The 288,358-nt window shown below is 38.2% G+C and overlaps 1 protein-coding gene across 2 annotated transcripts; it reads left to right on the top strand.

Annotated features, from left to right (window-relative positions):
- Positions 1 to 25,118: 25,118 nt before the first annotated feature.
- Positions 25,119 to 229,955, top strand: EFNA5 (ephrin A5; the record flags this gene model as incomplete). 2 transcript variants are annotated; one of them, XM_080638701.1, is made up of 5 exons in its annotated part: positions 25,119 to 25,243; positions 194,546 to 194,838; positions 224,272 to 224,337; positions 224,727 to 224,807; positions 229,834 to 229,955. In XM_080638701.1, 5 exons carry the CDS (start codon positions 25,119 to 25,121, stop codon positions 229,953 to 229,955), a joined length of 687 nt encoding a protein of 228 aa, XP_080494827.1. The 2 variants fall into 2 exon arrangements, with proteins under 2 accessions (XP_080494827.1, XP_080494828.1); XM_080638702.1 differs by lacking the exon at positions 224,727 to 224,807.
- Between the last annotated feature and the right edge of the window lie 58,403 nt (positions 229,956 to 288,358).

Raw genomic sequence — 288,358 nt, forward strand, 5'->3', positions numbered from 1 at the left:
AGTTTGTACCCATTACCCCTTGTCCTATCATTGTTTGCCACTGAGCAGAGCCTGGCTCCATCCTCGTGACACTCCCCCTTTATATATTTATATACACTAATAAATATATATGAGAATCAGCTAGAAAGCAAGCAGGGTGTTTTCTGAATCTATGATTCAACAGGACTGTCTCCCTAACACATCTTGTCCACTGGATTAAAGTTACCACCTGTTCCATGACAACTATCATTAACTAATTGCTTTCTTACTATCCAGGTTACTAATTAAATTATTGAAGCATAAATACCTCAACTCAATTTTTTCTTAGGTGCCAACTACAGACCAATCTATTGATTACTACTAATTAGATTATTTTGTCTTCCTTGTCCAACAACAGGCCCACGTTTTCTCCAAGCTTCCTTTTGCAACTGGCATACTTACTAAAGTTACATTGTTCTCCTCGTCGAGACCTGGTTTATTTCCACCTGAGCTCTGGTCTTCTCCCTAAGTGCTTTAGCAAACACATCTTACATTTTACCCAATCACCACAGGTGGCTGAGTCATGTGACACTTTTTCTGAACTGTTTTCCTTGTTATATCCCCATAATACACCCAGGGTTCATTGTTCTTGATCCAAAGACCACCTGAAGACAAGTCTCTGATTTCATACTGGAGCTGAACCTTCAAGCTCCTGTATACAGGATGCAATCCTCCCTCCTCTTCTTTCCCCAGAGAAGACTGTGCCCAATGTGCACATGCTGTCCCACTCAGTTTCTGTGACTCTGCTCACACTATAGCTCTGCAACCAGTTATGAGCCTGCAATTCTTCCTTACCATTTCTCAAGATCCATATGATAATGTAAAGATACTAGAGGTAAGTCTCAGAAAGCATTTGCATATGAGCACAGACTTGTTTCATGGGAGACTTTGTCACGAAATATACTTGCTGTAGCAAAGTTAATCAATAAGGTGATCAAAGTTTGGAGGCTTGGTAGAGAAACATCCTATAGAATTAAAAACAACCTGCTTTTAACAGAAAACTCTGATCATTCAGAAACAGTCACTGGCCCCATGTAACGGCCAGTCTTGATTCTGGAGAGCAGGCAATTTTTGTGATGTACTCACGACTAATACTACAGGCGGTTGAGGCATGGAACACTTTTTACAAACCTCCTTCCCTTCCCATTTAAGTTTTTATGGGCAAAAACTGCCTATCACTTGGATAACCACAGAGCTGTCACTGAGTCACAGCACAAACCAGCCCTACTCTGTGTCTGGGTTTCATTCAGTGACCCCACTCTGACAATGAATTCTACAAGCAGAATACACAGAGTGCAAAACATTTTCTGTTTCTTTTGTTCCGTGTTTACTGGCCATTACATTCAACTTCTTCATTAGTATTTCTACAGTTTCACACTTTTATTTCCTTTGGTTCTCTTGGATGAGTTTTATCTGAGCCATGTGATTTGCTATACATGACTTACAGGACCTGCTCCCTAAGATTCACTGTAGCAATATATCCATCACTCTGCTATTTTCATATTTGTCTGTCAAAGCCATTACCCTCCAAAATCTTTTAAAGTCTTTCTTTTTTCCCCGTAACTGTTTTGTCCATATGTGCCATTAACAGCGATCCATTGTAGCTTGTCACTGTAGCCACAGTATTCTCCATATTAGCTTCTCTGTGTTGCCCTCTAGTTTCTTCACCAAATCTGTTTGGATGGGTGAGGCTTACTGCAGCCTACGCTGTCTCAGACAGTCTCTTTAACAACCGTTTCATAATTATTAACCTGTTCACTTCAACCCAATCCACCAAGTACATTGTAAAGAAGAAAAACTTCTACAAGCATTCCACCTTCTCAGACAAATTGTTTAGAACATCTGCTTTTTAGCCACATAGTCTGTAAATGCAACCATATCCAGGGTCTGGTGCTTCGCTGTTTTCATCCTGCCAAAGAAATAAATGAAAGTGTGCCTCACTCTGCAGGCACTTATCAAAGGTGATCACCCAGCCCAAGATTGGTGAAGACTTACTAGAAACATATCCATCTATACAAGCTAACAAATACTTCAAATAGTTTCTACAAGAGCTGTTGTCATCATTGCCGTGGTTTGCAGACTGGTTTAGATGCTATTCATGGACTATTGATGTTCCTCTCTAAATTGCATGAAGTTATAAACACAGGAGCATTATCATCTTATTTTCATCAGGCAATCCTCAGTGGTGCTTAGAAGGATTATTTCTTCTTAATGGGAACTCTGACAAAAGTGCACAAACCTCATCTTTCACTGGCATCAATTTTTCTAGTGTAGATTGAGAAGAAAGCTTCAGCTTCTGCCACATTCCACAGTGCATCACAATGTACCAACATGGAGAAAGTGCCTCAGAAGCTTACACTATAAGTATCTGCTTTTGGCTATAGACAAAGACAAAATACTGTACTAGATGGTGTAGTCTGATCTGTCAGGACTAATTTAATTTTTTTACATTCTTGCCTTTCTGACTCAAGTAGAGGCTAAAAGGGTAATGTGAAGGCCCTGTCTGCTACATACACTGTCTTTCTGCTCAGCAGCTGTTTGCAGCCTACTGAGTTGTGCTCTACTTCCTGGATAATTTGGTTGCTCTCTGTAGAACTACGATTTTATGAGGGGGAAAAAAATAGATCTGTGAGTGAGAAGCAAAATTTCCTCCTGCCTGTATTAAAGGTGACCAAGGCCACAGCAGGAGAAAAGCTGCAGAATACGAAGAGTGGTTGCAGTGACGGAAAATGGCATACATTGGTTTTCTGTCCACAGATAGGGGAGAATTGGGTAAAAGGCTGAAAAGTAATGCCTTTTGGTAAAAGGGTGCTGTCATCATGATCAATAGCTGCAGTGACAACCCAGACTTCTGTGAACTGATAGTAACAAACACGAACATTTCCCATTCAGATAAATTCCCCTGGGGATAGATGGCCTGTTTGGCTTGAAATATGCATTCTTTATTATTTCTTTGCACCAGTTGTGTTGAAATAGTCAGTATCCCTTCTTATCTTGCGGTAGCAAGACTTTGGGACTAATGATCAGAAGACTATACTTCAGGTATACTATTCTATCATATTCAGATAAATTATTTTCCTTAATACTCAGACATATAGTCTTAGGGAAAATAGGACTACATGTAAAACATAAAAATACAAGCCAAACAATTTATTCCCCCATTAACTTGAGAGGTGTCTGTCTATCCCCCATTTTTTTATTTAATATAACACTAGTTTATTGCTTTATGAAATATTTATGTTCTGACAGGCCTCCTCTATGGACCTCTCTAAGGCGTATTGCAAAGCCTGCTTAGTTTTTGCACTGTGTTCAGGATTGTCTTTTCATAGCAGAAATAGTGAGCATTATTTGTGCAATGGAGTAGCTCATGCTTTGTGATGGTTTAAGGTAATGTGAAGTGAAAGTGGCCCGACTATACAAGCATTAAGTTTATCTGTTAACAAGGTAGTCTCTCAGACAGTATGTTGCATTGCCAGCAATATTATTGTTTCATGCACTCAGCCTGGCTGTGTCTACCATTCTAGCAAAATGTTTAAATACCTATAGACGAACTGGGATGTTTTTTATCTTAACACCCCCCCCACAGCTACAAACCCTTAATACTATTTGCTATGTTTTCTTTTAAAACACGAAATGCTTACTGGATTTTAGGAACATAACATCACCATTCCAGTGACCTACATTTATCTACTGAACTGGACAGGAACAGCTACTGAACAGATATAGGCACTACAAAAAGTTGGACATGCTCTTAACAGTTGACCTGGAAAGCCTGCACAACCTTCCAACACTTGCTATGCACTTCCTTTTCTCTTTTCTACCTAGAGCAGGACCTCTGCGTATGCTACAGAACAGCTCATGCAACTGCAGACTTGGATTTGATTTGAGCTACTGACTATTGCCTGTGAGCATTCACCTTCTCTATTCTAATGCAAGCTACAAGTCAAAACTCACCTAGGGTCAGTTTCTGAAAATAAATTACATATACTTTCCCACATGTGGATGTTCCTGAGGATTCGTAGCACTGCTTTCTTTTTTCACTGCATGACTGAAAAACATTGGTAGTGTGCTGTGGAGGAAATGTCTCCTACTCTTCACCCCTCTGATACATAAAGGGGTCTCAGCTCCAGCCACCACCTTCTTTAAGTACAAAATCCCCAGGAAAGAAAGTAGGGTGGTTTTGTTTTTTTGTTGGGGTTTTTTTGTTTGTTTTATTTTTTATTTTTTTTTTTACAAAGAAACAGCCAACTGACAACTGATAAACACAGCGAGCAAACAGCTGCCTCAGTATATCAAGACTATCAAGACTCTTGCCTTAGTATTAGCATAACTTTAGTATATTTATTCACTGTGACTAGAAAGAAATAAGTAAAAGTAATGGAGAGACTCATTTTGTGCCTGGTAGGCTGGTATTTTCTTTGCTGCTGTCCACTATTGACTAGATCACACTGACCATGATGCTTCAACACTGTAATTCATCAGACAGATGCTGACTAGCTACTTGTCCATTGTTTATTTATGAGCAGGAAAAGATTTCCAAAAGTGTTCAGATAATTAAGAACCCAGCAATCAATACATATATATTTCTTTTTAGATTACAAAATAATAAACCTAAGTTAAATTATATTTTGTTTTACGAGAGACAAAAAAATGAACCCTCAAGGGGGCAAACAAACTGTTGTTACTGAAAGAATTACCCATTCAGGATGGACTCAGCCGCCTAACTCCTCATTAACTATTTATCAGTTTCTTGGAAGGGAAAATCTACTATACAGTGAATTCCCATCAATATTTAATATAGCAGTGCCTGAAGTGCTGGACTGAGTTTCTCACTTGTGCAGACAGCATAAGCAAAGTGTATACTGCCACATCTCTTAATGGGGGAAATTTCAGCTAAACCCCAAGGCCTCTTTCTTTAGTTATGGTTTACCTGACATACTTCTTAGAATTGTTCATGACCTGTTGCTGAGCATTTCTGCAGGGTCCATGCCAGTCTTTTCCTTGAACAGCAAGTGCACTTATTGATCATCAAGCAGTTTAACCTAAAACTCAAACAGACACTGTGTTGACCTAGCGATACCATCTTCTGCTTTGGACATACCACCTTCTGTTAGCCTTGCTAGCTGTCCATCTATTTGTTTGGGGTTTTTTATGTAATAAAACTATCATATCTGATGGCGGGTTTTGTCTTACTGCCCTAGTTTTGGTCCCTTACATATAAAACACACACTATAAAAATAATTGCACTGTCTTGATTAATATAATTTTCTTTCAGTTTCAGAATCATTCATCATAGTCAGAAAACTTCACCAAAAGATTGCTAGCTCTTTTGCTATTTCTATACTGTCTGCTTGCCTGTCTAGTTCCTAATTATAGACATTCTGCCATCACAGTTAAATTTACAGCTTCAAGTTTACAGGTATATTGGTTTTTATCACACTTTCAGCCAAGCCTCAGTTCTCAGGCTTTTCCATTTTTCTCTGTCTAGAGCCAGTTCCTGACTTTGTGTGACACTGCAGCGGGAACAAATGTACACATTAGTGCTTTATTCTGACAGTGTCACATCTGTCTAACCTGTCCTGAAACAGAAGTATAGAAACTCATTTTGGACTGCTCTGGGCAGAAGGTTGTCATGACATTTGTGAAGTCGAGACTGCGAAGATGCTGCCTGCTGAAGAATACTGAATGTTCTTGGTCTCAGAACCCACAGCTATTCCCAAGAAAAGTAGTTGGGATTTTTTATAGCTTCAAGGCATCAGAAATTGCCATGGGTCAGCCAGAGGTGGAAGAGAATCCATCAAATATGAAATATTTAAAAAACTAATAAATGAACACTATTTTTTAAGATTACCAAAACTGCTTGCTATTTTCTTACTTACTCTATCACTCTATTCACTGCAACCTAATGACTGCTTTGAACTGTCTGCAAAAATACCCTGCCATAAGCCGAAGATAACCAAAATATTCTTCTTCCCCACAGGCTTGAACACAGTAGCCTATTTATTCCCACTTGGGCATGAAATAATCTCCGTTACCTAGCTGCCACAGCAGCTAACCTAACAGCAACAGACCTAGAGAAAAAAAAAGTGAAGTGACTTGCCTGTTCTCAAAGCTGTCAGTCATACACAATAAGCTTCCAACACCTTAGCAGCCAGTGGTAATATGATATAAATTTGCCCCTTTTGATCTGATTTCGCTTACAGCGTCAGAATATTTTGCCATTTATTCCTTTTCTCTGGCTGCTCATATTGCTCCATGATGATCTCTCTTTGTTTCATTTTGCAGCCATTTGGGAACATGGAATGGCAACACGCCATGAAGACTGGGCTTATTCTACTTCATTCCACTTACTCAACTGTTCCACCTCATTCTTTTAGTCTCCTCAAGATTTATTAGAAAGTTTTATCTTATGTAGCATGCAGTCCTTCTGCCAGATGTACATGGAAGCTTTTAAAACTAAAAGCAAAGTCTGTCAAAGGAGTTGCCAATGATCTTTTTACAAGATTGACCTGTTAATCTAGAGCTGTCACTCAGAATGCAGAACTCATTGTATTTCTGGCAGGACATTCCCCAAGAGCACATGGCTTGACCAAAAATGTCTAGAATTAGCAAAACACATACACAGCTTTTAGGCTACCATTAGAAATAACAGCATCTTATAAAATTTAAAAAAAATCTATTATAGTATTTACCAATTGCTGTTATTAATTTTCAGGTGAAGGCCTTGAATCAGAAAGCTAGTAATGCCTATATTTCTCTTTCCATAAGTATTTTTTGAGGAGAATACAGTACATATCCATCAGACCTCAGATGATCATGTTGTATTTTACAAATTTGAGTTATTGGCTGGAGAATTCTGGATCCATAACCTTGTGAAAAGACTTACAGTCAACCGTAGACAGCAGGAAATCATCTGAGGGCATTACCATCAACGTCCACTTCTGCTGGAAGTCTTCTGCCCACTTGTATCTCTCCCTGCTAGTATGGTTTATAAACCAGAGCTTACATTTACTTATACCAGTTTGCCTACTTCACAAATGCATTTGAGTATTAATGAAATGTATATAATTGTATATGAAATGTTAGTTATGCAGACTGAACATTTATTTGTCTTTCCCTCAGATATTAAATTACAATGTGCTAAACAATTAGCTTTCATGCACAACTCGTTGATTTGGAAAAAGCTTTAAATTATTGTCCTGGCTCTATCATTTCAGATAAATTATTTTTCACTGGGTTTAGAGCTCAATTAAAACTGTGAGTTTCCAGTGAATACTCACCTCTCAAGAAATTAGTAGGGCATTTCAGAATGGACATTTCATCTTGGAATGAATCTTCAGAAATGGCAACCTGTAGGCATAAGTGTAAGAAGAAGCAGGAGTGATGGGACACTCTTATCTGAAACAGAAGGTTTCTGCATCCCTGCATCTGAGGGATGGAGAAAGAAGGAAAGACTTGTGACATAGTTAAAATAATGACACTTTACACTCATCAAATACCATCTTACTCCTAGGTCTGGTGTGTACACCTGGGAACAGGAGAAAACCTACACACTGTACTACAGGAGGAGGATGGCAAGCAGCAGTGGAAAGGGAAGGTCCTTTTTCATTTGTGAGGATTCTTTTTCATGTTCATTTGTGACTTATTCTGTGTCCAAGAACACAGTTTGATAGCATATATTCACTCAAAGGTCAATATATAAATATTCACTCAGGCATTACATGTATGTGGTCTCCTCAAGTCCTCAAGTCAGATGTAGTAACAATATTATCTCAGTGTGGAAGAATAATTCATTTAGCCTACTCATGCATTTCTAAAGCTATTAGAATAAGTCATAGTCCAGTGTACTTCCCAGAGGAATACTGTGGTCTTAGATTGCTATTTACTTCGAGATCTTTGCCTGAAAGGGGTTAAAATAAACCTTAGCTGGGGTTTGAAGCTTATCAGTCTTGGTTTGTTCATCTCTGCTGTTTAAGGTAATGTAAGAAGAAGGCCATAATCCATTTATGGAATGTATTCCAACAGATTTTTTTATTAAAACACTTCTCAAGTTTGACTGATACTACTTAGTGGCCCTGGTGATGTTCCTATTACATTAAGAATGTGAGAACAGATGCACCAGGTCAGAAAAAAGGTTTTGTCATGTCCAGTGTCCTGTCATGAGAGTTTCATCAGGGACACTTAGGGAAAAAAAAAAAAAAAGTGTCAGGAAAGGATGAGTATAAAAAAGTCCTGGTTAGCTAACACATTCCGACTTCACTGCTAGAAGTACCTAGTTTAATGTATAGATCTCAGTTGCATCTTTATTATGTTGCTTCTTCAGAATGGTGTATAGCCTGTACCATCCCTGCTGCTTTCACTCCTGATGACCTCACTAGTGCATTAGCTGAAGTGCACGTATCTTAACATAATTGTCTTCCTCTCTCTGTGGAAATAACTGCAAAATCACTAAGGGTCAGGTCATGTCAACTATAACTAATCAACAAACCCACACAACGGAAGAAGACTCGGAGGAGATGGCAAAGACATGCTCATGAAGTTCAGGGAAGAACACAGGGAGCGACCACAGCCGTTGTAAAGAAAGCAGAGCTTACCCCAGCACAAAGGGGGCATTAGGTTGTCCTTTGGTTTAGATAAATGGATCAAATAGTTTTGTAAACGGCCTTCCAAGAGTTAATAAAAAAGGTGTGAATGTCTTCCTCAGCCAGCCAGACCATCATACGGGAAATGTACAAGTGACTCAGCCTAACTTGTATAAAAACTGAGCTGCCAACAAAATGAACTCTGAAGATACCAGGAAGTTTGAGTTGCCTTCAGTCCATGTGTTCCTTCCCATTGACTGAGGATACCCAGCACCAGCATATAGAGACTGGTAACTAAAACAATACTTTTATTGCTATTTGACCATATATTGCAATTGCTTTATTATCCTTGTGTTGCCGTTTCAGTATAATGCTGTATCACTCCACTGAATCAAAATCCTATGTAATGTCAAGTATCTTAAAATAAGTGAATTTGGTCTTAAAACATGAAAACTGTCCTAGTGTGGAAAATCTAAAAGAACCTGGTCAGAGAGTATTGGACTCTTAACATCAACTTAATTCAATAAGACAGAGGCAAAACTAATTTTTAACATTTTGATTTGAAACATCTTCTAATTAAATTGAAACACATGCATTCCAAGACTGTAAATCCCATGAAGGAAGAGCAATCATTTATGGATACAGCTAGCAAGGATGGCAATAAGATTAAATTATGAGGAAATGCAGTCTGAATGTTAGAATAAAAATCTTCATGGTTAGATCTGCAACATTATGGAATAGCTTCTGAAGAGAAAGTGAAAATTTTCCTGTTGTATTTTCCTGCCAAAGGTTTTCCTTAGCATTTGAAACTCCACCAGAAAAATCACTAAGGACCACACAAAAGGAGTTTGTCCATCTCTGTTTTAAATAGTGTGTAATTTATTTTAAATCTACTATATATGATTGCAATATTTTTTTCTAACTCTAATACGAGTCTTTGGTTTTCTTGTTACTGATGTCTTTACTATTTCCTACTTTTAAAGACAAAGAAAGTCGAGAATATGATTTATGTTATTAAATGGGAAATATGCATATTTTCAAGTGGCAGAATCAGGCTGTGGTGACCTAACTAATGCAGAATGAAAAGAACTGAGTAAAATGCAGTTTACTCATTGTTCAGATTAGTATAAAGACAGAGGTTCCAGAGGAACAAATCAAGGAGACAGCGTTCTTGAAGATTGTGCTAGTCAATTTGAAAAAAGGCAAAATTCATGACAGAGGCAGAGGAAAAAATAAAAAAAAGTTGTATGAAAGAAATTCTTGTAGGATGCAGTTATTGCCTGGGGAACACAGAAGTGCTAAAACATGTAAAACTACAAAAATAAGGTGCACAGAAAGGCTACAGACTCATACTTTTAGACTCTTCAAAATTTTAAATGTATTCCTGCTACAGTGGAACACATAGATTTTTGCATGCTAGTCCAGTGAATGAAGAATCTGATATCCCTCCATATGATGCTTGAGTGGATTAAAATGTAGCAAATCTTTCATTTATGCTACTCTTATTTAATGCACAAGTAATGAAATAGAGAAAACATCGGTCATTTTGGCAGACCAATAGGCTAAAAGGCTGTTTTAGCACTGCTTTTCTCTTTAGGGTGAATAATTAAGCGCTTATGAGTCTCTTCATATGTCTGACTCAATTTTACTCTTAGAGGTAATGCATAGGCAGAGATGTAGGTAGAGAAATACTTTTCTGTGAGAACTGTGAGGGTCTCTTACCTTTTATTTGGCTTGCTGAATCCATTTGCATCCCGTTCCAGTATCCACACCAAAATATGCTGAAAATTATGAAATTGTTCTGTGAAGAACTCCAAAAATTAATGGAAAACTGAAAAGCAGGTTACTATTGATCTCCTAGAATCAGTCAGTTGGTCCAGTTTATCAAAGAGATTTTTCAGAAGGAAACATAAGCATCAGTTAGAGGAGATACAACATCAGAGCACTTATACATAAACAGACAAAGGCTAGATGAAATCAAAAGGGATAAAAGCTGTCGCTTTGCAAATTTGATCCAGTTGTGGAACAACTAGTTTTATGGTATCACCAGGTTACAGCTGTCCAAGGGTATCAGATTGTCGATCCCTCGAACTTTTTAAATCCAAGACTAGACATGATTCAAGGTGAGAGACTCTTCAGCAGTCACACAGTCAAATGCAGTGAATTTATACAGATACTAATATTCAAGATTGGATGAATTATTACAACAGTCCTTTCTGGCATTTACAATTCTGAGCCTAAAAGTAATTAATTTTTTTTTAAATTGAATGCCTTTTACCCAAGGGATTTTAAGTGCTTAACAAACACTAATAAATTAAACCCCTCAACATTTGTAAAAAGTAGTTAATTATTACTAAATCTGCTTTGCAGATATGTAAGATGTGGATCAGCGAGGTTAAATGATTTGTCAAAGGTTGTGCAACAAGCAAATATCAGATCTGGACTCCTGGAAAATCTAGGGTTTGAGTACTCTTCTAACTATGATAACTATATTATATTCTGGATAGAACAATGTTGATATTTTCTTAGCAGTCAGGTGGCATTAAGTAAGTATCTGCAATGATAAAGAAAAAGATCGGAAGAGAATAGGTGAGGGGCTGGAGTGCTGATCCAAGAAGCTGAAAGGTTACGTAAAAAGATACCAACAAAATAATACAGTTTATTTAACAAAACCAGCTGATGATACTGGTAAGCATTGGGGTGAAGTGTTTTTTCTTTGTCGAAAAAAGATGGTGAAGACTTTAAAAGGTACTATTTCTTGAAGCTACTCAGAACAGACAGCATGCTCTGACTTTCCACTCCCTATCTGATTAAATGCAGCTTGGTGCTGCCTGGTATCAGCATGCATGTTGTTCTTAAACCCTGGCCTGGATTATGCTACATTAAACTCGGCAAAATTCTCACTAAAGTCAGTAGTAAAACTCTTCCAGACTCCAGTGTTTTAATTTGTGTCACTCCAAACTTTCAGTCCAAATTAGAGTTTGCACTGCTACTACATTTTATTTCTCCCCTTATGCTTGCCTGGGGAGTAATTCCTCTCTTGCTTGCAGCATCCTATTAAACTGGCCCACAGAGAATCTGTGAAAATGGAATGAAAACTCTAAGCCATGCCTTTCATGGTGATTTCTCTGCAGCAAACTTCCTGAGTTGAGGATCTTGGTCCTAGTGCTGTCCCTGATAGAAAAGTATTTTGGGTACTGCTGCCAGTACAGTAGTATTCCACAGTTCTGGTTTCTTAATGAGGTGACTCCTACAGAAACCATGATACTATTAGGCAAGTCTTCCTGTTGACTATTCAAGAACAGCAGAGGAAAACACATAAAAAGGAACTGTAGGTTTCAGAACTAAAACATCATAATGTTGTATTTATGGGTAACAGCCTGTTGAGTGAGTAGTGATTTTTAATCCACAGCTACCCCTAACTTCAGAGACCTACAGAAAAGTCACAGCAACAGACTTGAAGCAGATGCTCCTAGAAAAGTACCAAACTCAAACACCTCGGTCTTACCATGAAAAAAATAGAAAAACAAAACCCACAACACTCTAAATATGGCATTTTATAGTTGTTCCAGCAGGGCCACTCATGCTTCGGGGTGGATTGTCAGTGTCTAGTGGTGATTCTTAGAAACATAAGAATTCAACACAGGAAAGGATATTCTAGGACTGAGACCATGAATTCAACACCTTGCTACTGTAGGCAACTTTGCCTCATATCACTGTTTGAATAACCATGGGCTAGTTCATCACTGCTAGGTTGTCATGATTTCTATGCCTGCTTGAATCATCTCCTGTTTCCATATAATGTCAAGTAAAAATGCTAATATAGGACTGAATGTAATATGTTATTTCATTCTAACTCACACTCAGTCTCATATATTTTCCTTTGTTTACAACCAACTATATTTTCCATATATTCTCCTGCATATTCCTTGACTAAGCAAGATTTATCTTCATACCTGCAGAATGCAACAAATCAAAGAATTTTCTTTCATACTTTGGAGAGAAACTTGCAAGCTTCTGAGATCCATGAAAATATATACCTTTTTTTCTGTTAGCTGCAAATAAAACACAACTATGTTAGGAGACCCGGCACAGTATTCCAAGACTGAACATCACTGAATTGCATACTGCAAATAGTCTGTTTGGTGCCGTTAGGTTACTTACTTTGAGTGAAATCCAGATCTCACTGATGTCCAGGCGGAATTTTGTCTCTTTCTTTCTAAGCAGACCAAATGAAAAACTCCAACTTTAAAAGGTCTAGGCCCATACACACAACTGAGAAGTTATTGGCAAGTCAGGCTGAATACTTTCAAACAATTGTTATGCATATGCAGTCCAAACAATAGTATATTGTGGATGTGGAAATTCTGTGCAAGTCTGACCTCTTTACTGCTTCTGTGTCTTTTGATGTTAAACAGCCACTTCTTTTAAAATGTATGCTATTAAAATACAGACTGTTCTTACAAATCAGTAACAAAAGCAAAGAGAAGATAGAGAATATTAAGGCAATACAAGTGCAACTACAGCTGTCAAATGTAACCTGACTTGCTTTTTATGTGCTGTTGCTTAAATGAGTGTAAGAAAAACAAATAAATAACAGCAGATGAGGAAAAGGGCAAAGGACAATATAAGTATCTTGGGAAAACAATACAACAAAGCATCTGTTTTTTTCAGCTCTCTAAATGGCCGACATGCAGAGTACAGTTCTTTTCCAATCTTTTCTCTTTTTAATGCTTAAATATATTCCATCTATGCTTAGAGAAATAATGAACCGACAAATAGATGATACTTTGAAGCGATTAACTGTCTGCTGCAGAAGAAACTTGATCAACTGCAAAATAACCCAAAAACTGAGTGAACTTATTATTTATAGATCCTTTCCAACAGAAAAGCAATATAGTCAAAATTAAGTAGTCTTTCTTTGAAAATTGTAGTTATTTTGATAAACAGTGCTGTCAAAGCAACAAACATGAATGCCACAAACTCTAGATCATTCACTTTCATGTAAGGTTTACAAGGTTTCTTGTGAGAATACTTCAGAGTTAAAGTATGTCTTCCTTGGGGATCACACAAGCATTTCATTTTTGTTTTGGCATTGGGCCCATTGTGTTTATGAGGTTCTTTGGAGAAGTGGAATTGATTACTATAAAGGAAAAAAAGAGAGTTACTTATTTTAAACCATGATTACAACCTTTCAAGATTTTTCAGGAAAAAACTACATTTTTTTCTAGATATATATGAATAAAAAGGGACTTTGCTGCAAAAAAAAAAAGCTTTAGGGTTCCATATTTAGCCTATCAGGCTTTATATTGTAGGGTTATTTATCATGCTATAGTGATATCCTTTGCTGTTTTGCCAGTTACACTAAATACCATGTCCTACATTTTCTTGATCTACAATACACAGTATTTTTGTTGGCAACCAGAAGATTGCAGGTAAAACTTCAACTCAATTGAATATTCTTTGATTTTTTTACATAAGCTTTTCAGTTATTAATGAAAATTTAAAAAGCTTTTTATTAATCTTGATTTCTCATCTATCACATTTTTAAATTTACACTACAGATACAAGCATACCTTTAGGACTTCTGAAAAAGTCCTAAAGACTATGCAGTGGAGCATGGACTTACAGGTACAAGCCATGCAAGAGAAGCTTTGCTGTGGCAGGTCTGCATGATACTAGCAGAACTGTGTGATGTGTGTTGCTATAGCTTTTGTCCTAAGTGATTTGCAAGCCACTCTTTCTGATAATTTGCATGGATTCTGGGCACAATCAGTTATATTTTATAGCGAAAGATTAATTTTCTTTTACTGTAACTCGTGGAAGATTTAGGCACTGTAGGCCTAATCTTGTTGAGTCTAGTCCCATAAAGCTCTAGGCATCCTTTACTGCACCAAAATACTGAAAAACGAGTATGTTCAGTGTATGACAGTCTCGGTGCATTCCAGGAGCAGGAAGTTTAAGTGAGCACTACTATACAGCAGTTGCAATGTTAGCGGTGCAATGTGAACAAAGAACATCCATTCTGCTGCTTACTAGGTGTCTTGGTTTAAGCCCAGCCAGTAACTCAAATCATGCAGATGAACACGAAATTTAACCTCAGGGATCTGTGGCAATAAACTTGATAAAGTTCTGATACTCTAATACATGTTAAATGAATGTGAAACTGGTTAAATCCTAGGTCACTTGGTAACAAAAAAACCCCGATGTGATTGCTGACCCCATACGTTGAGTGTCACATTCTGATTCAATTTGTCCAGGGTTTTTTCCCTTTTCCCTTTTCCTCTCCACCCCCTTGCTCAGAGAAGATACAGCAACATTTGCACAGCAGAAAATACCAATTTTCACTAAAAATGAAAACTTTTTTACTGTTGTGATAGCAAATCTGTTGATTTCAACATTAGCCTTTAAAGTAACATGATTTTCCGTATTCCATTTTCTACCATATGCCTATTGACAAAGGATTTCAGAAGTATAAAACAATTACAGTTTTTGTTTTGTTTATGCAGAAATGCTAAATGCTCTAGTGCAAAGAATATACAGTGGATTTTACTAGATATTAATGACCTTTTATAAAGAAAAAAATCTGTTTATGAATTCTTTTCATTATCATATTTTCACACTTTCATGATATATCAGTAATTGTCTGATTCTTGATTTTGCCATTTCCTCTCCTCAACTGTAAGACAATCTTACATCTCAGAACTGTCCTTCAGTCATCTGGTAGCTGGATTCCACTATCTATCTCCTCTGTTTTCTTCACTTTGAAATGTAAGTTTTATATAATCAGTTCTGAGAACACCTTTCCAATGTCAAATACAAGATGCATGTCTTTGGAGTGCATATGGCAAAGGTCCAAAAGAAGAACAGTAAAAAGCAAATGATGCCAAAAATATATGAAATTGATTTCTTAACTGTACAGGTCTTCTGTAACTTCAATTTCTAAAAGTAATATTTTAATGAACAATTTTCATTAAGCACTGCAGTCTGTACAAAAGCTAAGCTGAGATGGAACATGTTAAAAAAAAAAAAAAAAAAACAAAACCAAAACATAATGAAACAAGAGGGATCATGAGTGCCAAAAGAGACAATGTCAAAATCTAAGTTTTTGACATTATCATCCAAGAAAATAAAATTCTCGTATTTTCTACTCTAATGATACAATGCTTTGCAAGGCTACGGCATGGCTGATAAGGCGAATAGTATTTACTCAGAACTGGCACAAAGCAGACTTTGTCATTCATACTTTTGTAATGTTTTCATAAATTCGCTCTCAGCTACATCCACAGCAGTTTCACTGACAATGATACCATAATCAAAGTCCTGATAAGCAGGCTTAAAAATTTTTAACCTGATTCCTTTTCAGCTTCTGGCTTTCCATGACAATTATCAGACTGGCATTTGTCAAGCTGATGCCTGTTTTGTTGGCATAGTTCACACATGGCAGCTAATTCTGCTGGGTTCTTGTTTGGCTGAGTCTAATCTCTTGGAATTGAAGAGTCAGCCAGATTCGGTATACCGTATACAATGCAAAAGGCTGCTTATGAAAACTACCACAGAAGCACTATGTTAGTAGACCCTGATAAAGAAGGTTAAGAAAATGTTCTTCTAGTCCCTTCTCTCATGCTCCTGTCTTGAAAGTTGTCCATTAGTTGCTTTCTAAAATGTTTTTGATAACTCTCCTCCTTCTGTGTGCTGAAATTGACAGAAATATAAGTCTGCAAATGTCAGGTACTCAAGTCAAAAAACACTTAGGGTTTACTTTTCAAACTCTGCTCTGCAAACTGTGCAGAAATGTATTTTTAAGTTAACAGATGGATTTTCTTAGTCACATGATTCTAAGAACTGCCTTTTTCATTAAAAACTCTGTTGTAGTACAAAGAGCATAGCTAAAAACATTGTGTCTTCCATATTGCCTACAGTAAATGTGTCTACAGCATTTTAACAATGAAACCTCTGAGATCTCTTTCATCCAACTACGACCCTCCCAGGTGCATAGCTGCACAACAAATGTCTCTAGAATTTCCTTGCTAATTGTAATAACATGAATCATTCTTGTTTCTGTTTGTTCTTTTAACCCGGTAAGATTTTCTCCACAACGTAAAGGACCTTGTTCCATTGCCGCAATACCAGTGCCATGCCAAAAGTTGCTCTAACAAGTAAACACCACTGGTGAGAACCCACACACAGCAGTATCCACTTGAGGTAACATCTATGCCATGCCAACAGCCATCTTGAAGTCTATCACCTGCATAGACCATGTGCCTTTCATGGCATGTAAGAAACTCACTGCTGGGTCTGTCGCTTCTGCCAAGAAAGCAGCTCCTCTGCAAATGGCTCTCCAGCATGTAATGCACGCAAAGTTTACATCAACAAAGGAACCCTGAAGTTTCCTAAATGGAAGGACTATCTCACGTAAGTTAGCTGGCTTTGCATACAAACTTCTTAGAGCTGTCTTTAGACTATAGAACTCTACCTTTTACTTGTGCTACGAATCAGGGCAACTGCTGCCAGTGCTGACAAAGCAGAGTTGTAGAATGATCTGTAAGAACCTACTTTGCAGCCCTTGGTTTGTTTTTGTTGGTTTTGGGTTTGTTTTTTTTTTGTGTGTTTTGTTTTTGTTTTGTTTGGGTTTTTTTTCCCTGCTGATTAATTTTCACTAATATGAGTAATGTGAGTTGATGGGTGGTGGTGTGTGAGGAGGGAATGCTATCAAAGTCTAAGACTTTGTTATGCAGTGGAAGATATGCACAAGCAAGCACAGGGTTTTGCAACATATAAGAACTGTTTAAGATTTTACAGCTTATGATTCATATGTGAAATGGGCAGCAAGAATAACAGTTGCAGTTTTGCAAACTTGAATTGGAAATTATCCTGAATGTTGATTAAAATCAGAAAAGTGTTGAACAGCATCTTGGGATCTCTTTTTACTTGTCTAAATTTGTTATTAATTATAAAAATTAATAATCATGTTTACTACATAAGGCTTGAAGGCAATCAAGTACAGGATTTCCATCATGTTTCCAGATGATAACAATAGCCTATCCCTTCCTTGATTTTCTAACTTGTTTTTCTTCACTTATCTGGATATGGACAGAAAAAAATCCCAGCTAGCTGCCCATCCCACACAAGAAGATTTAAGCAAGCAACAAACAAAAGACAGCATGTCCATAAATGAGATTAATTATTTGCCCACTAATCAATGTATTACTACAAAAATAAGAACTACATATACCTGCAAACACCTATTTCTGGTCATATATTATTTTGAATTCAGTAATCAGTTTTGGGGTTTTTTTTATTTGTTTGTCTGTCTCCTGGTTTTTTAACCTCTTTCTGTCTATTTCAAAGAACAGGGTTTCTAAGCAAACACTGATGTTCTAGACCACCAGCTGTAGTTACTCAGTGCAGAGAAAACATCCTGAAAACCTAACTTTCATCAAGAGGACTCAGAAAAAATGCGGTCTCCGTATGGGCATTTGAACAGCAAGCAACACAAAGTATCCTTTTAAAACATCACAAGGTCAAACAGGATTATTATTTAACTTAACTGGTTCCTATCCTGCCATGTCATCATAGGAGATGCACAGATGCTGAAATGAGAGCTTGCTCATGTAACATAATCTGCATTAATATGTATAGTTATCTGCAATACAGAGCTTTTTGCAAGAGTTAATGGCAATCTTTGGAGTAGCTTTAGTTATACTGTCCACTGTATCTGATTCCCTTTTTTTTTTTTTTTTTTGTCTTATGCTTTAGTTTTATAGTATAGTGCTCAATCTTTCTTGCACCTATGAGGTTTAGGTACTTGACTCTACAGTGATAATACCCAAAACTGGAGGTTTGGTTAAAATACTGGCTCTGTAATAAGTTAAGATTGAGCAACAGCTTTCGAAAGTCTTTTAAAGAGATCTTTAAATTAATGTCTTTAATTTAGAGAGTATGGAAGAACTGAACCGGATGACAGGAAGGAAAGCTATACATCTATCCTAGGGCCATGGATTCTCTTGCTTTGGCTTTCATGCTGGGCTATTTCAGTTATTCTTATTGACTCAATAAAAATTCAGTGCAGTGGGTTTTACTATTTGTAAAGCCAGAAATTGCACGTAGGATCTTGACTGGGTAGAAACAAACACTTTAATTTGGTGTTTCAAAATGATAGCATTAAAAATATCTTAACTTCACAAAGGCAAAAATTTAAAACTCCTTAAAGTGTGTCAACAAATTAATTCCTCATAATTAGATATTTATCAAACATGAGTGAAAGTATTTGTAACGACAAAACCCCATGAACTTGAATGGCAACACACTATGTCTAAGTTATTATATATATATGAAGGAAACACGGAACCATTACACTGGACTTTAAAGTAGATTTTTCTATTGTCTCAAAAGGTAGATAAGCACCCTGCTTGCATTTATGTATTTTTAAATCTTCTACCTTGTAATTCTTCCTATTGAAAACTTGGGGGGGGGGGGGGGGGGGGGAGGAGGGAGGCAAGGGGGAACACCCAAAAAACCAAACCAACAAAAAAACAAAACCATGAAATGTCAATATGCACCCAGGAATTTTTTCGGTTTCTTTTCAAAGTTTTCATCAACATATTAAACTTCTGAATTTTTCAGACTAATATCCATAGTTATGCACTAAAGAGGTCTTGCCTAATTTGTGAGCTGAAGCTCTTCTGACTGCTTAGCAGACACAGAGACATTGATCTGACAAATTTAAATGGAAGCAAAGCTGGTACTTGTAGATCATTTTCATTAAAAAAGAAAAAAACAACAAACAAAAACCCCCAAAAAACCACAACAAAAACCACCAAGCAACAAAGCAAACAAAATTCTTAAGAACCGCGTAGAAAAAGATGTATGATTTCTGGGCAAAATAACAAGCTTGAAAAGGTCACTGGACGATAACCTCCCTCTCACTCTAAGTTGCCTAGAATTCATTCCTGTATTTTCCATTATGGCTTTTTTTTTTTTTTTTTTTTTTTTGAGACCAGGATCTCAAAGTTACTCCTTTGGACATCTGAAATCATGAAGTTATTGAGACTTAGCACACCACAGTAAAGTAAACATATATGTTATTTCTGGTTGGTAGACTGGAAAACAAGGGTTAGAGAAGCAAGTGAGTTGCCAGACAGTTTAATAAAAAGAACATTAAGAATCTTCATTTAATTGCTTGTTCTAGCCAGCCAAAAATACTCATACACACAAGTAAATACTGGGTCAGGTTCATCTGCAGCCATTTCATTCTGTTCTCTTCCATAAGATTATTTCTTCCTTCTATAAAAAAAAAAACAAAACAAACACACAACCAAAACACCCCAAAACCGAAACAGAAAGGCAAGTATGGAGTACATACACACACAATCTCTCACAGGTAAATGTATCCAAGAGGGAAAAAATACCATTAGGTTAGAGATATCATTTAGAAAGAAAGCTCTTCTCTTGAGAATCTTTGCAATCAAACAATGACTATACTTCTCCATAAAGAATTCAGTGATTCTCTCTAACAGTATTATTTATAGCTTTGGTACCTACTCCTCTCATATGGAAATTACTCTGAGGTTTCGCACTGTATTACTCTTTGACAGCTTACAGTATCAGCGATTACAGTAAAAGATGAGAGAATTTATAATGATTAACCATTCTGTTCAGTTATTAATTTGCAGAACTTGAAGCTGAGATTGCTTCTAAGTCATTTTTCAGCAACATATTTATGGGATCAGAGAGTGATTAAAAATATAAGAAAGTGCGATGCTTTCAAGTTCCTGAAAAACACATTTCTAGGGATACCACCAATAAACAAAAAAGCTATATTTTTGTGCAGTCCTTTTAAACAAAACACCAAAGATGATTTAAACACACACCTACTAGTATATGTTTTTCTGCCCAAACACCTTTAATCAAATTCCTCTGAAATGTTAACACACATGATTTAAAGATATACATTTGCATGAGACTTAGACAAAAAAAAGTTTTGAAATGCAGCTATATTCTTTACTGATTTGCAAAATGCACCCATTTTCCCAGAAGAGTCTTTCCTTAATTCTCCATGTTCTAACAACAGGTGGAAAAGGAAAAAAAAAAAAAAAAAAAGGCATGAGATTTGCTTGTTTAACTCATGAAAGTCATTGGAGTTTATGTCAGAAAAAGAAAAAGCTGGATTGGGCCCTTCTAGTTAGTTTTACTTCTGAAGCACTACTCAAATTAATAAAGATAAAAATCATACACAAAAACTATAGGAAAAAATGTGGATGTATCTTTGTTATTTTCTGTGCTTCATGGATGCTGAAGTACCTTTGACTGGCAAAGGAAATCGCTTAAATTATTGTAACAATACTACCTACATTGTAAAGCCAGAAGTTATTTGTATCCGCTCAAGATACCAAGTATTGCTGAACAGTGGTAGAAATACAAGGTGGTTTTTTAATGGAAATCAGCAGAGAAGGAAAAGGTACAGATTTATCACTTGTCTCTGAGACAAAAGTCTTAAGCTGAGCTCAGTTTAATTATTTTGAGGTTCATGATCAATAGATACACTGAAATTTCTTGCAACTACCAAGAAAGTAGGTGTTGTACACTGTACGTTAAAGACTCCTTTACACAATGAAGCTCGAGATATAGCAGCCACAGAGGCTTATCAGAGGCAGTTTCAGACACTTACTGTGCCTACATACAGTTTTTTTCTGAAGACTTACTCAAAATGGTTTAACCGATGTTGAATCACTTGTTAATGGTCTTTACCCTTCTGCCAAATGAAGGCTAATGCCAGAGGCCATAGGTATACAGAAGCAGTTTACAACTATGACATCAATAATTGTTTGATCATGTAATCATGGAAATGGAGAGTGGAAGCTGACATGCTTCTGGGTATTGGGTTTTTGATGGGTTCATACAAATCCATTCTGAAGTAACAAAAAGCTCACGCTCTGTTCATTAAAGTATTCCTTTTTTACTTGCAGAATTTACTTCTTGAGTCCAAAGGATTTATGTCTTTGTACTGTTTATAAACTAATAAGATACAGCCACCTACAGCTTGCTTGCTACGTAAAGCAGGGGAAGAAAAAGGTATCTTCCTGCTATAGTTAGTTCTTTTTGGAGTGGTTTCTTTTTGGTTATTAATAGTTTGAGCCTTTTTACACAGCTTTGTCTGTGTTAAAGAAAACAAAAGCAAAACCATCAGAAACAACCCCTTCCCCCCAAAAAACTGACCAACCAAAACCAACAAAAAAACCCCACACTCAAAGGAAAAACAAAACAAACCACAAGTACTGCATCTCTGCAAGTGTATTTTATATATTAGATTAAGCTCTGACTTCACTATTAAAAGGTGTTTTAAGTTATACAAACTGACCCCTCATTCTTTCCCTGTAATAATTCTCACAAGGCATGAACAAAGAAAAAAAAAAAAAAAAGAATTATTAAGCTTTTTTTTACAAATGTGTCTGAGGAGATTCTTCCGAGAAAAAAAAAAAAAAAAAAAAAAAAAAAGAAGAAGTTCATGATTCTGCCTCCTATAATGGTAGTGATTTCCACGTCTGTCGGTGCAGGGAGAAAAAGGCTAAGGAGACATTAGGTGTGACCATTCCTATTCAAAGAATTCAGTTCAAAGCTGGCAAAAGAAAAAAAAAATGGAAACACTGGTTTGTTTGGGTTTTTTTAAATGAAAAGGATCGGAAAAAAAGTTCGGTTTTATGGTGCCTGTAATACCTGAAGTATTCAGCTGACGTACTTTGAATCCTAGTGAGGCTAACCCACAGACATCGATATATTAAAAACAAGGCTAAAGGAGACCACAGGGAGATGAAATTTAGACAAGTTTTTAGGCCTTTGGTAATTAAGACTTGCAAACGGTACAGATCCTTCAATAATACATATATATATTAAAAAAAAAAAACAAAACCAAGGGATTGACTCGAGGTAGAGCAGAGAGATGCAGTGGGATACAGAGGAGCGGAGTGGACCGCGGGGGACTGCGGAGGACACCACGGGAGGGCGGAGGAGCGCACGGAAGCGCGGAAGGGCGCCGTGTGTCTCCGGTCTCGACCGCTAGGGGGAGTTGGGGAGCTTCCGATGGCATCGAGGCTGGAGGAGCGGGCCGCGCAGACCCCGGGCCCCGGCAGCCGTCACCCCGGCAACGCGGCGGGGCGGAGCCTGCTCCGCTGGGAGCCGCTCACCTGCTCGCGCTGCGCTGTGCTGGTGCCCGCGGTCGGCGCCGCCTCCCGCTCCTGCTCTGACGCGGTGTCTCCGGCTCCCGCAAGAGGGGTGACCGACCGCTGGTGCCGCCCTGGGGGGTCAGTGGGGAAGGAGTTTTGTTTTACGATTGCATTTCTTGGCGCAGCGTTCTGCATGGCAGAAGGAAACTCATGCGCACACGGCCCGCTTAAAACCCTATTGCAGAGTCCGGCGCTGAAACGGTTACCTTCAGCGGCAAGGGCTGCACAGGAACCACTGTAATTCAATTAGTCAGGTTTCTAGAAGGTGGAGTTGGGTGGTTTTTCTGGCATGGAGGAGGAGGAGAAGCTTGGGACAACGCCTCCTTACTCGTGTTTCGAGCCAATGGCGTCGACGTATAAAAAAAAAAAAAAAAAGAAAAAGAAAAAGAAAAAAACCCAATCTGTAAGCAAACAGCAGGCTGTGCGCTGAGTGGCTGCGCGGGCTGACACCCCCCCCCCCCCTTCCACAAGTAAACTGCATGCAAAAACCCCACATGATCGAGCAGCAGCGCCCGTGCTCCGAGCCGGCAGCCCGCACCTCCACCTCCTCCTCGCCTCCTTCCCTCCAGCACACCGGCGCCAGCTCCCGCCTCGGACACACGCGCGTGCATGTATGTATGCGTGCGTACCTCCGCGCACCGCGTTCCGCCCGCTGCGGCTGCCTCGGCTGCGCACACGCTTGCACCTCGGCAGCGCAGCGCGCCAGTCTCCGAGCGGTTCCAGGTTGCTGATGTCGGATTTACACGCAGTGAAGGGACCGGTCACTGCAAAAGGGGGCGTGACTGTTTAAAGGGGGTTTTTCCCCCTCCCATAAAGCAATTTTCTGTTTTTTCTTTTTTTTTTTTTTTTTTTTTTTTTCCCCAAACCTGACTTTTACCCCTCCAATCCTCGTCGCTCTTTACGATCCCTCCCTGCCTGCCGCCGCATTCAAGTTTATTTATTTGCCTGCTGGCGTGGTATATTTTTTCTCGCTGCTCTTGCTGCTGCTTCAGAGGGAAAAGGGGAGCAGCTGCTGGGCAAGACCGAGAGGAAGAACTGGGTTTCTTGCCTCCCCCCCCCGCGATCTCCTTATGTAGTCATCTGAGGGGTGGATTCTTTCTCTCACCCCCTCCCTGCTCTTTCAAACTGTTTTGTCCTTCCGCAGAAGTTGATGTTCCCGGGACTGGACCCCGCTTTATCACAGAGAGGTTCCGAGAGACTGAAGGAGGAGATTTCCGCACCCCGCCGTATTGCTCCGTTCGTACCTCTAGCAGGAGAGGCGAGCCAAGACCAGCACCATCAGAGGAGTTTGCAGGCTTGATTTTCTACTCCGAGGTTCTGCTGCTTTTCCACGCCCTCTCATAAAACAGTTTTTTTAATTTCCATCTCCTTGGCTTCCACGCCGCAATATTTCTTGGATTGGCCGTTCTTTTTTTTTTTTTTTTTTTTTCCCTATCCCACTCCTTTTCATTTTTTTTTTTTTTTTTTTTCCCCTTCCGCCTTCGCTGTTGCTCAGTCCTTGGTGCATCCACCGCCCAGGAACAGGAAGGACAAGAAACCACTCCACAAAGTCTTCAAGACACGCTCTGTGCTGCAGAACAGGCTCCCCAACTCCATCAGCGCAGCAAACAAACTCCTCAGGGCTTTTGCTTCGCGCATCCTCTCCCTCCCCCCTTTTTTTTTCTTCTTTTTCCCCTCTTTTTTTTTTTTTTTAATTTTATTGTTTGTTTTTTCATTTGCTGAGGGGCAGGAAGGAAAACATAAAGTTTGTACTTTAAGATTCGCTGGTACTTCTCGCTCCTCTGCCAGCCTTTAATACACTACCAGGACCCCCCGTGGGGCTTGCAGGGTAAAGATCTCCTTCTCTTTTTCCTCCTCCCCTCTCTCCTCCCCGCTCTCTCTCTCGCTCCCCCCCGGGCGTCCCCCGAGCTGCGGGGCCGCTCGCAGGGGGCTGAGGAGCGGCGCCTCTTCTCCCGCCTCGCTGTCGGGGCGGTGTATGTCGTGCAGTGGGGTTCCGTGCGGGACTCCCGGTGAATGAGCACCGCCAGCCTCTTGCCGTCGCCGCCGCCTGCCTTGGCCCCCGCAGGGGTGAGGCTCCCTGAGAGACCGCGGATCACGCCTCTCTGACGGCTGCCCGTCTGCAGCGGCAGGCGCTCGGTGCGGAGCCGGCCCGCCTCTTGCGCACCGCTTTTTATTTATTCACCCCGCCGCCTCCGGCGCCCCCGGCTCGGTCCTGTCTGCGCCCTCCCCGCTTTTATTTTTTGTTTGTTTTTATCACCCCCTCTTTCTCCATCTCTCCGCATCCCGCCTCGCCGCGATGCCGCACGTGGAGATGCTGCTGCTGGCGGCCGCGGCGCTGTGGGTGTGCGTGCGCGGGCAGGAGCCCGGCGCCAAGGCGGTGGCCGACCGCTACGCCGTGTACTGGAACAGCACCAACCCCAGGTACGCGGGGCGGGCGCGGAGCGAGCAGAAACTGCCCTGGCTGGTAGCTTAGGGGAGGGAAACTTTATTTTTCGGAGGGTTCTAGATAGAGGTAGCGACGGGGGAAGGAGGACGGAGGCGGTGGCATTTTTCTTCTCTGTGTCCCCGTCACTTTCCCCGGGCTCGGCAGGCACCAAGCGGATGCTCCTCCAGTGCGCCGTGGGCAGCAGGAGCACAGGCGCCTCCGGGAGTTGGGATGGGATGAGGGGACGCGGGCAGCGGCTGTCCCCCGGCGGGCCGCTGCCGCAGGCGAGGCGCGTTCCCTAGGCAGGGGTTTCTTTTCCCGACGGGACGGAGCGGGGCGGCCGGACCCGGCTTCGCGGCAGCCGTGGCCGGGATCGCTGCCAGCTGCGGCGGAGGGGTGTCTTTCCCTTCGCCCGGCCCTGCCTTGCCCTGCCCTGCCCTGCCCGCCCGGCGGGGGGCTCTCCGAGGCAGGCTGGAGGTACCCGTGCGCAGAGAGGTAGGTTCAGAGCCAGAGGCCGGGGCTGCCGGCGCACGGCGGGTGTCCCCGGCGGGGTGAGCGGTGCTGCAGAGCCTCCCTGCGCACGGGCGCGCTGGAGGGTTTTCGACAGCAGGCTTAGCATGCGGTTCAGCGAGCCTTCCGCTGAAAACGGAGGCTTCATGGCTTCGTTAATTTTTTTTCTGGAGTTTTCCCTCATGTTTCGCATCAGAAATTTTCAGTCCTGCTCCAAATGGTATCCATGTGTTTGCGTAAAGAGCCACCTGGGTATTACATTTTCTTTTTGCCTTGTTAAAGTGCTTGTGAGCAAACTCACCCTTTTTTTGATATATTCCCCTCCCCTCCCCCCCCCGCCCCGAGAGAAAAAACGCCAAATCCACAAACCCCCCCTGTCTAGTCAGTCTAAGTAAATCTGGGGACATTTTATCTTAGGTTATCTCTTTTTTACACTTATGATACTGCTGTTTGGTTTGAGATTAGTACCCTGATTTTTGTCACATGTCATGTTTTTTAATAGATCTGTGTTGTCTGCAGAAAAGTCCTCGGTATTCCAGAGTAACTTCAAAATAGGTGGTGCAGAAGTTAACGGGCAGAATTTTCAAGCGCCCAGACTTAGCTGGTCTGCCCAGCACTTTAATGTTGTGATCCTGGTAACAACGCCCCAGTGACAAGTAGTTGACAAAAAAAGCTTGAGACAAAGATTTGTCCAAAGTAACAATCATGCTTGGGAATGATGAGCATTCATATTTCCAAACCCCTCTCTCTACATTTTCCCTGTTTTACATGTGTTACTAAAAAAACAAACAAACAAAAAAAAAATCTCGGAGTAAATAAGGTGAAAAGTTACATCTCACATCAAAGAACACACTTCTCAAAAAATTGCTTGTCTCTCTAAACCAGAGTTTTTTCTGTTCTTGTTAAGCAAAATGAAATTAACTGCTGACTGAGTGGGTGGGTGGGTAAGTAAAATTCGCAAATTCCATTGGGCAGAATGAGGATTGTTGAAATAGTTCCGACTAAATGCACACATTGCTGGTGTAACAGCTAATACTTCAAAAATAGCCTTGCTTTCAGGATTTTTCACTTCTGCTGTCTTGTGTGTGATGTGCTTACACAATAACTGCACATAGGTAAAGGTAGTTGAAGGTACAAGGAGTGCTTACCTAGTTGGTAGGTATTATGCATTGAATGGTTTTGTAAGGATTCTAGTAAATTTAATCTTATTACCATTAATGAAGTATCTTCTTAGTCCAATATTAAACATCAGCAGACTACAAAGAAAAAGATGGTTTTGTTGTTCTTGCAAACACTAGAGAAAGAGTGAATTATGTTTCTAAACCCTCTCTTAAAAACAAACTTGTCTTTAAATGTTCACTGCGCTCTCACAGTGCAAATATCTATTTGGACATGGCATGTTTATCTGTGAGTGAGAAATATGAGAAGGAGCAGGGTGCAGATGTATTTTTCCTTTGTTTTACACAGCGTGCCAGTTTTTGTGTGATTTCCATGATCAGTACAGAAAAACAGCCAAACACCTGAATTGTAGGTGTAAGAGACCCAAAGAAAATAAAATGCCTCTGTTTGAATTAGTTTCGTTAGAATCTAAGCTGAAGGCAAAATCCACTTTGGTTATCAAAATTGTCAGAGCAGTTAACAGTGTTGCAGGAATAATTTTCAGTGCTTTATCTGCAGAGACAGACTTGGGAGATGAAAAGTCTGTTTTTTATATACATAGAAGTAAGTAGGGATGCTTACTTTGGAGATAACCATTTGAAATTAGAAGACAAAACATAACTATCATTTGTTAAACAGAAATGCCATCGTGCTTTAGCTTGCTTCTTTATTGTATTTATTCAGAATTAATAAACTGCTGTAGAAATAATTCGCTTTAAAAATGAAATGTTCATCATTTTGACAATGATTAAAGGCACTCTAAGGTTCCATCAAAGCTTTGAAGAATTTCATAATGATTGTCCTTTCCTCAGATTCAATAATGTTTAGTTTTTTAGTATGAAACTCTAGCAACTTATTGAAATTTATAAAGATCTCATCCTTTTTAAAAGGCATATTATTAAATTGATGAGTAGCCCAATTGATAAGTGTTCCTGGTGTGAACAATATTTGGTAAATAAAGCAAAAATTCCTAAGACCCTATTAGCAAAGTTCATATTACATTTCTTAGTTAGTTGCCAAAGTTTGTTAGAACAATTAAAAATGTTCTATGATCATTAGCATGTAGAAATATCGAAGTTGCATATTGTTACAGAGCTTAAGTCTGTTCTTAGAAATATTGTAAGTATTCTGTGCCTTATTTTTCTTGTGTATTTAATTATCAATATACATGAAGTACCATAAATACTGTAGTCCAGTTCCAGGTGAGAATATGTTAAGTGTTAGGATCCTAAAGTATAATGAAATAAGGAATCTTAATATTTTTTTTTTTTTTTAATTGGGAATAAATCTCAAGCTTGAAAATGTGTTCTAATATATTTTTTGTTATTTATGTAGGCTTAGAATTAAGTGTACATAAATTCTGATTTGTGTCTTAAAGTGCATTTAGTCTTTCAGCACTGTTTGCATATGTATTCTTATATGGGGCAGCAAAATGTTATTGTCAAAGAATGTTATTCTGAATTCAACACTTAAAATAGTTTGTGGAGTTAGTTTTGTAGTGGAACATATTCACTTAGTCTTGATTACTAGTGTCCTTGTAGTTAGAATTTATGCAAAATGTCGTGTACCTGAGCCAAATTTTGAAGCGGTCTACTTGCTTAGTGCTTGCTATTGCTTTTAATCTTGTCAGAGTTCAAGCTGAACTACTTGTAATTGTTGCTACATTTTTCTGCTTGCAGGGTTGTTGCTTCCCTGTTGTGGTTTATGTTTAGGTGTTTCCCTGTAAGTTGCTTCAGTGGCAGGTTATGCAGCTTCAAAAATTGTTGCAAGTTTCAAGGTGGTTACAAATACTTGCATTTCAAGTCTAGTTTGTGGTCATATATAGAGGCCTAATCTTGTAGTCTCATGAAAGCAAATATATTTTTATTAGAAGTATTATTGGATTTGTCTGTATCTTATACAGAAAAATTGTATATAAAGTTACATCCACAAGAGAACTATAAAGACATAGGATGCTGTTATATTTTCTCCCAGTGTATTTATGGGGATAATAAAATAAAGAAATTAGATGGTTATTAGAGAATTTAGATACTGAAAGATCATTTCAACTTCAACTGGTGAGTTTCTATAATTATGCTGTTTACCACAATTTGATCATTATTGCTAGAGGTATAGTGGTTTGTGATTTTTTTTATGTTTGTTGTTTTGTTTGTTTTTTGGTTTTTTTTTTTTTTTTTTTTTAATGATAGATATTTGGGAGCAGTGAAGTGCATGCTTCTGAAAATTCTATGCGTAGACCAGAATTTCACAATGAATGTTTAAACTCAGGTGGATTCTGTAGCTGAGTATTTAGGCACTTTTTCAGGAAAGCATTTGACTTCCCTGAAGAGCATATGGATGCACTTAAGTTCTATTGCAGTTGTGTGGGTGAATGGATGTGTACTTAAGTGCCTCCCTGAACCAGCTAGATGCATAGATTTAATTTTTAGAAGCCCAGGCTGTGTCTGGTTATGCCTGCCTGGCACTGCTCAGGAGCACTCTGGCTGGCTGGGTGAATGTCTGACTAGCCTACTGTCTGTTTACATGTGTTTGCAGATTTCACCGTGGCATGCTGGTTGATATGTTGAGATCATGTGGCTGGTTTATGTTATTTTTTTGTTTGTTTGTTTGTTTGTTTGTTTGGCTTGTTTGTTTTCCAAGTAGGAATAGTTCTGCCTGTGTTCAGAGATTAGAGAAACCATGCAGAAGCAGTTGAAGTCGAATGAAGACAGTTATGTGTGTTAAGAACAACTAAGAAGTTGAGGATGAAGACGGGCAAAATCAAGGCATTTGTTTTTTCTTTGGTATTCCATATAATTTTTGTATGTCAAGGGAAGCATAGGAGCTTAAGCGCTTGGGATACACACATACACTTTCACTTCTATGAAACTGTTTTGAAATCGCATACCTTGCATTTTGAGAGCATTTTACCCAGCAGCTTGCTTCAAGAGCTCAAGAAATCTCTAATTTGTTGTAATTAATGATTGGTGGTAGAGCCTTCCATTTTTTACACCTGCCTTCCATGCTTTAAATAGTTTCACTAGCACCCTGTGTCTCCAAAATATTGGTGTTTATTTTAAAAGTGGGATTTTGAAACATTTTGAAACATTCTGTGAAAAAATTGCACAAAGAACAATAGTTTCACTGGGTTCCACCTACATATGAAGGGCACATTGTTAAAGTGGTACATGGTCTTCATGGAATACTTCTTATTAAATCTTTTCCAAATGCACATAGTGAGGACACTTCCCTGCATTCTTTTTGCTAGCCCTGTATCCTTTTGGAGATGGACAGATAAAGATGAACCTTCCTTTCTCTTCCCTGTTGCTATGATCCCAGCAATTTACCAGCTTCATGCTGGGCTGAGAAAATGAATGAATACAATTAGTTCTTCAGGGTCATGGTCTTTGCATTCATAAGGAGAGGGATATGTAATATGTACACATTCGTATGCAAATATATATACATTTCAATGTATGTGTCTGTATACTTATGTGTATATATGCACATATATACATACGCGTGTATACATTGGTGTGTGTCATTAGAAGGTGGTGTGGTGTAGAGTAAATCATGACTGTTGTGTAAGAAGAGAATCTTACTCGTAAATGTTTAGAAAACAAATAGCTCACAAACTAATTCCCAGGTCCCATCTTCCAGCTAATGTCTTTTGTTTTAAAATTATAAGTAATAATGAAATTTTATTTTTTTTAGAATCTGTGGTTTTGTTTTTAGCCATCTTCCCATTGTGCTGTTTCTTTGCACATTAGTAGTCCCCAGGTCAATAGATGAGTAGGTAGATAAGCAAGCACTCAGGCTTGAGGTACATATAAAGAGAAACAGCAAAGATTACAGGGATACGCTTTGAGAGATCTCTGGGCTTATTAGAGTACCTTGTTCCTACTTCTTCCTAAGCCAGTTTGTCGCTGGGCAGAGTACTACATTGTTGAAATATCAGACTTTAAGAAAGCACGTGACGAAGGCTGATCATTTGGATCACCTTAGAGAAGGTAGTAACAAAGACGCTACCTTTCCTGAAGAAAGCAGTAATATACAATAGTTTGTCCATAGCTGTGAGATACAGCCTGTCTTGCTTTGGCTCACTGTTTTTCAGATTTTTAAAATGCAATTAGAAGTATTTTGAAACTGGGACTTTTTTCCAACTTTTTGCTCTGATATCCAGTTCTCAGCACTGTTTTTTGAAAATTTCTTTAGTCTTATTATTAATTTAATTTTCCAGTGTTTCTGAATGGTGTAATTGACTGTTGAGAATAGAGGGCCCTGTTTTAAGTTCTCCTTGTATTTGTGCTTAAAATTTAGTCAGTCAGCAGCACACCAACATAATGAAATGGAAATATTTGGTTTAAAATAAACAGCCATGTTACTGAAATTGCTTTCCGGTGGTATTACAGTTTTTATGAGTAAGCTCTACTGTAATGTGCTTCTGCATAGTTGAATGGAAGATTAGAATCCTTCACACAGTAGAAGTCTTCCTTGCATTTTTACATTCTCTCTAGTCATTGTAGTCTCTACAAGCTAGATTATAGTTGAGCGCATTTAAAATGGTGGTATTAGTGTGCAAGCATGTATAGATGTTTGAAATCTTTTTTAAGAAACTGAGCATAGATTGTTACATTACCTACCCACAATTCCCACTCCTACACATTTTTTAAGTAATCTGTGTTAAAATCAATTATTTGAAAATATTTGCAAAAAGAACACTGGTCCGCGAGGATTGAGATTGTATTCTTTTCTGCAGAACTCCAATAAAAGGAAAAGACACCCCCCCCCAATACATATATATGTATAATTTCATCTGGGGAAACATCCTTCATATTTTACTGTTCACAGGTCAATGAAAATACTTTGTTAGAATCCTAGTTTTAGAAAAAAAATGAGTTGTTTTTGATTCCTGCAAAATGTAGAAAAACTGTTTTGTGTCCCTGTTCTGTTAACTGTTAGCTTGGAGTTTTATGGCCATTTTTCTATTTAAATGCATGACAGTAAAAATGCTGTCAAAAGAAAAATCAGCTAATGAGAAGATACACAAGACTCCTGTTAATTAGCAAGATCTGCTTGAATGGCTAATGCCAATTTATTGCATATTCTTCTTCAGGTTCGGCAATTTTTACTTGAAAAGCATTGAAAATTACAATTCTTATTGTCACTTGCATCATAGTCTAGTGGAAGAATTTACAAATCCATGGTGATACAGGGCATGGAAGAAAAAGAAAAGATCTCAAACTGACAAAATCCCTAAGTAGTTGATTTCTACTTTGGTAATTTTCTGTTGTGAATTCAGCATATTAATCTAATGAGGAACTGTTCAACAGTAATACCCACGCTAAAACATTTTACTTTGTGTTTCTCATTTAGTAACTTTATATTTGTTGTTTGTTTTCATTGGACTCTTGAAGAACCCTCTTATTTGATAGGCACCATTTTTAGCTTTTGGTGATGGTAATGAAATAGCACTGGAGTGCAGACAAAGAATGATTTGCTTGTGAACTATCTGGTGAGGTAAAAAAACTGGAGTAGGAGACGCATTTGCTTTGACTCTGACCACTCTTTGCTGACGTATCGTTTTGTTCCATTCAGAAAGATAAAATTTGGCCTTGTGACTTTTGAAAGGATGCATTTTTTGACATAATGTGTTTTGCGTTGTAGTTAATGTTAGCTGTGTATCACTGACATTCTTTATCTGTTAAAATAATACAATTATCCCTCTCCAAAATGATTTAAGTTTTTTGCTTAGAGGTGAGTGCTGGCCAGTGGCTAGCTTCTTCACACTGAATTGTCCATCAGTAACAGTTATCACTGCAGCTGTTCTCTAGTGGATAGCAATGGAACACCACCTTTTTGCTTTTGTAGACTTCAGAGTAATATTTTTCATATTCATAATACAGTTCAGAAGAAATTCTGCTCCCTGACATTATGTTATCACTTAGAGAATTGCTAAGAAATATATATACATTTTTATTATCATTCTGGTATACTATACATTGGATTTTTAATTTTAATTTTTGCTCTGTTTAAATTTTACAAATAAATCTGAGTATCTTACCTCAGTCTGTACCTTTGAAACTGGAGCTGAACACATTCTAAATCTTTTCATCAAAACTAATAAAAAAAAAAAAAAGCCAGATCTCTCGATGTTTAGTATTTTGATGTTTCGGCAGTTCTGCATAAGTAAAATGTAAGTGTATTTCTTTTTGAGGGACAGAAAAAAGTGTTTTATTTTAGTTACTGATAGACTTGATGATGATCTTTGTAGCTATGCTAGTTCATTGGCATTAGGTGAGGACTGAGAGCAGCTTTCATGATGTTGCCTCCACTGGAACTGTTAAAAGTCATTGCATAGAAATTTGCTAATTAATGTTGTTAATGAGCAGGAAAACCAGCTATGGTTTGGCTTTTTGTGGTTTTTGTTTGTTTGTTTGGCTTTTTTTCTTTGCTGCAGTTGTCTGATCAGATTTCAGATTTTAAAAAAATAGTTATGTATTCATATAGGCAGGGCATTTGGTGAGCAGAAGTTAACAAAGTAGGAGCTATCAATCCTGCTTTCTTTCCTATTGTTTCCAGCAAAGAAGGAAATAAAGAGAGACTCTGGAATTTCAAAGTATTGACCTTCTGACATGCACACACAGCATGGTCATTGCACTGGCACACAAAGTGCCTTAAGCCACCATAATGGCAAACTGCATTTTTGAAGTTACTGATTTGAGGGCCAGCTGGATGGGGGATGGACTGCCAACACTGATTCTGCAGCCATTTGAAAGTTACCACTTTAGACCCAGACAGCTTCACTTTTATATTCCCAAACTTACCACTTAGGAATAATGTTGCTTTGTTCAGCTGAGCCAGGGATTTGTGGCTGCTACATAGACATAGAACCATTTGGTCCAGAATTGTGTGGCCATTCTTCATAGAGATCTGCTTCACAGAGTAATTTCATTCATCTGGTAGTGGGGGAGGGATGAGAAACAGTGAAGGGACATGCAGATATAGTGTTCTTCAAGGAAATTGTGCACCCACATTAGTTTTTTTAAAAGCTTTTTTAAATTTTTTTTTTTAAGCTTTTTTAAAGCTTTTTAAAGATTTGGATCAAGTAGTTAAAATCCAATTCAGACCTACGTCTTCAGACTATATGTGATCTCTTGGATAGGCTTTCCATGCATAATCTGGAAAAGACCTCATATTTTATGTACTGCAACAGCTCTTCTCCCCTGCCCTCCTTTTTAAAAATTTATTATTTGGTTACAGCTATTGCTCTGATACACTTATACATCTTTTTGCAGTTCTCTTGGGGCTTAGTTTATTAAAAATTAGTGATCCATCACTAAGCAGGGTACAGTACAAATGTTGGTGCTCCCAAAAGGGAGTTTTTGTGCCAAACCAGAAGAAATAACAGGGATACAAAAGCTGCCAAAAGCATGTCTCCCAATTGTTAATTAATCAGGCAAAAAAGCACCTCGGCAACTACAGCTGAACGTGGGACAGTTTATTGTAAATATTGAATAAAGGTGTGTTAAGCAGACATAGTATCTTTATTTCTAGCTATGTATAATAAAATTAAAAAAAAAAGCCAGCTATGAGTTGGTGGGGATTTCTTTCATGTTGATGTCATTGTCAGTGGGTAAATCTTTCAAAAAACCTTATGTTACTTTTTAACAATAAGAAGAAGTTAGTGTTTTGCTTGTTTATTTTTCTGTCCTTAAGGTGTGGTTATTAATAATAATATCTGTAGACAATAAGCAAAGCTTTAGAGAAGATATTTTACAAAATCGTATCTTCAGTCTTCTGGATTACAAGGTATGGGAGAAAAAGAACCATTGCTATGAATATCTGGTATCCAAAACTGCCAATCACTTTTGGCACAGCTCCCATCATGGTCGCTGTGCCATAATTAAATGCCTGTCATTAGTGTATTTTTCCATAACATTTACAATGGAAAAGGCAAGAGGTCCTTGCAGAGCTATGGCTGTCAGGGGAACAGTAAAAACTAATTACACACTCTGCTGTCACCATTGGCAGCTCTGCTTTTGGGGGGAAAGAACATGGGAAGTGTGTGCCTAATAATTATATATATAAAATTATATGTATACAATACCCAATTGGGGAAACTCAGTCATAGTGAAGTGACATTTACTTGGAAGTTTATTATTTGTGCATTCAAATGATCTTAATTCTAGGGTTGTATTTGTCACTTCACTTGCGCCTAAGTTGCATACACTTTTCCCTGTGCATTTCAGCCAGGTTTGCCTTTCTGTCTTTCTTTCTGTCTTGCACACTTCCTTATGAACTGAGCTTTCCAATAAAATTGCTGAGATCAAAGGCAGTATTTGCCTGCATTTATTAACTGGGTGTAAATAATCTTAGCCTTTGTATACTTTCGCTTGTGTCCTGCATAGTAAACTAGAATAAAATTAAAAAAAAAAAAAAAAAAAAGCTGAGCGAAAGCAGCTGGTTTGCATGTTTACCTTTTCCTTGTATTTTCAGTCCATGATGTGCAGGTCATCTTCAGGAAAATCAGGTTAGAGATTTTTTAATACTGCAGTAGCGGCTTTGGTGTGTCAGTTCTACTTATCAGTGCACAAATATTTCCAAATGCAAGCATAAGTAATTGCAGAGTGAATTATCCTTAATGCTGTCTTTAAGACAATGAAAAAGTGAAGTTGTGCTTCACACTAACATTTATAATTATTTTTTGTTATTCTGTAAAATGAGTAATTTATTTACGCAAGTTTTTTAGTCCACTGATTTAAAAGGGAATAGATCCTCAAAACCAGAATTTTGACTATATTTAGGTACCTAGAGTTGCAGACAGGAGCCATGTGAGGATTTTGAGACTGCTTGGTGCCTGATTGTCTTAGATTTTATTTCTGCTTTTTTATACCCATATGTTCTAAAATATCTTAAAAAAAAAAAAAAAAAAAAAGTCCTTTAAGTGGATTAAGGAAGTGGTTTAAATAAGTATGCTTGATTTCAAAATTTGCTGGAGGCAGCAGGGGCTGATGGGTATTAATGAGGAAATTCACCTATTTATTTGGATTGTGTGCCTCGATAGATACTGCAAGATCTACTGTAATTTGGTTGGGTGGGATTTTTTGATACACCACCTTCTGATGCTTTTTTATTGAAGTATTTTTGGCAGTGTTCAGATCCAGCTCTGTTGAAGTAAAAAGATTCTCCCACTGCTTTGTATTGGAGTTGATTTAGGTCTGTATTGATGATTTTATGGTGTAGATCATGAGTAAGAATTTAAGTATTTGGGCTTGTTGATTTTTGTGAGGCTACACAATCTGCATGTATCAAATCTAGTGAGAGGGCACAGTAGCTTCCCTGTGGGTATTTGTCTGGTTGGGGCACAATAAATTCTAGAGTTTGGTTTTTTTTTAATTTTTTAAAACAGTTTTTTGCAGAATTGAGACCTGCATCTTTTAGGGGGTTGAAGCAGGTAAAAGAGAACCTGGTAGCTGATTTGCTGTCATCAGTTTCAAAAGTGAGAACTGTCTTATCATATGTGATTGCTGATAGGCATTAAACTCTGAGGTGCTGGACATCATATACGGTGGAGGACAATTTCGTATGTGCCAAAAAAAAATATTAAGATCATGAAGGTAAAATTAATCAGATATAGTAGCACACCACTGGGATACAGGTTATATATTTTCCAAAGCACTTTATGCGATACGCTGTTCTCTTCTAGATAAGATATTCCTTAAAGACCATATGGATCTTGTGAATGCACAAATAGGATAGAATTATTTTTTCTTTGAAATAATGAAACATTATATTGAGGAAAGAAGTCTGTTTTCTAAAAAATAGAACAATATAAAAGTCCCTGTTTTGCTGGAGAATGCTACCTCTCCTTGCAAATACAAACTCCTTAATATATAAACCATGTAATTTATTACCTATTTACCAAAATTGTGAGCAGTGATTCCTATTGTGTGGTATGTCACGGTATTTTTGAGGCTGCCGGTAGAATGAGAAAGCAATTTTTCTTGAAGTTTCATTTAATGGAATACCACGTATGACCTTTTTCTTGATTTCCAGTGGACTTGTTGGTGTGTAGTGGCTATGAGGTACAACATAATGAGAGGAAGACACATCTTTCAGGAACTGCAACGCATGTTTAATTTGAGACTACACATGTGGATGAAATAAGTTCATTTTGCTTAAAATTCAGCCCCACAAAAAATCAAGTTCTAATTCTTAAACTGTATTTATTGTGAACACAGTTGAAATTTAATCATGTTTCGTAGCCTATGTGTCGATAGATCCAGTTGTAAAACACTGCTCCATTTAATGTTACCTGCAGGTATTCATATTGAGTTGCCTATAAGGTTTCAAGAAATATTTGAAAATTTTCTGTGAAGTTGATTTTTTAAATCTATTTCAAAAGTGTCCTGTGAATGTTTAATAGATTTTTATGCTGGGTTCATAAATGTTGTAAAGGAATGCATACACAGTTTTATTGAAGAACTTATGCTTTAAACAGTCTTCAAACAACCTACCTTTGTGAAAAATACTAGCAACACTTCCTGCAGAGAACACGATCATTTTGTAATGTAGCATAATCCTTACTTAAAACCATGAAATATATATCACTCTCTCAAAAGTTATATTGTAGGTAGGAACTCACTAGCAGAAAGGCTGAGGGATTTCAGAGTATAAAGAGATTTTTCATTAAAATAAAAACAAAATAAAAAGTGTTGTTATTTGCAGTATCTTTAATCAAGGTGGTATGAAATTTGTCATTAAGGTTAAGAGTCACATTATCATAACAAGTGACAGTGTGGGTGACAAAGGAAAAGTAATTAGAGAAGTAGAACATACTTGTTTCTCATGATATAAATGCTATTCACTGCATTCAAATTCCAAGCAAACCCTTTCTCTATATCTCAGTTATATAAAACTTACTTGGGAAGAACACTTTATGAAGAGAATCTCTGTATTCACTGTTTCTAGTCTGAAGCATGAATCAGTTTTGTTTTGTTTTGTTTTGTTTTTTTTTTTTTTTTTTTTTTTTTTTTTTTTTAAAAAAGAAGGCATTTTAGTGATTTACAGCATTACTTTTAATATTACTTTTTCAGACCCTGTCTGACTGAACTACATTTTATAGCTTACTGTAAAAAGGAATCCCTGTTTTCCATTTTTCATACTAGCTGTCTTGATTTAGTGCTGATAAAATGGCCATCTTCAGAACAAAGCATTTGGAAGAGTTTCATAAGCATTTTATTTCAGATGTAGATTTTGGAGCTAATGCATTATTACTGATGAAAGCAATTTTGCCTTTGTAACTTCTATGAGTAAATCAGATCATTCCCAGGCCCAATTAAGGTTTCTGTACTGTTTTTTTTCTTATGTATGGCAGAGGAATGATGCGTTTTCTTTGTGTAGTTATTTTCTTCATAAAACTAGCACAGTGGATGGTTATGAGACTTGATTTTTAGATTAGAATTACTATCAGATAGGTTTAACTGAATCTTCTTGAATTTTCTGTTTTCTGTCATATTCAGCTCTACCCTTAAGACAAAATGTCCTCTGCTTTCCACATTCTAATGAAAATGTCAGAGATAGAGCAAGTTTTGGTAGTGTCTTAGTCCCCAAAAAATATGGTGATGTACCCAGGTGAAAAAGTTCTGTGTTTTTCAGTTAAATATGCTAGAGATGCATACTGATTCCCGTTAGGGATAGTATTCTTAATGGGTTTGTTCTGAGAAACTTTCCCACCTTTGAGATAGAAAAATTTTTTTATTTTTTTTTAAGATAAATTCATAGGTTTTAGAACTTTTCCTGCACTTTCTTCTAATCGTGGTCCACATCACTACAGTGATGTTTTTATTTAATAAATAATAGTCAGAATCAAGAATAGTGTTTGCACAAATATGGCTTGTCAGTTGAGAAATTACCTGATTAATGCAGAATATTCTGATTTATGATAATACTTGATTACTAATCATCTTTTTCTGCAGTATTCTACAACAGTGTAAATAGACCTAAAGTTGTATTCTGCAATATTTATCTAATCAACAAGAGTAAAAGAAATAGTGTGTTACCCATACTCTGACCATGTGCTGTGCTATATTTGCATGAAATTCCCATTGAGCTTACTGAATGATTTGGGATGTTATTTTATTTTTTATGTTGCAGTAGTAGAAGACAATGAAGTAAGTATCAATTGTTCAGTCGACAGTACTTCAGTGTGCCTCATTCTCTTTTATTTCTCTCCAAATTTAAAAAACGTTATTAGTAATGCTAAGCTATGTTAAAAAATAGAACATGATTAAGTCTCCCTAAAGAAGATTTAACGTGTGCTTTCATTTACCACTTCTGCAAAGCCCGTTTTACTTTTCATTTTGGTTGTTGTTTACAGGATTTTGTTTTCCTCTTAAAAAATTTGGTTTTGTCTTAGCTACTGTTTCGAGTATGGTTACACGTTTGTTTTATATATATGAAAGCTTATTTATCTGTATATTGATTAAAATTTTCACCCTGCATATGATGTTAGGAGAATACAATATAAAAGATGGGTAAGATAAACTTGTTACGAACCTGCACTTATTTCCTTACGACTGGGAAGCCTCATAACTTTATTCTTTTGAACTCTGTTTTGGAAATAAGCATTTCGCAGTTACTCAGGAGTCTTACCTCTGTTGAAGATGTGTTTTTGTCTTCCTTTAATTGTACTAGTTCATTCTACCTGTCTTTTAGTGCTTATGAGCTTTTCTTGAAAGTGAGAGAAGTGGCGTTGAGAATCAAATTTCAAAAATTGAACAAATGCCATGACAAGAATGCAACCTTGTCAAATAAAGCAACTCACACAATTAAAACTCCATGCATCTGAAACCTGAACATGTGAAATGGAAAGCGACATGTGTTCTGCTGTTGCATACACTTTAACCTCAGGGCTGAAAAAAATGTGTTTTTCAAAAGATCCTGACACATGTGAAGCTAAAGCTGTAATTTTTCCTGATGTATCACTGGCTTGTCAGGCTCTTTTACTCAAAACTTTCAGTGGAGTCTAAGATAAGAAAGCATGTTCAAACAGGACTTAACTACTGTAAACAGATCAAACAGGTAAATGATGATTGTGTGTCCAGTTGTATTTCACTAATAGAAATGTGGTTTTGGGAGGTTTGGTGGTTTTGTGGTTTGTTTTTTGTGTTTTTTGTGGGTTTTTTTTGGCTTTTTGTTTGCTTGTTTTAGTTTGCTTTTGTTTTTTCTTTTTGTATAATGTGGATATGTTATGGGGAGTAAAAGAAGAAGCTGAAAAAGAAGGTGGGGAGATTCTACAAATGACTACCTCGGTTTTCTACCAGGATGTTTCTTTTGATTTTGTTGGTCTTGCTGCGATTCTGCAAACTTCTGATGAATACTTCTACAGAAGTATTCTGTATACTTCGTCAGAAGTATTCTGATGCGTAGTTCTACAGAAGCGTGATTGCAATGCAAAAAAAAAAAAATCCTGATATTTTAATGAGAAAAAAAATTATTTAAAAACATTTAATCATTCTGTCATTATGTGTGAAGTCATCCCTTTTTGGGGACAAATAATTACAGCTTCATATGACTTCAGTGCTTAATGTGCAAGAATGTAAATTCTTAACCATTTTTTTGTCTTTGTTCTCCTGGTAAGCTGAAAGGGTGTTTTTTACTTATAGTTTATAAAGATCAGAAGGTTGTATCTGTGCAAAAGGATGCATTGCTATACCTCATTGTCATGCTGTAACCTGTGGTCATGCTGTGACCTTGGTGTTGCAAACAGGACAAGAGATGTGTTTCTTTGCATACTTCATTTGCTTGGGTCACTAAATGGATTTGCATATAGTAGCTGTCTGATGCATGGTTTACAAACTTGGTAATCAGTTTAGGGGTAGAACTGCTTTCCTAATTGTAAGTGACCGATTACTCTTATGACTCTTCAAACATAAGTTGTAGTATGTTCAGTGTCCTCTCTACCTTTCTTGTCCCCTTTTCTCTGTTTCTGTGACCACGAATATTTCCAAGAAAAAGTATTTTTGGTTGTAATCTGTTCATTCCCTTATTTTTACCTTGTTAGAATAAAATAAGGTCTTGGGGTTCCCAACTAATGCATTCTGCTTGGGAGGAGCCATGAAACAATGGCTTCGAACTGCAGTAAGTATTGACTGGGTCTCTGAGCTGAGCCTTGCTCAAAGCTTGCTCTGAAGATTTGAAAGGCTCCTATTGTTCCTTCTCAGTCATCACTCCACAGCCAGGGCTAAAGTATGCATGTGTAAGGAGGAGAAGAAAGGCAATGAGGAGAGACTGAACAGTGAACACAGCTGAAGGTGTAACTGCTCAGTGCAGAGAAAAGGGAAGCCTCCAAAAAAAAAACCAAGAAGGGGAGGACAAGGACTTTATGCTGTGAGTTACATAAAGCTTTGCAGAAGTGGAGCGTACAAAATCACCCACTTTTGGCGTGAGGTATTAGGTGAATGTAGTCTTAGCATCATTTAGGTAGTGTGTGGAGAAGAGGTACCAACTTTTTCCCTTCAGGGGGTGATTCTTGCCAAAGATTCTGCAATACTTTGTGAACAGCTAGGCAATGAAGGTGGCTTCTTGAGCAGCTCTCCCTCCCTCACTGTTTTGATGTTCTAATCAGAGCAGAAATGGATGAAGTATTTTGGAGAGTTTGTCCCATGTAGCTGTTGTCTTGGCTGTGCAGAAGAAAGGCAAGATGCAGAGGATGTAGTCTAATTAGGCCACCACTTTTTATTAATTCATTTAGGAACACAGCAATAAAACACAGGCTGCAGATTGTTGTGCTTTCCTTGGCCAGTTCATCCTCACTGAATGGCATCCTCATTGGATAGCAGAAGCTTATATTTGTGTTGAGTAATACTGGGTGAGTAATATATCATACTATATTACATTCACCAAAACTCTGTATGCCTATAGATCCCTGGCTTCTGTGATGAAAATGAAATTCATCTCACCAGGCTTCCTAGTTCCCTTCCTTCCTCCCTTCCTGCCCAAAAAATTCCATCAGAGAAGGGTATGATTTGCTTTGTATCTGCTGCCAGTCTCAAAAAAAAAAAAACAAAACGGAGCAAAAATAACCAAACCAAACCCCAACACACCCAAAAAAGAAAAAAAAAAAAAAAGCTGCACCAAACTAAAAATCTAACAAACCTAAACAAAAAAGATAGGTACTTCTCGAATGTGATGGAAGATAAGTCTCCCACTTCACAACGGTCAGCTGTCCTTTTCCCTTTCTGTTTTGTCTTAGTTCTCCATTCCCTCCTCTCCTTCAGTCTAGATGATATACAGAAACTTCAAAGGACCCACAACCTCCTTTTCTTCCTACTTGCAAGACAAAACCTTGCCCTCTGCGTTTAAGATTACCGAACTGACGGTGTATCTGTCTCATTATTGTAAAGAATATTGGGATATTTTGAATATGAAGAGAGCTATATAAAAGCAAATTCTGTTTACTCTCCTCAGATGGGAATAAGATTGTCTTGTTACTGCACTATTCCTTTAAGTAGCAGAAGTGCTTGACGCTACATTAATAGTGAGTTTGCACTGTGCTTTGCTTGCACCCTCTAGCAGCACTATAGCAGGAAGAAACCAGTCTTCAAGGGTGGGGTAGGAGAAGTTGAAACAAGAATGGAAATTACTTGAAATATGAATATACTTTTGATAAGAAACTTCAAGTATGGTGCCTTAAAGATAGCAGAAGCATTGTTTTTCAAGCTTATGGAGAACAGCATGATTTGAAAGCCATCAAAAATGATTTTTGATAACTAGGTAACACCTTATTATAAATTGCTGTAGAGCAGTGTGATTGAATTTTAGTTAAACAGGATTTTAATTTCATTAGAGATCAGTTGATTTGGTGTGTAGGTTAATTGAGAATATAAAACCTGTTGAGTTGAAGTAGAACTCCCTCCCACAAATATTTTTTCTCCCCTTTATTTTTTCCCCCTGATGAAAAGAATACCCTATGTAAACATTATTTGCTGATCTCCAGATCTGTTCAAGTTCCTTCATCTGTTCTGCAGGCAGAAATGCATAGTTGAGGCATTTGTAGTTGTGATATAGAAGAGGAAGGTTTAGATTTATTTTTTTTCTGCAGTGTTTTCCTTTGAACTGGTATTTTAAACACATAACAGATGTACATCTTGCTGGTTTTCCAATTTTAACCAGTAGTTATGTTTTCCTCTGTCTTGGAGTTTGAACCAAGAGCTGGAAAACACATTTTACTGAAAACCACTGCATCACAAACAGGGACTTGAGAAAGTTAAACATCATTAGAAAGATTTTTTCTGTATGCCTGGAATGCAACGTGACTTTCAATAAAGCCTGTTTAAGGAAACATGTAACTAGACTCTTGTCTAAGCCACTTTTCTTTCTTTTTTTAATATCTTTCTCATTTATGTGTATGCTTCCCTTCCTCCTTCCTTACCTAATACAACAATTTTAATATTATGATTGATATTTTATAGACAGGAAAATTCAGTTACTGCTTCTGCAATGATTGGAATACTTCTGTTACCTGAGCCATAAGATTTTTATTTTAACCTTAAAGCATATGGATATGAGATACTGTTAAATGACTGCATTTTGGAAGGGTTTATTTTTCAGAGTGGAAAACAATGTACTGTTGTATAAATTGTCCCTCTTCTGCTTTAAAATTTAGTGTAGGGTTTGGTTTTTTTTTGTACTTGCCAAATCAACAGTTCTAAACAGCACTCATTTGTGAATTGAATGGCTTTTGTTAAAATGGAATGACCAATCAAAATTGTAATATATTTGCTTCTTCACTCTTATGCTAAAAAACCCAAAAGCCCAACCCCTCAAACCCCAAAATTGTGTTCCTTCACTACTGTAGCTGATATTTCAGCTGCAACCATGAGGTTTTTAGAAAGCTTATAAGTCTTGGTTGAAATATGTTCTTACTTTTTTTATTGTCTCTAATGCTACAATTGCTTGACTGTCCCTTAATGCAGCTTTATTTTGTACATTAACAATCTAAATAGCTGTTTTCCCATTTCAGTAGAAGTCAGTTTGAAAAACAGGTAGTTATTGGTACTTACTACTGTACACTGAGTTGCATTTGTTTTCTGCAAAATTTTGTGAGTCTTTTATTATGTAAAAATTTATCTGATTTCAAGTGACTATAACTGTACCATATTAATGCAAAATACTCTGATTCATATGCAGTCAAGATATGATATATGCATACTGTTTCTTTTAAAAGTTCCACATTCTTCTTTCCTTTTTTTATAATACCAACATTTTATGATGGACAAATACCATAAAACTGAATGGGTTTCTTGAGGTCATTCAGATTTTTTTTTCTCCTTTTCTTTTCTTTTCTTTTCTTTTCTTTTCTTTTCTTTTCTTTTCTTTTCTTTTCTTTTCTTTTCTTTTTTTTCTTTTCTTTCTTTTCTCTTCTCTTCTCTTCTCTTCTCTTCTCTTCTCTTCTCTTCTCTTCTCTTCTCTTTTCTTTTCTATTCTTTTCCTTTCTTTTCTTTTCTTTTCTCTTCTTTCTTTTCTTTCTTTTTCTTTTTTTTTTTTTTTTTTTTTTTAATTTAATTCTACCTGTGTTTTCTTTAAAGACTGTGAAGCATTAGAATGTTGAAAGGCTGTGAGGAGTTGAATTTCTTCAACGCTCTCTTCAAGAAGAGTGTTTTATTTTACAGTAGCAGACTGCAAAGAATAAAACAAAATCATACGAAGACTTGTTAGACATGTTTCTATGAAGACTGAAGCTAATGGATGTGGGGACAATTTGCAACATAGAGTTACATTGCCTAATGCACCGCTAACCATTTACACCTTTTACACTGAAAAAGACCTGCTTGAGAACAAAGGGAAGAAAAATGCCCATCATCCGTGCAGGTACTGATTTTCAGTTTAGGTTCACTGTAATCAGTTTCCACATTTGATTGGTACAGCCCATTTCCTATGGCACTGTGGCCTTTCGATGAATTAATTGAAATCACAAAACATGATGAAGAACTGGTCTAGAGCATGGGGTTTGTGCCCAGTCAGTCCATTGCTTTAGACAGGTTAATCAGGGATGGAAACAGCCTGCTAACTGAGCAGGGTTCATTCACGTGTGTCTTTGCCTCTTTGTTTCGGATTCAGCAGGGAGTTAAATTTTATGTTCTTTTGTATTTGTTTCTCAACCAGATTCTGTGTTGACTTGTTCATTTGTGACTAACGAGAAATGTAAAAATGAGTGTTAGCAGGATTTGACTTGGTTAGTCAGAAACAATAGCAAACAATGGTACTGTAATTGGGCAACATGATTTTATTTCTTGACAATCCAGTACTGAGTTTCATTGCTATATTGTAATTTTAATAAGAGAATAATTTAGGACATGGAATTCAGGAAAATATACAAGTGTATATTTTTATTACATGTTTCAATTATTCTTGGGTAGGATTATTGGAATTGCTGCTTTTGCCAGCACTGAGGATATGCATATACATCCTGTATGTGTATTTGATATTTCTATTTAAAAAAATCAGTTGTGACTTACACCAATGAAATAAAAACAGTTCTTCCCAAACTGTTATGTCTAAGCCAGTTTCCTTCTATTTTTCTATATTCTTCACATTTGTGTGTATGCCTTATTTCCTTATTTCTCATCCAACAGAACAGTTCTGATATCATGACTGGCATTTTACTGCCAGGAAAATCCAGGATGCATCTATGAAAGTTCTTTTTGAAGCATTAAAATTTGCTCCTTTATAGTATAGAGCCCACAACATGCATAGACAATTTCTTTGGCATAATTACTTATTCTATTGCAAAGTATTAAAATGGCTGTACCAAACAGGACATAACAAAGCATGAACCCAATGGGTTCCAGAAGCTCCCCACTGTAGTTTACAGAACTAGAATTCTGAATTAGAATTCTGAACTAGAATTTCAGAACAACTTAGTTTTATGCCATTTTTGTAAACAAAACATGAAAATGTTTATTTAATCTTTGTGGATGCTAGATATAAGCCCAAATCATCCTTGAAAAGCAAATGCCTAGAGGGGTTACTCACTGATTTAACACAAGGATTTTTGCTAAAAGCTTCAGTAACTCTGCCTTGTGGAATATCAAAATTGGTGCATGTTTTACAATGGCCTGTGCAAATTTCAGCAGATAAGATTTATGATAAAATAGCATCCTGAAATTCTGGTCTAATATCTGTAAAAATATTTTGAACTTGTCATAAAAGTGCCTGTCTGATCAGGCAGTTCCTTAAAGTACAGGGACATTATAGTGTTTTAGTGAAGTATGAAGCTGTGGAGGACTGGTTTTACTTATTAATTAAGGTACTGTGATTTTTTGTTTAAAATAGGTTAAAGAAACTTACGATTTATAATAGGTTCTGTCGTGAGTAGTCAGGAAACAGGTACAAGTGACTTGTTTTTTCTGCCTGATCTTTTACTTGAGCATTCAACCTCTGATGTACTGCTTAAAAATACTTAGTTTCTGAAATTTATTTTGGAAATATACCTCAAAATACAAAATTTGTAATTTTCAGCTAGAGAACAGTTGTATCATTTTATCCTTAGAGCCTTAGGTCAGGAATTACATTCATTCGTATATATTAATATACAATATTTGTAACGGCTTTCAACTTTATTAATGCAGAATTTTAAAATTCCAGGCTCTAGAATATTTTTTAAAACCTTATTTAAGTTAGCATTATTTCTGAAGATATACAAATTGCACATTCAACTTCAGTTTTGAGTGCATTTTTCTACTAAAATGTAGCAATTGAGCAGCTCCTATTCTTCATTTTCTTCAGCCTGTTTTCAGGATAGGTGTTCAATAATGCCTTTTCAACAGCTTGTCTAAATAATTGCTGAAATAAGTTAAAGCTTTCACTTACTTGGTGAATTATAAAAGACACACACAAAAATCCCTACACTTTGGAAAGGTTAAAGCTTTTCATGAGGGTTAATAGAAAATAAAGAGGTGTAGCAATGTAGTGTTTGTTTGAAGAATTTGAGCCAAGGTGTCTATTTATCTCTAATGCTGGATGACAACGAAGGATTTAAGAAGTCATCCCACTTATTGTCTCCAACACAAAAACCTTCCGCTTGCATCTTTCAGCTTGCTTCACTACTTCTGATGAAGAAATGGGCAAACTGCTGAATTTTTATTAATCAGCTTAACCTAATGAGATGAAAAGACCTTTTACAGAATTACTGGGGGAGAGATATGCACATACAGAGAAACCCAGTTTTGAATGCTTTCACATCTAGAAATTTTCTTTGTAGCAGGTGGGAAAAGTCAGACCTCAATTCTGCTTCTCGCTCCCTCACCTGTCTTCTTCATTTCATTTTCCTACCTAATATTAGATCTTCTGTAAGCACATGCTCATGAGGTGTTCCCCCCTTCTCCACTCCTTCAGGAACAAGTAGAAGGAAGACTTAATGCAGGTTTGGGGTGGAGATACCTTTGGGAACTGAGGCAAGAAAGCCTAAGCTGATAAAACGTGACTCTTCTGATGGTGACCCTGTTTGGATAACTTGCCTCTTCTAAATTTTTTTTCCCTTTCTTCCCTTCCCCCAGCTCCCTCTCTTTTCCTGTCTTGTCAAGCCCACTTCATAAATGGTAGCAGCTGGAGATCTTTTTAGTGGCATTCAAGGATTACTGCCCTTCAGGATTTTAATAAGCCCTACTGCCTGAAATGCCTGTGAGGGTGCTCTCTGAGACAATTACCATTCAGGACTGGGATTGAGGGCCCTTCATGGCCCAGATGTCCAAAGGACTGTGCACGGGCAGATAACATTCCCCAAACAACAGATCACTGGAGCAAAGAGAGAATGTTTCATTTCTTTTCTCTCCCTCTTCTTTTTTTTTTTTTTTTTCTTTTTTTCCCTGTGGTTAGGATGAGGACTAGGGAGAGTGAGAAAAGGAAGTGAATAAGGGGGTTCTATCACTTTGCAGCTAATCAAAGCTGTTTGCTCATCCTCTTATGCATAACTGGATTTAAACTGTGACCTCTTAAGAACCACAATTTGAGGTTACATATCCCTGTTTATTGTAAGGCAGCTGCTTTTTGTAATTTAAAAGCACAATACTCCTGATTATGAGCAGTATTTCTTAGCTGCCTCACAGGAAGAAATAACCTGCAAAGGGCTAGAACAAGATCTCTTCTTACTTTACTTCTGGGAACAGAGGACAAAGATTCCAAGCAGAACTAATTGGTGGCTGTGGATGTCTGGGAGAGTCTGGAAAGTTTGGAAAATACAGCTGAGTAATGAGGCAAACATTTAGCCACAAGGAATTGCTTATTTAGATTTGCTTTTACCTGCAACATGGCATGGCTTCTAGGTGAAGCACATGGAAATGAAGTGGTGGAATTCTGAAAAGACTTTTTCGTTGAGTTTAATTTTAGCCACTGAAATAAGGGAAGTTCAGGGTTTAGGGGAGAATGTTTGGAATTGTTTTTGCAAGGAGCACTCCTTGGTGACTTAAGTGCTTGTGCTTGCAAAGCTAATTTCAGTACAGCCAGAGCTTTTTGGTCTTGCAGTCCTGTGCAAAAAGTGGAAAATGTGGCTTATTAGCTGAACAGCTGTTCTCTGTCTGGATGGACAGACATTAATTTTTTAATCCTTGGACCCCCTGATGTCAGAAAAACCAATTTGTGCCTCTTCACATTAAAGTTAATATTTGTAATACAGAGCTCTGTTGCTGCCTATTTGCTTTTGACTTCTACTATGAGTACCTCACTTCTAAAATAATATTTAATAAGAGAATAAAATACATTGTGTCATAAAACAGAGAAATTGCCTTAAACAAAAAGCATATAGCTGTACTCTCTTATGGCTGAATAGTTTGGATGAATGGGACTAATTCTGTAGTTATTGATCTTGAGGTTTCTTCTCCCATACTCCAGTAAGCTGTAGCAAGTTAATTTGTGGAATGGCTGAAATTCCAATTCAAACTTTAAAAAGAATATTTGAGTGCTTTCCAAGAAAAATAATAGATATGAATTGGTGGTAGGATTTTGCATGCTGATAATGTGTATGTAAGCAGCTCTGCTTCGTAAAGGGTTGATTTCAAAGAAGTACACCTAACTAAATTAGAATAATTTTTTACTCTAGATTGTGTGGTGATGGCTAAGGCACAGAGACAGATCCTCCTGTTTGTTTTAATACTACTGAACTCTTCCCCAAATACTAAGATTTCTCAGCTAGAGTAGCTGTGTTGAGGGATACCTCTGTGGTTAAGAAATAATTTGTAACAGAAATAGTAATACAGGAAGAGAGTCACCTGAAGATAATGTTTCATTAGCCTCTTTCATCTGATAGGCATGATTGCTTGGATATACCCCCATTAGGAAACTGAATGATCAGCTTTGTCTCTTCTGCAGTCCCATCAGACCTTTTTTAACTCTACACTCAAGTGTTACTAGGATAATGAAATTAAGAAGAAATAAAACATTCATAAATCGGAGAAGACTTGACTTTAGCAATGGGTTTCATAGCTCTGGTATCAATAGCCAAGTGATCCAGACAGTGCAACACTTGCAACAGTTTCTCAGTGTTACAGGTTTTGAAACAACTTCTGCTTACCATACTTTGATGAGCAGACTCATTGGTATGATTTAGATAATCATCGAAGTGGATAGGGAGTAGAATTTCTGCAGTTTTAAGAAATAATACCAGTTTGCATGATACCTTTTGAGTCCTCAGATTAAATCTGCATAAGAGACAGAATTATATGTTGGAACAAATGATTTAACATTGAAACTTGAGTCTTCCATTCAGTCTGAATTGGTGAGACTGGAAAACTTCAGCTAATGATTACTTGTGTATATATAAATAATGCTTCAAACAGTCTGGTATATGCTCCAACACTTCTGAGAATATCCAGTGTTATGTACAGCTGCATTTCAGCTATGAGTTGCAGATTGTGTATCTTCATGCTGGAACATCTAGGCTTTTATTTTGATAATAGGTACCTGTGTAATGCTACGTATAATAGCAATTGTGTTCTTCACAAACATCAGTGGAATTCACTGATTGTCCTAGAACTGGGTGAATATAAAACCAGACTAACAGTGTCATGATGAATCAGGCTAAAACTTTAGTAGGATGCGTAGAACTATTTAGAATAATGGCACAGTGTTTCCTTGTGTCAGTGTAACATTGAAATTGCTTTATGGACTTTATGGATAATTTCAAGATATTTCCAGTTTCTGGTACATGGGATTTATGCCAGTAATAGTGTGTTTTCAGAAGGACTTCTGGTCTGTGAGTGCCTTGTGTATCAGCTCATCTCTGAGCATTGATGCAATGTCCAAATATTGATCAAAATAATTAAGTTCCTATTTAGTATTTCCTATACAAGCCATATGATTCCTCAGACCCTGTTGACCATCTAAGTTCCTTCTCAATATTCAGGCTTTTGCCAATTTGTTTTGCCTTTTTTGTTGTTGTTTTTTTTTTTTTTTCTTCGATAGTAGATTATTTTTTAATACCAGGAAGAGATGAATTTCTTACTCTCTGTCTTCTACTAGTATTCGTTGTTAATAGCAAAGAATGCTAGAGATACATGTAAAGACAGGACCTGAAAAACAGAACCATATTTGAAGAGCTGTTTGTAACATATAAAAGCATATACGACGGGAATATTTTTATTCCCTTTCCTTCATCTTCCAGCATGACGTGTCTGATTTTAGCCTTTTCACATTTTTTTATTTCAGTGTCAGCAGACAGTGTATGCGCGGTAATTTATCTGACAGTGTCTACTGCTGCCAGGTCTAGAAGCCTGATGGAGTCATGGAACAGCATTATAGTGCTTGTCATTCTAAATGTCATGGACATTTAGCTAAGGACTCCTACAGCTTGCATGGTTTCTCTGCATTTTTTGTTTTAAAAAAGGTACAACTCTTAATTAAAATTTATCCATTCTGTGTAGTTAATAATATATGCCATGAAATAATTATTGGATCCTAGTATCATAAAGGCAGATGTGTAAAAAAATTATCTTCCTTTCATTTACCAACAATGTTGACTGTCCTTCTGTGTGTTTTGTATTCCTCAATAGCTGTAGAAATAACTGAGGAGATAATTCTAATAAGCTTAGATCAGGTGGATGAAATAAAAGCTATTTAAAAAATGGTTGCTTGTCCATTGACATAATCTCTGGGTACTATTTATAACTTAACCAGCAATTACAAATCTAGCGGAAGTAATAGTTTAACATTCAAATATAAATTATTTTATTAACATACGTCCTCCAACTATTGTTCTGTTAACTACAGAATCATGTTCTGTAGGTGATAAAAAAAGTAATTTCACTTCAGCAGTTCGAGAATTTTGGGCTTCTGTCTCATGTCTTTAATGAAGTGTGTGTTTTTAGATTTGTTTCACAAAGAAGGGTGTTGCTATCTCAATGTCTCTGTGAGCACATCCAGACCACACGGTACAAAGTGCTGCCCTGCAACACAATCTGATACACTCAAATGGCCAATATTTTTAGGTGTCCTTCAGAGAAATGAGATGATACTGTTAGTATGTGGGAAAATAAAGGCAATCCTAAAAATATAGTGAAATTTGGCAGTTAATAAGAATATTTTTCAACGTTTTCCCTAGATATAGTTTCCCATTTGTATGCTAGGGTGGAAATTAGCAGTGTCTTTTCCACTTTATGGATTAAAACCATTTCCTCATTCAAAACCTGTCCCCCCCAAAAAAAAAAAAAAAAAAAAAGAAAGAAAAAACCACAACCAAAAAACCCCGGCATGTAGAAAGCTAGACGGGAAAAATGTTTCAAAGAATTCATCAGAGAAGAGGACTCCGGGCCCCATTTGTGTTCTTGATATTGGGTCTAGTTTTATGCATCAGTGAACAAATGGCACTTAATTGGTGTTTATTCACTCCAAGTGTCCCAAACAGTAAATAGGAATTAAAGCCTTCGGAAGAGTCTGCATGTCATTTCCTCACAACTTGCTATGACTCCCGGGTGCTTCTGGTTTTGTCGGATTATTAGTCTGTGAAGGAAGAGATAAAGCGTTTCCTTGTATTGAATTTGAGCATGCTTTGTGCTTTGGGCTGAATAAAATATTAAAGGCTGTTTGCGATCTCACAGATGAGTAGGACAGGGAAATTTTTGCACGCACAGGGAAAAGGATGGGCAGACTGAGGTAGAGGCATCCACAGATTTCTGAATTCAGGAGATTTGTTCATCGTTGTTAGTATTTCCCTCCCACATACAAGGATGCTCCACCCACGTGGTTTATAATGACAACTTTTAATTATTTTTTTAAGCATCTCTGGACTATATGTACTTGTTAATCCTTCCATTGGCTGTGGCTACTTAAACTATTTCATAAACACAGTAAACATCACTAATTGTAATGAACTTTCCCAGTCTAGCATTCCTGAAACTGTAGAACCTGCAAGACATGCTCCTGCAAATGAGAGGGTGTGGATTTAGTGATCTTGTTTTCATCAATAGAACAGATTAATTACAGTTGGGAAGGAGAACAATAAATGATAGAGTCTATTTGGGAAAGTAAAATACTTTAGGACATGTGAGGTGGTTAAAATATAAAGGGTTAGGTGTATCTATATTTCTCATTTTTATAAATGTGTATACTTTGTATATGTGCTTACATGGTAGCAAACTATCATTACATATTCAGCGAGATCGTCAGAAAAGTATTTCTGTAGTGTTGACTAATGTTCTTAATATTGTATAATACTACACAAATGGTAATTGTCCTATAGAAAGATGTTGTCCATAGCAGTCCTTGATTAAAATTACCTTATGTGTTGGCTCACTGCTGAGACCTTTCATCCCATGGATGGCTGGTTTTACAAGTTTGGCCTTATCTGTCAGCCTGCCTGTGTGGAACCAACTGAAATGTATCTATATTATTTAATGAGAAACTTTGTCCTAAGTGTAGGGAAGTCTCCCACTATGAGGCTGTCAACTGCGTAAGCCCTAAAATCCATGATAATTACCGTGTCTATAAAATGCCCCTCATTATGGCACATAAAATGCTTCACTGCAAAGAACTGCTGTGTGAAGATTGTGTGCTGCATACTACTCAGCATAAAATAAAACTCCAGGGTAAAAGATAAATAAATAGACATTATACTTGGTTTCACTTGTACATTTTTTGATGAAGGAAATTTCCAAGTTGTCTGGCCGTGGTACAGCAACAATTCCATGCATTCAGTCTTCACCCCAGAGGAATTTAGTGGCACTCCTACAGGCTGGTGTGCCCTTCTTGTCTATTACAAGTAAATGTGCTGGCCCTGGGAGAAAATGGTGCACAAGGAGTTAAGAAGGCTATTTGCTGTTGATCAGTATAGAAAAAATATGCAGTAAGAACCCAGTAACCTTCCAAAGAAGTTGCTTTGAAATATTCATACAGTAAAGGTGCAAAACCTCCTTTTTATTTGAAGGGAACTTAGCAAAGATGCATCTAACTGGAGGAAATATGAAAACTCTTTTCGTCAATTACCAATCGTTTGCTCAAGGCAAATAATGAAATTGTTTCACAAAATAATTGCACGATTATTTATTGACTTTGGCCACATTGATTTGCTTAACCATTTGGATGCTATTAAGGTTTGCTGTTTTAAGCAACAACACCTACTGCCCCCCTCCACCCCTTTCTTTCAGTTGTCATGGTCAAACCCCAACACAGTTTTGAAACCACAGTTTGAAACACTGTGTATTTCAGTTGTAGGTGTAATGGTTTTATATTTCTTGATTCTGTCCCCCTGGCCATCTCCACCCTTTGTATTTTGGTTTTTTTCTGTGTAGCATGATCCTCAGCTCAGATGTGAAACTATGAACTGTAGTATTGTATGTGTACTTCTGGTTCAAAACTCATTTAACTGAAGTGTGGACTATGTTTTCAAAGTAGAAACATTCCATGTATCCTCCATTACAATGTCAAATTATTAGTGGATTTTCAAAGTAAACAAAAAATGTAATTTAAAGTCATCTCTCTCAACTGCAGATATTTTAAACAGTCCCCTGGCTGTTTTAAAATAACATATGCTAGAGCTGTCTCATGTCTTGTTACTGTGAAGGCTGGTGACAGAAATGCTGAATCGTGCAAAGGATATTATAGAAAACAAGGAGCATACTTAAACTAATCCAGCTATTGCAAACTTGTTCCTTAGCCATTTTTATCTGAGGAGGGCCCCATTTTGACCTTACTTATGCATTTTGAAGTAAGTATCAGGTGCTCAATCTTTGGCTGTTTGTTAGCTCTGAGTTGAATACTAGGAGCAAAATTTGACTCTGGAATAGAAGTTTTAAAATCAGTGTCAAAGTGGCAACACCAATGTACTGAACTGCCTAGCAGAGGAAAATGGACTTCTGATAGTTAATGGTACAAAATAAACTTCTCCAATATGCCGTTCCTTAAAAAGGCAGATTTCTTTTCCACTCTTAAATAGCCAAAGATTATTTTATAGCTGTCTTTTATAACTTTAATATTGCATCCTCTGCCTGGAAACTCATTTTTAACCTTCCCTTTGAATGAGTTAGAGGTGAGGGAGTCAATGTACCAGAGTTTGCAATCTTCTCTGGACCGTAGACTTTGAAACTTGCATTTTCTTATGTGTGTGACTCTCAATGATTCTCTTTTCTAATTAAGAAACTTTTTTAATGCTCTCTGTTGCTAGACCAACAGGAGCATTGCAGCAGGCCTTCCCCATCATCTTAGCAGTGGAGTTATCAGTACATTAAAAGGCTGAGCCTTCCCTATGAGTGCATCCGCCAGCCACGTATCACTGCTAAAAGAAACATGGCATGCAGGTGTTTAAATTATTTACACTCATAATCGGCCTTTATGTTACATTGCTGAGCCAAGACTCTGTTATTCTAGTGCATAATTGATGGTGCTCAGAAGTGGAAAAGTTAGAAAAGCAGAAGTAATGCAATGCGAAAGTTGAGTGTGGCAACTCCAGCTGGCTCAGCCTGCCTGAGCTGATCTGCTGCATGAGCAACTGCAGATGCAGGGTAATGGGCTGGGACTGGGCATTGTGTCAGGGGCTCGAATTGGCATTTGAGGAGAAAACGATTTCTTCAGCCGAGCTGCATGACTAGTGAGAACTTGAAAGTGCTGGTAGTTTGTCCCAAACTGCTTCCATAAAGGTTTCGTAAGAAATAAAGTCTGTGTTTCATAGGAATTAAAGTCCGTATTCTCAGAAGGGGATAATTTGCCATGAATTGTATGTAATTTTGGTGCAATGACAGGTATCAGTGGATGGCAAAAGGGTTGTAATGACCTAGTCATTCTAGAACAGAGAATTGCATAACCAGAAATATTTTATAAAGGCTATAGACCTTCAGAAATTCTGACCATTTTATCATACACAGGAATCTCTCATACAAAAAATAATCTAAAAACTGCCCTATTTTGGAATGACTTTTGCAATATTCTGGCTATCTTGGATGCAAATTAGTGCAATATATAATACACACAATTGTTTGAACATATCAATTATGTTATTTCCAGGTGCTTCTGCTAATTTATAAACCAATTCAGTAGCTGATTTCTGACATAAATATTGAAATACTTTGTAAAGAATGTATGTGATTTACAAATGTAATCTCATTTTCTGCCCTCCCATCCCATTGTGCGTCTTCTTTAAATTTTAAGTCAGCAGTTTCATTTTTCTGTCTCTCCAACATGCTACCTGCGTGTCTTGTATGCTAATGCACCTCACCCCATGTTAGGACAGAGGGGGACTGATTGTTTCTTCAATACATAAAGGAATAACCTTTTTATTAAACAATAATGATTGTTGTTTTGGGCTTTGGCCCTTATCTAATAAAGTCTGTAAATGTTTAGTACTAAATTATTTTGGGACAGCAGCAATTCCTCTGTTGCTACTTTTTCTAGATTAATGTCCTAATCACCAAGCCCGCAGCATCTCCTGGTTGTTATAATCAGGATGAAAAAGGATATTTCACTACAGAAACAAGAAAGATGGTCAGAGTAACAAAGTAAGTTAGTCAGGGAGGTATTGTGGTTTGTATTATTGATCTCTAGGTACACTGGATATTTTTTGTAGCAGTATTTGTCTTTGAGGCAACTGGTGTTTAGCCACGTGGTGGGGTTGCAAGTAGACTTCTTGTGTAACTGGCAATGGATGGTGCTAATGAGCAGGACTTTCTCCACTTTTGTGAAAACGAGGGCTGCAGCTTGTGTAAATGAGTATTGGTGTAGCTGAAATGGACATACGGTGACACAGGATGCATGGCTGAAATAATGAAATATTTGTGCACCTCACTTTTATTTTTATATAAGTCCATACACTTCTAATAGTTGCAGCCCCTGACACAAACAGGATTTTAATGCACTTGAACTGATTGTATGTTTTTATATGGAGTAACACACTTGTGTGCATGTTGGAAATGACCACAGACTATATAATTAAACTTCTGCTTATATTACCTTCATATACAGAGGTAGTTCTAATGCTGACATTTGCATTCTAAATGCTCATTCTGTGACAATACTTCAGATGATAAAGTGGTTAAAAAGTTTTATTATTATTTCTAAGCAGAGAAAATGAATGTTTCATTCCCATTAATTGTTAAGAATGGTGCAGAGATCCCAAATAATTTCATTCTTATGCTTTAATAAATTTGTCTCATTAATATTTCCTGTATTAATTCTGCCAAAAAGATCCAAACAAACAGCAATAAAAGAAAGAAAGAAATGAAAGAAATCTTGCAAATATTATTATGACAAAAACGTGCAAAATTATATTTCATATAGACAATGCAGCTTTGTAACATTTAATGAAGCAACACAAATCCTTACAGCTTCTTTTATTATAGTGCTGTGAAATAACCCTAATAAACTATAAAGAAAGAAACCTGTGTCCTGTTGAAAATAATGACTGTAGCAAAGTCCTGTGCCACAACATTAGGGAGGCAAAACCAGAGAGAAAAGTAAGTAGCCACTGAGGAGGAAAAATCCTCCAGTAATCTTTTTGCCTGGCACTGTGTTAAACAACAGTTGTAAAAATATGATATTAAGAAGCAGAGTTTTTCAGTTAGAAGACATTTTGAAGACTTGAATTTGTCAAAGTTATTTGCATACTGGAGGTTATTTTTGTGTTCCAGAATAAGGAAATCAGTGTACATACCATTTATGTGTTTGTTTATGACCATGTACCTACATGGTCATGTGTGTATATAATTGCTATATAAACTCATATTCTTGTAGACTGTTTCTGTCTACCACAAGTGTATCAATATCAGTGTCTAAATAAAAATTTCAACCTACCTTTGGCTTCAGAAGAGATGGAGGAAGAAAAGGCTTTGTGATATGAATTTGGGTCTGTTCTTCCTTGTCTTCTTCATCTTTTAGTATGTTATTCAAAACATTGACTTTAAAGAAAATGATTTTTAGTCAGCTAAATAAATGAAGAATTTATTACTGGTAGAAATTAATATCCCAGCTGCAGAGGTGTAATGATACTGGTGACAGCCCGAGTTTTAAACGTTGTGTTAGGGATGTTCTTGCATGCCAGCACTTTAAAAATCCAGATGTGTAGTCTGCTTTGATAACTCAAAGTGCAGTTACCATTTCTTGTGTATTAGACAGTTAGTGAGTCAGCAAATACAAATAGTTGCAATTTAGAAGTTAGGTATTCAATCCAAGGTTCTTAAAATGGGATATATCAAGCCATGAAACACCTTCAAGAGGGGCTACTAGTATGTGTTTGTTTCTTGAGGCATCATTTGTGTCTCAGGACTTCAGCATGCTAGGGTTTTGTGTTCCTTTGTCCTTTTCTGTTTCTAGGATACTTTTTGTAAGATAATTTTACATATACATATAGATATATTATTGGAATAGAAATTTTTATGTATGTATATATGTAATGTATATTTGTAAGATAGTCGTATCTTTATTATCTATAAATATGTAATGATACAAAATTAAGAGACTCTTCTTCTCCAGCAATAAAGACAGGCTCTGTTTTCTCAAATATGTCCAGGCATGTTACTTTTTAGACTGTAAGGAGAAAGCTCCAGTGATTTAATAGTTGTAATTTTAACTAGCACTAAGTATAGTGAATTTGTCTTTAGAACTACATTTTTTTATTGATCCCAAATGTAACTGTTAATCATAGTCATGGAATCGATTAGATTGGAAAAGACCTTTAAAATCATCTACTCCAACCATTAAGCTAGTTCTGTCAAGCTCACCACTAAACTGTGTCCCTAAGCATCACATCTACAGGTCTTTAAAATACCTCCAGGAGTGGTGACTCCATCACTTTCCTCGGCAGCCAGTTCCAATGCTTGACAACTCTCACAGTGAAGAAAATTTTCCTAATGTCCAATACTGAGCCCTGGGGAACACCACTTGTGGCCAACTGGATTTAACTTCACTCACCACAACTCTGTGGACCCAGCCATCCAGCCAGTTTTTTGCCCAGTGAAGAGTATGCCCATCTAAGCCATGACCAGCCAGTCTCTTCAAGAGAATGCTGTGGGAAACGGTGTAAAAAGCTTTACTAAAGTCCAGGTAGACAACAACCATAGCCTTTCCCTCACCCACTAAGCTGGTCACCTTGTCATAGGAGGAGATAGGTTAGTCAAGCAAGATCTGCCTTTCCTAAACCCATGCTGACCAGGCCTGATCACCTGTACATGCCACATGATGGCACTCAAGATGAGCTGCTCCATAACCTTTCTTTGTTCTGTGGTCAGACTAACAGGCCTGTAGTTCCCTAGATCTTCCTTCTAGCCCTTCCTGTAGATGGCATCACATTTGCTAACATCCAGTCAACAGGGACCTCCCAGGTTAGCCAGGACTGCTGATAAATAATTCAGTTGTCTTGGTGAGCACTTCCACAGCTCCTTCAGTAGCCTTAGGTGGATCCCATCTAGCTCCATAGACTTCTGTGTGTCTAAGTGGTGCAGTAGGTTGCTGATCATGTTTACTACTTAGTAAGTAGCAGCCAATATTTTTGAGTGGAATGAACAGTGGGGAATGTTGTGAAATCTGTCATTTTTTAAGAGGTGTGCTTTGGCATGGCTGGTGAGAGTCCAGCTTGGGACATAGTGGTAGACGGCTAATGAGCTTTCTGCCAGGAGGATGAGAGTTAAATCTGGGATCACAGACAGGACCATCAAGGCTGGAAGGGACCTCAGGAGGTCTCTTGCTGTCAGGTGTCTCTGAAGCCATCCTTGCTCCCAGCGGACAGGTCAGTTCCTTTGGCCTCTCTTTGCAGGGGTTGTGCTGGAGTCGTGATTGTCTCCGTGGCCTCCAGCTCAACTCGCTTCAGTCTGTTTAGAGTGAGAGATATTACACATGAAAGAATTGCACATAATGTACATAAAGCACAAGACCTTAAAGTGTGCCCAGAGGGGTCTGTGCAGGGCATCCAAACCACTCATCTGTCACACTAAATCAGGAGGGGCTGAGGTTGTACTTCTGAGATGGTTGCTCCACCTCCTTACTGCCATTTTGATGCTCAGGCTCACTCAAGCATCAAATCTTTTCCTGAGCGCAGGGCTTGACCTCTGCACGCTATCCCTGCAGAGGTGCTGCTGGCACTCGAGACAGAAATTAACCCAACTTTGCCATTCTCTCAATGAGTCAGCTCACCGTATAGGAGGTGGAGACTTCTAAATAACATTTTGCTCTCCTTAAGTAAATTTAAACTTTATTTATTTTATTTTATTTTTTTTAATTTTAATCCTTAGTGTTATTTCAGGTCTTTTTTTTTAATGAATTTTTCACATACTACATTCCATACTGCTTGGCATAGTGCGTAATTCACTCCTATGTGTAAATCTCAAAATGTCTTGATATCACAAGTTGCTTTTGTTTTGGTTTTGTGTGTGTGCTTTTTTTTTCTATGTGTGTAAAAAAATAAATAGAAATTGAGACAGATATTTCCAGAGGCAGGCTAAATTGCAAAAGCTGCCAGTGCATTCTTGGCTGCTTTTAAAATTATATGCATTATCTCAGAAACTTGTGGTTAAGATGTGCAGTTGAACAGGTAGCTTCTGTTATATGTAGTTTTCCTCTCTTCCTTTCCTGGTCCTTGTATTTTTACTTTTTGTGTCCAACAGTATAGTTCTGTGCTTGATTCTGTAGAGACAGAGATGTCTAGGTGGAACACACCCTTATTAAAGTGTATAGACTGTTTCTAAAGAACTGCATATCTGGATGGTCTGGATAGCTCCATGGTGTTTACCTGAATTCTTACTGGCCTTATTTATGACTTGTGCTTGTGAAAGAACATAAATAGCTGGGGAGAAAAACATGCAGGAATACTATTCTGCAGATAAAGGGAGGTGGTGTATTTCTGTATTTGGCTTATCTTTTTCCACTGGAGAAGGAAGAATTAGTGCATCCTTCAGGGGCATAAAAGATTTTTCTGCCAGAGTAATTTACAGCATGGCCTAAGTATTTTTTGTAGCTGCCAAGTGGTTTTTTTTATGTTTTTGGAAGTAATAATGCAGGATTGCAAACTATAAATTATTACAGTGGTAGCTGCTCACAAGCTTGCCCACCCATTCATGCTGCATAATACCTTATGTACAGGTATGTTTAATTTCACGTAATGAATACTTAGGACTCAGTCCACTGAAATGCATTGATGGGCTGTTAAAATTACAAATGTCCTGCAGCTATAAATTACAAATAAAGATTAGCAGAAAGAGTACATTGCCATGCATTTCACATGATTACCTAATGTCACAGTCTTCTTCTTTTTTTTTGTCCCCAAACTGGAGGCCCACAAATGGTGCAGCAGGGTATGCTTCCCATCTGTGACAGTTCTTACTTGTGAATTAAGGTTTAATTACTCTCTGTTGTTTTGATATTTTTTTTCTGTTTGTTTTTCTCATAAGTAATATGTAGAAGGGAGTGTGCACGTTTATTAACTCATGGACAAACAAATAGGAATATGGTAATTGCTATAATTGATAATGACATAATTAAATTGGATAGAGACACTTTTTCACCTACAAAAGGAAGTCAGTGAATACTTTTTATTCTCAAGTATTAATGAGTGTTGCTTCTACCAATAGAATATACTAACCAAAGTTTATGAAAGGCTTAATCATTAAAATAATCTGTGTAATTAAGTAGACATTATTCTTTGACTTCACTGATACATTTCTAAGTGAAAAAGTATTATTTTCAGTAGTCTATGGATTTTGGAGTTGGGCCTAAAAATCATTTGCATTGTATATGTAACTGAAGGGCAAAAGCACTTTATACCGTTTTGAAACAGATTTTTTTTTCTTTTTAATGTGTGAAGGAGAAAGCTTGGGCTGCAAATGAAATAATTCAATTTCTTTTCTCCTGAATATTTTCCAAATTTGTAAAAAATAGCTGTCACACTTTAGAATGAATTGCTCTCCTTCTTATGTTCTTGGATTTCAGTTGAGTTTTAGATAAAGAAATGTGACTGTTTTGATTACTTTTTATCTTGAGCATGTCATGTTGTCCTCTCTTCCTCTCTTAAAAATAATCTTTCATTGCACTTGTCTTAATAAATGTAAAAGCTGTTGGTAATTAGAACTAAAAATGGCAAAAAATTACCAATTTATTGGTAACTGTGTATGAACAGCTCACTTAAGGAATAATAAATGTGCTTCCCTAGTACTATTTTAAATAAGGTATTTTAAAAAATATATTTTGTTGATTATTTTTCTCTTAAGAGTGTACCTGTAAATGAGTCATAGCTTTGTAGTTTTGCACGACTTGAGATTTTGTGGAAGGGGAAGATTGCTGGTTTTAAGTGCTTTTTAGGACAGCCCAGTGTGCCTGTAAGGACTTTTTAAAAATATTGCTAACTGTCCCTTTTGTAGGAGAGTAGAAATTTGTGGGAATGGGTTCCATGTTATAAAATGAGAGGGCTGGGGAGTTACTAATGATTCTCTTCTTCTTTTTTTTTTTTTTTAATTTGATGAATATCAAAATTATGGTGCTGTTTCTAGGTGTAAGTGAAATTTATGTTCGTGATCCTAGCTGTGCCTTCTGTGAAGACAATGAAAGCTACAGACAGACTGTAAAGATTTTTTCGTATAAGAAAATCATACGGAAGAGAAATGTTTCACTGGTCATAGATTATATGACAAAATTATAAGTGGAGTCTTACAACAGGAACTGGCTTATTACAGTATTTACCTTTACATGTATCCATATTAATTAAAGAGTATATTGATTGTTGTCCTCAGAAACATTCTTAAAGCCATTTTATATTACACACTAAACAAGAACACGAACTCCCTTATTATTCTCTTCCAAAGGAAATAATGTTTAGGAAAGCAAAGCAACTTACTGAAAAGTACTGATTTGAAAGATATCCCTATATGGTTCATCCTCTTTCATTTGAACTAGATATTTTCAGTGCTGTTTCTGACTTAAAGGACTGATCTGGAAATACAGTATGTAATTTTTCAGAGCTGTGTGGCAGTGTTTTCATATGGGAATTGCAGCAAAATGCTGCCATTTTCCTTTTAAGTATTATTCTTTTATTAGGTGGTAGGTAGTCGCTAATCCTTCATTGTATCCAGTGTTCATCTAAGGTTACACAGATGTAAGATGTGTTTCAGATACATTTCAAAGTTTACTCAATCTGACACTTGCTTCTTTCGATTGCTCGGCCAGTTGGCCTGAGACAAATAGGTACTGTTATAGGTGATGTAGCTGGGGAGCAGGACTATTATAGCAAGTTTTACGGTGCCCATCTTTGGAAACTGAAAAGGACGCTTTACATGTTTCAGAGGAAACCTCAGAAAGGACAATATTTTCAAGTATTTGTAGGTCAATATATTAGGATTGCTGGCAAGCTAGTAAGGTCATTGAACTGTGAGCACCTCCAGATGTTCTGATGAATAGCTTGCTGAGTAAACTATTGCAAGTCACTTGAACTTCTCTCTGCCAGGAATCTCAGCTGTAAAAACTGACGTTAAAAGCATGGCTTTATACAATTCTTGAGAACTGCTGCCAAATAATGATTTTAAAATCCTGGATTTGTGTTCTAGAATCATAGAAAGAGTGGGAAATAGATAGTAAAGGAGATGGGTGAAGCCAGAAACTAGTTAAGGCTAATCTGAGCATGGTAGATTTTTCTCCAGGCAGGTAATTCTTTGGAGGCTGTTAATTCAAACAAAGTGGAGTAGTATCTGAATGTTCTGAAATATGCATGCTAGACACTGGAATTTGTCTCTTCATTTAGTTAAGTAAAACGAGCAAATGAAAAAAAAGACCATTTTTGACCTTTAGTTTTGGAGGGAGAAAACCTATGGAGAGGACTATTTTCTCCTTTTCAAAGATGCAATTTTCTGCTCTGACATTTTTGGCAACTGTACTTTACAGTGATCAGTCATTTTTGAAAAAGGATATTTGAAGAATAAGATATCATTAATGTCTTTAACATACAGTTTTATGCCACTAGTGGTAGATTTTTACTTGAAAACAAAGAATTTTCTGCCATGTGGATAGTTTCACTTGTTTAAAAAGTATTAGAAATCTTACCCACATCTTTTATTCCTGGTCATGGCTAATTCAACAATGTGTTAATAGGTTGTATCCCCCCAGGTGAAGCCACACTTGTATTGATTGCATCTTATGGAAAGTGAGAATTTAAATGTTGGTTGTTGTAATGCAGTGGTTAAGGTCCAAGAATTGTGCCTATTTAGGTGTGGTTTTAGTATCCTCTTTAGAAGTATGAGAGGAGAGGTAGCAGTTTGCTACACTTGCACAGTTTGGTGAAGGTCTTTTTGAGTTCATTGCTTGTGAATTACTATTTCTAATCACATGCTTGATTGACTACAGCTAAATGTCCAAAAAGGCAGGGAGTTAAATCTAAAACTGTAAGAATGTATTTTAACTGAAAATAGGTATCATCGTGGAATATGTTCTCAATCAGCACTTGACATTCATCTGAATATATAGCTTAAAAAAAAAAAAAGAAAAAAAGGTAAGCACTGTTCTATCCTTGGGCAGGAGCAGTGTGTGAAAAACTGTGATTGAGCTCTGAGGATGAAAATTGAAGCCTTGGTGCATATATAGAAGTAATAAAACTGAGGCCCCTGATGGGGTTATTCTAAGTGCAGTTAATATTGCAGATATATTATGAGAGGAAAATCAAGTGACCCTTTGAAATCCTTTCTGAGATTGCAAGTCATTTTGAAGTTTCAGAAAGATACTTGTAAGTGAGCTAACGAAAGTGCATTTTTAGAATAAAATGGGATTATATGCAAATGTTACCAATGTCAGGAAGATGCACACTACAGTCTTGTCAAACTGTTTCTCAGGCAAGACTTTAGATGAATGCTCTCGTTTTCTCCATAATGACAGAAACTCCTGAGGAGGAGCTTTTCAGTTGTTCCCAAATTGAAAGGAGCTAGAGATCGTAACACTGGAATAGTCAAAATGTAAATTATTTTATTTTCAGGAAAAACATGCAAAAGAGAGTGTTCTGGGTTTTTTTGTGGTTTGTTTTTGTTTGTCTGAGTTTTTTTGGGGGGTTTTTTGTTCTCTTTTTTTTTTTTTTTTTTTAGTAAGGCAAAAATAATGCTACTTGCAGATTTTTTTTTTTTCAGATATAGGAGTAGGGATTTTTTCTCTGTACTTCAGACATTTGCCTTTTAGTTTTTGTTCTATCTCATAACACAGATGGAGACTGAGATTTTAAGATATTGATGGAACTCCTTTTAGGTTCAGCAATTTCTTGTAAGCTTTGGAGTATCCAAAGTGAACAAAGGAAATTGGCTTGTATAAAATGTGAATGTATTTGAAATTGGTAATCTCAAATAAGAACAGAATTGATAAAATGAATAATTTACAATGCCTAAAAATGATTTCTTTCTTTTGTTGTTATTTTAAGGGAGAAAATTGGCAGCAAGTGGATAATAAATTACGAGATGTGTTATTTTGCCATTTTTAAATCCAATTATTATCTCATTGAAGTCAGTGGAAAAAACTGTGATTGTCTTAATTAAAATTAGGAGAATGATCTTTATGAGAACAAAATAGACTTAACCTCTTTTACTTCTGGGCATGCTTTTTTTCTCCTTTTATTTTATTTTTTTTTTTTTTCAGGCAAGGCACACGGTCATATTTTGCCCTGGTGATTATTGTTTCTTTAGTAATATAAAAGTGAGGTGACTTATAAAGAGATATCAAATGTTTTGACATGGTCAGATATTTGGTTTTCTTACAGGTAGAGGATGCTGATGCAAAGTTCAGCCATAACAAAGTTGATTTCCATTTGCAGATAAGAGGAGGATTTGCATTTGCTGGATGTGATATAAGAGAGTAAAGTGTGGATCATCTTAGTGCGTGTTGTGGACAGTCCCATATACCAGGAAGAATATTTTTGTGGAGGTTGTCAGATAGTGACCACAGACAGGTGCTTGAGTGGCTGTAGGTTCCCCTGGGATCAGAAGGTTAGACAAACTGCCCCTAGGATTTAAACAGGGCAGTTGTTTCATGTCAGTTTAATTATCCTTATGTTTTGTGAGGCAGACACTTCAGTGGTCTGGAAATATTAGGAAATCGGAGGCTTTCACAGCTTTGAGGGCAAAGTTCTGATTGGGTTTATGTGGTATTCATTCACTTTGTGATAGTCTTAATGCAAGTGATGGGCTGTTAGAACCACAAGGCATGCTTAGTGCCAGTACAAGATTTAATCGAGACACTATCATTCAGCGGGAAATGCCTTTCAATCCAATTTTATTTATATTAATTTACTCTGCAACTCAGTAATCTCTGCTTGGGGTCATTACTTTGATTTTAACTTAGCAATTTAACTCCTGAAGTGCTTCAAGTAAAAATATCCTTGAAGGAGTAATAAGTTTAAATAGCTCCAAATCAGTTGAAAATAGTTTTTTAATTTAGTTCAGGCTGGGAGCACAGACTGGCAGGAAAATAAGTAGATGGTGGGGGAAAAAAGAGATTAAGCAGAAATAGTCACACTGCACCATACAATTAAAGAATTTAGAGATGGGGCAAAAAAAGTTAAATATACCCCTTTCTAACATCCTGGTATTAATAAATACCTAGTGACAGTAAATAAAAAGTAATTGCCCAAATAATATTTACTTCAATACTCAGGATTTTTGTTTGTTTGGCTTTGATTATTTTGATGGCATTGCTAATACAGAAGATATAAAAATGTAACTACCGTTTCCTAAATTAACAATTTAGTTGCTAAATGAGGAGAAAACATCTTAACATAAATAAAATAAAAATCTCCAGTAATTTCAGCCAACCTCATTGCTTTTATAAAGCACTAGAGATTTTTTTTTCATTAGCAGTGAAAAGCACTTTGAAATGAGTAACTAGCAAATAAACAAACTGAGATAATTCAAGTTTATATTGTTGAGTTAATAAAACTAATAAGATCTCTATATTTCCCAGGGTTCTCCATTATTACCATTTTTATTTTTTGTTTTTATTGCAGAAGAAAATTGTGAGGGCTATATAGTCTTAGGCATCATGGAAATTTTCTTTACCAGTTTTATGTTCTCTTATGACTTGATGAAGAAAGTGAGGCTTGTTTTGCAGCTTTGAACAAGGAAAATGCATCTTTTTAGTGGTTTCATCTGGGTGACTGGTTCCTCATTGTCTTTTGCCTGATAGTGTGTGCTTGAAAGTTCATTTCTTCAGCAGCTTTCCCTGTAAAAGGACTCTGGCAGAATAGTAAATAGAAAGTTTAGTAGGAGCTTCTTTCCTTTAGCAGTTACTCTGCTGTATTAATACCATGACGGATAAAAACACCAGGAGTTGCAGTTCCACTTGAAGTGCCCCAGCCAGTCCTGTAAAGCATTACGCTTTGCCATACTGCTGACAGCTTTTCTTCTATGCAGCTAAAGAAATTGTTAGATTTTCATTCTTTTAATCATTGCTTGTTTGTCCTTCTTTGTCCTTCCCTTCCCTTCCCTTCCCTTCCCTTCCCTTCCCTTTCCTTTCCCATTAGTTACACTGTCATTTGCATTCATTATCTGACACAGTTATTAACTATGTGATGCTTAAATCTCAGTAAATATCAAATGAGAAGACTATGAATGTGAGCAGAGCAAAAATGCATACAAAATAGTGTAGCAAAGTTTAAGTAACTGAAAAATATGAATACACCACAAAATATTTGAGTGAGGGTTTTTTTAATTTGGTCATGAAAAACTTTAGTTTTTAAAATAAATGTCTGTCTAACTTACTGGCTTTCCTGACTTCATGGTTAATAACATGTTTTATAATCTGTACATTGCACACATAAATACATATGCATATATATGTCTGTCTGAGTGTCTGTGCATCGCTTCTGATCTGCGTGTGTATATATACTTTCAAAAAAAAAAAAGTAAGACAGTTGTGTTTGGTTTGTTTGGGTTTTGGTTTTTTTTTTTTTTTTTTGTTAGTTTCTTTGGGGTTTCTTTGTGGTTTTGATTTTTTTTTTGTTTGGTTGTTTTTTGTTTTATTGTTGGGGTTTTTTTATATGGCAATGACATTGAATTTAAATAAATGTAAGTTGTATACAAATATACTAATAATGTGTAAAGCATTCTAATTAGTTTTCACTGCATGTGCAACAGCATTTCACAGGGAGGGAATGGAAGAGTTGAAACCATACTCTGATGCTCCTTATTTTTACCTTCCTCCACTTTTCACTGTAGCCGAAATCCAGATAGAACATTTTTGTGCATAAGAGGGAGAACAGCATTTCTTGAGTGAGCAGATATTTTTGGTTTTTGCACTTGGTCTTGCGTTTAGCAAAGTGGTATCCTGAACAAAGGCTTGGCTTGGGATGAGCGAGGCAGTGAATGGAGATAATTTCACTTCATTGTATGACTGGCGAAGAGATTATTTTTATACCCCACACCTCTTTGGGTGCAGGTCAATTCCAGTGCTTGCTCTTTTACCCCACGCTGGGTCGCGAGTCTGATTTACAGCTCATGCCCCATCGTCATTCCCTCCTCCTTCCTGTTTTTTGCTTTGTTTGAATGTCACATTAGTCATTAAGGAGTTAATTTCCAGTGAATACTAGACAGGAGCATCTCTGCAGTGTGTGTTTCATGCAAGGTTTTCTTGTCTGTCACTGCCCCTCCTTTCATGCTTCTGTGTGTATAGAAATGTTTGGAGACAGAGTGGGGAGCAGGTGCTGGGCTCAGCGGCCCCATAACTGCCTGGTGCATCACCTGCTGCCACCACCTCCCTCACACTCCTCTGCTGGTCATGGCACGCAATGCTCTGGGGAGCATGGAGGAGGGAGGGAGGCAGTGCTAACTCCAAATTTGCCCTTCCAGAAATTTCTCTGCAAATCCAAGCCTTCCTCCCTCCCGGGGAGGAGGAACACCCCAGGCTGGCTGTGCTGAGGTCACTGTAAAAGTGCCAGCCGACGCAGTGATAAAATGTGGGCAATGACAGCGATCTGTCAAGTATTTGTGTTTCATTGCAGTTGGTTTTAAATAGTCTTAGGTTTGATGCCTGAAACCTGTATGCAGCATTGGAAATGGTAGCTAGTCTTTTTTGTGAAGCTCCCATGAAGAGTGTAGCTCTCTGACAGCATGTGCATGTTTTTTATCCTCCATCCCACCCGCAGCAAAGTAAAACCCAAAACACTAGGAAAGAAGCACCCGTGAAGCAATGAGGAAAGGGAGTGGTGCAGCATTTTTTCATGGTAAGATGTAAAAGGCTCAGCAGTTTAAGGGGTTGTTTTGCTTTCTACCTAGATTCTTTCTACCTAGTTTCTGTTCTATGATTCTCTGATTCTGTTTGTTAGTATGACCTCATTGCAAAGACTGTCTTTGCATAGTGAAGCCAGTTCATGCATTTGTTGCACTGTTTAGGTTTTCAATGCCTCATTTATTGGAAAATATGGAAATACCAATGAAGCAGCCTGTCTGAAATGGGTATTGTAACCTCTGAACCCAGAAGAAAAAAATAGGTCATACTTCCTAAAACTATTGTGCTCAGCAGAAATTCCCTACATTATATTGGCTTTGTATGTTCAGAAATGGGAGAATCTAATAACAGTATTGTAATGAAACAAAAGAAACTTCTGAAAGTCTTTATAGTTGGCACGAAGTGTGGTAATTTTTTCCCCAAGCGAAAATTGTCTAACCATGTTGTTTCTTTCTATAAGAAATTATAGTACTGTGTAGTGTTTCATACCTTTATCAATTTGTCTATTTAAGTCTGGAAATAAAGGAGAGATGTAGTTTAAGCCTGTGTTTTGAACAGAAGTGTGGGGCTTTTTTCTAGTATGTTGCCATTTGGGCATTGCCTGTCCTTTACTTTTACTGTCTTTACCTGTCTCACGTTCATTTCTTTAAATTTGTTTCTTTGCTCTTATTCATGCTTGTTTTTTTGGTTTGTGGTGTTTTGTTGGTTTTTTTTTTTCACTTTATTTTTTCTTTCGGCAATAATGAATTGAATTTGTTATTGCAGTTTGAGATGTTCAACTTGGTCATCTTTTTTTAATTAGTTTCTGAGTTTAGAAATAAAGGAAGAGTAGACTACAGGCTAGTTTCACACTCAAGTATTTTGCTCTCTAGAAAGTTATGTGCAATAAGAATAAATAAAAACTTTATTTTCACAAAGAATGTTTCTTGTGGTTGTTCAAGATCAGCTGTATTTGGCTGTATAGTGGCAGAAAGCTGTTCTGCCAGTGATTCTGTATGATGCTGAATCTCTCAGCCATGCTTTTTGCTGGGATTATTTGGACTGGTAACTACAGAAATTCTTACTGGTATTACTGTTACTTTTTTCTGAACAGTTCAGGGTGGCATCTCGGCTACTTGACAGCTTTGGCTTTGTTCTACTCAGGAATTACTCGCTTCATTCCTACTTGAACCTGCCTCTCCTGCAGCTCATGTTTATAACAGAGATGGACAGATCAAAGGAGTCAGAGCCCCAGGAAGAGGGAAGCAGTGCAGTGTCCTCATCAACACAAAAGGCAATTAATTTTGATTGTTAGGATTATTTTTTCTTTAATCTATAGGAGAGCTTTAGTAATGGAAACTCTATGAATTAAGTAAGTATTCTCAATTATAAATCATGATGGGTTTAAAGTTTTTCGTATGCAGATGTGGAGCTCTATCCTAATCCTGAAAACAGTATGAGCAAGGCTACTGGCATCCCACCGGCTGAACAGGAGAACTCAGTTTAGTAGGTACCAGGCTGAACACCATGAGTTGTCATCGCAGGGCTGAGTCCACAGAAACTACCGAAACAGCAGGCCTATCTGTAAGGCCAAAACTACCAAGTGCTTGAAGAACCTGCTGTGAAAGAGCAAGGTTTTAGCCAAACTTATTTTAATAACTGCTTTAGATTAACAACAAATAAAGGAAGGAACTTGGTTTTACAGTAATTTGTACCAGATGCTGTTGTGCATAGGTCTGAGGTCTACATTTTCGGTGAACTGAATGTTTTGGTCAGAGCCAGAACCAGAAACAGACGGATGCTGAGGAGGAAGAGCTGCATCTTTAAGAAGAAGATGGGGATCCTTGCCTTTAATTATCAGGCCTCATCATCTCTCCAGTAAATGACATGATCAGTTTCCTTTTTAAAGTGTATCTTTGTTGTCTGAGTAGTAATAAAAGTTGTCCAGTCATTGCCCTTCTTCAGTCATTCTGAATCCCAAGGTGAGTTGCTTTTGTGCTGCTTCTCTTTACTGCCACGCTGTGGAAAAAGAAGCCTGGCTTAGATGCTGTACTGTGTTTTCCACAGCATGGCAGTAAAGCAAAACATTGTAGCTTTATTTCACTCACAATCGGGATTGGCTTTGCTTTTTTTTTTTTTTCTTTCTTTTTCCTCTATCTTCCCACTCACACTAGGCAGCCTTACTCACACTAGATGCATCCTTACAGCTTATGTCTGGAGTAGGGATTGATGTGCTACTCTCCTCCCGTATTGCAGCACTGTGTTGACTGATAAAATCACGATGGAAAGAAATGAATTTTAAATAAAGTAAGATGCTTCTGAATTAACTATGTAGATGTGAATTTAACCGTCAGTACCATGCTTGGGAGCCTGCCTGCGTAGGAGGGACACTGAGAGCCACATTTCAGAGCCTGGGACTGTAAGGCATGGTATGTGGAGAGAGAAGGGCCTGGTGCTGTTCAACTGGATTGGGTCAGATGTGGATCAGAAACCTCTCTTGCGAGGAAAGAGAGATCTGTTCAGGAGTGAGCGAATGTACTTGGACATGGCCTGTGTGAAGTGAGCATTGGGCTCTTGCCAGATTAGCTTTGGGTGAGCAGCTGGATGGATTTACTGAATGACACTTAGGTAATAAAAAACTGAGTGTTAGCTGTTTAATTTTAAGTGTCTGATCTCTGTACTGCAGATGTAACTTGTCAAGACAACGAGCAGTGTTTGCCAACCACAGTGGCAAACACATTGGAAACTTTGTTCAGTGAAGAAAGGTACTGCTAATGTTTGCTCTTTCCTGTGCCGTTTTAGGACTTTTTGTCTCATACCTGTCTATTTTCTCTTCTTCCATTTCTCCCTTCCCCTCCAACCAGCAAAGAATCTGAGGAATACAGGAGTAAGGACTGTGGAAACTCAGTCCTCCCAATCATTCTGCCTCAGTGTTTTTTCAGGAGGGGTAGCAATGCAGGAAAGGTCAAGCCTACTCTAGGTTACTGCCATTTAAAGGCTATTCATATGCACAAGAAAAGTTTGTGTTTTTCTCACTCCCTCACAACTTCTTTCAGTGACATTAGCTAATATTTCTTTTTCATTAACCTCATGCAGACAAGGAATAATAGATGCCTTTAATGTAACAACAAATGGCTATGCAGCCATCTAGAAAAATTTAAATTTGCTTTGTCACAAGACAAGGTCTTTTCAGCTTTCAGCCTCTACAGCCTCAGCTGCCTGTGAACATCTGGGAGAATAAATATATGTGACAACAATGCTAAGGCAACTATGGGGTTTTTGTTGTTTTGTTGTGTGAGGTTTTGGGGTTTTTTTGTTGATTGGGTTTTTTATTTCCCTTGAGGGTGATAGGGATAGCTCAGTGGCTTAGCTCTCATCCTGTTGTTTTTTTCTTTTTTATTCTGTCAAATAAATCTCAATTAAATATGTGGCAGAGTGTTTTTTTGAACATTGCACCTTATGGTGGTGAATGAGTTCATATAAATGTGTGTACTATCAAAAGACTGAGAAGGCATGATGTTTTCCCATTTGAGTACGCAGAAGATGCTGCTGCCTTTTCCCAGAAGTTACTGGATGTCACCTTAGAGTGACAGTTCAAAAAACACATTCAGGCTCTTAGTATTAATCCTACAACATAAAAAACCCCATTAGGAATGGTAGTTATTGCAAGAAGAACCTGTAATTTGGTATGGAAGAGAGTCTTTTCTGTTATGTGTGGTCTTTGCAAGGAGTAGTACATTTCCTGCCTAAAGTCATAAAGGGTGTTGTGGTGGGATTGTGAGTTAGCTACTTTTTCAAGAATTCAGAAGGTGGGTGAGTAAAATGCAGTCATTTGCTCTGGGTATGTTTTCTGTTGTTTATTCCGAAGGACATGAAAGCAAAACAGTCAGAAAAAACCCTTTCTAGCCGCCTTTTTTCACCCTACATGTACCAGATGCTTTCTGTCTTCTGTTTTGGTTTGGTTTTTGTTTTCCTTTACTTAAAAAAATTATTTCTGAGGACTGAATTGAAAGGTGTGATCATTTGTTTTTAAAGAAATGAGAATATATTTAATAATGGACAGTAAATATATTTAATCTTGGACATTAACAAATAGAAGAGAAGCCTCTGACTGAGGTCCCAGGTAGCTTGCTGTTGGGGATACTGGATTTAGAACTTTTTGCCAGTGTCACTGAAGGACAAACCATCTTTGGGGTTTTTTTTTTTGTTCCTATGACTTAAAGCAAGAGCCTACTTTTAGGTGACTGCTGGACTGGAGAAAGGTATGTTGTTATGGCATTGTCTTTGTTAGGATTACTTGTTGAGGTGCTTAATGCAGTAATATCCTGTCAAACTAGGACCAAAGCACGTAATTCTGCAGAAAAGAGGAGCTGTGAAAAGTACATGCCTGCTACTAAGCTATTTCTGATTCATCCACCTAGCAGGGAAAGTCAAACCGTTTGAACAGTTAAAGAATTCTTGATTTTCACCTCTCAGCTTTGTCCAGGCACTCGTGTTTTGCTTTTCTGTGGTTGGACTTAAAACTTTGTATGCTCTTTTGCCTCTTACCATGTTGGGTCACCTATGCAGTCAGATCAGCTTTTCTGATATATTCATTCTTAAGAGGAGCAGAAAGAGTGAAGGGGACTTCTTTGGCTTTTGTATAGTTTGGTTTCTACACAATTCTGATTTTCCTGGAAGTTTGAAATCCAGATGTTTGCCATTTCACTTATAGGTGAAACGCTTCGTAGGTGACATAAGCATGGAAGGAGAAACAAGAGACAGAGGAAAAGTGGAGAGTAAAAATGGGAAGAGGCAGAACAATTTTTGGAGGAACTGGAGATTATCAATGGTTTGGAACAAGCAGCCTGTGTTGTGTCCCATTTATTTGTTCTTTCTGTGTCCTCCTCTACTATCTCTAACTTTGGTGTTCATCCCACCCTAATGACCTGATCTGATATGATACGAAGTTTAAGATTGTGGTAAGAGATAGAGGACTGGTATCCCCTGGAGTACTGATTTAGCTATTACTTAACAATAGCTATTGAAATTGTTCTCCTTGAGTGCTTTACGTGAAGAGTAGTAACTGGGGAGTGAAAGTGAAGAATTTCTCTTGGGAATTAAGTTATTTTTTATCTTTTTTTATTTTGGTACCATTTATGCATTACTTACTGTATGTTAAAGTTAAAACTCAGAACTACTAAGATTTTTTTTTTTTTCTAGTCTGAATAAGCAGCATTTTTTCTGTACATGCTGATGTGCCTTGTGAACAGATAGTGTTTTGGTATTTAGAGGGGGGAGGTGGGTCAAGGAGTACAAGGAAGGTTTGATCTAGCAACAGGACTGCTGTTCACAGAACTGAAGTGGAGCATTAGATCTGCAGTTCCAGGTTGCAGCTCACTTAATTATTAAAAAGGATGTTCTAAAATTGCAATTTTACTGCATATTTTCCATATGATACTTGGAGAAGACAAGGGTTAGTTTTTTCTGAAACAAGTGCTTTTACAAGTTGTTTTTAATTCTGTGACCAGGTTGCCTAACTTGTACAGATTACAAACATAATGTGAACTCCTGCCTTATGTATGGAGAAGAAGGGTCAGTGGTGCATGCTTGCTCACTTGCTCTTGCTTATGCGTACACACACACACACACACACACATGCTTACTTTCTCTCAGAATATCGATAAGGGAATTAAAAGGGTGAAGGAGAAGAATACAAACAGAAAAACCACATCCTGACAGCTGCCTCCTGTTACTCCTGGTTTTCCCCAGACTTTTAAATCTTACAGTGGCTCCTAATTTGTCCCATATGAGTCTTCTCCCAGTGGGGCTGCTTTCCGTTTCCTTTTTGCTTTCATTTGATCCAAAGTAAACAGTTAACAAAGAATAAACCAATTCAGGCAGCTGTCAATGTACCATCAGCTTTCAGGTGTCTCGGAAAGGAAGAAGGCATATTATTTTGTAGGTAAGAAGGGAAAATGGGACTGAAACTTTATGCCTGTGTGGACCATAAAAGTATTTCCAGGTCAAGTCTGCTTAAGACAATGTGGTCACAGTTTGTCAAGGAGATAAATTTTAGGACATTTGTCTTAATGTAAAAAGTATTTTAGATTAAAACTGCATGGGGTGCATGACTCAAGGGAAAAAATCACAACATTTTACTAGTAATTCATGAGCTCTCAAGACTCTTTTCACAGGGCCCTGGACTGTGTGAACATTGCAGCTGCAAAATATGATGATGCTGCATTTGTTTGCTGTTTTTTAAGATGAGGTTTCCTACAAAGTCCGGATGCATCTTTCCTTCTACCTAAAGGAGTGTCTAGGAGCAGAGGAAATAGCCCACCTTTCTCTTAGAGATGTATAGAGCATGCCAAAGCAGCTTCTCCTGCCTGTCCAGTTAGGTTAATCTCTTCTAAGTGAAAATTTCGTATCATGCCTGTAAAACTCAACGTGATTTATCATTTCACTTCAAAACTTCTCTAATCAATGTTTAGGAAGGATCTAAAGGGTTCCCATGGCATTTCCTCCAGAAAAACCCCAACTCAAACCAAGAATTGATGTCAAAATAATACACTTTATATTGAGGTCTACAAAATAAATGGCATTGCAGCTAGTCATTATTGGCTCTGCCTTACAGTATTAGAGTAAAACCTATCTTGTTGCTACCTCGGTCTTTTTGTGAAACTCTTAACTCTGTTAGTGAAGTTCTGCTTCCACTGAAATTTGGAGGCATGTCTACATAGACTTGCTTCCTGTTATTTCCTAGCTTTGATGGCTTGAGTTTTTTATTTTCCATCTTATTTTTATAAGAATGATTTACAGAAACTATAATTCCTGCTGTAATGATATGTCGTGCATTTGTGTAATGCAGCTCTCAGGGCTTTGTGCAGTGTTCTGCAGGTTCTCCCATTTCTCGGGGAAAAAAAAAAAAATCCATTAGAAGAAAACTAGCTGTGTTTCTTAAGTCTGCTTTCATTGTTTTCCATTATGTTGAAATAACTAACACTGAAGAATTCTCTAATGATAGAAGAATAATGCAGTTGGCTTTGAACACCTCATTCTTTCTTAGGCAAATAGTCCTGCTTGTCTACATTTAAACTTCAGGGAGAAGTGGGATTGAATGGAGACTCAAGCTCCTGAATGGTAAAAAAATCTGTAGTCCTTGCTGTAGTCTTATAGGAAAGCAACACAGTGAAGCCTAGCTGGGGCTTGGATGAGCTTGCCAGGAAAAGTTACATCTGCTGAAAGTGAGGCAAGAATTATATGGCAGAAGTAGACCCTGAGATCAGTCAGGCCTTGTGAGAGGGAACAGGCAGGTTAAAGGGTGTTTGGGTTCAGGACACTTATGGGAAGAATTTCGGAGGGAGGGTTGGAGCTTGGCCAAGCCAAGGTTGTGAACAGATAGGCAGAGGCAAGTTTAAATGGACACTGAATTTCAGAGAAAGAAAGCAGTAGTCTGTAGGTGGCATAAGGTATCTCATATGTGTTTTTCCCATCAAATTGCAGGGCTGGCTAGTAGACTGTCAGAGAAACGTAGAGGTCTGGGTATGTGATGAATGCTGTTAAGATGTTAGTCAGAGGCTGAACTTGGGGGCAAATACAGATGTCTTCTGAGGTGGAGGCGGCCAAGGTATTGAACTATCATTTGGTATAGAAGGGAGGTGTGCTATCTATATGCTGCTCACTTGCTTACTGTAACAGGACCAATTTTTAATTTCACTTTACTTTTTGAAACAAGAAATTCAGGCTTTTTCTGTTGGAGTGACTGGTAAAGCTAGTGCACTTTATAGCATTTGCTGTATTTCTGTCACCATGTTGCCATGACATCTATCTATGTAAATTTTCCTCTCTGTAAAAATACCCTATGTTCCTCCTTGCCCTCCCAATAGTTTGCAAATGGCTCAGCATTTGTTTTGGTGAAGTACCACAGTAGGAATACTTTTTTCTCTCTTCCCCAAATTAAATAAAAGAAAAAGCAGTCCCTGTGCAATTTCATACGAGGGAACAGTGTGTATATACACACATTCTGATTACTCTTATTTTTAAAATACTGTTGAGGTATGAACTTAGTCCACACCTTACCAAAAACACGGGAATATCCAGTTTTCTGCTGCTTAGCAGTTGTACAAATGTAATATATACATATATATATGTGTCCTTATCCCACACAAATTTGCTTGTTTAACATTTATTGAAATGGATCTTATTATGCCTGATGTGTACCTCATGAACAAGTAACAAGGAAGCTTTGGAGCCAGTTGCTTTCCCTGAGGTTTTGGTTTCATTTCATTACTTTTGCTTAGTCTAAGTGCTGGACTGTGTTTAATTTCTGCCATTTTATTGTCAAAATTGAGTGTCTATGTATGCTCTGATTTGGTTTTCTGCTTTGGAGACAGGATATGTCTTATTGTTTCAGTGAGCATATCAGCACATAATCGTGGTTTGGTTTGGAAGGAACCTTAAAGCTCATCCAGTTCCAACCCCCTGCCATGGGCAGGGACACCTTCCACTAGGTCAGGTTGCTCCAAGCACTGTCCAACCTGGCCTTGAGTATTGCCAGGGATGGCGCAGCCACAGCTTCTCAGAGCAACCTGTGTCTCACCACCCTCACAGGGAAGAATTTTTTCCTGATGTCTAATCTAAATGTACCCTCTGTCAGTTTAAAGCCATTCCCTCTTGTCCTATCACTACACGCTTTTGTAAAAAGTCTCTCTCCAGATTTCTTGTAGGCTCCCGTTAGGCACTGGAAGCTGCTTTAAGGTCTCCCCGAAGCCATCTTTTGTCCAGGCTGAACGAGCCCAGCTCTGTCAGCCTGTCTCCATAGCAGAGGTGCTCCAGTCTTCAGAGTATCTTCATGGCCTCCTCTGGAGTCACTCAACAGGTCCACATCCTTGTTGTGTTGGGGCCTCAGAGCTTACTGAAGTACTGCAGTTCTGGAAAGGCGGTGGTGGGAAAAACACACAAAAAAACCCAAACCCTCCAAACAAACAACAAAAAGACACAAACACAAAAAAACCCCAAACAAAACCACGCAGAAAACAGGAGTTAGAAAAAACTGCCAGTAATTAGAAGGCTAAGTTGAAGAAGTACTTCTGTTAGGGGTTTATGTTTAAGTGAACAAGTTATGTTGTGAACTGTGTTAATTTCCCTAGTCATAGTTTTTGAGAGAGAGCTAAAAGAAATGTGTGAATAAAGTAAGTGATAGTTTGTGGTAGGGGAACAGGGAGATGGGTGGAACTGAAAAAAGGGCTGTGAAGGAGGAGGGGTGTCCTCTGCAGAAGTTGTGAGCTGGACTAGAAATAAGGAGGCAGACATGAATGAGTATTTTGTGCCAGAGAGAGAAAACAGGGCACACAACACACACGCACAAAATGTGTGTACATAAATCTGTATATTTATGCTACTGTGAAAGAGTGGTGTATATTTATGCTCCTATGACAGGGGCAGGTGTTGAAATGAGTATCAGCGATGCACAGTTTATGGGATTTTTATTGTTGGCATCAGTATTTGCCGACTGGGTACAGTAATACATGGTTGTCTCCTGCAAAACATTCCTTTCCAGCTAATGCTGTTTAATGTGCCTGGATAAGGACTGCGTAAACAGAAGCAGAAGCTGCATGGTTTTTGTGTGTGTGTGTATGTGTGTTTAGCTTCACTGTTTTCAGTCTCTCTTTCACTTGGTGAAACAGCAATTAGAAAAATGTCACCTGGAATGGAGGAAGGTCCTTGTGTGGCTGTCATCTCTCACCTGTTTTTACATGCTTTTGCTTCACCTGCATCATTACCTTCTCTTGTGTTGCCTTAGAAGTAAACATTGCACTGCTGCAATAAGAATAAATCAGCTGTATCTGTACATATTTGCTGATTTATATGCTAAAGTGTGTACAAAAGAGAAGAATATCAAGTACAGATACCAGCAGCTGATTTTTGAGAATGCAAATATGAGGCACTTAGTTGAGAATGAAATCTTTTGCTCTGTTATTTATTTTTTCTCTTTGAACATTTTTACAAATTTAATGTAATCTGAGTTCCATTCTTGACATGGCAAAAGCTTAATAAAAAAAAGGCTCCGGGGAGACCTTGGAGCAGCCTTCCATTACCTATAAGGGGGCTACAAGAAAGTGGGAGAGGGACTTTGTACAAGGGCATGTAGTGATAGGAAAGATAAGGGGGAATGGCTTTAAACTGACAGAGAGGAGATTTGCATCAGGTATTAGGAATAAATTCTTCACTGTGAACCTGGAGAGACACTGGAGCAGGTTTTCCAGAGAAGCTGTGGCTGTCCCATCCCTGGCAGTGTTTAAGGCCGGGTTGGACGGGGCTTGGAGCAACCTGGTTTAGTCCCTGCTTGTGGCAGGGGTCTGGAACTAAATAATCTTTAAGGTCCCTTCCAACCCAAACCATTCCATGATTCTGTGATTGTAAAACAGAATATTTGCTGAGATCTTTGTTTTGAATTTGTTCTTTTGTTTCTTTTTAAGATGGTGTGATGCCCTCCCATTCTACTCCCCCCATTCCCAAATCCTTACCTCCAGCAGAAAAACCATAAATGCCCTTTCTCCCTAAGTTCTTTAAAAGCCTCCTCCTGCCTCCTACTCTGTCTTGTACCTGAAGATGTATGAGGGGAAGTCATTCAACAATGAAGATGTGTCTACTGCTCTGTAGTATTTATTAGAAGGATAGAATAATGCAAGTTTTTCACAGATTGTCATGAAGTCAAAATTAAGGTGACTGAAACTGTGAAAGAAATATAATTTTCTGCATTTGGCCTTTCTGTGTATGCAAAAACTGAGGATGTGGTCAGACCACAGCAGTCATGTACATTTAAAGAAAAAGTTTAATCCTATGACATGTTCGCTATTGTTTCTTGTCTATTCAGTGTCTTGAGCTGCAACTAATAGATCTTGGCCTCCTGTGTGAGGTGTATCTATTTTTCAATGAGTCCCTGGCCTAGTTAGTTGTTTCTGCATTTATTAAATGACACAAAGGACCTTCCTTTGCGAAGAGTTGTTGCCTTTCGCATTCCTTATGAAAATGAATTAATAATTTTTCTCTCTTAATTAAGTTCTATCTTCTGTTCCTGTCTTGAATTCTAAAGGTTACAGTTATTACATATTCATAAAATCACCCAACTGTGTAAGAGAACTTTAACAACAGTTTCAAATCCAAGTTCCTCTGTTACGCCGTATTCAGTGTGCATTTTGCCATCAGTGATAGGAAAGCTGATCTTGTGGGCAAGTCCTGCAAATGCTTTGCTGTGGTCTTATAGCAGAAATATGCCACCTTGCCAAGAGAAGTATCTCTGTATTTTGGTAAAACTTGTACAAACTAGGGCTTCCAAACACAAAATGCCCAAATATCCATAGCTCTTGAATGAAATTTTTTTAATAACCTGGCTTACTGTAAATCTGTACTGCTCAGAATGTTCTTGCTTGTTGTTGTAAATTGAATGCCTAAGAATATATACTGGCTTTTAGTTGAGAGTGGATTTGGCGTGAACTGGCAGCCTTGGCTTTCTGTCTCAAGAAATCTAAAAAGGAAACCTGATAGACCAAGATGAATACAATGTGGGGGCCAAATGATGATTTATTTTCCTGCAAGGGGTGAAGGGCACTGAGGATCTGACCTTAATGTGCAGGCACAAGACCTGCAGCTGCAAGAAAATCACATTGCAGCGCTTGGCACAAGGTTGAATTTTGCTTCTCTCTCTCACCCTACAAGTACACTCCTTTTCTAATCTTTCTCTGCTTTTCTCCCCTGTGTTCTCAATCTGTAGGAAGTACCTGAAGGTAAAGCTTACTTTCGTTGGTCATATTTTAAATAACAGTATATTTACAAAAAGAAAGAAAACAAAGATATCTCTGGATTTCCTGCTTGACTTGATTCCTTTCTTAAAGGAATACCTGGTTGTCCCACTGATAGCTAAATAGTATGATCCCTGTCTGAAATCAGCTTTAGTAAGTGATTCTTCATTTTGCCTTATGGGTGATTCCTTACCTTATCCAGTGGGTCTTTGGTTTTACCCTGGCTTTAACCCTTCCCCTCGTAGTCTGCAGTCCTGTGCAATACACTGTGCTCCTAGGTCGATCTGAATGAACACACAACATGACAGATGATCTTCGGCATGAGTATCAAGCAATTCCTGCAAATCAGAGATTTGAGGGCCTGAGAGTTGAGATCTAACAACTCTTCTCTGGTCACTTTTAATATCTTATTTCCCCTAGCAACCTGCTTCACCCCTTCCCTCAAAATTACTGCCTGTTCAGTATGATGTATTCACTTAACCCTCTGCCAGAGGTCACCAGCTTTGTACCTAAGTACTAAAAAGGAACATGTTCCTCTTCCCCTTCACAGATCAGTGCATTAGTTTGTTCAGCTCCTCAGCTGCCAAGAAGAGCAAGTGGATGAAGAGTGTGAGTAACAGTAGCTGAGAGGTTGCTCAGTGATGGAGGGGCAGGCAGGCAGCTGGTATTCAGCCCTCCCAGCATGGTTTGCCAAAGACATCTGTTAATGTCCTTAGTCCTTTGTTATAAAAGTGGTAATTTTTTGCCTGCCTGCAGTGGTGAATTATAGTTCTCAGCCTCTGCCTGTGTTCTTGTTTGGATCTATTTTGGAGGTTTTGTCTTCATGTTATTTGAGAATGGCCAGTGAGTTCTGGAGCAAAGTGGGTTAAATATTTGTTAAGCACTGTTAATGTGCTTTTTTTGCAGTTGAAAATGATGCAGACTTGATTCTTCTCTACCTTACATCTCAGGTGGTTCCTTACCATGCTGCCTGCCATGTCTCTTGACAGAGACAGGCAGTGGTATACTCGTAATTGTTGCCTGTGCACTAAAAACCAGTCTGAACTGTGTGTGTGTGGTGTGCAGACTGAATGAGATTGTATCCTCGAAGTGACGGTCCACACAAGTATTGAGGTACTGGAGAAAAGATCTTATCTGCGTTACCATTTAATTAACTTTTGATGAAGCTGGGAAAGTGTGCACAACTGTGTAATTTACATACTGCATCTATTTTAAGAAGTAGGAATACATTATGGGAGCTATACGTGAGACCACACTTAATTTCAGCTTTTGGTGATAGGGGTTTTTTTTGAGTCTGCTGCTAATGGTAAAGAAGCTATGGGCATCTCTCTGTAGATTTGTTTGTACAGCATAAATTGTACTCACACTGGTGAGGAGTGCTTTGAGACATGGATATTTGACCCTGAGCTATAAATTTCCTTTATCTAACAGGCATTTGAATGTATTTCTTCAAGCACTTCAAGAATCCCATCCTTCTCAGTGTTGCCCTTAGAGTTTAAGATTTTGGAGAAGAAATGCATTGCAGGAGAAGGGTCAAATTCTGTTTGCATTTTTGAAGCTCATATATATATATATATATATATATATATGAATTGGTAACACTTTGCAGTTTGTGTCTGATTATATTTTGTAAGCTTGATGAAATACGTGGCTGTTGCCAAATGTATTTTTTTCCTAAGGTCTTTTGTGGATGGGTAACATCTTCTCTTGTCCTCAGGAGAGAGAGTATATTTGGATCCCATTTTCACATAAGTTAAAGGTGTCTGTTGCTGACCTCTTAGCAAGTTGCTGCATTTATCCCTATCTTCATTGTCTCTTTAAGGTCTTTAAGGACTTTTTGGAATTGCAGTAGTTTTAGGAGATATCTCTTGGGAGGTGGAGAATAAATATGAAGTACCTCAGCCTTCCTATATCACCTGAATTCTAGTTATTCTCAGGATTTGGCTTTTACTATATGTTTTCCATCTCTAGGTTGTGGTTGTTATTCCAGAATTTGGTGAGGAGCTGCTTTAGCTTTGCCCATTTTACTGAACTGAGCAAGTCTGCCTTGACCAGGGGTTCAGTGCATGTGCATGTAGGCAGGTGATGGCTTTGTATTTAATTTTGAATTCAGGATGCTGCTGTAGCAACTACAGACGGTGGGGTTTTTGAATAGAATTATTAGCTCTGTAGCTTAAGAGGCTGAAAAGCTGTTGAACTCTTGAAGGAATATATAGATTTTTTCTAATTTGTATATCTTTTATTTGGAATTGAAAATGATAACAATTTAGATCTTATTTGAAATGTAACGTACAAGAAAGCATGAATTAACATTCCTTCTTGTGTAGCTGGTGGCTTTGCTTTTTTTGTGCAAGGTGAATGGATGGAAAACAAACCAGCAACACTTCCGTTTTCTAGCTTGGTTCATAGGTTTAGAAAATTAGAAATTAGCATCTGGGAATGACTAACATAATTTTAAGCTTACTTACCACAGGAGTTGTGGTGGGGATAACCCCTAAAAAAGGTGAGTAGTGGCATTCAGAATGAAAGCTCAAAGTCTTGGGATTAGCAGCAGTTGCTGAAGCAATGAATAAACAAGGAGTTAAAGGCTTGTAGTTTTTTTATGTTTTAGAATAATAGTGAGGAAACAGGAGCAAAGGACTTGCTTGCCTCCTTGCCCAGCAAATGGAAGAAGTGTCCCTACTTCCTCTGCTGGAGTTCTGTAAAGCAGTAAAGTGTTACCCAAAACCTAGGTGGAAAAGTGTGTTTGTATTGCACTGAAGTATGCTTATATAAAATTGAAGTGCATTCTCTGCCCTGAAATGTGCTACCAGGTTTACATACTGGCTACAACTTAAGGCCTAATGGGAGACTGCACATAGAATCATAGAACAGTTAGGGTTAGAGAGGACCTTAAGGTCATCTAGTTCCACCCCCCTGCCAATGTTGCTCATTGTAGGAGAAAATAATTTCACTCCTCTTCCCCAAACAAAGGGAAATTTTGATGCAGAGCCAGTCAGTGAAACACTGCCTACAACATAAAAGCCAGAACGGTGTATGCATTTGTGCTTTGCCATAGAGGCAAATCACCTACTCCACAAGAGCAATCAATCAGTGAAATTACTAGATGTAATTGATGTTTGTGCAAAACAGGGAGCATTTGTTTTTTTCTTTCTTGTGGTTAATGCTTAGTGTAATAATGCAAATAAGTCCTCGGTACTGCTCCCTCCTCTGTCCTGTCACATGTACTTTTTATATTTTTTCTTTGTCTTGTGGGTTCTAGCAGTTGCTAAATGGCTTTTATGGAGAATAATATATTTAGGAAGCAATTTCCATTTGAGATTTTTACTGCTACCTCTCCTTCTCTGTGACCTAGGGAGTGGAAGGCTGATATAATAAAGTTATCTTTCCAAGTTGAGTCACTTTAAAGCATGTGCTTATAATATATGGTTTTTAATAATCTTTCCTGCCACAGAGCAGAAACTAGTCTCTGAATGAGGACAACCAGATGAAACTTCCTTGTGTGTAAACATAGCTTGGGCAGAGTCAGCCAATTTCAAGGTGGATTAGTGTCGGTGCAGTGAAAACAGGATAAGGCAAGTATGAATGTGGGGAGAACTTGAGTGTCACTTGTGAAAAAAGAAAAATCTGCATTGGATTGTTTCCCTTCATCAGTCCTCCCAACTCCGAAATCTTGTCTTGTCTCATGAGCCTTTTGTGCTCTAAAGGTAGGGCCACACAACAGAATGCAAAAACTGGAGGGAGAGCTGGCCTCCTGTGCAGGTGAGCAGAACATAACGCTGGCTGCTCCCTTTCCTGATCTGCAAGACTTTAGGTCCAAATCAGCAGGTTTCTGTTCCTTCTGCTCCTCCCAGGCACTACCTCTGCTGTCCTGTGTTTGATCAACCTGGGGTTTTCGTCTTAAGTGTGTTGGTATCTACGCTGAGGAAGATACGTTTTAAAGAAAAAAGACCTTGTATAAGGTAACATATTTTGAGAGGTTTGTACCAGCTGCACTGGCTGAGAGTCCTTAAGCCTGGGATATTTGGACACCTGCAGAGACCTTTTTTCTTAGGAGTCCATCCTGTAAATAACCTTTCACTGGGAGTGCTGTATTTGGGCTGCTGTGTACCGTTTTTCATCCCAGGAACTTCTGCTTGGCTTTGTAGCAGTGAGTTACATGAAAACTTGAATGTATTGCAAATTTGCCCTTTATAACCTGGCTGAGCAGCCTGGAGCTCTTGTTTTACCCTTTACTCGTGTATTGCAATAGTCCAGGAGATGCTGTGTGGTTAAATGGGTTTCTGCTGCAGGTTTGGTGTGCACTGCTGGTTTAACAGGGCCTTTTTATTCTGTCAAGCATATAGTATATCTTGATATTTTCTTTCTCCAAATTATCTTTTTCCATGAAAACAATAAAAAGTGCAATTTATCCTGAAAGTCTTATTTTATGAAGTTTACAAACAGCTTACTAATTCTTTGTACTTCTCTCAGATGCTATTTTTTTCTAAATGGCCTTCTAAAATTATCTAAGAATGAAGCTATAAAAAAATGAGGGCTTGCACATCTGAAATGATGGATAAAAAGAAACCGTCAGAAATTTCACTGTGATTTCCATGTGATAGCTGGGATTTTGCCTTCAGGAACAAAATATTAGCAAGTGGCAAAGTTTTTTGTAGGAGTTTTGAAGTAATGAGATAGTTGTCCCAACTTGGAGCAGCTCATTGAAAAGCATAAAATACATAACTGGATCAGCTTGCTCTATACTATGTAATTTAGGATAGCACAAATGCATTTCATATTAAAGAGGGATTTTACATTGATTTATTACCTGATTAATGTTATCCTTCCTATATAAAGTATGTGTTTCCAGATTCCATTTCCTACTGGTTGTTAGTATATAGTTTTTCCAAGGCTGTACTGTGAAGGGAGTTTCTCTTGGGATGAAACATTTCTGGAAGAAAACTTTTTGCTAGGAAGCCGCCTGTTGGTTGGCAATGTTTTCTAAGCCAGTTCAGCCAACAGCATCCCCATATTTGAATCTGCAGAGATTTGTGTGAAAGATCAATTCTTTTTTAACAGTTGCTTTCAGTCCTCTCAGCCTTCATTTTGCTCCTCTTAGCAAATATAAATAATCCCTCAAACTTCCTTTTTTTTCCCCATCTCTTATAAAAATGGATGCAAACCAAGAAATGAGACATTTCTGCTGTAATATTTTGGATAAGCTTCCAGTTTTACTAACCCTATTTTATTTTAATCTTCTGTCACAAGCTGTAGCTCTTGGCAAGCTGAAAAGTTGCAGTTCAGCTGTTGTTTCCATTTTATTTTCTAAAGATGTGATATGTTTACCCAAATAATGAAAAGCTGTGAAAAGGGCATGAGAAACACTTCTCTGCACCTCCTCTCCTCCACTGAAGTGTTTTAGGGGTATATAAAATATTAAATAATTGCCCTGCACCTCAGGAAGTACCCAACTACTTTCTCATGGTGGGGCAGATATAGCCATGTAGATACATGGGGAAATCGTTCTTCAGAATCATGAAAGGAATCCAGACTGTAAGTTACTTAAGCTATTCATCCAAAAAGCCCAAATTCTCCTTGTCTGATTTGAAAATGACTGGATGGCTGTTTGTGAGCTTGGTTTTATTTTGTGTTTCTCACACTTTTTTAATACAGCAAACTGTGGCTGTAAAGTAATTGCGTGCTGTAATATGGAAGCAAAGAAGTAGTGATTTTACAGGAATTATTTTTTTCAGAGCAGAATCTCTCAGGCAGTTAAGCTTGTTGTCATTTTGGAATCGAGTGAATGCCCCATAAGCAATAAAATTTCCAATTCAGTGGTAAACAGTCTCTTTGAACTGAGCTGGGGAGCAAGCTGTCTAATCCTGAGCTTGACCGCTGGTAAAGGTAGGAGAGGATTGTCCTGAAAGGGTTATTTTCAAGTTGCCTTGTATCACTGAGGTTTCTGAAAGGATCTCAGAGGAGCCTCCTCCTGTTCTTGCTATTCTAGTGTTATGCAAAACTGGTAACAACAGCTTGCTTTCTTCTGTTGCTAATTTTGGTCTGTACTTATGCAGCTGGCATTACTGCAATTGCTTTGTAAGTTTTATAAACTTGCAAGGAAGGAGTCATTAAGCATCTGTTTGTAACTATGGAAGAAACACTGTCAATGCCTTCACAGCGAATCAATACCTTTTTTTGTTTTGTTTACTTTGGGTATGCACAGATTAGTTTGGATAGTAAGTGCAGTGGTATTGGCTCTGTCTTGCACAGAATCAGATCTTCAAGCCTCGTAGTGACCATATTGAAGGCTTCTAAGAAAGTTTACAAAAATATAAATCAATATATTTCCTTAGTGTGCTAACCTAGCTGTTGGCAGTTGGTGATGTAGAGTAAAAAAAAAAAAAAAAAAATATCTGAAATTTACCTATTGAGGTTTATTTAAAATATTGGTTAAGAATGAGTTTTGGAAGCATTTTAACTTCTTGTGATTTTGAACAGACACTGGGTTTCTTCTCTGTGTGGGAATAGTTCTGTGAATATTTCTGGTGGCCTAAAATTGGACAAAATGTTTCTTTTAGTTGCCCACAAGTTGTAAGGCATTAAAAAACAGAATCAAAAACTCTTAGGGCTCTAATGAAAAATTGACTATTCTTCCTATGTGCTTTTCTGTGTCTATGCAGGGTCTTCTGTAAATTATTTCATCTATCTTGTTTTCTTTAGGAGTGGGGATTTGAATTGTTCACCTCACCAAAGTTTGTTTTGGTCTATGAAAAAATGCTATTCTATGTGAAGATGCTTTCAACCCAAAGCCAATTAGTAGAAAGTTTCTCATATTCTGATAGCAGTGAAATTTCTGGATCTATAGATCTTGACACCAGTCAAAAAGTAGAGGAAAAGTAGTAGAAGCAGATTATTTAGAATGATATTTTTGTGAATTTCATTCTGAAATCAAAAAAGCTGGGGAATAGGAGTTAAGTACAAAGTTGGCCCAGAGTTGAATAACTTGAAAAGTATTTATATAGGTAGTTTTTTCATTTTGATTTTTAAATCCAGGGACTTTCAGTAGTAACCAGTACCCCATCTGCTGTGTGGCTTTCAGAAGCAGTTATGTGAATGTCTGTGTTGCTAAATATGCTTTCTTGCAGCTTTGACAATGTGATTACGTAGCTGACTAGTATGTTGTCTTTATGGCAGGACTGAGATATTGCTTCAGTCCTTGTCCAGAGCATGTAAGATCAGTTTTTATGTTCCATAAAGTCAATTATATACTTTAGACTCACAGAAAATTTATTAGCAAAGACTTCAAGAGTGAGAAGTATGTGCTGCTTAATTGGTAAGGTATTCTCTTCCTCACATGTTATAGTTGCTATAAGCAGGGAAGAGTGAAACTAACTGTCATATAGAATTATTCAACAAAGCAGCAACAGTCTTATATGCGATGTAAGCGATCACAAAACAAAAATGTCTTATAAAACAAATAGGTAGAGTGCAGCTGGTGCTCCAGTAGCCTCCTGGGGCTTTCTGTTGCTCCTTTTCAATTTCCCCTCATCCTCAGTTTCCAGTTTTAATCTGGTGAGGATTTGAAGGACTTTTGCAGCTCGCTGCAGGGATCCTTCAAAGATATGCATGGGAGCAGCTGAGCCATTTGAGCGAAGAGAAAACTTGAAAATGAGCTGACCTTGAACAAAACATTTTGCTTTGGTTATCGTTAAAGGTAGGAGGGCTGCCTGTTACTTTCTACCAGGACAGCTCACCCATTGAAGTGAGAACCTTAGCGTTCCCTTGGATTAGCTGTGAAGCTGGCATACTAAGCACTGTGCTCCAGTGTGTGTACGGGTTTGTGCTTAGTAGTGCAAAATCAATTTACTTGCTTCTGCCCAATTTGAAGATTGTCTTTTGGCTGACCAGAGTTATGCAAAATGCATAGCAAAGATTTCTGCTAAGCAGGATGGAGTAGTGATGTTCATTTTTTCCTTTAAAAAAAAAGTGGTTTTATGTACAAAGAGAAAAATGCTTTTCTCATCAAAGGCATATCTCAAATCTTCAGTTCAAAGGGGGTGTTCCCACTTTCCACTCCAGCCAAATTCCAATTGAAAAGCATAGCTTGCAAGTTTGAAATGGGGCCCTTAGGTTGTTTTAAGCTCCATCATACTGATATTTTTCTCAGCTTTTGGATGGTAAACAAGATTTGTGATTTCCGTCAGTAATATAATTTAACTTTTGGCAAGGTAGAGAGCTTTGTTCAGAAAGGAGAGACGGGCTTTGTGGCTGAAACTATTGAAGGACGCATTTTACATTTAATGGTCACCCAACTAATCTCCGGTTTTAGGTCTCTACAAAAGAAGCTCTTTATGGAGCTCAGCAATTTTAAATAAAATTATCTTTGCCTTTCCAAAACTTGGCAAAACACTGTGCCCAGATTTCTTCTAAGCAGGGAGAGGGCAAGCTGATCTGTATATTTTGTAACAATATTCTTTCTTGTTCTGTGTTGGACAAGTAGATTTTGGATGCAGTCCATCTGGAATGTTAGGTGCATCGTAGAAACATCCCACTGTTGCAAAGAGCTACTCTAATTTCCAAGTCCTACTGGACAAATTGCATCTCTGGTTCTGTCAACATTATCTCTTGGAGGTTTAACAGGTACAGGTCACCATTCTTGAGACAAAGGCAAATGTGCTTTTTCTCTGTACTAAACCCACTGTTGCATAAGCAGCTTCTATGTAAAAATACACAAACAAACCTTTTGCCAGAATCCCAGGGGGGTACTGTTCGTATATTTGTGATTAATTTGGTCAAAAACCCAATAACCGAATATGAATGATGGCTTCAGATGAACTCTGAAGGCCACAAGAAATGAGAATGCTGTTTGCTGCTTTGAAAGTGAGGATCTTGGCTTAGGTTTTGTGACCTGAAAACAAGTGCTGGCAGTGAAAATTGAAAACCTGTTTGATTGGCCTGTGGTCTTTTTGATCTGTGAACACAATTCAGCGTACCAGCTGGGGAAAATATCTTCAACTGGCACAGAAAGAAAGTAGGCAAACCAAGAACAGTGTCCAAATGTACTTTAATTTCTGTTGCTCTTGAATCTGTTCATTCTCATTTTGATTAAGGGACTAGAATTGAACATCTGCAAGGTACAATGCACAGCTATCCCTGTCACTGGGTACAAGATCACAAGGTTGTGTTTAATCATAAATCTACTACAGTCTATTAGCAAGGCTTTAAAAATGCCTCCCCCTACATCACCTTCAGCTTCCTACTTCCAAAAGCCAACAGAAGCTTATTTTAGATAATTGTAAAACTGTTGGTTTTTTTTTTTTTTTTTTTTTTTAAAGGAGCATTACAAGCAAACAAAGAAATTTGAGGTTTGTTACTGTTAATATTAATTATTTTTACTTAGTTATTACTGATAATGTGTGCATTGCTGTCTTGATTTCATAAGAATTGTATCTAAGTTTTTCATTAAAGTATGAATTAACTGGATACACTGAGTTATCAGGGTTCCTTTGTTGGACTGTACTATACTAGCATTGTTTTTTGTAGAACTTTAATTTGTGGGGGTTTTGTTTAGGTTTTTTTGACAAACAAATCTATAGCTGTTCCTGTCAAGAAAGAACTGTCTAATTTAATCTTAAAAGAGACTGGCTTTTTGTAACTGGAGGGCAAATACATCCAAGGCATTTCCAGCCGTCCCACTCATCTCGAGAATCCAGTGCTTCATCAGTAGCAGTCAAATACCAGATCTTTCCTCCCTATAAAATTCCTTACAGACATGGAGTAATTTAGACGCCTTTTCTTCCGTTTTTGCACTTTTTTGCTGAGTATGCCTGGAAAGCTTGAACTAAAAATATTACAAATTAAAGAATGGAGCAGAAACACGATACAGTGTAACTAAAGAGAAAACAAACTGGCTGCATAGACAATGTGGGATAGATGAGAAGGAAAAGGAGAAGAGCCTAAAGGACTCTTGAAAAGAGATGGAGCCAAGTCTTCATGAGGCTCTGAAGAAATTTGTCCTTTCAATGTAGGCTAGGAAATAGCGGGCAGATGATACGTTGTTGAAAGAAGAAAAAGAAGCTGCCAGCATAAGGGAGTTGGACATTGAAACGCAGTTTAGTATGGCTTTCTTCTGTTCTCTACTGTGTTGAATTAACCTTCTTCCAAATTTTCCTTACTCATTAAACAAATCAAATCCTCTCTGAGCATTTGAGAATTATCAGAGACTTCACAGTTTGTTTTTAGTGAAGGCTCAGCAAGCTGAAGGGGTTTCTCCCCTAGCTGCTTTTCGCCACTTTGGTGCTTCTGTGGAAGGTACTGCTGGCACAGAGCTTTTGAGATAAATGTTCATTCTTTAGTTGTAACAGTCTGGGGTTTAAAACAAAATCCTGCCAGTAAAGGTGTACAAGCCTGCCCTGACTTAATGGGGCCATACCAGGCTATATTGCCGAAGCAGTGGAGGTAGCATGTGTGAGGTGAGAGTAGCAGAGGGGCCAGTCGAGACTAGCCAACGATGGGACTTGAAAATAAATGTGTTTAGGAGTGTGTCAAACCCCTCTGATTTTCTAATTCAGGAATGACAGAATTCTGATTCCAGAATTGGTGCAAAATTGTAAAATACTTTGCCTGGAAAAAAATCTCCTGTCTTTTTTAAGAGACCACTTTGTGGCACATATTTTTCATCCCTGAACCCAACTACTAATTCTAGCATTTGACAATTCCCCACATTATTTTATAAATAACCTGCAGATTTTAGATTTTATTCCTTCCAAAGGGAAGTCTATAAAATGATCACTTGGTATATTTTTTTTTTTTTCTTTTCTTTTTTGGACAGTCGGGAAACCTGGCATTATGATGTAATCCTCTTAGCTCATTTCCTTAAATAACATTCTAAAGTTATATTATTGCAGGATTGTTCTAGTGCATGAATCTGAGTGACACAATTGTTATGTGGAAAGTACTATAAACTTGTCTTTACAAGTTTATATGCTTGAGAATGAAGGATGATCATGTGTAAAATGGCTTACCAAAGGCAGGAGGAGACAGGGGGGGCAGGGAAAGAAGAGGGTTAGTTAATGAAACAATAGCATGGTAGTTGTTTCTCTGTTTCTCCACATCTTCGGCTGAGCCAAAATGTTGATCACTTTAAAATCTGTTCTGTGTAGGGTGCTTGTTAATCTTGCATTTGGAGATGATCCTTTAGTAGCTGGGGTCTGGTGTGCATCGAATGCTTGAATTTACTGTGTGTCTTCAGAGATGGGTCAATTTATACAGCACGGCATACGAGGTGTTGAAGGCATATGCTGGAGGAAGTGGTGGCCCTTGGGGAATATTTCTTACAGGGGAATCGTTACTATGGTGATGCCAGTAAAGCAAGAAATGAGGTAATACTTTGTGATGCTTGGAGAGAGAAGTGAACAACGCTTGCAGATTACTTTTTTGATACCTTGGGCACTGAAAAATATGTTTAGATTTTTTTTTTTAATGTTTAGTCTGATTAATCGGTTATGAATTTCTGTCTGCAGAAGTTACTTTTTACACAGTGTATTTTCACCTTATGGTCCACTTTGATTCATCATCCATGTCTTCCCCTGGTTGAGAAGTAGTGAAAGACTCTAGTCCCCCTCTTTGCTGTATTTCAGGGATTAATGGGAAATAGTGTCATGTTTTGTCAAGGGATGATTTTTCATATTAACACTTACAAAGCAGAGACAGTGCCCTGCACAGTTGCTCTTTACCATATTAAGCAGGAATGTCCTTCAAAGTCTTTATCAATGATGGGTATAAATCAAAGTGAGAAAAGTGGTACATACAGAATTTAACATAACTGCATTTTTTAATATGTAAGTAGGCTTAATGTTTTCCACCTGTCTTATGTCCATCAAGATCAAACTCAAGTAGGCATTCACATCCACAACTGAAACTTGCAAACCTTCTCCTTTAAGTTAATCACAGTCCAAACTCTCTCCCACTGCTTTTGTCAATATATCTTTTAAAGGCAAGTGCTAAACTTAGGTTTGCTTTAGTCTTTCTTTTCTTTATTCTTCTTCACAGTTTCAGGCCCAAAGACCTCTTTTAATAGACATTAGTTAAGGCTTGGAATTCAGTAGACATTTGTGAAGGAGACTTGAAGTTTGGAACAGAATTCTCCTTTTTAGTTTTTCCATGGAGGAAAAAAGTCTTCTAATGGGAATAAAGACTTTAGCTTAATCTCTTGCCATCTGGAAAATGTAGAAGCCAGAGGTTGTTGGCACTAGGTCACATCCCTTATGTAAACTGTCAAATTCTTTTCATATTAATGGCATATCAAGTTAAACCCATGAGGTTTATCATGGCCAGAGCTAGTTTATTGGTTTCTATTTATTGATTTATTTATTTTTAATTCTGATTCTGACCTATTTAGTACTTTATAGTGTTGACTGATTTTTTGGTGAATGTTTGTCGCTTAGGCTTAGTACAGAATTTTCTAGTCTTTCCGAGTTCCTTAGTTCTCTAGTAGATTATTGTGTTTTTTAGAGCCCTTTATGTGAAATGCCCATGAAGGGGAGAATTTTCTCAGCTAATTAGCTTGAAATGAAGCTGAAGACAACTGTTAGGTACAGTGAGATGGCCTGACACATGCCACCATACGTAATTCTAGCACTTAAGATTTCTGGCTGCATGCTGCAACCCAGTGTAGTAGCTATGTGTGGATGACTCCTCCACAGCCATAAGCAAAATCAATGAAATTAAGGGGGTTTTCCCCTCCTTCCCTGAAGGATTTAGCATGGTTGTTGTTGCTTTTTGTTTGTTTCTCTGTTTGTTTGCTTGTTATATGAGCCGGCAGGCTAGGGGGAGTAGGGTTGCCATCACATCACACTCCCCTTCTTTATGCTGACAACATGCACATAAAAGTGACAGCTTGCATCTGCCGATTACCACAGGAAAGAAAACAAAGAGTGTGGGGATGGGGCAGAAACAAAAAATGTTTATAATCATTAATTCTTAGTCTGCGAAGGTAACTCACTCTGGAAATTGGCCCTTAAGCTCTTAGCTATATTGACAGCTTTATTCAAAGACTGAACCCTGGCCAACAACTGCTGTTACCAAAGTTGATATGTATTGATTTTTATTTTTTTCTTTTCTGAAATTTTTCACAGCTTCTCTCCCATCCCCAAATAAAAGGGAAACTATGAACTGTGTTTTAACCCTTTTAATAGGCTAAACCACTGCACCAGTGAAACCCCGTAAGACTTCTTATTGCAGAAAAAAGACTTTAATGTTGCATGCTGAGAATAATGGCCAGTAGATGAAACCATAATGTTTTATTGCCAGACACTTTGTACCCAGAATGTTTTGCCAGAAGGTAAGGAGTGTGGGAGAGAACAACATACTTGCTTTTACTAGTACTTTATTCTTTCCTTTCCCCTTTCCCATGTGATTAGGGTCTTAACTAAAGTAGAACAGTAAAACAAGACTAGGCAAACTGGAAGTTTTTACAGCTGCTGATTTATTTTAGCCATTATGTCTCTGTTCACTCACAGATCCCCCCTTTTCTTTGGGGTGCTTGGAGGAGAGAGATGGGAGCAGGGGCAGGTAGGTGTCCCCAGGCCACACAGCCCATCCTCATCTCAGGGCAAGTTGTTCTCCCTCAGGTGATGAAGAGGAGGGTTGTTTTTTTTTCCCTGGGATAGCACATCTGAAGTAGGGTAGTTAAGAGAGGCGAAAATGCGGCAGCACCAGCGCCCTCACAGTAAGTTGCTGGGTGCTTGTTTCCAGCATTGTCGTTGCCGTCAGAGCAGGCAGAGCTGAGTGGAACATATTGGCAGATTTTCTTAAGTAACCGTTTCCAATTGATGATGGTGGGAATGTGCTGGTGGACAAGCTCACTGCCTGTGTTACACAGGATTTTCTGTCAAAACCCTCAAGTACTACAGGGGTGCTGATAAAAGGGGCCCCTCTCTGGTGATGCAGAAGACTGTTGCTACAAAATACCTTTGTCAAACCCCAGTCACAAAACAATGTGAAAAGGGACGGTTGAATTAAGTGTGAAGGTGGGATGAAGAATAAGAGTGTGATGGAAGCAGGAGAGAGAGATACAGAAGTTTCACGTTTAGTTGCTATACTGAGATCTTAGTTTGTATTACATTAACTCCAAATAATGTGCCCTGTTGTTGACTAGCAGGATGTCAAATTTTTTTATGGCAGTGCCTCATAAATACTTGCTTATAAAACTTCAGCATTTGCTTATCTTCCTGTTTTTCAGCAAAGGAAACATGCATGTTTCTCTCAGTGCTATGGCTCTGCTGCCAGGGTGCAGGCTGGTGCCAGCCTAGGCTGAGTTAGCTTTGAAAGGAACTGGGGCTGGCAAAGTATTGTGGCTCAAGGTTTTTTATTTTACTAAGCCATTTTCTTTTCTTTTATCCCTTGGTAAGATCTTGCAATGGTCAGGTTACAGCCGATCTGGGTAAGGATCTCTCCAAGGGACAGTGCCCATGATGAGCAAAGACAGGAGGATGTGCCCTGGGCAATTAAAGATTGATGTGGGAAGGGTACCAGATCAGCAGAGAGAGGAGGATTTCACAAAATCAATTCAAATTTCTCTCCTTTTGCTAAATTAGTCAGCACTGACGCAATTCCAGACTTTTTCCCTGTATTTCCCTTTCTAGCACTCCTTTTCTCCCCCCGCCTCCCCCAAACCCCAAAACTGGTTTACTCTTGACAGAAGCCAGGGAATTTTACATTCTTTGTAGTATTTAGTACCCTGTGTCTGTTCAAAATGCATTTCAGTAGGCAGGTTCTCTGTTGTAATGCTCTCTCAGAGATTTTGCTGGGCTGTAGGGAAATTGCTGTATATGCATAATAAAAATCATCTTTAGGGAACGACCATTACTTTTTAGACAGCAATATTCCCAAGTTATGTTGTGCAGTTGCTAAAATACGTCAAGCCTTTTCGTTTCTCTAGAGTAAGGAAAGTTTGTTCCTCTGTTGTGTGTTCCTCCTCAGACAAGGGTGTATGAACACCCCCTTGTTGGTATGAGAACCATTCACTGCCGTTGATTTGAAACACACTCAAAATTATAGCAGGAGAATCCCACTGAATTCTTTCTTGTAGCCTGGAGAGGAATGTGTATTATTAGTGGTACAATTTTGTTCAGAAAACAAAGTGCTGACATAGATTTGCTTGCTGTTAGCTTTTAATTGGCTGATGTAGATTTCTCCCACTGCACTTTGTAAGACAAGTGCATAACTTAGCATCATCCATCCCCAAAATATGAGTAACACTGAAATTAAAATAAAAAATAAAATAAAATAAATATAAAATGTCAGAGCTGGAGACCCCTTTTACTGACTTTGGGTGTATTATACTGTACCCAGACAGTGAGCCATCTGCACAGTGAAAAGTTCACTAGTTGTGTGCTTCAAGCTTGTAACCACAATGTATTGCTTTATCACTGAGTGCTGTGGAATGACCGACCCAGTGGGTTCCCGTGCACTATCCCCCATGTTGGATTATAGGCATCCTTGATGCTGGAGTGCTTCCCATTCTGACTGAGGCAAACCAGAAGAACAGAAGCCACACAGCAGGTCGCACAGCTTTTGATGAAGCTTTTTTCACAGACCACGTTCTCTTTAACTGTGAATGATCCCCAATAACAGCTGCTACCAGTTTTACTATTAGTTACTCACTTACAGACAAATCTAATCCAGGAAGGCAACGTTAAAAAATATACATACTGTCAGAGCAGTTGAAATTACATGCTTCAGACAAATTAGTTACACTTGTAGTGTGGTGTTTTTTGTTTTTTTTTTTTTTTTGTCAGTTTTTGTGTGCATTTTTGTTGCAAATTTCTTCTGCTTTAATTTTTAATTGTTTCTATTTGGAAATAGTCTTGTGAACACTGTGAAGTCTGGGTAAGGTTTACACCTACTGCTTCCTAATGTGGTCACAACTAGTGAAAGTGTGTATACTGTATGTAAAGTTAAAATTCCTGTTAAAATTCCCTAATATACGAGTCTTTGTTGTTTACAAATGTAATGTAACGAACCCATTTGGATACCAACCAGGAACTTGTTGTAATTTCTCACACACAATTAAAATCTTTCCATGTGTTTTAATTAGTTGATAGAAGGGATTAAAATGATTATCTGGAAAGAAGTGCAGCTTCTGTCTTAATAAATCAGGCAATGTTGGTGCCAAATCAGCCCTCTAGCCCATTTGAGCAGAGTGCTTCGATAAAAGCACCAATCAGACCGCTAAGACTTCCTGTGGCAGCAGCAAGCCTATAGATCATTTGGGTTTGCTGATACTGATGTGCAATGTGGGATATTAATCAGGACTAATTATACACATTGGCTATGAAACAAATTCAAGGCCGGTGCAGGGCATGCTTCTGTATGTAATTACTGTCTTTAAGATACTGCGTTAATTGATAGAAATTAAGAGGACCTTTCATTTACTGATACCACTGATACTATTTCAGAATATCAGCTAACTACATTTGCTCTTTCTTTGCAGTTTGGTCCAGTTAGTTTTAAACACATGCCAGTATATGGTTAAGTAGACATCCAGTACACTTTGCCTGTTTTTTTGCTTTCCTATTCTGTACTTTTTAGTTTTCTCTTAAACCCTATAAGAGAGGCAGCAAACAATGAAATAATTCTAAGAACATTAGGCAGCATGCTCTGGGACTGCTGTGTGGAATGCCATTAGCTTATGTTACACATTCAGAAGAATTGCAAAACCCTGTTTTGTGTGAATAACACTGAGGGCTGCTTTTTGATGCAGATTAGGATGTGTGTGTATTTACCATATGCATTTGATAATGCACTTTATGTGTTAGGTCAGCAAATGTGTATATGTTGGAGATAAAATCTCAGTCCAGTGTGCTTTCATATCTATGCATCTATGTATAAATTTGAGACAGTGTGCCTTTCTGATTTATGGTACAAGTGAGCTTATTTGAGAGATCTGAGAGGTGAACTTCCAACACTTGCCCATACAGAAGGGAAACTGGGATAAAGAAAGTTTGAATGTTCTTTGACTGATGACTGCAGATGCTTTTGAGGTTTTACTATCTTAGTCTATGAAAGGTATGCTAAGATTGATTACAGAATTGGACTCTCATTCAGGTCTTTCACCAGAATAATGTACCAAGACAAAACAATTCAACGAATATTCCCCTTGTTATTTATTAACTTTACACTTCTGCAGCTGTAATTGTAAATGGGAGACGAAGGTCTGAGTATCTAATTAAAACAGGTATTTCTGTTTGGGTCTTATGTCCCTGCTTCTCTAGGGCATATTATTAGCTGGATGAGTCAAAGAAAATATAAGAATTTTTTGATGTGTTTGTTGTCATCTGTGCAGCTATAAGAAGAATGCTCTTCTGTCTCTATCAGGTCTGTTTTAATAAAAATTGGTGCTAATGGTAAAAGCATGATCTTCTTTTCACAGAAATATGTGATTACAGTTTGCTCAGTGCCATCCATAACAAGCAAGAAACTTGCTACTGTCAAAGCCTTTTTTTTTTAGGTCTGAACTTCTGTGGCATAAATTGCTTGTAGATCGGGTGTAAGCCAGTCCATTCCTATTGTCTGTGCAGAGCTAGCCATGTGAATGCCACAAATTAATCACATCTAGAGTGAGCTTAGAAAGCTCTCACCCACTAAAACGTTTGTGAAAGAAGCTTTGAATCCGAGGGAAAGAACCTCTCAAACAAACATGAAAAATGTTGGACTTTTGAAGGCCAGGGAATTGTGCATCCTGACCGGACCTGTCTGCTACCATGTGGGGGGAGTGAGGGATGGGAAGACTACCAGCCTGGGAGGCTTTCTGCTAAGTGATTTGCTTTGACTAACTGATGCTGGGGTCATAAATGAGCTGCTGGCTACAGCCGGGTTGGAGCTCAGTGCGCAATGCCAGCTGTCTGCCTTGCTGGGGAACAATAGCAGTACCCTTTGGCATGTAAGAAAGGGACATTCAGGCATAATGTTTTATTAGACTTTGAGATAACCTTTCCTTTTGCAAACCTCAGGATTCTTAGATGGGAATTATACAGTGTCATTTATAATTAACCTTTTTTCTCCATACCCATTTGTGCATAAGAATTCCTTAAAAATTACCTATGAATGGCCATCATTACACATTCTGGTCTTGTCTTTCTTTTTCTCTTTTATGTTTCTTATCTGAAAACTGAGATGATTTTGATTCATCTTCTTCATGTAATTTAGGAGGGGGAAAGAAAACCCAGAACACCCAGAACAACCAACTCAGGAGTACAGGCAAGAATAGTCTATTTCTTTGGGACATGCTTGTAATGCAGAGCCCGAACAGAAGGGTATTGATGTCCTTTCCCTCCCTTCTCCTCAAGTCCTTTGCATATAAAGGAATGATAGATGGAGAACGTTTGAGTTCCTTTGTTTCACAGGATTCTTGAAGTACAAATTCTTTGGAACAGAAACAGTTTCTATTTAGGTGCATGCATGAAAGCAGACACATGCCAGCCACTGTCAGAACATACACGTAATTATTGTATTTATAGTTTATGATAACAGGGCTGAATATGAACAGAAATTGTAGCTAAAGGACAAGGTCTTAACTTGTGTTAAAAGTATGGTGTTTGCCTCATCAAAAAACTTCGATTGAATGCTGTTTTCCCTACTCTTTTGTTTAAATATTTATCCTAAGATGCTAAAAAATCTTGTCTAACAGAAAAAGTGTGCTTTTGACAAACACAGACTTCACTGTGGAAGGCCAGAAATCATATTAGCAAAGAAAATAAAAGACACCATGACATTTAGATGAAGATTATAATAAATACGAAGCATCAAGCAGGCAAACTTCTTTTTTTTCTGATCACCTGAAGATCCTAGCTAAATTGAAAGTAATTTCAGGTGTGGAGCCTGAGTTCTTGGCTGCACACTTTGTATTATTTTCCTCTTGAATCTTCCTAAGGCATCATGTGTACTTTTCTTCCTTTCTTTCTTTCTTGTTTTTTATGCATATAAAGCAGACAGCCTGCCATGGAAGGTGTGGAGAGGGGGGAATGATGACATACGACAAGTCTGCTGTGCAGTATGACTTAGTCCTACCATGGACTTTATTCATAGCTTTGCCTTGGAATTGCTCTCATACCACTGCTGCCCTTCAAATCTGCTGCAGCATCTGTACTTTTCCAACCTCAAGCCTCAAGTCATGCTGAAGGTCACATAACAGCTAACCCCAGAGAGTAAAACATGAAGTAAAGGGTATACAGTTTGTCAAAGAGATGACCCTTCTGCATTTGGCCTCTGGGAAGCTGTGGTATAATGACAGAGCTTAACAGCTTGTGCAAGCACTAGTGGCTTGGGGTTAGCCCTGTTAAACAAATGTCTGGCTCATATTACTCACTATCCCTATCATATTCATAACTTGATATTCAAGAAGCACCCTTTAGGAAGTTGTGAAAAGGAGGAAATAGAAGGAATGCAGAGTCTTAGTGGTTCATTACTCACAGATGTTATTCAGAAACTTGCCTATGTATCCCCGTTTGGACCTCTGTCTGAAAACAGCTCGTGAAAACTCCTGTATAACAAAGTGAGCAGCAGTATTTTCTGAAATGCTGAAAATGCTAGAAAAGCATGTCTTGCAGATACTCCAGAACTAACTGAAACATAGATTTCTGAAATCAGGTTAGCTTTGAACTGTCACCTTTTTAGGTACAGAATCTGTACCCAGATTCAAATGTAGTATCATTTTAAGGAGGAATATACGAGTAGAAGTTGGAAAAGGATGATTTTATCACTGAGATGGAGTTATCAGTATGATAATAGCTACTATTAGTTACTCCTTGCTTACCAGAACAACTTCTGCACTGTGTATATGATCAGGGTTGTTGACAACTGATGCATGCTTTCTATTCATAAGTGATTTTTGATCATTCATATTATTGCACTGTCTTATTAGTCTCCTTATCACTAGTTGTTGAGAAACCGTAATATTCAGAAAACTATGTGGAAAACCTGGTAATGCTCTAAAAGCACAAAATACTACTGTGGTCACTGGCAAACTGCAATTCCTGTTCCCTAAGTAGACTAATAAACAAATTTGGAAACTATCACCTATTCCTTTTAAAGTGATGTGAAGGAATCCTTGACAGGTCAGAAATGTTGTTGGCTCATCAGATCTAGTGTTTGGACATTTTGGATACCCATGAAAAGAAGAATCTGGAAGATGATTGTCGCTTACTGAATACTTCATGCAGTATATTATCAAGAATTCGGTGTAGTCCAGCAAAGTAGAGTATGTGGTAAAGTCCTGTTGTAAAAAACGTTCACTATAAAGAGGTGGTGTTACTGCAAAAGGCTATCTGCTCTTCCCCTGTCATCTCATTACCTCTTTCTTTGTATCAGCAGAAACATCTCTGCAGCAGAATGGACCTATGCCAGTTCAAAGGCATTGTGAATCTATAACATGAGTCAAGTGATCTCTGTAGTAAAGGTATAAGTAGATACTGAAAAAGTCCAGCGAGGTCTCAAAGGCAAGAAAAGAAGAACACTTATTATTTCAAAACCCCTTTGTCTAAATTTTGGAATTTGGTTCCCTTACACTGAAAGGTTTGTTTAGGGTGTTTTTTGGTTTTGTTCTGTTTTGTTTTGGGAGGGCTGTGGGGTTTTGGTTTAGTTTGGGTTTTTTTGTGTTGTTTTTTTTTTTTTTTTTTTTTTTTTTTTTGTGTGTGTGTGTTTTTGTTGTTGTTGTTGTTGTTGTTGGTTTTTTTGGGTTTTTTGTTTTTTTCTTAAGTATGGCTAGGGAAAAGGTATAAGCTATGTAATCAGTGCATGGTTGTCAGAGGAGAAAGTAATTTTTTACAGCCCAAAGGGTGATTTATTTCTGTGCTTGTGGGTTTTTTTAGTGTCATTAAAACTGAAATGCCCTTCTACTACTACTTACATTTGTATATTTATTTATATATTATATTTTGGTTAACTGTCAATGATTCTAGCCTTTACAAAAGTATTTTTGCTTCTTGTAGGTAACCTAGATCCTGAGGTAGTAGAGATCTTCACAGGTGTGTTTGTAAACTCAGTGGAATGTTCAGCAGTAAGACTCCTCCATGCTACTGTATTAAAGCAGGTTTGTATTATAGGGACTTATATGATGTATGAGCTGACTACCAGATTCTTCCTAATACCTAATTTAAATCTACCCTCTGTCTAAATCCACTGAAGTTTAAAGCCATTCCCCCTTGTCTTGTCACTACAGGCCTTTCCAAAAAGTCCCTCTCCAGATTTCTTGTCAGCCCCCTTTAAGGCACTGGAAGACTGTTATAAGGTCTCCCCAGAGCCTTCTCCAGGTTGAACAAGCCCAGCTCTCTCAGCTTGTCTCCAGACCAGAGGTGCTCCAGTCTCTCCAGTCATCTTCATGGCCTCCTCTTGACTCATTCAAGCAGCTGCATGTTGCATGTCCTTCTTGTGTTGAGGGCCTCAGAGTGGCATGCAGGACTGGGAGGAGGGGTGTCTCACAAGAGTGGAGTAGATGGGGAGAATCCGCTCCCTCTACCTGCTGGCTACACTCCTTTTGACCCAGTCCAACATATGGTTGGATTTCTGGGCTGTGAGCACGCACTGCAAGGTCACATTGACACTAATCAAATTAACACATTCACTCACCTTTCCCTTTTTTTTTTAAGGAAAGAAGAAACCAAAAAGCATCGTATTCTATTACATCCTGATTATTCCTATATAAATATTCCTCTGCATCCAGCAGGACTTAGAAAACGATAGCTCCATCATTTTATGCTCTGTAGGGCACATGCTTTGGACTGTTAGGGTAAAATTGTCATATCCGCTCACACTCTTTACATACCAAAAGGAACGAGAGTCATCTGAAGCATACCTTGCAGTACACATTACTCTGGCAGAGCATATACCTCCAGAGAAACACAAAGCTTCTTCTTCTGTGTAACTTCTTTTTGAAAAGCATTCTACCCTTGGCACTTAGGTACCTTAGTGAAATCCAGACTGATGGCAAGGAGTGGACAACAGTCTCACAGGAAAAGATTTTGGGGAATGATAGCAGAAGGCTAGGACCACCACCCCAAAAGTAAAAAAAAAGAAGAAACAAAAACAAACCAAAACTGTGGGATTAAGACGACAAATAGCTTGTAACTACCTACCTCTTGTTTCTACTGACTCCTCAGCTATCAGTTTTGCATTCACATGTTTCTTGAAGAAACACAAGTACAGCATTAATACAGAGCAATTTTGACAACAGATATGGAAGGAAAACTTAAAACTATCTTCTTGTCCACCCATGCTAAGTAGGCCTTATCTACAAAGATAAAAAAGATCTCAAAGAAATTGGCAGCTAAGGCAGTAGTCCATCAAATATGTAGAAACTTAGCATGCAAGTACCATGTATGACAGTAATTTTGAATCTGGGAAGCCATGGTTTTAGCCAGTGAATTACTCTTCTGCAACTCCCTTCTATTATTAAAGAAATAATATAGTAAGGTTGTTCTCAAAAAGGGGGGAAAAAAAGGGATTTAGACGATATGAGAAGATCAAATGTAGCTGTGTGGGTGTTCTGCACCATAGAGTTTTAATAAGGAGACTCAATGTGATTGTTTCCCAAGATTTATGTAACCAAATGTGACTAGTTATTTTCCTATACAATCACTCATTAAAAAGGATATTTAAAAATAAAGGTAGAAACATGGTTCCAGTGCCATCTGTCCTTTCCAGAAAACACATACTCAGTGAATTTTTCAGCTCCATAGTCCAAAACCTAGTAATAATCTGTGGTGCCGCTGATCTGTCTGTGACTAAATACAAACTGACTGTCTCTCAAGACTTTCATCAGCATGTACATTGAGTTAACTTAAAGAGTAAAAAGAATATTTTGTCTCAAAGCAGGGGAAATAAATTATTGAAAAGAAGGTTTTTAAAACAGCTTTCTGCCTTGCTGAAGAGGAAGGTTTCTGTAGTGATCTGTGCAGTATAATGAGTGGAATTACTGAGAGAGAACGTCAGTAGCATTATAACTGAAACATAAACAGCAAGGATAGTTGCTGATACATCTGGAAAGCCCATTATTTTTTAGGAAAGAAACTTATTTAGATTTGTGACTTCTAAATAGAAAAATCCAGAATGCTTTAAACTGAAGTGCACACATATATGTATAACTTACCTCAACATACATTTTGAAACTGACAAGACAAATAGACCAGCTTTGGATAAAATGTATTCAGATTGGTTCTAGCCACTAATCAATTATTGTGAAGTACTCTGAGATACACAATATCTGAAAGGTGCTACATAAAATTTACTTTAAATTCCTCAGATTACTGAGGCTGAAGTTCCTTGCATTTAATATTTTTTTTAAAGATTTTTCTTACATTATGAAATGAATTACAGAACAAATCTATTCATAATACAGCACTGGCAGAAGAAATACTTGCATAATGAGCAATAGGAGAGAATCAAATAGTCATCTCATATACTGTGTAAGTCCCTATAATACAGACCTGCTTTAATACATCAACATGGAGAAGTCTTACTGCTGAACAACATTCCAGTGAGTTTGAAAACACAACTGAGAAGATTTGATGTGCTTGCAATACAGTCGTTTGATGGTGTTACTGAGTAAGGAGATCTGAACTGTTGACATCATACAAGTTAATTACCTATCTAGAAAGTGAAGGCAGTATTATGACCAGTATCACCACTTTAAGACTTGGTAATTACTAAGGCAGTATAATTGCTTAATTTGTGTTACTGAACCAAATAGGTGTTAGCATTCATTTTTATGAAGCAGGAATTGTTTTAAAGCCTTTTAAAAGGACATTTCCTACTATCTCAATTTGAGACTTTGATTTAAGTTTCTTGGTATGACATCCTAGGAATATACATATATAGTCCAGTATTTTTCCAGACCTGATTTGTGGCTAAACCTTGGTATTTGCAAGCAGCTCTACAGGTTTTGATGTTGTTTTTTGTGCTTTGAAATGCCAGTACTTTCACATCTAAATACTTGTTCTAATGCCTAAGCCTGATGATTTTAGTAATATGTCACTGATTCATTACAGACAGAAAACTCTGAAAGCAGGTAATTGCTTAGGACATTTAATTGCTTGTGTGTTTGCTTTCTTTCTAAATTCATTCTTTGCTGCATGGGAAATAATTTTTCACATCCTATCAAAAAAATAAAATAACATTCCCTCCCAGTAAAGATTTTTTTCTTTTTATGTGAAATGGCTCATGTTTTTCCTACCAAAGAGCAAGGTAGCCAACAGAGGGAGCACAAATTCTGTCATGTTGCCACTCTTGGATGCTAGTGACAGCCTGACTGGTAGGACAACCAGGAGCCATGTCTCATAACAAATGTGGCACAGAGAGCAGTGCTAAAATACTGCATCGGTGCAATGATATTTAAGTACATAAAGTGTTGTTATTTTTTTGTAAGTAAAATCCATTTTGATTTTTATTTGATGAATCATGTTAGGACACAAAGTATTACGAAGGATATAAGACTTAAAACCAAGTTTCATGGACGTAGAAACACCACACATTTACTTCTGAGTTTTGTCACTGTCTTTACACAGGTCTGACTGAATACAACACTGCAGATGTAATGGTTGCATTATTTATTAATTATTTATTTTCATGATTTGTGAGGACAGGAACAAAAGGGTAGTAGCATCTGTGCATAATTTGAATACAGGTTTAAAGTCCATCATCACTTTTAATTTATGTATCCAGAAAAGCTGGTTAAAAAATGAGGCTCTGTAACTTTTCCATTAAGTAGACTTGGGAACAAATACTTCCCGTATATAGATGCTGTTTCTGATCACTACGGTTTGTTGTTACTTTGATGTTCTGAAGTTAGAAGGTAGTATATTAATGTAGCTATTATTATTGCTAATTATTAAATCAGTTTTCCTTGAGAGTGTAAGAGTTTCCTTTTGACTTTATATTCAGTTGCATGCAATGTTTATGCACTTGAGTTTTAAATTATTGTTTTGACAGTTTGCTTCACATTTAGTCATTTTAGCCTAATCATCCAAATGTCTAAGCACGTGTATGACTGAGCGTATAGGAGTGGTTTCTCTGAAGTGAACAGGACTGCCTGTATGGGAGAAAGTTTGGGCATGTGTAACAAGTAGAGCTGCTGTATGCTCTACAGTAGAGACAAGAAAGACAGTTTTATTAACTTTAATTTAAAATGTGCATTTCCCCTTAGGTGATTTTTTAACCTCTGAATTTACAGGATGTTGTATGCGTTTGCAATGGAGAGCTGGAACAGAGGCTTGCCAAACTCATCTCTCATGTACTTAGACTGCTAAGTATAGGAACAGCTTAATTGGGCTGGTTGAAAGTGGGAAAATCCACAGATGCTAAAGTCTTTGTAGCTTGCTAACATTGCTCTGAGACACCCAGCCACCTAGTGGGTGCAGTGTTAAACCTTTGAGAATGGAGTCTGCTTTCTTGGCAGGGAATTTATTAAATCAAACATTTACCTTTTTAAAGCCAGTAAAGGCAAGTGTTTCCTCTGTCTGGATATACAAACTAAATCTCCAGCATTATGGTCTCGCAAGCACACTGCACAACCTGCTGCCCTACCCTTTTGTAAAAGAGGCGCCGCATGGTTACGACACAAACAGTGTCAAAATCCTATAATGGTCTCCTAAAGGCTTTCCTATCCCAAGTGTCCTGTTGATTTGTACTGAAGGAGCAACTTTTGGCTACACAATGAAAAGAGGAAAACATTGCTGGTAATAATAAGCGTTCCTGTTAGTTGTAGTGAAAAGTGATGGCAGTATTGTCTGGCAGGAACCTTAGGCTCTGCATGTGTGAGCAGTGTGGTTTAAGCTGTAGTTTTATAGGTCAGTTTGCTGTGTTTATTCTGAAAGGTAGTACACATGGCTCTTAGTTGTGTCCTGCATGGGGACACAATCCCCAACATGGAGATTTATTTTCAATGCAATATATCAGAAGCAGGAAAGAGCTATGTTGTAAGTGTATGGAGCAGAGATGCAGTTAATTTTTACCTCAGTGTTTTTACCATTGCAGCGTTTTCCTTCAGCTTATTTATGTAGAAGCCAAAGAGGAAGAAGCTATTTACATTGTTAGAACATGTTGAAAATAAATACATTGTATACTTCTAACTGGCTTCTAGGGTCAAGTTTTACTCCTCTGATATGCATGAGCAATGGTGTTAAACTGAAGGAAACCACAGTACTTAAATTTGACACTTAGAATTCTGTTGAAGTATTTTCTCCTATCTACAGGCTTTGGAAGACAATGGAAATAATTAGTAACGAGCGCTACAGAAGTATAATGAACCACAGATAATGTAACCTGCAAGGGTAGCTAAGGTTTAGGAACAAGTGACAGCTTTATCTTTTAAGTTTATAAGGAGGACATTGTATGTTTCATCATCTTTCAACATTTGAATCATTTATTTCCCCCTGAGCAATATGAGACTGTAATGTGAAAAGGTTCAGGCCCTTCTTTACCATCCATAGTAGTGATTAACAGAGTGAGTAATGACTTCAGATGCCTTTGTGGCACAGTGATCACAAGAACAGAGTCCCACCATAATGAAATGTGGTAACAAATGGAGCAAAGTAAAAGGAAGGCAAAAAAAAAATATCTGCTTTGCTTTTTGTTTGTATTTTAAGCACAGCCAGAGCCCAGATTACTTCTCTGTTCTTTTGTTGTTCGCTGAAATAAAGAGTGATTCTTTAAATCTATCTTAAAACAAAAATCCAAAACTTGAACTTCTCTGTTTTAGAAAAGAAAGAAGAACACTTTAAGATAGGACTCTTAGAACTCTCAAACCTTTCTGTTATTGAGTTGTTCTGTAGAAGTCCTTTTTCTCTTCACAGCAATTTTAAAAATGTTGATAAAATTATTTGTGTGCTAGAAATTCTCTTAAGGAAAATCTGTATTAACCTCCTGCTAGGGAAAAGCCAAAACAAACCTGAAAACATTTTTTTGAGGACTAAGAATAGGCAGGATGTTGGGGTGGGAAGAAAAACTAAGTAAAAATGCCGTTTTAGAAAAGCATAATGTCTGTAATGGAGATTCCAGTTGTAATTGTAATTGGAGAGAGTTCTGTAACTATGCAGCACTACACACATCTGTTTTGGTGACTTTGAATTAACTTCATTCAGCAAGTCATGTTCAGTTTGCTGTGGAAGAGCACTGAACTATGTGGTTGGCTCTCATCAATGCTAAAATACACAGGCAGAATACACTGTGAAGAATTTCATAGTTTCCTTGTGTGCTGAGATATCTTTTTACATGCATCTAATTGCTTTGGCATCTAAACTGCACTTCTTATTTAGGATTTTGGAACTCAGCTATACAAAACTGTGTGCCCTACTTGCAGCCTTGACTTCTAGCACAACAGGAAAAACTGGTTTACTGCTTGCGTGCCTATGTAGATTGTGTGTACAGCCAAGTCTGGTCGAAGTTAGCAGCTGGCATGTTTCTAGAAGTCCTTCAGATGCGGGTTTGGTGGGTTTAGATGAACTTTCAAGAGACATTCTTGAATTCTACCTCTTATCCACAGACTACATTTATCTCAAATACTGAAACAAAAGGTTCAACTCACTGCACAGCTTTTCTGTCTGGGCTTTAAAGCACTTATTTGCATGAGGGAAGTTGAAGATTGTTTTATTCATGCCTTGACTTCTTTGCAGGAGACTATTAGCAACACTTAGTACTATTTGAAAAGTAACAGAGGCTTCTGTGAATTGGTACCTGTCTGCATGGAAGAACTTACTTCCAATAGTTATTAAGGTATGTCAGTGATAAGAGACCTTATGTATTTTGTCACTGTGCGTGAACAACTTTTTGAAGTAACTTTGTGTTGCTGCTAAACGGTTCTGTATCACTTTTGAGCTGTTAGAGCAGCCACAAAGCCTGATTTTCTCATAGTCCCATGCTTTAATAAATGTCAAAGCTGAAGAAAAATATTTGTTATACCTTTATGGGAAGAATGTGCTTATACCATTCCTGAGCATGTTAAGTCCTTTTGCCCAAGAAGAACCTCTGAAAGAAGAAATCAATAATTTTATTATACTTATAGGCACATGCAGTAGATTAGATAATATAATGCAGGATTAATAGCTGTGGAAATGATGCCTTGCTTGTATGTGTGGTGGCTTTCTGCCTTGTTTGTGAAGTGCAGTCTGCTGCAGCATGCTGCCTCACTCAGTCACTCACTCCATTCCATGGTCTGCAGTTGCTGCTGCAGGATGTCATCCCAGGCCCTCTGTGCAGGTCAGGCTGCAGGAAGGAGAACTTACTCAGCCAGTAAAGGAATCTCAGCCTTTAGGTTTATTCTGCTTTCTGTTGCTTGGCAAAGTTATCTTATAAATACACCGATTAGCACCACTGCTTGATCGTTGGTTTTTTGTGGTTTTTTTTTTTTTTTTTTTTTTCTGTGTCTGGCTGATTGGTTTCTTTCTGTGCTATGCATTCAGTTTCTTGCCAGTAGGAGTAAGATTGAAATGGCTGGTGGAATTTCATACAGATCAGTAGTATATTTTTAGCCATATTTTATTTTGTTAGCAGCAACCGGGAATGTACTGAGATCAGATACCAAGGGATTACTCTACCTCTGAGTCCTCCTGTACCCCATTAACTGTTTTCTTGCTCCGTAAGTTCCATCTCTTAGAAACAAAGTGAATTTGTCTCACTGTCAAGGAAAATTTTGGCTGGATATGCTTAGATTGCACTGAATGCAGTTATCGCTGAACGAAGGAAGCTAAAGGCTGTAATTAAATATCACAGGACTGCCTTGGTGGCAGCTAAAGCATGTTCCCTTCTCCAGCTCTGAGCTTCCCTTTGGGACTTTCCTGCTCCCTCTGAAAACTTTGCTAACAGTGGAGGCAAGACTCATGATTTTGCCCTGGAGGTCACACTATTACTGTATTACTTCAGTGAAAACACAAAAAGAAGTACAGCTCTTTACTCAGGTGACACAAAATGGGCATCTCCTGCTCCTCCATGATGGGTGCATGTTTTTGAGAGAGCACACCATGGAAAGCACTTCTGAACACAGAACAAACTTGCCTTTATGGCATGAGCCAAGGTGTGCTAGCAGCATTTTTTCCTCTGTGAGAGAGAGACACTGAATCAAGGCAGATCATTGACCCCCCAGAGATTGCCTGTCAGTTACGTAGCATCACCAGACTGCCAAATAATGATGTCTCTCTTATGATGGAATCATAGAATAGTTTGGGTTGGAAAAGACCTTTAAAGGTCATCTAGTTCCAACTCCCCTGCAAGAAGCAGGAATAGCATCCATTAGACAGCTTGCTCAAAGCCCCATCCAACCTGGCCTTGAGTATTTCCAGGGATGTGGAAGCCACAGCTTCTCTGGGTGACCTCTGCCAGTGTTTCAACATCCTCACAATAAAGAACTTCTTCCTAATACCTAATCTAAATCTATCCTCTATCCATTTAAAACCCTTCACCCTTGTCCTATCACTGAATACCTTCTCCAGATTTCTTGTAGGCCTGCTTTAGGTATTGGAAGACTGTTATAAGGTCTTCCTGGAGCCTTCTCTTGTCCAGGCTGAACAAGCCCAACTGGCCTGTCTCCATAGCAGAGGTGCTCCAGCCGTTGGAGTATCATTGTAGCTTCCTCTGGACTTGCTCCTGCAGGTCCACATCCCTCTTGTGTTGGGGGCCCCAGAGCTGGACACAATACTGCAGGGGAGTCTCACGAGAGCAGAGGGGCAGAATCACCTCGACCTACTGGCCACAGTTCTTTTGATGCAGTCCAAGACATGGTTGGTTTCTGGGCTGTGAACTCACACTGCTGGCTCATGCCCAATGTTTCATCTACCAATACCCCCAAGCCCTTCTCCTCAGACCTGCTCTCAATCCCTTCATCCCCCAGCCTTTATTGATACTGGGAGTTGCCCCAGTCCAGGAGCAGGACCCTGAACTTGGCCTTGTTGAATCTCATGGGCTTCACATGGGCCCACTTCTTGAGTTTGGCCAGTTGCTCTTGAATGGCATCCTGAAGACATCTCTAAGCCTGTCTATTTGAATCCCTGTTAGAATTAGAGAGGTGTATATGTTTAATGGACATTGCAATCCATTCCCTGGGAAACAGCTAATTGGATCTTATTAGATATTCCTGTTAAATTCATGAAAACTTGCATATCTGGCAATTGCTTTCTGCTATCCACAGTATGTGAGTAAATATTATTATAGTGCCTGAATATGTATGGCATAGGCACTGGAGGGTAGGATATAGCTCAACCAGCTACTCTAGGAGAGGTAAATACTACTTTTTACTTACAAAGTATTAAATTTGTGTGTACACCAGCATCTTGGTTGGCATTACAAGCAGGTCATAGCTTGTAAGTCAGGGTTTATGTGAAGCTGCCTTTGTTAAAAAGAGTCCTTTTGTGTCTCAGGGTATGTGGGGTGACCATTTGTGTTATTTTCAATGTGTTAAAATTTTCAGACAGAGAAATGCGATGCAGCATTTCCCATGCTCTATGTTTGCAATAAGGGAACAAGACTAGAGGAATAATAAAAAGAGTAGCTTTTTCTCACAGTTTGATTGCAACAATCGTGCTTGTATCTGCTACGTTGTCAGCTCAGGCTGGTCTCCATCTCTTTTCCTGCCTCATTTTTCCATCCATCATTCCTGAGACCATAGAAGGAGGAATAGATAGAGTGTTCTGTGCTTGCTTAGGCCTTGGCAAATAACAATTCATCAACATCCTAGCTTTAAAAAAGACCATTCTTTGGCTTGAAAAGAGCATTACAATTTACCCAATGTCCCCTGGTGTCAAGAAAATCACATGACTGGATCTAAACCAAAGATAACCCTTTCTCTCAATCCTTTTCTTTCAATAAATTCATGGAGTTATCAGTAAAAATAACTGCTGTGTTAAAGAGGAAGTGCTTTAAAGCTCTTGTTGGGTAACCTTGATATTTCATGGATATTTCTTGGGGAAAAATGTTCAACATAATATTCCCCTCAGACACAACCTCCAAAGCAAGAGCAAAAAAATTACACCCCGCAAAAATGTTGCTAGAGAGCTTTCTATCCATAGAATCTCTTTTATTACTATTGTTTCAAAGCTGTTGTTACACTGGGGAAGAGTAATATAATCAAACCAATTGGCTGCCGGAGATCTTTTTTAATGCACTGCTTTGGACACAGTACATATGCTCTGCAAATAAATACAGAATTAGTGTTCTGTTGGAAGCACTTAGTGAGAATAAGTGATTTGTCTTACTTATGAAAGGTGCATATATTTCTTGTGTTAGCTGTTTATCAGGCTGCTGTTTTTCTGCTTATGGATTCTGAGATGGGATTCATGATTTGTCAGCTTGTGAGCAGATGTTCTGGAGACAACCAAATCGATCACAAGGAGGAACTGAACAGCAGTACCAGTGTTGGAGGACAGCCTTTACAAACCGTATCTCTCTTATTCTGGCTCCTCCATCCTCTTATTTTCAGTCATTAACTGTCCTCCAGTAAGTTACAAGAGTAAAGAAAAATCTCATTCATGTATGCGTGTGTGTGCAAGTTTGTTTTTCTTTGAAGAGACACTCTTCAGTACAAGACAAAAAGAAGGCAAAGGCTGAGCCTGTGCTGGATTGTCTCTGCTGCAAACCAATCTATAATGCCATCAGGGAAGGAAGGCAACATTTATTATTGTTGGTCTTTTTTTTAAGAAAATAAACCAAAATCCCTACATGCAAAATGTAGAATTATAACTCTTTAGGAAGTATTGCTTGCTGTTTTCTCAAGCTGTTGCTGTGATGATTTACTTTAATTGTTGTTTGTCTTGCATGCATATCAATGTTTCAGTGAAGTTGATGGGGAGAGATAGCCTGTTACTTGTCAAAACCGACTTTCAAAAGTTTGATTTCCTCTAAGCAGATACAGAAAAGAGCTGCTGGAGCTGTGTTGATACATGACCAGTAAGGACATTTCTTGCCAAAAAAACCCTCCTTTTGTGCCTGTATGCAGTTGAAAATTGTGGGCTGGTGCCAGACGATTGAAGAGCTAAACACATGCTGCTAAAGAGCTACATGTGGGTTTCAAACCACAGGTTTCTGATCCCAGCCTTAAGTAATTAACAACAGCCTTTGGCATTATGCAGCACTCAGTAAGAATTGCTGTGAAAAAATACCTGCCCTTCTTCAAAAAAAATGGAAAAGTTTGGAAGCAGACATTCTATTTTATTTAGAGCTGAGGGCAGAAATGTAGTTCTTTATAACCTTTGTAAATGTATTGGGGTGTGTGTGGAGGAGAGGGGTTACTGTGAAATGTCCTGGTCAGAATGGTGGATGAGGGAGCATATTGTGTTCAGTGATCTACAAACAAGACTGCTGTAATGCGCTTAGAAAAAGGTGAATATTTTTATGGCAGAAATTGGAAATCCCATACACAGTTGTATTTGTGTTTAGTACTGGTCTAAATGTTTTCTACAGCACTAGGTTTTTGCTTCATAATGGTTTTCTTCATTTATGCCAAAAAAAAGGAGAATGAGCTGGTTAAGCTCTTTTATACCAGTAATGTTTCATGTTCTGCTGAATATGCACAAACAGGAGGGTATTGATACAGCAGCCAATGCGATAAATATATATGACTACCAGCTGAGATCACAAAATGCATGCACCATTTGGCATGTCCAGGCCGGATGTCTTGACAGACAGGTAATGTTTGTGAAAGATGTAGTTTACATGCATTAAGAAACATGAGTGGTTCAATGCATAGTTTTTATTTCCTCATTTACTGGTAAGTGAAGAAAGGGTTTGGACGACAGAGAAGAACATATGTTCCAAGCCTGACGTTTAGCTTGGGGTTGCTGCATGCTGTCAGCTATGTATGTTACCACTGTATTGAAGCACATTCATTGCAAATAGTAAATATCATAGCTAGGCTTGTTTGAAGCCACAGTTTTAAAGTTAAAAGGAGGTTATCACTTTTTAGGTGTGACTTCTAAGAATTGTGTCTGTCCACAGGAAAACAGGGTTCTTCAAAAGGTTTATTCATGCTGTCTTTACCTGCACTCCAGTTTTTAGAAGGTTAGAAAGAACTACTTTTGAAGTTCACAAAAATCCAGTACTTCCTTTTTTCTAAGCACTTCTTGTGCCTACTTTGAAACTTGGAGTTCTGCAAAAGTCTCTGAGAAGCAGACTTTTTCACATGGTGAGAGGGGTGGATGTTTTGGTACTACATGTTGCAGAGGAAGAAGCTCATCTGTGGTCTGACCAGCAGTGAAGGCCCAGGAGGCTGCCATGGATGCTGGATTTCAGGAGCTGTGTACTGCTTATTGCTACACTCTTTAGAGGTAGAAAGGCCTCTTGTATGTACAAGCACTGTGGTTTTATTCCTTGCCTGCCTTTCTGACTCAACAAATACCAGATTCAGTCTGCATTGGCTAAACTGTGCTGACTGGCTATGACTTGGTGCTCTCCATTTCTCCATGCACTTCTTCTTTTCTTAAATTGTTTCAGTTGCCTAACACAGAGGCTTCATTCAGAGGTTTCTTTCACTGCTAGCTGGTTTTCCTTTAATGAATGAATATTAAATTCAATGTCTTGCATTCAATTTTAAATTAGTATCAGGCCCAGCTCTGTCTGACTTGTGTGTCTCAATAGCAATCTCTTAAAAAAAGTCTCTAATTTGTAATGAGTTTATGTTTTTATCACAGTATCAAACTTCAGATATTTTTCTCAGATGCCTTTTTCATTAATAGTGCAGGCTTTCTCAGGAACTGAGGATCCTCAGAATATCTTATGGCCTCTTTTTCAATGTCTCAAGTTGGACACTTCAGACTGATGCACAGAATTAATGGACTCTTTGGAAATACAGCTTTTAATGTCTGTGTCCTAGTTTTCTCTTACGAAATGGAGGTTTGTAATACTTGACTGCATCAGATGGGAATATGGGGTTGTGAGGATTAATTAGTTGATTTTTAAAAGTATTTTACACATGTGAAGAGCCACATAAATGTCAGTATGTGTTCTTGCTTTTGCTGGGTTTTTCCTTTCTGCTTCCTACTTTTCGTTAGTTAGTCATCTAACTATATTCTCTCTGTGTATTTCTTCCTATATGTCTTAGATATCCTATGTCTTTTTTACTGTTCTTCTTCACCTTACTATATAAGGACTTCTCACGAAAGATTAACAGTCATAGCCAAATGCTTGGGGTTATCCAAAGTGTACTTGGGTTCTCTTTCAAAGTCAAAATGCTGCTTCAGTTAGAAATTTTTTTGTTGAGTGGGTTATTATGTTACTGATTTTCTTCGCAAAGTAGAATTAGTAACATTGGCATCTTCTTGGATGGAAACTACAGTTTATTATATGCTAATAAGCTACTTTATCCTCAGGGCCTAATTCTTACCTAGTGCTCAGAATGAGCTGGGCACAAGAAGAATATGATTTATTGAGTGAAATAAACTTTTTTAAGAGTTTTTGTGTGGTCTTAGGCAAATGGCTTAACCTAGACTTTTCACAGATGATTGCTAACTGCATGTTCCTCATTTTCTGGTTGACTTGAGTTGAAACTATGGGATCTGATCTAAAAAAAGTGCTGACCTTTCACAGGTGCAATTGTAGTCAATGGGAACTATGTTTTGAACGTGAGTGGCAAAGTGCTAAACATACTGAACCACTGAAAAGTGGGAGGGGGAGGCTAAATTGTTGGTCACTCTTGGCATTAACTTTTTTTTACCTCAGTTCCATCTCTGTACACTGCAGTTAGTAATACTGTTCAGCTGACAGAAGTGTTAAAATGTAAGTTTTGTCAACATTTGCAACCTAAGTAAATACTGGAGTAAGAGACAATGAGAAGCTTCTGACATTTTTTATTGCAAAATTTTTTTTATATAGGGGAAAAAAATCCTTCAGTTCTGTTAATTAAAATGTTTTCTACTGGCAAAAATTAACTGTTTGTCCTGGTTTAGCAGTAGCAGTCATTTTTTCTCCTTCTTAGTAGCTGGTGCAGCGCTGTGGTTTTGACTTTCGGCCTGGGAATAATGCTGATAAAGCCGATGTTTTCAGCTGCTGGTCAGAATGTTTACCCTGACCAAGGTCTTTGTGAGTCTCATGCTCTGCCAGGGAGGAGGGGAAGCCGGGAGGAAGCAGGGACAGGACACCTGACCCAAACTAGCCAAAGAGGTATTCCATACTACAGCACGTCATGCCTAGGATGTAACTGAGAGTTTCCTGGAAGGGCTGGATCACAGTGGGGTGGGGGCAAGGTACAGGTCGGTGAGTGGTTGTATTCTCTTCCTTGTTATTTCCTTTATCATTATTACTATTAGTGGTAGCAGTAGTGATTTGTGTTATACCTTAGTTATTAAACTGTTCTTATCTCAACCCATGGGAGTTGCATTCTTTTGATTCTCCTCCCCGTCCCTCCAGGAGCAGAGGGAAGAAAGGTGGGGGGGGGACTGGACTGCGTGGTTCTAATTTACGGACTGGGCTTAAACCACGACACTGTTCCTTGAATGGAGTTTTCTCACTCTGGCTGAATGAGGCAGGATTCCCATAGAACAAATAGTACTGTAGTCAAATAGTTATGGACTGCATCATAGGAGATACAAAATAAAACCAAGGTAGAATGCCAACTTTGCAACATTTCGTAATTTTGGAAAACTTGACGTTGCAATCTGACATGTTTTTAACAGTCTTCTGGAGAGTGCAAGTGCATCTTTTTTTCTTTTTCTCCTTTTTTTTTTTCTTCATAACAAATCAAACTGTTGGGGATCGCTGGGAACGCTGGAAATTGTAATTTACTCCATAGTTCTCTGCTGTTTCAGCTAACTGAATAAATGATAACAGCAGCGGGTTGTAATCTTTTGCATAGTAGCACTGTGCAGGGAGGGATTTGCTGATGGACTTTGATATTTTCTTACAGCAGGGTAGTGGTGGGAGTTGGTGATCTCCATGCCAGGATCTATAGGAAGTATTTTCTAATGGACACAGATTCTGCTGTCATTCCTTCTGCCTTCTCATCTGTACTGTCCTCTGTAAGTCTTTTTTCCTGTTTAAAATACCCAGCAGAAATTTTCCGGTTGGGGAAAGTTGGGCAAACTAAGAAAGAATTGAAAAATCGGGCTTTGCAAATGGCAAATGCTAGATTTATCTTCATAGATGTTGCCTCCAGTGTCTCCATTACTTTCAATGAAAATGTTTTTGCTGAAAGATCTGATATATTTTTTCGTTGCAGTAGTTAGTTCTATATGTTATTGTTCAGTCCTGGTACCAGGACTGTAGTAATAATAAGGAAAAAATTAATAAAACATGAACAGAAATCCCAGATGTCATGTTCCCATCTGCGTAATAGTAGCTGACCTACCATTACAGAAGCAGATCTATTGTCCATGTTACTTAGCTTGTTGTTTTGGGTCTTGAATTACTAAGAAGATATGCTCAAAGGTTTATGGTCCTAAATTTGGAAAGATAGGCAGAATCCATAGCAATTACTGTACCTGAAGACCATGTTCCAAATTAACTCTTTAACATAGCTGTTTAAAATCTTATTCTTCCCTCTCCCTACTACCATTTAGATGCAAAGATAAGGTGCAGAATAACACTGTAATTTTTTACTTATTTTTTACTAGAAAGTGGACGTATTAAAAGAAATTACAGAGTTGCTGATGCTATTTGTAAGAAACTCAAGAGTAGGAGCAATTGTGGTTTGTTTTTTTTTTTTTTTTCTTATCTTCAGTTTTTAAATGTGCAAGTTACTTTTGTTCTCAAGAAAGTGAGAGACAGAGAACACCTGTGCTGAAGAGACACCTTTGCCAGTGCATGCTAATTCTGCTCTTCAAAGTCCCAGCTCTTTCCATTTTGGACCTCCCCTGAGAAGAAATTTTCAGATGTCAGCTTACTTTATTTTTTTCCTTTTATTTTTGTTTGTTTGTTTGTTTGTTTCACATGAGGTATACCAATGAAGAATTAAATTTGCCCATTACTATCCCTTCTAATTATCTTAAGCCTCAGGCCCTCCAAAGTGATCTTGACTAACTCGATTTTCCAAATGATTTCTGCTGAAGTTTCTTACATGAAAAAACTCACAAACCTTCGTGTTTGTGGGATCTGAGTGAAGGAGAAAGAGTGAAGGGAGGAGGGAAGACAATTTGAATTCATATTTTCAGTCCTGAACATTGACAGTAAAGAATCCTGTCTTGCCCTTCTTAGGGAGAAATGGCACATACTTAAATTGGATCAAAAAATCCATTAATGACATGAATTTGAGAAGTTGATATCTTACAGATTTTCTAAGGTGCTGCACTGGGTTTCTGAGTCTTACTGCGTTAATATGTCAAGTGGTTTTGAGCAACACTGCCTGCAATTGAAAGGACACAGGCTTGGATACTGTTTCCATGTACACATAAACGCTGGTTGCTACCAGTAGAGAAGTCTTTTTATATCTGCCCACATGATGTAGCCTTTTTACTTACATTTGAGTTTAGCATTCCTGTCTTCATCTTACCCGGTCCTGGAGCTGTATCTACATTTTTTTCCCTCCTGTTTGGATGTGGAGACTCCTGGTCCTCCTCACAGCAAACTCTTGATGTACCTGAAGGACTACATAAAAGAAAGTATTTTACATTCAGTTATCTTCATCAGTACCATGACATTATTTTGTAAGAATATTTTTTACTTACTTCCTAATGCCTTTTGTTGTTGTTTCACACAAGTCTCTTCCAGTCACAAAACAAAAACATAGACAAAACTGCTCTTTCAGAAGAAAATTACTAAGAAAATGGAAGAATTCTTATATAAAATATACTCTCCTATGGTGTTTCTTCCTTCTTCTTTCATCCTTTAAGTGGTGAGCTGTATTCCAGGGCCTCTGGACTCTGATTAATATCTAGTTAAGGCCACAGCCTGTGAAAATATTGACAGAATAGTGGAGGACAATGAGGGTTGTTAACAAAAGTTTTAAAATCTTGAGTATGGTGAAATCACATTAACTTGTAGTTCTTATTACTGGACATCATTTGCACCAGTCTTCACATGCCCAATGTTGTATTGAGATTTGTGTAATGAAAACCTGAGAGAATAGTCCTCAGACTTAGCCTTGAACTGGGACATATAAGATTGTTTTCTTCCAACTGAGGAAGGTAATGATAGCAAATTAATGAAACTTCAAGAAGATCCTGAATCTCTCAAATAAGCCTTCTGTTTGAAGGTGTGGCTTGAAAGGGTCTATTATCCTTATATGCTTGCAGCAGCTGAATTCACATTCTTGTGAATTCAGGAGTTATAATTGAAAAGAGTAGTTCATTGATTGATAGTATGTAATTGTAGTTCTGCTTGCAGACACATGCATAGGAATTGTATTTCACATAGGCAATATTTGATAGTATCAGAAGTGGCCAGAATTTTTTTGTTCTTTGAAATTCCCTTGTTTCTGTTGTTCATCTTAGTCTGTCAGGCCATCTGTCTCAGAATTTCCTAGCCTTCCTAAAATAGTCTCGAACAAATAGTCATGGCCATAGGATAGCTGAGTCATTTAGTATGAAACACCATGTAATAGCTGTGGCTGGTACCTGTTCTAACTGTACACACAACTAAAGCTACAGATTTTTTTTTTCCTAAGTTATTTTGAACACTCTTGGCATGAAGCTGTTTAAATAGCAAAACAGCAGTAGCATAGCTATTGCCTGTAGTAATATATCTGTACTTGGTATAAGTTTGTCTAATTATTTAGAGTATAAATAGTCTAAATCTTTTTAAGTTCTTAGTAAAGCCCAGGAGGATTTTTCCTAAATCTCTTTTGTGTATTGGAGTAGTTTCTTTACAAGACAATGATCGTGAATTAAGAACACTCCCAGGAAACTGAGCTGATATTCATTGCTGCCTCTTGCAGTTCTGCCATAGCTCTTGAGACAGGCTTAATCTTGTGTGCATGCAGTGCAGACTATAGTCCCTTGCATTTTCTCTGCAAAAGCTTCAGCTCCCCTAAAAACATAAATTAAATTAGCATGTGTTGTGCCCTTAAACAGTCCAGACGTGTAAAGCATAGTTCTCTTGCTGAGAAAATGATCACCACAACATTCAAAGAGCCTAGTGTCTCGCAGCAATCTCCCAAGGACATCTCAATGTGGCATGACCTTTTCAGGATAAATGGGATTTTAAATTCAGCCTTTTCATTAGTGTCCTCTCTGTGTATTGTGTCTTGCAAGTTGGAGGGAGCTTTGAAGCTGTGAATATTGTGGCAGTGGCTATTGTTTCTGTACGTGCATTGTTAATTGTAATAGCAGGAAATGTGCATGCCATATCAAAACAAGTGAGAAGAGGGCGGAGAGGGGAGAAGCCTGAAGAGAGAAAACTTCAAAGTGAATGTAAACAGAAAAGGTGCAAAACCTGCAATTATGTTATAGGCAAGTAAAACTGTGTAGACAAACTGAGTTGTGCCTTCCCCCAGGAGAGAGTAATATGGGAGCATTAGCAGTGAAACTGTCTTCATTCCTGAAACTTGTTTTGCTCTGAAAGGTGTATTTCATTCTCTCTGAAGAGGTGAAGAACGAGCCACTGATCTCAGTAAGATGCAAAACAATGGTTTGAATGCTGAAGAGATGCAGTGTATGTATCTGAAATAGTGTGTTGCTCTCAGGGTTGTACTGCATGCATCTTGTACTAGGCATATATTTGTAGTTAAATGAGCAAAACTAGAATCATGAAGTTAGTATCTGCAATAGGCCACTAAGCCTGTCTGCTGGCAATATTTTTGGGAAAAGGGGTGTTGATTCAAGAATTACTTCACTGTTTCAAATGAAGCAGACCAGAGAGGATCAAAACAGACTAAAAGAGATGTATTTAAACCACGGCACATGGTATTATTTTAATTAAGATAAAAGGAGGTACTTAAGGAAAAGCACATTTTTATAAACAGCCTGAAGGAGTAAGATTGTAGCTCAAATGTGACATGCAACATAGTTGTAGTTCTGTTAACCTTCTGTTCATTTTTCATCTGTGTTTTGATTTCTGTGAGCTCAGAGGCAATGTGAATATTGAAAGTTAGGGCATGGTGCGTCTTGAAGGCTAAAGAAATTGTAAGATGGCTGGGATCTTAGAAAATATCTTAAAGCAATATAATTAGTTTTAAAAATTAATTAGTATTTTTAAGGCTATTTATGACATGCCTTTTTTTTTTTTTTTTTTTTGCCTTTTTTTTTTTTCTCCACTTTCTGTTCTCATAGTGAACTACAGTAATAAGGTAAGAGAGAGGCAGGTAGAATATGAAGGATGAAGCATATGTCTGTTTTGGTAGGCTTGAAAAAACAAAATCTTTAGCTGTAGAAAAAAGATTGGGGCAGGGGAGGAGATATATTTAGATGTTTAGGTTGAATATTGTCAAGGTTGGTTATGAAGGGGGAGTAAAAGTGTGTATTCTTTGTTTCTAATGTGAGCAAGCTTCATCTGAAATTGTAAAAGATTGTCTACATAATGTCATTTGGAGTATTCACTTTGCAAGGTTTAAATAGCATTAATGGTTAAATAACATCACAGCAATGATGTATTAAAAAAGGAGAAAGAATCAGGAAGAAAACAATGAAGTCAGGATTCTATTCTTCCTGATGACAGAGATGCTAGTGAACTGTATGAACTGGAAGGCAAAAGCTGCTCAGATGTAAGGCAACAGAAAATACATGCCCTGTAATTCTCTTGGAATATTCATGCTGGTGGTTGAAGCTGTAAATAATCTTTCTAAATTTAAAATTAACCTATCTGTGCTATTGTTATCAGTATTTGCAATCCAGTGGTGTTTATTAAAGTCATTAACAGCTGCTGTGTTTAGTCCTGAATATGCAGTGTTTTTCTTTCATCCACACAATGCTGTTCCCTCAGCTATATATATGGGTCCTTCCAGTGCTGAAGAAGAGTTAGGTCCTAGGGCTGTGTTCTTGATGTAGCAGAAAGCACATTACATCTTGCCACTTACAGGTGTTAAACTGTATTTATGGTGAAAGTCAAGGTCTTGATATGCTCACTGTTCCCCATTTTAATTGGCTTTATCTGCTGCTATCATAATAGTCTTATCTCTGGAGACAGTTGCATGGATAATATTTGGAGATCAGAATTCAAGCCCAACCACCCAGTGTCATCCAGCAATTAAGTGTTATTTGATAGTTCTGTCTGTGGCTCAGGTGCCGAGGAGCTCTTGTCTCTGGTTGACAGTCTTTATAGCATCATAAAACATTTCTCTGGGGAAATTTGGATATGGAAGCCTTTCCAAATGGAAACGGATTGAAAAGCCTGGACAAAGTGCAGTTCGAGCTCTACTGGCAGTTCAAATCATTGACTGTTGGCTAATGACTATGCAGTTCAGGTCTGGAAGATGTTTAATTATTTCTGTTACTGCATTCGGTGAACGAGTGAAAAAGCTTCTGTCTCCGTGACATGGGTGCTTATGTGTACTGTGAGAGAGAAAATTAAATGTTTCAGTATTGCTTTTCTCATGGCTAATTTAATCTTTTGTATGAGAACTATGTAAAAAACGTACTATGTTTATGGGAATACTGAATGACTGCAGCCTAGCTGCATAAATCCAGTTAATTGCAGTTCCATCTCCCCAGGTGATTCACTGGTTGATCAGGTAGAAGCTGGGTTATTCTGTTGGGGTTTTGTCTTTTTTTGCTAGTATATGTTGAAAGAAACAGAAACATTTAATAACACAGTTGTGTAGGGAACATGACACAACATAAGTAGTAGAGTTTGCAGTGGCTGTAGCATATCGTTACCTCCTTTTTATTACTAAGACTGTTCTTGCCTGTTATATGGAAAAATGAGGTGGATATGCTAAGGGTTCTGTGCCTTAGGTGTTTTAATTTCTCATTGTGCCTTATAGGTGGATTAACTGTTGTAGAGCCTTATTGTTTCCTTGTCTTTATCCAGTGCAGATGAGGGCAGAGACAAAAGAATGACAAATGGGATTGCTAAGTGGAGCACTGATCAATAGAGAGTGCTGCCCATTTGGGTAATGGACATCTCTGTCATATCAGCTGTTAAAGAATTCAGTTGAGATGGGTCCCCATAGATCTACAAATGTAAACCATCCAATACAAGAACCATTACTCTACACCCCTAATATATAGAGGTAAATCTCAGGAGCTCTGTCTTTGAGATGCTAGAAGCTCTCATTTGCTAAATTTATTAGGGTTTTTGGTTTTTGTTTTAAACTATCCTTTGCTTGGAGACAGACTTCTTTCCTTGAAAGACAAGATATATCCACACACACGTTATGAACATCATCATGCTTGTTATGTTTAATAGAAGTGATAGCTCTCCAGTTCTCTTGTAGCCAAAGAAAGTAATAGTTTTCTTTAAGACTGAAAAAATAGCTTTATCCTCTCAGAGAAGTTGTGAATAACTAGTACAACAGATTCTAGTAATTGTTCATGAGTCCCCCTGTGTCCAAAGGTGGCTACATTTCTACCAAGTTTTGCCACCTAGGATTTCATTGTCACTTGTGTGAAGTAGATAAGCCAATGACATTGAGATTGACTCTAGAATTATCTTTTCTGATGATCACCACATAAATTGCTTCCTGTCCATGAATGGCCAGATTTTCTGGAACTGCATGCCCTATGTCCCCTTTTGACTGCAGAGGCAGAAGGCTGAATAATACACTTCTTCTGGCCTGACACCCCCGCCTGTAGGAGAACTTCTCAAAGCCCATGCTCCAGTATGTTTAGGTCAGCTCATGAAGGTCTTACAGAAGAAAGATTTCCCTGGCAGATAGCTGAAGACTTTTGAGGTGAGAAAACATAACTGTATCTTTCCATCCTGCGTCACCTTTTCGGAGTTTTGTACAATGGGATCCTCTTATTGTCTTCTCCTTTCTACATGCTTTTTCACATGTGCCTTTACTTCTTCAAGCTGATAAGAACTCTCATGCTTAGTAGGACCTCTGCTGTCATTTGCTTTCCTTTACTCCAATACTCCTTCAGAGTTAAATACTACTTTTGGTTTTGATCCATTCCTCTATGTCCCCTGTGTTTCCGTTCAACATGCTTCTCTGTTCTGTCCTTGTTCATTTCTCAGGTCAATATATTGCATCAATGGCTTTCCTGTAATTGGTTTCTCACAATAGGGAAAGCAAAAATCAGTGATATTCTTCTTTCCAGATCTCACTATGCAGAATTCCCTCCCTCTTCAGAAATTAGAACATCAGGATGTGGGGTTTTTTTTTGCTAAATTTGGCAGCAAATCAGCTCAAAAGATGCCAAGAAAGTCATGAAGCATGAGAGAAAAAATGTTTTGAAAAAATCCGAAAGCAAAGGGGGCTAAAATATGTTGTAAAAGTTTAAATATACTTACATTTATAAAGGAAATAAGCATTTCAGTGGGAGTGGATTTGAATTAACGCTACTACATGCTATCATGCTATTTTGTAGAGTCTTCTTGTTGCATGTGGTAACTGCATTCTGTGTTGATTATTCTCACAAGTTCAAATCTGAGGCCAAAACAGTGTTTTGTTAGAAAGTTATTATTTAGCTGTTGGGGTACACTTTATTTTTAGGATGTTGTTGTTTAATCTTCAGATGATAAATGGAGAAGAAAGTGGAACAAAATGGGCTGTGTAACAGTGAAGAACCAAAACTGCACTTTAGCTGAAACCTTTGTTGTAACTTCTTTTCCTTTACTCACTTCTTTTGTTTGCTATTTCTTTTCATCTATCATCCTTCACTGTTGTCATCCCATCTTTGTCTGATCCAGCCACAGTTAGCTTCAGACTACTGTGTTCATATATAAGAAACTGTTTCAAAAATTACCCCAGAGATGACACTTACAATGTTGCAAATATGATGTTGGTACAAATTAGGAAAAAAGAGGGGGAAAAGGATCAAGGAAAAGAACCAAGACATTACTACTCCTTTTTGAAGCTAGAGGCTAAACTTTTGTGTTTCTCTAATTGAATTCAATGTAATAAAAGTGTAAGTCAGAGAAAATAGTAGAAAAAATTTATTTTATCAGATTTTTCCTACCTCTGTCTGATTTTCTTTTTATGTTTTTCTGTATTAACTGATTCAGTTAGCAACTTCTTCTGTTCATTAGCTGTAAAACCCAGGTAAGAGAGATAAGTGAAGCAAAGGTAGGTTAGTAGTCTGAGTACACAGGGTATGGTCAATTAAAATAGTTCTGCTATAGTGATTATTTATTTCATCAATTTAAATCATATCTGAATGAATTAACTTTATAATTGCATAAAAAAAGTTTATCTGTAGGTTAATAATTATGTTTTATCCTTGAACTGTAAGCAGCTTAAATAGTTTAGTGTCAGCATAATGCCAAAAAGATGTGATACTATTTCTTATGTTTAATATAATATGTTGTTCTTATTTCCCTCATGCTTTCTGATACATTTTCTTGTAACGCACCCAGTTTACTATGTACTTCACCATTGACATGCTGTAAAGGCCTCTGAAATGTTTACAGATTGGCTGGTGTGTGCAAGTCTATGAGGTGCTGAACATCACGTGTGATTTTTTTGTGTTCTGCACTGAGGAGCTGAATCTAAGAGAGCTTTCAGGAGCTTTATGCTTGCATCTCCATCCAAATCCTTCCGTCTTCTGCCTTGCAAATTATGGAGTACACAGAATGTAGTTTTTATTTCATCTGCTTTAATGCTTTCTAGTTAAAATCAGTTATTCTCGAACAGTCCACAGTAACTGCTACCTGCTAAATCCATTCTGAAATGTAAACATTGTTGTGAAGAGTAGATTTTCACTAGGCAGTCACATGCAGGTCATTAATTTTCAGCACTACTGTTTGACTGCTAATGAGGACATGACCCAAATGGCAAGAGTGATTTTACCTATCAGATGTCCTACAGATCCCAATATGCTGCTCACTTTCAGTCAGGGGTCTTCATCAGTAATTGTCCCATGTTGCATTCATGCTGTTGCTTTGTCTGTTAAGCTTACCTTATAAGCACCTTCGACATAGTAGAACATTCCTTATGCTCCTCTTTACAATCATTTATCTTCAGCAGGACCCATAAAACAAAGCTGTTCCCATACTCCATTAACCTCCATGTCCTAAGCCTAATTGATATACGTACTCATTTTGTCTAAGGACTACCTGTTTACCATCTGTATATTTCTTAACTGTTCCTTAGTTTGAAGAGCATCGCTCCCCTTTATTACCTTATACAAATGTACTATTCCCTTGCTCACATGGTTGACATTTATTTATAGTTGACACACTAAAAAAACAAAACAAAACAAAACAAAAACAAAAAAAGAAAAGAATAATATAAAAAAAATAGATTCCCTGGCATAACAAATTTAGGTTATGTATGAATTTTTATGACCTTACAGTGCTCTGGGAGATCTTTCCTCTGGTGTGCCCTTGAGGCCCAGGCATTATGTCAAAATACACACTGAAGAGACAGCCCTCTTGTGATTTTTCTCATGCTGACTGTGATTTCCATCCCTTTTGCTGCGGCATTCAATTTTGTACCCTTGATATGGATGGTGCATATTGCACTCTCATTTTTAAACATGTTTACACTCAGAAATGAGCAGAAGGATGGTGGTGTTTGTCCTATGGCTAGAACAATGTTGAAAATAATTTGTTTTGCTTTGTATTCTGTAGCAGACCTGCTGCATAACCTTGGTTAAGGCTCTTTTTGTGTTCCTTAATTCTCTTCTGATAAAATAGAAGTTATTCTTTTTTTTCTCCACCAGTAGGGGGGGACAGTTTATATATGCTTGTGGTAATTGAATGCTAAGTGTGATACTGGAGCTTTCCAGATACCTGGATGATCTTAAACACTGAGGTCCTGAATAGACAGTCCCAGCAAAACAGCATTCCTTTCCCACAGCAGTAAGGAGTATTCTGCAGTTGTGAACTGGAGCTTTTGAATTTTAAATTATGGAATGTCTTGATTTAAAATAAAAAAATAAACAATGAACATACACACCTGTCAGGCCCCAAACCAGGTATATCAGACTTGGCTAGTAAAATCCAAACACTTCCTCTTGTAAAAAAATTAATGGAGAAAATAAGTTTTAGGCCACTGCCGTGATTTTATAATGAAGAGAAGAATGATGCTAAAGACACACCAGAATCCTCATATTGGCTTTCCATATTAAAAACGTGATATCCAGTAAAAATTGCCTTTCCTTATGGTTAAGCATGTAGATTCAGAGGAGTATAAAGAAAGTGTAATAAAACTGAGATTTTTGTGTATGTGGATTTGGCCTGGTTTTCAGCTGAAGTACAGTATATTTTTCAGCTGAGTACATTACTGTTTTTAGTTAATATACACTTGCTTCTTCAGTGCTGCACTTATAAATATCTCTGATAGAACCAGTACATTAAAAAAATGCTTCAGCATGCAAATATATTGTATTCTGGAAAATAAAGAAGCATACAAATAATATATCCAAGTATATAACCAGGATTTGACATGTCAACAGTATATATGTATGTTTAATTTATGGTGTGTAATACTGTCTTGTGTTCTATTTTAAGCATACAGGAAAGGTGTTTCCTACAATAACATTTATGTGAAATATTAAACTTTTTTTTGTTTATTTTATTACCATGAAACTATTACTGATCCCTGTATATATTAAAGAATTTATTTTCTAAAAGAGAATTAGCAAGTTTTAATGGAACCCTACTTGTATTATTGGGATCTATTTATACAGGTAAAAGCAAATTTATGGCAGAAGAGGAAAAAAAATATGACTAATAAAAGCATAAAATCTTCATATTGGAGATTTAGACTTAAGTTTTCATTGTGAATTTCCAAAGGAAACCTGAATACAAGTATTTTAAAATTCAGTTTAGATTTATAACCCTGCATTCAAGCTTTCCTTAGCTCAGCTGCAAAATAAAACCATTATTATGGCTTTATTACAGCTAAGCTTTCTGAAGGCGAGCTTTCCTACCATTTGTGTGATGTTCTTCTGCAAATGCACTTAGAACAGGCTGCAGATAAATTCACTTAATGATGACTGCAGTACAAAAAATATTTGTATGTATAAAAAAAATTTTTGTTTACCTTGCAGGGCACACTTGCTCCTTGCAGCTTATAGTATGAAAATTATGATGTCAGTATTTTTGCCTTATCACAACATTCAATACATTGAGTAGTGTATGGAATGCTTATTGTCTATTTTTCTGTTTTATCTGTAGCTTCCCATAACAAGGAAAGACTCTATTTAAAATGCAGGACTTTTCTGTGAGAGACCCCGTGTTATCTATTTTTAAAGCAGTCTCCTTGTAGTGATGATTTGACATTATATTGGTGTCACTAGCAACTTTGGGTCAGTCAGTTTTATTTGCTTAAAAGAATATTTTCCAGAATATAATAAAGTAGCTGTGGTCATGATCCTTGAGAATATAAACCTTTCACAGGTTAATAAATACTTTAAGAAATCCTGTTTTGATTCCAGTATTTTTACGCCATTCATTCTTTCCCCATTCAGTTCTGTTCTCCTAAGAAATAATGCTGTTCCGTTTACCTTATTTGGACTATTAATTGTAATTTTTAGTCTTAAAACAATTGTAAAGGACTGCCAACACATATTTAGCATAATATGTTCTGTTTAGTGGAATCAAATTTTGATAGAGGAGGAATGAGAAAAAAAAAAATAAGGATACATGACCCAAAGAGTCATTCTGAAGGTGTCACAGCCCAATATTAGCTACATTTTAGGGAACTTAATCCTGTCAGTGACTGTGAAGCCTGGGCTGTTCTGGTATCATTTGCTGGAGTAAATTTTTGCTGTTATTGTAGAGGTGATACTCATGCTGATGGAGGTGAGCAGGTGTTCTTCCAGAATGTGACAAGCGTTTACTCTGCCTGTTGGGTGCAGGACACGCTTAATGAATAATGACTTTTGCAAGCTTTGTTCTTAGGAGTTCCAGTTCAACATATGTGACCTACCAGTTGCATATGCTAAATTCAGAGTTTAACTTCTACGTTATGTGCTACTGATTTTTCATCTCCTGAGTGCATAGCACAATGCTGTGCAAAAAATAAAAGCAATGGGAAATTTTTAACAACAGGTATGCTGAAGCTGAGAACAGTGTTGCATAATGGGGGGTGACAAAAGCTCCAATACTCTGAAAGCACATCTAATTACAGGAGGACAGATAAACATCCAGAGAAATTTAGACTTGCTATTTGTATGCTACAGGATCATAAACTGAGGAAAAATGGGTCTGAGAATTTTATATGTCTCCTGGTCTGTCAAAAACAAAGAGCCTGGCTATTGCCACCTGTGCCCCTAGCATCAAGTGCAGATTAAAGGTTGTTTCTGCCAGTACTTACTGAGGTTGTGGAAATTTCATCTCTGTAGGTTTTTGGGGCATAGGAGGATTGGATGTTTTGATTTTACTTTTCTTTAGATGTCTTCTAACATTCTTAACTTCATTAGGTTTATTTTAGGCTGGACTAAGGCATAAGTGCACCAGATGTATTCTGAGGGTCTCAGTTTCTGGTAGACTATGTTTATATTTGCCCCTCATGACTGTGAAAAAAGGTTTGCCTAAATAGTAGTCTCAATGCTGTGGCTTTTGCTGAAGACTGTAATTAAGAATTATGAACTGAGGCATTCATCTCAGTGATGATACACTTAAATTGTAAGACCTGCTGTTTAAAGGGAGAAAATGATGTTAGAGAGGCAAGCCTGTCAATTCAGAATATATTTTTTTCTCCAGTCTCTGCAATACTACTAAGAACCTTTGTCTTTAAGGTGAGAAAGATGCTCCCAAGCACTGCATTTGCTACTTTCAGGAGGAGCAGGATGCTGGTGATAGTTCAGTCAGGACCAGCCCTTGTTTTACTGTGAAGCAAAAGACCACCACACCTGCTGGAAGGCAGGGAGTCCAGGCTGTACTGGCTTTACAGCTTAGATCACATCTGTCAGCCCTCCAAAAATTTGCTGTACTGAGAAATTTCATCACAGTTCAGGATTAAAATACGTGTTACCAATTTGTGTCATATTTCAGAATCTGTTAATATTAACAGTGAAAACCTATTATATAGCAGCACTGACTTGATTGCTTTCATGTCTGAGCTCTTAGAAACTAAACTTCAAGAACAGCTCCAAACTTCACATTCTAATGAGATGTTTCCAGTCTGGAAGCATATAATGGATTTTTAAAATGCACTCTTTAACATAAAAAGTTATCTGTTTATTACTTCTAGACTAATGGCTATGGGCCTAATTCACCTGCTCTATAAACATATGAGTTCTTACAACGTGAACAGTCTTTGATTGAAGGCAATGAGTCAAATTCTCAAACATGTTACTAAATCTGTGCATTAGTATACTGTAATTGAGGAGATTTACAGTAATGGGTCTATATGTGTGATATGTATCACCCTACAAACTGTAAATGCTGAACAGGTAAACAGATATATTGCAGAAATCATTAAGAAAAAAATACAATGTTTCAATATCTGATTTGAGTAGTAGTAGCAAAATCAATTCCAGAAGCACATTCAATTATATTTTAGTCCACAGTATTTGGTTTATTTTTTGAGACATAAGTGTTACTGATATGGAACAGTATTTTGGTCTGGTGAAGATTGCTAGTAATATTTTTGCAGTTAGTCTATATGTCTATCAACTATTTCATTTTAGACAGAATGTTTTTTTGTTTTTCTTACAAGATGAAGGAATGGTTGTAAAGAAGGGGCACCTGTTAGATGCATGTATCAAAATACTGTTGCTAAGGGCAATTGTGTATTACTTGCATACTCTATGTCTTGATAAGATATCAGAATATGACTAACATCTAGACCCTGGAATTTCTTTCTGATAATGATCTGTATGCTAGGAAAAGTTCTTGGGTTGCTGTTTCTTTTTTTTAAGTTTTTAGGCTGTGCTAGGTGTTAGATAATTATGCATATGAGTATTTTCACCAAATCATAACTTATGTAGATCATAGAGGGAAGTGATCACCAGTGTAATTCTCTAAACCCTTTCCAGATGCAGCATGCTCAATATTAAAACAGTCCAGTTGTATCTGTAAGTGCAGATACCAAAATAGAGTGTGTTTGACCAGAAATTTTTAGAAATCACATATGTACAGAAGGAAGGAAATACATTAATGCACTAGAATCTAGATAGCGCATATGGAAGGTACGTTGGACGTGCTGTTCCAGCTGCACCTGATTGAGGTTAAAGAGGTTATGCTTCTAATTGTGCTACTGGCATTACTGTGTCTGTGGCTATGCTCCAACTTTGTTCTGCCTAATTTTTGAAATGCTAAATATATAAACTAAGACAGGTGATACTGGGGAATTGAGGGCTACCTACACAGTGTTTTATGCTAGACAGCTGGAGAAAAAGGGTCTCCTATGGCAGAAAGCTTGAAATGGTGTCTACATGATACGTCTTTTTCATCTGGCTCACCTTCAACTTTCATCATTCACATGGTCACCACAACAGTATTACTGAAAGAATTATGCAGCTCCAATTTAGTCATGTGAAAGAAGACCATATATAGGTAGGACTACAGTTATTTGCTGTCATGCAACTTCTTAAAGTTGATACTTTTAAAGATAATTTTCAGAGAAGAATAATTGTATAGAACTCTTTGGTGATTCAGCAACAGTTCTAGTTGTTCTGTTTGTCTGTGCTTTCTTTTCTTTTTACAAAATTGAAGACTTCTAGTGTTTCTCTGAACTGTTTAGAGAGAGAAATAGACTTTATTATGTATCTTGTTGAAACATTTAAAAACTAAGAGCAGTGGGCATGTGTCATGTGCAAGAAACCTGTGTGTTCAGGGCACTGGAAATACACAATTCAGGAATTTCTAAATTAGTTGTTTCTTTTTTTAGTTGTTCTTCACTTGAGAATCCCTAAGACCTCCTCAAAGGTATTGCAGATGGTCAAGTAAATATGAAGGAATATATGCTGTCAGTCTTGCTGTCAGCATGTTTCGGTATGCTGGTTGGGCTTGTAAACTGTGTTCATAAGATTTTATATGCTATTTTAACTGAGAGAAAAATGCACAGATACTGTAGCTCATTACTGAACCTGTTTGAACTCTATTTTGAACTCTGTGTCAAGCTGGACAAAAATCCAAACTGATTACAGAGTTCCTTACCAAACAAAAAAAAAATGGTAAGGAGTTTTAAGAATTAATTTATTTTTATTTTCATTTTAGTTTCCATGTTATGGTAGAATACACAAAAGAGTATCTGAAAGTTCAATGCAAATTCTTTGTATATAGGTAATTGCTGGTTTCAGTGATACTGATATGTGCAAGAGATACCACAGTGTCTTTCAGAAATTAGTCCTGTATCCCACTTTTCCACCTGTTCTCTGTTCTCCAGAAACTGGACAGTTCTTGACTGCAAGGTGTTTGCATACGCCTCAGTCATCAGCCTTGGAAGTAGCAATAAACCAGCTTGAAATTACATAGAAAGTAAAGTTTCTTCCAACTGTGGCATAAAAGAAAGAAATATTATTTGGAATAAGAAAGGTTGATTAACTGACAACAGACTGAAGGACAGATTAAGAAGTCTACTAAGAAAACCTTGAGAATAAATTAAAAAGTTATGTTTTTATTTCACATAAATATGATAATAAATAAGAGTGCTGTTGAAGGTGAAGAAAGGGATGGAGAGAAGCTCAAAACAAAAACTTGTGTTGATACCTGCATAAATACTTAATTTATTTCTAAATTCTGTAGGCAAAGTATATAGTAAGAATATTGTAAGAATAATGTTAAGGTATTAGAATCAACATAAAGAGTGGGGTTTCTACTTTTAGAAAATTCTAAAGGTACTTACAGCCTGCAGTCTTTCTTGAGCTCTTTATGATTTCTGTGTATGGATCTGTGTTTCAAACATGAAGTCTTTATATAGATACTTATTAAATGCTTGAGAAAAGGAAAGTAAACCCATGTTTATATCTTCAGTTTGTTTGGTTGTTTGTTGGTTTTTTTCCCTTAACTATGGTGCTTTTGAAGTTATTTAATTCTGAACATACATGGACTGTGCAGAGTGACTTACTAATTTTGAGTTGTTGGTGTGTAAAACATTAGGGCTTTTAAAATGCAGAGGAAACATGTAATGGACAATAATGGTCAATTCAGCATTTTGAAACTAATCCTTTATCATCTTTACTCATGTGAATGTCCTCTTTGTCTTCAAGCTCCACATGATAGAAATCACAGATACAGTCTAGACCTCTGTGCCCTGTTGAATGAAATCTCAGGCTGTTTCTGTAACTTTTAAAATATTTTAAAATTATTCCAGTAGGAGTTTTGTAACTTTGTAACTTCTATGTTTACTGAAAAACATGCAATTTGTAAATTGCCATTTAACTAATATGTAAATACATTCAGGAAATCCTTTTTCTGTAGTAAGTTTTTGGTCATTCCCCCTCCCCCAACCCTTTATTTTTAATAACTACAATGAACATCTGTATTCCTCTTCACAGCAATTTTTAAAAGCATTCCTAAGCTGGTGGACTGTAGGGTACCCTGAACTCTGTGAGTGACTTATGCCTTTGAATGCCTGTGGCAGGACTGCAGGAATTGGGGATGTATAAATAATCTGAAACTACTCCCCCTACTTCTTGTTTCTGCCTACTCTGATTCTGAGAATGTGTTCTCAAAAATCATTAATCTAAAAATAATTTAAATAAAACTATAGCCACCAAAATTATGTAGAAAGATGTAGCTTTAAATCACTATGTATTGGAATTATTATAATAAGAAGGGTTAAAGAACATAAGGGGGAATAGGGAAAACAGGGAGATCCATTTGGTTAATATTGTCTGTAATTCCTAAACAGTTCATGGTACCTGTATTGATTGTCTTTTTCCAGCCAGATGTAAAAGCAGCTCTGTCCCTCCTGATCTGCATACAGGCTAAGTAGCAAGTCTTGTTTGTTATTACAAAGGGATTTATTTCAATAAAAAAATGAAGCAGGGGATTGGCAGATAAGGGCACTTAAGCCCTTTGAGCTTTACAGCAAACTTGTGGAATATGGGCACGGAGCATGATAAGCTTTGCCTTCTTTGTTAGTGATAGAGCCTTGCTGAGAAAATACGTTGTGGCCTGGCCAGTGGTCTCCTTTCAAGCTTCTTTGGCAGCATCAATCCTTGCAGAAAATTTGGTCTGCAGGTGTGCTACTGAGATTTCCTTCTGTTTACCTTTAAAAACAAGGACATGCTGCTTCCAGTGACATAATCCGTGGTGTGTGTTTTACATTCACATGTATACATGAGAGCACTTCCGTTTTTGTTTCTTTATGTTGCATCTCAGTTTGGGTCCTGGAGGGCATTTCTTCATTACAGAGCTTTGTATATGGTTGGCAGATTTAGTGACTGATCAGAACATCTGATGGCTTGATCCTTACGAAAAAGTGAAAGTCATGCTTTTTGAGTCTTTGTTGTAGTCTTAGAAATGTAGTCGCTGAGCTGACATAAATCACTTCCTCTACCTTGCCAAACCAGACATGCTGCAATTGGCCTGTGCAAGGTGCCTTTCCCTATCACTCACTTGGTCATGCATAGCTCCAAAAATTACAATTTCAAACTCTGAGAAGAACTTTAAAAATGAAGCTTTTTTGACTTTGCACACCCCTGCACAGAAAGTAATATTCTATTTCCAATTGTGAAAAGAAAAAAACCCTGATGTTGTTGCGTTTGTGAAGTGCATTTTGGATTTAGTATTTTGTGTTTGCAAAATGGATGGCATCTTCTGAGGGGATGCACTTAGGTAATGGCAGTACAAGAGCTAATATTAAGCATGCTGTACATAAGTCAGGCAAAGGGGCTAAGAAAAGGAAAGACTGTCAGGAGTTTTATAAAAAGATGTTAAATGGAAGTGCATCACACAAGTTTAGATCTGTTTCAAAGTTAATTTAGACTTTTAACACATCCCCAAAAATATGTGTATATATCCTGTTGTGTTAAGAGTATTTGTTCCGTTTGAAAATGACAGGCTGTTTGTCAGGTGCTGTTACTTTTAAGATCTGAGACCAACGTGCTAAGCAATTATGACCAGATCACTGTAATAGATTATGTGGCTTTGCAGTCTTTATTTTTCAGAAGAGTACTGGTAAGTCATCTTCATAGATTATATGTCTGTATTCTACGTCAGCTGGTCGACCTGCTTTGAATATGTCATAAAATACTTGTGCAATGTAAGAATGTAGAAATGTAGAAATAATGTAAGAATGTAGAAATAGGATAAAATAATATCTGAATATACTGTACATTAAGGCAGGAGTAATTTGCTAATGTCAGAAGAATGTGAAACATTAATATCTAATTCAGTTTGACTGCCTCATTTGTTCTTTAATGTGTCTTTATTTATTTAACTCTAAACTGGTATGCTTATGTATATGTATGTTCTATAAATATTATTGTCATGTCTGCCAGCCACACTGCTACCAGAATTGAATAATGGTGTGGACATGGGAAAGCTTCAGATAATGGACAAAGTTATGTAGCTTTTAGTTACGTTAAAGAAATTTTGCATAATTTTAGAGGTTTTCATGGTTTCTCATGAGCTTAGCATAACTGGATTTGTGACAAATGAAAAAAAAATCTAAAATAGGTTCTTTATGCTGAAAAAAAAGCAGGGGTGACAGAGAGGGAGGATCTTGGTGATGTTATTTCCAGGCCACAGGAATTTCTAGCTGCAAAAGGTTACAAGAAATCAGACCTTTATATCTGCCACTTTTGCAGGATAAAATTATGCTGGACTCAACACCAGAGTAATTTGGAATGGATTTTTTTTTTTTTTTAATTTATTTTTTTTTACATTTGGAAATGAGGACAAATTTCTCTGATAATTTGAAGCTACTCTAAGACTTGAAATTTAGGGAAAGATACAATGGCTATGATGCATGGGCAGGACAAAAAAGAAATGAATGGTGAATCCAATTTATTTTATGGACATGACCATGGTGTATGTGCATGTGTGAATAAAGAAATCAGTAAGACTTACAAGAACAGCAGAAGTGTAGTGGAAATAAAAAACAGACTAGAAAATGCAGTTTGCAGAAATGGGTAAAAGCCCTTTTTTATTATTATTATTTTCCCCATAAATTTGCCCCAAAATGGCTTTACCATTTGTTGCTGCAATATGGAAAGGATTTTGAGATAATTTCTTTTTTTTACCTCATTTCTTCTTCTTCACTGCCTCAATATGTTTAGGTAAGCTTTACTTCTAGACCATCATTTTCTGAACTGGTTTACCCATTAAATATAGTTAAATATTTTTAAGTGTGTGCTATGTTGTGGGCCAGAGACTTTGGTGGATGGGAAGCTAAGGCCCTACTTATAATCTGCAAGCACTGTGTTTGACTGTATAAATAGCCTGTGGCAGCTGATGATTACTTCTGCTGTGGGGCTGGAGTAAAAGTAAATTTTCAGAAGAAGTATCACAATGACCCCACCCATCCTTTATCACTGTCAAACTAGATTAGATTGAATGAAATTAGGTAGAAAAAAAAAGTGGTTTAAGACACTTGAACAGACCCAGATGGCGACCTTGGTGTGATTGCTCATGATGGTACAGTGGAGCAGGTCCACGCAGTTACTGTGGCGTGGAGCACGTTGATGAATCAGGCCTTTGTATTCTTGTGAAGGTCTTGTCATTTGAACCTTTATCTTGAACCTGGTAATCAGGGCGGGTAGTACCTCATGTGATCTGCGTCTGTGAAAGCTGTCTGTAACAGAGCATATCAAGAACTGAGGAACAATCTCTTTGTTTATTCCATTTATAGTAGTTAGTGACAAGCCAGCTGTGGTATTTGCAAACTATATCAACTAACCCATACAGAGAGGGATAACCCAGAGTGCATTACAAGAGAGCAGCTATTGTTGTAATACAGTGACACTGTGATTTATGAAACATCCAACAAACATGCCACTGAAGAAGTCTGTTCTTTATATCTGTCTTTTGTGCTTACTTGTGTTGTACTGGTGACATCCTGTTCCTTTACCTCCTCAAATACTTCTGTGCCCTTGCTGGAAATGAATGGAAGGCCCTCTTTTTCTTTCTGAGTAGTAAAGACCAAGCTGTGAATGAGAAACTGGGAGAGAGTGGGAAAGTGAGTCACTGTGCTTTGTCACAGTTGGACTCATTTTATCACACCTGACACAAGCTAAGCAGTACTTATAGCTCAAAGGAGAAAACCAGTCCTTACTCTGGTATCATTTAGTTTCAGTTCCAGAGCTGCTGAAATAGTAAAATGCCTCTCAAATGTGTGCATGGCCTCTTTTTTCTTGTTTTTTCTTTCAAAGAAAATATCCAATGAAGTTGTTTAAGCAAGACTCCATTTTCCTTCAACTCCAAGCATTTTTAGTAAGTCTGTGGAACAGCTGTGACACTTACTTAAGATCTTAATTTCACTTTTAAGAGTTACACCCATATTTTATTCTTTTTTTGTGTTACATGCTTTTCCAGCAATGCTTCTGTTTTGCCAAAAATAATTACCCAGCCAAGCTTCTGAACAATATTGGGTTGGGTGGTTTTTTTTAAGTATAGAAAAGAGTAGAGTTTGCTGGCTCTGGTATCAATTTTCGTTTAGTGTCGAATGTATTATTTTTTCCATGGAACTTTGTTCCTGCACTTATCTCTGTCTTGTTTCCATATTGCACTTGAACTGCACATGAGGCTTTCACAATAGGGGAAATAGTTGAAGAACTCAGCCCTACCCACTGAGCTCAGTCACACTACGTAGGTGCTCCCATTGTTTCCAGTATTGGACCAAGACCCAGGTGCTTTCTGGACAAAAAATGGGAAAAACCAGAAAGCCTAGCAGGTCTTTGAAAAATAACTGTGCCAAAGCTTTAAGTTTGGTTTGTTAGTGGGTTTTTTTGTTTTGCTTTTGGTTTGGGGTTGGTTTTTTGTGTGTGTGTTTGGGTTGGTTTTTTGTTTGTTTTCATTTTTTTTTTTTGTTGTTGTTGGTTTGGTTTTGTGGGGTTTTTTTGTGTGGGTTTTTTTTTTCTTCAATATGTCACAATAGCTCTTGAAAAAGTACATGAGAAAAGGAATGAACAATAGTTCTTTTTGCAGTAATGGTATCTTATATGTCAGTGATGATGCTGACTTCCTTTGTAAAATATTATTTACTAGTGAAGAATGGTCAAGATCAAAGTATTGCTCTTACTACAAGTGTGGTGCCTAAAGTGAATTCAGTAAAATAAAATAAGACTGATTCTTTTTTACTTGCCACCTACTCTTGTTGAAAGTTTAATCACATTTACATTATTCTTCTTGCTTATGTAGAGTTTCAGTAAAGCTTGAAAAGCATAGTCAATATTATCAGTCAGTAGTTCTGTTCATTGAAGGGATACTTTTAAACGCTGAATAGTGCTGTTTTTTTCTTTTGCTAAACAGACACAGCTGTCTTTAAAATGTTAGCTGAAGTTAGATGCAGCTTGAGGTATAACCTAATGAGTTACACCATGCTTTCAAAACAGCAAGGAAAAGTTAAAACAGCTGCAGAAGTAGACAAGCACATACAGAGGAGGACAAATCCATGGAGTCACATCATAAAACACCGTTAAAAGCATGCCTGTGGAAGCAGATTGCTGTCTTTAACCATACACAGAACAAACACACGAACTCCACAAGACCCTGTTTAGAAACAGAAAAATGGAGAGTCATCATCTGCTTCCCCAGTGATGTTTCTCTTCCTTCATGCTACCCAAGTGAAGGCTAGGGACTGAAAGGGAAGCCATCTGGTGATGCGCTGGGTGGTGTTAGTGTGTGGTTACAGTCAGCACTTGGGGTGGGATCCATGTGGAAGGAGCCTTGTCTGGCTTGAGGCCATGGTTTCCTGTCTCTGTCACACCTTATGAAACCCCAGGCTTAGCACTTTGGTTATGGTAGGATGTAGAAACTCAAGCCTGTGAGCGCTGGCTCAAAGTGCTTTCCTAAACAACTTTACTGCTCTAGTAACACCTACGGCAGATTCCCTCGTGGGAGCCCATGCATGTGTGTGCAGCAGAAAGGTGCATGCTAAGAAGTTGCAACAAAGTTATGTTTATGAAAATGCCTCAGAGTGGGGGAAGATCATTATTTGCATGATATACCATGCCCTCCTGCTTTCTAATTGTTACTAATCGATGGAGAACGTAATTTGCAATCTTTCAGCCACCTTAGTTCTTGAGAGTTTGCTTGCTACATTGTTCAGACAACTGGCTGCCCTTTGCTTGTTAGGCATGGTCAGTACTGGAGTTTGCTTCTCAAGCTATGTGTATGCATTAGCAGCCCTCCTACAGTCACCAAAGGCTTGTCAATCACTGTGACCTCCAGAGCCCTCTAACAAACCCAGTAAACAAGGCATTGAGGTCTGCAGTGGGTTTTTTATTTTTTCAGTCAGGCTTTTTAGAGTGGCTTTCTCTAATTACTTGAAAGTGTATGCAAACACTGAAGGAGAATTAGGAGCATCAAGTGGGGCCTCTGCTTTTATTAGGAGACTCTTTCTTTTCTAAATAGATGTCAAACATATTCTTTACTCTTTAGAAAGTTAACCTTTCATCTCTCCTGTAGCAGAAATTCCACTCTGAGGTATGCTAATTTGCTATTCGCCACATTCTAAAGTAGAGGGAAAATGTCAGTTTGCAGCACCTTCATTAAGAAGTCCTTTATACAGATTGTACACATTTTTTGCATTTTGATTAGTCACATTTTATTAAATAACAACCATCTAGTCCCCTTCTCCTGAAAAAAATACAAACCCACACACAAAAACTGAAGATGAATCCTAGCCATAGATGACTCTTTCCCAGCCTTGAATTCAGCATGAAGTATTCCCTGGCTTCATTTACTAAGAGGTAGGATGCAAATATCCCCCACCATATCCAGTCTTCATTCTACCCTTGCTTCAAACTGAAATTACAAAGCCTTCTTCCACAGCTCTGTTATTGTTACTAAATAAATGTCATTCATGCAAGACACAGTGCTAGAAGGGATAAAACTGAGAAGGAAGCACAACAAGGCAAGACTTACGTGAAAAAGTGAAGCTTGTGTTGCTTCTCTCTCTCTCCAAAGTGATCTTCACTCTTTTTCCTGTTCAGTTGGTGTGTGTGATTGATAGAGTAAAATGTCTGAGCCAGCTCTGGCTATAGAAAGGAAAAGAGACCTGTCCTCCTGAACTGGTCTGCTTAGACATACTTCACAGTTTCAGCTAGCACAGGTTTCTCTATAAAATACTTTGCACCAATAGCACCAGTCCCATGTTTTCAGTTGCAGTGGAGTTGGAAAACTCATTCATTGCAGAATGATGGCAGTGCTGGATTTCTTGTAGCATCAGGATCACCTATGCTGCCTTCTCATTTTAATTTTAGTTGTTTTGAAAAAGGAAGGTGAAAGGAGCATGAAAAATGGCTTTCTGTTCCTTGTCAGATTGGAAAAAATATGCTGTGGTGTCCATCAAGTTAGCTAGGGTGTTACTGGTGGCTGTATTTTGATATGTGTGTACAAGTCTACAGCTGCTGTAGGAAAAGGGAAGCTGTTTAAAGAACTTCCCAAGCAGTTTTTGGGTGTTGTGGGCACAAGCTGTTTTCAGGCAGATGTTGAGGAGGAGAATTGCACCAAGCTGGGGTGATGAACCCCATGCTATTGCTTGTGGAGATGTGCCTGTAGAAAATTAGTGGCTTTTGTTGCATCTTTGAGGTCATCATCAAGAGATAAATGTAGCAGAATTTGTTAATTTTTTATGCTCTTTCCCTGACATTTTCCATACTCCTCATAAAAGGACGTATTCAATGGTGGCTGTGAGCTATTCCAGTTTATTTAGCGCTCAGGATTTTATTTTGAAGGAGAAGAGATATCAGCTCCCCAAACCAATGGGCAATTTGAGTAAGTCTTTCTCCTGGTCTTCTCCTGCAATATAGTTATTTTATTCCTTGAACTTCCTTCTTACATCCTTTTTTGTTTGTTTGTTTTATAGTAAGCAATGTACACCTTTTTCTATCAGCTTCTGTTGAGAAGCTAAGCCAGATTTCTATTTTGAAAGCATGCTTTTGTGAGAATCCTTTCATTTTGTCAGAGTCTCTTGGGAGGTGTTTTGTTTGTTTGTTTATATATAATTTCAATAAATACTTATTCATGGATTTTGTGATGTTCCTAAAGTAATATTTTTTAATTTACCACAGATTGTTAAAGAAGGCAGTAGCAGCCATATGAGGGGAAAATAATAAAAAGTCAAATAAAGTAAAAAAGTAAAAAAAAAAAAATGTTCTGAACATGAAAAAGCAGCCAATTGCTTGTAAAACAACCCAGATTCAATAAACAGGTTTGAAGAATTTTTGAGATATGTACTCTTTTTGTTTCGCCCTTTTGAGCAAGGGCTTTGTTTTCCTGACAAGGTAAGAGTCTCTCATTTGGGTTATTTTTGCAAGCATTGAAGGTATACACATTCTTGGGCAAATTAATGTGGCCATTTGCATGTGAACGGTCATTCCTCAGTACCTTTGCTTTGTACACAGCTAAGTGAAAAATTAAAGCTTTGTAAATGGATTCAGTTTGGGGTACTAGTATGCTCTTTCATCTGCTTACCCTGGGAATAGGAAGGACGAAAGGGGGAGGAGAAATAATTATGGACAAAACAGTAACCTTTTCTTCTTCTCCCAGACATTCTCATAGGCAAAGAAAAACACACAAATGACTCCTTGCCTATCACGTACTTGGACATTTTGTTAAGGTGGATCTTTGTGGATTCCTAGGAGGAGACTCCAATTTGTATTTAGTCTGAAGCCCCGGCAGTGGAAGGGTGTGGGGGGCACTGAGAAGGGGCATGCCAGAAGCCTTGTGCATCATCCTCCTTTGTTTGGGTGTGGAGGACTGGCTCTGTTAAGGTTTCAACTGAGGGATGGTTCCAAACAGTTTCAGGGAAAGCAAAAGGATTATTATTTTCTTTAATGATGTGGCAGAACACACAGCTTAAATCAGGAAATGAGGACCAGAGTGGCCAGTGAATGTGACAGTCAGGAAAAGAACTTCATTTGGCTTTTTTATAGTTTTGTTGGATGGTTTACTCCGTGCAACAAGAGATGTGTTATTTTTTTCTCCCTCCTTGGTACTGGCAGTTCTTTATGTTTGCTGCAGATGTTCAGGAAACTAATTCCATGGCTTGCACCTGTGTGACACTGACCTAGGTCTACCTTGCCACATCCTGCTTTTATTCTGCTGCACAGATCAATTTGCAGTTTATTCCTCATCCCTCTCTCTTTTGTCCACAAAACCATCCATCAACCCTCTCCTGCCTCCCCAGCACCTCCTAGGTTGGGGGGGCTGCTTGTTTCTGTGTCTCAAGGCTGCATTGGCAGAAGAATGGAGGCCAAACTTCTGTCAGGTCAGGGTGCCATCTGTTAAGACAGTGTTCACATTTTCATTATGAGACTCTTATTTGAGGGATTTATAACTTGGCTGCACAAACTTGATGCAGGCTGAACTTGTAATACATAGTTTTTATCTGGGGAAGTAGTTTCTATTCTCTTCTAGATTCTCAGCCCAAAACCCATATATAAGCTGTCCTTCTTCCCCCACCAGGAGGTGGAGACATTGGCACTTCTAGAGAGCATTTTCACTTTTGTTTTGTTTTTGTTTTTAGTCATCTGGGGAGGTCTCAGATGTACTAATGCTTTTAGCTAAGGTTGTGCTTTGGCAGGCTTTCACAGGCTTTCTGAAGCCTGGAGTCAGGCTGCTGCTGCTAGCTTCCTCCTTCTCTTTTTACATTGCTTATAAGCTGAGCCTAAATTACCTTTATTTTACATTGATGTCAAGATAATAAGGAACAAAAAGTAAAGCCACTGCTTGAGGCTTGCTGAGTGAAGACGAAAGTGTGCTGAAGCAAGATGGCTACTGCCAAGTGCTGTCCTGACTTGGAGCCCTCCAAGCCTTTGCAAAGGTGGCTGTGGAAAGAGGGTTCCAAGGAGAACATCTCCTCCCACCCAGCAGCCTCCCTTTGCCCTGCAGGGCATCACTGACAAGGCCAGAGCCAGAGACGCCCATTAAAGGCCCTGGTAGAGACACTTTGCATGCTTTGTTTTTATGAAGTAGCCTGGTTTTGTGGCATGCAAAATGAAGAGGCAAGCTGTGGGTCAGAGGCAAGAGTGATAGAAAGAAGGACCTCTGCTATGCTCCTGCATGCTTTTTTTGTGGATGCAGCTATGTGTGAGACCTCAGGGAATGAGAGGAAAGCAAGGAGAGGTTAGCATTGTTACACTGTTCTTCACTGATCCCACAAATAAAGACACAAAGATTGGGTTCTTATTAGGCAATTCGTTATCTTTCTAAATAGCAGCTCTTACGGAGGTAAAAACACAGACTTAACACTGGAAATGTCCTTTTGAACTTGCCAGAGGCTGCATGTGTTGCTGGCAGATCCACCTACCAGGAATTTAATAATACACTGGTGATAATTCTTTTACTTCAGATGGGCAGATTTTCAATGAACAGCAGCGTAGCAGAACACCTCAAGTAAGCACCTGCTTATCCAAGGCTGCGGAGAACAGGCCCAGAGAACAGGCTTTCTTCTTTAATAGCTTTCTCTAATAGAAGCGCTTTGTGCTATTTTTCTGGCTTCTATATGTTGGCACACACTTTAGTCAGAGAGTAAAAACTATTGCTAACAGTTGCATAGGCTTGCTAATCTTACAGATTTACAGAGTTAAAGGAGAGAAAATTATTCAATGCCAAATCTAGTAAATACCACAAAGGACACTGTAATGTCAAAAAAATTACTTAGGAACAGAAAAATGGCACAAGTTACAGAAAAATCCACCTAGGACTCATTTATGAAACAGCTTTATCATCTATATCTTATAATCAGATAGATGGATGGTAGGTTTTGCATTTATAAATTACACATTCCTTAGGTGAATTTAGTACATGATCTGCAATTTATACACCATACATTTCAGGCTGCTCTGTGCGGTCTTGAGGTTATTACTTCATTACCTTTTTTTCTAAATAAGTGGTAGGACTTACAGCTTCTTACTCCACTCTATTACATTTATATGGTAATGCTAGTGCTACAGAGGCAGACATCAGTTTGCAGAGTCTTTTCCAAGTATTCACCAGTTCTGTTCATACAAAATGAATTTTGCTCTAAAACCAGAATATTACTGCTAGTTACAAAGTACATCTGATAAGTCTAGAAAAAGAAATTATAACGGTAATGAATATAGTTCCAAATGTGAAACAGAAATCTCTCAGGGAAGATGTACATCTCAGCCTTATTTTCTTTTATTCTGGAATATATCTATTTTGAAAAGCATTACTGTAACACTTCTATAGTATCTGTTTTCTGGCTCCTTTTCATTCAGTTGGGCTGTTGTCACTGGCAATCAGCATCATGATAACTCTTAATAATTTTAGTGTAATGAATAGAAAAGTTTTTGCTTTTATGCAGGAACACGTATTACCCAAACTTGCAATTGTATTTGGCCATGTGTTGTATGCAGTGGACAGCTAGTTTTCACCTCTTGAATGGTTCAAGTGTGGCAACCCCATCTGAGGACTGCTTCTGAAAGCATCTTCTTCTCCATAGCTCCCCTAGGAGGGTGTCTGGTGTGCCTCTGGTATTCCTGAGTACCACGAATATCACAGACTGAGTGAGGGATTTGGCATGCAGCTCACCTTTTCTGTCACAGTACTTACGAATTTTCCAGACTTTCTGCTAGAAACTGACAAACAATTATCAGCTAAATCATAGCACTTAGATCTTAACAGTTTTTTAAGGAGAAGTAAAAAAAAAGAAAAACTCATGAGATAAAAAGAAGTCTCACAGTGGGTACCTCTTCTGATTTGATTTGAAAGATATTTCTGACACTGACAGATATTTAGATCAAAGCCAGTATTTGTTATATAACTAAACTGAAGAAGAATGTAGCTGTGATCTTGGCAAGGGTTTAAAATCATCTTCGTAGGTTGCTTAAAAAAAAAAAAATCCGTTGTTAGTTAGTTAGTTAGTTTAGTTGCTTTAAAAAAAAAAGTTGCTTTAAAAAAAAAAATAAAATCAGTAGCTGTAGTCATTTGCAGTGCGGGTGCGTGTACCAGCTAGATGTAGTAGACTGTAATTATGCAGAAGGAAAGTTTCTGGCCCATAAGGGGCAGTAAGCTCTGAACTGAAATTTTACATGGCAGAAATGGTAACTGTGAAGGAGCTTTTGATGGCAGGCATTCAGTGCTAACGAGGGGGTAAGGACTAACAAGGACTAACAAGGCTAATGAGGACTGCGCATATGATGGTGCTGATTCCAGGCTGATATTGTTCTGAAAGTTCTTTTCTGAACCCCAGCTCCATAGTGTGAAAGGTTTTGGCAGATTGTCTGGTTTTAGGTCTAGTTTCTTACTCGTTGGCTGACTGCTGAGATCTCCCTGTAGTTGAGTATTTGTCATTCTCAGTTGTGTTGACAGCTTGCACACTGCGAAATGGATCAGGGGGTAGAAGAACGTAAAATATAACTCTGCAGTGGGCCAGCTATTGTTATTTTATCCAAACCACTTCATGTATCAGGGTCCACCTTGTAGCCCCAGGAGTTGTTTTGGTAAAATTAGGGGACAGTACAGTGCCGTGACACATAGGTTTAGGGACTTCTTTAGTTGAACCACAGTGCTGAAAACCTTGTGTTGCTGAAGAACTACTGCCTTAGGAGGCTGTTTTCATTAGTTGTGTAAATGGCCCGACTTTTGCAAGGTAAACAAAGTCTTAATTATTTCAAAGCTAGTTTGAAGAAATTAGCGTTTATTGTGCTTTCACTGTTAAGCCCATTTTGCAATCTGAAGACTGGGGGATCACATAAAACAGAGCAATGCTACATTTCATATGCATAGCTTTTAAACACAGAGCAGCACTGGCTTGTCATCTTCAGCAATGACACTCATGACTTTTTTATTTTACGTTTTTTGTCACCTGGACAATTTGCCCTTCAAATCATAAATTAGTACATAAGATGGTGATTGGTTTTTCTGTAAATGAAATTTGTCCAATCACTGACACACAAATGCACATTATTTTGCATGCAGTCACTGTATGAAATCCATTGGCAAGGTTAGCTCTGCAGTTATACTAGTGCAGCCTACTTGCACACTATGTATTATTTTATGTATGTATGCCAGTCTGTAGAGGAGACCTAATTGTTTTCTGATACAATTTGCCAAAGGATTCTCTTGAGGCAGATACAGCTGTGATTTTTATTAAATCCTTTTATATGCACTGTTACTACAAGAAGTTAGCATACTTAAAATCTTATTTTTGTCATTAGAGTCAGCAGACAGGTCATAACATCTCTAGAAATAAAAAATGCTGTCTATTATATAAAATTCTGTTTAAAAAGAAAACATTTGTTTTCTGCACAGTGAATGTCATTTCAAATATTAAATCTTGATACAGAACTTGCATTTGAAATTAATCTCTTACTTTGCTTCTGCTTGGAATTGCTGTTAGTAAATTGTAACAGGGCATTATTCCAAACTTAAATGTTACATTCAACAAAACAGCAAGTAACTTCAAGATAATAATGCTTTTAAAGCATATACACATTCAGTCGTATGTTATAATATAGTTTTCTGTCTTGGTAAAGGCTTTTTCAGTTTTAATACTACTTTTTATTTTCTTAATGGCGTAAAAAAATCGACATACTGAAATACTCAGGAGTTGAAGGTGATGAAAGTGTAGATTTTATATTAAAACGTTTTTAGCAGAGTATATCCTGAGGGAAAAGGAGGACTGTAGGAGGTAAATGACTTAACTAGGATGCAGCTAAAAATTCTCTCAAAATAAGCATCGTATAAGCTGAGACAATAAGCAGCATGAGTATAAATATGTAGCTTCAGGGGAGAGCTGATTTTTGCTGACAACTTTAGATCCTCGTTTTGGGATGTATTGGTCTTAACACTCTCTGTACCACCCAAGTTCCCAATTCAGTTCAGATTCAGCAAAAGCCTGTAATTGTATTTGTTTGGGGTATATCTAGCAAGCTGCTCCTGATTACACCTTAGCCTGGGACCATTTGTTGATGGCAAGTCTCTCAATGGAGTCATTCCTGCAGGCAATGAATGGGAAGAGGAGTGGCGCACCAACGGTGTTAGCAAACAGATGCATGCTATCCATGAACATCCTTCCGGCCTTTCAAGCTGCCAGCTCTCAGTATTGATGGAGTGTCATATGCCTGCAAGCCATTGCAGCCGAAGGCAAGGAAGAAGTGCTCTCTCAGGGCCCATTCACCAAGTCTTTCTGCTGGCGTTTGATGGAGAGGAGTTCTGAAGGCACAGCTTTGTATATGTGAACAGAAGAAAAGGCTTGATTTTTCTGTGCTGTACTCCAACTTGTGCATGACCGTGTGTGTGCTTTCCAGCAGTGGGTTGTCAAAAGGCTCCCATCACAAATAACAGGATGCGGCTGCTATTCATAACAAATTGAGTACACCCCAAAGTGTCAGGGTTAGGTTATTTTAATTTCGTTTCCACTACTTAGGTTCCTGCTAGTTCATTTACTTAGGATGGGGAAGATGCCAGATGAAACATACCATTCTAGGGGATCATATTTAGGAAATCTGTCCTTGACATGCTGGAGAATTTGTAACTGCTTGTTGATGTTGATAGCACTGTTAAAGGTTGTGTAAGTGTGCTGCTGGTGTGGGGTTTTATTTTGTTTTGGAAGGTTTTTCCCCTTCAGTCCACTGTGAGCAGCAGTTCTGTTTTGCAAGGAGACTTGGAAATAAGATAGCATGAGTTGCTTCATCCTGTGTCTTGAAACAATTGGAGGAGAGAGGTAGACAGGCAGTGTGATGGACTGGATAATGAGTTGTCTGTTAAACTCTGGGAAGCCTGAAACAAGATCAGTGAAGTGAAATGACTGGCTTACGGTTTGATTGTAAGTGGTGTATAGCTCACTTCAGACAACCAGCAGTGTGCTGCTCATAGAGTTAGCAGCTTAATTTAAATCTCCTTTCTGAGTCAGCAAGGGTGGAAGGAGAATTTACCAGTTCAGATAGTGTTAATCCTGTTCAGATAACAGAGTATGCTGTGGAAGCTCCACTTGATCTACAGTTTTTGTTGATGAACCATAGAATCTGAGCCCTTCCATTATCTCTTACTTTTGTGAACCAGGAAAGGCAGGGGAAAGATATAAGAAAGAAATTGTACATCCATCAGAATGTTCCTGTATCACACCCACTGCATACAATTAAAATCCATTTATCCTGGTTCAAGGAAAAGGAAAGTAGTGAGAGTCACTTAATCTTATGCTGCTGCAAGTAGTTACTGAAATCTTGAATTAACAATCTGATGAATGTGTATTTGATTTAGTTTTATGAAAAAGTGTTATGACTGCATATTTAATATACGGAGTTAAGATTGCTGATCTGCATTCAGTAGTGCCTGTCACTAGTTCAGTATTGAGCATCTTGAAGTGGCATAAGAAGGGAAAGTACTTGGAGTTATATAGCCTGAGACTGTTCTGCTTATAATGGTGGAATTTAACAAATGTGAGATTTAATCTTCAATAATGATTGTGCTAGTCCAGTAAATAAGCACGATTTCTGACATAGCACCACAGTACAAGGTGTAATTCCATGCAGGAACTGCACAAGTGCATAGAATGCACAAAAGAAGTGAGACGAGTTAAGTGTGTGCGTTAGAGCTGATGCTTCCATAGCTTCTTATTTTTTTCTAAATAAAGTCAAAACTTATATTTAGTTATGCTAGCCAGCGATTCCAAAACCCAAAATCAAAATTCAACTGTTTGTACAAATTATAGGAATTACTTGTGTAACAATATTATTTGGAATAATAAGCTGGATTCATTTGTGGTGAGCATGCTGCTCTGAAGTGAGGCTGGGCAAGGTGCAGGAGAAGCACAAGATAAGGGGGGGAAACAGGTATAAAGCATCGTGACATAGAGCATGCTACTGCTCAGACTGGGATTTGGAGATGGATGACTGAATCTAGCTGCCACTTTGCTAGATCGCATGCCTTCCCTGTCAGGTAGCATCCCAAGCAAACAAAAAGATTATCAAAACCTCTGTAATAAAGCTTTACATCTTACTTCTTTTAGGAACTAGACTTTGACTGTACAACTACATACTGACTCCAAAACAAGGCATTGTGGGTTTGTATTTCCCCACTTAATCCCACTCTATTTTCATTGATGTCAACATAAGAAATCTTGCTGATTTTTGGATGAAGCTGGTCTTGAGCTCTTTGTAGATTTACCTGTGGCATTTCAGGTCAGTTCTAGCTAATGAGCCTCTTGAAATGGTGCTCAGCAATTTCCTTGAAAGCTTCTGCAGGCAATAGCCTAAATCATAAAACCATCTGAATAAATTTGTGCACCAGGCCAAGCTTGAAAAGTCTCTTAGCTGCATCAGAGGGAGTTGTTTTTTTCCAGGTCATGGCAGCTGGCTTTTCATGAGAAAGTTTCAGTAATACACTGTTCTTCTGCTGTGTCTGGTTTGTTGGTGCATGAGAGTTAAATCTTCATTTCTGATAGGGAAATGTTGAGGTTATGTGGTGCAGCATGGCCCTTACCTTGACATATTTAAAGATGGTGTTGTAGCACAGGAGAGTTTCTCAAGCTCTTGCCTGTTCAACACAGTGTAAAATAGTAAACAAACAATGCATGTGTCATTGACGTTAAGCATGAGTGAAGGTCTAGCATATCTGAGTTCAGCTTTTATGCCTGGCAGTATGATACAAAAGAGAAAAGAGAGATACTTTTAGAAATGTAAACAGCAGTGCAAGCCCATTGGTGTTGGACATTTCTTAAGGTAGTCTGTTCAACAAAGTGGCAACATACAATAGAACATAATGGCACTTGATCAGGTAGGAAAATACAGATTAATGACATTCTGCTTTTTTTCATTATAATGGAAACACATGACAGGATTGCCAGCATACATTCTGCACCAAGTTATAAATAAAAAGTTTTCTTTCTCCCGCCTCCCTCTCCCCTATTTGCCTGTGTGGCTTTTTTTTTAAGAACTCAACCAAAACAAAGTTCAAAAAACAGACTACTTGTTTATGATGAGCTGTTACAGTCAGGAGGAGATAATGTCAACATCTGCTGATGGGACCTTGCAGCTTGGGTCAGGCTGCAGAAGTATGGCATTTGGATTAGGAAAAATGTAAAAGGCCCTAGTCAATAGACTGTCACAGAGCCAAGTCACAGCTGCCTCAGAGCTATTGATCATTCATATGATTTCACCAGGCAGATTCTCTCAACAAGAGTGACTGTAGAGCACCACAGAGCTGAGTCACTGACCTGTTTTTGTTTATTTAGTTTTCTCCAGATACTCTGTATGGTTTACCTGCTTTGTGATCCTTATGTCATTCCGTGCTTGGAAGATTGATCCATCTGTGTTAGCAATACTTCCACATTAAGGCATTCATATCTTTTCTCCCATGTTGAAATAGAGTATTACAGTAAAATGGCTTACACTGACAGGAAGAGGGTGAGTGTGGAAGAAATAAACTCCCTGTTATGGCAGATTTAATTAAAACCAGAAAATATATTTTACTCTGGTGTAGTCAGTAGTTGATACTGCTATAGTTAGCATATGTCTGGAGTAAAACTTTTACCAGGCATTTGCTTCACCTGTTAGGGCTTACAGGTTTTTTTGGCATTGTCTGTGCCTGTTAATTTCAAGAGATGATGATCACAGCTTCAGGGTGAAAATATATCAGGATTTTTATGCCACGAAAGGCATAAAGCAAGGGTGATGTGAACATGTGGAGAAAATGCTTCCAAACGAGAAATACAAACAAGTACTGATAGGAAATAAACAAAGAGGATTATGCGTGCTTGCTAAATTTAAACTGCTGGTTGCAGATATACTGTATCTTTTTTAATATGAATTAACCTGGATACTGTTAAGTGCTTCCTAGTGACATCCTTCTTTACCCTATTAAGTGAATAGTAGATTGTGGGTGAGAAACAAAGCTCTTGAACACTAATATAATGTGATTTTTGTCAGGGAATTCAGAAGAGGACTGTTTGAACAGTATTTTGGGTCAGCAGGTATTCTGAAGTAAAACCTGTATGATTATTTATTTAAAGTAGAACCAGTCATTAAACCAGTGACAAAGAGCCTGAAGGGTGGAGTTTATAACATAGAGAAAATGTTACAAAACTAGGAAGGTGGTTGTTAATACTTTTTGTGGAGCAACTGGCAATCCTGAACATTAGGTCTATTGTGCAAGATTGTTATGGAAGTAACATAATTCATGTATGCCAGCAGAAAAAAAAGGAAAAGTTTTTCTTCTCCAAACAGAGCACCCTGAAGAAGAGTGGTGAAGTGCCTTTTTTTCTTATTGTAATTGTCACTGTTTCGAGGTGACAGTGTTTCTGTGACAGTGAAACTGGAAGTGATGTTTCAGTTCACATGCTTTTTGGCATATATTTGGAAGTATCTTCCATTGGAAGGGCTACTTTCCCGTGTAACACTTTATTACTAACATTTTAACACTTCTTATCTGAAGAAAGCTTCTCACTGGGAGCAGTCAGAAGTGGACATGAATAACCTTTGCAGTATGAAGTCTATTTGAATGTTTGAATGTATTGTTTTCTTCCTCTTTTCTCCCCATCGCCCTTTCCCTCCAAAAAAAAAAAAAAACAAACAACCCAGAAAAAAACCCACCAATAACCAAACACTGCTACTGAATATTCTTGAACTGCAGTGTCTCCTGCAGTGTTCTATGGGTGGCTATTTTGGAAGAGTGATAGCACTTCAAATTCATAGCCTGTCGTATTTGGGAATAATTCTTCCATGTAGACAAGACCCAAGGAAGATAGAAGCGTCTGTTCAGTTTACCCATACGATTAGAAAAGTATTTCTTTGATTGCAGAATTCTTCATGCAGGACAGACACTTTACAAGTATTGATCCAGATGCAGACTAGAGAAGAACTCGTAAGCTCCAAATGTAATCATCCGAAACAGAGCTTTTTATGAACCAGGGGGTTCTATTTTCCCCCCTAGATCTCTCCCTCATTTAACAAGCTGGGATAGATAAAATGTACCCAGTTCTTTTATTGAGAAATTTAGTGAGAATTTTATCTGAAGATTATGGAATAGTTTTCTGGAACTCTGGTTTTTAACTGTGGAAATATCTTTATTGTTATAGAAACATCCTTTGGGTTGCTTGAGACTCCCCATATCTAAAATAAGTAGTATATCCTGCTAAATATTAACAGTTTTATACTTGAACCATTTTATGGGTGGGGTTTTTTTTGTTTGGTTTGATTTGGTTTTGGAGTGGGTTTTTTTGGGGGTTTTTTGGGGTTTTTTTAGGCTTTTAAACAGCTGATAGGTAATTTTAACAAAATAAGTGTTCTGGAAGATTCAAAGTACTGGAGAAATAAGCCCCCCCTTTTTTAGAATGCATATCAGTTTGACAGTCAGGATTTAGAAAAAGATCAGTTGACATTGCTAGAGTTTGTTTGTGCAAGACGTTTTACTGATATAAACCCCCTGAATTTAGGTTACTCAGGAAAACTTAGCTGACTTTGGAGGAGGATGCAGTCACAGTTTCCATTCTGTTGTCTCAGCAGTGAGAGAGACTACGGGGTTTTGTCTCACCAGTGCAAATTTTTGCTACAGAATAAACCAGATTAATTTCATTGCTCTTTTAGTTCATGTTGTTTTGGGAGCAATGTAAGCCATACCAGGAAAGGAAACCCCAAAATATTAATGCACTTCTATTCTGAAGTTCTTTGTCCAGGAATTTCTTGTGATGCAGCCATAGTTCTATGATTATTCTGATGTAGTAGTATGATTTTATTTCCTCAGATAAATGTGGTTGTAATAATCTTTCTGGGTAAGTAACTCCTATAGCAGTAGGCTGTCTTGCCAGAGAGATGCATTTTTAGAGGTTGTCTTTAGGTGCTTACCTCTGAGTTGGTGCAAAGCAAATTTGAGCTTTTGGGGGAACTACTTTATATGAGTACGAATGAACCTGTGGTTGAAATCAGAGATTTCAAATCCTTGCAAATGTGATGTGGTTTTTCTGTGGAGGTGTTTGGGTTGTTGGTTTTGTTTGTTTTTTTGGGATGTTTGTTTCATTTTGGGGTTTCTTGTTATTATTTTTAATTATTATTATTATTACTGTTTTTGTACAATTATGATTTCCAGTCTCAGCTGTAATTGATTGTTTAACAGAAAGGAGACATAGTAAAAAAAAGAAGAGTGGGAGCTGGGGTCCAATTACTTAACACATTCTGCTGCTGAGCCGTTTAATTTTTCTTATCAGTTGTTCACTTAAGAATTCTGTAGATAAAGTTGATCTTCAAGGAGAAGAAAAGGCAGGGACAGAGAGGTTTTGGGCATTTAACAGCTCATTCTAAAGAGCATTTTACTGTAAAGGTTTGAAAGAAAAACTCTGAACTATTCTGTCCATATTAAATACACAAAATGCAAATAAAAGCAATTTAGATTGAAGTGGGTTTGCCTTTCCTTGGTCCCTGTTCCTATCCTTTCTTTGCTCCATGTCACTGTGGTTGTCTTGATTTCTAGCAGACCAGTGAACAGCTACTTAAGGTTAACCCCTTTTCCTGCTTAGGGCAGAACATAAGGACCTGCCCTGCTCTTGCTCTCATTTGTATTCATTTTGTTCACAACTCTGCTCTCAGAGGAGAGCCTTGTCTTGGGAGAAGAGCAGATGAGAGAATCATTAAGCAAACCCAAGAGGTTCCTGTTTTGGACCTGCAATTATGATGATACTTAAGTAGTTGAGGAGAAATTGCAATTCTACATAAAGATTAATTATGATTCTCTGCACACTGATAGCTTCAAGTAAGAGTACTTACCTAGCTTGTTGTTGTTGTTGTTGTTGGAAAATAATGATTATAGTGATCATGTAATCTTCCTTTTTCGTATGATGAGATGATGCTTGTGATAGTGTAGGGATACTTGGGATGATGAGTGGTGGAAGGATGTAATTAACAAGCAGTTAGGTAATTTATTAATTTACCACATAAAGAACTCAGTACATCTCTTGGAGAGCTGAGATTTTTTTTTTTTTTGCAGGGTTGTTGGAGTAGTTAGGTCATAGAAAGGCAATACAGATTCTGAAGTGTAAGCCAGCCAGCTGGCCCTTTTCACCCACAGTTTTGGAAACAGAGGCAGGACCAGAGAAGAGCTGAATTCTTTATTGTCATTTATCAAAGGTAAAAAAGTTTTTTAAAATTTATTTCACAGCCAGTTTCTGCTGTCACAAGCACCTCTGCCTTGACAATAGAGATGCACAAGTTTTTCTATGGCTAAATTTTCATTCATACAGCTGTTTTCTACTACTGATGATGGCTGAGGTATATGGATAACTTCTTTGCTTTGAATAAGGGACTGGCTTCTACAAGAAATACCTGTTCAGTATGCATGCTGCTCAGGTTTTATCTGAAAGACATTGAAACACGTACAAAAGGAGAAAATTGGATTTTTTTTCAAAGCTACCTCAAAGCTGAATCATATACTAAGCCAAAATATTTTTTTATGTACCATTAGAATGTCTTTGAGTGAGACAGTCGAGATAATTCACAAGGTAACTTGGAAATTAAATTGGGTTGTGAGTGTTCTAACTTGATCTAAGCAGAACATGCTTATTGGGTACTTTCAAAATACAAAATTCTTTGTCAGTTTTCTATCAATCTTATGTATGAGATATGGTTCAGATCCAATTGTATGAAATACTGAGAAAAAAGACAGAATATTGGAGTCAAGGTGAATCCTTCCAATTCATACTGTGACATAAAGTGAAAGATTAGAATACTCAATTAAATCAAAAGGATCTGTAATAACAAGGAAAGAGCATGTTCATGTACTGATGATTTTTTAATTGTTTTTTAAATGTTCTTAAACAAGAAGGTTTAAAACTAGAGGGAAGTCTGTAGTTGATACAGTCTATATATAAATCTGCAGAATTAATACTTCAGATTTTTTTTGATAAAATACTTCTACAGTGAATTAGCATCTTACAGGGTTCCTGCTGTCATGAAACAGTTCAGTCTCCTAGTTTGATTCACAAAATATATTTTACTTTTTTTTTTTATGATAAAAAGAGTTTAGTACAACACTAAAAGTGCATCCGTATCTAAATGCATCTTGAATTATTATGAGTTCTTTCTCATAGGTTTTTAAGGTAGAAATACTGTTTCTTATCATTGTTGTTATTGACCAAAGCCACAGATACCAGCTATTAGGAATACAATTGTTCTTGTGACTTTTGTGACTGGCAAAATAAATAATTATGCCATATTGTTGTTATATTAGGTTCATTAAATTTATGCCATCAAGCATTTCACGTAAAGAAAATGACTATTTATTCTCTGTTGCCATCATATAGTTCTTAAATATTTTTAAGACTGTTCTTACAGGTATACAAATGGGTGGGTGTTTGACATGTAATTATTCAATGTTTTTTTTAGATAAATCTTCTTTATGTCTCTTAATATTTTTTAGCTTATAATACCTTTATTCCTGAGACCTACACTATCTATTTAGCTACAGTAATAACTACATGAGCTAGTGAAAGCAATCAGGTCCATGCATTGCATCCTGCATTAGCCACCACTGGTGTTATGACCTAACAGTTTTCTTTTTTATCAACGTAAGAAGAGTACCAGCCATCAGTTATTTGGAATAGTTTGAAAAATCTCAGAGCATTAGCTCAGCCAGAAACACAATTCACAGCAGCAAATTCAGTCTAATTTACTATCTCTTGGGCTCTCACCTTTGAAGAGAGCTTGTACACATCTGAATAAAGACCTGCACTTTTTCTTTACAGTAATGGTTTTCAACAGAGGGACTTTATGAAAAAGAAAAGATGGTGTGTTACTTAATATGAAGGTGGGATTGATTTTATAATATATTTAAAGATGAAAATACAGGTTTGAGAAGCAAGCCTTATTTTAGAAGTACTGTTCTTCTACTGGTAAAAAGCATACTGTTTTCAAATATGAAGTGAAAAGCTGAAATGAGGCTGTATAGGTAGATAACAAACACCAGAAGATAGGAAGTATAAGTTGAGTGTTCAAATTAAAGAAGTTTATTATAAAACATGTCACAACACTTTTACTTTCATAACCCTTTGGGGAAAGCGTGTGGCATCTTTTTTTTCTTGTAGGCAAAACTGTAATAAGCTAAAGACTGTTACGAGTGTAAGATTTTTATTAGTGTTCAACAAGTGCCTTTGACTAATACTTGTGAACCAGTTTGGTTAGTAATTAATAATATGATGCCCATAAACACAGAGTGCAAACCCCAGTGTTGTTGGTTTGTAATAAAACTGCAGCAGGAAAGGACGAGTAGCAGGTTCTTGCAGTCCTTCCCAATTGTTTCTCAATTACCTTTTTTGATTTTTTTAATCTTTTAAATAAGGTACCTGAGGAGCTGCTTTTAGTTGCCTGTGCCACTAGTGACTAGAGATTTACTGGTGTGTGCGTGCAGCTTCAGTTGTGTAAGAAACCACTGGGGACTGAATTGTGTGGCAGGAGCCTCTCCTGGTCATGTGCAGAGTGCAACAGTCCTGCAGAGCTGGAGAGAGATTTTCTCCAGTGAAAGGCAAGCAGAGCTTGTAGCATTTGCACTCTCATGCAGAGGTGTGTGTGTGAGTGTGAAGAGAGTGTGAGTTTGGGAAACATCATCTGTAACACAACATGTGTAACCCAGTGCTGTGCAAAGGATTTCTTAGGGAAAATAATGTCATGTTTGTCTGTTTGTTTGTTTGTTTTTTCCTGCAAGGGTAATCAAGGCTGAAATCCTTATTATTGGTAATTGTGCTCTACATCATTCAGTTTATGTTGTATTTTCTAACACTGTGCACTGGATAAGAGTAGGTACAATAGCTGTGGGTGAATACATCTTTTATAACAATTCTCTTTGGAATATAATTTCTGGTCTTAGCCTGTATGTTTAGGTCTCCGTTAACAAATCTTACTAGAGTCAGTCTTGAAGTCTTGTCAGTCAAGTGAGGAGGTTTTAGCAGTGGCTGATGCTGGCCCGGTGTAGCTCATCCCTGTTCCCGATGTAGCTCATGCACCATGATTTACACTATGATAGCACGTGTAGTCAGAGTCATCGGGTAAAAAGCACAATTTTTGCTTTGTAAAAACAAAACAGAACAGAAGATAGAAAAAAAACTCTAAGAAAAGGTAGTGGGACAGTGGGACATCACACACATGGAATCTAACCAGATTTTAGCTAGTGATTTAAAAAAAAATGGAAGTGAGACAGATACTGGTTGAATAGTATTTTTGTTTTGTCACAAAGTGGGTAGGTTGAGGGGTTGCATCTAGTGGAAACAGTGTTTGATGGATTTCTGTCACATGACCATTTAATGAGAAGTTTGTTTATAGACATTAACTGGAGAGAGAGAATATGTGAGCTCTTCTAGGTATGCAAAGATGTCTTCTAGCCACAGTAGATCACGTAGCTATTTATTCTTAAATTTAAAAAAATCAAGAATGTGTCAGGATGAAGATGGAAATAAAACATGAGATATTATATAAGAATATTTCATTCACTTGAATACTTTTAATATGATACTTTATAATCTGTTATCAGTCACAGTGATAGGTTCAGAAAAAATGAGAAAACAACATAAAAGACTCATCGGTGAAGATGAGCCTATGGAGACTTGGCTTTTCTTCTGCAGAATGAATTTTCCTGCTGACCAGAAAAAAATTTCTTGCCAAACTGGTCTTATCCTATCTTAGCTGATGCAGTTAATTCTCTTAAGAAGTATTGCAAACATAAAACTTCGCCTGTTCCATCAGCTCTCATGAGTCATAAGCACTATTGTTTTCTAGGAAGAAAACTTTTCCCTTGTGAGCTAACAGCTAAAACTTTCTAGAGGATGTTGGGATACATTAATGGATTATATTAAGAGTAATAAACTCATTACTTTGTGTATTACTTCAAATACTGCAAAGTATTAGATGTAAGTTGAAAAAATACATGCTTTTTGCTTTAAATGTGGGAAAGGAAGGAGGAACCATCAGACATTGTTCATCCCTCTCCAATCCTCATTAAATTAGTCCAAAATTAAACCATAAAATGAGAAAAGAAATTAAGAAGCTTACAAAGTCTTTCTGTGAATACAGAGTTAAAGAATTATGTATTTATGCAGCTTTGTCATTTTTCATCTTTCATTCATCCAAGCCTGTTTACTGGTACCAGTCTGTGTTGAATAGAAAAGCCTGCATATATTTAATGTTACACAGTTGTGGGATTGCATGTGTTCTTAAAGAGAAGAAACCCATGAAGTTTGAATCCAGCAGTTTGGAATGTACATTGAAGGTTAATGGAAGTTAACATAGCATTAATATTTTTCACGCTTTTCACTCATTTATAAAGTTTGCTGCTTTAACCGTTCAGGCATTCAGAAATAATGCCAGCAGTCTGCAGTCACTGCTAAATCCCTGAGTAGCTGGGAGATTTCAGGTATCTTCAGTTAAGCAGCCTGTGTAGCTGCTAGTTCCCAGGGGACGTACAGGCATTAACCTTCAGGGAGAAGAGAGAAAGGAGAAGTCCCTTGAGCACAACCAGCTGGAGCTCTCGCTGGTGTTCTTGTGCTCGTGAAGCTGCAGCAGTGTCACTGCTCCATACTAATTAATAACTACTGGGAATCGGACATCTAAGGATAGCATGAACTTTAATGTGAATAATCCAGGGGGGAATGAAGGAAGGGCAAACAGCAAGCAGTTTTAAAGCAAGCAAAGAATCAGAAAGGAAAAGAATGTTGATCACATGGGCTTCAACAATTTGCTTGAAATAAATGTCCCAGTAGAGGACTTGGTCACTATTCACATCTGTGAATACACCTCCTTGGGAGAGAGCAATATGGAGGAAAAGGTTTAGGCTCATACCAGCTGAACAGTGAGATGTCTGACATTTTGCTTGGAGATAAAAGCTGTTAAAAAAAACACAGTATTTTTTTCTCTCACACCTTGTGGCTGGAATATTGGTGTCCTGTTTCCGGGATGATTTGTGCATTTTACAGTGATCAGCCTTTGTATAAAACCAGATATAATACTAAAGTCAGGAATTATACCAGTAATATGTATGTTACTGGTAGAAAGTGCTGCTAACTTACTCAATAAGACATGTACTACAATTTCCCTTTCTATACTTTAAGAAGAAAGTGACTGTGACACTGTGTTCCAAAAAGTGCAGTCCTGGCTGTATGTGTTGGGCATAGCAGACAATCCTCCCATGACCCTAGTAGGAGTCACTAAAAACCTGCTGTCCCCAGCTCTCTTTGAGTGTATGTTTTGACTTGAAAATCTAACTAGCTCTCTGAGAAAATCCAATCTTTCAGTATGGATTTACTTAACCCACTTTCAACATTAGATCAAAAGAAGTATGACCAGCAGGTCAAAGGAGGTGATCCTGTTCCTCAATTAGCTTCTCATGAGACATTACTTGCAGTGCTGTGTGCAGTTCTGGTGCCCTCAACATAAAAAGGACATGGAACTGTTGGAACAAGTCCAGAGGAGGGCCACGAGGATGATCAGGGGACTGGAGCACCTCCTGTGTGAAGACAGGCTGAGAAAGTTGGTGCTGTTCAGCCTGGAGAAGAGAAGGCTGCATGGAGACTTCATAGCAGCCTTCCAGTATATGAAGGGGGCCTACAAGGATGCTAGAGAGGGACTCTTCATCAAGGATTGTAGCAATTGGACAAGGGGTAATGGGTTCAAACTTAACAGGGGAAGGTTAGGTTAGATATAAGGAAGAAGTTCTTTACTGTGAAGGTGCTGAGGCACTGGAACAGGTTGCCCAAAGAAGTTGTGAATGCTCCATCCCTGACAGTGCTCAAGGCCAGGTTGGACAGAGCTTTGGGCAACATGGTCTAGTGTGTCATCTCTGTGCATGGCAGGGGAGTTGGAACTAGATGATCTTAAGGTCCTTTCCAACCCTAACTATTCTGTGACTCTATAAGTGAGCCTAGCTGCTTTGACATGAATGCAGCTGGGTAGGCACGTGGGCGTATTTTGCTGGTTTTGCTTATCACATGATAATGACAAGAAGAAGAATGACCAGCTGGGGATGGTAATGTCTTGGCCTCCTGCAGGTTTGATACTGTTTCTTCACTAGGTCAAGCCTTTCAAAAGACTTGGTCATGTTTTTGGACCCCAGTTTAAAATAGGGAGAGTGATAGTCGGCTGCTGTGACTGGGACAACTCACAGTCCTGGGCATTATGAAGGGAATTAGGAAATAGACTTCCAAGACAATTTTTCTAGGAAAAATGCTTCCAAGCTCCTGAATAGGGGTTATTTGTTTCTTTATTTATGTTTTCTTTTAATTCAAGCTAGTCATTGGTGATGAAAGTGAAAAGATGAATGTGTTTCAGATTTAAAGGTTTGCTTGGTTTATTTTTGACCAGTTATTATTAGCTTTTCCAGTACTTTTTGCTCAAAACAAGTTGAGCTAAGATTGCAAGCTAGGAACTCTCTTCTATTGCTAGGACCCACGACAGAGAAAAGCAGTCATTTTATTTTCAGGAAAGGCAAACAGAGTTCCTTTCTGAGGGGTAGCTAGAAATGAGAAATTAAATAAATTGGATGAGATTTAAAAAAATATATAGTATAATCTTGAAGATCTTTGAAAAACAAATGAATTGGTGCTGTTTATATTGTTCTGCCCAAGAAGAAAAAAAAGTAAAGGAGGATAGGGTAGCTTGATGTCTAAATGAAGTAATCTCCAGAAAAAAAAAAAAAATCATATTTGTTAAACTCTATAAGAAAAAAATCAGAAGATAATATGGCTTTGTTCACAGTATTACATAAAGAAGATTAAAGACTGGAAACAAGCTGCTTAAACACTGTAAACTAATTAGTTAGGCGAATTGTTTTCTCGAGGTTCATGAGATATGGAACATTGGCACCAGTGCTTGAAATGCACTCTGCCTCAGTGCTCTTTTCAATTTATTTTTCTGTTAGTGTCATATGTGTGTATGAAAAAAGAGCAGCCAAAAAGAAAGAGGTTACAGAGGGAGACCAAAGCCTGTCAGATGATTGAAGCTGACATTTTGTCATCTTAAGCCTGATACAAGAGGGGCCCCTTCTAATAAATGTGTATAAATAACTAGCTTCATTTTCTGCTATCACAGGCTATACTGCCCAAATGATGTTGTGATGAGGCCCAAAGGGATTCCTGTTGTTGCCCTGTGCCCAGCTCATGCTAATCTATGCACAAGTGAGTTGACAAGTTGCTAATTAGCTCACCCAGTGTGAGGGTGTTTGGTGCAGGGGGAGGCAAGCGAAGAGGGACACTGCATGGGCTTTAACTGGTGTGCATTGTAGGAGGGTTGGCTGGATGGGCGAATAGCAATGAGAGGTGTTAGGCATGGTAAGTGTTTCATCAACTCTGGATTTTTGGCTTTCTCTGTCAGCTGACATACGAATTGTGTAACAGGCCAAATCATGCAAATGTTCCAGATACTTTCTAGAACACACGTTTGTTTTTGTGCTGATAGGGATTTCCTTCAGGAAGTCAGTAGCTTTAATAAATGCAATTATTGGTCATTATAGTTTGATAAATATAACTTGATAAATTATATTTAATTTGGTAAGTTACTCTTTTTCTTCTGCACCACACCTAAAGATTTTATGTGTCCAGTATTGTCATGGTTGTAAGAAGATATTCCTATTTCTTGATATTGAACAGAATACCCAGGATTTTCCACTCTACAAAAATTTAGCAATATAGATTCCTCTTTTTTGTCCCCCCCTTTTTTTTTTTTTTAAGTTATATATAACAGTATGTGAGATATGACTGTGTGGAACCCTACGTAAACTTTCATATTAGATGAGAACTTCAGAAAGTAGTGCTTGGGTGGGAGTGTGTGTGCCTGCACAAATATATGAATAGTTTTGCTTAGAGAAAATTAGGAGGGAGAAATCCCTTTGTGACTTCAGGTTGTATTTTTAATAGTACTGAAATACTGAGGATAGTGAACATTTCAATTTAGACAATAGCCCAAGGGGTTTTCACTAATATCTGAGGGGCACTGAATATATAGCTGAGGAGATAACGTAATAGGGACATAGTGAGTACATCATTTAGATAAAGCTTCATCAGTTGTTTTCTGGAGGTGAGGAGAGGAGGTTTGATTTTTCCTCTGGGTTTCATAATGATTTTTGTGTTCTATGGCTCGCACGTGACATTCTGTTGTACATAACCAGTGCAGAACTTGGGAGCTGTTGATATTTATGCTATTATTTATGAAAAGAAGTCTGTCTTCCTAGCTTGTTTTGTTTTTAATGAATGCAAATCTTTTTGCAAATGTTATGTCTTACATGGTAATCATTGGCTGTGTTTGAGGTTGAATTTCTTAAATATGCTACTATGGAATATAGGTTTGTAGCTCGACAAAGCAATGGGTTTGAAGATGAAAAATAAGAATCAGTGAAAGGAGGGGAGAAGGCAAAGACACTCTCAAAATCAATTACTGTGTCATGTCCTACTTTTTAAAGCTCACTGGTAATGCCCTGTTTGGCAGCAGGGGTGCCAAGCCAGTTCTGCAGTGACATCTTTAGGAAAAAATCGTCTCACTTGAACACAAATCATTATTTGACCAAAGTAGCAGAAGAAAGGGGTACATTTACAGACCTGTTACTCCCAATTGCTCTTTCATTTTTTAGCTGTTGAGGTCAGTACTTAAGCCTGAAAAGTGGAACTAGCCTGGGAGTCTTGGTAGCACGGGTTACAGCTTTTAAATAGGCAAATCAGATTCTAATTAGCACCACAATCAGAACAAAGTGCTATTTTTATTACCCCTTACAATGAGTTTGCTTGCATAGTTACCCTGCAGTTACAAATGCGTTATTCATTGTTTGTTTCTGTTGGTCAGAAAGGTAGCAATTGTTACTTATGATTCCTGAAGTTACAGCCTGAGCAAAGCTATAAAATCATTGTTCACAAACACATGAACAAGCAGCACTTGTCAATTTTATGTCAGGCCCAATGAATTAAAAATCTGCCTAGTGGGGAGGATGATTGCCTTCTTGTAAAGGTGACAACATAGCCCAGTCTTCCCCCTGGCAAGGTGATAGAAAAGATATTTTTGAAGTCTGCAGTAAAGTAGAAATTTAGAAGTGAAAGCTCTTGGTCCTATCCCGACATTTTCTTCCAAATCTGGAGCTACTGTGCAGCCTGGTGCCATGACCAATTTTGTTACATTCTTCTCCTAAGAAATACTTTTTTGTGTTATTTCCATTAGGATATACTGTTTAATATTGCTTAGTAATACTCCCTTGGAAGAACATATGGTACATAGTATTCTATAGTAGAATCATAGACTAATTAGAGCTGGAAAGGACTTTAAGATCATCTAGTTCCAACTCCCCTGCCATGGGCAGGGACAATAAGAAACAAACGTTAGCTTCTTAAAAGGGGTATATTTCAGTTTAAAATGGTATCTGACAAAGAATGAGCTAATCTGTTAAGAAATAGAAGTTAATAAAACCTCAAGACTTTTTTCAGAAATAATTAGATACTTAGGGACCTTTATGAGTTCCAGAAGTAAACCCGTGTGACCCTGTTCTATTTATTAAGACTGATGAACTCTTGTTAGTGAGTTTACCATTTCCCTCTTGCACTACCACTGTTTTACAAGCTGTCTAGAAGTTTGCAACTTTTATGCTACATATTTTTTTAGCATCTGACTTTCATGATTTTTCCATAAAATTTATTAGTTGTGGGAGTCTTAGAAATTCTAAACTACTTAATGGTTCTGACTGCATCCATTACAGTTGTTTTTTCGTTTTGGTTTTTTTTTTGCCCCCACAGATATCTACACAGACATCTGTGTAGATACCTTCTGAAATTTACGAAACGTTTGTGACTAATCCCATAGGTTGACCAACACACTGAAATCCTGCCAGTGTTTGTTGCTGCTAATTATTCTGGGTAAACCTATGGGAATAAGGACCTTTCTTAATGAGTCTGGGAAGCAACTGAAAGTTTTGTTCATACTCAAGATTACTGATGTCACCTTTGTGACTTCAGTTCAAGGTAAAACTTGTGTTCTGCATTGAGGTGGTGTCCACAAAACTGCTAGATTAATTTTGTTCCTTCTTCATTTAGAGTGAGGAAGAGAAAAGGAGAGAAGGGACTGTGTTTGTCACTGCAGTATAACAAAAACAACTGTGTGATGTGGCACAAGTGGGGTATTAGATATGACATAATGTGTACTATTTCTATCATGGCATTATATATCTGTCAGGGCTTTTGGCAGTCATTTTTTTCTGAGTTTGAAATCCTTCTCATGTATTTTCAGTGGATATCAGTTAAAGTGTCCAGAAATCCCTCTGCAACCAATCAGTTTTTCTTCCTCTAAGTATCTGCCTTTAATTGATGGCTTGTTAACCTGAGTTAGGAAGCCATGGGGACCTCAACCTGCACTTTGTGGGCACAGCCATAACTTGACACTGAGTATGTGTCTGGAAAAATTTAAGTGACATGGCTACATCTAGATAATTTTTTTTGTAATTAGAAATCTCTGTAATTGAAAAAGTGACAGATTTTCAATTCTTCTTCTGGTCAGGAATGTATTCTGTACCTCCATGATTTAAAAATGTTATGTATGCCTGTTTTCTAATGACTGTTAAAGAAGAAACACATTAGCAATATTTCTTTTTTTTTTTTTTTTTTTTTGTAATTGCACAGACCCTTGCTTTTGAAGGCAGCTGAAACAGCCAGCACTGTCTGGTGGTGTGAAAGAGATTTTTCTTGAGATATCAGAAAGCTCCACACTGAACCAAAAGAACAGTCCTCTGGAAAATCTGTTCCTGCTTTTGTATATCTTTGCCTTAAGTAGCCTATGTATCAGCAAATGTCTTGTTTGAGTGTCTTATTAAGTCACACACTGACATCCTTGTTGGTTTAAGAATTTCTGCAGTGTTATATGATGCAGACATTTCAGATTAGCAAAAGTGATCTAGAAAAATAAAGCTTGTTGTATGTCAGCACAGGCTATTGGATTTCTTCCAGGATGTACCTTATATAAAATAGAACATAAAAGGAGTGTCCAAATTCTAGACTTCCTGCCAGGGATTTTAGGGCCACATGTTCCAAATCTGAATAAACTGGGAAGATTTTACCCATACAAAACTGCCGATGGCAGTTTTTGGATGAAAATGAAATTCTGAAAACCATAATCTTTGCATTCTGCTCAAACACTCTGCAGTTTTGCATTGCTACAGGCAGTGCTACAGAACTCAGTAACATTCACGCTTGGAGTTATTGGTAGAGTTGAAGTGGGTAAGTCTTTGCCATCGTGAGTTAGTAGCTCTTCAGCTTTATCAAGCACTAGTGTGGTTACTTCAGCTGTATATTGCTCTTAAATGCTGAGAGCTTTTCTTTCATTTAAAAAGCAAACCAAAACAACTCTTTTTAAAAAATGTATACATGTCAAAATCTGATAATCAGTTGTTTAAGTACCATGACTAGAAATTTTTCCTTGTCAATATGGTAATAACGAACCTTTTCAAATTTCCAAGTGGTTGAGCAGAAGAAATTGGGATTGAAAGAAAAAACGAATAGTGTGATGAATAACAAATGGACTAACGAAGAGCTGGGATTTCTTACGTTTTGAAACAGAAGACTCTCTGAAGAGAGACTGCTGGGATATAAGAGGGAGGAGAAAGGACTACAGTTAGCAAACAGCTATTCTTTGGAAGTTTGGTGGTGATTTTCTTTTCACAAAAATCCTTAGGGAAAATAGTATTTCTAACAAATTACATTAGCATTTGTAGCTTTGATGGTTTTAGATCTTGCTGCCCACAGCTGGCCATCACACCTTGCCACCAACCCTTGTGCATCAGTGGAGGTGGCAGAAGGTGCCCATGCCCTGGGACTCTGGCTTACCTCATCAGGTGGCCCATGAAATCTGCTTTTGCTGTACTTATGGACAGGTGTGCCGAATGTGTGGACCTACTGATTCATGGACAAAGTGTTTGCATATGCCACCACTGGCATGGTAACAGGCAGCTTGAGAGGACTGAGGTGTGCTAGGGTGAGAGTCACTTAACCAGCAGCAGCTGTTTGCTTGGCGAGTACGTGCTGGGAGCCCAAAAGTCAGCTGTGTATCAAATTAAATTTAAGCAGAGAATGAGTGTTTCAGAAAATGCCTGCCAAAAATTGTTTACAGATTTATATTTCAATCACGTGATTTGCTTATGCAATTCTGCATGCTAACTTTGAGGACTCTGCATCCTGTTTTTCTTTAATCATGTATTTTACGGATTAAACAAAAATGATTCTTCTTTTTTTCCACTTTGCTTCTCTTCTCTGACAAGTTTTAATATATCCAGGAAGCCCTCTGTGTAGTTGAAAAGAGTAGGGAGCAGCCTGAAATTCTGCAGCTATCCCACACTAATTTAATAAAAGAGGTTGGTTTCTAATGGGGATATACGAGAACAGAGTTGTAAGAAAATTCTTTGAGTTGTATTTGTGCATGTGCGCAACTCTGCCAAGTTCTCTTCCAGCCATAAACTTATTTTACCATTTGGATTTCTTGAATTCTGTTTGGTGTATAATATTAAACCATTCAACCCCAAATTTCATAGAATCATAGAATAGTTAGGGTTGGAAAGGACCTTAAGATCATCTAGTTCCAACCCCCCTGCCATGGGCAAGGACACCTCACACTAAACCATGCCACCCAAGGCATTGTCCAACCTGGCCTTGAACACTGCCAAGGATGGAGCACTCACAACCTCCCTGGGCAACCCATTCCAGTGCCTCACCACCCTAACAGTACAGAATTTCTTCCTTATATCCAATCTAAACTTCCCCTGTTCAAGTTTTAACCTGTTACCCCTTGTCCTGTCACTACAGTCCCTGATGAAGAGTCCATCCCCAGCATCCTTATAGGCCCCCTTCAGATACTGGAAGGCTGCTATGAGGTCTCCACTCAGCCTTCTCTTCTCCAGGCTGAACAGCCCCAACTTTCTCAGCCTCTCTTCATACAGGAGGTGCTCCAGTCCCCTGATCATCCTCGTGGCCCTCCTCTAGACTTGTTCCAACAGTTCCATGTCGTTTTTATGTTGAGGACACCAGAACTGCACACAATACTCCCAAGTGAGGTCTCACAAGAGCAAAGTAGAGGGGCAGGATCACCTCCTTCGACCTGCTGGTCACGCTCCTCTTGATGCAACCCAGGATATGGTTGGCTTTCTGGGCTGCGAGCGCACACTGAAGCTGGCTCATGTTCATTTTCTCATCGACCACTACCCCCAAGTCCTTCTTTGCAGGGCTGCTCTGAATCTCTTCTCTGCCCAACCTGTAGCTGTGCCTGGGATTGCTCCGATCCAGATGTAGGACCTTGCACTTGGCATGGTTAAACTTCATAAGGTTGGCATCAGCCCACCTCACAAGTGTGTCAAGGTCCCTCTGTATAGCATTCCTTCCCTGCAGTGTATCAACGAAACCATACAGCTTGGTGTCATCGGCAAACTTGCTGAGGGCGCACTCAATCCCACTGTCCATGTCACTGACAAAGATATTGAACAATACCGGTCCCAACACTGATCCCTGAGGGACACCACTTGTTACCGGTCTCCAGCCGGACATTGAGCCATTGACCACAACTGTTCGCGTGCGGCCATCCAGCCAGTTCTTTATCCACCGAGTGGTCCACCCATCAAATTGATGTCTCTCCAATTTACAGACAAGGATTTGTCAGTATTTGCCAAAGTGTAACACGTTATCCTGGTTAGACTGAAAGATCTGTGCTTTGGGAATGGGAGAAGTAAAAATTCTAGTTTCACCTGTAACAAAGACTTCTCCCAAAGTACATCTTGTTTTGCAAAGAGGAGGGAATTCGCAGGTAAAGGATTTGCTTGCTATGAACTGGAGCTGCAGGAGCTGTGATTAAACAGCCTTAAGGCTGTGATTTAATTTGCCCTAAGGTTGTAGGCAAAAATGTAAGGTAAAGGCAACATAGTTTGCTTTTCAGAGGAACATGTGGAGCAGCCTATGCAGTAATGAATGAACAGATGAATGGTGTTTTGCATTTCATTAGAGACCTGTTCTCGCTGTAAAGATTCCGGTAGGTCAGTTTGCCAGTGTTACAGTTAAGGCTTTTCATCAGTCTTGCATTTGCGTTACTTAGGTAGTCTTATTTCAGAAGTGCATATAGCTTAGATAACTGATCAGGTCATGTAACTGATCTGTATCTGTTTGTGATTCTACCCTCTTTACCTCCCACATGAGTTGTACCTTTCTTGTGCAAATAAGCTGCTGCTACTGCCTCTGCTTGATCTCAACGCTACAGATGTTTCTAATTAACTCTACTCTGACAGACCAGGAGGATATAGTTACAGAGGTTGACAGGTCCCAGAGTCCTTGGAGGCACTTTTCTGTCACCTGACGCATTCCTTGTGCTAACATCTTTTTGACACACTTTCCTAATTATTGCAGCCAACCGGTACCTCTGTGTTTAATATGGAGAGTGTGGAATGATAGTGTCTAAAAGCCAGCAAAGTATGCAGGTTTCTGAGAGCTGAAAGGTTTCAGTATCTGTTTTGTTGTTAAGAGGCATTCATTGGTGCTGCTATTACGCCCGATTTCAGGTTTTTTCTACATTGGTTTTTTTTGCACCAAAAATGCGCTTAGCCTTTCTTAGCTGTTTAAGATCACAAATAACTGTGGTAGTCTTGCATTCTTGGAAGATTTAGATTGTAAAGATAATTGGCAGCCAACCATTGGCATGCAAGCTACCATGGGCCATCTTCTTTGTATTGCAAATTTTAAGTGGTGATTGTGTTATGTGATGCACTTGCACCTGCCTCAGACTGGGTCAGGGATCCTTCAGGTGGAGAGTACATGCATACACATGAGGAATCTCTTGTGCTAAATGAGCATGACTGTTTCTTGGTTCTGGGTGAACTTTGCATTTAAAGGCACCTGGAAGAGGTGAGGAGTGTTTGCTGGGAGGATATTGCACCTGCACCTGGAGATAGATGGATATCCTGGAAATGTCTTTAGCTCACTGCTTGATACTCAACAGAAGTGAAAGTGTATGCACTTTCGTTAAAGATAGGAAATACCTTTCCAATAAAGAAATAATGATTCTTTCTTAGACTAGGAAATGAGAGCTGCCTGTCTAATGAATTTAAGATTGGGAATCTCATTCTCTTAGATCTACCACTTGAGAATAAGAGTAATTATTTCCTATTGCTCTTCATGGAATACAGTTATAATTGCCTTACTGTAACAATGTTCACATTAACACTTAATTGTTAATGTCCTCCTAATTTGAGGAAATCATCACCCCTTCATATTTCATCACCAGTGAATCTTCTTACACTTGGAAGAGCATTTGGAATCACTGAATAAGGATATGACATATCTTTAGCTGGGAGGCTATAATTTAGGTATATTTATTGACTTAAAATCTGTTTCTGTTGTCTCTGGGTAATGAAACTTCTTTTAGAGGCTAAATTGCACTAACTAAATTGTTTATTATGCAGAAACAATAACACCTATGTAGTATAAATCCTGTAGTGTTGTTCACTGGCAGAAAAATTAAGTGGCTTTCTTCATCTTGTTTCTATATTCAGTCTTGTGCTGAAAGATACATTAGTAAGGATGGAAAAAATTACACAGGGGCAAGGTCAGGCTGACAGTGGTAGCCTGCAGTTTTCTGCTTTCGGATGGAGCAGCGTATTCCTCATGTTTTTTGAGGCAGTCTGCAGACTCTGAGTTGCTGTATTTTGGACCAGCTAGAGTGAAAGACTTATGCCAAACTAGCACCTGTTACAAATGAGTGACATCTTATCAAGTGTTTCGCTCTTCTATTTATTGTTTCAAAAGAACATTTATAAAAAATATAGTTCGAGTTGTCCTCTTTAGCATGACAGAGGGGCATAGGAGGCTGGAAGGGTAAGTGGGAAGAAAGATTAATAGGAAATTTCTTGAATGGAAAAACTCCTTCCTTCCCCTTATCTTCTGGCTGGGAGAGGTTCGCTGGAGAGGGTGCTCTGCTGTTGTGCTCTTTCTTCATCAGGCTTTCTTCATTAGAAGGTTATCCCATAATAGTCCAAGATGGGAAATCTGCAAAAAGAACAGAGCTTTCTAGGACTGGGGAGAACAAGAAAGAAATGGAGAACAAAGGATAGGGGTGAACCACCCTTGCCTTAACTTGCTTCTGTTTGATTCCTTCCATTGTTAGCTGCAGAGTAGCAGACTTCATATTGTGAGGGTATTAACTTAACAAAAAAAACACTCATGTTTGTCTCCTGGCTGTCTAAAGCCAGTGCTCTGTAATGCTATGAATCCTAACATTCAGTTATATTTCAAGAGTTCCTTTTAGGTCCATTTTCACTAAATCACTAAAGCACTCTGCAAGCGTGTTTGTTCTCTTTTGTTGGAGTACAAATGGTTAATCTTCAGTCATGTGGATTTTAGCATGTAATTTCAGTTCTTAAATCTGTCAGAGCTGCTGATTCAAAGTTGGTTCCTAAAAACAAAATACATGTGTGTGTAGAAGGGAGGAGGAAGAAAGGTTTTATAGTAGGACCCCAGGGAACCTCTTGCATTGTAGTGTGATAGCTGAATACTGGAGTATTTCAAAAACACCTTGAAAAAGTGAGCCCACTCCTTTAAATAATGGTGATTGGCACAATTACGATTCAGGAATGTCTGTGAAAGGATTGCTTCTAACATGAGCTGATATCTTATGAAACAGTTTGTTGACAAGTGAAAAACTATAAAATGAATTTTCTTCTCTCATCAAAATACAATCATTGGTTTGTTTTCTCATAAACATCTTATCCCCCTTCTTTAAGGTACACACTGAAAAATTATTATTATTAAAATATTATTTTAAAAATTTATTATTAAAATATTTTTATTCTCTGCCTATGAAATATTATTTATTTTTTTTATGATAAGGGTCTTGTGTGATTTAATCTGTGTTATAATCCCATTTATTTCTTTTCCTCCTAATTCTCAATGATTTGTGCTGTAGTGTTGCATCTGCTGAAACACTTTCTTCTAACATCCATATCAAATTATAATTTGTGCTGGTTTCACGACTGTGCAGGTGATTGTCACAGCAAGTGCTAGATGAATATGCTCTGCATGTCTGTGTGTGTGCATGTGGGTGCAATACATTCTAAACAAAATAAAAGAGAAGTAATCCCCACTAAGAAATACTCAAAAGTAAGGATTAGTTTGTGCACATTTTGGCTTTCCATATTTGAAGTAACAGATCTGAGTGGGTTGTAGATTTTTATTTTGGTTATGCTTGGGCTTCTTTACTGCCCCTGACAAGGTATGTATGAACTCTTTAACAACTACAGGGAGTCTGACCTGGGATTTTCTACCTCAGCATGTATGCATGAGCACAGTTGCTCATTCACTCACTGTCTACAACTTCTTTTTCTGGACTCCAGTTACAGTTTTCACAAGTGTTATTACAGTCACAAGATACACAATGTGATCTGTTACACTCTGTGCATCTGATGATGTAGGAGGCAAGGGGTGCAAGGACCATGGCTATGCATTCCCACTCCAGGAATCTGGGAGGACTGTTTTTCTGTGACCTTGGTCTGGTTTTTCTCTACATTCTTTGCTGTCCCCAAGCTGTAAGACTGATGTGTTTGGACAAACTCATTCTGTTAAGTAGAAATCCCCTTAGAAAACTAGGAATAGAAATTGATGTGAATGCTACATGATAAAGTGTTCAGTGAATTTTTTCCATAACCTATGATGAATTTACGTAGGAGCAAAGTCTAATAATGACTTTGATTATCTTCTTCGTATGCTTTCAGCTGGAGTTGTCTGAATTCTTTCTATTCTTACTGTGATAGGATAGTTAACAGTCTGGCTTAGCCAATGTGTTAAGGCGTGTTTACAAAAAGAATACATCAATGGTTTTCCTTTAGTAGAGGTATTTTTTTTTCAGTTTTAAATAGCTCTCTTAAGAGAATCTTAGATATGTTGCATATCTCTCTTTTAAAAGAGGAGAAAGAAGCTGAAGAAGTTTTCAAGGGAATAGAAAGAGGGAGAGAGGGAAATGGCAGTTCATTTCTGTCTAATTCTTAAGCCTATGAATGACTATGCTAGCCTATAGAAGTAATTAAATCGGTAGAAGAAAGAGCTCTATTTTTAACAAGCAATGATTCCTTTGTTTAGGGGACACCCTAACTTGCCAGGTCACTTGCTTGCCCTGTTAAAACACCTGGTAGAAAGCAAAAATGTGTATTATAAAATGGTCACTGAAGAAAACATGGATTGGTTATGCTTGGGTCACAGGCACAAGCCTTTTGGAGTTGTTTTGCCCACAACTCTATGAGTTGGCACCAAAAACAAAACAAAAGAGCTTTACATTCCCAACAGAAACCATCCCCCAGTGAGGGGCACAAGGTGCCATGAAATGCCATCCCATTCCTGTTAAAAAAGAGAGCTTGGAATGAGAAGCAGTGAACTGTTCTCCAGATGTTTATCTCTTTGATTTAACATTCCTTCGTTTGTGTGTGAGGCAGTTACCTGCAAAGTACAGTATTTTATTTAATCCCAGGTTCTTTTGAAGCAAGTAATAATTGAGAAATTAGGAAAGGAGATTTATTTTAGCTAAAGTTTGTTTCAGTTTGGTTGAGGAGATGTAATCTGCAGCAACTCTCTGAATTTAGGGCAGCTGAGAGTGTGGTGGAAGCCTAAGTTGTATTGGCTTGCTCTAATAGCTCAGTCAAGAAGTTGAATATTATGTGCCAGGCAGGGAATGGAAAGCTACAACATTTTAGGGATGAAGCCAGGGCCAAAATAGCTCGTGGTAACTTACTCCAGTGCAAGAGTGCCTCTTATTTGTCTCCCTGTGAAATTGTGAGTAAGTAATGAATTTCCTGTTGATGCTGTATCAGCAAGTGATTGCTTTTACTGTATCTTAAAAGCTTTTCATACTTTTAAGTTCTTCAGTGGTCTTTAAATTTTATTTATTGCTTTGAGTAACTTTCCTTCACACTTAAATCCCCTTCTGCTCCCAGCCTTACTGAAAGTGGACCCTGCATAAGAAAATTACTGCTGTGCTTAGAAGAGGCTTGCCAGCTAAACACTTCATTCGTAGATATATAGCTCAATAACTGCATCCTTTAAAACAGATCATGAGTTATGTACCGTCTCTAGCATTTTCCTATATATTTTCACAGCTCCCTTTCCTCTCCATATTGTTCCCTCCTGTTCTTCAAAAGGAAGAAGAAAATGGGATGTGGGAAGGTTTGTGGATTTATTTAAAACTATGTAAAATGTAGTATTCAGGTGTTTGTGGGGAAACATATCCAGCTATATCATTTATAGATCAATTCTGGCAGGAGTTCTCTCAACCATATACTCTAGATCTAGTAATTTCATTTTATATCAGTATTACATTCTTACACTGTCTGCAGTGTTAAGCCCAAGTGATTTTATTTCTGAGCGCTTTTTTATAAACCATATTTTTAGCTTAATCTATTTTCTTGTTGCATAGTGATTTAAGAGGTATTCGATCCATTTCTCAAATTTTGGCTGAGAAGAAGCTTTTGGGGTTTTTTGGAGAAGGGTCATACAGTTAAAAGCAACAATAACACTCAAAGACACAGAAAGACAATCACTCCTTAAGGGAAGCAATTCAATATGCATACTTCCTTGCATTTGTTAAAAAACCCCTACTTTTTTTGTAGGCACAGTATTAGTGTCCAGCTGTTTTGAATGAACTTCTTGGGTTATACTGTTTTCTGTTTTCCCTTCCTTCAAGATGTTTTAGTGGAAAGGGAAGAGTTTTTCTGTTTTGTAAAACGACCTGAGGCTACTCTAAACATGCAAGAAAAGAGCTTTAAAAATACATGTGAGACTCATCAGAAAAATCACAAGTAAAATTCCAGCCACTCAGATGCCTATTTTTTTTTTCTTTTTAATAACATGCTGCCAAAAAGTAGAGATTTTGTGGAATCTTATTTAAGATAGCAGTAGAATTACCAGTGACATTAATAGAAACAGGTTCAGACCTACAGTATTAATTGTTGTCTCCTATGCAGCATTTTGGGTGGCTTGCTTGGAACAAAGTTTGCAACTGAATTTACAATACTAACACCAACTTAGCAGTAGAGCAGGTATATTATTTTCTGTTTATTTGCTACAGTCTTCAATGCAAGCCTTCGTGTTTTGGCCAAAAGCTTACTATGCACATCTAAAATGCTTATATCTTAGTCTGTCTAAGAGCTGCATGCAGTGAAGATCTTCGACACGAAGTACAGATATTGTAGTTTCATTGATGATCTGATACACTCAAGATATATCAAGGCAAACCTGAAAAAGAATATTTTAAAAAGTTGCAGGAATTAATTGATTGAGAGGTTACTGTCTGTATGTAGGACACACCAGAATTTGTGTGGCCTGAAGCAGAACGTTCCTTTCAAGCTTTTTTTTCAAACTTCTAAAAGTATTTGGTAAACAATTCAGAACTCAGTTCAGCTTTCTTAGAGTGTAAAATATTGAAGGAGCCATTGCATAAGTCAGGTGGTTATTTAAAGGTACTGCCTGTGTTAGATAATTGACTTTTTTACAAATCAGCTTGATTAAATGAGTTAATCAGCTTATTGCTTTACTTGTTTAATGTCTGTTATGCTCTAAGGTGATTGTTACTATGGTCTTCTGCATAAGAAGGCAGCCTCGATTCTGTAGTGGCTTACTAGGTGCTGCGCTATTCAGCTACTGCAGCAGCCAATACAGTGGGATGATGAATGAGAGGTCAGTGTGGATTCCCTGGATGATTACCCAGCCGAGCAGCAAGTAGCTGGCGTGGACCTAGTGTGGCCTAAGTCCTAGGTCCTTTCTGGGTGGCTCTGACTGGTGCAGGGGGTGAGAGGGAGAAGCAGCCCTCTGGTGTTGAAGCTGGGTTTGTCATAGTCAAGCCAGTTACACAAGCTGTGCTGGGCTGCAGGGTAGGAGACTCGTCAGGAACTGTGCTGCCCTGGGCCATCATCACTCCATTAGGTTGGGGGTTTCCTTCTGGAGGGGCAGAGAGGCTAAGCAATACTTCCGAGCATGAGCTGCCAAGGGGATAGTAGTTCTAGGGCAGAAAGCTAGCAAAAAGACACCTGCCCTGCATTCAAGTCTGTCTAATGTGTCTAAGACCTGATGTCTGCTGAGTGCCTCTGGAGCCAGTGTAGGGCTGATGAAAGATGCGCAAATGCATAGCTAGCAGGACTTTATGAATCCAAGTGAATATATTCAAGTAAAATATCCTTTGCTACATTACCCAGGCTTTTCTATTACCCATAGTATTTATTTGGTGACAGCAGTTGCCCAATTATATTGAACAGCTTGAATAGTTAGAGGAAAATACTGTCTATGAGTATGTAAAAGGACTACATACTTGACTGAGAATAAATTGGTGTCCAGTGTGCATTGCCTGTGAATTGGTCAGAAAGAAATCATGTACTTTTCCATTCTCACTTTGAGTAATGACGCTGTCTGAGCTGTGAAGAATCTAGATAACTTGAAATTAAAGGCTGGAGATATTCAGATGGAGCTGCTGCTTTTTCTGGAGTGTTTCACACCAATGAGCAAGCTCTTTCAGAAGAACTTGCATTTAGCTGGTAATAAAGATATCCAGACAAGCTGGTCTCAGTTTTTAATTTGAAGTTATTAATTATAAGAAGAATATGATTCAGAGTAGCTTTAAATACTACTTTTCCTGGTAATCAATTTCTTAAAAATGCAAAGGAAAGTTGTATTAAGAGTAGATGTTATTTTTTACATTTTTACTTTGGTGAATTATATGTTACTCAGTCAACTTTTCAAAAAATCAGTCATGCTGGTATGCTTTCAGTGTGACAGGCTGCAACTGAACCTCATTATTCATACAATATGTTTGTGTGTGATGAGCACAAATCAATTTGTGCTCCATCTATTTTGCACTTATGGATAGTTTGTGCTCTTTTATGAGCAGAAATAGTCAGCTGGCAATAGTAGAAGACAGAGCACAAAATGGATGGAGTCCACAACCTCTTCTTTGTGTGGCAGGTCCTTCTTTCATCCACTATCAGTTTTTCCCTTGTCTCATCAGTATATACAAAGCAGATGCTAAGTCCAGAAGCAGATACACTCTTAGTTCTTTGTAAATCAATCCTTTTACTTGTAACAGAGAGAAAGTTAAATGAGGGTAGGGAAAGGTCTCTGTCTTGTCTGATTGGCAGGAAAGGGTCATGCCTAACAGTAATTGCTTATTGAATGTAATTCTATTCAAAGGTATTGACTAGGCAGGCCAGTCTTGCCAGAGCCCAGGCTAGTGTAAAACAAAGCATAGGGTATTTCTGATGTTGTTGAGATGCACTTCATAGCATGAGTGAAGGAGCAGTATGCTGTTTCAAGCTTGTAAGTAAGGAGAAAAAGAAATCTCGAAAGTGTCACTTGCTGGTCTATTGCATGTGTTTAGGAATTGAGAAGTGCATTCTCTGTGATAATTTCATGCTCTTACTGCCCAGTTATCTCTGAATTTCATACTCTTACTGTCCTGATTTATCTCAGACAAGTTTTTTTTCATGATTTGGAAATAAGATGACAACCCAAAAGGACAGGATATGAAAACAATTGGAGGATGTCAGAATGACTCCTGCAGTTATGTGAGTACAGCTGGATACAGTGCAGTTACTGTGCCTCTCTGCCTTGTCCCTTTTTTGCTTTCCTTGTAAAGCACCTAGGTGTACTTACTGACCTTTGGCAGCTGATGCTATAAATGTATCTACTGTGTACAAATTCCAGTATAGTCCTTCACTGCCAGTTGTTACTCACCTCTCTGATCCTTGCGGATAATGCATCCTTTCTCAGGAGTGGGCTTCACTGTCCCTCATTAAAAAGACAAAAAGTTCTTTTCTTTTTTCCCTCATTGCCTGATGAAACTTGCTCCCCGAAACTTAGTTTATTTCTAATTCTCAGCTGTGCAAAATGCACTGGGAATTAAATTACAAAGCTGATGTTACCTCATGTTCTGCAAACTAGTTCCCTGAGGCATTTCATCGCTGTGCACACTTGGGACTTTACTGTTGCAACAGGAGTGTAAAGTGCCTAAACAAAACATTATGCCATTATTAAAAACAAAATAATAACAAACAAACAAACAAACAAAAAAAGGTTAAAAGGGGGAGAAACTCTTCCAGCCAGGTTTCTAGGCAGAACTGCCAAGTGCCGCATATCCCGGGTGACGTGCCTTTGGCAAGGATGTCCTGAAGCCCTGCTGCAGTCTGCAGAGAGGCAGCAGGGACTCCCCTGTGAGTCATCCTGGCCAGCAAGCAGTGCTTTCTCCCTGCTGGATTCCAGCCATAGTGCTAAAGCTACAGCCAGGGTACAGGTGGCATAGAAGCAGGACATAAGGTCCCTAGGCATGAAGCAGGAAGTCAGCTGGAGTGGAGACTAGTCCCAAACATCACTTCTGGGCTGAAACACAGTGTAGAGGTAGGTGAAACCATGCCTTGAATCCTGTGTTCAGTTGTCGTTGAGTTACCATCAATAGAGGTATTTAAATGAGGTGTAGATGCGGCACTAAGGGACATGGTTAAGTGGTGGACTTGGCAGGGCTAGGTTAACAGTTGGACTTTACGATCTTACAGGTCTTTTTCTATCCTAAATGATTTTATGATTCTGTGGAGAAAGAGGAGATTGCTTTGAACTCCTTTTTACCATTGAGCCCTTGTCCAGCTGAATTGGATCTGCCACAGCAAGTTCTAGTCTTCCATTAATATAGTCTTATGCTCTAGCTTCTCATTGCTCCTTTTATGTGTTATGATCACCTAATATGCATTCTGAATACTGTTTTGTTATTTCTCATATTCTCACCCATATTCTCCACTTCATATGGAGGCTTCTGCTTGTTGTGAAAGGAGCTGTCTTCTGTTACGTTTGGCTCCTGAAGCTTCTGTTTAGAATTTACTGGGAGAGGAAGAAAATAAAATTGTGTGTTTCAGTATCTATTTTTTCAGTTCTATTTTTTTTTAATGTTTTTCTGTGAATGAAAATGCTAACTAAAAACCAGATTCGGATGGACTAAAGGTATATAGATTCATAAATTCATGTTCAATTCATTCAGTGGATTTAGGGAAGTAGTTGCAAAAGGTGAACCAGTCATTTCAGCATTAAAAAGGAAAATCTAAATTTTAAATACTGTAAATGAAATTATGAGAGTTAAGATTTTCCCATGTCCCAAAAGCAAAAGTTATTTGCACAGGAGTAATGGTTAGGTATTTATTCATCCTACACACTACAGATAGTTCCTTCCAGCTGATTCCTGTGGTGACTGCTTCAGAGAGGAAATAGTTTTGCGTAAGCCTCTGAATCTTTTAACTGAATGAAGAGATCTGGGAGAAGTTCAGGTGGCAGAAGCTGCTGCTGGTGTTGGCAAGTCTCATGCCTATGCAGCTGCTCAGAATTCACTGAAAAAAACCCTGGGTGCTGAAACTTCAGGAATAGCAGATAAATCAGAAAGTTGGATTTTCTGCTCATCTAATCTTCCTGATTGATACTTATGTGGCCTCATAGTGTACAAATGATTCAGCCATCAGTGGTTATTTTCTCACAGCAGTGAAACACTGCCATTTTTGCCATGGAAAACATGAGGTAGGACAGCATACAGGAAATCTGATACAGGACGTGGTCAACACCGGATCATGATGTTCAGGTCCCTAATCTACTGCTTCATACCTTGTTTTCTCTCATAGAGGCTACCGACCCACTATTTGCTGTAAGCTGTAATGGACAAGAATAAGTAATATTAAGTAAATAATGTAAATAGTCATAGTAAGGTCTAACTTTTAAGTGCTCTTCCAGTGTCTCAAAAATGCCTTGATGAGCTCCTCTTTTTATATGTTAAAATCGTGCAGAAATCCGTCTCTTTTCAGGGGAAAACAGGACAGGGGTCCACTGCAGTAGCAATCTCATTGTGGTGCTGTGACACTCTGTATTCATCAGCTGTTGGGTCTCAGAGTAAAATGTAGTCAGGTGCTAAGTGACTGGGAGGTGCAGTCATCAGTGCATTCAAGTTTCTGATATGAAGTCTATTAGGTGTCAGGAAAGGCTTTCTGCTTGGTCGGTTAGTAAGTTACAGGGGCAGAGGCTTAAAGGCTGTCTTCTGTCACATACCTTTCCTGCTGTGGGAGCTCTGTTTAAGTCAAACAAGTTCTAGAGAATGCTATCTTGGTGGAAAATAACAGGCACTTGAGTTGTCAAAGCCTTAGACCAAACCAGAAGAGTATTGAAATGTTGTCTCCATCCTAAGATTAGGACACAATATCTTGCAGCCTTTAGCTGTAAATGGTGAAATAGCAGGACTCAGTGCAGGTTTTCTGCTGTCAATGAAAATGTTGCTGACCTGCAAAATCCTTCAGAGCAGGCTGGAAACAAATATGAGAACAGTTTTGTAGATACTAGATGTAACCCTGTTGGCCCTTTAAACCATCTCTGCAGAATGTCTATTGGTGATGAAAATCCTTCCTTACTGACAGGGGGTATTTACACTGCCAAAACTTAAGTTATTTCCTGAAGTTGTAGTAAGTCAGCGATGAAGGCAACTCTTCTGCACAGACCCTCGTATGAGACTGCTCTTATGTCACTGGTAGTTTGGTTATGCTCACAGGAATATTTGTTCATGTTGAGATTTTTACTGTTTTTTCCAAGAGGATGTTGAAATTTTCTGCAGTCTTAATGGACACTGAAAGGTCTGGGATATGTCTTTTAGCTGAAGCAGACATTCATGAGATGCTGCTACTGTTAAGAACCTTGAAAGTAGTGCAACTTCATGCTCTGCTTGCTCAGACAAACCCTTGGTGGCTACAGGGCAGTTCTGAGAGCAGCTGGCTCTTTTGTGTCTGTATTGTTGCTGTAGTGTGTGTTGTTGCACACTGCTTTTGGGGGATAGGGGAAGCCTTTAGCCCAGAGACTAATTTTTGGACTCGAGGAGAAAGCTACAAAAACTTCTACAGAAGAAGTCCAGTGGCATCTGTGTGAAGACTTGGGAACCAGGTGATAGACACAGGAGCAAGATCCTGAGCTGGCTCAGATTCTGCCAGTGGCCAGACTTTGTGGTAGCATAGACAGTGCCCTTGTGCTGTCAGTCACATCAGTGTAAAGCAGCAGGCCACCAGCAAAGTTAATAAATGAAAAAAGCAGTGCAATCAAAAGTGGATTTAATTAGCTGTTGGTTCTAATTACAGTGCTGTTTTGTGCCTTACTGGATTTTGTATCAGAAGAGTAGTTGGAGTTTATATTATATATAAGCATATATAGCTATATATATGTGTTTACCAAGGTAAGGTATAGGAGGTGTATGTGTATATATGCATTAAAAATGGACTGAAAATCCTGCTAGCAGAACAAAATGTTGCCCATAAAATCTACACGCTGAAGACATGAAACTGGAGGTTCTGATTCAGTAGGTCAGTGTTGTCATCTATTATAGGAGCTGGGATGCCAATGTTAACTCAACCAGAATGCTAGTTTTACAGTCCATTAGCAGTCTTGGTGAAGCGAGCAGCTCATACTGAGCCATCTGAAAAAGTTTCTGTTTCTAGAATATTCTGAGCCCTGACTACAATGTTGAGGAGAGACAGCTGATGCTTTGTCAGTCCTTATTTGTGTGAACGGAGGGAGTTGGAGTTGAGAAGAAGATCTGCTCATTCAGTACTTGTATATCATGCAGAGAGCTAGGGATGGTTATTGTTTCAAGACAGTTTCTATTTGGCGAAGACTTATGGTCTCCTGACGCATAGAGGATCTATAAATTCGGTCTGGAGTAAGCTCTTTCACACATTTACTCATTCCTTCTTTGGTTAAATGATTTCCAGCAACACACTTGACAGCTGTAAATGTAAGGGTCCTGCACATCTCTCCCTGGATAAGACCCATTAGCAATGTGAGCAGGTCTGGGCTCAGATACGCACAGCTAGCTAATTCTTGCTTATCCTGACACGAAGAATGTAAAAAATGTGTCAGCTTTCAAGGGTCAGAGGCTAAAATATGGATGTGTTTATTCCATATTTTGGTTGTCCTTTTAATAGACAGTTTGACACATTCTTTCGGTGAACTTTCTGGAAGACAAATAGCTTAAAATGGACACAGGAGAAATCGCTCTTGTCAGGATTCCCATACATGTAATTACCTTCAGGTGTCAAGTGTACTTAGTGGCTGTTGATTTTCTTTTTTTTTTTTTGCTGTTCAGACATTTATATCTGTCCGTAAGGTATTAATTTTTTTTTAATGTGGACATTCTTAAAGGGGGGACGTGAAAGATCAGTTGTTTCAGACTTTACTTTCCCTTAGGAAATGCCTGGTATCACATTGCAGATAAGCCTTTTGAAGACACACTTTTGGTCTGCTTTTTTCAGGCATGCCTAAATCTCCTTCCATAACTTAAGCATTGAAAGATGTTCTTAAGCTTTTCTTCTATGTGTAGGATAGCTAGATTGTTTTGAAAAACTGTTTTGAGGTACTTTGTTCCTTTGCTTTTAAGCTTTTTGTGTGTGATATGCTGAAGAGTTTTGGAAGTTATTAGATTGGCTAATCTACCATGGTACAAAAACAGTGGCAAGATGTGCTTCTTAAAATTACGAGCCTGGGAATGTAATTGTCAATACATGTTACTCTGCATTCAAATGAATATTCAATTTTTTTACAGCACCAAGCAACTAATGGAAGGCTGAAATGATTGTAGTCAGAAATCAAAAGTCTCAGAATACAGAAGAGAGCAGTACCAAGAAAGCATAGTATGAAGTCTGCTTTGAATATGACTAGCTTGAAGTTTTTCTGGTGACTGGGAATGTAAATAATGTACCAGAAAAGTGGGAGAGATGATGTAGTCAATTACAGAAAGAAAAATGGATGTTTTATTGTGGATGGACATATTTAGATAAAATCATCCAAGACACTGCGAAAAAAAAATTCAAATTAATTTGTGTTGCATGTAGTCAGCTTTTAATAATTTAATTGAACATTAGATAAACTTTTGCTGATCCAGGGATTCCTGAAATTTCACGTCTTGTTTTTCAGTCCCAGCATTTGACTGGTTCTCCAAATCCAAGAAAAATTAGAAATCAGTATATTTTTTTTAGTCTGTATAAATGCAGTCTCAACATGACAGAAGTAGAATGTTCAAGCAAATTACAGAGGAATTATTGGCCTTGTTCATATAGGAACTCCTTTAATATTTGCAAGAGTGGTGTGATCTGGCATTCATTCTGCACTGCATCATCATCAAACAAAAGAAAAAAAAGAAAAAAGCCTCTGTCGGTGTTTTTTGCCTAAGGGCTGCTGAAAGCTGATTATTCTTCTAATCAGAACCATCACAATCAAGGCAGACAATTAGCTAGGTTAGGTCTCTGCTGATTTCTCCTGTGGCCCTAAGCTCAGACGGCCTTAAGCACTCTTGAATTTCAACAAGTTTTTCAGTAATACCTGTTTTGCTCCACCTGTTGTCATTAAGACCCTCTTTTCTCCTATTGAAGTGCTTAGTTGTGTGAATGCTTATTTATATTACACTGATCCCGAAGGCATTAGCTGTCCTTTAGAAGAGAAAGCTCACTAGCCTAGACAATAAATACAGAGTTTAAGTTTCTAGTGAGTAGTATAAAATTGTAGACATTATTTTGATATACCATACATGTGTTTGTGAGTGTGCAGCTAATCCTGTATTTTTATCAGTAACATTTATTTTCAGACGTATGTTAAACAGTCAGCTATGTAATCGAATATACAACTTGGGCATGTCATGGAGAACCTTTGTATTTGTAAATGGCAACATACTCCTCCTGTCAGCAGCCTGCTTCAGTCATTAATTCTGGTTTTCTGCGATTATTTTTGCACACAGCAGATGCTGTTCTGCTTGGCTGGAGTTTATCTACCTGAGTGGCATACTTGATATCTAAATGAACTAAATATTATACTTAGTAGGCCTGATTGTGTTCCTATTCATCACACGTATTTATGTGCTGAAGCAAGGGAGTTGCTCCCTGTTTTGCCCTTCTGCAGAAGAAAGTGAAACTTGATGCGGTAGTTCTTGTGGGATGGACAGTTTTGGCTACAGATCATGTGTAACTGAAGTAAATGGCAAGCTGTCACGTTAACTTGATCTTCCGCTTTCTCTCCTGTATTCTTAGAAATCTTAATGACTCAATGCTTTTCTTTCTTTAGTTTCTAGTCTCCTTTTGCATAGAGTGTGGTTTAGTATTGTTAAAAAAATGAAATAAGCCCAATATATTTAAAATATAAAAGGCATGTTTAGCTTTCGTTTAGCATAGGCAAAAGAAAAAGTAGAGCACAGAAGGTAACTGAACTGGTAATTCCTTTCAACACCTGTCATGATGCTCTGAAGCTTGTTGGTAATATTAATGTCAATGTCATAATATTTCTGTAGTATGAAAATTAGTATGGAGTGACAAGTTTGTAGGGATTTTTTTTTTTCTTTTTCACAATATGGATTCCTTCAGTTACTGAGTAGAAGAATTGCTTCTTGGGACAGATGAAGAGTTTTACACATAATTTAATGCATTCTTAAAAGTAATGATTCATATCAAGATGATTTTTTTCTGTATTTCTTGATGGGAGAACACAGCTTAAGAGGCTGGTTTTTAGCTGAGTGATCTTGCTACCCCTGCAAACAAAATTTTGAAGACAGAAGCTGGGTTTTATAGTGTTAGACAGCAGCGTGGAGATACTTGAATTTTATCTGCTTTGGAGAATTTTAACAGCAACATTCAGCAGACAAAAAAAATCTGATTTAAAGGTATAGCAATGAGTGAAACAATGTTTAGCCAATCAACCCCAGCATATTAAGAAGTCATCTTCTCTGTTGTGCTGCGCTGGAAAATGATTTCTGTGTTTCAGGTTGAGAAGTTTGAAATAGTTGATTTTGAAGGGAAGAACAGGTTTCAATAAGCCTTAATGAAAGTTTACTCATTTGTAATGCACTTACAAGACTAGATATTCCATACCCTGTGTGTTATGAGCACAGACATTTAAACAGACTGTGTTTCTGTGTCTGTACTGTGTTATGTACGTACAAAACACATTACATACACATGTACATGTGTTATGTTCACATGTACGTAACTGATACTAACCGCTGGAGCCGATTTAGTCTCTTGCTGCCTGGGTGTTTAATCAAGAGCATCATCTCAAACTGTAAGAGCAAGAAAATTACATGGGTGAAGTGAATTAAGCTTTAATGTTTGAACACATAGGAATTATGTGCTGTCAGCTACATTCAGGTTACTGGTTAGATAGATGGTAGTGTATTGATAAAGTCTTGGGTTGTTTTTTCATCTTGCTTAGCGTAGGGGTAGTGGTGGTGATGTCATGACCTTCTAATGGACCAAGGAACCATATTTAAAATGTTAATCCTGGTAAGAATTTTTTCTTTTGTGCAATAAAAGGTGCCCGCTCATTAAAGTAAAAGGTTTTTTAACCCTTTCCATCTGTGGATTAAGAGTCAAGTATTGACTGCAATGATACCTGTAGTTCAATTTCCCGGAGACAGAATAATTACATGAGAGTCATAAGAGGAATTCCTGTAATTATATTGGTAATGAATGATTCTTAGTACAAAGTTGTTCGTTACCATGTTTCATATCGTGAAGTGCTGTGTTCACACATTCTTCTTTGGCTGAGGTAGTTTTCTTCTGACATCAGCATAATAATGAATAATTTTATGCCCATGTGTAGACCATGCAGATTCACTGCTTTGTTGAATGCTTTCTGCACAGTTAGGTCTCAATGCAGGAAAGCATTTAACCATTTACCTAAATCCTTCAGCTTAGTATGTGTTTAATTCTAAAGCATCAGCTTAATTGCTGTCTTGAACAGAGCTGCTTATTAGAGCAGAGGCTCTTAATAGTCACATATTTGTAACCTTTTGGGAACTTTGGAGCTACTGTGTCAGGATATATTTTTTACATCAGTCACAGCAATTATTTAAATAAAGAATAAATATTCATGTGCTGTTACGGAATGCTTGCAGACTATTCTGTAATCTAACAAAAGATGGCTTAAAATAAATCTAAGTGCATTAAATGCTTGAGTTAAAACATACCATAAAGGGTGTAAGTAAGGGTCAAAAATGCACTAAAAAGCTGAAGATGCTTGGTCATTAACAGAGGTAGTTCATAAACAAAGGCAAAATAACGTGAAATGGAAAAATACACCCAACCCAAAACCAGTTAAACAGCTTCATTCACCATCTCAGAAAAAATTCTAATAGCTTAGCAAGAAGCAGTAATTTTCTATTGCCTTTTTTCTATCTGTAATCCAAAGAACTGTTAACCTTTCATGAAGAATTTGGACGGTGGAGGCTGCTTTGTTTCTTAGATGTAAAAGCTAAAGTAGATGGACACATTTCTATACTTCATTAGTGTCTTAATAAATTAAAACATTTTTAATATATCTAAACCCATTGTATTTCCTTTGACATATTTAATGTACAAAATAATTAAAGTAGGTTGGGGTTTTTTTTCTTCTTTTATTTTGTTTTGGTTTGGTTTGTTTTTTCACTTCATTGATGAAGGGAAATGTTAGGAAAACAAAGCAAATGACCTCTAGCTGTTCAGCATGTTATCTGCAAGTTTGGTGGATACCAAAGCCTTAAATTACCTTTTGCTCCTGGGAGCTTGGAAGGCATAATTTAGAAGATTTTTCATTAGAGGGAAGGAAGTAGAGGTCTTGCCATGTGGTAAGAAAAAGCCAGTGTAAACAAAGTTGTTGGGTTGTTTCACAGTTTCTTCACTGTGAAAATTATTGCAACACATCTTTGGGCATAGATAACTTCTCAACAACCTTACAGAGCAAGCCTGAGCAGTGGAATAGTGTTCCTGCAGAAATGACCATCTGAATAGGAAGTATGCATCCTTTAAAAAGCAGGGCAAACTGAGCAATATAAAAGTCTAAGATATCTTTTAAGTGCAATGAAAGACTTTTCAGTTGTATCATTTTTGTTATGAGTCAGAATGTACAAGATGAAAGGACAGATCTTGAAGTCTGTATTCTGTTACAGTCAATCCTTAGCTAAACTTGTGTTGCAGACAGTAGAAAACTAGTCAGTCTTCATTTGTGTAGACTTTTTTATGTGGCAGCCTCCTTGGAGAGCTGGTGAGATGCACTGAAACAGAGATCTAATGGATTCTTTAGCTTAAATGTTTATTTTGATTAAAATTATGAACTAGGATAATAAAAATTTGCTTTTTCTCCAATAAGTAAATTTGCCTCCACAAAATCTTGTCTTTGAGGGGTTGATGAGGTGCATTCTTGCCTTTGACTGCTACAGGTAGGAAAGGTGAAAACGTTCAATTAATAAACATTTGAAGATGATTGATTGCATTTGGTTAGTCATTTGTAAGCAGCTGTATCATTTATTATCACTCTTCTTCTAAACAATGCAGCATCACAGATTATAAATTACTTTCTTAGCTATGCAATTCCAAATACAAATTGTATCTCTGGTAGAAAGGTGTGTCTTAGATGTCAGGCTCAGAAATGCAGGGAGAGGAACAGGAACCAAACTGTACAACTCAGTGTCCACAGACTGTAGTACATCAAATTCGAAAAGTTTCCAGGAATTCAAAAAATTATCAGACCAACTGGTGAAGGAAAAAGGAGACTGGCTTCAGCCCAGTTATTTTGGATTCACAGTGTGGATGGAGACTCCAAACACAAATCTCAGGCTGCCTGTAGTATCTGATTGGGTCTGTTACCTTTCAGATTAAGTCTTCAACACTGAAGTTTGCCCTGTAAATCTAAATGATGCTTTTGACAGAATAGTAACTCTTCCTTTACCTTCGCCTCCTTCCTCTCTTCATACATCTCTGCAAGTTAAATGCCCACGGCAATGGAAAATCGTTAGCCAAGTAGTGTCTGTAGTCACAGGGATTAAAGCTATCAGAGCTGGGACAGCTGAAAATGAGAGCCTGAACTCTTTGGTAGCACTTCTATGACATGTTGTACCCCTTTATCACCCTTATCATCCACAGCATGACTGTGTCACTGAAGCCCCAAGGTGCAACGAGTGCTTTGCTTTAGAGGCTGCAGTAAAAGAGAAATTATAAGAGATCAGGTGAAAGTCATTTGTGTCAGCTTTGAACAAATTTTACAAATGCAGGGTCTGAGGAAACAGTCTTAATAAGCAGAATGAAAAATGTCTAGCTCATTGATTAGAAGGTGCAGAATGATGTGAAGTTAACTGAGTGAAGGTCTTGCAGTACTTGAGAATCTCTGGAGTACTCAGATTTATAGATGGGAAACAAATGTTGATTTGTTTATTCCCGCCTTCATAGAAAGCAAGCATTTAGTTTGTATTTTTTAATGTTTGAATTATCATTGAACATATATCTTTCTGTAGTGCCAACTATAAAAAGTAAATACAGGACCCAGCTGTACAAATATACATAGTTATGAGTGTAATAGGGAAGTGATTAACAGTAAGTACAGTAAACACATTTTTGCAGAATTTATTTCTTAAAGAGCTTTTAAGCATAAAACCAAATAAAAGATGTCTGTACTTTAAATTTGTCATTGTTAACTGTTATGATGTAACTGAAATTTTTGTTTAGCAATTACATCAGAAAAAAAGATATTTCAAGTCTTCAAATTTAATGGAATTAACACAACATATGCCATTGAAAGAACTCTTGCATTTTAAATAGGACATATGCCTTTTACTGTTGAAACCTACTCATTTCCTCTTGTGTTTTGCATTCTTTTTTTTGCCATGATTCTGCTAATAGAAGCCTCCTCCTGCTGAATGTAGATTTTCCTTACTTTGGAAAGTATGTGTTTCAGTCAAGGCACATTAAGAAGTTTTCAACAATCAATTTTTACTAAGAACCAAACCAACAACAATACTCCTCCCACCCCAAAAAGAAAACATAAAACCACCAAAAACCAAACAAAAACCCCCAAACAAAACCAACCCAAACTCACAAAAAAACTCCAAACCTGAGCGCTCCCCCACCCCCACCCCCCCCCCAAAAGGCTAAGACTTTTACCATACTGGTTTTGAGGAGGTTTCTTGGTTCAGGAAGTTAAGAAAATTAAAAGGTTGTACGTGGTCACCTACAGGATAGCTGTAAACTTTCATAGCATAGGAAGAATGGAGTTTGAGAGACCAAAGCTTGAGCAGTTACTGTATTAGTGTTATAAAGCTTGGCCTGTTCTATTTAAGGACAGTTTCCAGATCAATTGCTTATGCACGGGTAGATGCCTCTGACATTTCAAAAGGTCTAGTTTTTGTATTAGCACAGAATAAAAATAATTATCATGAGTTTGGTATTTTTTAGTGATTTTTTCTGTTCTGGCCAAACATTCTTTGACTCTTCAGAGTGCTTTTTGATTTTTTTTGCTTTTCTTTGAAAACCTAGATGCTAACTCAAACTAATTTGTTTCATGTTTTTTCCCATGTTCTAGTCCCTATAGTAGATCACTTGACGCATTTAAATAGTCAGTATGAAGTACCAGGTACAATGGTAGCTGATGAGAATCTTGTTATGTAACAAGAAAAAATGCAGCCATCCAAATAGGAAGGAACAATGTCTCTCTTGTACCGTTGACTGATAAGAAGAGGTAAAGGCATGAGATTCTTCAGAGAGACAAGCAATGTAAAACTGATGCTTTTTCTCATGAAGTCCAGCTTAATACACTTATGTGCTTTCTGATTTTAATTTTTTTGGAGTTTTTGCTTCTGACCACTCCAAGTAGTGTAAAGAATCTCCCAGGTGAGGGGGACATAGCAGGAATAAAAGGGGAAGGCAGATGCATGTGAAGTGAAATGCAGAGAGGTCACTCAGCTCTCTCAAGAAATGTGATAGGCTCTTGCAGTCAGTTGTGAAACAGTAATTTGAAGTCTGATGAACTCTTTCAAGTGCAGGAGCCTGATTCTGCTCAGCTCTGTAATTGTGATGGAAAGGAGCCAGCCAAAGGCAGAGACCTGGGAGCAACCTTTAGGGAGGCCTGTTCCAGCAGAGTGGATGGGAGAGTAAAACGAAGGTTAGAAATGATAAGTTTCTCTGCCTGATTGATAATGAACTAGTAATAAGTATCCTTATTATAGTAATAAGTTTCCCATGGAAGCCCAATGATTGTGGAGAAGCTTTAGCTGAGTGTGTGTGACCACATCTTATTTTGATCAGCTGTAGCACAGCAAAGCTGTGTAATTATCATAATCTAACAATTAGCCTGGCATCCTTTCCCAGTGTTTAATTACTCCAGTAAATGCTAATTGAATAGAGGACTTAATGACAAGAGAATAAGTTTCTTTCTGCATTGTGTACTTAACTTGCAGTCATTTCTAGGCATAATTGTTGAAAACTGTTTTTTTTTGAATAACAACCTTGATTATTTGCTTCTCTTCTGTTTTGTCAGTCAGTATTTTTTTTTTACATAATGTTTTCTCATGGTGTTTTGAACTTGTCTTAACTCGTGAAACTGTAACCTAAGGACTAAAAGATCATAGCTCCTTTATATTGCAGAGGTTTTTTTGTTTGCTTGCTCAGGCTAGCAATGTCCTGTTAGAGATCTAAGATGTCACTGACTTGCTACTGTTAGCAAACCCACTTCTCTTAGCATCTGGAAAATGTTTAATTTTCTTTTGGTTTGAATAGGGCTAAAATTGAAACAGATCTTTGATTACTTCATTGTTTGTGCATCAGAATCATTGTTGATGTCAGCAGAGCTATGGGAACAGAGTTTAGGAAGAGCAGAAGAACATTGAAGAGGTTATTTTTGCATAGCACAGAAATAACATTTTTAAAATTATCTGCAGTAAAATGGTACACTTAATCCCACAACCCCTAAGATAATTAACAACCACAAGATTTCCCCCATCACACATAACAGCTTTAAATTAGTTAAAATGAGGGGGCTTGGAGTGTCTAAAAGAGTAATGAGTTACCCTGTTGTGTTCCAGGCACAGCATGTGAGTAGGACTTGGGATGGTCTAATGCACTATACTTGCCACCAAAACAGAGGCAAAAAGCTGTGAGTAAGCTCACTAGTGTGGAATGGTAAATAACTGACATCATCACATCCTAAGAGGAATTAAAATGTTGTCCTTTTAAAGAATGTTAACGTTTCCAGAAAATTTTGGGGGGTTGTGTATTATTGCATATACAAATATGTACTTTATATTAATCTCTCTGTTATTAATAATTTAAGCAAATAGTTTCACAACTAGCTAACAGAAATAAACATAATTTTCAACCTATTTCTGAAGCTTTTCCTGAGTCTAGAGCATTTGTAATAGATGTTTCTACTGTCTAATAACATTTAATCTACGATGAATCAGCCTTTGTTGGGATACATATAGGATCATTTCACCTAGCTGCTTTTTTCATGATACTTCTAGGATTGGACTTCTCTCTGAGACCTCTCTGTCTCCATTAAATTTAATTAAAACTGGTTTAGTGGCCATAATTTTTTTTAAAAAACCCAACAAAACAGTAAACGTAAAAAAAGGAGGAGGAGCTGATTGACCAGCAGTTACTGGGGTATGCATGTGCTGCTCACAGAAGCCTTTTTTCCTTAGGAAACAGGACCAGTAATTTTTTGCTGTACTGTTTCTGAAGAACTATGGGTAATAGTGGTTTGTATTTATCCCAAGAATGAATGGGTTCAGAGAATTTAGTTGATGTTGCTTTGCATTTCAGATTTATCATTTGAGAGCAAGGCAGCTGGTGTAAGGTATTCAGCAGTGATAGTGTCCTATGTAAACTGATGTTATAGGCTGCGCAGGCTCCAGGCAGCAGAATTTGTGTCTGATCCCTTCTATGCCAGACTGAAGACCAGAATTCCAAAATTCATTGTCAGAGCAGGTATTTGAAGTCTTCTCACAGTGAAGCCTTGCCACATTCATTTGACAGATGATACTCCAAATAAAGAAAGGTTGACATAGTAGAAGGAAAAGTTTTCAGTACACTTGTCTTGAAGTAGAGCATCTGTTGTGTCAATTTTACAGGAAGGGTGATGGAATATAACTAATCAGATTTGCATGGGAAGCAACAAGCAACAAGCAATTTTTTATCTATCTATTTTTATCTATCTAAATGATAATGGGCAATTAGTGTTATTTGCTCTTCTTAAACTGGATTTTTATAGTGTTTATTCCAAGAAAGGAAGGAAGGGAGAAACAAAAAACAAACAAAACTGTTGCTGTATTCTAAATATCTGCTTAAATAAGTAGTCATTTTCTTCAGTGACCAGCGAAGTTATTGAATTCAAGATAAGCCACAGATGCTTCAAAACTTAAAATTATGAAGAGAAGCATGCACACAGTCTGTGTACTTGTGTTAATGGATAAACAGAATACAGAAGGCATTATTTACTTTGCAAATCTTTCGCTAGTCTTGTATTTCTGTGGTTAAAATTACCATGAAGTTCTTTCTCTGAGTTCTGAATACCTGATCCTTTCATCAGTGGCAGTCGAGCCAGACAGAGAAACATTTGTTTGACTGTCTTTGCTGGAAGCAGTATGCAAGTTTGTGTAGCATGATGATGTTTGTTGCTTATGGAAATGTTTAGGTTTAGAAGCTACTTAACTATCTGTCTCTGTCTTCAAAATGGCTTTTATAGTCCTATCACCTAATAGCTAGATTTGTACTATACACATTTCCAAGACACTCTTTGAATGCCATCTGACAAAAACCAAAGGTTAATTGTCTTTGAAGAATGGCTCTGTGTTTGCTGTGTTTAAGCCAGAGTGCACAGAGACAAATGAAGTTATTTGCAGAAGGCCTGTAGATCCTGTCAGGCTTTCAGAGAAGTCTTTTTGGTTGGTTTATACCACAACACAATGTTCTGTTACGTAAAATCTAGATAGGACTTGTAATGAGATTTATATAAAGATCCTGATTACCTCGTGGTTCCAGAAGGATGTGGAAGTGCAAATGAAAATCTACCAGAACAGGATGATGACCTAGCTGAGTAAAGGAAAAGTACATCAGTAGCATTATTAGAGAGAGCAGGAAATCAAGTTTTCTGTTTTGAATGGAACTGGGAAAAGAAACAAACTTACTAAACCTTAACTGTAGTCAACAGGATATCTGTTATTCCTGTGTATTTGTTAATGGATTCTACCTTCACTTCATATGCTTCTTAGCATATGTAGGTGGCTAAACATTGATAAATGCTTTAATTTGAAGTGGAACTTTTGTTTCACTCTGGTACCTGACATTACACTACTAATAAAAGGTTTTCAGCTTGTGAATGTTAAGTGTTTTCCTCTCAGATGAGTGTTTAAAATTCCTGGAAATGTGTTTCTGAAGTGTTTCCTTTAAAAGCTTTGAGGAGTCTCAGCTGATTAATTTTTTTGCGAGTTACTCATGGCCATCCCTTGCCTTTCTGATCAGGTTAGAGGCCTTTGTGTTTCCTCTTTGAGAAGCTAAATGCAACACACTGTCTTGCAGCTGGGGAAATAAGAATGATCTCAGTTCATTCCAAGAGGCATGCTGGAGATACTAGACTTTTTTTGAAAAATAAAATTAGTTCTACATCTCTTCAGTACACTTGCTGAGGTTTTGATTACTGACTTTTGTAAGATATTACAAGAGGGGAAATAAATACCTGGCTGCTGCTTCTTAGTCGGCTAATAACCTTTTTTCAGTATTGCTCTTACTATATGGAGTGAAGAGTCTGCACTCAGAGCTGCTTGGTGCGTGTTTTCCCCGCAGCAGGTTCACTGCTGTGCCAGCAATTCAGCTAAAGGCCAGTTTAGATCACTTAAAATAGGCACCATCTTCTTCAGTCTTAGATGCATAAATGTAAACACCTTCTGGCTATGGGGAATGACTGTGGAATGAAAATATTGAGAGCACTAGAAAGGAAGGACACTGTGATAAAAAGGACTTGATTGTATGCTTCATCCTCAGACCTTTTGCAGGCAATGCTTGTTTCTTACTTTCCATGTTTCTGACAAGGCAGTGGTCACACAACTGTGCCAGCACTTAAGAAATCAGAAATAAGAATGAATCCACTAAAATACGAGTGATCAAAAAGGATGGTTGTGTTGTGGTTTTGTTTGTTAACAAGAATACAATAGGGGACTTTTTCAGAAGGAAGTCAGATGAGCAGTTTGTGTGCACTGTTGGGTGGAACAGTTCACCTGGTGCAGATTATAAGTTTGATTCCACTGATAACAGGGGTTTAAGATGTGATCACAAATGTAGTTTGCTGTCTCTTTGTATTTATCATATCCATTATTATAGCCTGTGCAGTAGGATTCTTTCCTTCAAGTTCAGCTGTTTAGAATACGGACTGTCTGGAAAATGTCTGTCTAGACTCTCCTTTTGGTTAAAGGAGAGAAATAGCTGCTTCTAGACTGTGATCCATCTCATTCCGGTGTACATTGGGCCTAAACAAGCCAGATGAATTGGACTCAAGAAGGTCCTTTTTCTCTCCATTAACTTTAGAATATGAGGAGAAGCAATTCATATAAAGTCATTTGTGTTGTGAAAGTCTGATGTTAAGGAGACCACACTGATCCTGGATGTCTTCAATTACATAAGTGTAGTTCTGAAAGCACATAGTTTCTGTCACAAAACTGTAATTAGGCATTACTGTGAAGGCACAAGCTGATATAAGAGGTAACTGAGAATCCCTTAAGAAAGCTGCATTGTCTGTCACCTGCATGGTTGAAAAAAAGCACACACACACATATAAAAATAGATATTCATTTCTACTTATTAAAGCTGTAATTTAAAAAAAAAAATCATTGCCAGAATGTGGCTTTCCTATTCATAACTTATTAGATACCTTTTCCATTACCTGTAAGAAATGGCATACTGTTAGCCGATACAGCGAACAGACACCAATTGAAAACAGTACATTATTGCAAATCTGTTAAGACAGTATCTTTCAGGTGACAGGTTTTGAAAGCACTGGAGTACAAAAATACACTTTTAATTAATGATTTAGATAAATGTAAATTCTTCTGGAAGAACTGTGCTTCAGAGAGGCTTTTCCATGTTACAGAGTGGAACTGTGGGGCTGTGCACTGGCTGAAATTATACAGATATATCATGCTTTGATGCGTGTTCAGTTTTTCCCCTCTAAAAAGCTATTTTATTGAAGCTAAATTATTGTAGGGATATGAAAAGGTGTAGTTTGCTCTGAATTTATCCTTGGAGGGCCAGCAGATCATTGCTTTTTGTCTGAAATTAGATAGAAGGATCCAGATGGCAGATTTCAAGCCCATCAGGTGTTTAAAATATGCCCCTCAGCTAAAAAGAAGTATTATAGTTAAATCTGTCATGGCCTTTTTATTGCTCTGCGATACACTTGACAACTGCAGCCGTGAAAAAGACAAGCTACAAGTAGCCCGGTCAGCCTGAAGTGGAGTAGGTTAGTGTTTGGTTTCTTTGGCCACCCTAGGAAGTCTGATAGATGTACAGACCTGGTTTATGGAATCATTAAATCCATCATAATGTAAGCTCCCATGGAGGCAGTGAATTTGTTCCCGTGGTTTCTTCCAGATACTATGCCGTAGAATTAGAGAAGCAATGTAAGTGAAACATGGAGGGAAGAAAAAAAGGACACCCTCCCCATCACCAGGAAAACAAGAAGTCCTCAGTAATAATAACAGTAATAATAAAGTAATAATAAAGTGCAGCTGGTACTCATTCAGAACTGTCATATTAGGCTGAGTGCTGATAATTCATATACCAGAATCTTTTTATCTGAACAGAGCAATGGCTCCACTGTGTACTTTTGGCAAAGGAAATGTACTGCTTTTCAGTATTTTTACAAAGCAATAGAGGCTTTTCCTTGCATCTTGACAAACTGCTGCTAATCATGAAGAAAAAGTAAACCTGTTTGTGCTCTTGTAGTAACTATAAGTACTCACACTCAAATCAGCTTTCAACACGGGTGATTGCTGCCTGATTCAGAGAAGACGATATGTTTGGGTTATTTATATGCATGCATATGTAGATGTTTATACAGATGCTGATTTAGGGAAGCTGGCACAGTTTTAGCTTCTCTGTTTCTTGCTTGTTTCTTCAGTTAAAAAAAAAATAAACCACAACAAAAAAAAGCCGCAACTTTGTTTGTTTATTCAATAAACTGTAGGGAAAGGTAGCTATAGCTTGGTGAGCATTAGCAAGGAACTCATTTTGTAAAAGCAAAGAACAAGACTTTTATCCAGAAGGTTATAAGATCATAGTCTTGCATAAGCTGTCTTTGATAGCTCTCCTGAATTGTAAGGACTGTTTCTGAGTGTAAATGCTCATGGCTAAAGTGTCATTAGTGCTGCCCCTTTCATGAGAATGCTACCCGGCAACAAGGTCATCCTGAGTTAACTATGCTTACATCTGAATTCTTCCTGTGATTTTTAGATTCCAGCGGGGCGACTACCACATCGATGTCTGCATCAATGACTACCTGGATGTGTTCTGTCCTCACTACGAAGATTCAGTTCCGGAAGATAAGACCGAACGCTACGTTCTGTACATGGTGAACTTTGATGGCTACAGCTCCTGCGATCACACCTCCAAAGGGTTCAAGAGGTGGGAATGTAATCGGCCGCATTCCCCAAATGGACCTTTGAAGTTCTCGGAAAAGTTCCAGCTCTTCACGCCCTTCTCTCTAGGATTTGAGTTCAGGCCAGGCCGGGAATATTTCTACATCTGTGAGTATATAGAGATTTGCCACTGTTGCACAGCAGGTGCAATAAACCTAGCTAATTTTTCATCTATGCGGTGTGGAAATAGAGAGGGCCAAATGCTATATAATGCAGATGTCTTACAGTGAATGCAGGCTTAACTATCTCAGACATATTAGCTAGGAACCTAGCTAGTGAAACTGAGATTAAATCACAGCTTCTTTTCTCACGTGAAATAGCATGTCAGCCTGTTCACTGAACCATGTCTGACTTTTAAAGCAAAACATACTATTATGTTTATTCCAGCATTCTGAGGTGGCAAAGGAGGAGGAGGGGGCAAGAAGGGTGGAATGGAAGCTGTCCACAAATACGAGGAAAATAATTAATCCTTTGCTCAGTTAAAATGCTCATATCTCTGTAATAGTAATTACCCAAAGGCAGTGAGGTCTATCTAGTTTCCAGGTGATATGGCTACTGATGCTAGTACTCCTGTGATATTTAAAGTTTTAATTGATTGGGGTGCATGTTTCTAGCATAGAGTGAAGTGGCTTTTTTAAAATTTCCTTCTTTCCACACCCCATTTTTCTTAAACAAGCTGTTTCTGCCAGGATGGGTGATGTGGGAGCGGGTGACAAGCAGCAGAGTGTGAATGGGCTCACGCTCCTTCACACTCGCTGCCCAAAGCAGTGGGGAGCACCCTTCAGAGCTCTGCCCTCTCCTCCAAGGAGGCCTGCATTGGGCTGCTCCAGGCACCCGGAGTACAAACAGGATATCATCTGGGGATAAGGAAATAAAAACATCAGGAGGTTGAAAAGCAGTGAGTTAAGCAAACTGATTCCCTGGCCTCACTGTGCAGTTGATACTGCTTCAGCTGTTCTGTTTGTTTTTTCCACCAACAAAAGATCTTATTTCATCAATTTGTTTGCATATTTGATTCCTAACAAGTTTTGACTGCTCCAGCAGTATTTTTTTTTCTGTTTTTAGTGTTAAACTAGAGAGTTGAAAGCTTTAGACAGACTGTAGATCTCAATAAATAGCGCCTTCCATATGCATAGCTGGCTTTTCTACTGTGAAACAGTCATTCCACCTCATTTCACCAGAGAAACTGAGCATGTATGATCCCTGTTTTTCAGCATAATTTCTTCAGCATTGAGATTTTTCTTTTCCCTTTCTTTATCTACAGGGAAATACATTCCTAGTGGGTAGTTTTCCATTAATTTCTTTTTCTCCCAGCAAATAAAGACCTTTAATGAATGGTGGTTCAGCATCATCATGTTCTTGTGCTGAAGCGCAATAACAGTAATAATACTAATAATGATAAATATAACTTTAAAAAGCAAGCTGGAATGTAATTTAAAGCTGTTTTTTCATATGATCATGAGAAATCATGAGTTAAGTAGACAACATTGTAGGATAAATAAATCTATAATGTGTAGGCTTGGTCCTACCCATATCGCTCACAAAATCTTCCCACTAACTTCAACAGTAGTTTTCAGAGATTCAGAATTCTGGTATCAGGATTTTTTTTGTTTGTTTGTTTTTATTAGTTTGGTTTGGTTTGGAGTTTGTTTGGTTTTGTTTTTTTTTTTTAATTTTGGGTTTGCTTATTTTCAGTTCGTGAGAGTTATCAGTAAAACAAGAAGGAATACTTAAGCTAAGGAATGCAGTCTTTGCCATCACATGATCACAGTAAAATGTAGCACATACTTACTGATGGCATCAGTATCCAGAAGCAAAAAAATCCACAATAACAAAACCAAAAAATGGTTTTCTAAATAAAAAAAAAAAAAAAAAAAAAAAAGAGGTGTTTAATAAAACTGAAAACCAAACATGAAAGTGAAGGAAAAAGATATGAAAAATTTCAGCTTGGTCTCTCTAGCTAATAGTTTCATGTTAGATCATACAAAATCCGTTAACCTCCATTGACCTCTCAAGCAAGGCAATATTATTCAAATACACCCAGGTTGCTTATGCCTGATTTTCTTCATTTGTGGTTAAATTCAATATTTCTCTAATAATCATTATGTACCTTTTATAACGTTCATTTAACTGAGTCATTTAGCTGTCAAGAGCTCCCTTCGAGATAACTGTTTCAAAGTGCTTTAAAATATGAAAAGCTTTATGATATCCTACTGCATTTAGATGGATTTTTTTTTTTTTTTTTTTACTGGCAAAATAGTAAAAAAGTAGCAGCAAAGAGATGCTCATTTACTAATAGCTTTTTTATTTAATTCACTGAAATTAAATTTTTAGGCATGTTTCAGAGACACAAAACTATTTTTCCTCCTATTTTGTATTTTAAATATTTTTTTTCTTCATCCTTCACTCTGCTGAAGACAGTAACAATATTGCAGGCAAGCACTGCGCACGAAGTTAACAATTATATACAAGCCCTCTTGGAAAGAGTTATCCATCCTAGGATGTTTTTCTCTTAGTTTGTGCTGAAGAAACAAGATGGTGAAATGTTATTTCTTGTTTCCTCATCAAGATTGTAAGCAGGCTCTAGTTCAGGCTAAGGAGACCACCTGTGTTACCTTCAGTGACTTCTTCATGTTAAAGAAGTTCATGCTTTCCAAGGGAGGGTTTCCTTTCCTCAGCAGATCTGAAACCGTTGCCTGCTCTGCAGGAGACGGGGAAGGCCAACTAGGTACTATCAGTCTGGAATATTCTATTTAAGAGTTACAAAATATGTCATGTAGTCTAGACCTCTGGAAAAACAGAATATTAAGTGGATGGTTAGAATATTTAGCTTAATTACTGTTAGGTGCTTCTATTGGAAGATCTTCACGGTTTACCTTTTAAGTATGTGACTTGTCTCTCTTCCATCATTTTCAGAAAATGCAATAATTCGAGAACAATTACTGTCTATCTTTCTGAACTGGTGGTTTGGAAAATAACACTTCTATTTGTTACGCCGTTGCCTGCACATATTGCTGAGGTGAACCTAGATCTTTGCATGCTCATTCTAGGAAAATACAAGAAAAAATATCTATATCAGATTTACATTGAAGAAGTGAATTCACCATTGCAGACATGATCAACAAGTACTGACTGAGTTTACTTTTGAAAGAAGAAAATACTATTAAATATTTACGGAGAAATTAACTTTTATTTAGTTAGGGAGTGAACAGTGAGGGGCTGGGGAAAGTAAATAATTGGTCATGACCTGAAATGTAAAGTTTTACTTGTTTCTTAGCAAGTGCTCACCTCAGGTTAGTGTATGTTAGCCTGAAAACAGATAAAACAGTATTATTACTGAAACAGAAGGAAACATAATGTAAACCCACCTCCAAAACTGAATAATGTCCTTCAGAAGGGAACATAAGTTTGGGTGTGTAGGTTTTGTGGGGCACTGTGCAAAGGGAGAGGAACACAAAAGCAAGGAAGGGAAAAAAATTCCTAAGATACACACTGGTTTATAATTATGTACTTGAAAATGAGGGTATAATTTTCATTATTTTAACTTAATTATCATTATTTTATTTTTATTAATGTGTTAAGTATTGAATAAAATACCAGTAGCAACTTGACAGATATACATCAGAGATGCTGAAATAAAAAATTAAGACATAGTAAGAACTAGACTGTTAACAGGTTACTGTAGAATCCTGACCGCAGTTGCCAAACCAAACTCCTGTGTCAGTTTAAGCTAACCACATTGTTCTTTTCTTGAAAACAATGTATCACTGGTGTAGCGTCGGAAGTTGTACTAGTACTAAGCTGTAGCCTATTGCCTTTTTCTGACTGATCAGTCCAGTTACTACGTTAAAGAATTAAGTATTTGACATGATTAATCCTTGAGAAATCCATACTATTTTCATCATCTTATCTTCCCAGATTTTATATGTATAGTTTATTTAGTCAGTTGGTTACAATGAATATTGTCATTTATATATTCTTACACCCTTTCCCTAGAAAGACTGGATAGGTTTGCTCTTCTTTATAGTCCTCTTGCTGCTCTCCTGTTTTCTGCAAGATCTTGAAGTATTTGCTAGCAATTAGCAGGTTTTCGCAGATAGCAGGCTTTACATATGGTCTACCTAAGCATAACTTAAGTGGTTCTTTCATCGCTGTTATTGAGAAAAGAGCTTCTTTCATGTTTTAAAAATCTTGTTTTCTTACCTGTGTTTTATTTATGTAACCTTTTTTGTTACTGTTTTTTTCTGGTTTATCTCATGCATGTGTCTTTCTGATGTTATTTCAAAATGTTTATGCTGTTTCTTTGTATCACCTTTAATGATGTGTCACTGTTGCTGTATCTTTGTTGTCACCATTTATTTGCATAAAGCTTCTGATTGACATTCGAGGAAGTTTTGGTGTAACCATATTCCTCCTGAATACACCAGGATAGTATGCTTTTATGATTTGAATTCGGTTATGGTTATAAATAATATTTTTAAATAATTCTTAAATTTGTGATTAAGAAACTGAGTTTGTAAAGCTCTGCTTACAGTTATACGTACACTTCTTAATAACATCCAGCTCTCCTGTACTCCTGATCCTCACAGAATATATTCCCAGAGAGCCTGCTGTTACCTATTCCCTTGATTTTCTTGATGCTTGCCTTTGTACACCAACATCCTTGTTTCTCTGCATTAATTACTTCTTTTCCTGAAATTTCTGACTTTTATCTCCTTATGGCTTTTGTTCACATGACATTCCACCCTGATGGTCACAGCTGCTGCTTCTATAGGAGAGCTTGTGATTTTCATAATTTTGAATATAAAATTGGCTCTGTTCAGTTAGTTTGTGCCATCTCTGTGACTGGAAGTTGTCCTCACCATGTTTCAAAAACTGTGAAACTGTTTGAAACCTGCTGTACAGTTTGAATCCTCTAAGAGCTGTGAAGTAGTCAGACCACCTCTCTGCAACCACCTCTGGAGGCTTCTCTGATTCAAAAGATCTTAAGGAAAATGCAGTAGTACAAAAAAATGTTTATAATACCTGCATTTTTTTTCTTTTGCCTATTAATTAGGTGGTTAGCTTATCTTATTAATAAGGTCTCCATTTGAACTCTTATTGAGGCAGTAACAGCTAAGCTTATTCCCTCTTCTCACTTTGCCATGTTTCGTGAGTGTGTGTTTGTGTTGTTTGTGCTATTATTTTTTCTTTGTCTCTCCTACTGTCCTCTAGCAGTTAATTTCTGGGAGGCTTGCTGGCTTTTTGTCTCAAAACTGTAGATTACTATACTATATATATATATATAGAGAGAGAGAGAGAGAGAGAGTATATATACTACTATATATAGTATATATATATACTATATATATATACACTATATATATATATATACACTATATATACTACTATACTGTAGATTAGTAGCTTAAAATCATTATCATCAAGTTGCCTCATTCTTGTTCCCTCTTTTCCACCTGAGATGCTTGGAGTAGAACCTGTACTGAAATGCTTTGTCCAGGTAACCTAGCCACTAAATTTGTGGAGATGGGGAGGACGCAAAACCACCACTGCTTGGTGGTGGTGGCGGTTGTGGTAAGGATTTTTGATTATTAATGAAGAATTATTGACAAAAGTTTATAAGTTTAACTCAGGGAGGACCTGTAGATATCCCTGTACAAATTAGCAGTTAACTTAGGAATGGTGTTCTCCATTTTTTATGGAAATCAACTCAGACTTTATCAAAGACTTTTTATGAACAAGAACCTGGAATAGATTACCAGATTACTAGCTTTGTATTATTCTTTTATGATTGGTTTTGTTATAGCAAGAATTAAGAAAGGTGACTTTGTAGAGGCAAGGTTGAATAGCTTGTGATACTTATATGGGACAAAACTACTGAGAAATCTTTATGCTGTAGTTTAGTAACAGTTACTTAGTATTTTGCATGTGCTCAAAAATAGTATTAAACAGCTGCATAGAGTTCGCTGCTCTTGCTCGAGCACCAGTTTAATATCAGTGGGTATCAATGTTCTGCATGAACAGGTACAATTCACTGTAAGATGATTGTTTGATTTAGAGATCTCCTCATGTTTGCCAGAGGTTTAGTTTGATGTAATAGGAGCACAAAACAGGAAGACTGAGAACTGTCATCTTGACCTACTGAAAAAGGTAAATGTGAGTCCCCTAAAAAACTACACTTCTCTTTTTTCATACTGTTACAGACCTGGAAATCCTGCTTTTCAGAACCAGTTGGTGGTGTTGGCACAGCAGTACTGCTGACTGTACGTCTGCTGGTAGGAGGTGCTGAGTGCTTAAGTATAGTATTTCTCAGGTTTGAGTCTGACTTATTTGAGGGAATTCCTGCTGGAAAGGAGAAAATGTAGAGAAACTAGTGTGACTACTCAGTTGCATGCTGGAGATTATTGGAATCAATCAAAGGTTCCTGTAGACAGTTCAGCTGATGGCTAGGTTACTTACTTTTTTTTTTTGAGGAAGTGAGCTGTTACTTTTGTTATTGTATCTCAGCTGGGGGGGCACTGTAATATTTAATAAGTAATACTCTAGAAAAGCCTAGTTGTTTTTTTTTTTAATTGTTGATGGTTTTTGTTTGTAGTTATATATTTTTTTCATCCAACACTTAGAATACGTTTTTTCTGTAAGAAGGCATACCAGTAAAGACAGATCTTTTAGCCAGGAAACTGACCTTGGTGTAAGTGGCGAATTATACCATTTGAGAAGTTCAGAGAAAGCAAAGTGAACATTTTATCTGTGCATTTACCAAGGTAAATGTAAACACACTGTCAGCCTGATTTTAAAGTTGCCTTTATGTAGAGGAAAATTGCATCTTGATGTTCACTAATGCGCTTAATTCTGATTCTTCTTCAGAGTGTCCTTACAGTTGTGGTGAAGAAATTAGTTTCCATTTTAGTAGCAATACTTAATTTAGTAGCAAATACACTTCCTGGGAGTTTCTGTTCTTCTGCTTATAGTTCCGATAAAGACTAGATATCCCTTGCAGTCAGCCGTTTTGTACCTTGTGTATCTACTTGTTCAGCCAGCTGGACATTTTGTACACATCTAATGCTGCTTTTCTCACAAAATCCTTGGCTAATCTCTATTTGGCTTCTTGACCAATACCCGTGGAGCTGGTTTCTGTAGGACAAAATAGGACTATTTGTACATGAAAACAGAATATTTTGCTTTTTCCAGTGAGCACAGTCTGCAATTGTATGAGAAGATCTTTCACCAAACCCCCTATTTGGCTGTTGGGGTTTTTTTTTTCCTTCATGTATAATAATTTATATGCTGTAAAAGGTCTGGTTTGGATATTTTCCCCACTTCAATCTGTCAATACTGAGATTCAAACTCAAAGATTTGTCTTAGGGTGAAGTTAGGACTTCAGCTTTAGAGAGTTGTACAAGCTCTAGAGAACGAGTAGAACAGATTGATGGTAAGTGTTGTCAAGCCATACTCAGCTTATACTATGGGCACTGGAGTCCCTGTATTAACTCTGTAGGCTAAGCTTCTATTAAGCATTGTTTCAACTTGTGGAAATGGTTGACTTAAGTAGCAGATATTTTGCTTTGAAAGTGAAGACTGGATTTGCCTTGCAGGAAATGATAAACCATCTGTCTCGAATTTGACAGATGTTACTTAATGCAGATATTGCTAGTGTTTGTATTTTCTCATTGCTTTTTGAAGACATGAGGTCAGAAAATCCCATTTGGAACTCTTTCCCTGGACATCCTGGTTCACACCAAAAGCTTTAGATTAACTAAAGAATGTTATTAAAGAATGCTGAGGGAATTACAAACACTTAGTGTGCTATTTGCCCTTTTCTTTTGGGGAAACATTATTTATTGCCAGGTAACCCATTAACCTTTCAATCAAGATGTGATCAGCATAAGCACTGATGCTGCTTTGACAGCAGTGGGCTCAGAGATGCCACTCCACTGTGAATCCTGCTTTGATAGCTGATTTATTAGAATCACTCAAGATGTTTTGAACAAAATCAAAGCAATTGGAAGGATTTGATAAATGTGTACTTAAAAAAATATTTTTGTATGATAACATTACACAGACAAGGAAGGTCACCTTTAAAGGAGATTCATGCTTAGCCTAGTGTGTAGATTAAAGGAGTAGTTTCTGTTAGAAAGCATCAGAAGAATTAAGTGCTGGTCCTGCTAGAAAGAAAGCAGAAACTGTCACCAGTGTCTAATAGATTTTGACGCTGGTAATGTTCTTAGAATCCTCAAAGGGAGCTTTAAAAACTGTTGAATAATTTGTGACTCAGGAGGAATCCATATAAGAAAATGAAGAGAAAACGCAAGTGCTGGTCTCTCTTGTTTGAGTATTTCAAAGGGAATGAATGTCTTTCAGATAACAAGTTGAAAAATTATTTGGATTCATGTGGTTCAAAAATTCATGAGCTGTTATGCTCCTGATAGCAGCATAAATATAAAAACTTCTGTTCATATATGAAGGAGGATATACTATATAATTGCAACTTTGAAAGCTGTCTCATGAACATATTGTATAAGGTCTTCATCCCTGCAGGAAAACCACTGACTTGTGTTGCATTCTACTGAAGTACAGATTTTGATCATTACAAGAATAAGGGAGTGCCCACAGACAGAAAGGATGAGAGACAGGATTTTCTTTCTTCCTGTCTTTTTTTCTTTCTCATCTAATATGCTAATGAGGGCCAGTTTATTCCGTAGGAAAATAAAACATGTATTGAATGTTGTTACGTGATCATCAGATCACAAACATTAAAAAGATAGATCAGCTAGATCTTGGGTAAAAGACCACCAGGAAGCATTAGGAACTTGATAAGGCCATATGTGGCACACAACCCTTAAGGCAAACGATGATTAAATGTACCAGACTGGTGGCTATGGGTTAGTGTGATTTTTAACATTGGTGATTTCTGTAAAAATCCCATTGCAAGTTTCTTGAAAGTATTTATATTCCAGTGTTCTGCTGGAGGTACAATTGAATGAAATACTCACAGCCTTTTAAATCCTGATGGACCATTCATCATTCCTTGCTTTAAATCAGTTTTTATGTTCAACAGCTACAACTTTAACATCTCAGAGGTGGTTATGGGTGAGGCTTTTTTGCAGTGGCACTTCACCAGGATGTTATAAGATTAATAAGGTGAAGCATGTGGATTCCTTGGATGGAAGAACTCATAGAAGTGTAGAGTATTATTAATAATTATCTGAGGACTTATGACTCTGTAACAGTGTTCTAATTTGATTTCTGAGCAAACTGAAACCTGTTTAATGAGCTGTTGTATTGGTACGTGTTTTGTAACATGAAGCAGATACCAACAGAAATGGAAATAACATAGCAGTGACATTTGGAATAACAGTGTTGTACTTCATTGCTTCCATGTCATCAGCATGTGAGTCTCCCTGTTCCTCAGACTAACCCACCAAGACAGCACTTCCTTGCTGATACTGTCTGTGCCATGATACAAAGTGAGTGTATATGCTTGCTTGCAACCAATAGACCAAAACCAAGCTCCCTCAATGAAAAAATGCTTCCACGTGCTTAGCAATTGGTTAATGATCTTGTCTCATGAGTTAATATTCAACATTAAACTCCATATTTTCACAAATAATACTTGGATTTAAAAGAAACAGATTTGTATCTAAGCTACCTAACCCTCTGATATTATAGAAGGCTGTAAAATAGAAGAATATTACAGAATTCTTAGTGATTTTTTTTTACTCCCCAGTAATATATACTATTCAAATAAGGTGGACAAGACTCTGGGCCAAAAACGGTACGTGCGATTAATTATCCTGTCTTCAAGATTCTTGGCAAGTAGGATAAATCATACAGAATCAGATTTTTCATAGAGTATTCAGAAATGCATAGAAGTGCTTTATTCTGAAAACTTACAGAAAAATCTTTTCAGACTTCCAGATGTTTCCGCTGTCCCTCAGGAAAGCAGTAGGTCATCCTCAGATCTACATTATTGGCCAAATGAGATTTTTACTGCCTCTAAAATCTCCCTGGCTTTCCTTTTACATCATGGATATTTAATACTCAAAGTATCAAGTGGTATAGCCAGCTTAGATACAGCACTGATTTAGGGAATTAAGAATGGCTTGAAGGTGTATCAGGATCTCACTCGTGCTATACCTCTGTGCACGGAAGTAATCAGGCTCCTGACGATGGCTATGAGGAATAATGTTGCTGTTGCTGATCTTCTGGGGGTGAAATGATCTTAATTATTTGAAGGATAATCAAAACAGCAGTATATTAATCAGTTTGAAGAGCCCTGACAATTCAGTAGTGATGGCATTCAAAATGTGTTCAGAGAAAATACACTGAAATGGCTTAACATATATTATGTTTTAAGAGCTATAGGTGGGGATATTGTTGAAGATACAAAATTGAACTTCTTTTTACATGTTTTCTGACACATCTGTTTTAAGTAATACTGGTCATCTTCCTGTATCTTGATGCCTATGTCATTAAAAACTGCATGTGGACTACTTTAATTTTTAGGCTTTTGCAGAAGACATTTAGCTGTGGGGCACTGAAGGATTCACTCTCCTACAGCATAAAGCCCTGTATTGGGACTGAAGTCAGGATCCCTATTGGTAGTTGCAGCAGGACATGCTGTCTATACACAACTGAGAAATCTTGATCAGAAATAAAGTAGCCTCAGGCTGAAAAAGCTGTGAGTTTTTTTCAGCATCCCGGGGTCTGTAAAAGAATGCAACCTCTCCTCTTGAAGAGGGCTTAGTATTAACGCCTAATAAACAGCATCATCGGCTTCTGGCTGGTGATGCACAGGAAAAACATAATTTCTTTTTTTCCCAGGGGGAATGTTTTTTTTTTTCCCAGTTTTTGCCATTGGTGCTTCATGGAGATGGCATCTGACTTCCTTAGGTCCTTATTATAAACAGCATTAAGAAGTAAAAGGAAGGAATGGCATAGTCGAAACTCCGTAGGTACATCAACAAGGTAGAATATGTGTTTCTTTCTCAGAGAGGTGCAGAAGCAAAGCATATTTTTGTTTAGAAATAAAGGTACATTCCAGTGAGTATGATGGCAGTGTTGTATAGTTCAGACATGAGCAACTGACACAGGTAGGTTATTGTTTAGCAATTTCTTCTCAAATTTTCTTATATTTCACAGGACTTCTAAAATTGTTTTATTAGCAGTTGAATATAAACAGGCAAAATATAATGCTATTGGGGGTTCAAATTTATAATCAGGCGTAACAATACATTTAAAATACATCTATAACACAACAAAGATATCAGTTGTCAAACTAGGTGTTTAAAGATATTAATTTTCCACCATCGATAGTGCTGTATCTCTTACCTGGTTCTCACTGGAGTAATCTCTGCAATCACAAGACTGCCTCTGAAGAATGAAGCATCTCCTTGACAGCTGTTTGATGGTATGCTGTGAAGTGCCCACACTCCAGCCCATGTGCTTTGCTGCAGTACTGCATTTCAAACTTAAACTGGGAGGAGTTTAGCTGTCTCCCATTGTGACACTAAAAAAACCACTGCCAACTAGGTATCAGAAGCAACAGCGACCTCACAGCCTCACTGTTGCAACTGGCCTCCATGTTTCTACCAAACGTGCCACACATTCCAAATTACAGTAAGAGGGTGTCAGGTAGCTTTCACTGCTGACCCTTCCCCGCTGGCCTGAGAAGAGTAATGAGCCAGCATAGTTAGAAACTACTGCCAGAGATAGAGTTCCTCATCTGTAGTGCTGCACCTGTGGTAGCTTTCCTTAGAAACATACACCAGTGCAACAGCATGTTTTGTTCACAGTCCCACTTGAAGTACTCAGTGGCAGCTCAAGTGAAACCGTGTAAATTAGTCACTGTCACGTTTAGGCGTTAAAAGTGAATTAGTAATTTATATTAATCACAAATGTTTCTCCAGGTTTTATTAACAAGCATATTGTCTGCCAAAATGCTTTCTGGAAGACAGTTTTTTCTGCCAGCTGCCACAGAGAACAAAATGGTTATTACGGGCATTTAGATAAAGATTAACGGTTTCAGCAATTCATTTGAGGAAAAGTGTATTTTACTCCATATTCCACTTCAGTGCAGACCATCTCAGCCAGCATGATTTGTTGCCTCCTTGATAAAATTATACAGTGGAGACACAAGATGGATAATTCATTTTAATAGCAGAAACAGGTTAATCGACAATGCAGAATGAGGTTAAAAGAAACACAAAACAGACCCACATTTCTTAATTTTTTGGCAAGTCCAAATTTCCAATAAGAGAAATGAGATGTCTCTCTGACTGCCATTTAGCACGTTTTTGTTCCTTTTGTCTTCTTGCTTTCTTCTTTCTTTGCCCGCATCATGCCTTTTTTCCCTCAAGATGGCTTCATGTGCCCTATTTAGATCTCCAGGAAAAAGTAGTACAGGTGACTACTTCATTTTCTGTGCATCTGCAAGTAGTTCTGTGGAGTACTGTAGGAGTGGTCCATGAAGTCAGTACAGAGCATGAAGAAATTACTAGAATGATAAGAAAGAGGTCAAAATGAATGTTGCAGAGTTTAACAGCAACACAGGGCAGACTGCCAACGTGATCTTCACGCTTTCAGGTGTTTTGGACAGACAAAATCAGTTTCCCAGCATACTACTTTCTGAGCTTATTGTGTTCAAAATAGTTAAAGAATAGACATGCTATATGTTGTTTCATTATGGCTAGCTCCCTTTTTTAATTCCACTTTGGCATTTAGGATTGTATAATATGAAGGAAATCAAAACACAAGTGAAAAATCAGCTGTTTGCTACAAAGGAGACAAACAGGGAAGGTTTGAAAAAAGGGGTTGAAGGAGAAAAAAAACCCTCATTACAGAGAGATTAGAAAATTAATTGGTGGCTCCAGCAGTTCCCCTTGGATATCTAAGGATCCTGTGAAAAGAAAGTGTAATATCAAACATAAAATGTCTTCGTATCATTTCTTTCTCTGGCATAGAGAGTCCTCTGAAGCATCATTAGGTTCCAATTATTTTCAGTGAAATAATTTGCAAGAAAAGGGCATGATAAAATCAGTAGAGGTAGTGTTATTCCCCGGAGAAACTTACTGTAGCTGATACTAAAACTGTAATAGGAAAGGCTTCTGTTCAGCATCAAACTTAAGAGATTTCTGCAGGGGTGATTCTGTTTCATGGAGGTTTTGGAACTCCTGTGACACGAAGTTAATGTGACCCCTTTTTTCTCCAAATTAGCACGGGGCAGCTGATGAAATCAGTGGTGTCTGAGAACTTGATCATATCCATGGCTCAATATAAGCATGTGTGAAATTTGCAGCAGAACTATTTAATGAAGTATCTATTACTTTTCCTTTTTTTCCCAAGGTTAAGTGTTAGCTTAGAGGTACTGTTCTTTCAAAAATGACAAAATATTTGTAGCAGTGTTTTCTTCTCTGCTGACTGGCCTTTTTTCCTGTGTTTATCATGTATTTATTTAGCAGCTATATGTGTATGCATTGTATGTTCTTACATGTTCAAATATATCATAGAATCATAGAATGGTTTGAGTTGGAAAGGACCTTAAAATCATCTAGTTCCAACACCCCTGCCATAGGCAGGGATGACTCACGCTAGACCATGTCACCCAAGGCTCTGTCCAGTCTGGCCTTGAACACTGCCAGGGATCGAGTGTTTACCACCTCTTTGGGAAACCTGTTCCAGTGCTTCACCACCTTCACAGTAAAGAACTAATTCCTTATATCTAACCTGAACTTCCCCTGTTTAAATTTGAAGCCATGACCCCTTGTCCTGTCACTACAGTTCCTGACAAAAGAGTCCCTCCCCAGCATCCTTGTAGGCCCCCTTCAGATACTAGAAGGCTGCTATGAGGTCACCACACAGCCTTCTCTTCTCCAGGCTGAGCAGCCTCAATTTTCTTAGCCTGTCTTTGTATGGGAGGTGCCTCAGACCCCTTATCATCCTCGTGGCCCTCCTATGGACTTGCTTCAACAGCTCAGTGTCCTTCGCGCATATATACACACGCATATGTTAAAAAATTAACATTAAAAAGTCACATATTGGTTAAGTCTTTGATTTAAAAAATCTTTTTGTGTTAAAGGCTTTAGCTATTGTGATTATAAAAATGCTAATTTTGTCAAACTAAACACATGCATAATTCTGACTGCTCTGACAGATGAGATCCTTGCAATATAAAATGCCAGTGAAGTGCCTTCTGGGCATTGTATTATACTTTCACTAGATTATCATTCTTCTCTATGGGCTGGGCTGACTATTTGTTCTTTCTTGTCTTAGATGTGGTGTAACCATCCTATTATCACTACCCATCGCTTACACTTTCCAAAATGAAAATGAGGGTAAAGATAAATTCAACCCTAATTTAGATCAGAGACTGCTTGCCATACTGCTCCAGGTAGAGGTGTGGCTGTTGTCTCTTTAATGACCTTACTTCCCTGTTATGCTTATTTTCTGTTTAATTCTTCCTGGTGACTAATATGGTAATGGATATGCGTTAAAGGAGAAACATTTCCACTGAAGTCTTTCCATGTTGAAGAAAATTTCAGAGGCAGCCATTCTCTACAAATGTGATCCAGCTTCCAGAGGGAATTATGTCCACTTTTCAGAAAGTTTGCCACCAAGATCCATGAGATGCAAAATATAAAATGTTCATTTTCACTGACTCTCCAAACTAACTATGTGTCATGTTATGCTATTGCTGCCTTCTTAGCTGAGGGAAAAACTGTCTTCTCCAGTAACTTTGCAGTTACCTGGCACCTAATTCTGTGTAATGTTTGTGATTTGATTTGATTTCTAGTTAATGTTTGCGATTCATTCCCAGCCCCTTGAACTGCTCTCTGGTCACACCTACTGCTTGTTCACATCAAAAACAACAGCATTGCTTCTAACCAAGTTATGGCATAATTTTGAAATCCAGTAATCCATTCTAGTTTCTACACAGGTCTAAAAGGTGTACATTATGAGTTAGCCTGGAAAAAGACCTTATAAAAAACTGTCTAAGGAGAATATTTTTTAATATTCTAACCTAGCTGAGAAGAGTTATTTCTGCCTAGGACTTTTTCATTTTAGTTATGTAGAGAAGACTTTGAGCGAAAAATAGTCTTAAGCCGAAAATAAGTCTCTTGGAGAATCTAGTGTCTAATTTGTAGACAGAAAAGACAAAATTTTTGGAGCTGTATTGACTATGAGGATGAGGAACATTGTGCTTTAGAGATGTAAATTAAATTACAGTTCTGGTACTTGCATGAGTACAGCTGGATTTTTATGAGGATGTATGCTGTTCCACAGGGTGCCTGTGAAGAGCATATGGTATTCTGTGTGCTAATATGTACATGTAAATCTGCACTCCACCCTTATAAATATGAGGTGAAATTATAAGCACATGTACATTCTACAAGAAGTCAGCAGTGAAAGCCACACAAATAAAACAGCACGAGAAAGTTCACAACATTGCCTTAGGTCTTCAGCAGCTGTATTTTAGGCCAAAAAAAGAAGACCCTGAAATAATAGCTTTCTATGAAGGGAGTGGGGAAGAAATTCTAAAAGTAGTAGTAAATTCTTTTCTGTGCCATTTCATGAAGAAAACAGCTTTACTTATAGACATAAATTTACCACTGATGGTTTTGCTTTAGATTTTTAAAGTAAATAGAGATTATGTATGTACATTGAATGCTAACAATTATTAATTTCATTCACTTCAACTGAACTTCTGAAAAAAATCTCTGACAACTACACACACAGGTTACTTGATCATCATATTCTTTTTTAACTTGACTATCAGTGAAAATGACATTTATTTTGGTGCATCTGCATTTAAGTGGAACCTTTATCTAGGCCTTAGGGGACTGATGAAATGCACCTGAACACACAGATTTTTTTAAAAAAAAGAACAACAAAACACCAACAACTCTCCTAAACTCAGGGTAGACACAGTATCTGTAATTTATTCTATGTAAATTGCACATATGCTTTTTCAATCCTGTTCTTCCTTGATCCCAGTCCAAAAGTGCGTAAAATAAATAGATTGCATAATAAGGCAATATGTCAGAAGTGCTTAGCATTCCAAATTAGAGTCATAATTTTAGAAGTACTTAGCTGTCACTTAGGTATCCAAATATTTGGCCTGATTTCTAAAATGCTTTGCACATGAACCACTGAATTCTTCTGAAAACATCTTGAAAGCTTGTCAGTAGGTTCTTTTGAATGGTATGTTTGTATTTTACCGGTTTTGTTTGTTTGTTTTTTCATTGGTGTGGGTTTTTTTCTGGTTTAGGGGGGTTTTGTTTGTTTATTTGGTTTTGGTGTTTGTTTTTTTTTGGGGGGGGTTTGTTTTGTTTTTTAAGTGCAAACACTTGAGCCCTATTTCTGCTTTCGTATAATCAAGGGCTAATATAGATAGTCCAGTGTTGTAAATTGTTCATTCCTTTTAACATAAAGTATTAGCTTAGAAACACTTGAAACACAGTGGAAGTGTCATTGTAGCATTCATGTGGATGGAAACTGACTTTAAAGTACAAGGTTTCTTTTATGCTTAACTGGAGTTTTAAAGGGCTATCTCAAGAGCAAGTGTGTGTCTCTGGACAGGTAATGACTGTCTTGGCCTTTTTCTCAGGTTCCATGCTCCTCAGAGATGGTGCGAGCATGGCTCATACTGTCTTCTGATATGAAGGTGCTCCACTACTCAACAGTGGCATTTCCTGTAGAGCTTTTGCTGTCTGTGGAACTGTTCAAGAAATGTGTATATGAGGCCCTTAGTGACATGGTTTAATGGTGGACTTGGCAGTGCTGGGGGAAAGGTTGGGCTTGATGATCTCAAAGGTCTTTCCCAACCTAGCTGATTCTGTGATTCTAAGTTGTGTAGCAGAGCCCTGACATGAAGCGGATGGAATTTTTGTTTGTGAGCCTGTAGGTACATATTTTGTCAGCAATCATGTCTCAAGTCGGAAAATTTTAAAGAAAAATCATTGCATGCGCGCACACACACACACACACACACACCCCTTTGTCATGAGCTGCTAATGACCTGTAATCTGCAGATACAGCCATATGAACTTCCTTCTCCTCCAAGAAAGTGCACACAATTTCTATAATTGGAGCTGATGGAAACTTGTCTTTACAAACACCATCACCTTCCATTGGAAGCAGCTCCCACATCTCATTGCTGAGGCTTGGGCTGAAAAGCAGATCTAATGAAGGAGTTTTCCAGCCTTTGGTGCACTTATGGCACCTGCTGTCTCTGCTGTGCTGCATAGAACACTGGCCATTTGTTGGGAAGTTCATATTTCACACTACAGGGAATTGAAATGATTGAACAGACAGAAGAAGAGTTTTATTTCCAGTAGCCTGTGTATCCCTAGACTCTGATTTGGCATAAAACGTCTGCTTCGTGATCTATTTCAAGGCCAGTTCCCTTCCACCAGCAAAGGTTATGACTTCAGGCAAGCTGTGCTTTCGCTAGTGGGGGGAGATTAGCCTGAAGACTTGATTTAGTCAGAATAAAAGCATCCTGCCACAGAAATGCTTTTTTCAGTTACTTCTGAAAAAGCAGCCAGACAGTAAATGTATTAACATATTGAGCAGTGAGTAAAGGAAGGCATTGACTGCTGTTGTATGGGTTTTTGTGAGAAGTTGATATAATCCATATCTGTATGCATGTGTAGCTAGGAATTAACATTCATTACTGTTCTGATAGTAAGAGAAGTAACAGATATTCTACATGTTCCTGCTTAATGAGTAGAGTCAGTAAGTAAATCTATTAGTTTCAGCTACAGTTTATGCATATTTTCAATTTACAGAGTTAATTGGTGTAATATTGATGTAGTTTCTGTTAAAGTCCTGGGGAAAAGGCCCTACAAGATGCAATATTTGGAGACAAATTGATGCATTAAGTCTTTTTTTAATATTCATGGTGGGGACCAAGTTTCAGAAGGTTTTGTTTCTTTCCAAAAAAGTAGTTTTTGAAAGACTGATACAGATTTCCTTACGTATTTGATATGGATTCCTTGCTTTCCTTTCGTATCGAAATGTCATCTTGATCCACACTTACGTATATACAAATAAAATCCATATTCCTTCTTGATAATGTAGTTAGAGTCAACCTTTATTAGAAAGAGCAGTATAGCAAAATCCATGTACTTCACTGCCATTGATGCACAGTCTTTGCAACATATGGCAATTTTTCCTTCTCAGAAAAAATCCTTTCTCTAGGTTGAAAAAATTAGTAATTGAATATTTGCATATCTCCAAGGAGCCATGCAGGTTAAACTCTGCATTCATCTTCTGCAGTTCTTAGGCCACTTTCAGTTTAAGAGTAAGAACTATTGCCTTTGTGAAGTGCCTTTTTCTATAAAGTCAAAACCTCACAGCAGTGCACAGAAAGCCAGTGCTATAAAGGAGCTAAGTAGAGTCTTTAATAGAGCAAGCCATGTTGTAAGTGTTTTTGTTCCTATGGAGCAGATAGATTTGGTTCCATCTGTTCCATATTCATAACAAAGGAGCACACTTGCAGGAGGACTGACTTCCCAGGAGTAGCATCCTAATGATCTTTTCACCACAGATTGAAAGGATCTGAAAATGGTCACTTCAGCTCAGCAGAAAACAGCTAGCGCTGATAGCACTTCCGACCTGTTCTTTTCTGCAGCTGTTTTAAGGTGTATGTTTTTTCTGAATAAAGCAAAACAAAACCATAAACTTTGATCTCCTCTCTCCCTCCTGCCCTGCCCCTGCCCTCTTTCCCCCCATGTCAGTCCCCCTTCTGAGAAGTTTAGGATATTTTCTCAAACAAAAATGGAATGACATGTTACAAATAGAAGGTCAATTTTTCTTCATTTGCTCTTGATATTAAAGGCAGAATTGGAAAATGATTAACTGCCAATCTGGGATCTGTCTCCTGAACTTTTCTTATCATCTCTACTGTCTCAGGGAGGAGATTCTGTGAATGAGAAATCCAAAGTCCACAAAATGTGTGTGAAAGTTCCTTGCTGGGTTTCGTAATTAGGATGCTTCAGTGCCACCTTTGATTACACACCTTGTGAGCTTTCAGAAGAAAACAAAAAAAAAAAAAATATTCAGCTTGATCCAAGAAAAAAAATATTCCTGTCTCGGCAGGATATTTCACAAGGGGAGAACAGAAAAATGCAGGAGTGTACCACAAGCACTCTTGCTTGGCTAAAGAACAAACTACTTAATGACCCTTGAATGGTAAACTGGAAGTTTACAGAGATATTAAAAATTTCCTAGGAACACAGAACAGGAAGAATCCTTTTGTGTCATTGGTTCTGGCTATGCAGAGCTGTTGTGGCTGGAATTCCTGCTGTGGCATACTGGACCCCCTGTGTCTCCATGCTCCAGGATGGGTTGGTGCTTGAGGCAGCTGTGAGGGTGGGATGTGCAAGCAGCAGGCATACTGCTAAGAAGGCATACAGCCAGCATAGCAGTACCAGCTAAGGCTTAGCCTTCTTTAGCTGGTACTGCAGCGTCCATGTAGATGCTGCATACCAAAGGGTTTTCTGGCCTTCCAGCCAACACCACCATATCGTGTAATTCATAGATGTGTATGAAAGCATTCACTCTCCTTGTTGTTTAAGACTGCAGATCAAACAGGACACACATATTTGCAGATCTGGAATTCACCTGATAAAGATGCACTATTACTAATACAATGCTGGCATCTGTTATTGTATTTGTACTCTACTTGTTCATGACCCGGGACCCCACCATAGTAGGTGTAAGGAAACAGGTGTCTGCCTTTAGAATCTTTACTTGTTAGAGACAGAGCTTGACTTAACACTGCACTAACGTGTTTTGCTGACTTTACATTTTCTATTTTATATCTGGTTTCCATCCTGCACAAATTTGGATGTATCTGTGTAAGGGCTGACTGTGAGCACAGAGGCTTTTTTTTTAAAGGCTGTGCCAAGGTGCTAGTAGAGTTTTGGCAAGAGAAAAAGCTCTTCAGAAATCTTTTGAGCAGTGGTATTCTCTTTAAGCAGTCCCTTTGCAAACTTCTGGGCATGCATATGCACTCATACACAGTCAAACTTGCATTATTCTCACTGTTTGCCTTCATATTAAATAACAGCAAAATACAATCCTTAGTCTGTGCATTTTTTCTAATTTTTCCCCTATCTTAAGGCAGCTTCTTGAAGATCTCTTCCTGTCTTTGCATCTTCTTCCTCCTCCATGAAACATAAAATATTTTCTTGCTTTGCTTAGGTGAGTCAGCGAAAGTAACTTTTCATGTCTTTGTTGACATGGTTGGATGGGGCTTTGAGCAACTTGGTATAGTGGAAGGTGTCCTTATCCAGGACGTAAGGGTTTGAACTAGATGATCTCTAAGGTCCCTTCAACCCAAACCGTTCTATGATTCTATGAATGTGTCACACTCCTAACAGGATACAAAATTTCCAATTGCTTCTGTGTTTTTAAAAGCTAACAGTATTTACAAGCACAGCATAGAATTTTAGAATTGCATCTAAATATTTTAATGGCGAGCCCCTGAAAATGGAGTTGAATGGAACACATCTCTCTGCATCATTTATAGTTTCAGAAGTGGTAAAGCTACACATGATAATATGGAGTTTATTAAAGCATATGAGGTTTAGTAACATGATACAATACCCACAAATTCCATGTGGGTGAAGGTCATTACTAACAAAACTATAATGTCTCTTCAAAGGATTTACTTATGTCTAGTTCTTAGAGATGGAAATTAGCAAAATGGATAGCCTGCTTGAAAAAAAACCGTTCTATTTCTAGTGATACCAAGGGAAAATCGAAGTACAGAAGTGCTTATGAAAAGTGTGAGGAGGATATATTTTTCTCTAAGTGCTTTATTTGATAGTATTACTTGTTTTATTAGCAATTTACTCTAATACAGTCTTAATGTTGTACAATAACTGTATTTGGTTTTGTTAATGCTGCTGAAAACAGTAATGAGATCTGAGGTTTTTATTTCATTCATTTAATAAGTATTGGTTTGTTGCAATAGAATAGTATGACATTAGTCATTTATATTGTGCTAGTGCAGAAATATTAGCCCTTATGGTATGTAATACAGTTTGCCTTTATGAAAGAGAAACCTTCTTCTATTAGAGAAAGGCCTGTAAATATTTCATGTATGAGCAACTATATGATCTATTCTTCACATATACCTCCTTATTTCACAGGAGCTTACATGCAACTAGAAGTCCATTCACAGTAGGATATGCCTTTCATTTATTTCCAGCTGAGTTTTGTTTGGTTTTTGGCAAGAGGCAAGACTGCTTCTCTGGGAAGCTCAGATTGCAGTTAGATGACAGCTTTGTCCTGGTACATAAAAAACATAACCGTTCTTGTTTTTATTTAAAAAAAGAAAAAAAAAAAAAGTCTTTGGAAAGAAGCTTGGTTATTGCTTCTCACTTTGGTTCAAGGCTTGGTTCAGGGCAGCAGCTAAGCCAGGGCTGGGTTTTTCTGGAGATAAAATGTCTGCTTTGTTGTCTTTCTGAAGGTGTGAAGAGTACAGGCTGCCATGCATTAAGGTGATTTTTTTTTTTCTTGAAACTCAACCAGATTCAGTGACTTGGAAGGACAGATCATAACACTGTGAGTATATCAAACCTTTGGACTGAACCCAAAGTGGTGCTGTCTGCCTCATATGAGCCCTCAGCTGCTACTCATGTCTGGAGATATCTAGTGCTGTGAAGGACTGGGCTTTGGGAATCTTCGACATTCTGCAATGGATTAGAAACTGCAATAAAAATTATGTTATTCCTAGCCAAGCAATTGCAATGGGACAGTTAATTCAGCATTAAGTGCTAATGCAGAAACAGGGTCTATGTATTACTTTCTTCCAAGAACTCTCACTAAAATAACATTTGTCTGACAAGTTATTTCCATTTTCTAGGCTCTTTTTAGGGGGTCTGAGAAATATAGTCACCTGTGAGATAAGCCATAATAATCCAGTGTTTTTACAAGTGCAAAGCTGGTGAGGATTAAGCATTAGAAGCTGGTGATGTATAAAACTTCAGAAAATAAAAGTAGTATTTCACAATTTGTTTGTTGTTGTGCACACAGCTTTTATCAAGTCTTTTTCTCCATTACTGTGCACTTTGTGATTTATATTTTACATGAAGTGCAGATCGTAAATTTATGTATTTGTCTACACATGTATATACCTACACATACAGAGATGAGTACAGAAATACTATGTGTTTTTGCATTCACTTCATAAAGATGTAGCTGAGCATGCAGGAGTAAAGCAAAATACGCATTTGTATTAGGTGCCCTTTTAATACCATGGATTTTAAAACTTCATTTGGAAATACTAGTATCCATAGTAATTTTGCCTTTATTAAGCCATAAGCATCTGTGTGACTATTTATTTTCCTTATTAGGTATTTTTTTCTTAGTTTTCAAGTGTTCTTGGCATTCCTAGATCAGGTGGTTTTCTAGATGAGATTCTTGGTCTATTGGCTTGAGATTTCTGAGTCTTTAGCCTGCTCAGTCATTTTTTTTCATGAAATCTCATCTTGGTGATGACTAAACCCAGAGACTTTGAAATAGCAAGGGTACAAATAAGTTTAGTCACAATTTGCTGAGGAAATGTGCTTAATTTTTAGGTCTGAAGAATAAGTAAGTCATGGACATTCACTATTTAAATTTTCTCAGAATGCAGTTGTGTTTTTGCTACCAGAACAAAACCTTTGCTGGTATGTTGGAATGAAAGAGCAGACACACAAAACCTCTTTTTTCAAATTAAACTCATGAATTAGTGAAAAGTAGGATTTCTGTAAGACAAGTATTTATCTATTTTTAATTTTTGATTTTAGCACTTACAAGGAAAAAATGATCAGCAAATCATTTCAGGTAGCTTCTTTTTGATTAATGATTTTGAAGACTGTTGTCCTGATATATGGGTCTTACTTCATGTATGCACACAAAGGAATGCTTTATTGATTCATTAAATTCTAGCTGACTTTTTCAGTTGTACCATTTATGCAAATTTGTAACTTTTTTCAATCTGAAGAGTGATAAGAATATTAATAAGTAATTCTGCATTTACCTGCGTAATTTGCATACATTTGTGTTCTTTGGTAAATCACATGAAAACCTACAGGGGAAAGGCTCAGCTCTTCTAACAGCTAATAGGCTATTTTTTCTTTTGACTTGCACAAATTGAGAAATATTGCCTGTGGCAATCATGATGGAAAACTGCATTTTTAATGCTCCCACACATACTCATTTCTTTACAAAGAAAGAAGCAGATGATTGTTCTTAAAAATAAAACTTTCTAAAGGTCCATAGCTGACACAGAATATTGGATGCTAAAACACTTCAGGTTGGTGGAATTATGATTTGCAGGTGTCGTGGTTTAAGCCCAGTTGGCAACTCAGCCATGCAGCCCTATCTCACTCCCCCCGCTTCCCTCCCTCGCTCCAGGAGTGATGGGGAGGAGAATTGAAAGAATGTAACTCCCACAAGTTGAGATAAGAACAGTCCAGTAACTAAGGTGTAACACAAATCACTACTACTACCACCAGTAATAACAATGATAAGGGAAATAACAAGGGAATAATAACACCACCTGCCAATCGATACCCAGCCCTACCTGAGCAGTGATCTAACCCTTCCAGGTAACTGCCCCCAGTTTTACATCCTGGGCATGACATGCTGTGGTATGGAATACCTCTTTGGCTAGTTTGGGTCAGGTGTCTCCCGGCTTCCTCTCCTGGCAGAGCATGAAACTCGGAAAGTCCTTGATCAGACTAAACGTTACTAAACAGCAGCTAAAAATGTCTGTGTTATCAGCGCTGTTCCCCGGCCGAAAGTCAAAACCACAGCACTGCACCAGCTAGTAAGAAGGAGAAAAATGACTGCTACTGCTGAACCCAGGACAGCAGGTCATGTAAGGTTACCTGGATGTTGGATTTGATTAATGGGAGTGGTGGTGTGCCTGAAAGGAACAGAGGCAAATCACAGCAATAAATATTTTCTTCTGAAGAGATTATCTGTAACTTACAGGACTAGGAGAGTGGAAAGACTGCATAAACATGAGTTTCCGATTTACAAAATGGAGCATCCTGTGTATGGGGTTGCTGCAAGTTCTCCATTTGTGATGTTTTGCCAGGTGATTACCAAAGTTACATGTGCAACGCTTTTGGCTGGGCAGTATTAGGTGTTTACTCTGGCTATATACATGTGGCATCTCAATTTAGTGTGCTGGAGAGAATTTAAGAATTAATTCCTTATTCACTTCTCAGTCTGAATCAGTATTTATGGTCAGTGCTTGTGGTTGGGAAGTATTTACCAGTGCCAGAATTTGTGTAACACACACAGAGGGTGTTAGTAGTAGTATATCTGCAGTGAACTGAGGTGAGATCTTGGTGTGATATCTCAGATCTTCTCCACAAGGAGTCCCTGTTTCTGGACATCTTAGCAGAGGCCAGGAAAAAACATTCATCACAGTTTCTTGAAACAGTGAGAACAGTCTTGTCTCCACAGTATTTAATGAACACTGCTTTATTATTCTTCTGAGAATACTCCAGATGAGCTGGTAATAGAAACTTGAAATACAAAATAGCAAGAGTTGTCATCTGCACAATAGTTGCATCATGCTGTGTCAGGGCTTGGGGGTGTTGCAATTCTGCATAAGGAAATTTCTGCTCTTTTACCAGTGTCTGCCCTTTCTAAAACAGATGTGCTATCTGAGTGACTTAGGTAAATGAAGAGCTATTTGTACACTGAATGGTTCCAGTTTTGCTTTCTAATAAGGTCCATAGTGGATTGTGCCTGGGATATTAAATATATTTGTAATGCTAAATGAGGACTTGAGTCGCATTTAATGATTTTTTTTTTTTTTTTTTATATCAGAACTTGTGTTTTAAGGAAAGGTACAATGCTGTAATTAGAAAGCTAAGAATGAGTGACAAGACAAACAGAGGAAACAACTGATTACGTGTGAATATCAGTAAATGGAATGGTGGAGACACTTTCCATATGTGGCATCTTAATAAATTGTTCTTAGGTTAAAAACAGAGCCTCAGATAGTTGCCAGCCAAACTGCTGCCTGTCTTAGGAAAGGAAATACTTAATTACAGCTTTGGTCACATGGCTAGCAAGTTGTTATAACCAAGTTATTTTGGGACTTTTAATAGTTATTCTTTTTTGTATATTTAGTTTTTAATTACCTAACTTTTTAGGTTATTGGGCCATATCTTGATGGCATTTTTAGGAGTTTGGGGGATTTAACATAATAAATTCAACTCCAGTATTGTTGGGGAAAAAAAAAACCCATGCTGTTTTCTGTGTTTATCACTTTTTGTTCTCTGTCTGTGGCTTCCTGCAGTCATTGAATAGCCCTGCTAAACCTTATCAGTCTGAGGAAGGACCTAACCTGTTATTTAGATGATATATTAATACTGTACCGTGTGTTTTCTAGCAGAGAACTGCTTAGGAGTGGGATGAAAGGAGCTGGATTTTTTTTCCCTCCCCCCCAATATTTAAATATAGCTAGCAAATACTGAAATATTTATGGTTTGGTTCTAGATGAGGAGAGATTAATTTTCTTCGCTGCCCTTTCCTTACAGAGTATAAATATGGTAACCAAAAGTAGTTCAGAAAAGAGAAATTTTCTTATCTAATTTGGTGTTAATAGGCCATTTTTGGATCCAGCTTAGATCTAGTCCTATGTGCAGTAGTTCATTGCAAGGGGGTTTTTTTTGTAGTTCAACTAATGGAGGCAGAATATTTATCTCACGAGTACAGACATCATTGCTTGAATTTCTTCTAAATCGTGTAATTTTCCTATTAAAAAAAAAAAAAAAAAAGAAGAGGCACCAAACCAGTTATGTTTATAATCACTGAGGTATTTTCATGTATCTTGTGATTTCAGAGAGATTTTGGTGTACACTTCCCTCTAACCCCAAGTCTTTGTGTAACTGTAAAGTCTGAAACATATTCCTTGAAAGAGAGAGTCAGGAAATTGTCATGAAGTTGCTAGTAAAGCTGAGGTAGAGCCAGGGAGGAGTGAAGTATCATAGGAATTGTGGTGACATATAAGAACTAGTAACACTGAAGAGTTCCTTTTCTGTTTTTCATTGTGATTCTTCCTGACACAGACTAAACAGTCAGACCTTTACTATTCTAATATCATTCATGGAAAAAAACCCAGGATATAACCTCTTTTGCCCATTATAAGAGATTTTTTTTTCAAAGGTGGGTTTTGGGGGTTTTTGTTTTGGTTTGGTTTTTTTTTTTGTTGTTGTTGTAAAGCACGGTTTCAACTACCTTTTTTTCCCTTGGGAATTTTGGCTTTTGAAATGAAAAATGTTTCTTGGGATGGGTTCCATTAGCATCAGAGACTTCCTGCTCCCAGAACTAGCCTCTATTTTGCAGCTAATATCACCTTTAAAATGGGCAAATGGAAAAGCTTTATACCAAAGACTTAGGGGCTTGCCTGGTTTTATGCAGAAAGGAGAATGAAGTTTCTCTTCGTACATCCTAGAAAGGCCATCTTTTCTTATACTACAGCTCATTTCAGTGCAATGTAACAACAACAGCAATGCTTAACCTGGGAAGCAACTTTTAGCAGATCCCAGCTAACAAAGAGAAGCAATCTTTTGCCTTTCCTGACTCTTCTCTGTGGGTAATATATCTAATCATAAGGGAAAAACTATAATTGGTCTTTGATTTTTCTTTTAAGATGAAAAGAAGAAAGGGAGGGAGGGAGAAGGAGAAAGGAATTAAAAAACAATTGACTGCAGTCATGCATCTTAGCAAATAGTTAACTTCTCAGGAAGGCGGAAGAGATTGCAATGTATTCCTACATCGGCCTCGGTCTTGGTTATTGAGGTAGAGATAGCCGAACAATGTGATGTCACTTGTTTTTTGGGTTTTGGTGTGGTTTTTTTTTTTATTCATTATTATTCCTTCTGAAGGAGTAAAAAAATGATTAAAGAGGAATCTTTCTGGGTTTATTGCAAACATTGACAATACATAATTTTCCTAAAAATGTAAAAAGCACCTTTTCATACTTATTGCTAAAACAGGCCATTTCTGGGATGATGATTTTAATGCAAGTGCTATGGTTGCAATAGGACTGCAGCTGGTGATATAATCTATAGCTGCAAACCAGAGGACTGCTGGAAAAAAATATAAGTAAGGAATGGATTTTAGTGTTTTCGTTCCAAAAAACATGGAATCATAGCATAGTTAGGGTTGGAAAGGACCTTAAGATGATCTAGTTCCAACTTCCCTAGGCCCATGGACAGGGGTGGCTCATGCTAGATCATGCTGCCCAAGACTCTGTCCAACCTGGCCTTGAACACTGCCAAGGATGAAGCATTTACCATGGCCAATCACTAGCACTGTTTGCTCTTTAACGTGGGCAAATATTATGTACACATATAAACTTAAATGTAGGGAACATTAATTTTCTGCTTTTCCAGACAGAATATTATTATCTCCTCGCTAACCTAGCTAGTCAGTGGTATCCTTGTTAGCTACTGACTAACAGAGTATTCTAATAAACAGCAGTGAGCAAAGCATGCTTATCTTACGGACATTAACAACAGCATGTAAGCATCAAAGCTAAAACTTCCCTTTAAATAAGTGTGTTTCATGATGCACTGCTGAAATAATTTCTGAACAGAAGAATCTGTTAGTGATAAAATTACTGTAGGAACTGTATTTTGGCTAACGTTGGAAATGTTAGTTCCACCTTTATGCTAGTAATGTGGTAATGACTATATAATACTTATCTTTCAAGATGTCTGTTTAGTCTGAGCAAAGTATTTAGCCAGTTGCATATATTCAATCAGAGCCACAGAAAGGACACAATTTCCTGAATATAACCACAGAGTGCAAATATTGTGCCCTAATTAACACACCAGTTACTGTAAATGTCATTAAAAAGAGTTTTTCTGATTTTGATTTAGTAAGAGCCTATAGCAAAGCCAGCTGTTAACACTTCTTAACTGCTTGTCGTTGTGAAGGGTGAATATCATTTCTACACACTTTTGTCTTTTGATTAAAAGAGGGAAGCAATTTTTCAAGCACTTCCCAACAGGTGCAGACCGACAGCATTGGCTATACTGGATTCTTTACTTTGCTCCTTTTTTGTGTTTGTACTGAATTTTCTAGTTCTTGGGAAGTTTTTCTAGGAAAAAGCTGATGTCTGTCTTGGAAGCACATCATCAAAGACAAAGGGAATTTATTTCTAGCTGGTTGAGGAGCCCTTCAAGTGTAAGATTAGCATGAAGACAATGAGATTTGTGTCTGTGTAAAAAACATTTTATTTGTTATTTGTCACAAACTGGACAAAATTAAGAAAAAATGGATGAAACGGTGATAAACAGAACAAACTAGCATGTTGCCAGCCCAATCATCTTTTGTAAATCATGACAGTCTCCAATAGTTGCCATTTGCTACAAAAACCAACTTATTCTGTCCTAATACATAGCTTTGTTAGTTATGGGGGAAACTATGTAATGAAACAAAAATTACTTTGGAGTGCTGCAGGCAGCATTTTCAGCTATAGCTTTTGAGGTTTTTTGCAAGGGTAAAAAAACCATGGATATGAATAGTTTTTCAGAAGTGAAAATCTGAATGCCCAGGTCAAGTTTCTTGGATGCCAATGTACAATTTCAAAATTGCAGACACTGGTGAAAGTTATCGGTGTGTTCATATTGTCAGATAATACACTAGGGAATCCAGTCTGTGGTGACAGACTGGCACATTTCTCTATAATCATGCCTTTTGAGGCAAGCATAGTTCTAGAAAGGAAATTTTCACAGCAGCATGTATTCCTGGGAAATGACTGGGTGCTGGCACTAGTCTTATGTGTATGATCTTTTACATTAGACATTATGTTTTCACTTTTTTTCAGTAAGTACTCTTAAAATTAAAAACTTTGAATGGACAGTTATGAGGTAGGACACAAAGAAGGAATAAGCTGGTTTTGGTTTGTTAGTTATGGAACATGGGGAATCATGTTTTTACTGAAGCAGTGTAAGTCTTTTCTCAACAAAGGCAGATGTATTGGAACATATGGAGGCTGACTATTAATTTAATGGCATGTATTTCTACTTTTGTTGGGAGTATATACATAGTTCTATTTTTAGCATTGTCACCTGCAGTGTACCTTTGATTTTTCATCCCTTTTTAGGTTGCTGAAGCCAAGACTAGCTTTTCTCTAAGTGATCTTAATTATTTTGAAGTGTATTTTTTCAGAGCAGACACCTGCATTACAGCAGAAACCATATTAAACAACCTCTTGAGAAAAAGGTGTGGAAAGGTGAAAGGAGATAATGAAACACTGAAAATACCATGTGCTTCACTTCTACCATGTAAAATAATCAAAAAAGGGATTAGAATAAAATCTGCAGTTCTTTCCGTGCTTTTCATAATCAAAATATTTTGTGCACTCGAAGTCCTTACCATCAGAGTCTGAAATGTCTCCAGCCCTTCAGATGAAGGGGAGGTAAAGGATATGTTATTTTAGCACAAAAAATGATTTTAATTTTCACTTTCTTACTTTTCCACTTGTCTTTCCTTCTTTCCCATTTACAGCTTCTGCAATCCCAGATAATGGAAGGAGATCCTGTCTAAAGCTTAAGGTCTTTGTGCGACCAGCAAGTAAGTTCTTCAGATTAAGCTTCCAAGAGTAGCTTTGTAGCGCATGCTTTACTGTGTGGTCTAGTAAACAGCAGTAAATCTTACTTTACTGTTAAATCTTGTGTATCTGTTCTGTACAGCAACATTTGTGCTATGATTTTGATCGTATTTTCTTATTATTTTTCATAAAGCTTTGTTTTAATTATATGGCAGTTGCTAACTTGTTGTTTCTTAGACTGTTGTGCAAGTGGAAGGCTATACTGGCATTTGGTCAAGTGCCACAGACTTTAAAATATAAATATGCTTAACTATATATACTAAATAGAGAGACAATAGAGAGGAAAAAAGGAAAGTGGGGAGTTTAAGGGTCTCACTAACATATTTGGCTGTTATCTCTATTTTTGTTATAGACAGCTGTATGAAAACTATAGGTGTTCATGATCGTGTTTTCGATGTTAACGACAAAGTAGAAAATTCATTAGAACCAGCAGGTTAGTATGCTTAGAGAATCTCTTTTAACAAATGTGTGTATCTCCCTGGTGCTTCAGTACTTTTTTTTTCTCTTCTCTCTGCATGCTTTGCATGGTACAACTGCTCCACTTTTGCACATTTCTAGCAGTGCTAATATTGCTTATGCTTTCCTGTGTCGTTGTTTAATGCAGGGGAGGAAAATGTTGCTTTATTTGTTTCTTGGGTGACGTGGTTTAATAAAATATGGTATGTGCCAGTATAAGATTTTTTTCCAGTATCCTGAAGTCACTGGCCCATTCAAGCCAAAACCCCAGCTCATTGGCGAGACTCTATTTACTAACTGAGCCCAAAGTTTTAGAAATAGTCAATGGGCACAACTTCATTTATTATGTGCTTTCAAAAGACTTTCAGAAAAACAGAATCACTGCTTATTTAATGCTAGTGTATGACATAAGTGTGCATCTGACTGTGTAAGTAAGCAATTAGTCCTTTAAAATTATATACATTTTATGTATATTTGGTTAGGCAAAGTATAATTTTTTACATGTATGCACACACACACACACACTCTTAATATCTATAAATTCCTATCCTGTTTTTAGTGAAACAAACTTAAGTTTTGTCTTTTCTGTCCTTTTTTGCAAAACACTGCCTTAAGAATAAGACCTACTATGATAAAGCCCTTTAATAACCTAGGGTAAATTTACATTAACCTCCACCGTCACAAGCTAATGTGTTTCCTGTGTGAAAAGTGCATGTATGTGGCTTTTATAGCTCAGATTTATGACAGCTAGAAGCATTTTTAATTCTAGGGGTGTGAGTAATCCCACCAAGTTGAATGGGATGGCTCATGACATTAAAATTGGTTGTATATGTAGAAAGCATATTTGTAATAGTAGTACTAACTGTTTATTTTATATGTACCTACACATTACTCACATGTTTTATTCAAGCCTCAATAATTAATATACATAGTTAAAAAAAAAAAAAAAAATACCAGAAAAGAATTACACACATACCATTTAGTACATACCATGATGAACAGATTACCAGTATCTCTTTTTTTTTTTCTCCCCTTCTTCTGCTGTTTGAAAGAGACTTCCTCTTTGGTGTGAAGCAGCATATTTTTTTTTTTCTCTTTGTTATTTGCATTTTCTTTAATTAAAAGTAATTATTTATACAGAAGTATAAATAATGCTTCCACAAGTCGTCCAGTTTGAATGATTTACCTATGGGTGCACAATAGATTTTATTACTTTTCTTTTAAGAGAATTTTTGGAACTCTCCTAAAAATTTCAGGTTTTAGAATCAAAGATGTTCTCTAAGCAAAGGTAGATGCAAGGAGAGTGCATTTATATTAAGATATATTTGTACATTTCTTAACAGCATTCTTCTACAGAAAGCATTAGGATGATTTTTCGCTACCTCTAAGTAACCTATGAATCTAGGAATTCAATTCACTTCTGTACGTTTTGTCATTTGGTGAACTTGGGCAAATTAATGTGCATTTCTCCTGTTTGCAAAAGAGATCATCTGAGTGCTATATGCCTGATCTTAGTGAACTTGTTAAACATTTTTCTTACAGCAGTGCTGCTAACTTCCCATTGAGTGGCTATACCTAACTAGCACCATCACAAAATCATATTGTTAGAAAACAGTAGAAAAACCAGCGAACAAAAGTCATGCAAAGAGCATCTTGCAGTCTGAGATGAAATACTGCTTTTGTTACCAGTGGGAAATAATAGATTTAATGAGAAGGTTTGGTAGCAGAAAGTTTCCACTCCTGACATCAGTATTTATTTGCATTATTATTTGGACAGGTCACCATTAGATAATCAGTCATTCCTAGATCTGCCAACAGCTGTCACACTTTTCTATTATTAGGCTGTTAGACTTGCCACTATCTTGGTGGATCTTGTTGCATGTGATCTGTGTCATGTACTAATTTACCTGCTCCTGACATGCATCTTCTGCTTCTGTGCTCTCCCCTAGCCTGCCACTGTCTTCCACAGTAGACAGAAGAACTGGGAGGCAAGAGGGTCATGTTCAGCAGATTACTTACTATCACCTTTCTTTTAAGAATCATCATTTGTGTAATTTTTGAGCACTTGTAATTACATTGGTTAGTTCAGGAATTTATAGGAAAATGATCTATAGAGATCACACTTGTTTCAGAAGAGACTAAAAGTAATTGGCCTATTCATGTCCTCCCCCTCTCTTCATTCATAATAATAAAAAGTCATTAACAAAAATTGCAGCTGTGCATACCTGGAAAATCTATATCTGAAGCATATGACGTAAAGCTATGTGATCAAGAAAATTCATGGCAGTTGAAATACTTTTTTCTAGTTTCTGCTTGCATTCCTAGTCTTCAGCAGTGACCTTTCAGATTTTAAGCACAAATTTTGTACCCTTCATCACTTGCCTTCAGTGTTAAAAATAAAGCAATACCTTTTCCCCAAGCATTAAATATTGTGCAGTGTTACAACTCTGCACCTTCAAGGAAAATCATATTTGTATATGATTTTGAGAACACAGATTAACCAAGTGCTCTAATGTACAAGTGCAGAAACCTTGGGACTGCGCTAGCAGAAAACCCAGATGATTTCTTGAAAGGAACCCATTAATGTTATGTAAAAATTAATTCCTCTGTGAAGAATGGCTTTATAAAAATGGCACCACAGATGATCTCCGTATTTTTCATGTAAATTAAGTAATCTTTTCAGTTTAGGGCGGTTTTGTTATTTTTTTTTTAACAGTAGCCTGTGTTCCAGTCATTGCAGTATCTGATAGTCAAAGTGAATGAGAATTTATTACTGCTCTACACTAGTTTTGCCCTATTGTGTTTTAGTGCTTACTCATGAATGTAATTAGAACAAAACTGTTGACATTCGACATTGCAAATTCAGGCTTATTTGCAATTCTGTGATGCAAGAGGTGGAAGGTAGTGCACATCATTCTCTGCAGTTTTAGTTCATCAGCAGTGAGTAAATGTTTCCAAATCAGGAAGAATTGACTCTCTCTCTCTCTGTATATATATATATATATATATATATATATATATGAAAGAAGAGTTAACAGTTACAATAGGGATATTTTTTCCTCATAACTTCTTAGAGTATGATTTAATTAGGAGCTGCTTTTGTGAAATACTGTACTCTCGTTGCACTGTCACCAAAGCACAGAAGTGTAATTCAGAAGTGAAATGTGAAACAGCTTTTGATACTCGCAGCAGCTGAAACTGGAACATTTCAATCGCCATCATTCACTCAAAGGGCCTTGTTCAGGGCTGAAGTGCCTGGTAAGGTCTCCCTGCCATACATGGTGAAGAACTGTAACCAAAGTCATTCCAGCCAGCCTCTCCCACTGTCATCAGTGGGACTGTAATCTGATGATGTCCTTTTCTTACAAATGTGAATATATTTACAGCTGATCAGTGCTTGCTTTTCATACTTTCGCCTTGAGCAGCCCTAAAGACCTGTTGGTAAGCTTAATATGATCATAGCATCAGTTAGGACTGAGAAAAAAACCCGTGATAAATTGCTAATCCAAATTGCTATGCATCTTTCTGTGTAACTGAACCGGGGCTGAAGAGCCTATTAACTTAAATTGTGCTAAGTGCTCTACCTGCTTTTGTGCTAGGTGTCAAGGTTATGAAAGAAGGGATCTTGTTCCTACTTAAAGCAAAGTAACATGGAAGGGTCCATGCCAAAGCAGCATGGTGATCCCGTGACTCAAGCCTTTGACACTCACATTGAGTGTCCTGACTCGACTTTAACTGGACTTGCAAAGCTCTCACCCAGGGCCATTCTGGCAGTGCAGTTGGTTGAGATGGGAGCTATAAGACAGATACATCACAGATAAGTCAACATATCTCACAAAATGGGGGAGTTTATTACACTAAGTAGTGAGATACTATTAACCTTCCTGGAAACTTAGGCACTCTCAAATAACTCAAGAATAAATTTTGAGGCCACTTCATACTTCCTAAAAAGGTTTAGCTTATTTAATTCATTTGGTACTAAGAAAATACAAATCCAGAGATGAATTTTTATGGCAAGCTTCAGACAGATTACTTTGTAAATAGTCAAATTAGATAACTGTGGATATAGAAGACTTTGCAGAGGAAAATATCATACCTATAACAGCACTGAAGTTGAATTTTACTTCACCTACCAACATTTATGTTACAAGCTGTAGCTTTAAGGCTGATCTTTGGTTAGCAAAAACTAAACAGAGCTTTATCTGGTATCATAAATTTAGTATTCGCTACTGTGTTCTCTTCTGCCACTAACGTATAAGTATGTTTACCTAATTCAGCTGGTTCTTTTTTCCATTAGTTTTAGCAGTGTATATGTAAATCGGGGGGTGGGGGGGTGGGGTGTGTGTGTTGTACCATAAAAGGTAGTCTGTTAACCGCGAGGTTTTCCAGATTTAATATGTTCTATAAAATTGGAGATTATCATGTGTTAGCCTTTAAAATTCTCTTTCAAGAAAGGGAGACTGATCTTATACCCCCTCTACATCCCTAGATGTGGTACGCTTCAGTGGAAATTTCATGTGTGGAAGTGGAATATATGCCTGAGCTTACAGGCTGTCATTTCAAATTCAGGACCCAAAATCTGTAACTCAGTAAGGGGATTAACTGTGAAATTAATTCTGAGCACGTTCAGCTCTTCTTCAAAGCCTTTTGAAAATCAGGTGTTTTTATTTAGCTGCCTCCCTATTGACATTGCTATCTAATAAGCCATCCAAAGAGCTACAGTGTTTTATTAGAAGAGGGATCATTCATTCCTCAACATACTGAAATCAGACTTACTTTCTGCTCCTCTGGTCTTCAGTGGGAGTTTTGCCAGTAAGAAATGCAGGACTTGGCCCCAGGTTGGTTACATAATGAGATATTATACGCTTGTGAAAGTCAGTGACAGCACAAGGTTCATTGCCCTATTTCATAAAGGCACTGAAATCTACTTAGAGTTGTCGGCTCAGTGAGAGTTTATTAAGGATGCAAAATCTCATTGGAATATATGCTTTGTGTTTGAACAGATGATACCGTACATGAGTCAGCTGAACCATCCCGTGGTGAGAACGCGGCACAGACACCAAGGATACCGAGCCAGCTTTTGGCAACTCTATTGTTCCTCCTGGCAATGCTTTTGATATTATAGCACAGTATGCTCCGGCAACCCGTCACAGAAAATACGAGGGTCTTGGAACATCAAAGATCCACCTAACTCATCATCCCAGGAAAGGGACTTTATTGTTTTTGCAGATGTCAAATTGTTATTTTTCCTTTTTCCCTTTTCTTCTCCCTTTAGCCTGAACTCAGCAAAAATTTGAAGGGGATAACTAGCTTCAGCACCCACCCCTACCTACCCTTGACTTTCTTAACCCCTCCATATAAATAAAAGGACTCCAAATGAAAATGCCAAACTATGATAGTGACACTAGTGATTCTTATTTTCCTCTGCATTCTCCTTTAAGAAGTCACCTCTGTTAGCTCACTGTGTCATCCATATGTGGACAAGGAAGAACAGTGGCAGATGCAGTCAGTGAAGGATAAGGAAAGTGAGTTAAAGCCTGAGAGAGTTTTTCTCTGATACAATATTTATGCCTTCTCATTCAGCACTGTAAGATGATCATGCAAGGCATCGTGTCACCATGTCAGGACTGGAGGGGAAATATTAAGAATAGATACAATACCATTTCCTCCAGGAGTTTCTAAGTGAACAGGCTTCGGATAGGGAATGGCCATGTTTCTTACAGGACTGTCTTGAAACATCTTTGACAGTAGAGTTTGTGCTCATGAGTAGAAATGCTGTCTTTTGGTGAGACAAAGAAGTTTATATTTAGGAATGTTGGCATGCAGAAGGCAAGGTTGGATTTAGGAAGCTTCACTGGGGGTGTGAGTGCCTCTGTTATTTCGTTTTAAGGGGATATTGCACACCGGGTTATTTTATTTTAAAACAAATCACCGTGGTGCTACGATTTTTTTCTTGAAATGCAGAGGCACTTTTGAGAATAAAGTGACCTTCCCCAGCACTGACTTAGTAGCTGATAGCCTTGTATGCTGCTCTGGGTGTCAATACATGGTAAGAGAGGATATTAAGTGGCCTGAGAAAACGTGTTTGTGACACAGGATCTCCAGTGCGCTCTTGATTTGTCTCTCCTGCAAGTTCCTCAATCATGAGAACAAACCACATGTAGAAGAAGCCAGGACAGTAGTAGCATTGTTTGGTGGGGGGAAACAAAAGAAGCGTGGACTACGAATTCAAGTGTTGATTTTTTATCTTTTCCCCTTCCAGCACAGTTTGAAGAGTAGAGGAAACGTGTTTATCAGCCAGAGATAAACTAGATGGGCTCCCAAAGACTTAACAAAATATTTTTTTAAAAATCCGCTAGAATAGAATATGCATTATTTAGATATACTTTATGCTGAGAGTAAGTATATATGCTTGTCCTATTTAAACATGTGAGAGAAGTGGTAACCCTTGATGCAATTAGGAAATGGGACTGTCTTGTTCGATGGAATTAGGAGTGACCCTGTTTAAGGAATCTGAGCCTTGGCTAACACAGAACTTTAAAAAGTCATTTGCCAGGAAGTGCAAGCCTTGGGATATTTTTTGTCTAGGCTGCCGTGAAACTTGGACTGCTAAGCATAATCTAGGAAATGTCACACCAAGACTGAAACAAAGCTTTTCTAACAAAAGCTGTGATGATTATGTTAAATGAGAAACAAAACATGAACCAGGTTCGAGCAAAATCAGAGTTTGCCATATTAATTCTGAAGTCTCCTGTAAGAAAATTGAGTGATACCATTAATGGACAGCACTTTGTTGGCTTTTTTCTTTTTAATGAAGAAAAGCTTTTCAGAAGTTGAAGCAGCCCGCTATCCAAAAAAGGAGAAAAGGGGGAAATAAATTTTAGATGTAAAGGGAGGTTTGTGCAGGCTAAACTATGATCTGGGCTTGCCTGATATTGTATAACATTAGTATAGGGCCTGTGCTTACAGGAGGAACGTAGGAAATTTTCTCTAGTATGAAGCGCACGCAATAAGATTATATGCAGTCTAAACAGTAGGGGAAGTCATCATCTCATTACAGGCTATCTGGTACGTTTCTCTCTTTAATGTGGATGTGAATGGTACACACATTAGTATCTCCAGTAGGCAGGAATTAAAAGGCTTTGGATGAGGTAAGCTTAATCAAAATGCACCTTATCAAATGGATTATTAACCAGAGTACAGATAATATTGCATTACTGGTAACCATATTAAAATTGTTCATAGCAATTGCAGGCAGTCATACCAGTAGTGCTGATTTATTGTAGAAATGACTACTTCATTTTTCATTCTTTGCCTCTGAATGACGTCGGAGTTCAAGACATATGTTTATCTACAGCAAGGGATTGTCACTAGTCGTGCTCCTTGTGAAAATCACTCCTTTGTTTTATCACAGAACCCTGTAAGGTAGGTGAGGAACGCTGCGAGTGATGCAGGGCAGATCCCTGGGCTGCCTAACATGGTGTGGCTGGAAGCATACCAGACACTGTCAGTTTGGTACTCGGTGGCATCAGGCAATCCCAGTCATACGAAGTACCTAAACACTGATGGGCTTTGTGTTGCATTTTATATCTCTGTATGCTTTAAATGCACATGTTGGTGCAAATTAATGGAGATTTCTGCTCCTTCCCCCTTTATCTGCCCCAGCTCAAGTCTGAGGGACTGATTCTCCCTCAGCCTAGGTGGCTTACTTATTTCCAAGACCTGTACTCCTGGCTGCCAAGGACATTGCTATGTGAAGCAGGGAAAATAGGGATTGGTCAGTTTAGTGGATACTGTGTATCCTTTAATAGACAAGGTAACATTTCGTGTTAGTTTAGAGTATTGTTTTGTACTGTACTTACTTGGATGGCGAAGGAAAGACAAGTAAAACTTAAAGCTATGTTCTTTAAATTCTGTATTATTAGTAACCTCTGTTGTATATAGTGTTTGATAATAAAGTATTAATTTGATTCTTATGTCTTTTATAAGTGAGAACAATAGGCTTTTCAGGATATTAAAATCATGTGTTGATTACAAGACAGAGCTTTGAAGCATCAAGTGTGATCATGGCTGAGAACTGAGAGACAAGTGGCCATGACACTGCAGCATACAGGACTCATCTTTGAAAATCATTCATCTAGTGCAAGACTTCACAATGTCAAGACCCGGAACAACATGACTTGATGATCAGTGTTTTGTCCTCACTGTTTAAAGGTCTGATGTTGGAGCCCTGTGGTTTCTGTGTTATTTTTTGTTCTTTTGTATCATTTTTGTTTCAAAAGGGTTTTGGGGATATACAAACTCTTCTGTTGTTTTTTTCTTTGTTTCTTTTTTCTTTTCTGTTGTTTCAGGGGTTTTTGGGGGGTTTAGGTTTTGGTTTGGTTTTGGTTTTTTTTTTTTTCTTTTTTCATTTTCCTTCTGGTTTTGTTTTCATGAATAGTTTTTTCCAGAAAGGAACTTGCTAGTGTCATGTGTGATGTATGTATGCCCTTGGTTCCAAAAGAACTAGAAACAATTTTGGGAGGTACTGAGAGTAGGTGAAGTAGATTGTTTCCTCTCCTATATAACTGTGGAAGGAAAATGGTTGTATTTGTACCTGTTGATTCCCACCCCTAGCCCTCAAAATTGAGCTTAATCCATTGCCTTGTGAGAGCAATGATTTATTCGCTTTCAGAGGCTTAGAGTGTTAACTCTTCCCCTCCTTTCATTATTCTTGGATTTTGTAATCACCAGTTTTAATGTACAACCCTACACACTTCTCTTCCCTCTTCCTGCCTTTCGTCCTCTCCCACCCTTCTGCTTTTTTAATTTGTAGCTATGAATGGGCAGATCTGTTTCTGGTCTGGCATCACTGAGTTTTTCCCATGCATTCACCCTCGAGCTTCTCGGATGTGAGACAAATCTCCCTACAATAGGCTTGCTGCCATTGTCTGTACAGTTTAATAGATGCTGGCATGTTGGAGGTTACCCATGAGTCTGTGAAATCTGCTTTCCATGCTTACTCTTGACACCCCATTGAAGACACTCATTGTGTATGCATCTGGGTATGAAAGTCCAGCTCAGTGTGGTCCTGTGCTTGTACTGCCCTGCTTTGCAGTTTCTTTGCACTTATTCATTGAGTGCTGGTTTTGAAATGCTTACATTATATGAACTCAAGAGAAAATGTTAAAACAAAACAAAACGATAAAAACCCCAACAAAAACCACCGAAAATCCCCGCCCCTTAAAATCTGTATTTGTATATACACGTGTCCGTACAATTATACTTAAATAAAATTAAAGATTTTCATCATTTTAATTGGTTCTTTTAGGCTATATTTTTTTTCAATTAATTACATCTTCATTTTGGGGGCTTATTGTACCTACCTTACATAGAATCATAGAACAGTTTGGGTTGGAAGGGACCTTTAAGGGTCATCTAGTTCCAACCCCCCTGCAATGAGCTGGGACATCTTCAACTATATCAGGTTGCTGAGACCCCCGTCCAGCCTGACCTCAAATTTTACCAGGGATGGGGCAAGCAATGAGGAGTATGAGTATTAAAGTGTGAAGAATGCAGTGGGCACAACTGACTGTCCAGAGCTGTTACTACCAACATCCTGGCTGATCTAAAGCCTGGCTGCTTTTCACCTTTTTTTTTTTTTACGTGTTCATAGCTCTTCCAGATACTTAGGAGAGTAAGGAATTATACCAACTGTGTGCTGAAGCATTACGTGGTTTCCATCATCACTTTTGCCCCACTCTAGGCCTCCTGAGCAGTCATCCTTACTCCCCTGGGTCTGATATGGTCTAACTCTGGCTTCTTCAGGAATAGAGCCAGCTCCAAAGGCAGGCATACAGGGCAATTGCACAAGGTGCTCCTGTACCCAGGAAGCCCCTCAGACTGCTGAAGGGATGGGGTTGGAAGTGGGTTTGAAATCTCAGCCATGTTTTTCTTTACAAAAAGTATAAAAAGGGCTCAGAGCAGTGGGAGCTTTGTGGATGGAAGAATTTGAGCAAGGGTGCCTCCTGAAGGGAAAAGGAAGAATGGGGAAGCAAGCAATTGGCTGCCTGCTTCTCCTTTTCCTTACTTACACCCTCACCCCTACAGGGTGATGTAGTGGCTCTAAAAATGCACAGGACTGAATTGGTGTTGATTTGTATTTAGGTCTGAAATGGTTGTCTTTGACAGTGCCCACTCACTAATCATATGATGGGTTTAACCTGAAGATTTAGGTCACAGAAGGTGGGGGGCACATACCAAAACCTATAATACATGCACCGTGCATTCAAAACTCAGCTGTAATTGCACCATGGTAGAATTAAACTCACTGAAAGCTTTTTATTACATTTAATTAGTTGACAGGGCAGCAAGTGCTAATTATAACTTACTCTAACCTTCTTTACAAATGAGAAGTGACAGCTTGCTGGGAGGAGAAGTGTGAGTATTTGATACAAAGAATTGATGCACCAGACTTTTCCTCTGGAGCTGTGATGTTACAACCAGGGCAGGGTTATAAGTGACACATGTTCAGTATGTCTTAACATAAAAGCCATGTGCAGAAAATATCCTGCAGTCTGACACACTTAACAGCCTTTGCTCAGAAGACACTCTGCTTTTGCTGGGAATGGTATTTGATTTCATTTTTCTGCATTAGTGTGCACAATGGGCCTTTGTGCTCCTCATCTTTCCTTCTGCAGAATCATACTGCTCCCAGAGTACCTCTGAGAGCATTTTTAGGAATATTCAGGCATGTATCTTACCACTATGATATGGTTGTATGCCAAAGTGGTTCTATTCATTCAAAACAAAGCTTTGATTTATATATGTTACAGATGTGGTAACCAACTGGGATGGTCAAATTTTTACAGGCTTTAACAACACAGGATTGAGAAGTGCCCCCTTCCTTAGAGCTCTAATTTTTGTTAGCATCTACCTAGGAAGTTTAGTTTAAAACATGATTTAACATTGTATTACAGGTGTATGCCTAAGATGCTATATCAAGGCTCTATCTTCACTGTAAAGTCTGCAGAACAGGCAGCTCTTGTATGAGATAACTATTTATGTTTGTTTGTTTTCAGCACCATTTTGATTTGCTGCTATGAATAAAAGCAAGCTGAAGTATCACCAATTTAAAATTTTTGTTAAATTTTCTCCTAGACCACATAGAAGCTTTTAAAACAAAGTGGTTTTTAAATGCAAAATATTCTTTGAAGGAAATTCGAATTGGAAGTGATATTGTAAAAATGTTGAAGAACTAAGCAGGTTTTTTTGTTGGTTCCCTCCCCCACAGATGAATCTGTTAGCTGACTCATCTGTCAGTCATATTTAATTTGGGAGAATTCAGGTCACAGGATAACTCTTGCAGCCACCAGCACATCTTGAAACACTCATTTTTCCTATGATGGTTCTTCGAGCAAGTTCGCGTGTCAGTTACACAACAAGGAATATAAATATGAGAAATGGCAGGGCAGCAACCTTAATATCTTCATGGTGGGAATGAAGAATTTTGTTTTGCCTAGAACTTTATGAAAGCATACTGCATTCAAGATCAAGAGGAAAGAGTAATTTCTAGATGCTTACGCACACTGTAATGTATCTCTGAAGTAAAGAAAAGAAAGAAGGTAGCTCTTTCTGTATATACAATCTCGACTGCAGTCTTATGCACATCTATCTTTGAGTTCTTATGTTCAAAGCATGTTCTAAGAGCTATATTGTGGGACAGCTTTGCCCACTTAACAATATATATTTTCCAGTAGTAATTTTAACATTTAAACACATTTATTTATCTACAGACAAAACTGCTGTTGGCAAAACTGAAATTTTTGTCTGAGTGGTATTTTTAAAAGGAAAAGTCAAATAACTGAATAGGATACTGTAGATATAGGCATCCCTCTGTTCTTCCTTTTGCTGAGAACCAATTTTGCCTTTCCTTCTCATGTATTGTTACTTGCAGTAATTTTAAGTAAAGGTTCAATTGATCTCTATCCACCTAGCCCAAGAAGTTTATGAAGTTTTTTGGTGGGGTTTTTTTTTTGTTTGTTTTGTTTTTCTTGCCTCACTGTCACTTATTGCAAAACAAAGGAATAATTCTAGAAACTGAATGCCACAAAAGCAAAGCGCCTTTAAGCCTAAATTCACAACCCTGATGTTCTGATCCTTTTATACTTTGGTATTGGGAATAAACTGAGTGCTACATATTGCAAATGGCAAGCTGCAGTCCTTCAGCAACTGGCCCTGCCTGAGGAGGATCAGAAGAAGCCAGCTCTTGGCTGGGTGTGAATGCTTCAGTGGAAACTTGACATGCTGTGCTTTACGTTGCACTGCCTGTATCCCAGTCCTTCGTCTGCAGTGAGGGTGGAGAAAAGGGTGGGGAAGAAAGAGCTCATTCAGTCACAGATGGCTAAACAGCAGTGGGAAGTATACAGCAGACTTTGAACCAAGGAAATGGCTACCAGTGTAAACTGTCCATGATTGAATGTCTTGCTTATTTGTTGAAATTCATAAAACCATTAAAAAGAAAACCTGCAAGGTGGCAGATTATGTTTTCTAGAAGTGGTTCTCTGGTCAAGCACTGCTGGGGAAGTCAGAGAGAGATTTACTATTCAACCAGGCCAAGACTGATAAGTTTTGAAAACCCACTAGCACTTAGAACATCATCCTACCTTGCCATTCTAACACACGAAAAACTTGGAAACCTTGCAATTGCTAAGGCTTCTCCAAGGCTGTATCTGGAGCTGTTCAATGTGAAGCTGGCAGCTTAGGATTTTGAAGAATCAGGCCCTTATGAGAGGTCTCTGCCTGTTGCCAAGTGCTCTGTATTGCAAATACATTAATGGTGGCTTTTAAACTTGGGTTTGGGAGTAAGTTTTTGTTGTTATATCTTTGCCATCAAAAAATCCTGAAGCTGAATTAGTAGTGCAGAGCACAGATAAAATGACATTTTGGGAGCAGGATATAGCTACATTTCAGTTTAGGAGGACTGCAAAAAAAAAGGATGGCTGCTCTGCTTTAAAATGGGTTGGTGGATCATGCCCAGTGTTAATGGTTAGACATTAAGTGTGAGGCAAAGCCCATGAACTCATGCAGCAATGCTTATCAGTCTTTGTACATTAGTTTTACAATATCCTGGTTCTTTCACATACTTGCATTACAAAAGGCCTTGTTTTCCCCTTGAAACAAAAGCCAAAACAAGTGTGCATATCATCCTTCCAAGTGAATATGTGACCCTTTTGTTTTCTTTTATTTAATTGGTTATTCTGCATTTTATTTGCAGGTAAAGAGAAAGGAAAATCCATGCACACTTCCTGTGCTCTGGTCTCATTAGCCAGATTTCCTCAAAACTCTTGTAGTCCAGGGAAGTTTTGCCAAGTGGCTAATGAAATGCACACCGTATGAATATTTATGCTGGTTTAATGATGGGATTTTTGCGGCCATGAATAATAAAGGGTTTAAGAAGAATAGATAAAGAGATTGGTACAAAACAGTGAAGTGGTTAATATAGCAACCTTTCCTAGCAGGACACTCCATTGGCAGCAGCAGGCAGTGCATGCCTCTCTTACCTTTTCTTTTCCTTTACCACCAAAATTTGTCTGATGGGACATGCTTTCAGATAGCTTTGCAGAAAGCAGGTGTTTTGTCTATGCTTTGTGCTACAGACACCTCTTACATGCTTCATTTAAGGAAGCTCAAGGTTTTTGGCTAAGGACAGACCTTCAACTTTTGAATACTGATAGTTAATTCAGATACACTGCAGCAATGTTTGCATTTAAATCTGAAGCTGTCACTTTGCTTTGTCTTTTCAGGACCAGTTGACTGGCAAGTGTTTACAAGGTATCAAGCCTTTGGGCTATATGTCAAAGCAGCATGGTTTTCATGAGCTGAGGCAGGGAAGGACAATCTCCGCTCCTTCCTGCTCCAGTTGAATGATGCTGGAAAGAGATCACTTTAAGGTCTCACTTTTGGTGAGGTACAGGGAAGCTGCAATGTCCTGAAGACCAGAGCCCTCTTTCTACTTGTCTATAGCCACAACTACCAAAGGTCTACTACTTTTTAGTGTCAAAATGAGATGCTGAAAGGTCATGATAATAGCATGCTTACAAGGAACACTGAGCATTTTACCATCTGATGAATATTAGAGCAAGGGTTTATTACATGTTTACTATACCTAGGTGTGCTGGACCTGTGGGAGCAGGTGTCAGGCAATGCCCATGTAGATAAGCAATGTAAAACAAGTAAACAAAGAAACACTCACTTAAAAGACGTGTGTGCTCACCTTTTCTCTCTTAGCCAACAGCTCCCTGCACTGTCCTGTTGTGAGATTGCTGGCACTCTTCCAGTAAAAACACTCAGTTTGAGCTTGGATTGGATCCTGAGTAGCTGCTATTCCTTTCATATTTTTTTCCACTTGCAGATTCCAAAACCCATTTGCCTGAATTTCAACTTTTGGCCAAACATGTCTTTCAAGGCTGATATTCAGGGCTGTGCCCCAGTGCTCATTGTGAGTTCGCCTCCCACAGTTCACTGCACATGTGGTGAGGATCAGGCCTCAAACTGAGCCTTTGACAGCAGCCTTGCTCTGAAAGTAGGAGTTAAAAGATGCTTCAGGTGAGAAAGACTGGAAAAGCAACCTAGGACTAGTTACTAGTTTCTATGTGAATCAGACAAACAGATGATATCACATGCATTTCAGGCAAAATAAAGGAATTTATTGTAGTAAAACTGCTTTTCATTAAAAAAAGGAAATAAAATTTTTAAAGAAATAGTGATTTGAAAGAAGCCACGGTTGAGTTCTTTTACAAAGGTTTTATTCTATTTATATGGATGGACAGTCAGGAAAATAAAAGAAGACTTTGGATCTTCAGTGCATACTAAAATAAATTAACATAAAACTTATGTTACTTTCTCATCATCTTCTCCACATTAAAGTTTATTTGGTGTTGTGCCTAATACTGTTGGAGAGGAGAGGAGAGGAGAGGAGAGGAGAGGAGAGGAGAGGAGAGGAGAGGAGAGGAGAGGAGAGGAGAGGAAAGGAGAGGAGAGGAGAGGAGAGGAGAGGAGAAAGAGGAGAGGAGAGGAGAGAGAGGAGAGGAGAGGAGAGGAGAGGAGAGGAGAGGAGAAAGAGGAGAGGAGAGGAGAGGAGAGGAGAGGAGAGGAGAGGAGAGGAGAGGAGAGGAGAGGAGAGGAGAAAGAGGAGAGGAGAGGAGAGAGAGGAGAGGAGAGGAGAGGAGAGGAGAGGAGAGGAGAAAGAGGAGAGGAGAGGAGAGAGAGGAGAGGAGAGGAGAGGAGAGGAGAGAGAGGAGAGGAGAGGAGAAAGAGGAGAGGAGAGGAGAGAGAGGAGAGGAGAGGAGAGGAGAGGAGAGGAGAGGAGAGGAGAGGAGAGGAGAGGAGAGGAGAGTAAAGGGAAGAGAGAAAGGAGAAGAGAAGAGAAGAGAAGAGAAGAGGAGAAGAGAGGAGAGGAGAGGAGAGGAGAGGAGAGGAGAGGAGAGGAGAGGAGAGGAGAAGGGAAGAGAAGAGAAGAGAAGAGAAGAGAAGAGAAGAGAAGAGAAGAGAAGAGAAGAGAAGAGAAGAGAAGAGAAGAGAAGAAGAGAGGAGAAAAGAGAAGAGAAGAGAAGAGAAGAGAAGAGAAGAGAAGAGAAGAGAAGAGAAGAGAAGAGAAGAGAAGAGGAGAGAAGAAGAGAGGAGAGGAGAGGAGAGGAGAGGAGAGGAGAGGAGAAGAGAAGAGAAGAGAAGAGAAGAGAAGAGAAGAGAAGAGAAGAGAAGAGAAGAGAAGAGAAGAGAAGAGAAGAGAAGAGAAGAGAAGAGAAGAGAAGAGAAGAAGAGAAGAAGAGAGGAGAAGAGAAGAGAAGAGAAGAGAAGAGAAGAGAAGAGAAGAGAAGAGAAGAGAAGAGAAGAAGAGAGGAGAGAAGAGAAGAGAAGAGAAGAGAAGAGAAGAGAAGAGAAGAGAAGAGAGAGAAAAGAGAGAAGAGAGGAGAAGAGAAGAGAAGAGAAGAGAAGAGAAGAGAAGAGAAGAGAAGAGAAGAGAAGAGAAGAGAAGAAGGGAGAAGAGAAGAGAGAAGAGAGAAGAGGGAGCAGAAGAGACGAGAAGAGAATAAAAATTCTTTCTGATTATAAACAACTAAACAATTTTTAAACCATTCTTAAAATTTTCACTAAGGGATAATAACCTTGCTATGAAATCGGTAGATCTTTTTTTTTTTTTTTTTTTTGTGGTATTATACATGACACACAACAGTATCATGGAGCAAGTTATCCCTGACAGGATTATTCGGATGTCTTAGAATCATAGAATCATAGAAGAGTTAGGGTTGGAAAGGACCTTAAGATCATCTAGTTCCAACCTCCCTTCCATCGGCAGGGACACCTCACACTAAACCATGTCACCCAAGTCTGTGTCCAACCTGGCCTTGAACACCGCCAGGGATGGAGCATTCACAACTTCCTTGTGCAGCAAATTCCCAGCACCACCCTCACAATAAAGAACTTCCTGCTTATATCCAGTCTGATACTTATATCCTACTGATCCAGTTTTAACCCATTACCCCTTGTCCTATCACTACAGTCGCTAATGAAGAGTCCCTTCCCAGCATCCTTATAGGCTCCCTTCAGATACTGTGTTCTGGTTTAGCAGTAGCAGTCATTTTTTCTACTGGTGCAGTGCTGTGTTTTGACTTTCGACCTGGGAATAATACTGATAAAGCCGATGTTTTCAGTTGTGGGTCAGAATGTTTACCCTGACCAAGGTCTTTGTGAGTCTCATGCTCTGCCAGGGAGGAGGAGAAGCCGGGAGGAAGCAGGGACAGGATACCTGACCCAAACTAGCCAAAGAAGTATTCCATACCACAGCACGTCATGCCCAGGATGTAGAACGGAGAGTTCCCGGAAGGGCTGGATCATGGCAGGGTGGGGGTGAGGTACCGGTTGGTGAGCGGTTGTATTCTCTTGCTTGTTATTTCCTTTATCATTATTACTATTAGTGGTAGCATGTTATACCTTAGTTATTAAACTGTTCTTATCTCAACCCGTGGGAGTTGCATTCTTTTGATTCTCCTCCCCGTCCCTCCAGAAGCGGAGGGAAGAAAGGTGGGTGGGGGGAAGTGGACTGCGTGGTTCTGATTTACGGCCTGGGCTTAAACCACGACAGTTCTTTTTGGCGCCCAACGTGGGGCAGGAAGGGTTGAGATAACAACAGATCTGACTGAGGCACAATGCTGATTTATTGGCTCTCAAAGTTGTTCTTTTTGATGTCACAGTTTCTGTATGTCGTAGCTTGCTTGGAGCTGGTATTTGCTGTGTTAGTGTTTATCAAGTGTGGGCCTTGGGCTAAGGTTCTTGTTTCATTGTACTTTATGGTAATGGCTTGCGATACGGGGGGGCTCCGGCAGCAGGGCGGGATGGACGTGGCCGTGGACTTGTACCTGCCCGTCCCGCTGCTCTTCACCGTCCTGGCCCTCGTCCTCGCCTCCGTCTTTGTGAGGCTGCGGGGAGCTGAGGGGGAGCGGCCCCGGGAGCCGGCGGCGGCCGAAGCGGCCCGGGCGAGCGGCCCTGGGGACCAAGCGGCGGCGGGAGCGGGGCCGGAGGCTGGGAAGGAGGCGGCTGCCGAGGAGGGGAAGGAGGCAGCTGCCGAGCATTGGGAGGAGGCGGCAGAGGAGCCGAGCCCTGCGGCCGAGCCCAGCCCCGCGGCGGCCGAGAGCATTCCCCAGCAGCCGCCCACCGAGCCCCTTGAGCCTGAGCCCCAGGAGGATGCAGGAGACCCTGCAGCACTTTCCAGCAAGGCAGAGGAGGAAGATCTGGACTCAGAAAAAGCGAAGCTGGTGGTGAGAGAGCCTTCAAGCACAGCAGCTGCACCAGCCCCAGTGACAAGTACAGCAGCATCATTTGAGAGTTCTGAAGGGTTTGAATGGCCTTTGGGTACCCTTGGGACCTGCCTGCTGATTGTGATGGGGATCACCATGTTGGCACACACACAAAGTGTGTTCTACCCATGACCATTTTGTCTGATCCCGAGAGTTAAGCAGAGTCAGGTTTGGGTCTTGTCTGGGTTTAGACAATACAGGGGGACCGAGAGGTTTTCCCCAAGGCTGGACAGTCATCAGTGTCACGGTGTGTGGGACAGTATGGGCGAGTATCTAATCCACTGGGCCCCTCCAGTCCTTTGGAAGCATCGGAGGTGGAAGGCAGCTGTATGGAGTCCCCGACGACAAGTTGCAGAGACTGCTGCAGGGGAGGGTGAATGATTTTGAGCCTGATGGGCCCATGACACTTCAGGCCATCAGGGCAGAGATGCAACATAGAGATGGACTCATGATCGAGGGGTGGACTTTGCAATGGGCCTCTCCTGCTCTGAAAGACTGTTACAAGTGATGGTATATTGAAAATGTGGGATCTGAGCATGACATGAATGGTATGGAATAAGGGGTGGATACTGTCCTGGTTTAGCAGTAGCAGTCATTTTTTCTACTGGTGCAGTGCTGTGTTTTGACTTTCGACCTGGGAATAATACTGATAAAGCCGATGTTTTCAGTTGCTGGTCAGAATGTTTACCCTGACCAAGGTCTTTGTGAGTCTCATGCTCTGCCAGGGAGGAGGAGAAGCCGGGAGGAAGCAGGGACAGGACACCTGACCCAAACTAGCCAAAGAAGTATTCCATACCACAGCAAGTCATGCCCAGGATGTAGAACGGAGAGTTCCCGGAAGGGCTGGATCATGGCAGGGTGGGGGTGAGGTACCGGTTGGTGAGCGGTTGTATTCTCTTGCTTGTTATTTCCTTTATCATTATTACTATTAGTGGTAGCAGTAGTGATTTGTGTTATACCTTAGTTATTAAACTGTTCTTATCTCAACCCGTGGGAGTTGCATTCTTTTGATTCTCCTCCCCGTCCCTCCAGGAGCGGAGGGAAGAAAGGTGGGGGGGGAAGTGGACTGCGTGGTTCTGATTTACGGCCTGGGCTTAAACCACGACATACTGTAAGGCAGCTATGAGGTCTCCACACAGCCTTGTCTTCTCCAGGCTGAACAGACCCAACTTTCTCAGCCTGTCTTCATATGGGAGGTGCTCCAATCCCCTGATCATCCTCATGGCCCTCCTCTGGACTCGTTCCAACAGTTCCATGTCGTTTTTATGTTGAGGACACCAGAACTGCACACAATACTCCAAGCGAGGTCTCACAAGAGCGAAGTAGAGGGGCAGGATCCCCTCCCTCTACCTGCTGGTCACACTCCTTTTGATGCAGCCCAGAATACAGTTGGCTTTCTGGGCTGCGAGCGCACACTGCCAGCTCATGTTAAGTTTGTCATCGACCAATACCCCCAAGTCCTTCTCCACAGGGCTGCTCTGAATCTCTTCTCTGCCCAACCTGTGGCTGTGCCTGGGATTGCTCCGATCCAGGTGTAGGACCTTGCACTTAGCATGGTTAAACTTCATAAGGTTGGCATCAGCCCACCTCACAAGCGTGTTGAGGTCCCTCTGGATGGCATTCCTTCCCTCCAGCGTATCAACCGAACCACACAGCTTGGTGTCATCGGCAAACTTTCACTGTCTTGTCACTGTTCTTTTTAACTGTTTGCTCTTTTTGCATCCTTTCTGTGAAAACTGATCTCAGAAGCCACCTCAAAAGCTCTTTACTTTGTTTCAAGCATAATTAAAACAAGAAAATCACAAATGAGTAAATTGAAGATAGCAGCCACTACTCTAGTTTCAGCTGTCTCAGGCAACTGATAACTCTCTTAAATGTGTGGTTTAATACACTAAGGAATAATAAAACTCTTCTATTTTGAGATGTAATGCAGCTTGCTAGCTGCTTGTGCTTCAGAAGGCTGCGTACATTATAAGATCTCTGTATTTCCCTATCCCTCTTCTGAATAGGTTGTAAAGTCTGAAGAAGTTGCTGTTGACGAGTCCCAAAGGAAAATACACACCTCTGCTGTGTGAAGCACCTGCTGTGCCTGCAGGAGCACGGACAGCTGTAATCCACGATAAATCCTCAGAATATATATCCCAGACACTAAATCTGTAGTTGAGGAACTGGAAAACATGATGTTTTCAGAAATGGAAAAAGAAAATATATGCAATCTTGCAACACAGTTTTGGGAAAACAACCAAACAACCAACCAAAGCAAAGGAATGTCTTAATTGGGTGTCCTACAGAGAAGTGAAAAAGAAAACCATTCTTGTGGTTGAGCAGCAGGGTGTGGAGACTCCCAAGAAAAATATTCTGAAGGAGGGAGAAAACACAGAATGACTCACTGGGCAAGCGGTTTCCATTTGGAAAAATTAGGCAAGACATATTAACACACCAGATCAGGAAGCTGTTTACATCAACACAATACATTGCTTATTGCATATACAGAGTGAGTGATACCAAGCCTGGAAACCAGCATGTCTCATCTAACCTCAGAGTATCCACTGTTAGTTGAAAAAGGCAAGTAAGAAGCAATGCAAGTGTTTGAAATTTAGCAATAAGCAGAAACTTTATGAACTGGGCACCTGCTGCCGTGCTGTGATCCCTGTTTTTTTTATTTCTGGTCTGTCTCCAACTAAATTAAAAGAGAAGGTAGCATATCTAATAGCAATTCTGTCTGTAGGGCATTCTGGAAAGAACAGAATTTAAGCACTGTATTATCACACAAGGTGTGTCTTGTAGGCAGTCCTCTAATCCAGCTACTAACAAATATACTCACACACTCACATACTGTGTTTTATGTATCAAGCTCTGTAATTTGCCTATCTATTTTCAGGGTATTGCTAACTTCACCATTAAGAATAAAAATGAAAACCTAGGGGCAGAAGTTGAATTTTTGAAACATCATTGTTGAATGGACTGGGAGCAGGAATGGGTAGGAAAACACAGTAGAATGATGGAAATGCATCAGCTGTTTCTTGTGATCCAGGGTACTCTTTCCGTTTTGTCCAACCCCAGGAGCCAGTCATTTCTTAGTAAATAAACTTGTAAGCATTCTCTTCATTAAGTAGTATTGTAGGATAGGTGGCCACGAGAGGTACTGTGACAAACTTGTTTGGGCAGAGGTCTAGGTATGGATACATACATGTGGTTGAAAAGCCTTTGCATAGGCAAAACCCCATATGATTGATATGTACTATTTTTAACAGAGGAAGGTGACCATGACTATGATAAACTACATACCCATGGCTAAGACTGATCAAGGCCCTAAGGAACGTTGTAAACAAATTGTCAGTCTGTGCTGAGCCTTGCTCATCTCCATTTTGCTAAAATGCATTAACTGCGAAGGCTTTGGATCCACTGAGGATATGCTGGCAGGGTAAGGACATAGGCAGTAGGCACTCTGGGGACTGCTGAATTTTCAATAAAACCCAACCTGAGATTTTCCCCCGTGAACCCTGCCTGGCCTTCCACACAGAAAATTGGAGGCAGTAAAGCCCCCTAAGACAAACATATTTTAGCTTTGAAATCAGGGGTGGGCATTGCTCCCTGGCTGGTTCCCCAAGTGTTTCTTAATATGCAATTTTCCTTCTCTTTCCCTTCCCCCCAGCCAGCCCTGTTTCATTGGAACTCTTCATATATAGTAATCAACTCTGGCTTGGCCAGGCATTTGAAAGGTTAAAGGAAAGATGAAGCATATTATCTAGCAAGTAGATATTTCCCAAATCATGAAGCTTTTTTTGTAATACATATGTCACATGGAGTAGAGGACAGACAGTAGAAAAGGACAGTGACAAGTAGTATAGTTTCTTTAAATGGCTCCTAAACACTGTCTTTTGCCAGTCCAAAGAGCTGTTGTTTTTTTTTTCTTAACCAGAATTCATTGACCTCTCACTAAATTTGTTTACCCAGTGTGATTTCCATCAGATGGATAACGACCTTGTTTTTTTCTTCAAACCTTTTCTCTAAGTGGTGTTTCAAACTTAATTCTGTGTTGTCACATCACATGCAGCTTTTGCCAGGGGAGAAACATAGCTGTGAGGCAAAAAGCACTTGTGATGCCTCACATTCAACACTCATCTTAAAACAAATCTCTCTAAAATATTCTGCCAAATGCCATATTTGTAAATCTCTCTGACATCATAGAAAGACACAGACACCAGAAGCTCTGTGTGCACAAGGAGAAGCAAATGCTAGTTACCCACCTGAAGCAAATCAGAAAAATTCTGTAAATTGGAGTGCTTTACAGATCTGTCCACTTCTATTTTTATGTGGCAATATAAATCCATTTTCCATGGCTGTTAAAACTAAAAAACTTGGAGTAATAAGAATAGTGACAAAAATTAACTGAGAGTTTGAAAAACGCTGTATAATTCTTCACTCATTCTGTAGGCAGTCAGATTGGGCTATTTTAAAATTAGCTGTAATTTGCATAACATATTTTACTGTTATAATTCACTGTCTGTATTTATAGCCATGCCATAACAATGGAGGGTTTTCTTTTTATTTTTCCTTTTGGCTGGAGTTGACGATGTGTATGAAAACTGAGTCTAAGAAGTCATGCACAGTTTGTTCCAAAAGCACAAGCCAGATGAACAGACATTAGGCTATCGCAAGTTTAAGCACTGTTTGATATAATAATTCCAGCCTCCAAGATTGGCCTCACGAACTCTTGTTTTTCACTTCTTAACTAAACAAAGCATATATTTTGGAGTAACTGATAGTTTGAAATAGCCAACTATGCACGCACACTCCAGTTGTAAATTAAGGCTGGCCAGAAATCTGTTCAAACAACATGACACTTTTGTTTTTACATATTCATCCAGAAATAAAAGAAGGCACTGAATGCCAGTGTCCTGCAGAAGTAGTCAGCTACCAGGCCTGAAAATCACTACATACTGCAAACAAAAGAAAACATAGTTTCACTGCATTTTTTATTTTGGGGGGATTTAAGTTCTCACGGTACATATAATAGAACTGCCATTTAGCAACAGCTTTGAAGCCTGTATCAGCAAATATGACTGGACAGGAACTGCCAGAACAAAATTCTCAAAGGCCATGTATGGAGGCTTCAAACTCTAAAAGCTCCATCGGGGAGACATCTCTGCCTGTCAGGACAGGAAGCATAAGCATATGTTACTGAGACAGATTAAAATAACACACTTCCATGTGTTCAGCATGAACCCAGCTTTTAATACATGTTTAACACAAATGTGCTTTATGAGTGGTGTCACTCAGCGGTTGGTGTTGGGACCGGTCTTGTTCAACATCTTTGTCGGTGACATGGACAGTGGGATTGAGTGCGCACTCAGCAAATTCGCCGATGACACCAAGCTGTGTGGTTCGGTTGATACGCTGGAGGGAAGGGATGCCATCCAGAGGGACCTCAACACGCTTGTGAGGTGGGCTGATGCCAACCTCATGAAGTTTAACCATGCCAAGTGCAAGGTCCTACACCTGGGTTGGGGCAATCCCAGGCACAGCCACAGGTTGGGCAGAGAAGAGATTAAGAGCAGCCCTGTGGAGAAGGACTTGGGGGTATTGGTCGATGACAAACTTAACATGAGCTGGCAGTGTGCGCTCGCAGCCCAGAAAGCCAACTGTATTCTGGGCTGCATCAAAAGGAGTGTGACCAGCAGGTAGAGGGAGGGGATCCTGCCCCTCTACTTCGCTCTTGTGAGACCTCGCTTGGAGTATTGTGTGCAGTTCTGGTGTCCTCAACATAAAAACGACATGGAACTGTTGGAACGAGTCCAGAGGAGGGCCATGAGGATGATCAGGGGATTGGAGCACCTCCCATATGAAGACAGGCTGAGAAAGTTGGGTCTGTTCAGCCTGGAGAAGACAAGGCTGTGTGGAGACCTCATAGCTGCCTTCCAGTATCTGAAGGGAGCCTATAAGGATGCTGGGAAGGGACTCTTCATTAGCGACTGTAGTGATAGGACAAGGGGTAATGGGTTAAAACTTAAACGGAAAGTTTAGACTGGATATAAGCAGGAAGTTCTTTATTGTGAGGGTGGTGCTGGGAATTTGCTGCACAAGGAAGTTGTGAATGCTCCATCCCTGGCGGTGTTCAAGGCCAGGTTGGACACAGACTTGGGTGACATGGTTTAGTGTGAGGTGTCCCTGCCGATGGAAGGAAGGTTGGAACTAGATGATCTTAAGGTCCTTTCCAACCCTAACTATTCTATGATTCTGTGCTTATTAGCTTTTCCATAGTTTGCTGTTCTTCAGCCTTCTTCTACCTGCCTACAAAACATGTTGAAGGAGAAATGTGAAAATGCTTCTGAGAAGTTTTTGTTATGTCTTTTCTCCATTTTTCTTAAAAGTAAAGTTGAGAAAACTTTAGTGATGCATGTGTGAAGCTAGCAGTTTGATCTGCCCAACGGCAAAAGTACACATTAGGGTTGCCTCCTATGGAGAGAAACATTCAGGAGGCAGCCAGTCTTTCAGACTGTCTGATAAACACAGACCTTTGGTCTCATACTTCTTTGTTCCCTTTTGCCTTGATCATTCAGGAAACAGAGAATATGAAATAAAAGCAGACAGAATGACAAACTGAGAAAAATAGGTAGAACATTCCTGTTTGTTCAGGCTTTACCAGTATCTGACCAATTAACACTGATCCCTATGATAAAACTGGTATTTGTGTGGTATGATTCCTGGTTCTGTGTCACTTGGCTGACTGGCAACAGCATAGCTGTGCTAGGGGAGAAAAAAAACCCAGACACCTGAGCTAACCTTCCCAACAGCCAAGTGTGTCAGACTGGCTGCTGTGTTAACACAAACATGCTACTGCCTAAAATTGTCCTGCTCACAGTTAGCTTTGATGTTTTTCATGACATTGTACTTCTATGAAGACATGCTCTTTGTTCTCTAAAGTCCACCTTTTTTGGAAGAAGTCAGATTTGTTCTGCAGATAAGCCTTTTGAAACCAGATGAACAAGGTTGCTTTCGGGCCATCATCCTGTTGTGTTAGATGATCATTTACATGTACTAAGGTATATATGTTTTTGTGGAAGTAGTCAAGCAGGGGAGGAGGTGATAGCCACCTCTAAGTCCTGCTTCACTACTGTTTACTTACCTGAGTTATGTGGGGAGAGATATTAAGTAATTCCTAAAGTGCAATTCAAATATTGGGCCAATGGCCAATGTCCTTCCTTCCTCGCCGCTTGACACACCCCACCCTTACCCCCCTGATAAATAAATAACAAATCAAAACACAATATACCTTTTCATACCAAGAGATAATTAGGTAAAATCTTAAAAAAACCCCACAAACAAACAAAACCAAAACAAATGCACACCTCCCAAAAAACAAAACCAAAGACAAAACAAACAAACAAAAAAACAAAAACCAAACAAACAAAACCCCAACAACAACAAAAGCCAAGCATGCAGCACCCTGCCAAGTCTGTAGAAGCCCAGCTGGGCATTAGCCAGTGGATGCAGTGCAGCAGGTACCAGACCTTTCTAAGAACCTGGTGTCTCCTACGATACGGTTGCTGTGTGCAAAACTCCCTTAGGATGATATTACCACGTGTGGTGGGATGACAGTGGCTGGACCACCAAGCTGCTCTGTCACTCCCCTACTTCAGCTGCACATGGGAGAAAAATAAGATGAAAACCTCATTGGTTGAGATAAGAACGGGGAGATTGTTCCCCAATTGCCATCACCATCACAGACAAAACAGATTCAAATTAGGAAATTTATCAAAAGTTTAGCAGTCAGATCAGAGTAGGACAAAGCCAAATCTTGAAACACCTTCCTTTAACCCCTTACTTCTTCTTGGGCTCAATTTTACTCTACATTTCTCCACCTCTTACCCCTGAGCTGTACAGGTGGATAGGAAATGCAGGGGGGTGGAAAATGGGGATTGCCATCAGTTCATCACATGTTGTCTCTGCTGCTCCTTCCTTTTCACACTCCTTTCCTGTTCCAGTGTGGGACTCTCCCATGGGAGACAGTATTCCATTAGCTTCCCTTTTGTGGGTTCTTTCTAAGGATTTCAGTTCTCCACAAACTGCTCCAGCGTGGGTCCCTTTCAAGGGGTGCAGTCCTTCAAGATCAGACTGCTCCAGCGTGGGTCCCCCAGATTCCTCCATACTCCGGGTGACTTCTAGACATTATAACTTGATGTAATTCAGGACGAAACCCTCTCACTGCAACTGTGTTAATGGGCTTATAAAATTCAGTTCAGGTTTTGGGGTGAAGCCTTCTGAGAAATATAGTGTCTGGGACACTAAACTGGAAACACTGATCAGTCTTGCAGATTTTGATTTGATCTCATGACCCCTGAACAGTCAAGCAAAGCACAACAGGTGACATTAAGCCAAATTTGACCACTTCATCATTGTTTTGGACAGCACACACACTGGGCGGGTAGGATATTCAGAAATTGGGGGTGGCTGGGAGTAGAAACAGTACAGTGTGTCATTTCTGCATTGTTATGTGGGACACACTACAAGATCTAAGGAGGTCATGTTTAAAAATAGAATAAAAAAATTAGTACAGTGCTGTCTACCCTGAGGAGCTGACATGACCTGACTTGATGAAGCCGCACAATGCAGAATGGCTTTTATTTTTAGGGCACTCTATCTGGGATTACAATGACTCTGCTGATAGTGAAGCAGTGGGTATAGTTTGTCTTGATGGCTGGTACTTATGCTCAAAAAGAGCAAAATAGCGTATTTAAACTGTCAGGCTTAATTGTTTCACTAGATGGTGGTACTTTTTACACAAAAGGAGCGAGGTAGCTGCTGAAAGAAAGAATGATGATCAGCAATTCTAGGAGGGCACAAAGGTGCTGCAGGAGCTACTTCTCTTTCTTTGTTTCTTCCCAGTTCACCTCTGACACAAGGAGAATTTCATTTTTTAACATAATGACTGTTACTAAAATCAGCTTGAAAAATTTCGTAGGCATTGTGGTGTATATCGCTGTCATGGGTTCAGCAGTAGCAGTCAGTTTTTCTCCTTCTTAGTAGCTGTTGCAGCGCTGTGTTTTTGACTTTCAGCCTGGGAACAGAGCTGATAACAGCGATGTTTAGACTGATGAAGGACTTTGTGAGTCTCATGCTCTGCCAGGGAGGAGGAGAAGCTGGGAGGAAGCAGGGACAGGACACCTGACCCAAACTAGCCAAAGAGGTATTCCATACCACAGCAAGTCATGCCCAGGATGTAGAACTGAGAGTGGCCTGGAAGGGCTGGAACACTGCGGGGTGGGGGTGAGGTACCGGTTGGTGAGCGGTTGTATTCTCTTCCTTGTTATTTCCTTTATCATTATTACTATTAGTGGTAGCAGTAGTGATTTGTGTTATACCTTAGTTATTAAACTGTTCTTATCTCAACCCGTGGGAGTTGCATTCTTTTGATTCTCCTCCCCGTCCCTCCAGGAGCGGAGGGAAGAAAGGTGGCGGGGGGAGTGGACTTCGTGGCTCTGATTTACGGCCTGGGCTTAAACCACGACAGTTCTTTTGGCGCCCAATGTGGGGCACGAAGGGTTGAGATAACGACAGATCTGACCGGAGTGTGTCTAATCGTATTTGTGATAAGCAGTCAGTGTTTTGGATTAATAGTCACTCGTCACAATGCTGATTTATTGGCTCTCAAAGTTGTTGTTTTTGATCTCACAGTCTCAATATGCCGTAGGTTACTTAGAGCCGGTATTTGCTGTGTTAGTGTTTTTCAAGTGTGGGGCTTGGGCTAAGGTTATTGTCTCATTGTATTTTATGGTAATGACTTGTAATACAATAGAAAAATTGATCATGAAACTGATCTGGCTTATGTTCCCAGTGTGGTCACCACCTTTATACTTTGGGAGGTATATAATACCAATGCTTAGCAACTATACATCTTTTTTCTCCTTCCTGGGTGGTCAACCTTTGAAGGAGACATTCTTTCACCCTCCCAGTGCCCCTCCCAGACCGTTTACAGCATCGCTTGAGAGTTCTGAAGTTTTTGAGTGGCCTTTTAATATTGTTGAGACCTGTTTGCTGATTGTGATGGGGATCACCATGTTGGCATGCATACAGAGTGTGTTTTACCCACGGCCATTTTGTCTGATCCCGAGAGTTAAGCAGAGTCAGGTTTGGGTCTTGTCTGGGTTTAGACAATACAGGGGGACCGAGAGGTTTTCCCCAAGGCTGGACAGTCATCAGTGTCACGGTGTGTGGGACAGTATGGGCGAGTATCTAATCCACTGGGCCCCTCCAGTCCTTTGGAAGCATCGGAGGTGGAAGGCAGCTGTATGGAGTCCCCGACGACAAGTTGCAGAGACTGCTGCAGGGGAGGGTGAATGATTTTGAGCCTGATGGGCCCATGACACTTCAGGCCATCAGGGCAGAGATGCAACATAGAGATGGACTCATGATCGAGGGGTGGACTTTGCAATGGGCCTCTCCTGCTCTGAAAGACTGTTACAAGAGGTGGAGCCCACCATCATGGACCGAATGGACTCAGCAGCTTTATAGGGATTGGTCCATGCACTAAGATAAGAGTGCACTGAGATGAAAGTGATGGTATATTGAAAATGTGGGATCTGAGCATGACGTGAATGGTATGGAATAAGGGGTGGATATCGCTGTCATGGGTTCAGCAGTAGCAGTCAGTTTTTCTCCTTCTTAGTAGCTGTTGCAGCGCTGTGTTTTTGACTTTCAGCCTGGGAACAGAGCTGATAACAGCGATGTTTAGACTGATGAAGGACTTTGTGAGTCTCATGCTCTGCCAGGGAGGAGGAGAAGCTGGGAGGAAGCAGGGACAGGACACCTGACCCAAACTAGCCAAAGAGGTATTCCATACCACAGCAAGTCATGCCCAGGATGTAGAACTGAGAGTGGCCTGGAAGGGCTGGAACACTGCGGGGTGGGGGTGAGGTACCAGTTGGTGAGCGGTTGTATTCTCTTCCTTGTTATTTCCTTTATCATTATTACTATTAGTGGTAGCAGTAGTGATTTGTGTTATACCTTAGTTATTAAACTGTTCTTATCTCAACCCGTGGGAGTTGCATTCTTTTGATTCTCCTCCCCGTCCCTCCAGGAGCGGAGGGAAGAAAGGTGGCGGGGGGAGTGGACTTCGTGGCTCTGATTTACGGCCTGGGCTTAAACCATGACAATCGCCCATATTTTTAGATACAAATGAAACTAAAAAATAAGTTCATGCATCTGAATTTGGCTTTTGTGTCTCCAGCTTCCCATTTATTGATGATAATGATGACTTGCGTTTCTAAATGTCTCTTTTATCCTGTAGGATCCCAAAGTGGTTTTAGAGACATAATATATATCCATGAATCCCCTCACCTACCATGTGAAGTTTAGCCACTACTGGGGTGTGAACTGTGTGACTGTGCAAAGCAACACAAGAAAAAAGCTTGAGCTAGAAAATAAAGAACACTAATCATATTCAAATGAAATTATTACAGAGCACTCACACATCTGAGAGCCCTAATAACACAAGCACTAACTGGGTGGTGGCAGCAGCTGTGACCATCAAAGCTCTGAATTTACATACTGTCAGAAAGGATAGCTTAAGAGTATACTTTAGGCTGTAAGTGGTCTGTGCATATTTCCCCCTCCATTGCTGGAAGGTATCTTGAGACAGAGAGATTTAAATCTTCCCCTGTAAAATAAAGAAACATAGCTAACTTTCCACTTACACAGACACAGGGATTCAGAACCTCTCTAACAAAGAGGTAGTTACATTTCGTCACAAAATCTGATCCCAAAGGTAGGTGTTTTTTCTCAGTCATGTTATTCCTCCTACAGAGGGTTTTTTTTCCTCAGATACAAAGGGTGAAATGTGATTAATACCTTCTCAACTCCCACTCTTTCTACCCTGGAAAAACAAAAGGGAGGACTTTTCACAGATGTCCTTTCTTATCCCCTGGAAGGAGGAAAGCAGTAGTTTGGCTGCTTCTCCTGTGTGGGCTGTGCTTCTCTGCTTTTTAAGATGAGTTAGCTGATTTATTTTGCATTCCATTTTTTAATTAGTTCTCTTTAAGTAGGGAGGTATTTTCTCAGTCCAGTTTCACTCTTAGTGAAGTCTTAGTGCATGCAGACATATCCACAGCTGAGTTATGCAAGACTGAGAGATCTCATCTATACTTGAAGGCTTGAATACGTTGTTATGACAGTGTAAACTGGTTAAAACTAACCCTAGAGTTCATCCTACACATGCCAGAGCTCTGGAAAACACCTGGTTGTAGACTGAAGTTCGGTTCTTTGATTCTTGAAGAATAATTTTAAAATCAGTTGCGCTGCTTCCGGGTGGTATGATGTGTTTCTAGCCTAGTTTCAGTAGTAAGTCTCAAAAAAGACACAGGGAAAGAAAATGTTCTGCATCTGCTTTATAGAGTAAGTACAAGATCAGGGTGGAGGAGAGGTGGATTGATCCTGCAGCTTTCACTCAAATACCCATTTTTCACAGAGTTAAATTCAGGGAATCTGTTGAACTCTGTTTTGTTGCTCACAATTTAAAATGATGAGAGAACTGAACACAGCAAGAGGGGAGGGTATCCTAGGGAAGGTTGGTCAAATGACTGAAGAATGATTTTGGAAGCCTCCTCGTTTTTTTTTTCAGGAAGCTGCTGCAGAGAGCAAAGCAAATAAAAGTGAAAGACTGCTGCAGAGAGAGAAACTGTTCACATACCGCAGTGGTATTACCTGTTGCATTTGCATTTACATTGAAAGAGAGCGTAGGAAAAGATGAGTTGCAAGAGTCTCTAGATTAGTAATACAAGATACTGGGCAGGGTTAGCTTTCTATAATGAGCTTGCTACATACAAAAGCTGATGTTAGTATTTTATGGCTCCCTCCACCCAGAGGTCCAAGCCATTAATTTTTGCTTTGAAGTTGAGTTACAGTTTCTGCCAGGTGATTCATAATGATTCATTGTGTTGCCTAGACCAGTGTGATGCTCGCTTACTAGTTTAAAATCTTCACATCCCTTTAGATCTGCATTTTTAATGTTTAAAGTATTGCACCTTATTAAGGTTTTAGGTTTCTGTCTAAATAGGTGTGAGCATTATATGGTAGTCAGGTTAATCCTAGTTAACAGAACAGTTCATGTTGTGCCATGATTAGGAAATGACATTGTTACATACCTGTATAGTTAGTGTGGGAATCAATCTATAGGCAGACCAAAACAGCTGATAGGCTTACAGATGCAAACACATCGAAGTTCACAAACTGGAAAAGGTTGAGACATATGGTGAGAACTTGATCTTTATCAGGTTATGCTTTTTGTTGTTGTGTTTTCTCATTCTCCAGTGGCACATCTGTTTACTTGAGTAGTTTTGACTACTTATGATTTTTGGGCTAAAAAGTATTTATTTCATCTTGGACACACTCTACTTCTGTTCTGAGGTCTGAATTCTCATGAGTTAGTTTCATATATTTCTGACTAAGTTCCTGTACATTAATCTCTACTGTCTTTGCATCTTTTTCTTTGGATATGTAGCATGGGAACAATATCCAGATTAAAATATCTTAATTTAGAAATCTGCAGTAGCTCTTCTACAGTAGATCTAATGTAGGTGTCAACTTCAAAGTGTGTATGTGGTTTTCTAGACTCTGCTGACTATATTCTCATTGACTATAATGGGATTTGGGACAGTGAGGCATAGCTGTGGCTCACTTTTCGCTGTGTGTATGTACCTTGTGTCTTGGAGCCAAATTGCATTCTCAGATGAATAAAGTTGAAAATTTGGGGGTTGATTGTGTTGTGTAAGCATAGGAATTTAGATACCTTAAACATCTCCCTGCAGTGGTATATACAACACATGATGAGGCCTGCATCCTTCTGGAAAGACAGATGGAAGCCAGGTAGAATACAGCATCACATATGATGTGGCACCAGACATCTAAGTGATGGTAGCTGAATCAGGGACTTGGAGCCCATTGAAAAAGTCTCACTCAGCAGGGACTCTTTCTGGAGCTAAATGCTCTTGGTCTTCACATTTAGGTCCACCATTTACAACTCATCCAGTGGCAGAAAAAACATTATTATTTTAAAATACTTTATTCTAAGACTAAAGGCAGTCAGTGTAGCAGAGTGCTGTGTTGAAGACATTGCGCAGACCATTCTTCTATACAGACCATAACTCACAGCTGAATCACTCAATGAAGCCTGTCAAAATTTGAAGGCAAAAAACTGTAAAGAGGTAGCTAATGAGCAATCAGCCTTGAACCTGACTTAAAGACACAAACCCTAAAAAGGATTTATTATCAGGCAAAGTGGAATCACAGAAATATCTGAACTGGCTGCTTCAGGTAAGATTTTCCTCATTGGGTGTTTTTATATTAATAATGAATTTCTTGGTGTTATCTTTCAGTCACATATATAAAATAAATGTGCATGAGAGTAAATGGGGTTTGGTCACTCTCCAGCAAAACCACTTGTCAAGGCACATAGCACCATTCCACATGATGCAATGGTTCCTTCTTTCTTACATGTGAATTGCACCTGCCTTTCTGTAAACCATGCCAGCTTGATCCCTGCCAGTTTAAACAAAGTTATTACCTTTAATACCAACATGAATAACCAGATACAGCCATTGTGAGACACAGAACACCCTCTGCACTGTGCGTTAAGGTTTTCGGAGAGTTTGGGGTTGACAACCTGATCTGGGAAAGAGTACACCTTCTGGAGCTGCTCCACTGGGATTTCTCCCTGTGTGAAATTATTCTGCAGTCAGCTTCAGTTTTCTCTTTTCCTTCTTTAAATAGTGATGAACTCCTAATTTACAGCTCCTTATATGCTGCTTTTAACCTATTGTCCTCATCTTAACTTCACTGCCTTTCAGTTTATCAAAACTTTACTTTTCTATATAGTCCATTAGTCTTTTTCTCACTTGAAGTACTTCAACATGACATGCTGAAGTAGAAAAAAATCTCACAGCAATTCTGCATATTTCAAAGCATCAGCCTTAATTTTTCTGTTTTCTCTAAGTTCTTACATCTGATCTCTACTTATCTATTTGTAAAGCACCATCTCTAAGGCTTGATAGAAACTGAATTTGACTCAGAATTTTGTAGCCTTGACAGATATTCATTGTTTAATATGTACTTAGTGTTTTCTTTGACAGCTTCATTCTACTTTGAAAGCAAAATTCAAAAAGCAGGAGAACATAAAAATTCAAAGTTAACCACAACGACTGGTAAGAACTGAGGATTTTACATATATGAAGACAGAGCCATTAAGATGAAAAGTTAAAACTGGCAAATGTGCAGAAAAACATCTTGGGTGACATAACAGGAGTACAATGTTTTTAAAACACAACTCATAGTGTTGAACTTAAACCTGATAGTTAATTACATTGTGGAGATGACCTGATACCTAAACAACTGGTTATATATGCAGAAGAGAATTGCTGTTCATTATTCTTTTGCTTTTTTAAAGTCAGAAGAAGACAGCAGTTCAAAACAGAACAAAAAAAGGAAAAAAAATGAGAAGTTTTAAAATTTCTTGAGTTTTTAAAAAATTTGGATGAGATGGCATGTTACAATACATACTTTTTCTTGTGGCTGTTTGTGATGAGTCTGTGTATACGCATTTTATATATATACACTTTTCTACACAGTGCACTGTGGCCATAGAATATTAAATCCAAAATGGTTAGAGGTGAATGAAACAAGGTCTGTTGCTTAACTATACATGTAAATTACTGTGTTCAATACTTTTAAAAGTCCTGCCATACAGTTGCTGATCTGATAAATTTTATAAAAGTTGAGTTGAACTAGAACTCTCACGGGAATTCAGAAGCAGAAATGGGACAGCTTATTTTAGGGTGGTAGAGGTGTTAGAAATCTATGTGATTTTTTGACAATGCATTTATTTCATTCTCTAAATTGTTGTTTTCTTCCTTCTAAGTGGTAACTAAGGACTAGCAGAGGTAGACTTTCTCTTTCTGTAACAGAAAATTAAAGAAAATGTCATGCCTCCTCTAGGGCTGGGCCACTGGGAAGAGACAAGCAAGGGACACTAGTTTATGGCAGAGAAACCCAAGAGAGCGAGAGATTGGATTCTTGGATCACTTAAGTCCCCCATCTCTGCCTTACTTGGCAGTGGATGCTTTTTTCAGCCATTGAAGTATTGCTGACTCCTTTGAAGCATCCAACAAGACTCCAAGATTGTATAGCTGAAATTAATGTCTGTGGTTTTCATACTAGCTTAAGATGGACTTGCCAGATTTAATAGCCAGCATCCATGTTTTTCTCATGTTTGGTCATAGTTTTCTTTTGTTGTTCATTTATTATTTTCTGCACCAAGCTACTCATAGATTACTGAACACTTTGACTCCAGAAGAATAAAAAAATTAAAACAGCTGTGTGGTAGAATATTTATGAAAAAAATAGACCTCTCAGCCACAATATACTATGCATTGCTCTTTATGTTTTAGTCCAGATTTCATACCACCTCTCTTGTTAAATCAAACTGATCTGAAAACTGGATGGTATCAAGGTTCATTGCCTTTTCAGACTGTAAGAGCTTGGCTGAAGGACTAAAACCACACCATGCCAAATTGAAACCTTTCCCTAGGTCTTCAGCAAATAAAATTCATACTTACCTGAAAGGATTTTTGTCTTAATGAGAGCTACATAAAGGTCTTGATATTTGGTTCTGAATCAACACAGAGAATTACAGATAACAGTAATTAAGTTCCTGGCTGTCTGAGTTTAATTTGTGACATTCGGTTGCTTTGGCCTCCCAGTGATTCAAACTGGAAGAGAAAAACCTGCTCTTCCAATACTAAAATGTTGCAAGCGTAAGTTCATTTCCTGTAAGATCTATTTGCAGTTATGAAGAGGAATACTAATTTCAGAATTTTAATGCAGCCAGCAGCAGAACTGTTGAAACACACCCACAAAATAAAGGCTGAGGCAGTAAAGCACTGCAATAACAGAAGTAATGTTACTGTGAAGAAACATCTATGTTAATGTAAATAGTAGTGCTTTCTCAAGTGGCAAACTCAATAGAAATATTTTCTTTTCTTTTCTATTCATTTTCTTTTTCTTAGCAGTATCTTCTTAGCAGTGGTAAATGAAAATTCAAAAATGTGCTTGAAAGACTTCTCTGTCTATGCTGTCATCTGCAGTAAGCTATTAACCAGCCTATACAGGCAACTAGGCAATGGTAATGAGCAGATATGGTGATCTTATCACCAACTAGTGAACATATTGTATGTATGTGCCATGAATCTCTACAACAGATTAGATAAGCTTAATTTTTTTTTCCTCCCTTGGTTCTTAAAAATTAAAGAAATCAGGCTGAAATTAAAAACAAACCAGCAAAGAGTCCAGACTAAAACATCTAACTGCCTCATGATAAAGACTTCCCTTCATGAACTTTTATTTTTCGTAGAATCATAGAATAGTTAGGGTTGGAAAGGATCTTAAGACCATCTAGTTCCAACCCCCCTGTCATGGGCAGGGACACCCCACACTAAACCATGCCACCTAAGGCCTCATCCAACCTGGCCTTGAACACCGCCAAAGATGGAGCATTCACAAACTCCCTGGGCAATTTTTTGTGTTTCTTGAAATACTTCTTGATTGTATTGGGCAAGGAAAACTCAATATTGTCTCTTTGGAAGGAAAGGTAAGCACATAGCTCCAAAAGATGCTATTTTACTGGATTATTCCATACAGTGTTGCTGTAGTGTACTTTTAGTGTACTATTGCTAAACATAAAACTGTCCTAAAACTCAAATAAGAAAAAAACTGATGTGTGTAGACCACTGTCGTGGTTTAAGCCCAGGCCGTAAATTAGAACCATGCAGTCTACTTCCCCCTCCACCCCCCCCAGAGGGCTGGGGAGGAGAATCGAAAGAATGTAACTCCCATGGGTTGAGATAAAAACAGTCCAGTAACTAAGGTATAACACAAATCACTACTGCTGTCACCAATAATAATAATGATAAGAGAAATAACAAGGGAAGAGAATATGATACCACCCGCCGGAAATGAGCCCGACAGAAAAGAGGACGTGGCCTTCCAGGTAGCTCCCAGTTACATCCCCCGGGCATGACGTGCTGTGGTATGGAATACCTCTTTGGATAGTTTGGGTCAGGTGTCCTGTCCCTGCTTACTCCCAGCTTCTCCTCCTCCCTGGCAGAGCATGAGACTCACAAAGTCCTTGGTCAGGGTAAACATTCTGACCAGTAACTGAAAACATCGGCTTTATCAGTACTATTCCCAGGCCGAAAGTCAAAACCACAGCGCTGCACCAGCTATTAAGAAGGAGAAAAAGTGACTGCTGCTGCTGAACCCAGGACAGTATCCACCCCTTATTCCATACCATTCACGTCATGCTCAGATCCCACATTTTCCATATACCCTCACTCTCATCTCAGTGCACTCTTATCTTAGTGCACGGACCAATTCCTATAAAGCTGCTGAGTCCATTCGGTCCATGATGTTGGGCTCCATCTCTTATAACAGTCTTTCAGGGCAGGAGAGGCTGTGTGCAGTGTTGGATCGTTGCCTCCTGATGCTGATCGTTCCTTTACTGTAGAACTCGTCCGGTTCTATCAAAGTTCATTCTCTGTTGGGATGATGGTCGGAGGGAAGTCAGGGCCAGTCGCTGGTGCCCTGCAGACTTCTAGTTGATGGGCTATAGCAGGCAACATCATACAGTTGAGTTCATTGGCTGTTTTCCCCTAAAATCAAATCCCCTTGAGGTACGCATCGGACTTCCCCATCTTCCCGCATTACCCACCAAGTATATTCGGGTCCCTGAGCAAAAGCAATCCCACGAGTGGGTTTGCCTTTACCTGAAGCAGGAATAACCCAGACTGTCTTCCCCAGCAAATTCTTCATGTGCACCACAGGAACTTTGTCCCCCTCTACAATATGTAAAAGTTCTGACTGTGCTGGGCCAGCCCTGTTGGCAGATCCTCTGATGTTGACCAACCAGGTGGCTTTTGGTAAGTGTGTATCCCAATGCTTGAAAGTTCCCCCACCCATTACTCTCAATGTAGTTTTTAACAGCCCATTGTACTGTTCGATTTTCCCAGAGGCTGGTGCATGGTAGGGGATGTGATATACCCACTCAATGCCATGCTCTTTGACTCAAGTGTCTATAAGGTTATTCCGGAAATGAGTCACATTGTCTGATTCAATTCTTTCTGGGGTGCCATGTCGCCACAAAATCTAGTTCTCAAGGCCCAGGATAGTGTTCCAGGCAGTGGCGTGGGGCACAGCGTATGTTTCCAGCCATCCGGTGGTTGCTTCCACCATGGTAAGCACATGGCGCTTGCCTTGGCGGGTTGGTGGGAGTGTGATATAATCAATCTGCCAGGCCTCCCCATATTTGTACTTCAGCCATCGTCCTCCATACCAAAGAGGCTTTAACCATTTGGCTTGTTTAATTGCAGCACATGTTTCACACTCATGAATAAGCTGGGCAATAGTGTCCATTGTTAAGTCCACCCCTTGATCACAGGCCCATCTATATGTTGCATCTCTGCCCTGATGTCCTGAAGTGTCATGGGCCCATCGGGCCAAAAATAATTCACCTTTATGTTGCCAATCTAAGTCCATCTGAGCCACTTCAATCTTAGCAGCTTTATCCACTTGTTGGTTGTTCCGGTGTTCCTCAGTGGCCCGACTCTTGGGTACATGGACGTCTACATGGCATACCTTCACCACCAGGTTCTGCACCCGGGCAGCGATATCTTGCCACAGTGCAGCAGCCCAGATGGGTTTACCTCTGCGTTGCCAGTTGCTCTGCTTCCATTGCTGCAACCACCCCCACAGGGCATTTGCCACCATCCAGGAGTCAGTATAGAGATAAAGTACTGGCCACTTTTCTTGTTCAGCAATGTCCAGGGCCAGCTGGATGGCTTTCACCTCGGCAAACTGACTCGATTCACCCTCTCCTTCAGCAGTTTCTGCAACTTGTCATTGAGGACTCCGTACGACTGCCTTCCATCTCCGATGCTTTCCCACAATATGGCAGGACTCATCAGTAAACAAGGCATACTGCCTTTCACTTTCTGACAGTTTATTATATGGTGGGGCCTCTTCAGCATGCATCACCTTCTCCTCTGGTGACATTCCAAAATCTTTGCCCTCTGGCCAGTCCATGATGACTTCTAGAATGCCTGGACGACTGGGATTTCCTATTCGAGCTCGTTGTGTAATTAGTGCAGCCCATTTACTCCATGTCGCATCGGTTGCATGTTGTGTAGAGGAGACCCTGCCTTTGAACATCCAGCACAGCACAGGCAACCAGGGTGTCAGGAGGAGCTGTGCTTCAGTGCCAATCACCTCTGAAGCAGCTTGAAACCCTTCATAGGCTGCCAGTATCTCTTTCTCAGTTGGGGTATAGCTGGCCTCAGATCCTTTGTATCCCCGACTCCAAAAGCCGAGGGGTCGACCTCGAGTCTCCCCTGGAGCTTTCTGCCAGAGGCTCCAGGTAGGACCATTCTCCCCAGCTGCGGTGTACAGTACATTTTTTACATCTGGCCCAGTTCGGACTGGTCCAAGGGCTACTGCATGAACTATCTCACGTTTAATTTGCTCAAAGGCTTGTTGTTGCTCAGGGCCCCAGTTAAAATCATTCTTCTTCCGGGTCACATAATAGAGAGGGCTTACAATCGAACTGTAATTTGGGATGTGCATTCTCCAGAACCCCACAGCACCCAAGAAAGCTTGTGTTTCTTTCTTATTAGTTGGTGGAGACATTGCTGTTATTTTGTTGATCACATCTGTGGGGATCTGGCGACGTCCATCTTGCCATTTTATTCCTAAAAATTGAATGTCCTGTGCAGGTCCCTTGACCTTACTCTGTTTTATAACAAAACCAGCTTTCAGCAGGATTTGGATTATTTTACTCCATTTTTCAAAGACTTCTTCCGCTGTATCACCCCACACAATAATGTCATCAATGTATTGCAGGTGTTCTGGAGCTTGCCCCTGTTCCAGTGCAGTCTGGATCAGTCCATGGCAGATGGTAGGCCTGTGTTTCCACCTCTGGGGCAGCCAGTTCCAAGTGTACTGGATGCCCCTCCAAGTAAAAGCAAACTGTGGCCTGCATTCTGTGGCCTGAACCCAGGACAACCACAAACAGAATTTCACACAGAAGAAGCTTCCAGAATGTGATCTGTCCCAGGTCTGACAGTATGGTTCTAATTTTCAGAATTGTCTAATGTTAAGCCTCAGGTAAACAATATTTTTCTTCCCTGCCTATTCATTCATGCACTCTGAAATTCTCTGGTATTCAGATATCATCGTTCCATTTGAAAGCTTCTTGTCGCTGTATATTTAAGCGTTCTGAGACCTGAAAGGTATTTAAATGTTGTAATGATTCCTTATAATTAGATATATTATTTTAAATCAAAGATGTAAACCAGTGTTCCTTGTTCTCAATGAAGCTTCTGTTGAGACAGCAAATGTGTAAACACAACTGAATTTGCTTTTACTCATTAGAAGCTCTGCATCTCACTTGAGTAGTTCTTATTATCCCCTAACATTCTTCTTGGTGAATTACTATTTTTAGGGATTATTACACACCTACCTACACACACCACACACACACACACATACACACATATATTTTTGTGTATGAACATCTTCTAGCAAAAATTTCAGCTAAGAAGAATGTCAGCAGAGCAACAATGTGGCTGCGCAACATGAAGAAAATGATCTTTAAGAAAGCAAAAACAGTGAGGAAAATGCTGGTAAGAAGAAAAACATGATTCTTTTGAGAAATTGGGAGCAGCTTCTAGACATTGAATTTGCAAGATTCAACACCAGTAACAAGGAATGCAGCAAAAGCAGGATATTAGAATGCAAAATTCTTGTTTCTTTTAGATCTATTATAGACTCAGTAAGTGTCTTTGCTAAAATATTTATTTTAGCTAAAATGAATTTGTCAGTTTCAGAAACCAGTTTCCAGCTCCAGATGAAAAATAGACTTGTTTTGACTTATATATTTAATATTTCACACTGCAAATGTAAAACTGCATCAGTTGTTTTGTAATGACTGGAATCAGGAAATATTTGGGTACTTTATTATATTTATTATTTTGCTTTATAAAACTATAAATCAACATTATTGAAAATTAAATGTATATGTAGGTATAATGATGTTTTACATATGACTTTCGAAGTTATGATGATTATCTGAATTATTCATGGGAACCTTAGATTTTCCTTTGACTTAATCAAATTAATAGAAGAATTCCACTTCTGCAACGTATTAATGCACTGCAGGAGGAAAGCAACAGTAATGAATTTCTCTTTCCTATGTTTGCTTTACTTGTTTTGTGTAGGATTGTAAAAAAAGGAAAATGCAGTAATCATAAGGACTTTATACTTTCCTTTGTAGTAGAACCCAATCATAGGGATATTGTTCAGGATCTGTCACTGGTCATGTTATAAGCTCTATAGGTTAGGAATTATTTCAGCTGTCAAAATTCATCTGGACAGAAACTGCAATGGAGGTCTCAGACCAAGAGAAATTTTAAAATTTTTAAAATCAACTGATAAAACCCCCATTCATTTACAAAGGTCACTAACAATCTACGAGAGTAGCTTGGTTGGTTCAAGTGTTCCACTACTCTTTTTTTTTTTTGTTTGTTTGTTTGGTTGGTTTGTTTTGTTTTAAATTATGGGAGTGTTTTACTATCTTAGTAAAGAAGCAATATGAAACTACAAAACCAGCTCATCCTGTGCTGTCCCAGACTTAAGTACAATGTTGCCAATATGTTTTCGAATCTGGCTTGCAACACTCACGCCATTCCAGTGGTAAGTTTCTTACACTTACATGCTCAGACGTTATTTTTCTTCCCTGTGCATTCTACACTGAAATTAGATCAAATTTGCAACTCTTTCAAATGGACCTCTAAAAATCTCTGCAGATGGAACTTTGCTGCATTGTCTCTTTCATACGTTATCCTGAAAAAGAAAGGCATATCGAGGAGTACAGCGCATGATATTTTGAGCCTATTAGCCTATTTTAATTTAAAAAAGATGGTAGTCTACATTTGGGTATTCTATATTTTAAAAATTATTAATACAATGAAAAGGATCATAAGTATGATTAGAGGCAAAAAACAAGTGTCCCATGTTAAACTTCAAAGTTTACACTTTGGCTCCGGGGCCCGTATTTACCTAAATATGAGAGCTGCTGGGGATTTAAATACTGGAAAAAACCAGTCTGTTCATTTAGATGCTTTAGATTCTGTTTTGCAATCGCACTGAGAAAACTGGGCTGAGCAAGAAATGGATTCTCCAAAGACCTTCCTGTGCTCTAATTGACTTCAGTAGAAGAGAAATTATTCCTCAAAGTCAAATTGTCAGCTCTCCTTCATCACATCATCAGTTACACTCAAATGTAAGGTTCCTTTTGGCACAAAATCTGTACTGCAATCTCCGAGTCGATAATTAAACTTGCATTTCCAAAAAATTTCCACTAGTTGCAGCATGTTTTGTAGTTTTAAGGGACTTATTTCAACTTATGATCTTGTCGTGGCTGCTGGAAAACATAAGGAAATGGATGATTAGCTACAGTCTTCCCAGTAATTTAAAAGCATTGATGAACACTAGCTCAAGTTTAGTGAGTACTAGAGGAAGAGTAATATATTGAAAACTTGTCTGTTACTTTCAGTGCGGATTAGGAAAACCATAAGTCTTCTGGCTAGCTGTTGCCTGTCTTTTTATATAAATCAAGTTTCTAATACTTAAAAAAATTTTTGTATTTCTGTGCAAAAAAGAAATCATAACAATATATTTGGAGCAGGCTATGTAATCCACCTCTACAACCCTCCTGTGGAATCTTGAAAGGAAATGCTGACAAGCAGAAGTTAGTTTAGGTTTGCTGGGATATGGGCAAAACTGAGTTCTGGAGAGGTACAATGTTTAAGGGTCAGTCTCTGGAAGAACACATGGTCGTGGAGTCCAGTGGTGGAGAAACAGCTGGCTTTGACTCTTCTGATCTTTTGCTTCCACATACAGATGTGGCTTGCGTTCTGGCCCACGTAGAGTTGTAGGAGTTCAGGCTGAGACACAACTCTTGATTTCCTCTCACATCTATCTCCTCTTTCAGCTCTAGTGAAGAAGGCAAGAGCCTGTGCCTTTACTGGGTTTATCTTGCTTCTGCTGGCAATATGCTGCCTAAACAACTTAATTTGCCTGCACTTTAACTTTTTTTCATTTTTCATTGAAAATGAAACACTTTTCTCTGTCTTGTGGAATCAGCTCTCATTACCACAGGATACTGTTGAGACCCAGAATTCAGAGATAATTTGGGATTAAACACCTAATCTGATATGAATACTAAATATAATTCAAAAGCCAGGGACTTAATGTTAACAGAAAATCTTACATGTCAGATTTTATTTATGGGTATCAAGATTAGAATATAATCTTGATTGCCAGGAGGAGGTGAAGAAGATACTCTATTATGGGTGAGATACTCTTACAGCTGCCTGCCTCTGAAGTTTCTGATGTTGACCACTGCTGGAGAGAGAATACACGCGTAGATGGACCACATTTCAATTTTTTGTGTGAAAGTTCCTAAATTCTTCTGATATGACAGAGGAAAATTTAATTATCTAAATACAGCTGTATCTGAATAGTTAAATCTCCAGCATAAAACAAAAATGTACTTTCATGCCGTTCTTTGAAAAACACTTTTTACCCTTTTTCTTCTAATAAATACAATGAGATAAATAAACCCGTTTGGTTAACTATTACCACTAGTCACTGTTACAATGAAAGAATTATTTGTCAGTGACATGCCTTGAGGTAAGATCATGGGTGGAGTCCTTCTGTGTGCTGTAATGCTAGTATTATCATAACAGTAATGTCACAGATTCCCTATTGATGAGTTGTAGACATATTTCTATGCATTCTAGTACTAAGTCTTTGCTTTTTTTCTCAAAACCAGGTAATTGGATGACTTTTGTAAATGGCTTCTGGAATTAGTCAGCATTTTCGGAGTAAGGGCATTTCATACTTTCTGTAGAAAAAAAAAAAAACCCAAACCAAAAAACGAAGAACAAAGCAAAAAAATACAAATGAATGTTAAATTCCTTTAAAGTGCTTGATGAAGAGACAAAGTGAGGAAACTCCTAATTGCCTCTGTCAGCTAGTCCAAGCATGCTTTGATATTAGAGTATGCAGATTGCATTAAGCACGGTTCCAAGATTTCAGACTACATGGAGGGAGTCTGAGGATCTTTGTGCGTACATATGCTTTACAAGCAAATATTGAGTAGCTTTGTTGTGGTTTCAGACCCCTGTTATAGCAAGGAAAATATTTTCAAGTACACGCTGAAATAGAGTGACTAACTGTAAAAGCTACAAGTGGCTTTTTTTTTTTTTTTTTTAATCATTTTGCCCACAGAGTAGTCTTCTAGTTTGATTTTAATGTAGGTGACAGAATAACAGGGTTTGCATGGCTGTGCTGCCTTAAGGCTCATGGAAGAAGAAATTCAGAACAGGGTTTGGAGGCTGGGGTTCTGCTATGCACCCTGTTCATTCAGGCTCCTGAAAGATTGCTTGTGGGGAGATTCCTGCTGACTGCGTTCTGCAACTATATGGTTGATTTTCTCCCTAGATATGTTTTCCCTGGTGAATACTGACCTGTGACAGCTATCCAGATTTGCAGTGCGAATGAATGGAGAATGTTATTCCTGCTACTAGCCTTTACCCTACATTATGGAGTTCAGATGAGACAGAGAATTTGCTACTGACTTTCTGAACTAGCTAATTTTAAGTCTTTAAATATCCGAAGAGGAAAATGCATGTGAATTTCTCAAAAAGCAGGTCATTTTTTTTGACTGAAACTCTGGATAAACTGCCAGCCATGGAACTGGCACTGAGGGAGGTAAATTTAACTGCAACCTAGGTGAGAGGTGAGGTATGTAGGGTCTGAACAAATCCTCTAGCCAATAACCCTAATCATGAGTTATCCATGCCTCCATTTGCTTGTTCTTCATTATTTATATTAGGTACCCTAGTCCCATGGCAGTAGGATAATGAAATCCTTGTATTGGATTTACTGACGCAAAAGAAGCATGAGAGAGCATCAAAAAATGCTCTTAATCAGAGATTTAAGACAGAAAACCTCTGAATTTCTACTGCTTCTCGCAGGCTTCCTGTCAGCAGAACATTAGAAAGAGACCTTTTCACCAGGATACTCTGATGACCAGCAGTGTGTCTCTTCTCGCACATTAGACAGATTTTAATGAAGCTGGCCTGCTGCACCAATGTAACCACCTACCTGGTTTAGTATGAAAAAGATAAATACAATTATAGCAGATTTCAAACACTTATTTTCCCCTCAGAGATACATATTTTTTAAGCAAAATGCCAGAGTATGGAGAAATCTATCTTAAGCCATGACAAACAATAATATCAAGAAGAAAAATGTGATAGATCAGCTATCAAGTAAAATGTTGCACAATGAATTATTCTTTTCTTTCAAGCCAATCTGACTCCCTCCATTTCACCTCATATTCATGTGGTGCGGAACTTTTGGGCCTGATTTTCAGTTTCGTCTAATCACAGTAAGCACATGGTGATTTAAGCCAGAACATCTGGTCTTCTTGGTCTATATAATTCAGTCAGTAAACAACTGATACTGAATCATCTTCTCTAAGAAATCAATGGATTTAGGCAAAGTCAGGGCACAGCAGTCTGGCAGCTCTTAGAAAAGTATTTCTCAAACAGGCAGAGACAGTTTGCTAACTGATACACCTCCACTGAAGAAAGATGCAGTGTTATTGATTAAAGTCCAAGAATATAAAAAAGTCCAAGTATATTAAAGTCCCCAACATAGAATGTGAGGAAGCTGTTGGAGCAAGTCCAGAGGAGGGCCATGAGGATGACAGTGGGGCTGGAGCACCTCCCATATGAAGGCAGACTAAAAAAACTGTGTCTGTTCATCCTGGAAGACAGAAGGCTGCATAGAGACCTTATGGCTGCCTTCCAGTATCTGAAGAGAGCTTACAAGGATGCTGGAGGGTGACTCCTCATCAGGGACAATAACAATAGAACAAGTAATGGGTTCTATCTAACAAGTAATGGGTAATGGGTTTGAACTTACACAGGGAAAATTCAAGTTAGATATAACGAATAAGCTCTTTACTGTGAGAATGGTGAGGTACTAGAACAGGAAGTTCAAAGTTGTTCAAAGAACTGCATGAAAGTGCATCTTTGTTTTATGCCCGAGGAAGTTGTGAATACCCCATCCCTGGCAGTACTCAAGGCCAGGTTGGATAGAGCCTTGAGCAGCCTTGTCTAGTGGAAGGTGTCACTTGCCTATGGGACTAAATGATCTTAAGGTCTTTTCCAATCCAGACCATTCTATCATTCTATAATATACTCGACTGGATCTTTTGTAAATTTCACTGCTCTTTTGTTTCACTTTAACCTTAGGAGGATATACAAAAAATACTTTTTTCAGGGACATTGTTTGTTCCCTAAGGGTACAAAGAGAAAGGCTTCTTCTTTAACCTGATTGTGTATTTCCAGAGGGGTATATTTTTCATCTGCTCTGCAGATTAAATTACTGACAGTCCATTATATTGTTAAGCAAACAATCAAATGCCTCAAGTAAAAGCTTGACTGTGTTTATTGCCTTCTGAGTTTAGTAAACCTGGTTTATTTATGTCATGTACAAAAATATTTGGTCGATAAGTAACTGCTAAATAATTTTTTAGGAACAAATAGCATCTCCAACTGTTTGTTTTCCAAAGCCAGGCTGTTTTACTTACTTCTGGAGTTGGTGCCAGGAAAGGCAGGCTGATCAGGAGAACGGGTGGGTGTATGTCATTAGTAGTAACAAATAGGCTGCCAGAACTGATTCACCTTTGTCCAATCTGTACTTGTTCATGTAAGGCAAGGTATTGGCTCTTTGTTTGAAAATATATGGTGAGAAATGGCAGGGAATATAATCTTCCTTTCTCTTTGTTCTTTTTATTTTTTTTTTTTCTTTTACAGATTTGAGCTGCAGTGGACTGGCAAGGCAGATACAACTATGCAGCCTGTAAGACTCAGGGATGCTGCAGAAAGAGGAGAGAGGAGTCCTGTTTTTCTTTCATTTAGACTCACTGCATGTTTACCAAGGTGAAAGGATTAGTGCCTAGGAGATCATTTGCTTTCATAAGCTTTAAACTAGAGCAGAAAAAGTTTCATGTCTTGATTCTCTTCCAACAACTCTCTCTCTCTCAGCAAGGCATATAGGAGCAAGCCGAGACATATTGATTGCCAGCAGGCTCTTCCAACAAAATTGCCCTGTCTGAATCAGTTAAACTGGGTGGGAAGAGATAACTTCTGCCAGTTTTTTCCCATCATCACTCCTAGTATGTGGTGAAACACCCAGGGCATTCTTTAGGGCTTTATAATCAAGACTAAATGCCCCAAATTTCTCTATCCAAATAATGTCAAAACTCCAGCCTAAATGTAGCCATACTTCACATAGCTTGTAGCCTGTTTGTGTTTTATACAGACTTGCTGTGAAATATCGATTATTTTCCTGTTTCATGGATGAAAAAAGGTTTAAAACCAGACAGGAAATAGGGACTTTTATTTTCATATTGTCCTTATTTAAAACAAATGTTAAGTAATGATATTTAAAACTTTGCTTTCCTGAAATATACTTTTGGTGGGATGTCCCTGTGTTCTCTGTGATCAAGATCAATGAAAAAAAACACTAAACAACAAACCCAAATCACAAAATCTGACTCATGAAACTAACTCCATCCAGAACACACTGAACCCCAGAGCAGCAAACTTAAAACTAGCTAAATTTAACCAGATTGTTTTCTCTAACATTTTCAGAAAATTAACAGATTTTTAATGATGATAATTTTAAAGCAACAGTCAGTAATGAAGATTTATTTACTGATTGGGAACAAAATACCATGGAGGCATTTAAGAGACAATAAGAGGAATCTTCTGCTTTACTAGGGAATAATCCAATTTCCGGTTCCAAAGTGGATTAACTAACAGTATGAAGGTCAGATATTTCAGGTAAGCAAGGTTACTTGATCACTGCTGAGGAAATCAAAGCTACCTTTCTGCTTTTGATACTGAGGAAATCAAAGCTGCCTTTCTGATCTTGGCACTGTATAACGGCTCAAATTCTTCTTATTAAAAGCAAAATTAAGATTCCTTTCAATCAGCTTGCCCATTGCATTTAAAATGCTCAGTGATAAAACTAATCTGGTTTTTCATCCACTGTGGCAGAGGGAAAACCCCAAGACAAGGGATCTGGAGCAAGGAACAACTTTATAAAAACAAACCGTTGCAGAGTACTGTTTATTAGGCAGTTTGGTCTTGGCAGCAAGGAGATTGGAGTTTCCAAGTCCTGCTTACAATTTTGCCACTAACTTGCTGGGTGCCCTGAGCAAGTTGTTGCCTCTCTGCTGCTCTTTGTGTGTCTCTAGAATAACAATAACAATGCTTAACTGTCCCTCTATAATGTTAAGCAGGTTAAATAAATGCTGCATTAATCTGTTGCAATGACTCAATCTGACCAGTTCTCTCGTATACCAACAGTCCCAAATCATTATCTGATTCAAACCTGGAGAAGTACACTGAAAAATCTTGATCTCTGTATGAGACTTTTGCTGCCATCTGATAGCTTCTCACAGGGATGGAGGATACCTGCCTCCTATTTCTAGAGTAAAGAAAAGAGAGTATTGTAGAAATTAATGAAAATTATTTTTCTAATTATTTCTATAATAATGATGGAGCACCTTTTCCTATGAGTAAATTCATGAGCTGGAGATTGCTCAAAGACAGAATTTGAATGGTGTCTTTTTTCCTGTTTTGTTCCTTATTTGTTATCTTTTTAGTGAATTCTGGTTTAAATGTGATCATGGGAGAGCTTCCACAGCTTGCCAGGTCAAAGAGTACTGACTTTTTGTCTAGTATGTAGTTTAGCTTCTTCGTTACTGTAGAAAACCCAAAATTAGCCTAGTGTAGAAAGATTCTTCCAAAAACCCATGTAAACTACATTTATGCTGAGCAAGACTAATGTAGCTAGGATGAAGCACATTACTGTGGACGAAATATGGTTTTATTTACAATTACTCATTGTGAAGACCTCCCCCACCACTTAATTCTAACTAGATTTCTGTGTATCAGTCCGGCATTCTGAATAGAGAAATACAATAGGGATTACATTATTGTTTTATGTATAAGAATAGCTACTAGAGTCAGCAGATACTTAAACCCAGGGAGATGTTTTCTCTACCGAGAAGTTAGATGCTGCAAAAAATTTTTTAATTTCTTTTAAGAATGTTAAATGGAAACTTCATGCTGTCAATTATTTGCATCATAGTGTAAACTTTGCTAGACACATTAGTGGTTTAAATGCCATTAATTTATTACTAAAGTGGCAATGGTGTTGAAATTTCAGGATACTGGATTATCCAGAGTTATTCAGCAAATATTGAAGCATAGCTCTACATTTAAACCTCTGTATTTTTTTCTTCAATGACTGTGAAGGTAGTCTTTACTCTGTAAATCAATATGCTTTGGTTGTGTTGATTCCACAGTCAGAAGAATGAAACAAAAGGTGTGAATTTACCCTATTCATCTTAATGGAGTGTTAATGACTTCAAAGGCTGGTTGTGACCATGTAAATGTGAATGCTATTAATCAAAAGGATAAAACACAAACACCCAGCTTAATTCGTGGTAATATAATTGCATAGGGCAGAGGGGTCCAATTCTGGTTGCTAAAGGAAGATGCATGTTTAGAAATAGAAAAAGGGGAGAGCTGGCAATCCCTACTTCTCTGCTTTGACAAAATTAAGGGGAAAGCTTAGCTTCACTAAGGTTTTAGAAATCTATTTCTACCACAATCACAAACTAGGTAGTCTGCAGGAAATTATTAACTCTCAGCAATGATGTGATTTTGATTATTGCTACAAGACTGCAACTTACAAAATTAAATTTCTTTCCAAACAGTTCTCCTGTGTACTTTGATTGTAAAGTTCATTTTAGTATCTGCCTCCCCCAGAGCCTTCCTTTTGAGATTATTTGTGTGATAAATTTTTATGCCATACAGTCTCAGTCACTCCAACCTGTACTACGTTTACACCACCATATGATTTGGGAGAAGGGGCTGGTGCTGATATTTTCTCTTTGTGAATTTGGATACGCAGGGTGTACCAACACTTACTTTTCAAAGGCAGCAGTATTTGGAAAATTTTGAGGAGGGCAGCAGAAATCAGCAACTATGCTGTCATGGTTGCTTAATGCATTTATTGGGACTATTCCCTTCTCTTTTGTGGTCCCTGCTCCTGATGCTACTTCTTGGGCTGTCTCTGCTTTAAAGGGGCCCATTCTTCTGTGACACTGTTCACTGGCACAGAGAGAAGAGAACTAACTGGTCATTGTGAGCTCCACAATTGTGTGATTAATAAAAACAACTATACGTTTCATCCTTCTTTTTCATGCCTATACTCCTTTTTTGTGTAAGCTTGGTTGAATCATGCAGCTGTTTCAACTTTGTTTTTCTTTAAGCATAACACATCTTCACAGTTGCAGCATTCTGCAGAAATACAGCCTTTTTAAAGGAACAGAATCGCAATTTGTATAATCTGTGAGTAGTAAGGTGTGTATTCTGCTTGCAATTTGGGAAAAAGTGTAAGAAAAAGCAGAATCGCTTTCTGTGCACAGACTATAAGGCAGGGTTTCTACATAAAGTGAGGCTGGTCGAGTAGGGTAGACCAATGCCCCACTTTATCCTCCTCACAGGTTTCTTTGAAAGTGAGATAACCTGCTGCAATGCAGACCCATGAGTCTTCTGCAGCAACAGTTCCTACCTTTTCTGTTGTTTTTTTTTCTTTTTTCATGGACAGCATTTACTTTGCAAACTCTCTTTGGCTGAGCTCCTCAGTTCACAACGTAGCTGGCCTATATGCAACTGTCCTCATCATGGGCACTCAGAGCCTCTGCTCCTCTCTGTGATTACTTGTGCACCCTGTTTAGTGGGTGCCCTTTCAATCCCTCTCTGTTCCCTTACCCGGGCTTTTCCTCAGCCTCTGGATGAGGTTTCCAGCACCAGTTTTACCAAGACACTTCCGTTCTGACATGCTTCTTGTTTCTCTTACTAATGTACCACTCCTAAACAAACACTTGGTAGTATTTTTGGTCTGGAGCCAGGGGTATTGCATGAGAGATTTGTCTGAGAACTCTGGTGTCATCTTCCTCTTGCCAGATTTCCACCACTGTCAATATTTCTCTCCATTAACTTGGAAGTCCAAAATCTATTGGTATGCTTTTTTTTCGTTTCTGTGAACTGAGTCTCAGTTTCAATCTTATCAAATATTATACTAAACTGTCTGTAATACTAAATAAATTTTCCATTAATGCTTCCTACATTGTTATATTGATCTACATGGAAGTGACAGGCAATTCTCCCTTTTCCTTTCATTAAACGATTTGCCAAATCCATTAGATGTTACTGTGGGGTATATTGGACATAAGCAGCAATGCTGTCAATACACACCAAGGTAGCTGGAGGACAGATACTATAAGTGCCAGTTCAGGGGTTATGTGTAAGCAATTTTTTAGGACTGACTTTAGGAAGTAGAAGAAGTTTTGAGAAAATTATCTATTTTGTAAAGCAACAACAGCAACAACAACTAAACAAAACCAGGGGACTGAGGGAACGCAGAAATAATCCATCTAAATAAACGCCTTCAGAGCTTTAATTGGAAGGGAAAATAATCCACAGTTTAGTTCCAGAATCCATCTAGATTATGGATTCCTGCTTTTTGTGTCTTCAGCAGAGCAGGGATTTCTTGTGATTTTCTTTGGCTTTAACTTTCACTAAGGTGTGCTAACCTTAAACGGAAGTCTTCCATGGCATGCAAGATTTAAAGGAATAATGGCATTAAGGGCATTCACATTGACAGGTATCATCAGGCTGGTAAGGCTGATATGATGTACTTCCGTCAGGCTCTACTGCCTTTCCAGCCTAGCACCACATATTCTCTTCCCATCTGTCTTCTTTGCTTCCCCCACTCACATTCCCAGAGGCTTATTGAAGGAGTGGAGTGGGAATATGGTCATCTGAGCTTATTGAAGGAGTGGAGTGGGAATATGGTCCACCTGAGCTCATCCCTGCTTGAATCTCCCAGTCAGGAGGCTGCCCTGACATTCCAGGGAGGTTAATCAGCCCAGCCTCAAAGCCTTTGAACTAAAGCTCCTCTACACATTAGTTCTGAATTTGGCCTTATGGTATTGTCAGGTAGCCTTAAGGTAAAGGACAGTCAAGCTTGTACAAGCTCTTGTTGAATTATAATCAGATGGAATTTATTATTATTATTTTTCTGGCATCGCTGACATATTGGCTTTGCACGCCTTAAAAACATCAAAGCTGACAAACGGGCAAGAAACAGCAATGCCGACAGCACCACAGAAAGGAACAGGAAAAGGACAAATTAAAGAAATCATGAAGGAACTGGTACCAGCAAGCAAGTCAGCAAAACCCATTGTATTTGACAGGTTTCCTGCTTCAGCATTGTTCTAGAGAGCTTCCTGCTGCTTGCCAGGCTGGGAGTAAGGCAACTCAGTAATTCTCCACATTACTGTCCCTCTTGTCCAGGGTATGGTTTCTTGTTACTGCCTCACTGCTGAGCTGTATGCAGCTGTCAGTGAAAGCAATGAAGGCTTTCCACCTTGGGTTAGAAAAGACTTGTTTCAAATGAAAACATGGAAGGAATTTCTAAAAAAAGTTGATCCATTATTTTGAAATAATGTGTTAGGAGTTCAAGTATAAAAAGAGCCTGTGGAAACACAGCTGAATAGCTCTATTGTAGGCCCAAACAGCAGGAAGAAATAAACACTTGTTGTAAAGTGATAAAATAAATAAGGGAGGCATAAATTGGAAATATGTTTTCCTAAATGGAACTGCTTCTTTTATTTTGCAAGAAAGTGATAGAACAGCAGATTTTACTTTCCATGTCAGTCTGAAGAATGATGAAAAATTGTAGTAAAGGTTAAATAATAACTCACATTAGTGATCAGTCTCATGAGATTTACCATAAATAGAACTAAGACTATCAATCACTATTATAAAATGTAATCTATATGTCACGCACATATATTAAAACAGATAAAATGAAACAGGGAGTTGAAATTAAAAATGTCCACCAAAGTGCACAGGGATAAATGTCAAACCAAAGGCTTGGTGCAAGCAGTTGAGAGTTCAGAATCTAGGGTTTTTATGATCAAGTGATATAAAAATGCCTTTAAATAGTCAAGATATCAGTATTTAAGGTGGATGTTGTCAGTATTTTAAGGAATGAAAATGATCACTGTTGTTGGAGGCTAGAGAGCTGTGATCAGCTGGGCCACCAAAAGCCCTGTCTTTAAAGGAAAGAAGAAAACTTGTGTAGAAATTATCATTCATCTCTGATCTGAAAGTTAACCTTCTTTTAACATGCATGTGAAGAGCCCTGGTTTTATACGCTGTGACGTGGTTGTGTCTCACCATATCTGACTCAGGAGGTTGACAGACAAGCACCAGTGGCAACTGCATGCATGACTGCGGCTTCCCTCTGCTGCTATGAGTGCCCCTGCAGGACAGACACCAGGAGTGAATCTGGCCAGATCGCTCAGCTGCCACTTCTTGGGGCTGGTGTCTAAACCACCTTTAACTTCAGTTCAAGTCGATATGCTGACTTGTAAGCCACAGCTGCTGAGAGTCTGGCTCATATCTGCTTATGGTAACTCCAGCAGAAAAGCAGGAGAAACACATGGAGGAGAGTATTAATATATAAATAATAGTTTTTATATTTATTTAGTTATATTTTTCATTTATTTATTTATAAATCTATATATTTATAAATCTAGTATATAGTATAAATACATAAATTTATATAAGCATATAAAACTGACAGTTCCTATGGCAAGACTATCAGTTCACACAGATTAAAAAGAAAAATATATAAATATATATAATATAAACAAACAAACAAACAAACGAATAAAAACCCCAAACCCATAATATGTTTGTCCATGGAGAAATCATCAATTAACTAGAGGCTGATGAACAAGGGTTAAAGAGAAGGTGGAAACTAAGTAACAAGGCTCCACTGAGTTAAACATACTCAGGGGCAGCTACTAGGTTTCTTCTTCCTCAGTTCTATAACCCAATTTTCAGATTGTAGCTGAAAGAAACTGCGAAATTTATGAACTAATGTATTAAATAAATTTCTTATGAAATCATAAATATGTTGGATGAAACTTAAGGTCCCATCATTAATCTTCAAGATCAGTGAAGATTTCCCTGAGAGGACCTCTCTCTATATTGATGACATCCTTTGACAACCATTTTCTTTCAAAAACTGTGAGCTCATCAGCCTCAAGGGTGAAGCTCATGGGAGCTGGAGATGGGGCTTCCTTGGCACCAAGGCAAGTGGTTTGGATCTCATTATCGGAGGAAATAAGAAAGACCACAAATCTCACTGCCTCCAGAACAAAGTCTAAGTCTCACTTTTTCAACTTCACTGTTGCAAAGCTGCTGCTAGAAATACCAAGGAAGAAGAGGGAAAGGCACAAGGAGAAAAAAAAGAAGGAATATCAAGGGAGAGAAAATAACCTGATTCTGTCTCTAGCTGCCTGTTGAAAGTAGGAAAAGAATTTTGTTTCTATTGTGATTTACTGTAAATTTAGTGATATTTTGTTGTGAGCTGTTTCAACAGTTGGTATGGACAATTTTATAATAATCTAAGTGGGAAATTGTGTACAGATCCATAGTGATTTCTCTCTCACTTTCAGTTCCAATGTTAAACACCCTTATCAACCAGGTAGCTGAAAGTGTGATTGATAATTACAGATTAGCTACATGAAAAATTACAATTTACAGCTTTATCAATGGAGTCTGAGGGCACCTTTCATTGCTGGACACTGGACACTTCATGATTTTTCACCTTACTGATACATTTCTGTATTTCTGCCACTATAAAAGTGGCATACGCATGGTTAGCTATGAGATGAATTTGTGAGCACTGTTGGCCTTATCATCCTGTCTCATTGTAGCAGGTTTTTAATTATTCCAAAACATTGTCTTGGTTGCTGATTTAGAGATATCTTTCAGCTTTCATCTCTCAAACTGAGAAGTTTGTTGACCTACTGATCATACCTGGCTTAATATTCAGATTAGTTACAAAGCATCTGTAGATGCTTGGAACATACCTACATTTCGCAGTGGAGCCTGGTCCAGTCACACCTGAGATAATATGATTAAACTAGGACTTCATCCAAAAAGAGCATAGACCTCTCCTCCACTCCCTGCTGTCAGTGCAGCATTACACTGGTGGTAATTATATCTGCTGAGAAGTAGGGCTGATGGGTTTGGACATGATACCACCTGGTTGTACAGAATCACACCCTCAGCAGGTGTCTCTGGTAGGCCCTGTGCCCTGCCTCTGCAGATGTCTGCTGACATCTTTAAAAATATGAGCACCTTCCCATCCAACCCAACAGGTTCCTGAACTTCTTTACATGTAACTTTCTACTTCTTGGCATGTGGACATGAGAAACATTCATGTTTCATGTCCTTATCTTTGCTTGCTCAGTGGCCTCTCCTCACGGCATTTCCTCCTGTCAGGAAGAGATGATTCAGCTTTCAGACCTCTGTGAACTTCATTCAGTTGGATTAGACTCAAAGATCCTCTCAGAAATGGAGATTCCCAAGGCAAGAATCATAGAATATCAACTTAGAAGGGGTCCTCAAGGATCATCTGGGGCAACCTTTCCTAGCAAACGGAAAATAGGTGAAAAATTATGGCACATTTTTCAAATTTACGTATCCCATCAGGGGGTCTAACTTTGATTCTTTCTGGACATAAAGTCTTTCTGGAATAAATATGTGCTTAAAACTAGTTCGGCCAAATTTAATTTTAGACACACAGGTAGGCTTCCTTGATTTCGCATATTTGAATATGGCTTTTAGACCCTGTTGGCTATAGGTTGATGAGCACAGAATAATAACATTAGACAACAGTTATTTGCTTTATAGTAATTTTCTTCTTTGTCTTTTTATTATTATGAATACCATGAGTTGCCCCAGCTAGAAAGCATCTTTGTAGAGAAGTATTTGAGGGTTCTGGTAGACACCAAGTTGAACATGAGCTGACAGTGTTCCCTGGCAGCCAAAAAAGCTAATGGTATTCTGGGATGTATTGAGAAAAGCATTTCTAGCAGGTCAGGAGAGATGATACTTCCTCTCTGCTCATCCTTGTGTCCAGTTCTGAACACCTCAGCTCAAGAGAGACAGAGACATACTGAAGAGAGTCCAATGAAGGACTGCAAAAGTGATAAGGGACTGGAGCACCTCTCCTACGAGGAAAGGCCGAGAGAGCTGTGACTGTTCAGCCTGGAGAGTAGAAGGCCCAAGGGGGAGATCTCACCAGTGTGTATAAATATCTGAAGGGAGGGTGCAGAGAAGACACAGCTATTCTTTGCAGTGGTGCCCAATGTCAGGACCAGACACAGCAAGTACGCACTGGAACACAGGAGGTTCCTCCCCAACATCAGGGAATACTTTTTCACTGTGAGGGTGACTAAGCACTGGCACACGTTTTCTAGAGGGGTTATGCAGTTTACCTCTTTGGTGATATTCAATAGCTATCTGAACATGGTCCTGGGCAACTCTCTCCAGCTGTCCGTGCTTAAGCAGGGGGCTTGGACCAGATGACATCCAGAAGTCCTTTCCATCCTCAGTCATCTTATGATTCTGTGAATCTATGTGTGTGTACATGTGTTATATAAATCCCCACATTAAAATCAGTCAATTAATTTTCTAATGGCACATAGGGGCCTAAAGAAAACCTTTCAAGGACTATCTGAGTGGCTAAAAAGGTGTGATTGGTCTTGGAAGAGCAAAGTGTTTGTCAAGCTTTTGGCAGCTTTTACTGTCATTAACCTACTTTCTTTCTCTGAACATAACTAACTAGTATTTCTGCATTTATAGCATTATTCTTCTGAATGCTAGCTGTTTCTGCCAAGAATCAAGCCTTTGGTATAAAAATCTATAGCCTTTGGAAATATGGCTTTGGTTTTTATATAAATTAAGACTGTAAGATGAAGGTAAATGTATGACGAAACTGAGGTATCTTGCCATAACCTGATTTTATTTGATATTGCTTAAAGGCATGTCTCTCATCTGCAACCAAGCTTAGGAAAGATGTATTAACTTTACTGTGGTGAAGTTCAGGAAGTTTATCTAGATTTTGTTCAAAGCTTCAGTTCCAGAATTGTTTCCCCAATGTTTAAAAAGAGATAATGTCAATCTAATAGCTGCATAGTTTTGCTGAATGTTGTATCTATCTCCATCTTAACTAGGACCCTTTAACTTCTTGTGAACTGACCTGTAATATTTCCTCTTATGAGGAAACCATTTAGCAGAGCAGAGTCATGTTGTTTTGTGTCTATCATTGCATCTGCCTCAGGAAAGTGGGTGGGTCTGACAGAGGTGGAACAGACATTTGCACGGTTTCTTTTGGAAACAGCTGTCTAGTAAGCAGGAAGGTGGTCAGCAAGGTATTTTTCCCAAGCACAGAACCTACCTGCCACCTTGTGCTGAGATGGAAGCTCCAGTAGCCCAGAAGACAAACTATATTTTAGTTACAAAATATTAGTCTAAATTGAACACAAATTTTGGAGTTACCAGAAACAGGACACTGACTGTAAACTTTATATTAATGTTTATCTGTTTCAACACAACATCTGTCATCTTTAAGTAAGAGCTTGTTTCTTCTGTCAGTCATGACAAATATATTTCTTTTCTTAACAAGGATCAGCAAAAAATTTCTTTCATCGTTAGGTATTCTGTGTATATAGAAATTACTTCTGAGGGTAATAACAATGCTAATACTGAGTTAATAAAGACGTAAAACACAATGCTGCAATAAATATGTCTTGCTAGTTGCAGACACACTAGCTGAAGATTGTCTCAAACAACCTTAATGTTACATATACGTTACAGCTGCAGCATTAGTAAAAGCACATTGCTAATGGGACATCTATTTATGAGATTTATAAGAACGTTAATAGGTAAATCTAAAGCAATGGCAAAGAAAATTAATGCAATTCCACCTCTTTACAATTCAGGATTATAAATATTCATAATTGTCCTATACTCTCTTAGGTATAAGTATTTCCGAGCATATTTATATATTCAATATTTCCATCTGTTTGCAAAGAAAAATACATCTAAATATATGTCTGTCTTATGCCAATTAAGGGGATATTACACCAGCTCAGTGTACAAAGTTTAAATCATGTTACTTCAGTTATTGATAAAGTGGACTTTAAACTTCATATGTATAGTAATGTATACTTATGCCCCAAAGTGGTATTTGTGTTATTAAAAAGATTTTTCACTTGCTGCACACAGCATGGCTATCTTTTTTGTTGCCTACTTTTCTTTTTCCTGTTCTTAAAGAGACAAAAATGAACTAGAAGCTTGATGTTAAAGGCATTGGAAATCAAAACAGTATCAGAAAGACAAAATATTTAATGGTTTCATGTGGCTATAATATGGTAAATTAATGTAAATTTTATGGTGATACTATCAATGTATATAATATTATACTCATAGTATGTTACAGTGTTACACAATTAAAACTGATCTAGTTTATAAATATCAATTAAATATCTGCAGTATTACAATCAGCTTTATTGACCTATATTTAAACTTACTATCTGCGCAAATGAAAGAGAATGCTCACTTAATAGCTGTTTCAGAGCACTGCATCTGATGGCTTGGGTTTTTTTTTTTTAAACAGCAGTAGCTGAAGGGCTAATTTTAATCCCATTTTTCTCTCTGTGGAAGACCTTATGTATCAGGAAAATAAGTGGGAATTTCCATTGTCAAGAGTGTAGCTTTGATCTAGTTCTGATCTCACGGAAGTCATTAGTAAGTAACTTTTCTTCCAAACGCATTTTTAGTGCTTTTCTTCTGTAACCAATTTCAGCTTTTCTCAGAATTATGTTCTTATTTTGCAATAGGCATCTGTCTGATAATTTCACGGCAGAGGGCTTTTTCTTTCACTTTCTTTCGTTACTCTTTTTCCAGAAAAACTCATTTTTCATCTGCCATTTGCTCTCCTACTTTGTGCACTCTGAATTTCTCACTTCTGTCAAGGTCAGCATTCTCTGAACTCCTAATTCTCCTAAACATTGCAAAAGATGATAGTTCACCTCTTAGGATCAGCAGCTTTGCCCTGAGAATGCTTAGCAAGATAATGCAGTAGGACACACATAATTACTTCTTTATAATTTTATTGAACTGAGAGAAAGGAACATATTCCACTGCAAAATGACAAGGTTTTTTTTATGGGTACTTCTTTTTTTTTTTTTTTTTTTTTTTAAAGCTTTTTGGCTCATTGATAGCTTTAAGTCACAGCTTTTCTGAACCTCTACAGGAAAACTTGGTGTCTAGATGGAGAGCGAAAGATACTGTGAAGACTCTCAGCCAATGTGTGATATCCCCAGACCACTGCTCCCATACATTACACATCTGTTGTAGTCTGAATAAGCTCAACAGTACGTAGATATACACAGAAACAATTTTAATAATTTTCTTTGACTATCTTCAACTATTTCTATTAGGGTTGTTTAAGCAGCACACAGCAGCAACAATGAATCAGAAAAGAGCAAAGGGGAAACCAGTAATGAGATAACAGCAAGAAAACCCACAATCAGCACCAGCTGTTGCCCAATTAAACTCAACAATTCACAGATGTTCACAAGAGGATACACAGTTTTGCCTATGCCAAGATACCTTTCTAAATAACCCTTATGAGAACAATACAGAATTAATTTTATTTTATTGGCCACTTTACATATTTTTAAAGCTTTACAATTTTTAAGTGTCAATAGTAACAATTTTATAAGCTAAACATCTCTGTCTCTATTTTTGACATTTTAATCAAAAGAAAAAATATCAAAATTAATAGCTGAAGTGTCTATTCCATCACTCTTGTCTTGGCTCTTCTCAACTACGTACTCTTTTCTATTCCTATTCGTAGTTAATTCCTTTCTAAGCAGGCTTTATGGCTTTTGCTTTGTGTGAATAAGCCTAGTCCTGAAAGTTCACAATCCAGCTGGATATCTGGGCACGGAAAGTGACTTAAATTGATGTGCTGCCTATGTCCAGATACAGCCTGATTTTTGAAAGAGCAAATTCATGAATAGTACAATCCTGTCAGGCCTCAGCACATGGGCACTACTGTTGATTTAGCAAGTATGCATTGATGCTGCTTTGTGATTTGCTTGTTTTGTGATTACACAAAGGACCTTGGTCTCGATGGCTGGCATTTTTATTCCTTTAGTTAGCATTTTAAAACATAAAAACACACAGCAAAAATTGGAGACAAAACTGATATTTCTGTTCCTTCTATTAGTTTCTTTTCAGCAAAACCTTCCAAGTCATGGAATTTTTCTATGGGAATACACTGATATGAAGGTCATAATATAAAAGTATGGGCTTCAAAACTAAGAGGCTTGCACGTGATCCACATAGCTGTGTATTTACAATTGTGTATCCTTAAAACAAAACAAATTTAAACATGAAATTATTATTTGCTTCCTTTTTGTAATCCAAAATTACCTTACAAAGTTCTACAGCAATTACTGTATTTTGGCTGTCAACTAGCTCTTTAGGCCACAGCTGGGAGGTTGGAAGGCCCAGGGGAGTCTTATCTCTCCAGTGTGAATGAGATGCATATGATGTTGGTGCTCTAAAGGTTAAACTTGAGCTACAATGCAATGGAGCCCAGTTCTCAGATTTAATCTACAGGGGAACATTCATGATGTTCTCTGCCTCCAATTTATTTTAATAACACTTAATACTAGCTTGCTCTTAACCAAGGTAATGCCTTTCAAGCAAATATCTCAAAGTACTTTCTGCATAGGAATTAATTTTCACCACACCCTAATGAGAATGAGAAACAGAAATTACCTGCTTGTAATTTTTCTTTATTAAACTTACCTTTAGTCTAATATTAAGAGCTTTAAAAGGCCGTGAGAGTTTGTATTTTTATATGCTAAGTTTCACTAGCTCTGAACCGAGTATAGTTCTGATGTTCTTTTGTGTCTGGAAAGTAGGATGGGTCTTTTCTAGAAATAATGGGAATAAAACTTAAAAGTTTGGCAACACTGAAAGAAAGTAAAAATAAACAATGAAATACCTGATAAAATAGAATGGAATCATTTGGGTCTTAGATAGTGATATTTTTTTTTTTTAATTTTCTTTTTTTAAATTTCAAAATAAATGCTTTTTTGAAATCTTTCCATGCTGAGCTTCAGAAGGTTAGCTTAGTGGTAGCCCAGGTTTTAGACATATTTTTCAGTGAAAATATTAATGTAATTCAAAACCTTTCAAAAATACAGTACTGGGTATTTAAAATCCTGGTGTGATACATGCAGAGCACAGAGTAGTAACAGTAGGCTAATAAAAATGCAGCCTATTTGCAAAGGTGAAAAAACAACCTTTACAATTTAAAAGAAAATTGTTGTGGCTTCTTGTCACTTTCTTCTCTTTTTTCCTCTCATTTTTTGCCTCTAGTCACAGCAGGATAACATCTGTTCTCAGATAGGGGCAGAAATTTGGCCTATAATACATGTATACAAAAAACACTCTTTTAGGGCTTGGTATTCCCAGGTGAAATACTTTACTTGAACAGAAAGTCAGAGTGCTTACTGTCAACATGAGGTAGACGCCTGTGTGGGGTTTTGAGGTAAAATGCAAATTCCTAAAACAATTACTGTTCAACCCCTTGGAGGGATTGTCGTACCCTCTTACCTGAGTAATACTGGTTGCTGCTTCTCTGCAAGGTCAGGAGGAAAACAGAAGTCAGCAGACACTACATTTTTTTACTGTATCTGTGCTCATGAGTAAACTTCATCTCTTGTCTATTGTTTAGTTCTTCAGCCTACCCTGAGTTATCATATAGCTATTATAAGTTACAACTGGGCATTTTCATTTCTCTAGCTGAATCATAGATTGGATTAATCCATGATGGCTTTTCTCTGCATTAAAGGAGGTTAAGGAAGGCCTTATTGCCAAGAAAGAAGGGATTCAGTGTTGACATAAAGAAACAAAATGTTGAGGCATGTCGTTTATCCAAGCTAAATAAAATTTCCCACATCTCTTGATGTTAGTTCACTGATGATTTGTGCTATTAAAATAAAGTCATTTATTATACATATGTTCAACATTCAAGTAGGGCCAGCAGGTAGGGTGATAATCCCCCCTCTGTTCTCCTGCTAATGAAAGCAGAGGCTGATGAACAAGCTAGATGTTTTCAAATTTGGTAAGAACACAGACCAGGAATCCTAGAAAAGACATGCAGGGGAAAAACGCTGTGGGTAGGACAATATCAGATACAGGAACAGAAGTACCAAATTGTGCTATAGTCTCAGATGGACTGCTGGTTACAATGTTTCTCCATTTGCTGGTTGTTCCTGTCCGTGACATTGAGTATTAATTGTTTCTGTTGTTTCATGTTGAAAATTTTCTTTTTCTCTTTCCCTTTCTTTTTCCTTTTCCTTTTCCTTCTCCTTTTCCTTTTCCTTTTCCTTTTCCTTTTCCTTGTCCTTTTCCCTTTCTTTTTCCTTTTCCCTTCACTTTCCCTTTCACTTTCCATTTCACTTTCTCTATCTTTTCCTCATTAATAAAATCCTAAAATGGCAAAAGAAAGGCTGTGCTTTCTTCCATGTGGATTTCTGCTTTTAAAGTATACACTGTCATAGGATAAAATATATGTCAGTGAAGAGACCCTGACCACTGCTGGAATCCCATCTAAGCTTCTTCTTCCTCTTCAGGTACTCTGCAAGCGAGTGAATTATTATTGCTAGTGCTGTGATGAATATACTAAAAATGCACACAAGAGGATACAGTTTTCCCAAGAACAAGCAGGACCAAAGTTTTTAAGTGAAAATTGGCTGCATCCTCAAAGATGTTCTCCTGCTTCATTAAGCATCAGGTTTTATTCAGGCCTCATTGGGAGACATTTTTTACAGCCTGTGGTGGATGAAAATGGATAATCATAACTAATAATCCCTTCTGGCTCTAAAAATCTATGAATTTACAATAATACACTAAGGTTGGATACACCTGAATAGATCCTTTAAAACATGATCCAGGTCCCAAGGAGCCTCAGTAACTGCTAAGTACTTTCTTGTGCTTTCGGGTTTTACTCTTTCTTCCTTGTAATTGTTTCTTAGAAGTCTGAAAAAAAAAAAAATAAAAATCATTTAATTCCCTGCTGCTTATTTCCTTTTTGGTTTGGCAGGCATTCACGCTTTTCTTCCGTTTGTTTGCATACAAGTATGCAGAGCTACAAGCACCCACACAAACAACATGTCACCTAAAATGGTAGAATGAGATTACCATAATTAATGCAGTTGCTCTTTCTTAATACAATTGTAGATGCAAAGATTGCTAAACTGAAGTGCTAAATGCAAGAATTAAGTGTCATTTGCAGCCAGAATCAGGTTTTTACTTTTGCTCCTTTTCCTTACAGGGAACATATGGATGGCAATCGAATTAGTCTCCCTGAGGTGGCTAAGTGTCAGTCAATCACAGGGCATTTGCCCTTCCTTTGTTGCTAGGTTAGGAGCATGGTGATTATCCTGGTGCCATCTGCATATGCTCTGAGTAGCTGGAGGCATGGACATCTCAACTGGATGGGTGTTTGATGCAAAATTGGTGCAAAGCTTTTGGTCTGTTTTATGCTCATCTGCAGCATCTTGCAGTTGCTTATTACTCTGTGAGCTTCAAACAGTAATAGGTAGGATTTTACTCTGTGCATTCAAAATGGCATGAAAGTGTGGGCTTTTTTTCCTTCTTACATGCCAGTCCTTTGGTTCTCACAGTGGCAGTGTACTCATTTGCTTTAATATGAGCTGTGATTCTATTTGGACTACAGACCTGCTCTGTTAGTTTTTTAGTATTTGTGCTTTCCTGTGGACAAGTATTTAATTCTATTTCATCACTTTTCAGTCTTCTTTTTGTTTTGTGTGTATTTACTATGAAAATATAAAACACCAAAAGCACCACTAAAAATCATGTTGTGTAATGCAGGGCATAAAGAGCAAAGTTATTTCTTCCCCCCTCACCTTCACTTTGCCTGTATTTGGAAGAAATATTGCCATTTCCAATTTAGAAATCAGGGCATGGACTGACTCTTCATAGCTGCATACAAAGGAAGTGGTGCCATGCTCTCCTGAGCACTGTAATAAATCTGTCTTCTCTGTTTACAGTTCTTAAGTGACTGATTTTAGATCCTTTTAGAGTATATCCAGTGGCCAAGACTATCCTCAAGTCCTACTTAGCCCATTCTATTTCTTTGATGCTTGTGGCATAATTGCATGACTCATTTAGATGTGAATCAGATGCTATTAGCTTGTCCTTCTAGTGGAACCCTTTCCAAAAGAAAGGTTAAGCTGCAGAATTTTTCTGCGGTTGAAGATTTCATGTTTATTAGGAAGAGAACAGTTGTGTTCTTGATGCTTCATCTTCACTATTAGAAGGAATCAAACACATCTCTAACTATAATTCACAGAACTTCATGTAACTCTTTCATAGGTTTTATAGCTTGTGCTGAGGAATAAAGTAATATATAAATTATAATATATGTGCATATGCATGTCTAAAAATAATTCTGA

The sequence above is a fragment of the Psittacula echo genome (genome assembly GCF_963264785.1).
Source record: "Psittacula echo genome assembly, chromosome: Z".
Taxonomy (NCBI): domain Eukaryota; kingdom Metazoa; phylum Chordata; class Aves; order Psittaciformes; family Psittacidae; genus Psittacula; species Psittacula echo.